Consider the following 205411-nt stretch of genomic DNA (forward strand, 5'->3'; position numbering starts at 1 on the left):
ATAAATATGTTAAAACACAAATTTAAAGTCTGGTCACCTCTCTTAAGTTCTAAATGAAGAGTAGATCTCTTATAAACGGTCTCACGAATCTTTATATGTGAGACGAGTCAATCCTACCGATATTAATAATAAAAAGTAATATTCTTAACATAAAAGGTAATATTTTTTCATGGATGACCCAAATAAGATATCTGTCTCACAAAATACGAACGATGAGATCGTCTCACACAAGTTTTTGTCCTAAATGAGATTCTAGTCTTAAATTTAGCCACCCACCATAATTAAAATTTTAAATTTATCCATTTCAAAAAAAAAAAAATATATTAACCGGGCTAGACTTTATTACACTTGTATTCAAATTTATTAAAGTTGTATTTTGGTTTATGAATTTGAAATGGTGATTTTTGCATCCGTGATTTCAAATTTCTTTACTTAAATATCAGATTTGAAATGAATTTTAAATCTAATCTAAAGAGTGAAGCAATTCTCATTAATTTTATTTATTGATACATTTAAATTTGTGTACAATTTTTTTTTAAAAAAAGTAAATCCGTATATCATTATGGCAAAAATTTGTGTGAGACGGTCTCACAGATCGTATTTTGTGAGACAGATCTCTTATTTGAGTCATCCATGGAAAAATATTATTTTTTATTATAAATATTGGTAGGGTTGACCCGTCTCACAGATAAAGATTCGTGAGACCGTCTTATAAGAGACCTACTCTATCATTATTGAATGAATGAACACAATTTATCAATCCAACACATGCATCATGTATTGAATGAATAAAGACACTACCCATATCAGTGACATGAACAAAACTCTAATGTTTCTTGAACTTGACCCTAAATCATGGATTGTTTTGGTATTTTTTTCATCAATTTTTTGTTGCATTATAATTTATGTTATATTTATCAAATTTTATTTATTTATATTTTTATTTAGCATAACATAAAATACTTAAAATTTCATATTTCATAATTGTAAAAATATCATCACACTAAATCTCATTTCATATTAATTATTTAGAATATCATAACTAAGTCAAAATTTTAATAAACAATACATATACGATACATAATATTTATATATTATATTGTACACAACGTATGTTCGTTGCTCGAATAACTTGATCGTTTTAATTGACAAAAAAATTCTATAATTTCATTTAATAATCNTCTAAAAGCAATTTGTATTAAACCTATATGAATAAATCTGTAATTTTTCCTATAAGGCAAAATATCTTTATTATTCAATAGTCTAATAACCATTTCTTCATTATGAAGAGGTACTGATGATTCTGTAGTTTTTTAGTTAATTATCATTAATAACTTAAATATTTTAAAAATCTATATCGACCAATTATTAAATATTTAAAAAATAAATTTGATAAATGAAAAAAAAATTCCTCTATATCCCCGCCTAAAAATCTGAAGCCCCACGTTATTCTCTTAGCCTACAAAATTCCCATTTTTTGGCCCAAATTTGTCAAAATATTTAGAAAGCAGCAGCAATGGAAGAAGTAAAATCCGACCAACAATCGGTCACCACCACCACCACCAACGGCGACGTCGGTCCAAATGGCGGTGCCTCCCCCAAAGGTGGTTTCTTCGGTGGGTTTTTCCAAAAGGGGCGGCCGAAGCTCCGAATAACGTCTGAGTATGACAGCGAGACCTCTATTTTCCTTAATAAGGTGTCGTGCAGGCTGTTGGATAATTTAGCCAAATTGAAGCTGTCGTTTCACAACAACAGCAAAGGGGAAGTTTCGGATCCTCAAGTTACCTTTACTTCCAAATTCTTTTCGTTGCACTACGATGTCGAAGAAAATGATGCGCTGCTCAAGGCATCGTTCGAAATAGCTCCTGGACTACAGTTCAGAGCTGACCACTCGGTCAAGGTATTTGTCAATTCGCTTCAAAAGAATGTATTGATCCTTTTCTTAACTAGTTCATTTTGAGTAACTTTAGAATTCTTGAGTGTTAACATTCTCAGAAGACAGTCTTCAATTGTTGAGATGACTCAAGAGTATCTTCTTGTTGGCTGTTCTCACACACCTTAAAGGATTTTGATAATTACGAGTACTAGAGTGATGTGATGAAACAAAATTATCAATTTTCCCCCTTTGACTCGTAGAGAGGCAAGCAGTGTCAATACCATGTCATCCTGGTTGCTGAATTTTGTTTCAACTCAATATAATAAACGTGGATGTGACAATGGTTATGGTTAACGCCTAGCCAATAACTTATCACGGACCAATATCCCATTTAGGAGGCATTTCACAAATGTGTTAAGGTTTCATTTGGATTGAAGGTTTCAAAACCTCATATTCTATCTATTTGGCTCAAATGAGCGAGTTGAAATCGCTTGTGCTATGTGTGTGTGTGTGTGTGTTTTGCTTCAATTTCAGTTCCACTCTCCAACCTTGTCATTTGAACACACAAGATTTGAATCAAGATCGAAATTTTATTTCCTCTTAAGTTTCTGTAAAGTTACAGTTCCAAAGTACACGGAGACGATGAAGAGCGTACTCATGTCAGCCACCGTGTGTGTTTTTTTTGGTATATGGTATTAAAAGCAATTTATATATCTCATAACTCATAAAGTTTCAAGAGCAATTTTGTTGTTTTTATTGTTTACCATCAAGGTTCCACTTAAGGATTGTCTGTTCAGTATTCGCGATTAAATGTTTTAAATCAGTTGCATTAACAACATTTGAAGGGTAAATTTTTGCATTGCAAAACTAAGTGCTCATCGTGTAAGTAGCTAACTTTCTCTGCTTTATTTTTTAGTTTTTCCTGCAGATAAGTAGATTTTTAAAAAAGGATCAACTACGTGGAGGAGTTGAGTTATTTTTAGTGAATTTAGTCGTGTATTTGTGTGTGTGGAAGAGCAGTGTCAAATCAGCTTCAGAATAAATGGTCTTGTATTTTGAGGAGCAAACAATTCATTTTCTCGTATGGTTGTCATTTTCTTTTTAATTTTTGAATGTGATGCCTTCCTTTCTGTTTTCCTCTCTGTACTTATGAATTACATTTAGGATCATCAAGGAGAGGTTGCAATGATTGCAGATCTTGCGGGCCCAGACTACAAATTTCAATTGTCATCTGCTGTACCATCTATTGGAAAGGTGAGAATCTTTCACGATCATTCTTTAAACTTTACTTTTTCTAATTGTATCCAGTTCTTGGAAGCTTCAACTTGTGAGCCTATGGTAATGTGAAATCTATATGGTGTGCTTTTCTTCTCAACTTCAACCTTGGTATTATTTAAAAAGCAAATGGAAGTGCTTGACCTTAAATGTATTTATGAATGATTTAATTACTGTGGCTGCAGCCAAAGGCATCGTTGATATTTCCTCTTGGAGAAGTTACTTTTGAGGAGAAAGTTGAGGAAGAAGAAGATCAGAAGAAAGCTTTAGCAGTGAGTGGGTTTGTCAAAAGTCATGTTCTGAATGGATTGTGTACTGCTCTATACAGTGAGGACAGTTTGAATTTAAGATATGCATTCAAGGTATTTTCGTTCAGATTTCCTATTGAAGATTTACTTCTTTTTCCTCAAGTTGAGTTTAATCAATTTTGTCAAAGGATCATTGATGGAGTTTTTAATTCTTAGGACGAGCAACTGACATTCATTCCGAGCATTTCTTTGCCCTCGAAAGTGTTATCATGTGCATTTAAGCGGAGATTCAGTCCTTCTGACAAGTTAAGGTAAAGTTTCTCTTTCTCATTCCCCTCAAACCCTTTATCCTTTGGCCCTCGAGCCAATCTTAGAAACTGTAAAACTGGCTAGATTCTGAGTTGTATAACAAATGGCCATGCTAAGTAAAAATTCTGAAAATCCCTTAGATGTCATGGAAAAATCTTTTTTAGGCAGCTGCCGTTCGTAGAGCCTGCCTGATGTGGAATTCCATTTTGTGAGTGAGGATATCACTTTAATCACACCATCTTGAAACCTTTATCATCACGTGAATAGAAAATAACGTAGACATATTTAGATGACGGGCTTGCGCTCGCAGCGATTGTACTAATTGAAGATTATAATCAATGCTTCATTTTTCTCTCTTGTTTCGTATTCTCATCATTTTGTGACTCTGGGTTTCTTTTGATGAATGACCCCGTGGTTACCTTGGTGGTTTGAAACCTTACCTAAGCATTCTTCAATTGACTGTATCTTTCTTGAGAGATTTACCAATTTGTCTAGATAGCCGACAGTTCCGCTTCAAACCCATCTATCTGGAGTCTATCCTAGTGCAGAACTTTACCCAGATTGGTCTAGTACCATTCTATTATTTCACCCTCCAAAATGAAAGAACGGGAACTAAGAAATATTGGGGTTGATGAGTACAATTGCAAGCATAGTTTTGTTTGACAGTTGGGGAGTTATAACGGGGCTGGGAAGCTAAAATAAAAATAGCGTACTGCCTAGGGAGCTACTCTGAGACATGCGCCGAGTGCTAAGATTCGGAATTCTTCTGCTGATTTTGAGATTTTTCACAATTGCTTCCAGTAGCTTATCTGATCGAGAACCTGAGTTACTAATTTATTTTCCACATGTTGAGTCCATTTTAAGTTTGAACAGAGTATTTTATTGTTTACCAAATTTACTAAAATAAATTTCTAACCTGATCCTAACTACATTCTGAATCTTCAATATTCAATTCATTATCGTTTAAATTATTGCCATAGTGTTTTTGTCACAACCAATTCCGCAGACCAAGCACCACATCAGCGGCCGAAAGATCTGGTTTACAAGAGACACACGCACGGTCGATTTAAAACCAAGGATTAGGATCTTTTTCCTTAGCTGTTTGATTTGTTTTCGATAGGATTTGGTATTTAGGATCGGGTTGTTATCTTTTCAAATTTTAGGATATGGGTGGGAGTTATCTGTAGGTTTGGGAGCTAGGATTCTTTTGTATTTATACCCGTTCAAGGTTGAATAAAAGAAGGAAGAATTTTCCAGCATAAACAATTACTAAGAGATCGAGATGTTCTCTCTATCGAGCCTCACTCGTATCCTTACAATTGGTCGTCAAGGAAGGAAGTCTAACAAAACAACCTGGAATCTGGATTCCAAGGTTTCAGTTAGTAATCGGCCCGTTACACGATCAGTTTCAAGGGAACACGACAAAGTGGTATCAGAGCAGGGTGTAATGGGTGATTCGGCCATCTCGAAACAACTGGATGCATTCATGAAAATGTACATAGAGGACAAGAAGGCACAGGACCTGATTCAACAAGGATTTCGAGAACAACTGGAAGAGCTTTCCCTCTCTTTGGCGGCTGTTCGAACAGAATCCCTGCAAAATAATGATGTTGACAGTAACGCGAGAGGCTCCAACGATTCTCGACGCGGCGGACCCGAGAGGGGAGAAAATTTTTTCGGCGTGCAGCGCTATACACGGCTAGACCTTCCTCGATATGATGGGCTTGCTGATCCACTCGGGTGGCTCACCCACTGTGAATTTCTCTTCCGACATCAGAACACACCGATCCACGACCGGGTAGGGATCGCAGCATTTCATTTGGAGGGGGATGCGCAATTATGGTTCCTAAAGGTAGAAGAGAACAGCCCCAACATGACGTGGAATGAATTCAAGGAGCAATGCCACTTACGTTTCGGCCCAATCCTACGCTGCACTAAATTGGGAGAACTCTCTAAATTGAGGCAGACAAGTTCCGTGGAAGACTACCAGAAAAAATTCGAACACTTAATGGCGAGGACGACCAACCTATCACAAGATCAGCTGGTGGAACTTTTCATTAGCGGACTACATGAGGGTATTGCAGCAGAGGTCCTCATCCATCTTCCGTTGGACTTACCTAGAGCAATGCGCCTCGCAAGATTATATGATGTACGCTCTGGTGCGCACTCCTCACATCCTACGAACCATATTCGCCGTAATGCTGTCCAGAAATCAACAGGTCCGTTTATCCGGCGACTAAATCGCTCCGAGATGGAAGAACGCAAGGCGAAAGGACTGTGTTATAATTGCGATGAATTATATCTTCCAGGGCATCGCTGTAAGAAGTTGTTCTAGATTGAAGCCATGGATGATGCAATACAGCACGATGACCAAAACCCCCCTATTGATGAAGAAGAGCCCGCGGTTTCACTTCATGCTTTAACAGGTACACAGGGGGCGCAAACCATGCAAATCAAGGGCTCGATCTCACGTAATTCACTCCTTGTCTTAATTGATTCGGGCAACACACATTGCTTTCTGGATAAATCATTAGCTCAAAGTCTGGGGCTCCCGATGGAAACCAAAGCTACTCTCCGGGTCTTGGTGGCAAATGGGCGACGAATTCCTTGTGCAGGAGTTTGTCATAACGTGGTTTTACGATTGGGAGAATATAAATTTTGCATTGATTTTGTTATTATTCCCTTGGGAAGTTTTGGGGCGATCCTAGGGGTCAATTGGCTCAAACTGTTGGGATCCATCCAATGGGACTTCGCCAAAATGCATATGCAGTTTATGTCTCATGGGCAGAAAGTTACACTACAAGGAAACATCACGGACCACCCTAGATCAAGTGGCCACCTCGCTGCCTTACAATTACAGAAGGGCAGGGATCAAGAACTACACGACATCCTCCTAGGATTTGCAACAGTCTTTGCGGAACCTTCGGACCTACCCCCCCTTCGCAACTTCAGTCACAAGATCATTCTAGAACACGGGACAAGCCCCATTGCTGTCCGCCCATATCGTTATGCACACGCCCAGAAGGATGAGATAGAGAGGCAATGTACCGAGATGCTGTCCAAGGGGTTTATTCGACACAGCACATCTCCGTTCTCCTCACCCGTCATCCTAGTTCCTAAAGCCGATAAAACTTGGAGGTTTTGTGTCGATTACCGGGCTCTAAACGCTAAAACAATCAAGGACAAGTTTCCTATACCCATCATCGAGGAATTATTGGACGAGCTATTTGGTGCTTCCTTCTTTACAAAACTAGATCTACGCTCAGGCTATCACCAAATTCGCATGGATCCCGGAAGCATTCCCCTGACAGCATTCCGAACGCACCATGGGCACTACGAATTTGTGGTTATGCCATTCGGTCTCACCAACGCACCAGCCACATTCCAGGCCCTTATGAACTTTGTGTTCCAAGCGTATCTACGGAAGTTCGTTCTCGTCTTTTTTGACGACATTTTGATTTTTAGCCCTACATGGGAAAGTCATTTACATCACCTGCATATAGTTCTCACGACACTGCAGCAACACCAGTTTTTCTTAAAACGCTCCAAGTGTTTCTTTGCTCAACAGGAAGTCGCATACTTGGGCCATGTGATCTCCCAATCAGGGGCTAAGGTTGATATGTCCAAAATTGAGGCCATAACAGATTGGCCACTACCAACCTCACCAACAGCTTTACGTGGGTTTCTCGGGTTGACGGGGTATTACCGTCGTTTTGTCCAGAATTACGGATTGATTGCTGCACCGTTAACGGCTCTGCTTCGGAAAAATTCCTTCAAGTGGTCCACGGATTCCACCACAGCATTTGAGAAACTTAAAAAAGCCCTCACTACAACCCCGGTACTCACTCTTCCGAATTTTTCCAAGCCCTTTGTCGTAGAATGTGATGCTTCAGACTCGGGTATTGGGGCAGTACTTCAGCAAGGCGGCTGTCCCATTGCTTTTTTCAGTCATTCATTCGCCCAGCAGCACAGAAAATTACCAGCCTACGAGAAGGAGCTAATGGGTTTAACAAGGGCAATCCGTCATTGGCGCTCATATTTTTGGGGCCAACCTTTTGTCGTCCGCACAGACCACTACAGTCTCAAGTACCTACTAGAACAACGGATTGCAACACCATCCCAACAACGCTGGCTTTGCAAGTTATTGGGGTTTGATTTCACCATCGAATACAAATCTGGGAGTTCTAATACAGTAGCAGACGCCTTGTCACGACGAGATTCTCCTACGATGTGCGCCACAGCTGTCTCCACCCCTTCGTGGGATTTTCTAGCTGATATTAAAGCAGAACACGCCCACTCGGACGAAATACAACAGCTGATTAAGGACAATACAGGTGCACAACCGCAGCCCAAGTGGGCTTATGCTGAAGGCATTTTACTGTATAATTCGCGTATATTTTTACCCAAGACTTCCCCATTGATATCTCGAATTCTTGGAGCCCTGCATAACTCGTACCATGAAGGGTATCAAAAGACGTTTCAGCGAGTGCATCGCGACTTCTATTGGACAGGAATGCGACGCCAGGTGAAGGACTTTGTGGCCACTTGTTTGGTTTGCCAACGGAATAAAGTTGAACATCTTCAACCGGCAGGACTCCTCCAACCCCTGCCAGTACCTCACCAGATCTGGGCAGATATCTCAATGGATTTTGTGGAGGGCCTCCCTTCCTCACATGGAAAAAGTGTGATCTTCGTTGTGGTGGACCGCTTCTCAAAGTACGCTCATTTTATTGCAATCTCTCACCCCTATACTGCTGTATCAGTGGCCCGCATATTCTTCGACTATGTGTTTAAACTGCATGGCCTACCCGAATCCATTGTCAGCGATCGGGATGTCACCTTCACAAGTTCATTCTGGAAAGAGTTGTTTTGTTTACAAGGGACCAAACTTTGTTTCAGTTCTTCATACCACCCTCAATCGGATGGACAAACGGAGGCTGTTAATTGAGTCTTGGAGATGTATTTACGTTGTTTTACCAGTGACTACCCGAAGAAGTGGGGGGAATGGCTCGCTTGGGCGGAGTATTGCTACAATACAAGCTTCCATTCTTCATTGCGAGCCACCCCGTTCGAGATCATCTATGGGAGACAGCCGCCTAGTCTCTTATCGTATTGCCAAGGGGTAGCTCGCCTCGAAGCTGTAGATCAAGCACTGATGTCTCGAGACAGGGTACTCCGGAACGTCAGAGAAAGGCTACTGCATGCACAAAATCGGATGAAGGTGCAATACGACAATAATCACCGGGAACTACAATTCAATATCAATGATCTGGTCTTGTTAAAACTCCAACCGTATCGCCACTTAAGTCTGGCGGCACGAGCAAACAGGAAGTTATCTCCGCGTTTCTATGGACCTTTTAAGGTGTTGGAACGTATTGGGTCGGTTGCCTATAAACTCGAGCTCCCTGAGACTACCAAAATGCACCCCGTTTTCCACATTTCATTCTTAAAACCTTTTCGGGGAACAGAAACATCCGAGGCCACGTTACCAGCTCTTCCCTCGGGCGAGCAGCTACTTGCTCCTCAAGCTATCCTTGACCAGCGAGTTCACAAGGGGAGAACAGAGTTGTTAATTCACTGGCAAGGGCTGTCACCAGCAGAAGCTTCATGGGAAGATGTGGCATTATTCTCAGAGCGGTTTCCAGCCTTTGTGTTTGCGGACAAACACCAATCTCAGGGGGTGGGTGATGTCACAACCAATTCCGCAGACCAAGCACCACATCAGCGGCCGAAAGATCTGGTTTACAAGAGACACACGCACGGTCGATTTAAAACCAAGGATTAGGATCTTTTTCCTTAGCTGTTTGATTTGTTTTCGATAGGATTTGGTATTTAGGATCGGGTTGTTATCTTTTCAAATTTTAGGATATGGTTGGGAGTTATCTGTAGGTTTGGGAGCTAGGATTCTTTTGTATTTATACCCGTTCAAGGTTGAATAAAAGAAGGAAGAATTTTCCAGCATAAACAATTACTAAGAGATCGAGAGGTTCTCTCTATCGAGCCTCACTCGTATCCTTACAATTGGTCGTCAAGGAAGGAAGTCTAACAAAACAACCTGGAATCTGGATTCCAAGGTTTCAGTTAGTAATCGGCCCGTTACACGATCAGTTTCAAGGGAACACGACAGTTTTCTGTTTATAATTTTTAATTATCATATATAAGAAAATTTCTGGAAAACTGCCATGGTTTTATCTATGGTTTGTGAGCAACCCCAAAAACTGTAGTGGTTATGGTTTTTATTGGTTTATGTTGCCAGCTACTTGTACTTCTTTGACTCAAACAATTGGAGTGTGGTCTATAAACACACAGTTGGGAAGGATTACAAATTCAAAGCAGGTTATGATTCTGAACCACGGCTTGGTTGGGCATCTCTTTGGGTAAGTTTATTTGCTTTCATGTTCCAGATAATTGATAAGCACGTGGTTGCTAGTGATTTATTTATAATTTTGCTTCTGACTCATCATATGTTCAATGTAAACTAAAAAGGGTCAGGCTAGAGAAGAAAGGGATGACCTAGTCCCTCATAAAGAGCTTGAGGCCAACTGTGGTGTTCGCATCTCAAATATGAGTTAGGACTTTTTTTATCTTCACTTCCACTTCCGGTCATCTCTGTTATTCCCTAGGTTGCTGTCACAGAACCAAAACCTTACCTGGAAGTTGGAACTAGAATTATAGAGGACCAATAGCTTTTCTTGTACTAAAAGTCATAACTAATTGGTACCCTGCAGCTCATTTAAATTATATGTTTCATTTTTGGCTTAGTGTTCGGTTTATGCCAGAACATTTGACTGGACCTGCTCCTTTCTGCCACTGAAGTCATTCCAAATGGCGAGAGATTTTTTTTAGATTTCTACTCGTAGTCTGAATCCAATTAATAACTACAAGCTTGCTAAATAACTTACTCTGGTGTGCATCGGGTAGTGGATAAATTTATGTTGGATTAAAAATAGTGTGTTTATTTGACTCAGGCCATATTATACGATGTATTTAGATAACATGTATTGAATATTTGTATGTGATTTGTATGAACATCTGTGTGAGAGATCAACAAAAAAAATTACTGGTATTGCACCTGTTGTAAAAAAAAATTCTCATTTTAGTGCATCAAACCATTCGAAGTTCAATCTTCCCTAAACCAATACCATTAAGGAAACTGCTTCCCCTATGAAATTTCTTGTACGAATTAAGGAAACTAAGTTTTATGTTTAATACTTGGTGATTCAGTTTGGAGATGAAGATGGAAAAGCCAAGGCAGCACCCATGAAGTTGAAAGTGCAGATCATGCTCCAAGTTCCTCAAGATGATATACACTCGTCGGCATTGATGTTCAGTGTGAAGAAGAGATGGGACATATGATACGCCAGATTCCCTGTGGTGGCTGATCCAAGTAATGCTCTGTCTGCAAGACGACTGGTTTGTTAGTAAAATATCTGGTTGTAATGAATTTTGTCGTTCTACTTCCGTTATCACTTCAAATTCTCAGTCATTTGCTTATCTGATGCCCCCAGTTAACCAATTATTTTATCGGATGCTCCCACTCCTATGTTTGCTTGTTATTGTTAGTCATTAAATTTCTAGTAATGAGCGGACAGCAGTAGAGCAATTGCTAAATATTTACATATGAAAAATTCGATTCAGAATTATTTACAATCCAATAATTGATTTCTGACCTGAATTGAATTCTTGGAAAAATATATCAAACTTTGATATGGTAAGTCTTCTATTTTAAAATTTTGGAAAACGAGTTTTCGAGGTAGACATTTTTCTTGTACTTTTTGGTGTTTGTTTTTTCAAGAATGAATTTTAGAGTTTTTTTCAACATTTTGTCGCATTTGATTGGCACTAAATCATATTCTTTTTCTATATTAAAGTGGATGTTGGTCCCATCTATTATGCATGCAGGTAAGGACATGATTTAGAATAATTGGATGTTATGACTCAGATACGTACAAAAGATCTATGCAATCCAGAAAATGTTTGGTTGATAAAATACATGTTTTTTTTTCCTTCATGATGAAAACCTTTTTGTATGAGTAAGAGTTCTTTTGACCAGATCGAGATGATAAATTGAGATATGTGCACGAGTAAATATCTAACATAGATATTTACATTTTGGAGAGATTACATGTTTTTATTTTATTAACATGGTGTGAAGTGGAATGGGAATGGGAATGACAGAAGAAAACAAGCTGAAAGAGGCAACTCGTGTATGAATCTGGCCAGCACAGTGCCAAGAATTAAGACACCATCATTCACGAGCCAAACTCCACCATACAGGACCACATTACATTTATTATTAAACCCTGTTTCTTACACACTCATTTTTTTAAAAAATAAAATAAAATATCTTCATTCATTTTATCTAATTTCTTTTTTATATATATATAATAGTATTGGAGAATTTCATATCTAATCTAACTACACAAGTGAACTCAAGGCCAAATGGGTTTTAAAGTTTCACTCTCGCCAATAGGTCAAAAGATAATTGCATAAGTCTTTAAGAGACGGTCGCATAAATCTATATTCGTGAGATTTTTTGTGGAAGATTTCTGGTTGTATTTAAGGAGGTGGATTTGAAATCCATATTTCGATTATAGTTTGTATTGTTTACAATGAACAATATATCAAAGTTTAAATTTGTATTTTATTTATTTACTCATTAGTAAGACAAAATAAAATGTATTTCAAATGATATTATTATTGGGTGAATTTGAAATTAATCTTAATTAACATGAAATACTATATAAACACGTGAGTAGTGGATTTGAAGTTTATGATCTGATTTCTCTTTAAAAACAAAAATACAAATGAAATCTATGGATTTAAAATTAATCAATCCAAACGCGACTTAGATCATTTTATCTGATTCTTTATATTACATGGCCGTTGAATCACAAATCATGGTATATTTTTTGAAATATGTAGTGAGGATGATTCACTTAGTCACTTAGGTATAAATTAGAACAAACATTATTATTCTCACTTGAATGTGTAATTTTGAGGATAAATGCAAAATTTGAAACCCCATTATTTCATTAAAGTGTGAAATTATTGGCAATTCATCAATGCATCTGACAGAATTATCTTTATTTCCCAAACCGGCCATTTCACTTGCATTGGATTTAAATTCATCTAGGATTATTTATGAAGGCTTAAATGGTTACCAAAACAAGCCACAAGGATCAGGATGCATGCATTGAAATATTTACTAAATCAATTAATTGCTGATAAATTAGGAAATATATATAATCTGCCGAGAAAAAGAAAAGTTTATATTTACTAAATTAATTAATTACTGATAAATTAGGAAATATAAATTTGCCGAGAACCAGTAAAAGTGGCACATGCTATATATGTATAAATGTTAGTTGTCTCACATTGATTAGATATAATACCTGGGAGTTGTATATATGGGATTTGACAATCCTTACTTCTTGAGCTAGCTTTTGAGGTTGAGTTATGTCTAAATTCAAATCTTAACAATAAATTAGATTAAAAAAATTCGAAATTGTCTGATTGAATTTTACGTATTCCAATATTTTTCTCAAAATCAATATAAAAGAAGAAGAGTAAAAAAAAATAAAAACAAAACTTAGAAATGGAAGTTAGATGAAATTAGTGTGAGAAAAAACTGCTTTACTTTTTGTATGAATGTGTGGAGAAAATAGACAATTTTTTATTATCATTTTGTTCTTTGAATATGTGACTCTCGTATTGATGTTTGATGATATTTATGTATAATTCCTCTGTTATGATCAGAGTGGATCAAAGAAGTTAGTAAGATGCTCTTTTGTTTTGAATAATAATAAAAGATATCATGATAAAAATTTTGTGACGAGCAATCGATAGTCTTTGGTTTGAGACGAGATCTTAGATTTGACCCTTGATTATAACAAACAAGTGGTAATTTATTTGCACATCTCTAGTATGATCTATCGTTGTGATTAACATCGATCCCGATAACAAAATACAATTTTTTGTCGATATTCGTTTATTTTGGGATCCAACGGTCAAATCATGGGGCGACTAAGGAGAATCAATAATAATTGCATCATCAAATCTTCGAATGTGAACTTGTTGAAATTTTTATGACCCAAACGGTGCCGGTTTAGTCGGGGAGATTCTCTGTCTCCATCGTTGGCGGTTGCCACGGGCACCCGGTGGGGATAGTCTTTGCCGTTCGGTTGGATACATCGCTTGTCTTTCGTTAATGTAGATATTGACATGGATAGCTATGGACCTTATTTGATCCAGTTTCTTGAAATACAGATCATAATACATTATTTGCCAGACCAAGCTTCATACTGATTCTTGAGGTGATAATAGAGAAACATGAACCAAACATTTGTTTAGTTATAATAATAATAATAAGTGGGTGGGGATAGGGGTTTGACTATGTTTCTCGTGAGACGGTCTCACGAATCTTTATGTGTGTGACGGGTCAATCTTATCGATATTCACAATAAAAAGTAATACTCTTAGCACAAAAGATAATATTTTTTCATAGATGACTCAAATAAGAAATCTGTCTCACAAAATATTACCCGTGAGACCGTCTCACACAAATTTTGTCCAAGGGTTTTGGGGTTGGTTGTTGAATGTAGATGTCCTAATAGTCTTCCCATTTAAGCAAAGTTAGTTGGATTAAAAGGCCAAAAGCCATCGAGTACAAGACTGGCCAACATTCCTGCCTACTGTGTTCCCATCATCATGAAATTAATATTTTAACTCTCAATCATCATTAGTCATCAAGATCGAGTAATTTCCTTCAAAATTTATATTATTTTATTAGAATAAATAAAATTTAATGATTTATCTGAGCAACAGAGTCTTTTAGCAGGCATTGTAATGTAATAGACAGGCGTACCAAAGTCACTGGTATTGTGTGAATGATCAAGAATTATCTTTGATTTTATAATCCGATTTCCATGATTTACATTTAATATTGATGTGATATGAAAAAGAAAATTATAAAAACACAAAAGTTTAAAGGTGGGCAGGAAGAAAAGTAAATAAAGTTGCAATCTTTTGAGAGGAAGAATCTGATTCGAAGTTGAACAATAAAAACACGCACTCGGACACACAGAGTTTGTTGGGTTGGCCAAATTCCCAACCAAACAGAGCCTTAAAAAAAGCTAATATGACGGGAAGAGTTGTAAAATTGTACACTTTGAAAGAGTCTGGTTAGTGGGCTAGACAGAGAGAGAGAGAGAGTCATGTCCATGCCTCCCAGGTTTGTGTATGTATAGACGGAGAGAGAAAGGGCGAGGCAGGGTGGTGGCGACATAGTTTGGCTTGGTGCAGCTTTTCTTGAAGGCACCTCCTGAAAGTTGCAGAGATAGTTAAGGTGATTAATCATTTTTTTAGTGAATTTTAGGTACATGATTTCTTGGGATTAGCATGCTTTTTTGAGCTTTTATTTTTCTGAGCAAAATTTTATTTTATTTTTTCCTGCTTGTTATGGGATTTTGAGTTCTGGGTTATTTTTTTCTTTCTTTTACTGAGTTTGTGAGAGTTTCAAAATTTTTACTCGCAGATCAGTGTAATTTTTGTGAATTTCGTCTCTAAATGAGGTGGCTGTGGGGTTGAAATTTTTGTACATGTCTGTTTGGGTATCATGGAGATTATTCCTTGATCTTTAAGAGTTCGGCTTTTTTAATTTTGTTTTCTTCATGCTTGCGGCCTAAGCTCAATCCAGAAGACTTGATAAGCAATTTTTCAAGTTTTTGTCACAATTTTATTTATTTATTTATTTATTTGGAGTTCAAGAATTTTGGGACACTTGGCATGGATTTAGCAAGAAATATGATCACCCCATCACCCTTTTCAGTTCTTGAAAGTTTTCATTTCAAATCTAATGGAAATTTTGGTTCCAAGTTAACCAACTTAATGAAAGAAGAAAGTTGGTAAGTTTTGAAAAGCATGTATTTAAAATACACATGTTGGTGTAGGATGTTCTTATTGACTTGCAACTAATTCTTATTTATGTCTGATATCGTGATTAGTGCCAAATGTTATGTTTTCACCAATATTAATAGTAATCCATAGCTTTACTTGGAAGTTGACTTCCTTAAATAGCAAACATACAAAGATGTCGTGCATAAAATATTTGTATTTGAAGACATGGAATTTGGCTAAACGTTTTGGCCGGCCGTTCGATTTTCCTCAGGAGGAGAGAGTAATGCTGAGAACATGGGAAAGAAAGGAAGCTGGTTTTCAGCCATCAAAAGGGTTTTCTCACATAATTCAAAGGAGAAGTTAACTGATGTAAGATATTCTTACAAACTTCAATGATTGTTAAGGTTGGATCCTAGCAGGGGTGCGGAGCCCTGAAATAAAATAATTTAGAATTTTATGTGTGATTTTAAGTTGCTTCGTCCCCCCCCAAAAACAAGTTAGCCGCCCTCATGAATTTATTGTAACTATTGTATAAAAATAAGATCATGTTCGAGTCCATGTGATTCTTGGTCGTTGAGCGTGTGTGAATTTAGTTGTAAATGCAAAAGACAAGAGTATAATTACCCTTAACTCTATTTTATCCTTCTATGTATGTCGAGGCTGCCGATAGTAACAAATTTATGGGTTGTGAAGCAAAATCTTATGATAAATAAAAAATTTGAAACTTTATCCTCGGGGTCCTGACTCCAGCCTGCTGTTGGTAATTCTTATTGAGCTCCAGAAAATGAAATGTGTAATTATGTTTACCTTTCATATTATTCGGTTTAATAAGGACCTCCCTTGCTAATATTCTATTTATGGGTACAGCTTCTGTTAATTTCTCCTTTATACTCCATGGATAGTAACACTGCTACTCTGCCACCAAGGATATGTTTAGCCCTCAATTATTATTTCTCCCCTTGGAAGTCAAGTAGCTGTTTGTTTCTTTCTTTCTCATAATAAAATATATGCCTATCTCCACATCCCAGTAGAAATTTCATGCCCCCTTTCATTTTATTTTTTTGGGGGTCATTTATTTCGGTTTTGGATTTGATTCAGTATTAGTGTCTAGTTGCACTGTCCTCCATAGGGGCTTTTTGTTTGTGATTTCAGCTGCCTTTGGCCAACCATTTCCTGCCTTGGTGTTTGGTTCAGTAATACCATAACAAATCTAATTTGAAACTTTTACCACCCTCAATTATGGAGCTTGTACATTTGTTCAGGGATCAGATAAGAAAAGCACCAAGGAAAAAAAGAAAGGCAATCTAAGGCATGGTGTGACAAAATCATTCATTCCTTTGTTCAGAGAGCCGAGTAGTATTGAGAAAATATTAGGGGAAGCTGATCAGTTGTTCATCAGGCATCCTACATCTTCTGAACAGCCAAAGCCTCCACCCATTGCACTTGGAAGGCCAAATTCACCTAGGATCCTTTCGCCTCGAACTACTTCTCATCGAGCCTTGTCCCCTAAGGCTAGTCCTCCACGAGTTTTTTCTCCAAGGGTCTCATCTCCAAAGGTTCAATCTCCAAGGGCTGTTTCTCCCAAGGTCCCACCAAGAAGAGCTGTTACTTCGAGGGCTTCTTCTTCGAAGGTTCCTCCTCCTAAGGTAAATCAAAGCCGGGAAGATACTAGCCATGTGCAGAGGCCAGAACCAACTGCAAGGGAGAAGCATCTTTCAGCCACTAAGATCCAGGCAGCATATAGAGGATACCTGGTAATCTTATAAATCAATGCCTGTGCAGAGTGTTTTATAAAAACATTTGTACAATACATGATTCATCTGCATGCATGGATTTCCATACCTAGTCATATGAAGTATAGTGACTTTGATGAAACCTGTGTTTGTTTTGGACTTTGATCCAGGTATAGACAACTGGATCCTGTTCTCACGATTAATTGTTTCTAGAATTGAGGCTGCATAATTGTATTTTCTGTTCTCACGATACTTACACCTTTCATATCTTGATTCTTAAGCATACTTTTATGGTTAATGTATTGTCATATTTTAAAATTTAAAGGCAAGGAAGAGTTTTAGAGCTTTGAGAGGTTTAGTGAGGCTTCAGGGGGTGGTGAGAGGCCAGAATGTAAAGAGACAGACGATGAATGCGATGAAACAAATGCAACTTTTGGTTAGAGTTCAAACACAAATTCATTCACGAAGGATCCAAATGTTGGAAAACCAGGCACTCCAGCACCAAGCTTATAAGGACGATAAGGAAGGGGCAAGTACCCTAAGCAAACGGACCTTGAACCAACAAGTAAGTTCTTGTTGTCTAATGTATTTGTTAAGCCAGTATCTTCTCAAATGCTTGAAACACTTGCCATCGTCTGCTCTAATTGACAGTAGCATCAATGTTTCTGTAATCCGAAAGATGATATTTGTGTTATTTTAGTTTAAGGGTGGTCGTAATGACGATTGGAATGAAAGTGTGCTAACTAAAAAGGAAGTCGAAGCAAGGTCACAGAGAAAGGTGGAGGCAGTCATGAAAAGAGAGAGGGCCATGGCCTATGCATATTCTCACCAGGTATCGTTGAACTTCTTCATTTGGCCATATTTACAGTTCTCTGTCCTGACTCCTACTTGGACCTTGGTGTCTTTCACGAGTGTGAGCGTGCATGCTGACGAAGGTATCGTTGAACTTCTTCATTTGGCCATATTTACAGTTCTCTGTCCTGACTCCGACTTGGACCTTGGTGTCTTTCATGAGTGTGAGCGTGCATGCTGACGAGTAACATTTTGGTTTTCTTACCCCCCACCCCCTTTTTTTTTGGTGTGGCTGGGAAGAATATATCCCATTAGTACATTATTGTGGCACGAAAAAGTGGTGTGGAAGAAAAGGTTGCTCAAATAACTGGGAGATGATGACGCGGGGTAAATATATTTTACAGTGTAGGTTTGGCTATATATAGTGACTCTACTTTACGCTAAACAATGCCTTCAATTCTTCGTCATGATATGTGAGATTGATTCTCTATGGCTCTTCAGTCTTTAGACATGAATCTTCTTTAAAATACACAAAACTAACTTGATTATAGCTTTGGCCTCGCTAACCCAAGGTAGCCAAATCATTGATTCAGGAATAAAACGGATGGGTGTACCGCATATACCATAGGATCGTTTCATACAACCAGACCACGTTTTATCGACTGGACATTCCATGTTTTATGAATATATTGAAATTAAATTGCAACAATATTTTACTCATTTTTACCATCTCTCGTAAAATCTCCTTTTTTACAGTTGTGGAAAGCTGATCCGAAATCGGCTCAAAGTCCTCTGGATATCCGATCAAAGGGACATCCCTGGTGGTGGAACTGGTTAGAACGGCAGCTCCCTGCATCGAGCAATTCTCAGAACCAAGCAACTCCAAAAAACTTTTTTTTTACCCCACCAAGGCCTATTTCTGATTACCGGGCAAGCCCTCAACTTCTTGCTAGAAACTATCCAGAAACTCTCACGCCAAGGTCATCAAGATCGGCAATTCCTGTTAGAGCGAAACAGTTTCAGACACCAGGTCGAACACCACCACAGGCAATGGGTATCAAGTACTCTAAACCACGATTAAGTGCAGCTGATTCTGCTTCTGAAATTCCTTTAAAAGATGACGATAGCTTGATCAGTTGCCCTCCTTTTTCTGCTCCGAATTACATGACGCCTACAGTATCAGCAAAGGCAAAAGTGAGAGCAAATAGCAATCCCAAGGATAGATCGATCCCCGGAACTCCAAGTAATGACTTCAAGAGACGGTTTTCTTTTCCTTTGAAACCGAACATCGGTTCTTTCAAGTGGAATAAAGACTTTAACGACGATGCTGCTTCTCAAAGGGTGGCCGAAAAACACCAGTCTTCGCATTTGTTAGGAGACGCCATAAGCATGGATTCGACTGTCTCTATGCCAGCTACATTTGGACGAAAGCCCTTTAACAGATTTGTGTGATCTTGATTTCTTCTGTATCCTGATAGTTATTTAACCTTTGTATTGAATTTTCTGTGAATGTTTTTTCTTTCTACACTTTGTTGGGTGTAAGAATGAATTATACGTTGGTTGCAGCTTACTGATGTAAAATAATCAGGAAAAAAAAAGAGGAATTGGATTGGTTTGATTGATGTTAGATGATTCATACGATTGGAATTCTTACCAGATTTTCGAGCTTGTTCTGAATTTGAGTCCTTTAAGATAGTCCATCTTACGTTTATGCTTTGTATGTGTCTGAAAATTTCATGTTCTACGAATTATTCTAATATTTCCTAATTTAAGTATTTGAAAAATAAGTAATATGTTTACATTTATAATTTTATAGTTAATTTATGTATGGATGGCATGCATACTAATAATAAATTATATTTGGCAAAAACTTGTGTGAAACGATCTCACGGATCGTATTTTGTGAGACAGATCTCTTATTTGGGTCATCCATGAAAAAATATTATTTTTTTTATTTTAAGAGTATTATTTTTTATTGTGAATATCGGTAGGGTTGACCGGTCTCACGGATAAAGATTCGTGAGATCATCTCACAAGATATCTACTCATTATATTTTACAACTTTATATTTATTTTGTTGTTTATTTCAGATTTAGAAAGTAATAAATATAATTTATTGAACTATTATTTTATGTTTATTTGTTAATTGACTGAGAGGTGTCCGGGTGATTTTAATACTTTGTTATTAAATATATTTAGTTATTTTAATTTGTAATTCGTCAAACTTTAGTACTGCTAGGTTGTACTATTTCTTTTTAAATAATTTAATATTTAATTATTTGTACTAGATAATTCCAAAAAAATACATAAATTCAATATTAAATAAAAAATAGTAATGAAAGTATTATAAATAAGCTATATTTAATTAAAGATAAAAATAAAAAAAAATATACATATTTTTAATTAAATTAAAATATAAATGAATATTAATAAAATGATAGTGAGACTCATGAATATTTGATTGATGAGATATTTGATTGTGAAATACAGTTTTTTTATCGATGATATAGACCAATAACAAATCTACAAATATTTGAGTTATTGTAGATGCCGTAACGACCCTCTTGGAAAATCAATTACTAGTAGTACTGTTGAATAGTCATAGCATGTATTATATGAAGACATGTGGATCTTAAAAGGTGTCCAAGTTGATGGAGTAAATGAACATTTGGTTAATGGTCAGAAATTCGATTCTTCCTGTCAACACCTTCTCGAACGAGCTTGTCACACAGACTTGGAAATTGTTGTTTATCTGTCTAACGTGATTTGCAAGCTACTGCATTAATCCGTGTGTGTACCCAGCGAGTACTGAAAGATAGTATTTACAGATTCTCATGTCATTAAAAAAATGAAGACATGTATTAGCAGATGATCTTAGTATGTTAGAATTATTTTGTGGGCTCACATAATTTAATTAATTGTATATGTACATGCTATTTAATAAATGACACAATAAAGTGATCTAATTAATTATGGATTTTCAAAGTATTAAATAAATTGATATAGTCCATCTTATATGTAGAAACGCAGCCCAATCAGGTCTTCTATGATGGGTTAAAGACTGTTAAGGTTATATAAGGTTCTGGTCCCCAATGCACAAAGAATATAACACAGAATATATACGGCATACATGTTCTAGATCTCTCTTCTTCTTCCATCAAAGGCAAAAATAAGGTGGTCGATTCTCTGTTGCCTTGGAAGATTCATAACTTTGACGCTAGATCAATCAATGGATTCTGATGCGTATTTACCGTTATTCATATTTTCTGATAATTCGACATGAATTTCTAACGTGCTATGATATATGGATTTAATCACATGATTTATAGATTTATTTTATTAAATTTCCAACATAGTATACTTATCACCCGAGGTCATTTTTATCTATTTTTATATATAAAATAACATATTTGATAAATTATCCAATTGGTAAACATATTTTATGAAAGATATATTACATCTTGATGATCCGATAATTGGTAAACATAATGTTGAGTCATAACATGTATTATATGAAGACATGTAGCTCTTAAGAGGTGTTCGAGTTGGTGAAGTAGATGAACATTTGGTTAATGTTTATAAATTTCCTATCAACACCTTCTCGGGCGAGCTTGTCACACAGACTTGGAAATTGTTGTTTATTTGACTAACGTGATTTACAAACTACTGCATTAATCCATGTGTTTACCCATCATATTTTATGAATGATATATTACATCTGGATGATCCGATAATTGAGTTTTATCTCATATAATGGGATGAAATATAACATGAAATAAGCCTCGATTTTAGTAACTTCATGCTTTCACGATCAAAGATATATTATATATAATGATATATAATATTAAGGGTGAACAGAAATCAAACCAAACCAAATAGCTGATTTGGATTGATTTTAAAATTAATCAAACATAAAAAAATTGATTTGGTTCAAAGTTTTGATAGAAAAAATCCAATCCAAACCGATTTTAAAAATATATAATATGTTAAAGAATGTATGTATAGATTATTTGATTTTTATTTATATGATATTATCAATATTATGAAAATTGATAATTTATGTTACTTTTACAAATTTTAGACTTTTCAATAATCTAAATTGAAGTTAAATGAATGTTGGGATCAGAAAAGAGTTTAGAGAGATAATGAATAAACTCTTTTAAAAAATATTTCGATTTTAAACTTGGTTTTCAATCGTTTTGAGGTGGTTGAGAATTTTCCTCAAACTGTTAGAAACATGAACCACTAATAGTGCGATAACGGTTCAAGATTTCTAATGATAAGTAAATAGTTGGCAATCTTGTCAGAAAAAATATATTGAGAGAAAACAGAGCTGAAAAATAAGGACACGAGGTTTTTTATGGAAGTTCGGAGATCAAAACTCCTACGTCACCCCTTCTTCCTTTTCAGGAAGGATTCCACTAAAAGACTTTGTCTTTACAAAACTCTTTGCAACAGCCCACTCCAATCAGAACTTATCACACTGCCTGTTTTGGAACTCTTAGTGATCACTTTATACTTTTGGATTTTTAAGAAAACTTAGTTCACCTGACACCACAACTTAATCAAATAACCAACAGGTTACTGATATGAATAATCTGATTTAATTAGCACGAAAATGATCCTTGAATGATCGATTATCTTTCTGTTTAGTGCGTGTAGATCGAGCGATGAATCAGATAAGCTTTGAATGCGCTCTAAATCTTTTAAAGTACGCAGGCTGATAATTTTCTTTTGCTGTGAGTTGAATGGTTTGTTGCCTCTCTTTCATCCCATCTTGCATACAACTCTTGTTAATATAGCCGATTGTTCCAATGGTCGGGAAAGACAAGCAACGTTAACCTGAGCTCCTGAGCAAATGTGTCGTTGTCATCTTTACGAGCATTAATTGTTCTTCAATCGATGCATTTAATGTTCTTTTTGCTCAGCATAGTTCTAAATCACATTTCTTGAGGAGTTCCTTTTATGATAACTGTTTTCCGCATCAGAACTTTGTAATCTATATTTGATCTTCTTTTTCTGGGATATTGAAATAAATGCAGATCATTCTTGGGACTGGTGCAGAGACAAGTTGACTTTGAGGTGGTGCAACTTTTTGAATATATAGAGCCGGTCAGAGAATGTCTTTTGAGCAATAAATAACTCTCTTTAATGATCCGGTTTTGAGGAAGATAATTCAAGTCCAAACTTCTTTTTATCGAAACGGTTGAATTTGTAGGTGGTCTAAAATTCACGCAATCAGTCTTCTTGTGCTTTAGCCGGTTGAAATATATTCCAGTTGCTGAGCTGGGCAGTTGAATTGATATCTGTTACATAGGCGAAGTACAGCTGTTTTCTGAAACAGTCAAGTGCTGTTTTGATTTTGTCGATTACCAAAATTTTTGGGTAATAATTTCTTAACAATGAATAAATAAGATAAATATATATCCTTTTTTGAAGTGTGATGACATGTTGTGGTAAAGTTTTTTTGAGCCGAACTACTTTATTTTGAGAATTTATAAATTTTGATGCAAAATTTGTAATGTCATTTTCTGATATTATAATATTAAATTGTTTATCTGTATGTATATGCTATTTGTCTATTTATAATTACTAGTTTTAAAAAAATTAAATTATGTTTAAAAATAGTAAAAAAAATGTATTTGGACAAAAATTAAAGCTGATAACCCCAATCAAGTCGAACGAAAACAAAATCGATTTCATTAGTTTGATTCGAGTTTTTATCATAAATAGAATCAATTCAATGAAGACACTAGAGTTCGAGCCTAATCTCCCTTCACCTACCCCAATATGTAATTTTTTTTAAAAAAAATTATGTGGGGAAGATCGAAAATTTTAGAATAAGAGTGGGTCTCATGTGAGACCGTCTCACGGATCTTAATCTGTGAGACGGGTCAACCCTACCCATATTCACAATAAAAAGTAATACTCTTAGCATAAAAAGTAATATTTTTTCATGGATGACCCAAATAAGAGATCCGTCTCACAAATACGACCCGTGAGACCGTCTCACACAAGTTTTTGCCTTAGAATAAAGTTAGACTCCAAGAAGGTCGTGGATTTTACATAAATACCCATGTGAATTCATGCAAGTGCCAAGTGGGATGATTATTCATGAATTTTGGTGCCATTTATTAAAACTAGATGTTGTGTAACCTTTACGCACAAAATATATTTGATAAATAAATCACAAAAATATAGTGAGATGATGTCATTTGTCAATTTTATAAAACATATATTCTATTTGAGTTATTTATAAAAAAATTTATTATTCATGTCAAAAATATTTATTTTTAAGCAAAAACTTGTGTGAGTCGGTCTCACGGGTCGTATTTTGTGAGACATATATCTTATTTGGGTCATCCATGAAAAAATATTACTTTTTATGCTAAGAGTATTATTTTTTATTGTGAATATCGGTAGAGTTGATCTGTCTCACAGATAAAGATTTGTGAGATCGTCTCACAAGATATCTATTCTTATTTTCATTATAAACATGAATATGATAGACGTATTGGAAAAAAATTTGCGAAATAAATATGTAAATTTACGAAATCACAAGACTCCACTCGAAGTGGACCCTTTCGGTTTCCATCTTCGTTTTTCCCACCAACCTTTTTTTTTAAAAAAAAATTATAATAGCTAATTTTAAAGAATATACTACCATGCAAAATACTTATGCTAGATTTGAACAATGGAACCGAAAAGAACTCATTGGACAAGTCGAAAAGTAAAGTTTAAAAAAAATATAAGATTTTTTTTTGTTCTTGATGTTGATTGATAAAAGAAAGTAAAAGACAAAGCAAAAAAGTAAGTCTTTTCAAAAATCTTCATAAATTTATCTATGAGATGAATTTATCTGATCAATAATTATCATGACAAGTAATATTTTTAGAATAAAAAATTATATTTTTTATTAGTTAAGTCGATTCGAATATCTGTATCACAAAAATAAAGCGTGGGACGGTATCAGAAAAGTTCATAAAATAAAAATTTATAATGAAAAATATCACTTTAACATTTTTGAATCAAAATGCTTCAATCCACAAGAATTCAAAGATATGAAAAAAAAGAAAAATTGATTGAGAAAAAAAATGGTATTTAAGATTTAGGAACAAAAAAAATGAAAATTTGGATCAAGAAGTATATGATTAAGTGAAAGTTAGGTTAAAGAAATTGTTTAATCATTTGCCTTTTTATTTTTTAATATAAAATTTTTATTATTAATTTTTTTAATATAAAAAATTAAAGTAGGGCGAGCTGTTTGCCGCCCCAATTTAATTTGGTGGAAATTGAGGGGAGGCCAGTTTTTACTATAATATTTTGAGTTGTTAAAATATTAGATAACTTGTTTTAGGAATTATTTATCATAAATTAATGTTAAAATAAATATAATTTTTTAAAATTATTTAATAAAATAACTTTGAGAATAAAATTGTGTACCTAATTGATTTTAAAAATAATAATTTGACTTAAAAAAATTATATTAAATGTAAAATTTATTTTTAGTTATATATATATCAATTAAGTTATTTATAATAATTTATATACTAATTTATTAGGGAAAAAATTATAAAATAATAGTCCAGAGAGGGGTAAAGATGTCATAAAATTATGTACGTTGGATTTTGTCACGTTCGAAGATCACGTGAGAATTCCGGAATAAATTGCTTAAAGGAATCACCGTATGTCTCTCTCTGTCTGTCTCGCATTTTCCGATTCTTTCTTTCTGTGGAGGAAAAATAAAGCTACCCAAAAAATCCTCGAAAATGGCTTTGAAGCTGAATGCCGTCAAGTGCCACCCCGATAACTACCATTATTCTGCGCTTCCGCCGATTGCCAGCTTCAGATCTCCCAAGTTTTGCATGGCTTCCACTCTTAGCTCTGGTTCGAAGTATTGAGCTTGTCCCTTTTCTTTCGACGGTTTCTTTAGTGTTTCTTCTTTTGTTTTTATGAATGCGTTTTAATCATGACACTTTTTTTTGGGTTTCTTTTTACGGTAAAGATTGGATTTTTAGCTCAAATTAGATGGTTTTCTTATTTTTTTTGATCTGGGTATTTTTGGGTTTGGATTTATTGTCTGATTTTATGAAATCTTACACTAATGGGTTTTGATGAAATGCATGTGATTGAATCAATATCGTGTTGCTCAGGTGGGCCATTCTTGAATTCTCTGAAAAAGCGCTTATGATTCTTGTTGCTGCTGTATAACGAGCATTAATGGCTCATAAATTTGTAATAGTTTGTGCATGCATTGCCAGAACGTGATAAACTTTCTCCAAACCTTTCGTCCTTTTGTTTTCCCCTGCAAAAGATGTGAATTAAATATGCACTTGAGAAATTTCCTCAAGCATTCCAACTTCCCTACTAGTCAATTGGATTCGAACATGATCTGAATAGCAGGCCAGCGATAGCAGAGTGAGGAAATTTGGCCAAAAAACCAAACATAAACAGGGCTACTTTTCTGGATGGTGTTGAGTTGTATATTTTTCCAATCCTTCTGTTAGAATCTTAACCTTTCATGTCAATGACTATGGAAGAGTTTGAATCCACCAAAATCGGAATAATTTGAATTTAAAATTGTAAATATGTTTCTCAGAAAAATATATATTATAGATATGTTGCTCAAATATGAATTCTTTAATCCAATACAACCTATAAGTGTTTTAAATTTATTTTGTGTGTCTGGCCTACGTGAGAGTTGTGCTCCTGTAGGTTATATTTCTCAGAACAGTTATTGGTGTCTTATTTTTTTATTTGTAGTTTTAATGCATATACAGTTCGATACTCAAAATTTGATTATATGTTTGATGCAGAACATAGTTGTTAAAAGCGCATACGAATTGTGTCAAGGCACAAAGCGCGTTGAGGCATAGTCTCTTCCTAGATATATGTCAATGTGCGCACATTTTGCATAAAGTAGGCTTTTTGGTGAACTTTAAAGGCTCGAGGTGCATTTTAAGCGAAATGTAATGTAAGCGTGTGCCTGGAGCCTCAGTGTCCTTTCTATCTTTGATAACTATGGCTTGGACAGTTTATCAACAGCTCTATTTTAGTGTCAGTGTCCCTTTCTATCTTTAATAACTATGGTGTTCCTTTATGCGTGTTTGATTTTTTCGCAGGGAGATTACTGTCAAAAAGCCTTTCGGTCCTCCACATGAGGTTCATGTTCAAGTTACACACTCGATGCCACCTCAAAAGATTGAGATTTTCAAATCCATGGAAGATTGGGCTGAGAATAATATACTGGTCCACCTTAAGCCTGTTGAGAAGAGTTGGCAACCTCAGGATTTCTTGCCCGATCCTGCATCTGATGGATTTGATGATCAGGTCAAGGAATTAAGGGAAAGAGCAAAGGAACTTCCAGATGATTATTTTGTTGTTCTGATTGGAGATATGATCACAGAAGAAGCACTTCCAACGTACCAAACAATGCTTAATACCTTGGATGGTGTACGGGATGAAACAGGTGCGAGCCCAACTCCATGGGCAATTTGGACGAGGGCGTGGACTGCCGAGGAAAATAGGCATGGAGACCTTCTAAATAAATATCTTTATCTATGTGGACGTGTAGACATGAGACAGATTGAGAAGACTATACAGTATCTGATTGGATCAGGAATGGTGAGTCTTCGCCAATAGTCCCCCAACTGTTTGTATTCATACTGACCATGGGTACTGTAGTTAATTTTTAAACCGCGTAGTTTATCTTTTTACCACGCTTTTCTTATAGCTATTAACATAGTGCCTGCTTTCATGTGGTTCCCAACTTTCTCAGGACCCAAGGACAGAGAACAATCCATACCTTGGATTTATCTATACATCCTTTCAAGAAAGGGCTACTTTTATCTCCCATGGAAACACTGCCCGGCTTGCGAGGGAGCATGGGGACTTGAAACTGGCTCAAATATGCGGTACTATTGCTGCAGATGAGAAGCGCCATGAGACTGCATACACCAAGATAACCGAAAAGCTATTTGAGATCGACCCGGATGGAACAGTTCTGGCCTTTGCCGACATGATGAGGAAGAAGATATCTATGCCAGCCCACTTGATGTATGATGGTCGTGATGATAACCTTTTCGAACACTTTTCTGCTGTTGCTCAGAGACTCGGTGTCTACACAGCTAAAGACTATGCAGACATCCTAGAACACTTGGTGAACAGATGGAAAGTGGCGAGTATAACCGGACTTTCATCAGAAGGGCAGAAAGCACAGGATTATGTCTGTGGGTTGCCTCCAAGAATCCGAAGGCTAGAGGAACGAGCTCAAGGAAGGGCCAAACAAGCATCGAAAATCCCATTTAGCTGGATATATGATCGAGAGGTACTGCTCTGAGCTCTACTTCACATATGGATCCTAACTAAGTATTAGGAAATTCGTAACGAATTTTCGGTTTTGTTTTGTTTCGAGTTCCGATGTGGTGTTCCTTTGTGTGAAGGGTTATGTTTTGGGAGTGATTGTAGATACCAGTTTGTTTAATTCTATTGCCTCTGTAGGAGCATTTGTGGTGAAGTTATGGTTTGGTTCGTATCTTGTTTCCCCATATAGCTTTTGTGACCATTAAACAAACCAAACTTGTACCTTTCCATCTTTTGCAGCATAAGCAGGATCTCGGATCAGTATCAAATGAGTATAAAATTATTCATAAATGTAGCTCCTCACTTTCACTTTCTTTTACAATTTTTTTTAGAATATTATTTGACAACATATTCGATCATTTATAGCATTGATTTTAACCAATTCCATGTTTTAGTAACTACGAAAAGGACTACATTATACTAGGAGAAAGTACTTATTTTCTAGTAAAAATTAGCATCTATGGTTTCATCTTCGTTAAAAAAAAAAATCACTAAAGATAACTAAAATACAAGCCATGATTTAATATACATTTACACTAAAAAATAATATTTTTTTTATGGATTAAATCAGATTAAAGATAAATCTCAAAAAATTGACTAATGAGATGTCATAAGAGTTTTGTATATACTCAAACAAATGTTGCATAGGTGTTGATATTTATTAACATAGGCATGATTGGTGCTTGCATGTTATGAATTTACCTGTTGCAACCACAAATCAAGAACCAAAATTATACTGCAAATGGAACTCAAATCAGTTTGCTATTAATTCACTAGCTCTAGCTAGTTACAATTCCTAAAACAAAATAACAGAATGATTCCTTCCTCACATATTTAAGTAGTGGTCTCTTTCTGGACTCTTCTACGGCTTTATAACTCATGGGCTTGTTTATATCCTAGGGCCCATTATACATAGGGCCGTAACAGTACCTGAACCGTTTGCCGAAGTTTTCTTCTTCTTTGACATAAAAAATCATCGGGATTTTGTTTAACGTCAAGCTTCACTCGAGTAATTTTCAAGTTTCTTTCAGCTCCAATATTAAATTAAGTTTAATATAAGTATGTAATTTATTATAAAACCAAGGTAAATAATACAAAATAAAAAAAGAAAAACAATTTTTTTTTCTAGTCTTCTTTTTGGTCAAAGCCGAGCTTGAACCTAGCTTGGACTGAGCCGCTCACGAGTTACTCGACTTTACTTTGTGAGCAGCTCGGCTCGATCGTACCTTTGCCTCATGACCCTAACTATTGCTCCAAGGGTAGTGATGTTATTTATTTGATTTGAGTCATATAGGAAGAATATGGTTCACGTGTACTTCTAATCAAAATCAAAATTTATGAAACGACTAATGAATTTGGCAAAACTTTCCAATTAACAGTTAGTTTTTGGGGTGTGTAACATCCTTTTATACCATTAACTTAACATTGATGTTCTATTTGAGAATTTAAACAATGAAAAACATAAAATCTTTAGGAAGAAGATATTATCATGATCCACATTTATATGCAGACCATCTAAAGGCTAAACACAATTTATACATTCTTTCTTGCCAAAATATTCTATTCATTTCAAAAGACTAGCAGACCCCAAAATCAGTAGCGCTTCGCATATTGTTCTACATGCTCCAAAGTTCAATCTGTTTGTAAAATGACTGGTCTAAAATTGAAGTCTTGCAAAATATTCATCATACAGTACTTTTATTTAAACATGAAGACACACAACTCACGACAAAATGTGCCCCATCACACAAACATTCCATTTACAAAGAATAAAACACTCAGGCCTTAGGTATTATGGTTGCTTCCATCTCATTTTTATGTTTCTGATCTTCAAACTTGTCGATCGCTAGCTGAAGTTCATCAGTACCACCAACAGCCCGCATAGTATAGAAGTACACCCCAAAGACAAAAGCTGATAGGCCACCAGCAACAAGCAGATTCTTTGTCTTCGGTGCAAGGGCATGGAATCCAGAAAGTCCGGTCATCTTTTTAATAAACAGCTAGAATTCTATAAACGTATACCCTGAGCCTGCAAGTTTAAGAAACGAGTCTGTTAGTAAACTACTAAAATAAAATAATGGAAACGTTAGCATGAATTCAAAAACCAAATTTAAAATCACTAATACAGTAAAACTTGTTAAAAATGAGGTTAAGAGATGAACTATGACCAACTTATGGTGGCAATTGGCATATCGTAAGAATAATTGGTGTAGCCTTGCGTCAACTATTTATATTTTGGGATGCTTCTTAATTACCTCACAGTATTTCAGATATCTTTCCCAGCACACTGGATGTGGAAGGATTAAAGGTAAGAATCCAAGAGAACAAACAAGAATCACTCTGCAATTATCTCCATTTGCATAAAATAATATTAGAAAAGGTAAGACAATGGGTCAAGGAAAGAGTTAATTTGGCATAAAACAAATATTTATCTTTGGACAAAAATGTTATCTTTAATAAATAGAGCCTAAATGGTTATATCATTTAAGACGGGGGTGATTTCATATATTTGAAAAGGGGGAAATTGAATTGTTCAAAAAATTTAATTTTCTATTCTTGAGATGGAGCTACCTCTGAGTCTGCTTTAACTCACATCACTCGCCTCCATTACGCAAGGAAAAAACACTATACATCCCCCTTATGCCTTTCAACTGCACAAGTTTTGTGGCCTATCTATGACAGAGTCTTGCCCTAATCACGGCTTGTCTTTTTAGCCGCATATCCCCCTGACTCATATTTATTAAAACTAGGATCAAATCAAAGCAAGACCAAGCCATTGAGATAGACGTGAGTTATAGCCAAGCAAGGTTATGAAGTGCACTCTACAAGCATGAAGCATTAGCCATGGTATGCATGCTTTCAAGGCTCAATAATCCCCACCAAGTAAACACGTCTGAACTACAAGGGCAGTATATCCAAGATGATAGGCAAGACAATGGTTATTATTTCGCTTACTAGTAAACATTAGTTTCACCCTCTTTCTATACACCATCAGTATGATATCTTGTCAAATTTTCTTCTAACATTTAGATTTTATTGTATTAACTCTTAATGTAACTAACTCCCTTCGATAAAATTTTCTAAAGATTTAGATATTACAGTAGACTCTACAACCATGGGACAAGAAATCCGTGTGTGATTTTCCGCTCATCACAAGATTATGAGTCACTTTTCTGTAGTCTCCAGGCTATCTATCCTTTGCCCTCTCTTTTCTTCTCCTTCTTCTATATTACATGCTTCCATTAAAAAAGAAAAGAAAACCCAGGATCATGTTTAACACTAGCCAGTTTTATACATAAATCTACTCAAAAAACAACACATAAGATTTAAAATACTCCTACCTCAGTCCGCCCGAACAAATCCAAAGAAACAAAATCTATTCTTTTGACAAGTAAATAGCAACCAAAATTCTCTCAAATTCATTTCTCAGCAAGAAATTTTATTCCAGCTATTAACCAAACTAAGAACCATGTAAAATAATACCTTTAAATTCCGGTCCACTAGAGATTAGAGAGATTGGAGAACGAACCTGATGTGAAACCCTAGCTTCGGCTTTCTCCTATGATTCACCGCCACCTGATTCGTAAGCCGCTAATGGATATCGGGTTTGGGTTTCGTCCAAACAGTTTTCCGGGCATATAGAAGTTAGAGAACCTTTTAAAAGTAATATTATTAAGATTTTTTGTTAGATGATTTTAGACATTTATATGCACGAAATACGTCAATACATGTAATTAAAAATAAAATTTTTGACATAAAAAATGAACAAAATTGATTTATAGAGTCATATCACAAATTTGATATGTGAAACAATCTCGTAAGAGTTTTTGTGTATCAATAATAATTTTAAAAAAGTTTGAATTTATTTATAGTTTTTGGAATGTGAATAGCATTTCTCGTTTTAGTATTCGGATAAATACAACTGATAACATGATGTAAGGCTAATGAAATTATGTATGATCCAACATGTAATTTTCACAACTCGACGAACTAATAACACCTCCATTATGATAAAACGAACCCATGACAATTGAAAAACCATACATCAGAAAAAGAAGCAAACGGAGAACTCAAAGATTGTGATGACAAAAACTGGCCCTCCTCATACATTATGTGTGGAATCCCACAACAAATCAGTACGATACCACCGGTACGAATCCGAGGTTTATTCATGATCTGCAGAATGATTATGTTCAAGCTTCAGGTTGCATCTTCTCACATTCTTCCCGTATGGACTGGAACAGAACCGTCGACAAATATCTTTCCCCAAAGCTAGGGAACACAACCTGCAAAAACATAGAGTCGTTACCTTTTAATCGAACAAGAGTTGGCGTATAGAACAAAACGAATTGTTTGTCATCAGAATTTTTTAAAATATAGAAGGTGCTGAAATATCTTCCCTCTACCGTGCAAGGAAAACAAGTACACCATAAACAATTAGAACTCAACATACAAATTGAATGTTATACTTGACCTTTTACCTTCAGCTATTAAACTTACTACCGCAGGCCAAACGAGCGATGTGAAATTTTTATACGCCAATTTCGAATCAAATAGATAGCAACAGCAGAAGAGCAGGCTTGCCAAAATCAACATACCGCTATAAGCTTGCCAGCATTTTCAGGCCTCTTTCCAACCTTGATAGCAGCAGCAGCTGCCGCTCCAGAAGATATTCCCACCTGGTAAAAATTAATAATTAATTGAGATCCATGATCCATAGCATTCCTGCTGACATAATAAAAAACTTGAAAAATAATGCCCTTCAGCAAATTCCAGATATGTATAATCATGTTTCGTATCATGTATCCCACTGTGAATGATTTGATTGATTAACTTCGCAGATGTATGTACAACCCAAGCACATAATCACATGATCTAATCAGCACTCTAACTTCAAGTTTTGTCAAAATAAAAGCAACTAAATCATTCGAAACTCGAAAGACTGCACTTGGGTGGTTCTTTTAAAGCATAAAAAAATGCATATATTATCACCATGTCGTGGATAACACATAACCCCTGCCTTGAATTCATGAAATCAATATTTTCCGATCTCATATTTATGACAGAACATCTTTGGAGCATCCATGTGCAAACTTATACAAATACGAACGGCATATCATCTCATCATAACTGTCATAGGTTAAAATAACTATTTACCCACACTCTGTCCTGATTTGACACTAAGCATGCTACAGAAAGATATTAAGTTATATTACTTCCAGACACTGCTACCAAAATGATATAGCAGACCCTCATTCTGCAGCACCTATCTATACTAACTATAAATATATGAGTTGAATTGTGAATTTACTTGGTTACCCTTTCACTTACTTTGTTATCATTTCACTCACTATTACTTCATTAATGTTTTATTTATTTATTTAAGTGAAATATTAGTTTGAATTGTTAATTTACTTATTTAATCTTTAATTCACAATTACTTCATTAATATTTTATTTATTTATTTAGGTGACTTTTCAATTTTCTGATATAAAAAAATAATGAAATAAAGTTATTTTTATTTTCAATATCNTAAGAAATTAAAAAGAATGAAAATTACTTGATACTTTTGTATTAAATTTATCAGATAATCCTCATAATTTTTTTAATTAAAATAATCCTTATAATAAATATGAATTACAGTGCTAATTTATTATCATTGGTTAGAAATTAAAATTTTAATATATGATATTTATAAACTGAATGTTACGTATATGTGTTTTACTACACATATTTATTTGATTGATATTATTTTAAAATTTTATTTAACATAAAATTATTAATCATCAATATTACTTTTCAGATTATCCATTCTGATATAAACTATCTATGTATAATATCTATTCTAAAAAAGAAGAAAGTTAACAAAATTAGCAAGGAGTTAAAAGTTAGCAAAAATAAAATTGATATTTAACTTAATAACAAGTTTAGGGGTTTTATTTTAACAGCATTATGATAATTTAGTTAATTAAGAGAATTTTATTTGACAATCGCTATATGCACTTCATTTAAATATATTGGGATTTTCATTTTAGTAATAGGAATTGAGACCATGTAGATTATATATGCTCTTTTGCAAATTTTTTTATATTTTATTTGTCGTATAATTTGATTAGTTTGATTTATTTCAACTAGACATAGAAATTAATTATAAATTATGTCATTCTTTATTGTTCTTTTCCAATGAAAATGGACATTGAGACCATGTAGATTCTATATGTTCTTTTGCAAATTTTTTTATCTTTTATTTGTCGTATAATTTGATTTATTTCAACTATACAGAGAAATTAATGATAAATTATGTCATTTTTATGGTACTTTTCCAATAAAAATGGGCATTGAGACCGTGTAGATTCTATATGCTCTTTTGTAAATTTTTCTTTTATTTTATTTGTCGTATAATTTGATTAGTTTGATTTATTTCAACTAGACAGAGAAATTAATGATAAATTAAAAAGAACGAAAATTACTTTCTACTTTTGTTTTAAATTTATTAGATAATCCTTATAATTGTTTTAACATAATGAAAATAATAATATGAATTATAGTGATAATTTATTTTCATTCGTTATCTATTTACAAATGATTCATTCTGATATAAAATTAACTATCTATAATATGTATTCTAAAAAAACAGAGAAAGTTAAACAAAATCCGTAAGGGGTTAAAAGTTAGCAAATCTATATATCTATATATCTATAAATATATGAGTTTGATTTGTGAATTTTCTTAGTTACACTTTTACACCCCATTACTTAATTAATGTTTTATTTATTTATTTAGGTGAATATTTAATTTTCTGATTTAAAGATTGATATGGAAAATGAGAATAACTTTATTTTATTATTTTAGTTGAATTGACGAAAAATATTACAAATACATTAGTATGATACTTTTTTATATTTTTAATTTAATAAATTGTGATATTTAATTAATGTCTCAATATATATCTCAAGCTTATACTTTTCTACAAGTGTTATAAAAACCATGCGAGAATTTGTCATTTTTCTTATGGTTTTTTTCAATGAAAATGGACATTGAGAGCATGCAGATTCTATATGCTCTTTTGCAAATTTTTCTAATATTTTATTTACAATATAATTTGGTTATTTTGAATTATTTCAACTTTATTCATAGAAAAAGAAATTAATAAGAAATTAAAAAGAATGAAAATTACTTGATACTTTTGTATTAAATTTATCAGATAATCCTCATAATTTTTTTAATTAAATAATCCTTATAATAAATATGAATTACAATGCTAATTTATTATCATTGGTTAGAAATTAAAATTTTAATATATGATATTTATAAACTGAATGTTACGTATATGTGTTTTACTACACATATTTATTTGATTGATATTATTTTAAAATTTTATTTAACATAAAATTATTAATCATCAATATTAATTTTCAGATTATCCATTCTGATATAAACTAACTATGTATAATATCTATTCTAAAAAAGAAGAAAGTTAACAAAATTAGCAAGGAGTTAAAAGTTAGCAAAAATAAAATTGATATTTAACTTAATAACAAGTTTAGGGGTTTTATTTTAACAACTTTATGATAATTTAGTTAATTAAGAGAAATTTATTTGACAATCGCTATATGCACTTCATTTAAATATATTGGGATTTTCGTTTTAGTAATATTCACTATTCTATTAATTATTTTTTTTATTTTTTTTCCATTGTGAATAATATTTGGATGAAAAATATCTTTGTTAATTTCATAGAGCTGTCATTATGTTATAATCACGCGAATTAAAAAATGTTATATAAATAAATGAATATATTTGACTTATCGTCATCATGTATTTTTATTTATTGTGTTTTGATATATTTAGATTAATTAATACTCATAAACAATATGTTATTCAAACGATTTTAAAAATTATCTAAATCTCGTTATTATATTTTTCATTATTAGTCACCTACGTGCATCGCACGTAATCATTCCTAGTATCTTAAATATATCAGTGTTAGATAAGGCCCATGCCTGACACGTGAAAATACAAATTAATGCTTGAAAAATCATCTCTACTCCTGTAATATTTATTATCTAACAATACTACCTTGCCAGATAACATGAAGCACTTACCAGTAACCCCTCTTGAAGAGCTAATTGCTTCGCAGTTTCAACTGCTTCATCACTTGATATCTAGCGATGGAACAAGAAAAAGCCAGTCAGAACAAAATGGCTAAAAAGTCAAAGCCAAAATGTTCATGAAAAAGGAGACATATAAAAACATGTTGGACAACCAAATAATGCAGGCGTAACACCGGACAAAAGTGATGTCCTTGTAAAGAGGTGAATTAAACTAGTTCCCTTCAATTGATATGTTAGGATTGTGAAGTTTAAATAAGAAGGCATTCTAATTTTCAAGTGTCAGCTTAAGTTTTAATCAAGGGTTGATATTCTACTACATACACATCTTGGTATTCAAACCAGTAACAATTTCACAAAGGATAATCAGAATTGGGGATAGTTTTATAAAAAAAGCATTAAAGAATGCTAAGGAGGTAAGAAACATACCTCAATAACTTCATCCATCACATCTTGATCTAAATTCTTCGGAATAAAACCTGCTCCAATTCCTTGAATTTTGTGAGGGCCTGCAGTTGCAAATTGCAGCTACTAGAAATATACAAAATTTACACTTAGCTATCAACATTGAAATGCTGACTGTCCGCTTACCAGGTTTACCACCAGATAATATATTGCTTTCTGTGGGCTCCACGCCAATAACCTAATGGACAGGAGCAATTATTGTTATAATAAACAAGAGAGACAAAAGAAATTATTTATATAAAATTCATCTAAAAAACCACATAATACCTTGATATTAAGATTATGTTTTTTAAGATAACGACCGACCCCCGAAATTGTCCCACCAGTGCCAATCCCCGCAACAAATATGTCCACCTTGCCTTTTGTATCTTCCCAGATCTCTGGGCCAGTTGTTTCGTAGTGTATCTAATATTAAATGAAGGGAAGAGAGACATGATTTCAACAATGACTTCAATTTCACCTCAACCCATAAACACATGCTATTGTGCAGCAGACAAAAACCCGTTTCTAAACTCAGATTTAAAATAATAGTGCATCAACATACACAAGGAAAAAACCTTTGGATTTGCAGGGTTGTCAAATTGTTGAAGCATATAGGAATTTGGGGTACTTTTCAATATTTCTTCAGCTTTCTGAACAGAACCCTTCATGCCTTTGGCTGCATCGGTTAGAACAAGTTCAGCTCCGAATGCTTTCAAAAGAACTCTTCTCTCAAGACTCATGGACGCAGGCATCGTCAATATGAGCTTGTATCCTCTTGAGGCAGCTATAAATGCAAGGCCGATTCCGGTGTTCCCACTAGTAGGTTCAACCAAAATACTCTAGCATAAATCCAAAATTCCACAATGTATCTGTCAGTATCATAAATTAGGCAAAGAAGACAACAAAACACAATCTCACAAACATCGGGATGGACATAATACTTGCACAGTCCATAGGCTCAAATCTCATAAATCAAAGTAAAGACGAAGACTCGTGAACACAATTCTGTGAAAATATTTGACCAGAAACAGAAATTATGACCAATTATCTTACCTTCCCTGGGGTTATAAGCCCCTTTTCCTCGGCGTCAGTTATCATACTATATCCTATCCTGAAAGCAATATTCAAATATAAATAAACTGAACATAACAAAAACTTGAGAGAGTAAAACTCAAAAAGTTTCTTATTCTGATAAACGTAGAAAAATTCAGACAAAACGCAAACACCAATTTTGCAAACGAAAACCAGAGTACACCAACCTATCCTTGACACTGCAGCATGGTTCCATTATCTCAAGCTTCGCAGCTATATTCGCAACACAACCTTTAACAACATTATTCAAGTACACCATCGGTGTCTTCCCAATAAGCTGTTATGAAGCATCAATTGAATAAGAGTGAACTAGAGTAACACCAAAAAAATATAGGAACTAAAGCTAGCCATCTTCATTTTTGCTAATAAACTACACGATTTTTGTATACATAATACATCTATATATATGGAAAAAAAAATTGACTAGAAAAAGCACAATGTCAAATCCACCGCAAGAATGCTCCACTACCCATCAGTAAAATCACCCCAAAACACCAAATTATGATAATAATAATAATAACAAATAACAACAATAACGCTGCAATATATAACAGAAGGCTCACCTGGGTTACATCTTCGGCGATATTGAGGCCTTCAATTTCACTCTTAGGCTCCACGGACACCGCTTTACACACAATTTTTCCTTTACCGAATTTACTTGTATTGCTTACACTAATACTGTTACAACCAGATAATCCTGTGGCAGCCGCCGAACGGCTCTGCTCGGAGACGACGAACTTAGGATAGCAGCGTCCCGACTTGTTGACCGCGGAGAGAGAAGTCAACGGCTGGTTCAACAGAGACGCCATGGATTTCCCTTCTCCGAAGCTTGAACAGTATTTGTACTGAGCGAACGTCTGGATACAGAAATGGAGTGGATTATCTATATTTGCCCTTTGACAAAACGAAAAGATATTTTAAAGTCGTGTTACCTGACCCCCCGCTGAACCCCACCTCTTTATTAATGTTATGATAATTTTAACATCAATATTCAATCCCACCTAATTTAAAAAATAATAATAATTTTTTACGTTAAAAATATTTTTTTATTTTAAATATAAATCAATTTAACCATCTTACAATAACATATATATATATAATGAGTGACTCTTATGTGAGACCGTCTCACAGATCTTAATCTGTGAGACGGGTCAATCCTACCGATATTCACAATAAAAAATAATACTTTTTCATGATGACCCAAATAAGAGATCCGTCTCACAAATACGACCCGTGAGACCGTCTCACACAAGTTTTTGTCATATATAAAATCCTCTCACAAGAAACTTACTTTTATAATGTAAATAAACTTATGAAATATTGATGCCGACAAATTAATGTTTAAGTTCATATTTTATTTATATGAAATCATAAAAAGAATTGAAAAACTACATAGAAGATGGGAGGATAATAGGAGAATATGGGTATTGTTGGAGTAAGTTTAAAATGCGTTACTAATATTATAGTAATGTCATTTTGTAGGTTTTATCTAGAAATAAAATATGAAAAATATTTAATTTCAATCATTAAAATAATCAAACTAGATTTTCTAAGGTATTATTAAATAGAAATGATACTATTAATAGAAGATAAATCGCTTATCTTGTGTGAAAATCTCATATTTGAGACAATATAGATAAGAGGTTCATGTGAAACAAATATCTCATCATTAATAATAAAAATATCAAATTATAATTAAAAGATTAATAATTTTTTGAAAAACAACTCTTACTGAATAAAGATATTTATTCCATTATTAATTTATCATAATTTTCATACAAAATATCTTTTTTTATTCATATTTTGCAGAATATTTCATGAGTTATATGATATGCTAGATTAATTTTCTAACATTATTTTTTTGAAAAAACGTATCAAAATTATTTTGGTGGATGCTGGCAAACATAATTGGGTTCACGCTTCTTTCATAGCGTTGGGCCAGTTTGATGTTGAGCCCAACTATCGACCGGGTCACCATATAGTAAAACCAGGTGCAGAATAGAAAGCACATAAATATGTTGAAGGAAGATCTAATTGGGTACATAAACTGAAGCACATCTCAACAAGTCAACCATCAAAAACCAACTTCAACAGCTTAAAGTTTTTGTAGCCGTCGCCTGTTCAAGATGAGAAACTACATTTAATTTGAATTCGGCTGATAATACCAGACGTTACGACAATTTATGACAATGTCGTCGAATGTAGATGTGCAAACACAAAAGATCCGGTAAATCACAGCGATCCCTGAAATCTCTTTACTATGTCAACACGAGTCCTCGGGTTCATAATTAAAAGCTACATATCATCGCCACTTCACAAACAAAATCAACAGAAACAACCAACTCACTTAAATTTCACCAAGATATATCTGCTTATCACTGCTGCAAGACCCAATAATAGGCTCACTGGGGTGGAAAACACACTCGTTAACTGATCCTGTATGACCTGGAAGTTTATATAATATGCGTCGTGAGGTAGTATCCCAGATGTGCACCATGCAGTCACTACTACCAGCGGTGACTTTACTGCCATCTGGTGACCAACTACATCGCAACAAATTCTTCTCGAAATTGTGTTGATGCCCTTCCAATATTTTCACACAGCGATTTTGTGGGGCATAGGGACGCATATCCCATATTCGAAGACTGCAATCCATGCTATTGGTCAGAAGGTAGGATCCATCCGGACTCAACTGCATACCAGTAATCATATCCTGATGACCTTGAAGCTTCAGAACAGGATCAGTTCTCCGCAAATCCCATACCTTCACATCATTGTCGATGCCACCAGTATAAATCTTATCTGAAGCATCAGAGAAACTGACTGCTGTAATCTGGTATTTATCTGGAAAACTCTGTATAGAACCCCTTTGTCGCATATCCCAAAGTTTTGCAGTCCCATCATCAGATCCGCTGACAATTAGAGGTGGGCCTCTTCGAGCAGGACAACAAGAATTCACAACAGACAAGTGCCCAATCATTTTCTTGATCTGCTTTCCTGTTTCAACATCCCATGCTCTTAAACTTTTATCTGGACTAGCAGATATTATCTGTGAACCATCAGTGGTCCACTGAACATCCAACACAGCATTTTTGTGACCTCTCAAGACCATGAAATTCTTGCAATCACCCTGCACATTCCACAGAAAAATATCCCTGTCATGTGAACCAGATGCAATGATAGTCCCCGTAGGATTAAATTTCATTGTGTAAATTGCACTTTGATGGCCTGACAGTAACATGATAGGTGCCTCCAAGCTTGATGTACGTTGTTTGCCATTTGATCCAGGCACTGATGTCCCAAAGTTCCGAGTCACATTCGATAACTCTGTTGGCTTTGGACCGATCACAGAAAGTGCAGTTTCCACTTGCATTTTGCTTCTGCTTTATTCTTAATACAATAAATGGATTATAATTTTGCTAGCAGCTTTAGATCCGCATGAATATACATAATGATAAATTTCAAGAAATAAAATAATATTTGAACCATTTTAACCCTTATTAAGATAAAATACAAAACCAATACAAGTACAGTCAAAATCAAAAGATCTGACCAGTACGTGCACAAGGCAATGCATGTCACATCTTCAGAAAGGAAAATATTTTCTGGAAACGATACAAGCAACTTTAATTATTTTCAACATCTTTCTTTAAAAGACAGTTTCACCCCATTTTCAAACTATCCTATACATATGATTATTACTTTAAATTGACTTTCATCACTACAAAAAAATAATTATAATTATTATATTACTATTCAAATACAATCAATAGATGCAAAATACTTTTATATGACATGACACCTACAACAGAAAATTTCCTTTCCATAAATAAAACCAAATGTAAATAATATTTTTCAATTCACTTCCTACTTGGAAGCAGAAAGGTGCTCCAATGATTTTCTTAAGGGGTTGGCCTAGGAAGTAAACTCACCCAAAATGCTAGAGAGAAAAGATTTATTATCCTAATCCGTAGGAGAGGGAAATGTAGAGTATAAGTCCCACCATTGATAGGCTTTGCACATAAAAATTTCTAAGTTAATTTGTTTTCTCCTGGCCAAATTTATTTACCAGCAAAGCACGTAGGAACGTCACAATGCACCACCTTCTTATTAAAATCAAATCTCACAGCACTTCAATGAACTGAACTACTACAGGGAAACGATTTCATCCTCCATGACTCAAGCTGCGGTATTGCATCAAGTACACGGAAGAGAACAAATCAAACAAAAACACAACTTCTTAAAAATCAGCCGAAAAACAAAAGCACTAAGATTTTCTCAGCTAAGGTCCCAAACCACGGAAATTAACTAATAAAAAAAACCTAAGAAATGTAACAAATCAAACTGAAACAATCTTCAAACATAAATATGAATATCGAGCATCAAAATTATCACGACTGGTTCCATTATCATGCTGATGAAAGAAACTAGATATTCGGCCACAATTAAGCTCCGCAATCATGGAAATCGGATTTAATATGAAGAGCGCGAAGAAAAACCCTTACCTGGGTTCTTCGAAAAACTTCCAAGAATTAGCTGGACGTGCGTCTGAACAAAAACCAAGCCATGGATCAAAGGCTTTGTTGGGCTTTGAAATTTGCGATGGGCTCTAATTGGGCTCCGCTTGTTCTAAAATCACAGTATTCGTCTAATTATCGACATATTTTTCCATAAGATTTCAAATTAGAGGATATTTTATTTTATTATTTATTTATTATTATTTTTAATTTCAATTAGAAAATGATATTTTTAAAAGTTCTATCTTATCAATAAAGTAATAGCTTATTAATTATTTAATTATTCATTATATAATAACACTTACAATATTTTTTTTACAACAGTGATTTATATTATATATTGGTATTTATGACGCAGAATAAATAAATTTTGATACATATTTTGAGTAGAAAACGTGCAAAAACGCAGATTTTGTGTATCAAAAATAGTTAATCTACTCGGTAATGCTTAATATATAACAAGAGTATCTATCTTAGGATAAATGTATATAATATACATAATGACAAAAACTTGTGTGAGATGTCCTTACATGTCGTATTTTGTGAGACGTATCTCTTATTTAGGTCATACATGAAAAAATATTATTTTTGATGCTAAGAATATTACTTTTTATTGTGAATATCGATAGGATTGACCCGTCTCACAGATAAAGATTCGTGAGACCGTTCAAAAGAGACCTACTCTACACATAAATAAAAGGCTTTTCCAACCGCATCTACAAGCATTTAAGATTTGACTTTCTGTCAATAATTTTGATATATTATTTTGCCAAAAGGGTGTAAAAATACACAACAGTTGCATAGAACAAAAACTTAACCGGAGTTCAACTGGTATACAACGAACTCAAATTACAGTAACTAGACAAATATGTGTGCCAAGTACTAGAACTAAAATTTCAAATACAAGGCTCAGAGGTTTGCACCGCTTATACTCGGTTGAAGAGATAGGGTGCAAACACGTCTGAATGGGAATACAAATGGTTCAGTTCCTGCTGATTGATGAACTCCCAACACGATGAACGCCAGAAGGATGAACGCCAGAAGGAAAAGTAGACGCGACTTGTATCCCATGTGTGTAAAGGATTGTGTATGATTTTGTAAACATTCAAATGGTTTCTTGGCTGACAGCAGAAGACGAGGAAATATTTTCTATCTCAGGGACAGAGGTCTTCAACTTCATGTATGAACGAGCTACTTCTAGCATTACATCCACCTCTTTCTTATACTGCAATGTAAATGATTATGTTTAGACTATGTCATCCTTCATTCTGGGTTTTGTTCACCAACATTGAAATTTTCAAAAGAAAAAAGAGAAGAATGGTAGAACATGATCGATAAATTACAAGTCAAAACATATACCTCATTAATAGCACCTGCTTTTATCTTGGATTGCATTATACACCATTTTTTGAAATGTGCACCTGTGAGGATGGTAAAACAGTGAATGCACACTCATTCAAATTTAAAATGTTCGTCTAAAATTAAAAGGTTTTAACTGCTCATCATTAGCAACCAAGCACTATAAAATTCTTGAAGATTTGCATTCACAGATTCTGGTGAAGATGACGTAAGATCCTCAAAAACTCTTGTACTAGCTCTAAAGAAATAAAAAATGAAATGACAAAAAAATATCAACAAAAATAACTTTTTAAAAAAATAAAAACAAAAAGAGAGCGAGATATTTGAATCAAAAGAAGGCCACAAGAAGGATTGAAAAAAATGTGTTTATCTCAAATTAAACCTTAAATTGTTGTGTCCGAGGACTTTCATATAACAAATATGCTCCACAAATTTCAGCCGATAAATAATAAAATGGAGTGTCCAGATGCATTTCATTTCCAAGGAGACAAGGTGAGCAAAGAGAAAGAGACTGCATAAGAAAGAACATGATGCGAAACACACACTAACAAGCTCAAACAAACCACCAAGCAGAGGACTAAGAAACTGCAAAACTCACCAACTTTAATATCCAAGGTGCATGAAGACTCGGAGTTCGTCTCTAATGACCATCTACAGTGGACCTGGTTCACACAAGGCATCTTGGTAATAAAGAAGAGAACGTAGAATAGACAAGGGAGACTTCAGATAATTGACAGTGGATTACATCAGCCAATCCTTATACCATTAACCATTCAATATGTAAATTACTCTGTATACTCTAAAAAAATTATTAAGATCAGAAGAATGAGAATAGGAAACTGATGCTTAATAGTATATTAGCATACCTCAAAATATGATCCAAATGGAACATCATGGGCCTGTTGTACAGTCTCAAACACCTATGTAGTAAACAAATTCAAGCATATATATTAACGAATTAATTCCACAAGACCAGATAAAACTCATGAGATAGTTGCATGATTGAAAAGGTAGAAAAGTTAAGTTCTACCAGAGTTTTCTTATCTGCTGACAAGACAGCATGCTGCCACTCAGTCATTGCTGTATCTGGAGGGCACATCGGGCTATTACACAAGGTTCTGAATGTAATTTCTCTGACTTGACCATCATATTCATCGGCAGCATGCCACTGACCCATCTGAAGTTAGCATAACAAGAAACTTGAGATGATTAACACCATAAAATCCAAATCAAAATCAGTAAATCATATTTTTGGACCTCATTTTCTTCGAACACAGTTTATATCACCACCTGAAGAATGACACCGCAGATCGTTTGACATTCGAGATAGATTTCATGGGATGGGATGTCTAGCATAACTATCTATTAAGGAGACATAATTACTGGAACCTAATTCAACATGTCTTGGTCATAAGAACCTGTGTAGCACCCACGGACATTTCCCGAGCATGTATTTTAAATATACGCAGTGCAAGACTTACAGAAAATTTTTCAATATTTTCACGAAGATATGGTCCACAGTTGAGTGATAACAATGTAGAAAAATATTTTATGCGCCAGTGAATCATGGCCCTAATTGGGATACCACTGCTTGCAATCTCATGTGCCTCATCGCAAGAAGAGCATGCGAGGCTCTCTTCAAGAGCAACCATGTTCATAAAACATTTACCCTGATTTACTATATACACCAAAATATTGCTATTGATAATATTTGATAGGAAACTTTAAATTTATATATTAATGTAATCTTGATACAAAAGAAGCGGATGAGTAATCCGCAAATTAGAGTACACTAATACACCGTCATCAAGACAATAAAAACTTCAAATCCCTAACAACATCTGATATCGATAAATGATTGAAGTCTTTCATCTTTGTGATTGTACCCGCAACTCTGAATTTGTTGATCTCCCAAACTTCATTTATACCGGTTGACTCTTCATTGAAGATTCTGTTATTTCTCAGTATTCTAACCCTCACTAGTCCTTGAAAGATCTAATCATATGTTTTTATTTATTTATTGTAATGTCCAAAATCAAGAACTCGAGAATCGGTACATGGAAGGAAAAAGCATGTAGGCTGCAAGATGATGAAATTATATGTTCCTATTTTTATATTTTAGACTAGACATGACATCGTTTTGTACAAGTAACATTTATTTTGTTTTATCTAAGCAATAAATTAATTATTTGTAATAGTGAATCTGTGTACGGCTTGAAGTACTTCCGAAAAAGACCAAAATCCTTGTACAAAATAGTGTAGAAAATGTGACACCAAACGAAGGATAAGCCAGTAATCTCAGAACTGGGCGCCACAAAATCCTTGCGCCCTTGATTATAAGTATTTAGATGTCCGTATCAGTAAAAACTGAAGCTAGAACAATTGAATTAACATTGAAACCTTCGTAAATATGAATTAGATTTAAACTCATTTTGACCAGAAGAATCAACTATCTGATATGAAGTAGATGAATAAGTTTCAACAAATATTTGTAACTTACAACGAGATTAGAATCCTTTCGGACAGATCGGTATTCATGTATGAAAGTCGAACCATCATCTAGCAGCAACTTGAAAAATTGCTCAGCTGTGCAGGGAAAAACTTCCTGGAAAACAATACACTTATCAAAGCAATACATATAAATATGTTGCTTGAACTTAATATTAAAATATAAAAGGATAGGTATACAGACATTGAATATTCCAGAAAGACATTCCTCTTTGATGAATGGTTGAAACTTTTCGGTCTTGGCCATGCTTTCCTCAGAGACTTTAGAATGTCTTCTGCTGCCTCTGATAGAACTGCTATGAGCACGCAATGCTGATTGTTCCTTTTCCTGCATACATACACATAAATATGATAAGGAGCTACTACGCAATTCAAGCTTGTGAGAGAGATCTGTAATACGAGGACACAAAAAGAATTCTAATTTTAATAGCAATTGGACTGATACTATTATTCTTCAAATATGGCTGAGTAGCAACCACCCCATGATCACGGTAATTTCATTAATTCTCAAGTTTCTTTCAGTGTCACTACTCACCAATGGAGCATGACAATCAAAGAATCTATGCTTCCGATTCTCATTCATGATGTGTGCCGCCTTATTATCAAAGTACCACTCCAAAATCACAGTTCTCAAGAAAAATGTGTCGAGAATTCATTATGGATTCATACCCAGCCAACATAAATATATTATTCAATCAAAACGATAAAAAAGCCATGATCGAGTCCTACTGCTTTTTAAAAGTATTTAAGTTTAAAGCGCAGAAAAGTATGTGTAGTAACCTTGTCCCACATGAGTTAGAAAAAGAAGTTCAAAATGGTTTATAATTAGAAACAATTCACTCATGTAACAGCACAGGTTAATCATTTTCATAAAACGAAAATGAATACGAAGTAATTGGACGAGCCTGAGTCCGGAGCATGACATAATGGTATCGAAGTCGATCACCAATAACACCGGGAAATAATTGTATAAAAAGTTACGTTAGTGAGAGCCACATCTTGAACCTGCGGTGGCAAAATGCAACATCCATAGGAAACTACCACTTGAACCTCAACTACCTCTTTTCGGCGTTGGTGGAATAAGAGGTCAATCCGCAATGAAAACGCCGTGTTGTGAAAGAGATGATGGTAGTATCCCTTGTCCCAAGTAGGTTAGAAAAAAAGTTTAAAATAGTTTATAATGAGACACTCTTATGACAACTTGGACTAACCAATTTAGAAATACGGGTACGGACACGAATAAATTGCTACAGGGGCCCATTATGTAATTGCACTTACACGGGCCCGAGGAATGACAATATGTGTATCTGATCAGTGGCTAAACCATTTAAAATCAAACCCATTTATAAAACGACATAAAAAGACTCGTGATATTCAAATCTACACTTCATTTACCTCTAAATGGAAAATAAGGTTACCATATGCAAAATATCAACTTTGGCTCTAAGATGCAAGGCAGCTAAGTTCTCATTTGCTGAAATGTTAAAAAATAATGGGTAGCACTTCTAAAATAACCACCCAAGGGTGTGTGCAAGCATGAAGATCCAAAAGCCAAGAATCAAACCTTTTTCTCAGCTTCTAACATTTCATGATAGTTCTTCACTGCACGTTGTATAGCTCTCAGCGCGTGATTTCTATTCCAGAAAGAAGCAAACATATATCTTACCCTACCTGAAAGAGACACAATTAGAATCTTATACGCACACAGACATGAATTCGCACTTTTGCATAGTAATACACATTCAGCAAGACCAAATTTAGACTGCTTTATACTTAAACTAACTTCGGTAATAGTTTGCATTAAGTACCAATAAGATTCGACATGAGTGTGCGCCTTTATACAAAAATATATAAGTTTAATGAGACCAAATCAAACACTTTTGTGCTTATAGTAGCATTAATATTAGTTTTCCTTCCACAGGATGAAATGATAAGATGTGAACCGCATCTAGTTTTCACTTTTCCACCACTCTTTCTTTACACCTCTAGTTTACACATTGCATACTATGTTACCAATCAAAAAAATATTAAAAAAAGAACAAGTTTCCCCCACAACGCACAGGCCACACAGTAAAAGTGAAATTAAGCAGCACCAAGAAGATATATCCATCTTAGACTCGTGTATGATTATTTTCAAAGATTGAAGCACCAAATTCTAAAGAGACGTAAAAAAAATTCTCTTTTGATATGTCACCTGATAATGAGGTTTACAGGCAATATGCAAGTCTCGGTTAAACATGGGATACATCAAGATTAACTCAAGAAGACAAGCAGAAGCCAAAAAGGAAGAGTTACCAACCATCTGGACTTCCTAGAGGAGGCACACCATGTCCCCCAGCACCAGTTTGAAGAATTATTGTAACAGCAGGATTGATCAAAGCATGCTGGCTCCTCTTTATCTGAGACGGAAAACCAACAAACAATTTCATCATTTCACACTTCCAGTCAAAGCTCATGAGCATGCAGAAAATGATAGTGAATTTTTGTACCTCATCTATGTCTCCAAAAGGTATAATTACCTGTAAACATGGAAATGGACTCATACTTCAGGTAGAAACAAAAATGCACTGACAGCCAAGACTGAAAATTATTTGACTAACAGTTTCCATTCATATAATTCAATAGTTTGTATATAGTATTATGAGGAAAATAATGAAGAATTGGACTGGCTCAAATATGTGAAAAGATGAATAAGCATTCCATATCGAACAGTTAAGTGGAGATGATATTTGCAGAACACAGATGACAAAAACAAGTATATCCCTTGCATGGATTGCTTGAGAAGTAACTGATGTAATCTGCTATTGAATAAAGGAATATAAAGCAGTTTCCAGATGTATTAAAACAGAAAATACCTAGAGTGAGCATGCAGAATAGACCATGCTACTAATTCTTATGTAGTTTATTTTTAGTTTTTATCATTTGCATATATTTTCTTCGATATTACCATGATTCTTTGAACTTTAAGATACATTTAAAATATTACATGCTGGAGGCATACCAAATATGCCTCTCTCATAGGTTTCCATCTTGTGTGTTTGACTTCACACACTTGCTTTCTGTATCCACCACGCAGAGCACTATCGCAGCCAAAATGTACTTGAATCTCGTCTGATGAAATGTTGAAAAGAATACCGTGCCCAAAAAATGAAAAAACAAAAGGGAAAATATTTTTCTTTTTGAGGATTGGTCATGAAAATTTCATGAATAATTACTTTATATTTGCAACAGAAAAGAACTTGAGGCTCGGCTAGTAAAAGAAATTTATCTCTCAATGGAAGGTGAAACGCTTGGTTTTTACCTCAAGACTATTTCCAATATCTCTTGGCTTGGTCCCATGTTAGACTCCAAAATCACAAATTGTAATAAAACGCTCTAGAGGCTTATTACCTTTTCGATATAAACCAAGTTATTTGTGCATCAAGTAAATATATGTCATATATAAAAGATAGAGCGTCAAATCTTGAACCGACAAGAACTAATGAAGTTTTTAAATTGGAAGTTTAGGGAAGGTGCCTCACAAAGAACTGCTTGAAAGATTCCAAAGAAACTGACCTTCATTTGCTTTGAGAAAACATTAGAATGGAAGCAGATGTGCCATGTTGATACATACATTCTACCATGGTACAAAAATGATCTTTCAAGTGCACATGAATAGCTATGTTCAACAACCTGAGAAACAAAATGATTAATATCAGCAACTGAATTTACCAACAGTCGCCAAAATAATAGATAAAGTTTAAACAGACAAACACAAGACCAAACTCATTCTAAAGAGAGTTTGGAACTAAGAATGACCAAGATGAAACTAGAGAACTATGCCTCATCTGGAAGAAGATTAAATATTGTTTGCAGTGGCCCAGGTTTCTGATGAACAACAGTAGGTCTTTGTTTATCTAAAGTTCTTCTTCGATTAATTCCACCAGCATAGCCATTTAACCTGAAAGAACATTAAACTAGTTAAGATAATTTACTGGAAAGGCATTACTGTCGCCATAAAGATGTGAATTCCAAATGGGCAGATTATCCTTTATATCTGAACAATTAAAAAATTGATTCTGCTTGTGCCAGGTCAAAACATAATAATCAGGAAGTAAAGATATGTATATTAAAAGGAAAGATATTGTAATGTGTGTGCGTAACTGTTTGAGAACATACAATTGTTCTTAAAATTTTATTCATCTATGTGAGCTTAGCAAGAAATTTTTAAAGAATGTCGCTAAAATTTCAAACTAAATGAGCAAGATAGATGAACTCCCAGATCCCAGCAAAATTACACGACAATGTCTTCGATGTTCAAGTAAAATAGGTAGATTTAAGGCCATATAATAATTCACAAAGGTCTCACAACAAGAAAGAAAAATTGCTCATTCTATGTTATTGAGCATTTCTAGACAAAATAGCAGGTCTAACTCAATATTAAGTGCAAACATTAATGAACTTTTAACTTTCTCCAAGTTACCAGAAACAACTTCATCAGAAAAGCAGCCCGAACAACTATTCAATCTCATATGTTTTACCCAAATAGTCATTACCCAAGAATGTTGGACATTTTACATTCTTACAAAGTAATGAACACATATTTTACTAACAAAAGAGACGGTCACTTTTAACGAGAAGTCCCAAAGGGAGAGCATAAGTTATACAAAAGCAACCTGGAAGAGTTCATTTGGAGTTTGAGTGTTTTAATATGAAGACAGACCTGACAAGCCAAAAACAAAATGAGTTTTAAACCAATCGCCAGAAAAAGGACAAAATCTATTGGCTGGCAGAGTTTGAAAAGGATAAGTTACCTGCCCTGACGGGCTGTCCAATGTATACCAAACAGCCCCAGTTTGACCTTCGTGTTCAACAGGAATATTCACTGAACCAAGAACTGCACTTTTCCAAATTATATCCCAATCATAAATGGTCACATTAATCTGTCAATAAAATTAGGTAAAGAAAAAAGAAAAAAAAAGGAAGAAGAATTAGTCCAAGGAAAAAGGAACGAATAAAAGCAACTGTTTGAATGTTAAAGACATGTTCATATTCTTAGAAAAAAGGGACATGTTCATCGGAGCAAATTCAATCACAAACAAAACTGCTTAAAAAGATATCTTCAGTCATTTGGCAAGGGCTAACCATGTTTCACTACTTTCAGGAGTATTTCTTAGTCAACACAAGCTAGGGAATGAAATTTAGAAATCTACGAATTTATTCTCTAGGTCATATGTTGATTCTCAATTGCCGATACCTGTACCAACATTCCGTAATATAGCAAGAGAGACATCGTAGTTGATGAAAAAACAAAATGGTGTTAAATAATGGAAAGACATAGCACAAACAGGGCAAATATAGATGGAATTTATTTGTTGCACATGAGATTAGGATCTTGAGTTCCTCTGACTGAAGCCTTCAAAATTCCAGACACTGTAAAAAGGTTTTAAGTATTTGGAAAAAAAGTAATGGACAAAGTTGCTGGAAGTACAATCATGTTTTTCGAGTGCAATGGAGTTCTTGAGCAATATATGCAATTAAAATCCATGTAATAGGACTGCTTTTCGTGGAGTTCAGAACGGATTTGTAAAACAACGCTGAAGATTAATTGACTTTACCATAAACCAATAAATTACAGAAATATGAAATACACTGAACTATAATCTAGTATCATTCGTTAATTTGACAAGGAGAGGAAAATGTTGGTCATAAATAAAACCTTCTCTATTTCTTTATAAAAAGACAAATCAATATGAAACAATAAAATTTTAGTTAATTAAATCATAAAACAGAAAATTATTAATACTTCTTAACGACTAAAATTCATAATAAATGAATTAAAGCCCAATAACAGATGGATCCAAATAACGAAATGTTTCATTTTTTTCCCTGTTTGACCCACAAGTTTCCATGTAAAGTTAACTACCTCCACAGGAAGCTCATCGATGGAGAAATTGAACTCCTCTCCCCACATGGGATTTCTAGAGCCAGGTACCATTGAACTACAAGAACAAATAAATCATTAACTATTTAAAATTCCTGCACGAGATGCCATAAAGGTAATGCAGAAATCAGGTTAGAATAGGACAAATTATTAAAACCAATTGTATCAAATCCCTATACCACTCTCTGACCTCTACTTCAGGTTACACTGTGATAAACCAAACCAAAGCCTGAAATGAAGTTGAAAACACAATCTCACCATTGTCAAAATTAAAAAGAAAATGAATAATTCCAATGCACAGAATATCTTTATCAGAGGTATCTACGCCCAACGCTATTAGTATCTCTTGGTCCCTTGGCCCAAATGGCATACAAATAAATTATCCATGTGTTGAATCTGTCCTTTTTAGACACAAATGAGATGTAGGCTGCTTTACCCAACAATGTGATGCTTGTATTGGTTTCCCAGACCTCATTTTCATGGCCCCAATGGCCATATAACAGCTTAGCCATATTAGCTCTCAGGTACATTCCATACTCAAAACATGTTCATTCGACATCCAAAATTCATCAGTTTTTTAGGAAGGACGTAAAAGTTTCTGTGCCAAATCTTATAGATGCAATTCCCTCTTCCATTGCTATGTTCAAAACTGAGTTAAATTCAATTTCATACAACATGGTGCAAGTCTATCTTTCTTCTCACAAGGTGCAATCAATTTGTCAACAAGGACAGATCATGAAAATTTAGTTGGTCGCATAATCATTTAGGGAGCAAGGCGCACTAAAGCGCTAGGGTACCCTGGAGATGGAGACGCAAATTACATATTTTTCACAAAGATAGCAAACATTATAAATAAACAATTCATTAATAGATAATGTAGCGTAAAGCATTACCAGAAAAAAAAAATTTAATCATCTAAAATTCATTAGTAAGTTATCAATTCATAGTATATTAAGAAAAAACTTCAAATATCTAAATCGTCGAATTCCTCTTCACTGTCATCTTCCAAAACAATGATGAGTCATGTGTAGAAGAAATTAGAGTAAAAGTTTGCATAGAAGATTACACTATCATCTAAATCACCAAATTCATCATCATCCTCCTCAACTAAATCTTCATCATAGGGGGAAGATTACATTAAAAGTTTGCAAAAAAAATTATGAACTTTCTGATAAAAATTCTTGCATAAATGAGTGATAATAGGTTTTTTTATCATTAAATAACCATGACCTTTGCTAATTGGGCTTCAAAATTGGTTGAACTCGAGTTAATTTTTATTTACCTACAAAATATCAGTCAACTTCTTTAAAGTGCGCACTTCTGGGCCTCTCGAATGCCTTGCGCCTAGGTTGAGGCACACGCTTTAAGCATGCTTGTTTCAAGTGTTGCGCCTGGGTTACAATGGGTGCGCCTGGCTCGGCCCGTCACCTAGGCGCAGCCAGGTGCACGCTTTTAGTAACTATGGTCACTTGGTCGGGTCAAAACAAACTTGAAACAGGCAGCGTGGTTTTGGAGTGGTGGTTCAGTGCAGCGTGGTTTTGGAGTGGTGGTTCAGTGGTACAAAATGGCTGAAAAGATGGGAAGAAACTAAATTTTATGTGTGTGGTCTGAGCAAGAAACAATAAATCTAACGACACTTTATGAAATTCTAATCAGCTTAAAATAATCATGAGCTTACTCATGGAAGATGTAAAGCAAACTTCCAAGAGAGGTAACATTACAATCACACGAACATAGTTAAAAAGGCAAATAGATGAAATTATAACACCAATAGTTTCAAAGATTAAGGATACTGAATAGAATTAAAAGCTTAGTAGGAGTATAACTCACGACGTCCTAGATCCCATCCTTGGTAAAACTATATATGATGGAAAGAAACTGAATAATTTTGGTTCCTGAAAACATAAAAATGCTTCTGTATGTTGTCTCATCAAATTCTTTTATTGAGGATAAGTAAAAAACAATAAAAATATTCACCCACTCATTTATATAGCATCCAAGTATCCAACATAATCAGAAACAAAAACAAACATCATAAAAACGGCATCACAACAATGAATGGAGCGGGACAATTTCTTAGAAAAACTAAACATAGATAAATCAAATCAAATGCAATCACCTAAACCGCTTTTCAGCACCACAAGTTACAATTGCATAAGGATCTGAAGTGCCATTCAAATTAGCCCCCATAAGATTCTTCGCAGCTAACAGTTCCACCTGAAACAGAACTTGCTATCGTAACATAAGAAAGGTCGTATACAGGTTGTTGAAACTTTCTGTTTTGTTTAAAACCAGTTCAAGATACCTGCTGCTTAAATGATTTTAAAGTACCTTAATTAAGTAAGCAGAATTAGTTTGAGGGTCTCCTTTAAACTGGCCTGTCTACAAAAGAAGCGTAGGACTGCATGTCATGCGAGGAAAATTACTGCAGAGAAAAAATAACAAAACGATATCCAAGATTGCACAAATAATAAAAACTTTATAATTGCATGCAATAATCATGACAGAAAATATCAACTCCCAAGTATCAAAACTTAGTGGAGAAGGCCAGCATTAGTACAAGCAATTCTCATGGGACCATTTGTGAATCAGTCAGAAATACAATTCCAGCCAGACCAACATTTATTTTCTAACAAATAATAATTTTAAACATTTTTGAACTTATATAAGTCGACTAATTTTAGCTGTCAACTCCATCATATCTTTCGCCTTCTCAAATTAATTATCTTTCAAGACTGTCATCTTATTAAATAGTTATTTATGATATGCTACAACAAGAAAAACATTATTTGATTGTATCCTCGAGTTGATGTATGCCATGCAAAGCAGAAATTATTCCAGAGATCACATCTTTCTCTCTAGCAAGTTCACAACATCTTTACAGAGTAAAATCTTAAGGGAATTTAATTTACACTGGATGTTTCCAGAAAATCAAATTCATGGGTAACTGATTATATGTTGAGAGAGAGAAATAATCCAAAAAACTATAGAGAACAGTGACACTAGCAATTACTTGGGAGGTGTGGAAAATTAAAAAAAAACATTATGAAGCCAGTGATATTTGCAACTGCTTTTGTATCTCAACTTAGTGATAATAACATAAAATCGTTGGTTACACTTTGGGCATGTCTGAACAAAAACGAGGAGTTCCTTAACAAATCCCAAGCAGAATCAGAAAGCAGAAAGGGATTAGAGGTCTTGTATCAGAAAAAAATTGAGGTTCAAAATGCAAAACTAGGCAATCCAACATTCTCAGCACGGTTTGCAACCTCACTCAAGAAAATCCATCAATCCAAACACGGAAAAATTTTTTAAGGGTCCAGAATATACTTGATGATGCATATGAAACAGCCACATTTGAATTCTCAGAAAAGTGAAGTAATCCAGTGGTTAAGATAGCATTCACGTAAAATCAAAACAATTAACAAAATACTCTTTCCATCTCAAATATACATACTTGTTTGTTTTACACAGACATGAGAAATGCTAAGTTTACAAATAAACTTCCTAAGGCATATTTAATGAATTCATTCAAAAAATAGTTGCATGTTTTCCAATTCTTAGTTATCAGAGGTGTATTGGTAAAAAAACAAGAAAAAATGTTAATAAAAGTAGAAACTGGACAATATATAAAAACAATTAAAAATTCTAATATGCTTAGAAATAGGGCTGCATACTTGGGATAATCGAAAAAAGGAATTAAGTCTATGATTAGACTGCGGTGGTAAATGAACTTTTCCAAGATTAGCGAGTCATTATCTTTTGATATCATTGTAAGAACAAATGACGCTCCATTATCTCTAAAAGTTTACGGATTCAAATTTGAAGGATTATCAGATGAAAAAGTCCAAGCACCCATGATTCACCAACACTTCAGATGGTGGAGATCTCTTGCATGATCCAGTGATCAATCGTTAGCGAATCATGAACTAACAGAAAACGCGCTGAGGAAAAACATCCTGATCATCCTTAATTACTATATTGACATCCATATAATACAAGCAATATAAAGTGTCTAAAAAAAAGAGTAACCGAATACATTGATAGACAAATTGCTGATACGTAAATGAGAGACACTGAAATAAATCAAACTGGCCAGTGATTGAGGATAAACCTTTTCTTTATCAAGAATCACATCAGCACCGGCGGCACCCATGAAAGTCCTATCATCTCCGCCGCCGCCATCACAGCCCAGAGTGAAGTACCAGTAAGCCGCCACAACGAATGCCGCTGAAACCAACGTGACTTGCACCTCCCACCAAGAGGGCAACAACAACTCCATCGACGGCCATAAAAACTCCATAGCCGCCATCATCATTTCAAACACGCACCCACGTCAAAGAAATTATCTGAAACTCGAACTGCAGAACGGCCAGAAAGTCAGCGCGATGAAAGTCGGGGAGAAAAACAAGGAACCCCGTGGTCTGAAAAGCAAACACGCAGTTCCACGCTAAGCGTGTGCGATCTGCGGGGACAGGTTGCGGGCGTATGTATCTGTATGTAATATGTTAAGCCAAAAGGAAAGTGTCAAAAGGCGAAGGAGAAAATTAGGTAGAAATTTACACAAGTGCTATGTGTCGTTCTATGGGTCAATGGCGGACTAGTCGAGGTTCTTAAACTTAAAATATAATATAATTCGATTAATTTTTTTTTGTTGAAAAATTATTTAAAAATGTGTTAAATATTTGTGTTGAAAATGTGAATGTTGAATGTTGAAAATTAGGTAAAATTAGGTGTTGAATATTGAAAATTAGTGTGTGATGATGTAGGTAATGATGTATTTTATTTTTGGATTATTTGTAAAAATTTTCTATAAATAGATCTCTCATTTGTGAAGAAAATCACAATTGAGTTGAGAGAAAAATATTATAAAGTGTGTAGTGTGATAATTTTGAGAGTTTGAGATTTTTACTTTTTTACCGTAAATTTTTACTTTTTCACAACACGTTATCAGCACGAAGCTCTAAAAGTCCTCCATATTTTTCCAAGCTCCGAACAGAAGAAAAAGGTAACAAAAGTAATAATATTTATTTTACTGTTATTTATTTATTGTTTATATATGTAATATATAATATAATGTTATTGTTAGAAATAATAAAAATAATTTTTTCAAAAACTTGTTATAAATCCTGGGAGGATGTTAAGACGACATCCCACACTCCCGGTAAGGGATACGACAAGTATAAAAGCCTATAAGGTTTTTTAAACAAAATAACTTATGACACCTAATTATAATAATGTGATATGATATACATAATTATTTAAATATGACTAATATTATATACACCATATTATTACCATAAAATTATACAAATACATACATTTATTTTCTTATACACCAACGGTAATAAACGGTAACAAAACGGCTAGTTTTTGCTCTATAAATACAATCTCACAAATACATTCAATCACTCCAACTTTCTCTTCTTCTCTAAAAATTATTCTTCATCAAATTTTCGAAGAAAAAAAGAAGATGGCTTTCACGAGGTTATTTTTAATTATTTTGGTTATCATACTCACCAGTCTTGTATTTATCGGAGAATATCCTCCTCGTGTGTTTTCTTTATTTTTACGAATACTTGTACTTGTTGTTTATCCATTACTTTGTATTGCAATATTCATTAACTAATAAAATGCATCGTAATTTTTAGTACCACCATGGCAAACTTGGCAAAGCTCGAATTCATCGCTCTTGATATTACTGGGAAAAACTATATGCCATGGACTCTTGATGTAGAAATGCATCTTGAGTCATTGGGTCTAAGCGAGACCATTAAAGAAAATGGTATATCTTCATCACAAGAAAAAGCAAAAGCTATAATATTTTTACGACGACACCTTGATGAAGGTTTAAAATGTGAATATCTCATCGAAAAAGATCCCATGGCTCTGTGGAAAGGATTAAAAGAGAGATTTGAACATATAAGGGAAGTTATACTTCCGACCGCCCGTGATGAATGGAATATGTTAAGATTCCAAGACTTTAAAAAAGTCAGTGATTACAATTCAGCGATGTATAGAATAATCTCGCAGTTAAAATTTTGTGGACATGAGGTTACAGAATCGGAAATGCTTGAAAAAACATTTTCCACGTTTCACGCATCAAATATAACACTACAGCAACAATATAGAGTGCGTGGATTTGCGAGATATTCTGAACTCATCGCCTGTCTTCTTGTGGCGGAAAAGAACAACGAGCTATTAATGAGAAATCATCAGTCCCGACCCACTGGATCAACAGCATTTCCAGAAGTAAATGCTGTAAGCAAAAATGAATTTAAACCTGGAAACCAAAATCAAAGTTACAGACAAGATTTTGGTCGAGGACAAAATCGAGGTCGTGGTCGTGGTCGTGGACGTGGACGTGGACGTGGAAGTGGTCGTGGTCGTGGACGCGGCCGTGGTTTTGAAAATAATCGAGATAGTTATTTCTATAACTCATCTCAAAAGAACGTCCCAAACCACCCACCGAAAAGGCATCAAGAGAATATGAGTGTTAATGAGAATCACTCAAAAAGATTTGAAAGTTCTTGTTTCAGATGTGGTACTCCAGGACATTGGTCCCGTATTTGTCGAGCCCCTGAGCACCTTTGTAAACTTTATAAAGAATCAATAAAGGGGAAAGAAAAGGAGACCAACTTTACTGAACACAGTGAACCTTTGAGTGGTTCAACTCATTTTGATGCTGGAGATTTTCTGATTGATTTCTCAGATAATGATCAATTTGATGGTGGAATAAATATGTAAAATATTTTATTTTTTATGTATTCGTATGATAATGTTTTATAGTGTGTTATATTGTATTGTATTTTATTGTCAATAATTTTATTTCATTGCATATTTTTTTGAAGTTCAAATATGGAAAATGCTACGAACCAAGCTGAAGTTTGCATACCTGATAGTGGTACAACGCACACTATCCTCCGAGATAAAAGATATTTCTTGGAACTAAAACCAACAAAAACAACGGTGAATACAATATCAGGTCCTGTAGACTTGATTAAAGGATGTGGTAAAGCACAATTTTTGTTACCTAATGGTACAAAATTTTTGATCAATGATGCTTTATATTCACCACAATCGAAAAGAAATTTGTTGAGTTTTAATGATATATATTCCCATGGGTATGATACTCAAACAATGAATGAAGGGAATGAGAAATATATGTGTCTTACCACATATAAATCAGGAAAGAAATATGTGATTGAAAAACTACCAATGCTCCCTACTGGATTGCATTATACACATATACGTCCCATTGAATCAAACATGGTAATTGATAATTCTTCAATATTAACCAATTGGCATGATCGATTAGGACATCCTGGTTCAACAATGATGCGAAGAATTATAGAAAATACACATGGTCATCCATTGAAAGACCAGAAGATCTTTCAGAATAATAAGTTTCAATGTAAAGCATGTTCTCTTGGAAAACTTATTATAAGACCATCACCAGCCAAAATCCAAACTGAATCACCAATGTTTCTTGAACGTATTCAGGGTGATATTTGTGGACCAATCCATCCACCATGTGGACCATTCAGATACTTTATGGTATTGATTGATGCCTCCAGCAGATGGTCACATGTATGTTTATTGTCAACTCGAAATGTTGCATTTGCAAGATTACTTGCTCAAATAATAAAATTGAGGAATCAATTTCCCGATTATACAATCAAGAAAATTAGACTTGATAATGCTGGTGAATTTACTTCCCAGACTTTCAATGATTATTGTATGTCTATGGGAATCATTGTTGAGCATCCTGTTGCTCATGTACATACTCAAAATGGATTGGCTGAATCATTGATTAAACGTCTGCAAATGATTGCTAGACCAATGATTATGAAAACAAAGCTCCCTATTTCTATATGGGGACATGCAATTTTACATGCTGCTTCATTAATTCGCATCAGACCAAGTGCATATCATAAATACTCCCCATTGCAGCTTGCATTTGGTAAAGAACCAGACATTTCTCATCTGAGAATTTTTGGATGTATGGTGTATGTGCCTATTGCACCACCTCAACGAAAGAAAATGGGACCTCAAAGAAAGATTGGAATTTATATTGGTTATGATAGTCCATCGATCATTCGATATCTTGAACCACAGACAGGCGACGTGTTCACAGCACGTTTTGCTGATTGTCATTTTAATGAGGAAATCTTCCCAATGTTAGGGGGAGAACAGAAACATACCGAAAAAGAAATTACATGGTATGTATCATCATTGTTACATCTGGATCCAAGAACAAAACAATGTGAAAAAGATGTACAGCAAATTGTGCACTTGCAAAGAATAGCAAATCAAATACCAGATGCATTTGCAGACACAAAAGGGGTAACTAAATCATATATACATGCTGCAAATGCCCCTGCTCGAATTGAAATTCCGAAGAAACAAATTGAAGATAGTCATGATGTCATTAAACGCCTGAAGCGTGGAAGGCCAGTTGGTTCCAAGGATAAAAATCCTCGAAAAAGAAAATTCATAGAGAAACACAATGATCACAAAATAGAGAATGATGTTCCTGAAGAAACACATAATGATCACAAAATAGAGAATGATGTTCCTGAAGAAACACATGATGATGAAAATGTTTTGTCAGAACCACAAACTGACGAGAATCATGAAATCTCTATCAATTATATTAATACTGGAAAAATATGGAACCGAAAAGATATAGAAGAAATTGATGATATATTTTCTTATAATGTGGCAATCGACATCATAAATGATAATGAAGATCATGAACCAAAATCTTTTGGTGAATGTAAAAATCGGCAGGATTGGATAAAATGGAAAGATGCCATCCAGGTTGAATTGGATTCGCTAAATAAACGTAATGTTTTTGGACCTATAGTCCTTACACCTGAAGGTGTAAAACCTGTTGGATACAAATGGGTTTTTATTCGAAAGCGAAATGAGAAAAATGAAATAGTAAGATATAAAGCTCGACTTGTTGCACAAGGTTTTTCTCAAAGGCCTGGAATTGATATGAAGAAACGTATTCTCCTGTGATGGATGCAATTACGTTTCGTTTTTTGGATTAGCTTGGCAGTATCTGAAAATTTAGAAATGCGTCTTATGGATGTTGTTACAGCCTACTTATATGGATCACTTGATAGTAATATATATATGAAAATCCCTGAAGGATTTAAGATGCCAGAAGCACAAAGTTCAAAACCCAGAGAATGTTATTCTGTGAAATTACTAAGATCATTATATGGGTTGAAGCAATCCGGCAGAATGTGGTATAATAGGCTAAGTGATCACTTGATGAAACAGGGATATGTAAATAATTCAATATGCCCTTGTGTTTTCATAAAGAAAACAACATCCGGATGCGTAATTATTGCTATATATGTTGATGATTTAAACATCATTGGAACAAATAAGGAAATTCAAGGAGTTGTGTCATACTTGAAAGAAGAATTTGAAATGAAGGATCTTGGAAAAACCACGTATTGTCTGGGTTTACAAATTGTACAAGGCCTGATATATCTTTTGCCGTAAATTTATTGGCAAGATTTAGCACATATCCAACAAAGAGACATTGGAACGGAATTAAACATATATTCCGTTATCTACGAGGAACGACAGACTTGGGACTTTTGTATTCAAAAGATGCTAATCCAAGTATAATTGGTTATGCCGATGCTGGATACTTATCTGATCCACACAAAGCACGTTCACAAAATGGATATGTATTTACTCGTGGAGGCACTGCAATTTCTTGGCGTTCACAGAAACAAACACTTGTAACAACTTCATCAACATGCCGAGATTATTGCACTACATGAAGCAAGCCGTGAATGTGTGTGGTTAAAATCAATGACTCAACATATCCAAATCTCATGCGGATTATCATTCGACGAGAAGCCTGTGATACTATATGAAGATAATGCTGCATGTGTTGCTCAAATGAAAGAAGGATACATAAAAAGCGACAGAACTAAACATATTCCTACTAAGTTCTTCGCATTCACCAAGGAGCTTGAGCAGAATAAATGTATTGATGTTCGTCACATTCAATCAAGTGAAAACTCATCAGATCTCTTCACAAAGGCACTTCCTACGACAATATTCAGAAAACACATATATAATATTGGGATGCGCAATCTACGAAATTTGTGAAGAATTGTTCGTGTCAACATGAGGGGGAGTTTACGTGACTGCACTCTTTTTCCCTTACTATGGTTTTTATCCCAATGGGTTTTTCCTAGTAAGGTTTTTAACGAGGCAGTATAAAAACACGTAATGTATACAATCATTATGATCATCATCACAAGGGGGAGTGTTGAAAAATTATTTAAAAATGTGTTAAATATTTGTGTTGAAAATGTGAATGTTAAATGTTGAAAATTAGGTAAAATTAGGTGTTGAATATTGAAAAGTAGTGTATGATGATGTAGGTAATGTTGTATTTTATTTTTGGATTATTTGTAAAAATTTTCTATAAATAGATCTCTCATTTGTGAAGAAAATCACAATTGAGTTGAGAGAAAAATATTAGAAAGTGTGTAGTGTGATAATTTTGAGAGTTTGAGATTTTTACTTTTTTACCGTAAATTTTTACTTTTTCACAACATTTTTTACATTTATTCAAATTTTCATTCAAATTAAACTATCTTACCTCTTTTAATTTTTCACTCAAATTAAAAAAATAACGAACCTATCAAATATCTTCCCTTCGGATTTATCGTTAATGTTTGTATTTGTAATAAATGTTATAATATATATATTATCAAAATATTTATATTAACCCGTCTCACAAATTATTTTTGTGACATGGATCTTCTGCTTGACCCATGGAATGTATAATGTTTTATATTAAAAGTATTAATATTAACTTCAAATATGAATCGATTTAAACCATATTACGAATATAGATATATAACACAGTCTCACATGAGACTTACATATACAATAGAGTGTGTTTCTTTTAAGACTGTGTCATATATCTATATTTGTTAGACATATCAATTCGATCTATATTTAGAGTAAAACATTAATATTTTTGACATAAAAAATTATTTTTCAAGAATCGATTCAAATGCCTTACAAAATTAACTCATGAAACGATCTGTATTTTCACATATGNATTCAAATGCCTTACAAAATTAACTCATGAAACGATCTGTATTTTCGCATATGATTTGTAATGGTAGAATGCACTGTGAAGATTTTTTTTATAACGATTAGTTCCATAAGCCTTTAAATAGACTCATAAATTAAAATAATTTTGTCGTAAATGCATTTTTTAACGTTATAATATAAAATGTTGCTACGTCTCTCTATTTTAAAGTTTAATAATATTAATAACGATGATATGTTGGTAAATCAATAGTTTTGAAGTATTTCTATTTATTGATACATTCAAGAGTTCAATAATTTATACCATATCCTCTCTAATCGTAAGATAGTAAATATTTAAGTATAAAAAATATTTTTATAATATTATTAAATCATAGTTTTAAATATAAAATTAAGAAGATTATCAACAACAAACTCTAGATGATAACAAAACGGAAGTTTCCTTGTTTATATATATAATTTTTTGGGCTGATACCAAAGTGATAATTTAATTTCTAACATTATTTATCTTGGTCAGAATTAAATTATCGAGTTGATTGTAGTTAGAGATTTCGAAACTGGCTGACGAGACGTGCCACTGAATTATTAACCCAGCCCAACTCATATTGAGCCGTAGATTAGGTGAGTATTTTTTTAAAAAAAAATAATAAAAAATGCTAATAATTTTCTTAATAAAAAATGTTAAAAACATTTGAAATCCTAAATATATATATATTCTTAATTAAATAATTCAAACAATATTTAAAATTATTACTTAAAAAAATTAATAGTGTATAAAATTAATTTACTAAATAAAATATGAAAAAAAAACTAAAAAAATATTACAAGGTTAATTATCATTAAATTCATTCAAAATAAGCCAAATAAAAGTTACAAATATCTATCTCAAAAAAATTTACAAATACAATTTTATATATAAAAAAAATTTAAAATAAAATCATGTTCGGACTATCCAGCCCGCCCTAACCCACAATCTGCGATAGCTCAACCTATTTGGCCCGCCTCCAATTGGGTCGAGATTTCCTCATTTGTGGGCCCATCCAAATTTGATAACTCTAATTGTAGTTTATTATAACCATTTGTAATAATATTTTATTTTGAAATAATTAAGAATATTAACGTGGCATCGAAAATTATTTATTTAACGTTAAACAATACTAGATAGTGTTGTGAATTCTTAACAAAAGAAGGATGTAAAATGATCAAACCTTTTAACCTTTATTTTATCAAGTGTGAGATGTACTCAACAATTAACTTGGTTATTAAATATAATTTATTTTAAATAATATTTATTTTATTTGAATATCATCCCTTCTTAGCGTCACGGGTTTTTTTTTTTAAAAAAAATTAATATTAAAAAAAAATTCAAAAATAATGTAAAAAAACATTTTCAAAACTACTGCAATCCGCGCTTACGGAGCGTAGACGCTGCTCCGCGCTGCTCACGTGGAGCAGTGTCCGCGCTTCGTAAGCACGGACGCTGGTCCACGTAAGCGACGAAATATTTTAGCGACGTAATATATATAAAAACCGTTGCTAATTAGCGACAGTTTCTTAAACCGTCGCTCAAATCGGTTGAGCGACGGTTTAAAATCGTCGCTGTAATGGAATGAACCGTCGCTAATTCGAAATACCTACCTCTTCACACGCTAAGCATAATTGTATCAACGGCGTGCACATGTACGCCGCGGATAATATTGAACTTTCAACGGCTTGCAACTTTGCATCGTGCAATATACGCTGCAAAAAGCAATTTTTGTTGTAGTGAAGACAGAGAAAAAAACAAACAAGAAATTCATCAAGACTGGGATATTTATATTGAATGTTGTTCATTTTCCTCAACATCATTCTGTGGTCGAATGTCATGTACAAGATGTTGCGGACCAACATTAAGCAAATTTGTAAAACTGTGTATGTTCGACCAAGACGGAGTCTTAAAATCCTGCTGACCAAACAAACCAAAGTCAGTCATCCCTAAATCACTGAAAAAACTAGGTTGAATAGTAGAGGTTCCTGAAAAAACTTATTTATTGATAAACTTATTGTCTGTTTTTTTTCTCTATCTTCACTACAACAAAAATGGCTTTTCGCAGCGCGCAAATTCTCTTTCCGCAGTGTATATTGCACGCTGCAAAGTTGCAAGCCGTTGAAAGTTCAAAATTATCCGCGACATACATGTGCACGCTGTTGATACAATTATGCGTGGCGTGTGAAAGGTATTTCGGCATTTTGAACCGTCGCTAATTCCTTACAGCGATGGTTTAAGAAACTGTCGCTAATTAGCGACGGTTTTTATATATATTCCGTCGCTTACGTGGATCAGCGTCCGTGCTTACGAAGCGCGGATTGCAGTAGTTTTGAAATTTTTTTTTTTACATTATTTTTGATTTTTTTTTTAAATTAAATTATTTTTTAAAAAAAAACCCTAGCGTCACACTTGATACGATACACAGTCTATATCAAACATCTTTATCAAATTTAAATTTCACAATATCTATGTAGAATTAATGTCCATTTTTTTTTAAATTAAATATATTTAATTAACATAGCTTTACCATAACAATATTTTTATCTTACTCATTTATTTAAATTAAATTAAATTATATTTATTTGCAAATAAAACTAAATAAATTCATGTGTTTTTAAGAAGAGAAAAAATAAAATTATATTAAAAATAAAAACGAAAGAGAACTACAAATAAAAATAATGTATTTTGAAACTAAATCAAATAAAATTAACCACGACCATATCATATGATTTTTTTTAAAAAAAAAATCGCCTTCATTTAACAATCAAACAACCAAAAATGAAATGGTTTTATTAAATTTGATCATGATATATTTTCTTTCCATGGAACGAATTCGAATTTTGAATTAGATAAAGTTCTCGTTAAAAAAAATATAGAATCGAGAAATAGAAACGAAGTTGCGAGATTACAATTAATTAAGTGTGTATTTTGAATTAAAATTAAATTTAAAATAATAAAAGTGGAATTTAAGTGTGACTTGTAAAATACGAGACGTAAATAAATCGTTAATGAGATGATATTTTTAGGATAATAATTCAATTGTATGTTCAAGAATTCGTATATCATCACATAATTAATAATATTAGTTTTGATAGACGATGATACAAACGTAGTACCTCACATTACATCTTAAAGTCAAATTTTAGCTTTGATTATTTGACGTTTATATATTTTTATAGATCTCACATGTCCGAATCAATTTCGGGTAAACTACCATGAATTCAACGGTTTTCCAAATGTATAGTATGATGTACTAAACTGGTGTAATATTGGGAGATTTTTATGACATGGAGGAGGATGGGAGGTGGGACCTATAAAATCACCCGTTTTGTTTAATGTAACGCCTTTTCCGCTACATGCAATGGAGGGATCTCAATAACCAACGTATTCTCCTTCTCTTGCATGCCATTTGCTCTCTCCTCCATTCTTGTCACGTAAACAGGGATTTTTCTTCTGTCATTGGAAATCAATCAAACCCATTTCTGCTTTTGTTTGATCTCCACCGAGTCATAGTTTTTAGCCATCGTAATCTATCTGCTTCATTGGAATTATGGTGCAGTGTATTTCTATAGGGAAAGATCGTTACTATGTATGATTAAATGGACAAGGCTACGCAGTTGAAGAGAGGGATCTCCCGCCAGGTCTCGACGGGTTCCTTGAGGAAGAGCGGGAAGTTCACTTTCCAGAGGCAGAATTCTCTCAACCCGAATCGGAGGAATTTCCGGTTCAGTTTTGGGAGGCAATCTTCGTTGGACCCGATTCGGAGAAGTGCGTTGGAGGATGACTGCGGCGACGACGATGGGTTTGCTGTGCCGGAGAATCTAGATTCGACTATGCAGCTGCTTTTCCTGGCCAGTAGAGGGGATGTGAAAGGGGTCCTGGATTTGCTTGATGAAGGGGTTGACGTAAATAACATTGATTTGGATGGCAGGACTGCTCTGCATATTGCTGCATGTGAAGGCCATGTTGAGGTTGTGAGGCTTTTGTTGAGTAGAAGAGCCAATATCGATGCTCATGATCGGTGGGGAAGCACGGTACAGTTGTTTATCTATGCGATTTTTAGAAAGAGGGAAAATTTTGTGACCATGCTAGAAATGAATATGATCGATTATTGTTGAAATAGTAGTCAAAGTTTCCTTTTAAGTCGAACGGGATACATTTTACGAGATTTTTTTCATTAAGGTAGGCTGCTGCTGATTCCAAATATTATGGGAACATTGAAGTTTATAACATATTGAAGGCCCGCGGGGCTAAAGTCCCTGTAAGTCTAAAATTGTCCTTCTGTATGTTAAAAAGGTTTTTGTTCATTGGTGACACTCATGTAAATCGTATGCCATTTCCTAGAAAACCAGGAAAACGCCGATGACAGTGGCAAATCCTCGAGAGGTTCCGGAGTACGAGCTCAATCCAATGGACATTCAAATACGAAAAAGTGATGGCATCTCCAAGGTTGTTTTGATATTTTGGGAGATATATATATATTTTCCCAATTAATTATCCAATGTACTGCTGCTCGATGCATGTATAATATCTTATCATTCATCTGTCGAGTACATTTTTTTCAAGTATGTAGTTGCAAACAGTTCATTTGTAATAAGACAATTTTTTTCCTTGTGTGCATGGGTGATTCATGGTCTGAATTTGTATATATTTATTTAAATGTCTGACTTTTGACTTTCCATCCGTGGACAGGGATCATATCAAGTTGCTAAATGGAATGGCACAAAAGTTTCAGTAAAGATACTCGACAAGGATAGCTATATAGCCCTTGAATGCATGTATACATCCCCGTCTCTTCAGATTTTGTGCATGTTTCATTTTGGTTGAATTTTCTTTTTTTTTTTGTCTTTTGCTTGATCTATTTATGCTTTCAACCAGTAAAATTCTTTTTAAATTCAAATTTTAAAGGAGTATGCTGCTGATTTGACACATAGTCAAAATAGTAAAATGAATTTTTCTGCCTCACAATCTTGTTTTAAGTTTCACAGCTTTGTCATCAGTTGGTTGCCTTCTCAGGGCGATATTGATACGTTTGTCTGACTTTTTGGACGTAGAATTAGAATTTGTTTTGAAGGGTGGGCTAGGAACCTTTTGTTCTATTTAAGAAGACTTACATACAAGATACAATCGTGTAGTCGGTGCCAAGTTATTTATTTATGTTCTCCTCTGTTCTTTCTTTTAGAAATTAGTTCTTGTTCGTTCTTATTTCAGCGGCAAATAATAGTTTTAATGCATTAAACTGTAGAAATGCTTTCAAGCATGAGTTAACACTGCTGGAAAAGGTCAGACATCCTAATGTGGTACAATTTGTTGGTGCTGTCACTCAAAATCTACCAATGATGATCGTTTTGGAGCATCACTCAAGAGTAATCAAACCTCTTTCTATGCATCCCCATACATGCCACACCCCCCTCCTACCCATACGCACACTCTTGTTTTCATACATGAATAACTTGTCAGATTTGATGCTCATCGCTTACTTATAATCGCAATTCTCAGGGAGACCTTGGTAGCTACCTTCAGAAGAAAGGACGCATGTCTCCATCTAAAGCACTGGGATTTGCCCTTGAAATTGCAAGGTGAGAACAATTTTCCAAAATATAAGCACATTGAAATGTGTACTTTGTTGTTTGAATCATTGTTATGCCTTTGGCCATAATCTTCATAATCTGCTTCATACGAGTGAGTACCACATTTGTTATTAATGCAGACTGGTGTTTTGTTTTAACATTTTTATCTTATCTTCATTCTGTTGTCCTTGACTCATAATTATTTGCATTTGGTTCTTTTTTTTTCTCTTGAATGTTCTTTACTGCATTCATCCTTGTCCCCTTCTCTTTTTTAAACGAGATTTTTATATGAATCATTCTATGTTGGACACTGAAATTTTGGATCTTGGTTCCTCGACAGGGGAATGAATTATCTTCATGAGAGCAAGCCTGAGCCAATCATCCATTGTGATTTAACACCAAAGTATGGCAACTAAATTCTCAAGTTGATGTCTTGACATAAGCATATTTTTACAGTTTGCATCGAATAGTGTTTTTAATGTTTGATTATTGGTAAGGTGACAGAAATATATTGCTGGATTGTGGAGGGCAGCTGAAGGTTGGAGGGTTTGGTGTCATTAGGTTATCAATAATGTCGCCAGACAAAGCAAAATTAGTGCAACCTGAGGCCATAGATCGTTCAAGTGAGGTTCTTTGTGTAAAATAGTTGGTACTGCTTTTCACTTTTGAGTTATTGACAAAGTAATTAAAATAATTTTCCTAGTATAATTCCATGAAAGACATTCAACATAGTTTGAATAGGTGTAAAGGAATTTGGTCGAAAAATGTGTTTTGTTTCGGTATCAAGCGACACAATTATTTTTAACATGTTTCTATTGATCTGAACGCAGACTTGTACATGGCACCTGAAATTTACAGGGATGAAATATTTGATAAAAGCATTGATGTACACTCATTCGGTGTTATGATGTATGAGGTATATTTTGTTTTCATGCATTTGGTGTTCCTCATTTATGGAATTTAAATACCCACACTTCTTTTTCGACCCGGTTTTTCAGTTAGCAAAAACAATTACATACATTAAGCCCAAGAATTCGTGTTGTCTATAGTATGTCTGTTGAAATTTGGCCGAATGTTTACTACTATGGCTTACCATATCAATTAGATATTGATCCATAATTCTAGGAAGTTCTTTACTAAGTTCTGTTTTTTCTACATCACTGAAGTCAAATATTGTTCTACAAAAACTGGTCTCAGTTCTCTTTAAATGAGAATTTGTTGGTGATTTTGAAGAATGGTCACCATTTGCTATGCTATTATGTCACAGCAGCCTGCAACCTCTATTTGAGAGGTTATTTGGACTTTTACATGAGCCTTTCATTATTTTTTTGTACACTTATCCATGGTTTTCGTGTTTAGATGATTGAGGGAGTGCGACCATTCTCTTCCAAGTCACCTGAGGAGGCTGCTAAGTTAATCTGCTTGGAAGAAAAGAGACCAGCATTCAAGTCAAAATCTAAATATCCTCCAGATTTAAGAGAGTGGGTCTTTTTTCTCTTTTTTAAATGTCATCCTTATTTTTGTGTCTCTTTTCATCTGTTGCTTAATCGCCCTCTATGAAATTCTGACTGTTTATCTCAAGCTTCCATTAAGATGCTAATGTTAAAAGGATGGGAGGTCACTATATAATTTGGTACTTAGAATTAGTTTCCTCTCTTTAAACGTTAAATTTGCTCCACGAACTTTTCAAGCACACAACGAGGACGAGTCCTTTTTGCTTGAATGTTATGTGTCTTCAGTTTAACCAAACTTTATATGGGAAGCTTTTTTCTTGAGAAGATAATGAGATTTTAATCCACATGAAAAATTGTCGATGTAATCTTTTACACTTTCCTTGCTGAGCACTGCTCACTTTTTTGACCATACCATATATACTACGTTGCCTTAGGATATCAGATCAGTTTGAGTTTAAAAGCTAAAGTGTTGTCTTGTTCATTCACTGTGCCACGTTTCAAGATAGGTTGATCGAAGACTGCTGGCATCCAGATTGTTCTGCACGAGCAAGTTTTTCCGAGATCATTGCACGGATGAATTCGATTATTGCAAACTGTTCTAAGCATGGATGGTGGAAAGACACTTTCAAACTCCCTTGGTATGCTTATGCTTGCATTGTCTTCTACTTCCGTTCACATACTTTTTTCATTGTTTGGTGTTTACTATCAATGACTCTCTACTGCTCAATGAATCATCAGCTTCTTTTGTCATCCGTGCAATACTGTTCCCAGGAACATGATCTTTCAAAATATCAATTGTTTTGCTGCCAATAATGGCTAACATGACTTCTTCCATAGGATATGAGATGCGCGTGAGTTACCTATTGCGACAAGGCGAAGAACGAATGGTTCGACGTCCGGTGGCCAGCGGAGCAATGCAGCTTCATTATGGGAGGGAAGAAACTGAACATTTTTTTGACAGGAATATATAGAAATGAACAATCTTTATCTTTTACATGTTTGTCATCTTACACTGAGATTCCAGTTGATTAAAGTATTTCAATAAGCACCCCGGATTAGGGACATAAAAGCTAATGAATTTCGAAGAAAGTATTTGTGATTACGATATTATTAGATTTATAAATTAAGTAACAAAATGCATTTGAAATTACAAAATTATTCTTATATATTATTTGGAAAAATATTTCAAAAATGCATTTAGGATGATTATACAAAACATATTTTCATTAACTCATTGGGAAGAAAAGAAGTAACATTATTTTTAATTCTAATCTTAAATTACATGAAAATACACTCAGTTTTATTTGTTTAAATTCAGTGTAATTAATAAAACCTAAATCCTAATATTTGTCCCACAGCTTCAAAGCATAATTTGACTCCAAATCAACAGAATTACGAGTCATGAGTAGAAATATATTTAAAAAATTTCGGCAAATTATGTTTAATTCATTTATTTAACTTCCACATTTAAATTTCTCTAGCAAAAATTAATTTTCATTAAAATAAAAAATATAGTCATAATATTTTTTCATCACATTAATGATTTTTGAAATGATCTTGAAAGTCTAGTTTAGAGTAATAAATTTAATACTAGAACTTTTATAAAACGTCTCACGAATTAATTTTATGACTGACGGATAATAAAAATTGGCAAAAACTTGTGTGAGACTGTCTCACGGGTCGTATTTTGTGAGACGAATCTTTTATTAGGGTCATTAATAAAAAAATATTACTTTTTATACTAAAAATATTAAATATTATTGTGAATATTGGTAGCTTACCGTAAAAAAAAAAAATGCGTTCAACGGCCAATAGCCAACATACTTGATTAATTAATGGAATTTATCCAGTTTAATTTAATAAGCGCTTACTATAAATCTCGTCCCCAGAGTCCAATCCTCCGTGCATCGCATATACTCCAGCTTCAAATCCTCACCCCTCGACATTAATCAGCGCTATTGATTTGATTTTTCTTCAATTCTTCCTCGAGTTGATTCCTTTTCTATTCGCAATTCGAGAATTACGAGGAATAAATGGGGAAAAATCAAGCATACAAAGCGATGCAGAGATCTCGACTCGGCTCGGGCTCAGGCGGCCCAGAAGAGGTTGAAGATGGCATGGTTTGTACCGTTTCATATCATTTATTTGTTTATTATGGTGTGGATTTTGTTTATTTACTGGAGAAATCTTGGATGTTTAGTTTACGAGTGTTTGAGCTGGAATTTCATGTTTGGTGGGTTACATATGAAGAGTTTAGGTGAAATCGAGTTAGTTTTCTGCCAAGATTTTGAGATACCATTGCGTATTGTTGCGTAGAAAATTTTATTGATTATTAATTTTTATCAGCTGTTCTGGAACATGAGTTTAGGGCTTTTTTTAAGATTACTTGAGCTACGGTAAGTTTTTTTTTGTTTGTTTGAAAAATTAATTTTCTGGTTTATTTAAACTATGTAATTTTTTAAATATAATTTTAGCTATGGAAGTTTCTTTTTTCCAAAAAAAAAAAATTAATGTTGTGGTTTATTTAATCTATCTTATTAGGTTACTGCTAAAAAGATCTGAAATCTTCACGTGTATTTAAAAATATTATGATTTTATTTTTTTGTGTTACCATGATTATGTAAATTTTCATTTTTAACGTTAAAACTATTTATGTTACTGTTAAAAAATCTGAAAATTTCATGCTCAACAAAATAAAGTGATTTTCCTTTTAGAAATTTGTTAATGAATATGAAAGAGTAATATCTATCATTTAGCTTGGTTTCAACGTTGATGAATTAAGGGCAAGACAAGGGAATACGTTCCCTTAACATCAAAGAGGGAATGTTGGAAAACGAGAGTCATGATTACGGATGTAAAAGAAAAGGAGCCAATAGTGGCTGATTTGAAGTTCTGAACTAACTGACCTCGTGGATTGTAATTTTAGGTAGTGTTTGTCTGTGAGGGTCGCATGGTTATTATTTGTTGGTGAAACTGAAAACTTGAGGTTGGTTTCCTTTATTTACGGAGAAATGTTTTGTGCAATATGTTTCTGGAAATCATAGTGAGAAACATGATGTATGTTTGATATTGTTTCTGAATTGTAACATTTTTACTGTAATTATCATGTCATGTATGAGTTTGTTGAATTAACAATATCATATCATATATATTTGGTTAATGGTGTGTGGAGCATTCTAAAATTTAAAATATAGTGTATTTTATTATAATACTATATGTAAAGAGAGTTTCTTTGTATGGTTAAATTCAGATAATGTATATGAAAAGGAAATGGAAATAAGCTTTCACAAAATAGAATGAAAATGAGATGCTGATGTTTGATTTCATTTTCGGAGATGGACCATATTACAAGAAAAATGAAGCCAAACATAGCCCAGAGTGTATTTATCATGTGGACGAAACTGATACTGCCATCAGTGAGATATCAACCTTGTATACTTTGGAAGACCTGTGTCTTGAGTTTCAGCTATGTGTGTGTGGTTTTCCTGGTCTTCCTTGATAATTGATTAGTGAAATGATTTCTTCAAGTCACATTCGGTTTTTAAGAGTTAAATTTTCTCTCAACTTCTCTTCCTTTTGGTATCGATTGTTTAGTTAATTTTTGTGTCTGATAAGATAAATCTTGGACTTCTTATATTAAAATAACTCAAATATCTCCATTATCTGTATCCTTAATTCTCTTTGATTCTTGTCATTGTTTCTCTTTGATTCTTGTCATTGGAACGTGGAGCTTTAAATCTGTCAGTTCTTCATGCTCCAAGGGTCAAAGGTTGTTATTGATATTTGTAAATCAATTTGTGTCTAGTTTTGTCACACAATGTCATGGACTGTGGTTGCCCGTATATCCGACACTCCAAACAAATATATATATGAAGAGAGAAAAGAACAGTTGCAACACTTGCCCACCACTATTATAATGCTTATAAGTCCTCTAGAACTGCTAATAAATATTTTTACCTAACACAGAACACAAAGTATGCTGAGAAGGGTAGACGTGAGAATTGTTCTTGCGATGCAAACAAGACGTCTTATCATAATTTAGAAGGAATAGATGCTTCATAATGGCTGATCTGAACATAGTTTATTTTGCATCTCCTAGGAACCAAAGTACAAACTTTGTACTTTTATTAACCATAAATCTGTATTGAGATATAAACTCTTTCGATCAATAATAACGTTACTTTTGGTAAGACAATGGTTATATGAGCAGGCAAGTTTTTCATCATTCCTAAGTCTATTTCACATTCATGGAGACTGGAGATGTGTTAAATTTTTCTGTGCAATTGATTGTTGAATGACTTTTCCTGTTGGAAAAGTTCAGAGTAGTGCTTTCCCCTATTTGTTTTGGATCTGTGCATCTTCTGATGAGGACAATCTCAGGTGGATGGTTCATTTCATTCACCAGAATGGCATGCTGCTCGTTTAGCAAGTCTAAAGACTTCTCATACAATTACATGGGAGGAGTACAAGAAGAGGCAAAAGGTGATTTATGTGGCTACATATTTGTAACTTGAGTTACGAGCAACCTTTGTATATCTGTTTTCTTTCCATATAAGCCTTCTCAAGCTTGATCCAGGAACATTTTTTTCGTATTCCTATCTTCTTTCTTTCCAGAAGTTGTCTGCAACACATCTATAATTTTTATTTTGAGAAAATTTATCCTTAAATATTTTATAACATCTTTAACATATCAAATCGGTATTTTGATATTTTCCGAGCCTTTGATCAAGTATTCTTATTGATGTCGATGGAAATTAGGACTGAAAGGTAATGTGGCTGTGCCATTTGGATGATGAGTTGTTGTCAAACTGCAACTTTAAAAAAGGGTCTCCATTGACCATTTTCGAAAATTTAACTAGCATGCCGAGGAGGGAAGAGCGAATTGAAATGAACCAACCACCATGTTTCCTGGATCTGCCACTTAAGTTGATGGATTGTACAGCGTTACACATGATACTTAGAATTGACTCCCATGTTTAATCACGTTTGATGAGACAGACAGCATATGTTTCAAGAATAAATACATATTTACCTTCTGAGTGTCGTACATTTATTATTTGGCTGATTCCCTAGATATGTAGAGCTAGATACTGATCTCAACAGCTCAGCATAACCTAAAATATCTATGGAAAACTAGTCACTTAAATATTCACTAGGTCAATGTGTATCCTCTTTCAATAATGCTAGTGGAGTTCAACAAGCTCAAATTTTGTCTTTCCACGTTTCCTCTAGTCCCACTTTTTTTTCCTTCTGTAGGGCATCGACTTCAGTTCATTAGCTTATCCCATGACTCTAAATTACTCTGTCCAATTTTGTGAGGCTTATTTTTGGAACTCCAGGTTTTCATGGAAATATGGCTTAATCTGCACTTTGCCCAACCAAGATAAGATGGCCACTAGACCTCTTTATATGTGTTACTCAACCTTCCAATTCATCTCTTCCATTAGCTTCAATTCAAGACTAGTAATACCCCTTTGTTCTTTTTGTTTGGCTGCTGTAATTGCTGTCTTTATGTTGTGATGTTTTTTTTATGTGGTAATATTTTTGTGTCTTTCTGTGGCTCTGTTGGCTTCAATGTTAGGAAGAAGAAGTGAGAAAGGGAGAGTTGGAAGCTGATAAAGATCGGATGATGAGAGAGTATAGGGCTCAGCTAGATGCTGAAAGGGCTCGCAAACTTTCTCATGGAAAAAACCACTCTAGCAGCAAATCCAGTCGCAAAAAAGGTAATGCATGGTGTAATTGGGGATATCGTATTCCAGCAATATTTAGCTTTTTATGACATTGTTAAATCATAAATTTGTCTGCAGATAAGGACAGAGATTTAAAGAAATGCAGCAGCAAGAAGCGAAAGGTGGATTATTCCACTTCTCCATTTATTTATGTCTTCCACACTGATTTTTAAATTGTCATCTATGGTAGGAAAAAATTGTAGTGAAGCTGATAATGGAGAATTTCATGACCCAAAAAGGATCACAAAAATGTAATACCTGACATAGTCGCAAGTGGTTATCTCAAGCTATACTCTGAAAACCAGTTGGCAAAGCTATGATTTGCCATGATTATGGGGATCACATGAATTCCGCTCATAATACATGGTTTATTCTGTAACACCAGTTTATATTTTAAAGAAACAAAAGGTTTGCCTGTGAACTAATGAATTTGATAGAGCAGTTTCCAATGTTGTATCACAGTTTCTCAGGAGTAAGGGATGAAGCGAATTAGGGAGGAAAAACATGTTAATATTAGTCAAAATATTCCATTATGTGCTTATTATAATAAATAAGAAACTAAATAAAATAAAGTAAATAAAAATCGTCCTGAAATTATATCAAAATCTATTCTGTAATTTGCTTTAACTGAGGTTACTCCTATATTTGCTCCTAAAATATGTATTTAATCCCTTGATTTATGCTTCACATCGAAATTTGTCTGCCTACTGTTAACTATACGACTATTTTGCGATTGACTTAGCATTCAAGGCGATCTGATATTAGTTCTGGCTCGGAACCAGAAACTTCAAGCAGTGATGATGATGGGAGGGAGTTAAAAAGGTCAAAATCAAGGTTGAGGAGAAGGAAGAAGGAAAAAAAGCATTGGTCGTCAAGATCCAAGCACTCAAGCCGTGAGAATGTAGATGCTGGCGGCCCTTTACCACTTTCTAGATTTTTTGGGGACCACAAAAGCTGATGTTTTGTTCAATGTCCGGTTATTGAGTGTACCAGGTAGATCTTCTCTTTATGATTCCTGACTTGAGGTTTTGTTATCTTGTTTGCTTCATGTATACTGTTGCAAAATTTTTATGGATCCTCTCTTTCTTTTATATATGCAATTTTTCTGCAGTATCGACTTGCTACATGCAGTTTATTGCATTTTTGAATGAGTTTTGTGTATTACCCATGGGGATTTTTTCTTTCATTCGCTTCATTTAATCTTAAATTAAAATTAAGTGATATGGCAATTTGAACAAAAGTAATATTTGCATGCAGCTGTGTAAATGTGTCGAATTATAAATTAGAAGTATATTGAATTTGAGTATCTTCATTTCCTTCAGTTTGGACAGGGATGAAGGTTTTAGTTGCTAACAAGAATCTGCGGATCTGTTTAGCTCTTGCATTTGATGTGAGAAGGTAAGCATCAATGTTAGTACCTTAATGATTGCTTAAAATTGACGCTTGTGTTCAAAATTGTGTAGGCTACTATCAACAGCATTTTCTATCAAGTTTTTCATTTTTTTTGTTGAAAGAATGTTGCAATAATTCAAATAGAAATTATTCAAGCTTCAAAGGTCAGTTGTTTGTTTTTTTGCTTTTACCAGTATCACTGATTTTTGAATGGTTATTTACGCCACCAAAATGTATTTATAGTATTTGATCGTAATAGTATTGTTTTTATAGTTGATTGGGATTTGGGACATGGATGTAATTATTCAAGCTTAGGGGTGTTGTATTTGATAATCAAACTTCATTGAAGTTCCCTCTGCGTGCCTAAACATTCCTAGCTATTTACCCTCTAACCCAGAGGCGTCCCAAAAAATTGTCATTATTACAGAGACATGATGTCCAAGAATGCCGAATTCCATGCAGATGCTCATTTCTGTTCACTAGCAAAGTTGGCCAGTGATTCTGCGCTTGAAGATGTCAAGACAGTAAGCAATGAATACACCACAAAGAAAACATATAATACAAATGCAGGAATCCTGGATCTTCGACGTGTCGAGAAAAATGAAGATCCATTTTCATTTTTCAGGCTTTCAATCCTCGAGAATGGAAACATGGTTCATCTCCCAATGAGTCACTCTCAGAGAGAGCTTTTCTCCCCCTTCAAATTGCATCAGAAATACCTTTAAACATCCGAGAAATTACCAAATTATTCCCTGTAGCCACCAAAGAAACCATCGAGAACACGCTTTCATACTGCAATGCAGCAGCAATAAAGGGCGAAGTGAAAAGCTGCCCGAGATCACTCGAGGAAATGATAAGCTTCTCAAAGTCAGCCTTGGGTGGGAAAAAGTTAATATCCTTAACATCCAAGAGCAACCAAGGATCAAATACCAATCTCATGGTTAAGAACGTTAAAAAATTTAACACCGATAGAATTGTGGCGTGCCATGAAGCTTTTCTTCCTTTTGCAGCTTATTTTTGTCATTCTTTATCCTCCACGAGTTTGTACTCCGTGGATTTAGTCGAGCCTAAGACCGGAGCTCCGATGAACACCCTTCTTGCTGTATGTCACATGGATACTTCACCATGGCCGGAGGATCATGTTGCGTTTAAGATACTGAAACTAAGCCCAGGACAAGGCGAGGCGTGCCATTGGTTCCCCCAAATTGATCTTGCATGGATTCTTGACAGGGAATCAATGTGATGAAGATCTGATCTGGTCCAATCTAATGGAAGTGTACGTTCTAGTTAATGTGTGGCGGATCAGAACATGCAACAAGAAGGGTGTAGTTTAATAAATATTTTCATCGCTTAGTTTGGTAATTTATGCAAAGTATTGCGTGTTGACGAGTTCGGTGTTATATCAAACTTCAACTATTATGAAATTCCAAGCAAAAAAAATTAACATACTTTCGGTCCATATTTTTCAATTGATCCATCCCCTCTAGTATCACCATCTCCCAATATATTACAAAATCTTGATCCAAATATTGAATGAAATGAAAATATATAATAAATGAATATTTTTTAGGGGAAGTTGGTGAAAAATCCCCAACCAAAACATTTATTTGGGTTCACTCCCTACCCACAAAATTGTGGTACTATGTCATACAAATTGTGGTACACTTCATGTGGAAATGTGGTACACTTCATGTGAAAATGTGGAACTAAAAAAGTACCTAGGGACTGAACACAAAAAAAAAACGGCGGCTGGGGAGTTAAGTCCAATTTCCCGTATTTTATACTTCACACGTTTGGTAACAATTAGGACATTTTCATAAAGCAACATTAATGGTTCCCGCAAACTATACTGATTACATGGAATGATCGTTTTCTGAATTTTAAGTCTAAATACAAATTTAAAGATAACGATTTAATAGTCTAAGTGGAGATGAATAAACGAATACGACAATTTCTCGTGCATAATTTTTTTTTTTTTTTTGATCTTTTGTCGAAATTATCAAATTCAAATCAAAGTGGAACATTTTGGAATAATTCTTTAACCAAATACTGGTTCCAGTTATTTTCTGCACGAGCTTTAATCTAATCTAATCTATCTAATACTATTATAAATATATGAGTTTGAATTGTGAGTTTACGATTTTACCCTTTCATTTATTTTACAATTGTTATGTGCATGGGGATCTTTAAGTATTTTCTATGTTAGTTTAATATTATCATTAAATAGTGTACTTAATTCAATCAAAATAGTTATTAATTTGATTTTACTTTTAAATTTAATTTACTTACATGTTACATATTTAAAAATAATAATAATCTAATCTAATATACTATTATAAATATATGAGTTTGAATTGTGAGCTTACGATTTTACCCTTTCATTTATTTTACAATTGTTATGTTCATGAGGTTCACGATTTTACCCTTTCATTTATTTTACAATTGTTATGTTCATGAGGTTCTTTAAGTCATTTTCTATGTTAGTTTAATATTATCATTAAATAGTGTACTTAATTCAATCAAAATAGTTATTAATTTGATTTTACTTTTAAATTTAATTTAATTACATGTTACATATTTAAAAAAAAATTAAATATTACTAACATCTATTATATTATACTATTATAAATATATGAGTTTGAATTGTGAGCTTACGATTTTACCCTTTCATTTATTTTACAATTGTTATGTTCATGGGGATCTTTAAGTATTTTCTATGTTAGTTTAATATTATCATTAAATAGTGTACTTAATTCAATCAAAATAGTTATTAATTTGATTTTACTTTTAAATTTAATTTAATTACATGTTACATATTTAAAAAAAAATTAAATATTACTAACATCTATTATATTATACTATTATAAATATATGAGTTTGAATTGTGAGCTTACGATTTTACCCTTTCATTTATTTTACAATTGTTATGTTCATGGGGATCTTTAAGTATTTTCTATGTTAGTTTAATATTATCATTAAATAGTGTACCAAAATAGTTATTAATTTGATTTTACTTTTAAATTTAATTTAATTACATGTTACATATTTAAAAAAAAAATAAATATTACTAACATCTATTTTACTATTATAAATATATGATTTTCATTTGTAAACTTACTATTTTACCATGTTATTTGTTTTATAATTTGTCATGTTCATGATATTCTTTAAATTATTTTCTACGTTAGCTTAATAGGATTATTAATAGAGTACTTAGTTAAGGTATTTATTATTTTAATTTTACTTTTAAATTTAAATTTAATTACTTTAATTATACATTGACATCAAATTCATAGAAAATTACTATAATAATGTTATAATTAAAAAAATTGTTAATATTCCGAATGTTAAGGTAATAATGAGAAGATGAATGGAGACGAGTGAGTTTGAATAAAATTAAATTATTAATAAATATTAAGATCATATAAAACATATTTTTCTCATTTAAAATAAAGATATTGTTAGACTACTTCGTATCAACATAGATACATGATTGAGAAAAAATGTTTATATGTAAGTGATTTCAATGCAAATATTTAAGCATTTAGTCAATTTCGATATATGATGCTAAAAAAATATCCATAAATAATATCTATTAATTAATATCTATTAAATATATGACTTTCATTTGTGACCTTACTATTTTACCATTTTTTTGTTTTACAATTCGTCATATTCATGATGTTATTTAAGTAATTTTTTTATGTTAGTTTAAAAGGATCATTAATAGTGTACTTAACTCAATCAAACTAATTATTATTTTAATTAGTTAAATTTATACGTTGCAGTCAAATTCATGAAAATTTCTACCATATTAATGATAGATAATAATGGGAAGACGAAGGGAGATGAGACGGATTGAATAAAAATAAGTTATTAATAAATATTAAGGTCATATAAAACTTCTTTCTCTCATTTAGAATAGAGATATTTTCAGACTCTATGTCAAATGAGATACGTGATTGAGAGAAATGTTGGTATGTAACTGATTTCAAACATTGTTTTTAAGTCATTTGGTCAATTTTTTATATATGCTGCTAAATAAAATTACTAAATAATATGCTTCATTTGATCATTTAATATTCTTGCAATGAGATGAGTTTTTTGCCCTAGCGTTAACAAGTTTTATTGTTATATGTAATTTGTGTTGATTATGTTGTATGGATGTCATATAAAATGTCAGTATTTCTCAAAGAATAAAATCGTTTTTCAAAAAGAAAAAATTCTTCATCCAGAAAAAGAAATATATGAAAAACAAAATGTACACAATTATCATTCTATTTATAATGGTATGAGAACAATTCTAAAGCTGTGTGGACACAATTGATCAATTTTGAGAATTTTTAGTAAATTGAGACATTGAACCAGTTGCACTTTATTTCTTTTAATATTATCTCGATATATTCCAATGTGGCTAAGAGATTGTTTTTGTCTCTTTTTTAGTCCAAGTGGCTAATCAGCTAATTCATAAGATATAAGATGGTAACATTGAAAACTCCTCGCCAAATAAATTCACTTAGCCTAATAGTGAAATACAAATACAATTCTACAATATTTCATCAAATTAATCTTGACTATTATAAAATGCTCATGAAATCTAAACATTTGTATTATTAGATGAGATATTGAATAAAACAAATAATTTTATCTACATTTGAATGATATCTCATTTGCATATATTAATTACGTTTTTCGTATCTCTTCTCAAAATTTTTAAAATACAATAATTAATTTTGTATATCGTTCCACAATATATAAAATATTATAAACAAAATGTAAACTTGATAGAAGAAAATTTGTTTTGTTTCAATGAATAATATAATATTATGTTCTAGACACAACAAATGAGATTGAAACTATATTATCCCCATGATATGATGAACGCAATCATTGTTCCAAAGTTTCTAAAAAAATTACTAACGAGATGAAGTTCCTGAATTGCGTCAAATTAAACGAGGACACGGTTCTAATATATAGAAATTTGAATAGATTTTCAAGTATTATTTCTTCCGGTGATTGAGAAATAATTGTTAAAAATGTATTAACATTATAGCTATATGTTAATAATATTGATATTAAATATATAAAAATGATATTACAAATATCACGATGTCTGAAGAAATTACAACATCGTTCATTGGTTATGTTGTTGAAAGATATATATGTTATACATAATTTTACTCACAAGTGAAAACCTATCACGACTAAAAGAATTTTTTCTTAGGAGTTACAGTTCATGATTGTCATAAACTGAAAATCATTCAAAAAAAAAAAAAAACAAATAGTCGGAAATATAAGATTACCAGATAAAAAACAATGTAGAAAATCGAAAAAATGTCATGATAAGGAAGCAAACTACAAGCATATCAGATCTTATATGAGGATTCGAAATAACATAATAAGTGTTAAAGATGATAATATACTTGTTGAGTATACCGAAATGATTATACGCATATTATAAAAACTACGACAAAGAGTTGTTGAGTTGTCAAAATCAACCAAGAAGCATATTGAAAAATGTGTCATGTGGATAAGATAACTTTTTTCGATTCATATACCATCTATGATCATGATTTTTATTTTTTGTGGTTTCGTTTGTTTCAATTGATAAATGTTACTGGCCATATTTTAATTCATTTAAATATTATCAAAATTTCATTCATATATTTTCAACAGTTTAATTGCTTAAGAGTCTATTCGCGGAAGAACCAGACACAGCCCTTCACCTTTGAAAAGAAAAGGTAATACCATTTCTTCGGAATTGTCCGCTCATAGCGTTGCACATGCACTTTTCTAGTATAAGATATATATAAAGACACCAAGAATTTACTCAGATTTACGAACTCAAATTCGATTCTTTTTTAGTAATAGAGTTTTATAATTATTTAGAGCTCAAATCAAAATTTAAGTCGAACCAAACTCGAGTTCAAAATAGCCAATTTTCGAGTTTTGGGTCGTCCAAAAAATTTGAGTTCAAACTCAGACATTCAAAAAATTAGATACTATCTGCGTACTGTCTACCAATTTGCTCAGTAGCTAACTGTTTCTTGGGTGAGGCTTTATTCAAGTCCCCGTTTGAAACAGAAACTCCAAGAGAAGAGAGATGAGGAAACGAGTTGAGTACATCAGAGATTAACGAATTAGAATATTGCTAGCCAAGCAAAGCAACATCATCTCCAATATATGTGCTACAATATAATTATTTTACAACTGGTGAGTTTCAAAAACTAGTTTAGAGGCGAAATTTGCCGAAGTAAAAAGATGAACAAAAAAATGTAAGATTTCGTCCAAAATACAAAAGATGGGGACTCAAATATGATTAAAAAACACAGGAAAGAGAGAAAATAAACTTGAGGTGCAAGAAGGTCGTCGACTATTTCACCGTCAGGTCAGGTGGGGTTGTGTTGGGTCAGATCAGGTCAACCAGCTAGATGGCTTGGAGAATTGTTGAACATGGTATGCCACATATAAGCTTGTGAAAGCACCATCTCTAGCTCCACATGGCTCCACTTTTCTGTTGGAAGGTGCTGAAGATACATCACCATCTCCTGAAACTCAAGCTTCCTTAGCTGATCCGACCACTGCAGATATACATGTAACAATATGCCTCATATCAACGCAATCGATTGTGAAAAAAATATGCGCATGGTAGCAGCAGCATACGGGATACATTATTGGTAATATAGATGTGTGTGCGCGTGTTACAAAATAGCTAGACTTAATTTAGGGGTGATTGGCATGGAAGAATGGAAGTGCTATTATGTTTTGTTAGAAGGTTGTGATATCATGCATGAATCAGGTAAAAAAAAAAATTCATGAGATGGCCATCTCACCGTTAAAAGAAAGCTAGCAAAAATGTAGACGAGGAAATCGGGCAAAGCATCTCCTTCAGCAAGATATGTATCCCATAAACGAGTAACAAGATGAAATGGAATCTACAAAACATGTAAGTCCATTCATTTTCTCACTCACAGTTGACATAAAAGGGTTACAACAAACCCAAGTACACATCAAATAAAAGAAACGCCAGCATCTAAACCTCGCGTATAAGAAGGCAATTGAACCAACGGAAAGCAAATTGAAGAAATTCAAGACCCTGTTCCTCCATGTGCCTCGAAACAGGTTCTAATACATCCAGAAAACAAACTTGTCAAAAGGGCAAAGAATGAATTGAAGCACCATCATCAGACTGATAGAGAGAAGCTTTCGAGATGGAAACATTACTCTGAATTTTTATATAACTTTGGGTAATCACAATGAAAATTTAAACATGCAGTAAAAAAAATTTAGACGTCACCATGACATTTTAACTCATTAGTGAATGAGAAGCATGAAAGTTTAACAATGTTTACGTACGACATCTGTTAATTACATGATCAATAGTGAATTGCTCATGGCATTCAACCTAGTATCGGCGAAAACTAACCTATCACATGGATTAACTTTCACCCACTCATCTGTAAACTTAATTCAAAGCACGCATTTAGATTTTTAATTAATATATATAAAAAAATTCAGACTATCAAACCATGCTGAACAAGACCATCTTTGCATCGAAGTTTTTGGCTTCCAGGAACAAAAATAATATAGCACGTGATTATTTATTTAATTCAAATATTTCCTTAGTAAGCATAGAAATCTAAGACCGGGATTTTTAACTAATTGCGAAAAATGCTTCTATTTGATGGGAATATGGGCAAGACTACAATCTAAAAGGGATTGTTTCGTTTAAATGATACACAGATTTGAGAGAGAATGAGACTAAAGATGAATAAATTCGTGAAGGTCATACCATCAATCCTTCTAACCAATTCCTTCAGTTTGAACACAAGTCGCTGAATTCCAGGTTGAGCAAAAGTGTAATGGTCGTGCATACTGTCAAGAAGCTTTGATAAACACCAATAGCAATCAGCTTCTACATTTGATATTGTTTCAGGAGAAAGACCACCCATCGACCAAGTATCAACACTACCCTCCAAGTGTTCTGATAAAAAAACAACTATGAAAGGTGTAACAAGATCATTTATTCCTTGCACATAACCACTTGCAGGATGCCGTATAGCCCTGGAAGGGGAAAATAAAAGAACTAAGAAATATGAACGTGGATAGAAAGACATTGGGAAATAACAAAAAGGGGTAAAGTAAAGGCCAACTTCATGACTCATAAAGATTATGATTGCAAAAATCTTAGAGAAGGTGCAGGAACAAGGCAACTAAAATATTTTTGTCATTACTTCAGGCACGGTGGCATAAATACCTGACTAGAGGTGTAAACAAATCGAGTCGGCTCGAAAAATATTTGATTCGTATTAAAAATCATCGAATTCGAGCCGAACTTAAACATGTTCGAACTTTTTTCGTTTTGTTTGATTGTTTGAGAGCTTCTGGCGTACTTTACTTTAATATTTATAAATATCATATAATTATATATTAAATAAATATTTTGAATCTTTATTTTCGAGTAGCTTGTGAATATGTCCAAATATTTCGAGCCAAACTCGAACTTGAACTGAATTCGAGCAAAAAACATTAAAATTTTCGAGAGCTATATGCTTATATCTAATTCAATCCTTCAAATTTTCTTCATATTTGGCTTGATTCGGATCTTTCAGACCCCTAATCTCAACTATCCGCGCATTTGCACTTGAACAATTGATTTAAGGTTCAAAAAATTATATTAGGAAAGCAAGCATAGATATAGAAACAAGGCCAAAAACACAAAAAGGTCAACTGAGCCGACTGTGTAGCATTGTGTGCTTTTTTGTTCAAACTCTTTATGCATCATCATTGCTATCTTTTGGGACAGGGAATGTACTTTCACAGCATGTTGCTGTTGTTTCCGATTAGGATGCATCTATGTAAACTTTTATACGATATTCATAGACAGCCATTTTTCCAGAATTATTCATTAAAAAAAGGAAATGGCATATTAATCACCTTCCCTAAATTAAATATTTTCTATACGAGAGACCCACATAACGAGAGATTCTAAATAACATATAAAATAAAAGCAAACAATAAGTGCCCAAGAAAGTTTCTAACCATGTATACAGTATTCGCTCCAATGACTTTTGGACTTCTACTTGTTGAAAGAAAGAGACATCAGGGACTGTCCTGGGACAATCAACCGCAATCTGGAAAGTATAGAAGAATCGTAATTAATTAGGTACATGACCACGTGACAAACTAGTGATAACAAGCAAAAACAAATCACATTATAAAACCTGACGAAGCATGTTAATCTCTTCATCTGTACGCTCTCTATCTGGAATATCGTAATATTGGGCAACACAATCAAAATATTCTAGGCGCTTTCTTCTCAGAATTCCCTCCCTTCTATCTGAATTAGAAGGTGCATATCCCTGTTGTCAGTTAACTTTTTTAATTCAACAGATATATTTGAGTGAAAATTCAAAAGCTGTGGAATGTGACAACAAACATTCGATGAAATCTGATGACATCTATTCTAATTTTTCGATAATCATGAATGCATTTTTATCAACACCAGTCAACTTATATTATCTCTTTCAGTGTTTCTAAACCTCATTTACTGCTCTGTGTCGTGTATTTGGCATATGTAGATTTAAAAAAATCTAGCTTTAAGGACAAACACACCAATGTCTGACCAAATAATGGAGCTGGAAATGAATACCAGATTATTACTAATAAAATTAAAAGGCCCAAATACCAGTCAAATCTAAGGAAACCTAATCTAATCTGTTCTCTGATTGCTGTTATTGTTGCTCAACTATTCCTAAACGGTCCGAATAGGCCGTATACTACTTACATTTATGTGGAAGACAATATGCGGCAGTTCATATTTCTAAAGACATTTGGTTAAAAAATTCAAAAAATATAATCTAACATCTACATCTATATATTTATAAATTATAATGCTCCCATCTAAAGAATAATACTCAGTTCGAAATTAGGCATACCAAGAGAAGTCTCCATACAGTTGGACGCAAATACGGAGGCACACCACTCCACGCTAATTCACGCAATTTTTCTGCAAGATGAAGGGACATTAAGATATTGATGAATAGAGGAAGTTAGAGCATAAATTCCACACTGCATGCCAATATATCAGCTGAGATGGCATAAATTCCAAATATGAACCAATTGCCAAATACAAACCAAAGCAACAATAGAGATCTTAATCAGCTGGTGCCAATATTTCATATTGTTATATGGAAGACCGCATAATACAGATAAATAATTTTATGTCATAAGTAAGAAAAATAAAATAGATAAAAAAATTCACGGAATATTATAGATGCTTCTACAAGCAGCAACTCCAAATCCCATAGTCAACTTAATCTCCCATCTGCTTTCAGACAAGGGCCAAATGACAAAATGTCCAACAATGTACAAGAAATATCTTAGCAATATGAGTACAATAATTATGATGGCCCAATGTCCAAAATTAGTGAAGAATGTAAGCTTTGACTTCTTCAAAATGAGATATCAATCCTTATCTAATTCAGCTCGGACTTGCAGTAGCTACTTCTTTCCATATGACCGATGCAGTCTAAATCAAGTCCCAGTCTTTCCTTTATTGGGTCCTTCCATTGTCAAAACTCATTCCATTACTAGTATTTCCACGTCGTAAAATGTTCCCAATTAACATTCGATTATCACATCGATAATACTCATTCTACATCACAACTCAGATGGCCTTTGACACTGCCTAAAGTGACTTCAAGAAATGTTTAGCATAAGACTGACTTATAAGCAGATTTTTTTTTTATAAGAAACGATATTTTATTGATAAATAAAATTAATTACAAAAAGCGAACATGAGGTCCGCATAAAGCGCAGCGATATCCATAGTTAAAATAGATTAACATAATACTAGACCTCAATTCCTATACAGATCTGAGACCGATAACGATTTGAACTCTATATTCCTCTAACTACGGCATGAAGCTCTGAATTTAATCTTGTCCGAACACTCCTCAATCGAGTTTTCTTGATCTTTAAAAGTTCTCCTATTCATCTCCATCCACACGGACCGACTCAAACAGTAAACCACCACATCCCAAAAAATTCTGCCCTTCCTCCCAAATCCCGTCCGAGATCCGATTGATAAGCAGAAATTGGTACAAGCATTGAGTGATGTTCCAAAGAATTGGACATCAGAAAATCATTTCAAATAAATAATTGAGTTACTATAACTAGAGTTCGATGTGCATTCAAAGGAAAACTTGTCAGTGTATGAATGCCCATACATTTGCTTACATATACGCTTTGTGATAGAGCTAAAACATTGCATGCAACGTGCCTTAAAGAATCTTTATTTCAACCGAATTTTAGGAAAAAGATTCGAAAGCAATACCAAAATGAAGATTCAACAGCATCTGCACTTAATCTGTTATTCACAAACATTTAGCTAAATAATTTTTAGTCAATCCAGACTCATACTATGCTGCAAATAAAAATCAAAAGGCGGAACATGTAAAGAATATATCAGCAGGAGTAACTATTAACTATATTTAGTTCAATTGACTGGTCATGTTTCTGTGGAGCACATAAATTTATTGAAAAGAGGCCATATAGACATCAGGCTAAAAGTCTATGATTGAAAAACATTTTTCTATTCAAATCAAAAGGACAAGAGTAGATTGCATATTAAATTTACCTAAAGCGATATTCTCAAGTATCAAAATTTAGGAACAGTATGACCACATAACTGGCGATACCAATATAAATCATTAATTATACAGGTTACAAGCGGACAAAAGGCTAAAAATACAACTAATACTAAAAATCAATTTTGCAATACCTAATATTACGGTCACTCCAGACAATTCCTTGGTGAACTTCATTAGCCTTGCAGAATCAGTAGCTCTGGCTCCCATCGAGGACTTCTGGATCTCTTTTGCTGTGGTTTCGCTACCCATAGTTGTATGGCTAACAGATGAACTAGCATTTGTATTGTTTCTGTCTTGGAGTTCATTCTACATGCATGAACAATAACTCAAAATTTGAATAAAAATGAAGTTTCTTGGGCAGGAAAAAATGAAAATATACAAATAATAATACCTCAGTAGATCCCTCCACTTGTTCGCCATGCTCAAAATCACCATCTGAATATCTTCTGCCAGTGTTTGGCGAATAAAAACCTGATTGATCCAAAGGCTCTGATCTCCGCGTTATCAATACTTTACCAGGGAAACTCCGACCCTTAAGCAATCTATGCATCTTAGAATATATAAGGTACTGAATAAAGTATATGAAACAAGTAGTAAAGTATCATAGAACCGTTGTTAGTATCACAACAGCTTCTTAATGTAATTCAGATCAAAGAGGCCAAAATCTATCAGAATAAAATAGAGTACATACATAGCGAACAACTATGCCATGGGAATGTGGGATAATTGATTAATTTATATTGCAAGTTAAAACAATACACAAGTAAAACGTAATTTTTTACCATTGTGCCAAGGCACAATGGACAAATCAATGATACAGTGCATCACACCAGGACCATCTAAATTCGATTCGTCCTGGACACAGAAACAACAGAAAATAATTCAAAAGGTCCTAAAGAAAGTGCGCAATACTATCAATTGACCATATCTACTGAAAACAGGTTAGCCAACTAAAGTAAAAGCTCACACTTAGCAAACTTCACAGTTTACAGGGTGCAGATGGAGCCAACAGAAGGAAACTTTAATACCATTCAAAGGAGATAAAGTAGACAGACACCTATGCACTCCTTTCATAACTTGCACCAGAGAGCAACTATAATCTAGAGTCCTAGGCAAAGTAATGGTGGATTCGAGATTTGTTGGGTCAAGCACCCTCGATTTTAAATAACTAATTTAACTATGATACAGAGTTTCTTGAGGAAGAATATCAAATATCTCTAAGCTTAACATAAGAAAATGATACAAAATTGTGGCCGTCTAGCTAAAAATATTAGTCTTGAAATCGCATTAAACACTCGAGAAATAAAAATATATATCCATCGAAATTGAAAGCAAACAATGAAAAGCGGAATTGGTGCCAACACATAGTCACACACTCCACGATCTCGTGAATTCAGCTGAATAAGAACAAAAAACTTCACCACATTCAATCACCAAACCTAAAGCTTAAATCCCACAAACCCATCGAAAATTTTATAACAGATATTCGATAGGGCAGTCATATACAGCATGTCATTGAGCAGATCACTAAGTTAACCGAGTGAAATCGTGGAATATTCTATCATAAATTTCTGGATCTAAACTGTGCAAAATCAATCTACATGCATACATACCCTTGTACATTTCTGAGAGTTTGATTGAATCTGGAATCAAGTGTGGAAGATAAAGAAGATGAATCTTTGTTTCGATCCTCTTCTCGATCATTACTATTGCTGCTGTTCCTCATGCTTTCCCAGTTCGTTCTTTTGTTTATGGAAACCCAAGTGAAATAATACAGCGGAGCGTTGGTCAAGTTAGAAGGTGGATAACCACCACAGGGCCTGGCCCGATCCATCCAACACTGTTGGCCCGGGAGTTGTAAGCATATGTAAATTAGAAGTTAGAACTAATATTTTTTTATGATTTTAATTTAATATAAAAAAGCTAATGAATCGAAAGTTGAAATAATTTTATTTTTTCCACTTTGCAATTATTTAAGAAGTTATGATTATCGTCACGATTTTGTTATAAATCTAATGTTAATGCATTAATTGTGTTGAGTAAGTAATGCAGTTTAATTAAATTAAGAAGTGTGAAAGTATGTTTTTTTTATAACTTGAAGCTTGCAACATAACTTTCGATATGTAGTGGATAATTTCAGGATAACGCAGTACTCTATAAATCACGTTAGTCAGGTAAACCGCATTGAACAATCCCTATGCGACAAATTCATCTGATAAGACGTCGGTAAGAGAATCAAACTCCTAACTATTAATCAAACGTTCACCTACGAATGTTTAATCCAATTAGAAATATGTTATAGCTAAACCGTTAACAAAACATAATAATCTCATAAATAGATATTTTAAATATAACGAGCTCATATGTTTTAGTAGTAATAATAATAATAATAATTAAAACAATATACTGATTTTAAATAATCAAAAAGTATTATAATTATTGGCAAAAACTTGTGTGAGACGGTCTCACATGAGACTCACTCATAATTATTATTTTTTAAAAACTTTTTTAGGGAGCTGGGGTCCACTGGCCAGGGTTTTCCATAGGCCACCCGGCCGAGGTTGAGAGCCCGACAGCTTAGAAAATGTTTAAAATTTTTATTTATTAATATTTTTGAAAGGATTTAATTTTTTAATTTATTTACTTATAATTATTTGTATTATTTTTAAAAAACAAGACTGCAAAACTCAATAATTCCCAAAAGTCAGTCTATCCCTTCACTCGTCCAGAAAAACCCTCGACCACCATCGGTTCCAACACCTCCGTCCTCCGCCACCGGTACGGCGAAGGTCACACGTGCCTCACTTTTTTTGTTGTTGCGCCTTTCATTCTTCGATTCCAGATATCAGAGACGCCGTCAACTGTTCCTCCGCCTTCGTCGCCTCCGGGCTCCACCCTCCGTTTCTCCGCCTCAGCCGCTTCTACCTTAGTCACATCTTAATTTTTCCCACCTTTCACTCGTGCATATTGACACTTTATCTCTTGCTGGGTACATTAAAATTAGATTTTGTTATGGATTTTTAATTTTGTGTTGTAATTGCAGATCTACTTTATATTTTCTTAGTCGTTTGTTTTGGTTTGATCTCCTGTCGCAGCTTGGTTTTTCAACTAATTTCGAATCTCCTCAAATCCTATGAAACTCCTGGTTGCCAAACAGAGGGTAAGGATGATGGATTATAGATTTGCCTCTTCGTTTTTTAGCAAACTGATACGACGGATAGTCAGTTTCTTTTTGCTTTTAACTAATTTTTTCAATGTAAGTTGAATATCAGTTGAATTATCAGTGAATTCAGTTGTGTAGATGAAAGTTCCAAAATTAGTAAATAGGACAATATATTAAAGAAGAACCTGCGAGAATCTTCAGATGGTTGCATGAAGTGTGAAATGACATTGTGTACTTATTTTGTCAGAGGCAATGCTTCGGGTATTTCTATATGACCTTTACATATATCAAAGTTTGACATGTCTTGTTTAACTTGTTTAATAGGTATATTGACGGCCTATCAAGTTTTATTTTGTATTGCCATGTGGAGTAATATCACTAGTTTTCATGTTGCCTGATGGTTCGGGGGTGTTATGGATTGTTCGAAAACTGCTATTTATGTCAAGGGTAAGCTACCTTAAACTTTATTTTTAGTATTTTTGGATGAGCAATATGCTGTATATTGTGGAAAAGGAGTCATGGAAATGTTTGTGTATCTTATTCTCCGATTATGCCCTCTAAAAGCAATGATACTGTTGACTTCTGCTAAGTTGTATGATTAAGGTCAAATAAAGTATTATACAACTTAGTTGTCATTGAAGCATTTATGATATCAATTGGAGCAATAATTGCCTGGCTAAGAGAGTGATTGAAGTGTGTCACTTGAATTGTTACTAGGTATAGTTTTTGTAAAGCAGCTAACAATCAATCCCATGATTGGTATTAAAGCCTAATGTCACTTAATCGACTCTTACGAATTTCAAGGTGTAAAAGTGTTGGTAAATAATAATTGGACATGTTGGGAAAACAATCAGAATGCGTCGCTTGGATTTCTGAACAGCTTAAAAAGATTTTAATTAAATTGTTACCACTATCTCCACCGGTACTGCTATGCCTGCGACATTACTAAAGCAGCTGTTTAGTGTTTATCTATGCAAATAAAATGATTTGTAATGTTCTGATTCCGATTCGTGTTTGATGGGTTTGCAGGCTCTTGGCTCCATTGGTTATTACCATTGATTTTCTGGTTGTCTAGCTTTAAGAATGTTCTGGTTCTGCTGGCAGAAGCAGAGGCCACTCACTTTTCTTCAGTTTCTGTGCTAGCTAGCCCACCGAATACCGGAAGCTTTGAGCCCATTGAAATATCTCCAGCTGTTATCCCACACCATTCATTTCCCGTTGGATCTTTGCCACCGATGTATCCAACCTATCCGAATACGTATGATCCAGTCTTGACTGGAAGATGCCCTGTAAATTTTTCTGCCATTTCGACTATCATGGAAATAACAGCATCTGACTGTAATCAGCCGTTAGCAGCAGTTGTAGGAAATGTGATATGCTGCCCACAGTTTAGTAGCTTGCTCCACATATTTCAAGGATTTTACAGTGCCGGTTCTGATAATTTAGTCTTACAAAATGCAGTTGCTGATGATTGTTTTAAAGATATCGTCAGTATACTAGCCAGCAGAGGAGCCAACAGTTCGATACCTACAATATGCTCAACAAAATCTTCAAATCTTACTGGAGGCTCTTGTCCTGTGAAGGGCATCACAGATTTTGAGAAAGTGGTGAACACAAGTAAAATATTGGAGGCTTGCAGCGTAGTTGATTCTCTGAAAGAATGCTGTAGACCAATTTGTCAGCCCGTTATAATGGAGGCCGCGCTTAAGATATCCGGAATGCAGTCATTCATGAATGATAAAAAGAACATAGCAGGACTGCCAGATCACGGAGACATGATTAATGATTGCAAAGGGGTGGTTTTTTCATGGATCGCAATGAAACTTTCTCATGATTCTGCCAACAAAGCATTCCGAATATTGTCCTCCTGCAAGGTTAACAGAGGTTTGTTATTATCTGTTTCACGTTTATTTATAAGTTTGCTTCAGACCGTGTCCAAAAGGACGTCATTTTATATGCACTCTCACCAGCAACTTCACACAGCTAATCATCACAAGCTCTTTGTGTGACTACTAACCTCCGCTTATTAATTATTCTGTTGCCTTTTGTGTATTTTTGTATTGTCAAGATTGACATGATTGATTGCAGCATATACTAAATGTGCCCTAACATGTAGTTTATGAATTTGTTGTGATATGCATGTACTCAACTCGACATAGAATATTCTGTATTTCAGGATCTATTTCATATGGTGATCTGTAGTATTCAAAACCCAAGATATAATGAGCAAACATTGCATTAAGCAACTATTACTATCCTTATAACTATACCCGCGAAGAGGATGGATAAATATAGATTAGTTCGGGACACAGTAAAATATATGGGAGGTTCAATTATAATTTCAGAATATATTATTTGATTTTTAACTGTATCTTCTAAAGTTCCCTAGCATAACCTAGATTTAAATATATTATGAATTGCATGTGGAGTCTTTGAGATTCATTTGTTGAAAGATTGTTTTGTAACCTTGTGTTACTGATGAATAAGCTTGTTTTGTAACCATTTGCCTTTTGGAATGTAGCTTGTCCCTTGGAGTTAAAACAGCCATCCGATGTGATTGCCGCATGCAAAAATGTCGCTGCCCCAAGCCCTTCATGTTGTAGCTCATTGAGTTCTTACATAGCGGGGTTACAGCGGCAAATGTTGATAACAAATCGGCAAGCAATATTATGTGCGACTTCGTTTGGGTCTATGCTGCAAAAAGGTGGCCTAATGACAAACATTTATGAGCTTTGTGATGTGGACCTGAAAGATTTTAGTCTCCAAGGTCAGAATTTGTTTTGTTTTTATTGTTCAATCTCACAAGAGAAATTATTTTTTCACTGATCAGTTTCGCTATTTTGTTTTTCTGCTGGAGCAGCATATGGTCAACAAGGTACTCTTTTCTTCCCGCTTTTTTACATGTTCTTTTGTATTTGTTTACATTCATATGTTTATGTACTATGTATTTATGTTGGGGTATTAGATGCGTTTCTATTTGTTATTTAACTTACTCCCACTTCTTTATTTCCTTTATACTATGACTGTGACCGATCAGAAGATGGGAATTTGGAAAAGGAGGGAGAACACGAAGGGCTTGTTTGGTTTGATTTTGGGAGTCACGGAATTAAACTATATGGTTTGTTTTTGTCTTGGGAAAATAGAATTGTTACTGCAAATGTCAAATCATGTAAAAAATTATTCAATAAAAGAAATATGAAATTTTTACACATTACAATTTGGGTTTATGATATAATAATATATTCTTTCGAGTAGTGTTGAAAATGAGTTATAAGAATGATTATCTAGAAAAATGTGAGAAAGATGGCTTATGTAATCCGTGAGTTTTAGGGATTAGTATAGCTGAGAAGATTTTTTTCACCGGAAATGTTTGGGTGGATTAATTAAGTGAAAATGAGGGCCTTTCTCTTGCCACCTTCAGTTGTAATTATTCAGAAATCTAATTTTCAATTTCCGATGTATATAGATATTGAGGTAAAATTCTTTGTGACACAAGATCAAATTCTATCAAGAGACACGATCAGGGAGTATAGATCATCTACAATCACGGCTTCTATTTGAGCTGTTCTTCTTGTCCTTTTTTTAAAGGAATTGTTCTTGTTTTTCAAGTCGATACTTTTGGCAAACACCGGTGCCAGCTGTAGGCCTTTCAGTTTGTATGTGTCGGGAAATTTAAGTCTTATTCTCGGATTCCGAAGGTTTAAGTTCTAAGAGAAACATGTAATTCTGGAACTTCTTTAGCAATGTGACAACTTTGTAAACAATTCATCTTTAGCAATCAATGGGACAGCAACACGACCAATTTTGACAGAATTTTCTCTTGTAAGATGCAGGATGCTTACTTGGGAGCTTACCGGCAAATATGGTGTACGATAATTCAACAGGTTTCAGCTTTACTTGTGATTTAACAGACAATATTGCAGCTCCATGGCCATCATCATCAGCAGTCACAACAATATCTCTTTGTGCCCCAGGTAATTAGTTTTAGAAGGTCTCGATTTTTTGGGCTTTTTCGATGCTGCACCCAGTTATATATATTCTGATTGCGTCGATTATTTTTGGATCCTGTAAGTTCGGCACGATCCAACTGTGTCAATGCTCTCAGTTTATGTCACACCAACTGTAGTGCAGAAAGGCTTGCTAATTTCTTCCTTGCTGTGATAATTTGTTAAAAAGACTATGTTCTAATTAGTTCTGCTTGAATTCAGAAATGTCGTTGCCAGCTCTACCTACATCAGAGACTTTGGGTAATCCTGGTGCGTGATTCTGTTGAGCATGAGACATTTAGTTTATATGTTATGTAAACAAATCGAGCTTTAACCGAAAATTTATAATTTTTCAAGCACACACATAGGCTCAGTTATTCGAGCTTGTGCGCCACTCACCCATCGAGTGGCAATCACTTGCTCAATGAAGTATACTGTAATCTATCAAGTAGTTATTCATTAATTTTTTGAAAGCGACGGCTTCATTGTCCTGTGATGCAGGTTGGCCTGGCGGTGGAGTGAATCTCCTTGTACCCATTTTTTGGACTTTTGTTATCAGTACATTACTGCTCTAGAGGGATTGCTTAGCTGAGAATTGTAGGGGTGGTTTAGAGTTACCGAGGAACTGTCGCTGCTGCCGTGTATATTCGGGCATCGATCATGTATATCATATCTATCTTTTTTTTTTTTTGGGTTCTTTTTTAATGTTAATTTTTTATTGGTTTTATTTTTTTAATGATGTTTTGTGTAATTTGAAGGATTGGAGAATGTGGTTTTCGCCGGAAAGATGATAGACCTTATGATGGTCATGGTGCATAATATAATTTTAAGGAAATTCCCACGTATAATACACATGCACACTGACACAGAATATTGGAAGAACATGGGTGATTTTGAAATGGAAAATAGTTGATGGAATATATATCTTTCTTTTGCTAAATAAAGTAAGGGAAAATGAATACAATTTTGGTCATTTATATTTTAAAAATTGATTTTGTCATTTATTTTTCAAAGTTTAGCATTTCTGGTCGTTTTCGTAAAAGTTTTCATGTGATGTTACAGATGTGAGATTCAGTTTCATATCAACAGCAGATCAGTTTTATATTAACGTCATGTTCAAAAGAACCAAGAGAAAAAAAAAATAAACATAGATAGCATGTTGAAATGATTATTTCATATTTGACAACATAAAAATAAAAATTCTAAATATGTAAATATTCCGAATTTAAATTGCAATTTTCTTAGGAATAAAAAATCAACAAAAAGAAAAAGGTAAGCATGGAAAATGTAATTATACCATGNTTAGGAATAAAAAATCAACAAAAAGAAAAAGGTAAGCATGGAAAATTTAATTATACCATGAATTAAAGAGTAGGTCTCTTGTGAGACGGTTTCACGAATCTTTATCTGTGAGACGGATCAATCTTACCGATATTCACAATAAAAAGTAATATTATTAGTATAAAAAATAATATTTTTTCATGCATGACCTAAATAAAAGATTCGTCTCACAAAATACGATCCGTGAGATCGTGTCACACAAAGTTTTGCCTGAATTAAATACAAAAAAATCTTCTTGTATTTGACATGATCTATCATACAACATAAATCTGATATGATATTACAACACAATAACTACGATACACACATAACAATTAATTATTAATTACTTGCTTAAAAAAGGGAGGAAAAAAATACAATACTCGAGGAAAACGAAAAAGAAAACAATCAAAATCAAAGAAACGGTCTTCGTGGGTTAATGGCTTCTCAGTTCATACACCGTCTGATCTCTGTTCATCGGAGATCGCTTTGGCCCTTCAGGTACATTGTGTTTCCTTCCCCTGCTCCTCCTCCGTCGAATGAGTATCCCTTGAATTTCCTCCAGATTTGTTTGTCTCAGAAGCAGCTGAGCATAATCGGAATCCTCGTGTTCAATATTGGATGTTTGATATCTGATGCCAATTTTGTTCGTCGATTTGTTTTTGCGATCGAAATCAGATGTTTGATGTGTATTCTTATGCAATTTTGTTGTTTGCGAGGTTTTATCGTACTGATGTGCTCTTGGGATTTGTGAATGAGTTAACTGATTTTTTAGATTGTATACAGAGAGTGAGCGGCTGATGGATTGGATATCTGTGTGTAATAAAAGTGGCGTGTAGGGGTTTTGGTGAATGGTGATGTCTTTTTTCGGTGACGAGAAGCAATGGAAATGTGGAAATGGAGGAGCTGTGAATTTGCAGAGAGTGAGCTCAATTGTTCGCGATATTGGGGAACCTTGTCTTCATCAACCACAAATAAAGGTTGTGATAGCAGTAAGAAACCTCAGCTCCTCTCTTTTTGTGGTACTTTCTCCCATCTATCAAATATCTAATTAATGCCTGTTCAAGTGATTAGATGTTAAAAGTTGTGAATTCTTTATCTATCTTCTCTTTGAATGAGACGATACATACATCTCCATTATTGGTTTTTTAAAAAACATGTGAAATATGTTGTATGCATCTTAATGCTATGTATCTTTCTAACTCTATGCTTTTAAAAGGTTGTGCAGTCAACATAATAGGCTATTGGTCGATAGATCTCATTGTTCTGCACGCATGCACTTGTTTGTGTGTTAGTTTTCTTTTTGGGGCACTGGAGGGACTATATTGAACTCTGGAGCGAGGCAAAATCGGATGGGGGTGTGGTGATGAAGTAGGACATGGGAGGTGATAGTATAGGATTAGGAAGAGAAGCAATACCCATTTTTTATTGGGGGGAGGGGGGTTTGGACAAAGTTTGTTTCTAGCGAAATTAGATATAAAAGTTTATTTATTTTTTATTTTATCTGCACCTTGGTGGGTGGATGTTGGGGTGGGTGGTGGGTGGGAGTAGGCTCTTTACCCCATGACTATTATTCTACTTATGTGTGATTACTACTTTACAAGCTGATAAATTGAAAGAAGTCAGTGAATGGCCTTAGGAGTATTACTTAAGTTTTTTCTTGACTAAATTATACAAATACAATGTTAAAGGAATTATGAAGTATAATCTGGATGGACAAAGTGAAGATAATTCTTGAGAAAATTAACAAGTTACTAATTTTGTTTTGTACAGATTCTGTTTGTAACCTTTTATTAATCATTGGATGCTTATCTTGGTGTCTTCATTATGTGAGTGCTACTTCTATCGAATATTGATCTCCAGCAAAAATGGCTAGGCCAATTCTGAATTGTTACCGATATCAAATGCTAAATAATTCAAAGATATATTGGATTGGGGTTTGAAGTTTGCTTAAGCATGTTTTGTCTTTTGCAACCGAATGAAATATTTGGATAGATCTTTAGGAAGTTATAATTTCATAAAACTTATTTCTGTACTGAAAGGAAATTTCTTAAAATAGATATTTAGAATGTTTGAAATCATCAAACTTTTTCTCCTTGTTTTGATCCACAGATAAGCAAAATGCTTAAGCCAGATAAGTGGCAAGCGGCTTTTGATGGTGATGGAAAGATTTTGGGTTTCCAGAGAGTGCTTAAATCAATTGTTTTGGGGGTACATGCTTTAATTGCAAGTTTGTATTTTATATTTTGATTTTCTTGGTTCTCTTATGACAAATATTTAAGTTCTGCTTTGCATAGTTACTGCATTAACTCTTTTATCATTGGTCTAATCACTGCTCTCTCACTCTTCATGATTATTTATTATTCACTGCTTTAACTTGATGCAGTCATTGCTTGATCGCTCAACTCTTTGTGGTCCTCCTGTAGTGGATCATAATATGATTTTTTCGTATCCAATATATTTTTCTGCGTGCTTGACAATGTTTGTCTTTTACATAAAATGGTTAACAAATGAAGCAGGCATTGTAATCAAGCTACATTATAGAGGCTATTTTGTGATGCCTAGTCGTTGGCATCCTTGTTTTGGGCCCCAAGTTCTTTACAGTTGCACACACAATTAATATATTTTGAAGTTTCTGCTTGTTTTATTTTACATTACGCTCATATGAATGATGAATTATTTATACTATATTGTTAAGTAAGAAGGGTGTAGAATAATTATCGATTGGTCTTTTGTTTTTTTTTTTATATAAATTTCCTAAATTACCCTTTTCTTTAATTATCAATAGAATATTAATAGGTTTTGAAATTTTTAATTTATTACGTAATTTATGAATTTTCATTTTTTAATTATTAGTAAATTACATTAAATTCTAATTTTAAAAGAACTATTAGCAATTCATTCTGCACATAAGATACTACGAAAATATAACATATGTGCTCTAGTGATTAGTATTAAGGAAGCTGGAGAATACCAATAACATAGAGTACCAAATGCTATTTTCTTGGCATACTTCTCTTTATCCATTTCGGCATCTAGATGATGAGCACACATGCCCTTTGTGTCATCAACGGTTAAAACGTAGAATCTACGATGTGGTAATAACCGGCTATCTTTTAAATTTTTTTCTGGGATATGTCGAATTTATCATGTTTTCATAAAATTGAATGTGCTTTTTTGTATGGTTTTGTCTAATTAATGCACTCGTGGAACCAGATAAGGCGGATCTGTTTTTTATTCTTGGTATACTTTGCTGATTGTTATGATGTAGTTGATTGGACTTTGGTACATTTATAGGTTCTTTTGTGTGACAAAAAATTTAACCACAATATATTTTCTTAATAGTGTGGAAAAAGGTTTTTTATCCTATCCACAGTACAGAAAAACAACTCAAGTATGACAGTTAAAATTAAAACTTCTTTTGCATATCAGGGTGTTGATCCATCCATAAGGGCAGAAGTCTGGGAATTTCTTTTGGGCTGTTACGCTTTGAGTAGCACTACCGAATATCGAAGGCAATTAAGGACAGCCAGGAGGTGATGGACTTGGCCATTCTATTTGTATCTACTGTTGGAAAGATTCTATCCTCTTGTTGTTGTTCCTCTGCCTGAAATTAACCTTGATATTACCTGGTTTATGAGTTCCAGTCATCTGTTGTTTGCTGTTGATATAGCATGTAGTGTTATAAAAATCTTGTTCTAGCTAGTTGAACAAATAAAAAGAATCTTTGTTATTGCAAAGTGTGGGCTTGGGCTGGCCACGGGGACGGCGACATGTCCAAGTCAAGCTTCTTTTTAGGCCACTAATTTTTTTGGCGAGGTCCGTAGGATTACAAAATCAGCCAAATGCTCCGACTCTGCATCACATAGAATGTCTTGATTGTACTGGGTGGTTGCCAGTATCCATAGTCAGTTTACATTTAGTGCTCGAGGGAGATGAAATTTGAAGGGTATGAATGAGTAGGTTTTGACTTCTTTGATCAGAATGATTTTTAACTTTATTCTTATTAGGCTTTTGTTTGTTGTCTTTTCTTTAAATTTCGATTTCGTTCACTAAGTGGATACTCCTTGTGCACTTTCTTTAGAAAATACATTTGTTTTTGAATTATTGATCTAAAGAGTCATTGCAAATTGATTAACTGCTTCAGGGAACGCTACCAAGATCTTGTTAGGCAATGCCAAATGATGCACTCTAGCGTAGGAACTGGTTCTCTAGCCTATGTTGTAGGATCTAAAGTTATGGACATGAGGGCAAGTTCGAAAGATGAAGGGAGAAGGGATGCTGAAGTTCAAATTGGACGAATTTCTGAAAATAGTGCAAGCAAAAAAGACAGTAACGGTTTTTTGGATAGCAGATCTAGAGATAAATCATATTCATGTTGCAAAGAAAGCTCAAGTGATTCTGGTGACCTTGTAAGTATGCGAGGAAGCACCATGGGAGGTGCATATGATTCCTCTGGTCTTCTATGTTCTCCAGATCCGTGCAACTGCAGTCCCCAATGTGTATATAAGACATCTGGGTCAAAATATGACGAAGGAAGTTACTTGGATTTCCCTGCTTTGCCTGTAACAAATTTATTTGAAAATAATAAGAAAGATAGAAATGGGCTCAGATTATGTGAGGATAATTGTTCCTCAAGACGTAAACTGACATATGAAGTTGAACATATGCATAGTTTTCAGATTAGCAATAATGCAGATCTTGTTGTGGAAACAAATGTTTTTCCAGCTAGCGATGTCTCACTATTTTCTGGTGCTAAAAGGGAAAGTAGTCATCATCTTGATTTTCACGAGTCTCTTTCTCGGTCAAATAATTCAGAATATGAAAGAGAGATGCTTGACAGCCTTAGAATATCAGATGCACCTGAAAGACCAATCACAAATGGAACCACATCTCAAGCACAGGCAGCCAGTGAAGACAGAGTATCTGATTGGCTTTGGACGCTGCACCGAATAGGTGAACTAGTGATTTGTTTTACACAACAATTATGTGAACTCGTTTCATGATTGACATGTTTTGTATCTTATTACAGTGGTAAAAGTACATTTTATTTGCAGTTGTTGATGTGGTCAGAACGGATAATCATCTCGAGTTCTATGAGGACACAAAAAATTTGGCTCGCATGTCAGATATTCTTGCTGTCTGTGCCTGGGTTGATCCTGAAACTGGATATTGCCAAGGTTGTGCCTTTTCTTTTGTTATGAAACTTTGTCCGATTATTGTGTGTCTCGCTGATGGCATTGGCATGGACATTGATGTTGGATTTTATTGAACGTGCAGGTATGAGTGATTTATTGTCTCCCTTTGTTGTTCTTTTTGAGGATAATGCTGATGCCTTTTGGTGTTTTGAGATGCTTTTGAGGAGAATGGTATGTGTGCATATTAATCTGGGTTTTGCCGACCTTTGTAATTCGAGTTGCTAAAACTCAATATCTGTGACTCTTCAGCGCGAAAACTTTAAGATGGAAGGGCCAACTGGTGTCATGAAGCAGTTGCAAGTACTCTGGCATGTATTAGAACTTACGGATAGGGAGATGTTCTCTCACCTAGCAGAAATAGGTGCTGAAAGCCTTCATTTTGCCTTCCGTATGCTGCTGGTTCTCTTTCGCAGGGAGCTAACTTTCACTGAAGCTCTTTGTATGTGGGAGGTTTGTGCTGTAAATTGATCTTATTTGTTTTTAGCCAATCTATGACAAATACTTTCTCCTGAGTTAGTTCTGTAATCCAGGCTCCGGTATTTCAATAGTTTCATTGTAGCATAGGTTAAGAGGCAGTCAATATAGCTACAGTTAAGGTAAGTATGCTAACTGTTGAAAGCAAAATGTTCGCTGAAAAAGTTGCGAAATAATCTAATTTCTCTGAATCAAGGGTATATTAGAAGACTAATCACACGGTTTCAGCTGCAGATATGAAGTTGCTACGCTTTTACCTCATGAATTCTAGTTGACTGACTAATATAATCAGAAATATCGACTATTTCTTATGTTGATTTTTTCCCCGTTGGATTTAAAACTGCAGATGATATGGGCGGCTGATTTCGATCCATCCTTTACCTGTCATCTGGATGAGAACTGTCCAGAACTATTGGCTATTCAGTTACCCAAGGAAGCAGAGGCTAAATTGGGAGAAGAAAGCATTGATAGTAATGGTGGTGTTCCGAAGAGTTCTCCAACAAAACCTGGTGTGGAATGCTCCATCTCCGACAGCACTGGAATGAGATCTACATCAGCTAGACCATTTTGCGGATTGACAAAACCTTTCTGGTCAAAGAATGACTGCTTGCAGATTCATACGGTTATATCAGTGGCAAGAAGTGGTGACGAATTGCCTGTTTTTTGTGTAGCTGCCATTCTCATTACGAATCGTCAGAAAATTATCAGAGAAACACATTCAATTGATGACCTAATAAAGGCAGGTGGATTATAGTTTGTTGTCTGAACCAGTACTGCAATTTTTGAGTACCGGTTTTTGATTATGTATCGAAACTGATATTTTGGTTTTTCCTCAAACTTGCTTAGCTAAACTTATGCACGATTCATGATAGTAAAAAGAGTTGACATAATTTTGCTGATATTAAGATCGAGGGCATCTTTTTTCCTCTCATTTATACTTATAAAATACTTGGTTAGAGGTTGTTGGCCTACATAGTTTGATTAGCTAAATTCCATAAACGTATTCACTAGCCCATTTACAAATCTTTAGTCCCATGCTGCATTTTTAAACTAATTTCTTTTACATTTGTTAGAGAGGTTAGACCCAAAAGGTCTGTTTTTGTAGGATTATCGCCATAATTTGCTCGAGATGATTTTAGAATGATTATGCATTCATAAGTATCATGCTGTAGTTTTCGGTTTTGCTGATCTGGAACCTGAACTGATTTTTGGATTCCATTGTTAACTTGTGACTGTGCAACATACCTAGTCTATGCGATCACTCATTCATCTCCATCTTTTCTCTCTAAAAACACTTATCTTATTCTGATAGATTTTGCAGATATTCAATGATAATATTTTAAAGATCAGAGTCAAGAGATGCATACGTACCGCCATCAAACTGCGAAAGAAGTACCTTTACAAGGTTAATTTTCAAATTAACTTTATCCTTTTCGTATCTTGCAATTTTTTTTGAATCTGGAATGATGATGTCAAGAATTTTCATTCATGTTTGCTTTGGAACACCTGCTAGTTTAAATCCATAGAGCTTATTGTATTTTTATATATATAAATCACCATTGGAATACACTGTTAAATGCTATTTGTTATTTTTTTGGCTTCTCTTACCTGAATTAGTAAATCAATGCCGTGTCTAATTATCATTACACATCTGATGTTAACAAATAAGATAATATAAACCCAAATAAGTTTGAGGCGTGTCTAATTTTTGATTCATTTCTCATAAGATATTATATATTTTTACAAGCTACATCTCAATTAAATCCCATAATAGATATATAATTCAATTTAAGCTTAAAATCGTTTGCCAATTCCATATAATAGTACTCTCAGTTTAAGTCATGCTAAGAACCCATTATGAATTTTAAAACTCAATCTTTGAAGAAGTTACCTAAGAATAAAAAAGTAAAAAACTAGCATTTTCTGATACGTTCCCTCGTGGATGGGACACATAAATGTCCACTGACCTATTCGGCTAGGAATGTTCTACTGGGATCCTGCTTTCTTTGTCGAGAATGTGATTTTTCTTCTTCTAAAATCTGCTTTTGTTAGCCGCCTGTTTGGCCCTGGGCCTCTTGCTCTGTTCATCCTAAAATGCCTATTTTTGAATTTTTTTAAACTTCTGGACTCCTAAATAATTTATGTTCACTCATACATCATGTCACACATACTTCATTAATTAAAAACTTAAATAAGAATTTTGAGAAACTAAAGGAACCACTACTTTAACCCCAGATACTTGGCCTAGTATTTGAGATGTTACCATTTAGTTTTTCGGTCTTTCTTTCATCTCTGAGCTAAAAAGTTGTATCCTTTTACAGCTAATCAAGAATGGTCCAGCACCTCAGAATAACAGTTAAATATGGGTCATAGCTGTATAACAAGATTAGAATCACTTTCCATGCCACTCAGGGATGCTGCTGATTACTTGAGGTTCTGTATCTTGGTGGGAACTATTTTGTGAACATGAACTTAACTTTTGGTGGCATAAATGGAAATAATTCTTCCGTCTGTGCCTCCAAGGCATATGTGAGTACTCTTTTAAAAGGTATAAACTCTTATTGTCATCACTAAAACCTCGAAATCTTGTTTTGCCAGTTAGCCAAAATATTGTGTTTAGAAGAAGTTGTGCATCCAGCATCAGAGATGTCAGTATATCTTGCAATCATGTAATTGAGAAGACCATTGGCAATAGGATAACTATTTTAAATATGTTGATTTAATTAAAACATCATCTTGCAATATTGAAGCACATGACTATTAAATTAAAGAGGAAAACTGGATATTGTTTCTGACACCATTGACAACAGGATTTTTTAACCATGTTGGATGCAACAAAAGCTATTTTTGAATTTCTAGCAAGTGTAGGCTATATTAAAGGAAAAAAATAGAAGTTTAGTAAAAAACTGATCTATATATTGTTTTTGAATATATGGATGATACTTTTCCCCGAATTGCGAATTTTTCTTTTGATAATTCAGATATGGAGTCGTCTCTTAAGTGGTTGGCGGAAAGCACGGTGATGTTAAGCTGTTGAAATTTTTTTTATGTGGCTTCGTTCTATAATTTCGAATAAAATTGATACCTTTATATTTTAAGTTAAATTTTTACAAAGTTTGTGAGCGGTTTATATGTTGGCTTTGTAATATTTACTATAAGCCTATTACGTACCCAAATTGGGACGAATTTCTTGTGAAACATATTTCCTCCTAGTTTTTCTGGATAGATGGTAATCTCTTTGAAAGTTTGGAAATCCCCTTCTGCTGACATGGCGGTTAAAATGAAAAATTGCTTAGCAATAGAGTAGTGGTCTCTTGTTGTTTGGTGGGGGGAATTAGTGGGTTACTGTGGGAGAAAGAAGTCGTATTTGTTAATACTATTTTATTGCCCTTTTTTATATGTAAGTATCACTTAGCAGCTTTGTGAACGTTTTTCATCTTTTTGGTTATTATCATAACAGATGTATAATTAGATTAGTTTTCTACCTAATGCAGCGTTATCATCTGTTTTTTCCCGACAGTTGCTTAATGTGTAGTTTATATGATGGTTTCCTTTTTCACCTCAGGACTATGAAGTGGAACTTTGCTTTGCTTTCAGTTCAGAATGCAGCACACAGGTTAGGATAGGAGACACCAGCATGATTTGTGACATTGAAGATTCATTTATGTATCGATATGGACAAATCTAACCATATCCGAATTGAAAACTATTTGATGAAGAAACATTCTATTACATATTAATGTAAATTTTTATACGCCACATGTTTTTTGTTATAAAAAGTCATTATATAAAAACTTCTCTAGTATTCTGAAAAATTCATTTTTCCTTGTGTACGGTTATTGTAAGTTCTTCCCACTTGAGCTAAAGATGAATCTGTACTACTTAATGTCGGGATTATTGTTGTTTGTGAGGCGACAGTTTTTGCGAATTTCCCCTTGCTTCCCTGTCAATACTCCTAGTCCACCCATCCTGCTTATTGACAAAGTAAATTCCCTCCGAAAACTTTCAAACTTCTCTGCATACTCGAGGACTAGTTGTGATGTGTTGTAATTGAACAATAGCTGCTGGTCAACTCCAAGAACTGAATCATATGACAGTACATTAGAGTAGTAGGTATTGGTGAAAGAATATGCATCCCCATTTTTGTCTGTCAAAAAGAAAGTTGGGTCCTTATCACTCTTCTTCCTCGACGACGGTGATGATGATGATGATGATGGGCATAGTTGTCTAAGTTTTCCTAGCAATAACCTGCTCATCGTGGGATCTGCTTTTTGGGTTTTGTTATAGTCGTATAGGCGATCATTAATGTCTTCGCAATGTGTTTTCCCCAGTGTATGCGCCCCTGGAGGTAGAACAGAAATAGAAGATGGCTTAATGTTCTTTGAAACATAGGACGAAGTTTTTCTGAGGAGAACCGTTAAGAAGAATATCAAGTTACCTAAAAGCGTAGCGTAATCCTGTGCATCCAAACCTTTCGATTTGAAGTATGCATATCCTTCTTCCCATGAGACAGAGGGTGATGGAAGATCCACCCATGCTGCCTTTGATTCTAAGCCATCCCTTCTACCCAAGAACACTGGATATGATGGTGCACCTGCCTGTACTTGTATTTTCACAAATAAGACTAGTAGTACGAATCATTTTCATTTCAACTCATCAAAAATCAAAATAATTCTATTCCCGTCACGTTCTTCCTTCCTGTTGAATTTATGTACAAACCATCCGTTGCCACCGGCAGAGGGCGGAATGGGAGGTCGCCCACTGAATGGAAAATGTAATAATTTAAATTTGCAAAGAGATATAAGTTTTGAACTACTGAAACACATTAGCTCGCAGCCTGCTTTAGCACGTAATGCTAATCGTGAATGGGTCTCATGGCTGGGTTTAGCTCGTTTATGTTTATATTTATTATCGTATATTTTTCAACGATAGATAATTTGATAAAATCGAAAATTACTCCTTAGTATAATAACTCAGTAAATATTTCTAATTTTCAAAGTACAAAAACTACAAGTCCCTAAAAAAGGGATCCATTTTCACAACTATACGGTCTAATCTATGCTATATCTGGTATTCTCCTCGTTATGTAACTATCGAGTAAAATTAAAGTGTTAACAAATTAATTACCAGATGAACTGCGTCTCGAACCGAAAGCATAAGAATGTCAGCACACGAGACAGCCCCAGGACACCGGGCCTCAACTACTTTCTTGATCTTGTCGATCAGTATGAATCCATCCAGCCTTGAATTTTTTGTTGCATTTTTCTCTGCCTGAGGCCCATCTAGTAATATGGATCCATCACACCCCTAAATACCCAATTAGTTTGTTAATTTTCGAGTAAAAACATGCATATATACATACACATACATACATATATATGTACATTCAAGTAATATGTGACAAACTTACATTAACCATGCAATCAGCATAGAGTAACTTGAGCAACTTGGCAGTGATACTTTTATCTTTATCCCACCATAACTCCACTTGATGCTTCACAAATGCCTCGACGTTGGCACAAGTCTTGAGCTTCTTGTAAAAATGGCGTTTCAATGGCTTGTCCTCCGGTGGTAGAGTTACCGCTGCGTGAACACGGCTGACGTACAAGCTCAGCCCTACTCCCACCACCATGCAAATTACTGTCACAAAATTATATCCTCTCCTCTCCATGATTGATCAACAACTTAGCTATTCTATCATACAAAAATTAAATGAATTTCATTACATATCTATAGCTATGTCTCTGTCTATATCTATGTGTGTATATATATATATAATGGCAACCTGGAAATTTTATTATATTTGAATAATATTTTCGTATACAAAGTAGTAAACAAGCAAGTTTATCATGTCAATGATGAAACTATAAGAGTCAAAATTATAAGAATTTGGTAAAATTTACTTACCATGAACACGGCTCTCATTTAATTTGATAATGCGAATTAAGGGAGGAATATATAACAAATAAATTCAAGCATAAAAACCCCAAAACAATTTTCAAATATGATATACCAGAAAATATATTTTTATTTTTTTCTTTAGAAATAATATAGTTCCCAATCGTGTATATTTCCATGTTCATGATGAATGCGTTCATGAGCAGCAATGGGTAGCTAGATTTCAGGTCCCTTCTTCGAAGAAATTCAACCATACCTTAAGTACATCACACTTTTCCACATGATTCACTAGCTGTCAGTTTAATTTACTCTTTTTTTTAATGAAGGTAATGATAATTGTTTTAATTCTTATCATTATTGTCCGTCGATTTAAAACTTATTATCATTAAGTTTTTCTTCATCATTTAAATTTTTGTTTTTGCAATTTTTGTGTATGTTATGTTTTTATTTTTTTTTAAAATTTTTGTCCAATTTTCGACGTGACGTTAGTGTTACGCCATTGTGGAGCTTATTTGACATCAACTAATATAACACTCACATGGACAATGTCACATCAATACTCGCGATAAAAAATGATTAAAATTGCAAAAAAATTGAAATATACATAACAAAAGCTTAATGTTCACAATATAAATGACTGAAATTGTAAATATACGAACATATAATTTTTCTTTTCAAGTTATTAGAAAAGAAAAAATACTTACTTATGAAAGCGTTACACAAATTTGATGAGTAGAGTTCTGTAAATTCCAGTCATGCATGTATTACGGAAGTTTGGAATGCACGTGATTTTTAAATAATTGTTATTTTATTGAGTATGTAACTTTAATTTGCATGCTATATTTCCTTAAACCAAGCCAAAAGCTTCCGAACAAGTAGCATTACTTAATTAGTATAATTCTAAATATGATACTATGCCCATTCTTGATTTATTGAAAACTGATCCATTAATTACTGAAAATAGTACAACTCATGAATATATATATTTTCTTAAACTTAAATTGATACATAAATTATCGATAATTATCAAATTTGTATATTGGCAATAGAACTCTCCGACAAAGTCCAGTTCTTTGTGCTTAGTCTTGTTCTCGTGAAATACAGTTTGATTGGTCTTGACTTCTGATTCGTGGTGGTCATATATTGTGTTGAACCAGAAAAAGTTTATCGTTTCATATTTGTCTTTATCCAGACATGTCCGGACACAATTGAGTATTATTTCGTGAAAGTTACAATCATTATTGTTAAAACCTAAGTCATTTATATCACCAGCTTGTTTTTGCACTCCACATATTTTCCCAAGAAAAACAGAAGACTTGTTCTAGGTGCTGACTAGCTTGATCAACTTTTGATTTCCATTCAATGTTACTTGGAATATGCTTCGAATATTTTCATTATCACTGTCCAGCAGACTTAGTTTCACACTAAGACTGTCAATTTTCTTTTGCTGAATGTAGCTGGAGTTACTCGACTTATCTATTAGATTTTTTTTTTATCGTCTTTACTTCCTCGAATGACTGCGAAAGTCTTTTATACACATCTATCATGTCATGCAGTATAATGATGAGATCCTCTCGTGTAAATTCATTTGAGCTAAAATCAATTACCTCATCTTCTTCAGTATCCAGCTTTACCTCATTAGCCATCAGACACACTTGCTCTTCATTACTCTCATTAGATGAACGCTCTGAGCTAGACGACTCTAAGTCTAAGTCTGCCCACTTGCTTTTGGTTTTCTCAGCAACAAACACTTTCTCGTTCTTCTTCTTCTTGTATGACTTCTGATAATCTCTAGATCTCCCCCCTCTTCGAAGGACTTTTTCGCATATTTCTTTGGTATGTTATAATTAGCAATAAAATGGTATTTCTTACCACAATTAAAGAAGACTTGATTATCATTAGCTTGAACTTTTTTATGATTTAAGTAATTGAATTTAGATTTGATTATTTATCCTAACTTAGTCGAATTTTTTGATAAACATAGACATAGCCTCATTGCTTGATAAACATAGATATAGCATCATGCTTATCTGTTCGCCAGACTTCTGGCTGAACGTATCTTATTCAATGGTTAAGGCAACAACAGTGGCAGCTAGGGCTTTTGTTGGTTGGGGAGTGGATGTATCTTCCTCAATCTTGATACTTAACTGAAACTCGTAAGCTTAAATCAACAAATATATCATACAGCTCGAACTTATTGAGGTCTTAAGACTCCCTCTAACCACGGTCTTTGCATCCCATTTCTTGGGCAAAACTCTCATCATCTTCGAATGAAGTTCACAGTAAGTATACTCCTTTTCAAGAGCGTCAAGTTTAGTAACAATGCAACTAAAATTTTTGTCAAATTCGTTTAATGTTTCACCATCACTACAAGAAAAACGCTCAACGACAACGGTTTTCATCCGTGGTTGTAGCTCAATTAGCGACGGTTTTAATAAACCGTCGCTAATGCAGTAGCGACAGTTTCTTTTTTCCGTCGCTAATATTAGCGACGGACTTTAAACAATTCGTCACCAATTAGCGACGGTTTTATAAACAGTCGCTAAGTTAGCGACGGATAACCATCAACTCCGTCGCTAACTTTAGCGACAGTTTCTTAATGATGTCCGTCGCTATTATTTTCATTAAAATAAAAAAAATTACTTTTAATAAATCTAAAAAAATGCTTATAATTTGACTATGCTAACAATATTCATGATTTTAACTAACACAGAAAAATTTAAAATTTAAAGCGAAAAAATTACTCAAAATCGAAACTAAAATCGTGTAAGCGTTGTAAAGTGATGTTGTGAAAATGGACGGAGATTGTGGCTATTTATAGAGAATTGGCGACGGTGTTGGCTAAACCGTCGCCATTAGCGACGGTTATTTCATTTAACGGTCGCAAATTTGAAAACTGTGGTCATTTTAGCGACAGTTTTTTTAAACGGTCGCTAATTTAAAATTAGCGACGGGTTATTTTAAATCCGTCGCTATAGGTAGCGACGGAATACCGTCGCTAAGTTAGCGACGGTGTAAAAAAACCGTCGCTAAACTTAAAAATGCGACGGTCTTATTATAACCGTCGCTAAATTAGCGACGGCTAAATCAAAACCGTCGCTAAATTCAACAACAGGTTTTTAAAACTGTTGTCTTTTGTCTGAAAAATACGACAATCGACAACGGTTTTCATTGATAAAAAAAACACGGCAAAAGACAACGGTTCATAAAACCGTTGTCATTTGCCTTAAAAAAACGCTAAAAGACAACGGTTTTTTAAAAACCGTTGTCGTTGACCTCCTAAAAAACAACGGTTTTATGAAAACCGTTGACTTTTACCCCCTAAAAGACAACGGTTTTGTAAAACCGTTGTCAAAACTTACCTACGACAACGGTTTTCACTAAAACCGTTGTTAAAGACTCTACGACAACGGTTTTTCACAAAAACCGTTGTTGTATATGCGTTGTTGTTGGGCGTTTTTCTTGTAGTGCATGTTTCATTTGACCATTATCAAACTTTCGTATAGCAACATTGAGATTATTCCTTAGTCTGGTAATTCTGTTTACATAATTGAGTCAGATTTTCTCATTTTTTTTTTTGTAGTGGAACGCATTTTTATTTTGATAAACATATTTTTATCCAAATTATCGACGTTGACATTCCTCTTATCCTCGGTAGTCCACTCACACTTGTGCTTATCTACCATTTGAGCTCCACCCTTAGTGATTGCAATAACAATGTTTTCTTGAGGATCTTCATATGACCATTTGTGATGATATACATGTCATTGTCCTAAGCAGAAAGATGTGTACATATGTATTTTTCAATTATCATAATTTTCTTTACAAAATATAGAGATATTGTTAAATGAAGTCATTTGAATATATATTTCAATAGTCAACAAAACTTGCTCTGATATCACTTGATATGATCAAATACTTATTTAGAGAGGTAGTCAATATCTTTAAAATTTCTCTGAAACTTGAGATGTCTTTGAGCTGGCATTAGTACTGGTCAGTTATTAAAACTCTTTTTCTTGACAAGTTAAATGCAGCTGGACAGTTAAAAAATCTTTTTCAAAGTGCAAAAATGTCTGGCTGGATCTAGCGAATGATTGATTATATACGCTTAACTTTTTTTTTTTAAAAAAAAAGTCGATCTGGTAAAAAAAAATGCAGAAATAAATGGCATAAATATTTTTACGGATAAGTTGTATATTTGGTCTAATATATTTGGCTCTTCGCGATTATCGTCAAATTTCAGTTTTAGTCAATTATCTTTAATTGTTTTTTTTTGTTTGGCAATTTTTTGTTATTTATAGTGTCACATCAATACTACCGTTAAAAAATAACTAAAATTGTATAATAGCATAAAATACATGACTTGAACTGAAATTTGATACTACTAAAATCGTAAAAATATATATATATATATATACACATAATCAACCATACATTTTTCCGTAATTTTTTAATCCAAAAAGCAAATTTATGCTGGTCCTTTATTTGTAATACACGACATGTATACATTATATTATATAATTAAATTTACTAGCCTAGTTAGANTATATATATATATATATTTATAGTCGAAGATTTAATAAAGCAAATTCGGATAAAATTTTAAATATCCATGCTTTGCTTTAAATAAAGTCAGCTTTTCTACACGAAAATAAATAACTATTTGTAACCTAAACTTGACCAGAATTATTGTATTTAATTAATCCAATCCAAATCCAAATTTCAATTTTTGACGTAATCTCATACATATCAAGGATTTGTTGGGACTATATTTTATTCTATGGGATTAAGTTTCTAAAAAATATATAACAAATTTAATCTCTATAATAATATAAAAATTTTATTTACATAAACTTTATTTATTGTTGTTATAAAGGACAATTTATTAAACTAATACAATTATATATATGGTTAAGAAAATATAATTTCATTGGCTTATCAAAATATGTCAAATAAATACTATATTTATTTTTAATATTTATTTCCATTACTTTTCTTCATTTATTTTTTTTTACCTTCACGTGTGATTAATATAATTTATTAATTTATATTTTGCTTTATCCAACTAATTTTTTAATATATTGACCACCACAACTATTTGGCCACGTTGTTCTTTTGAAAATTATATCAGAAATTTTAATTTACCTTAATTATGTTATATTATTTTTTTCCCCAAAATGATTTTTATTTTCATGGAAAGTTCTGAGTGTTTTGACTTCAAGTTTTTCCCAAAGAGACGTATGGACTGATCAAATAATAGAAGGCTGCACCAATTTGAATGTTATGAACACCGATTTGAATGTTATGACATTCTAGAATTCCTTTTATAAATCCTACACGAGACAATTCATTCATTAAAATTTCCATTTTCTTGCATCAGATACCTATCCATAGAATCGAAGGAACTCGAAAATATATGTTATTTTTTTTTAAAAAAATAATCATCCAAGTTTTAATCCGAGGTTGGATCGAAAACATAAGCTTGGTCTGCGGAATTCACTTTTCTGGTAAGTTTTTTCTGCAATTTCTGGGGGTGGGGTTGTTCAAATATCACTGTTTGCATGTATGATGTTTCCTTGTGGAATGAAATGTCATTCTATTATTATTTTGGTTTTTGCAAATAATTAACGTGTTCTCACACAAGCATGCATGGATTGAGCCATTCATGTCTGCATGCAATTTTGTACGTCGTGAGCGTGTAATTGTCTTTTTAAAATGTTTATGCATTACTAACCTACTATGCGCTTATGCATGTTAATTAGTTTGGACTGGAAAAGTGAAACTATCTAGGACCATTAGTATCTTTCCCCATTTTCATATACTTTGGGTATTATGTGCAGATTTGGGGTGTAAATGAGTCGAGCTTAAATTAGTTTTATAAATTCTTACAAGAACGGATTTGTGATCGGTCTACTTCATCAGTTCATCATATTCAAATTAAATATAGTAATATATTATATTGTGAAGATTAATATTGGATTAAATTTGTTTGTTCTGTTTTTACACACAGTCAAAATCTTTAAGGCTAGAAGGCAAATCCAATATATAGTAACTTGTAATATACTGCGTTGACAGGTTGAAGCAATGAGGCCCATTCAGGATCAAGGAATGGTACTGAAGCAACTATTTCTTTGTGCCATGTTAATGGCCTCAAACATGTTGTCACAAATTGAAGCAACTAGTTCTGTGTCAGGTATTACATGAAACAAGCAAAAACTTGACATGAATTCAAATAGCAGCCCATATAATTAATTTGATGGCTTTTTCAACATTTGCAGGACGATATTTAGCAGAAACAGGTGGCTCGGAGTCTGGTGAACAGCCATATGATCATAACACTGTGAGAGCAGATCCATTGGACCATTTGAGGAAATACAGAGGCGGATACGATATATCGAACAAGCATTATTGGAGTGTATGTATTTGTTTTAGAAGCAATAAAATGGTTTTCAGACTTGTGTTTTAGAAATTATGCATCAGTTAGATAATACTAATAAGAACCCTTACTACATATGTGTTTACTATCTGCTACAGTCTACAGCTTTTACATGTGTTTACTATCTGCTACAGTCTACAGCTTTTACGGGTATATATGGCTATGCAATTGCAGCGCTGTGGATCCTATGCGGTGTCGGATATGGAGCCTTTCTTCTTGCAAGAGCTACTTGTTGTAAGAGCAACAGAAAGCTCAAGAAGAGATCAGCTTGTCAAAACAAGTGTTATCTTGTGGCTCTACTCTGGGCAGTTGTATTCACAATTCTTGCAATGTAAGTCATTCTCCACTGTCTTCATTCTATACACTAGCTAAAAATCCTAGAAACATATGGCAGACAAAAAAAAGAAAGCTGACATAGAATTGGACAAAATGCTTATTTTGCTCTGATATTATTGGTTTGTTTTTGGCCGGTTCGATGCTTGCATTCTTAAGAAACAGTGATATAAAGTGGTTCAGTTCTTGAATCCACTTATTACACCTGTGTTGAGAAGTAATAATTGCTCGAACCGGCCAAAATGTAGTGTTTGAGCTGTACTGTTTGCCCAAAAAAATATAAAAGCTCGGTCCTACGACCTCTCCGTTTCTTCATAGAGCTCTCAATTTTTATCACTGACTTGATAAAATGAGAAGAGAAAAGGGCATAAGAAAGAATACATTACAAAACATATAACAGCCAAACATAGAAGTAAACATTTTTCACATGCAAAATTGATTACGAAAAACAACCCATTCACATGTTTGTAATTTGAAAATCACTAATTTTCAGAACTGGAAGCGGCCTAGTTCTTGGAGGCAATGCCAAATTCCATTCAAGAGCGAAGACAATAATTGACATCATCATCGATACAGCAGATGATGCTTCGCACACGATATACAATACGACTGGAGCTATGAAAGAAATGACCCTTAGTTTAGGAAAAGTTAATGGAAGTCGCCAGGCCACGAGCTTGTTAACTTCGACATCCAGAAGGCTCGATTCTCAGGCTGCCGATATAGAAAGACAAGCTTCCAAGCATAGACGAGACATCGATAAGGGCATAAAGATAGCGTAATGCCTCGATCTCTATTCATATTATGTTTGGTGCAAGCATTTCAGTGCAGATGAATGTTATCGTTTCTTTCTGATAATTGCAGGTACATAGTAACAACGGTAGCGATTTCACTGGCTTTAGTCACTGTAATTGCTCTACTAGGTAAGCACGAGACCAGCATAGTAACTATGAATTTGCTCCACATTGCATTTTACTCAGGTTCACATGTTAAGAAAATGGAATCACATTTGATTGTAGCTGTCAAAATGACGACAAATCTACCAAAATTTGGACAAACATTCACATTCTTCACATAAATTCAAGAATCATACTTCCTTCTTTTAACTTCTCGAATTCGATTGATCATATGCAGTCTCAGGTGTCCTAAAATTTCGAAGAACATTTCACACGTAAGTACTGCCCACCATCGTTTCACTACCTAGTATCTTGACACAATTCTTACGCAAAATCACCTATTTTTCACAGAGATTCTCATATATTATTTTCATACCTATTGCATGCAGGCTAATTATACTTTGCTGGTTTTTCACTGTCCTGTGCTGGTTGTTCTTCGGGATTTATCTCTTCTTGAAAAAGTACGAACCAAAATAATTATATAATCAAATGAAACATCGACAAAGTGGGTTAGTACTTATAAGCATTTACTCTGTTTATGTAGCTTCGCCGGCGACACGTGTACCGCGCTAGAAAGCTTCCAGAAAGATCCATACAACAACAGCTTGAGCTCCATTGTACCATGTGATGAACTGCTTTCTGCAAAACCAGTGCTAAGTGATGTTAGTGCAGGGATATACAACTTAGTGAAGGAGGTATAAAACACTTTAAAAATCGCATATTCGAAAGGAAAATGCATAAAACTTGCAGTCTCCTGATTTATTTAACGTGCATGATTCATAATGCAGGTGAACAAGAACTTATCCACTGATTATGGGAATATTGTCCAGATTTGCAATCCTTTCTCGCCACCACCTAATTATGAATATCAGCCATGGAGTTGCCCGGCTAATTCAATCAGAATAGGAGACATATCGCAGGTGAGCAGAATATAAAAATCATCACTAACTCAAGAGTTTGGTTAAGTTGATACCAGGAAGGGGAGAAGCTATCTAGTATAGTGGAAATCATTGAATGCATGCAATGAATTCTTTTTAATAGGTATCGGAGTAATTTCCTCGGTGCAGCATATATCTGAATTTCAAGATTCGGACCACCTTTTTTTTATTTGGATTTTATATGGAATATTTGATCATCACACTTATTTTTCCATTAGATAAATTACATGATACGATCCCCTGTTTCATGCTGAAGAGGCCAAAATCCCTTGAGCTTCTGTATTTTTAAATTTGTGGCTAGAATCTTAATTCATTCGACAATTTTTGTGTGAGTTAGATATGCTTCTTGTGTGCCTCTACATGGAAATTATCCTGAAATCAAAGTTCTTGAAGTAAAAATTGTGTAGGCATATAAGGAACACATGTGACATAAAAAAGAATCATCACTTTAGCTCAACCACTTTTCTGGTTTTTTAGCTCAACCACTTTTCAAAAAGGATTTCACATATTCGTTATAGCAAATTAGCTGCATATGCAATTCACTCCCTCCCAATCTAGTTTGGATCCTAAGTACATGCTTCTTCGTATACGACACCATGCACGTTAGGATGCTAGTAAACCATCAAGACTATTGTACTACATTGCATGCATCGTGATTACTCTCGTGTTTTTTGGAATTGAAGGTGCTGAGAACGCTGGCTTGTCCTGATTCCAATGGTGAAACATGCAATGGAGGGATCTTGGTACCTGCTAATTACTTCTATACCGTGGAGGCTTACTCCACTTCTATACAAAAGTTACTCGATGTTTACCCCGGTATGGAAAGCCTAGTAGAGTGCCAGACAGTCAAGGATGCGTTCGCGAAAATCCTTCGGCAACACTGTCGTCCATTGAAGAGATATGTGCGAATGGTGTGGGTGTCATCGTTGTTTCTATCAGTTGTAATGGTGGTGTTGATTCTCGTATGGATCATCGGATCAAATCACAATGACCGCAACCTTCATTCTTTGAAGGGTTCCGTGAAACCCCATGATCACAAGGAGGATGTTGTACTGGAATCCAACTCTTCATGGAAAGCATAGCAAACTACAGCAGGAAAAAGCTAGAGGGTGGCCGGCAAGGGCAGTCGCCCCCTTCATTTTTTCATAGATTTATGTATTTTTCGTTGTTACATATCTATTAAGGCACGTTTCATCATCTCCAAAGTTTTTTGAACTTCAGATTTTTAATTGTTTCCTAGCTACACGAAGACCATAATCCGCCTCTTGGGAGAAATACAAGATCCTTAGGACAATATATCCAAGTGATCGAAAAGCGATACGGGGCTAATAGATTTTTTTTCTCCCCTAGCCTTCTGAAACAACCCCTCGAATATGGGATATATATTAGTGTAATGGATTTGTGGGCACAAAGAAAGTTATTTATTTGATGATTCGTTCAGAGACACCAAATATCATCAACATACGCAGTAAAATACGTTGAGCACGAGATTTTTATTGACGCTAATAATTGTTAGGAAGTCAGATGTGAGAGATCCATATTGAAAGATAATCAGATAATCATTAAATTCCCTGCACTAGTGGTCGGTGGATCATAGCATCTAGTTTATCATTATATCATGTGAGTCCTCATATTTTTTACGTAAGTTAATATATATGTTGATTTAAAAGTTAACAATTGACTACATCATAAGATAAGAAATATTTCATGTGTAGCATATAATAGTTTGCATGGACAGATAGTAGGGATAACATTACCATTTTAGTTTTATACTTCTAACCCTCACAATTATATAGGTTTTTTCCATGTGCTATTAAAAATAATTGATAAAGCAAATTTACATACAAACTTCCTATTTGATATTTATTTAATTCATTCAAACTTAGTTGACAAGGGTATATTAATAAAAAAAAGTAGAAAAATTATTGATAAACATGGTAAGCTTATATATTTGGAGCAAACAAAAAAAGAAATGCGACATATATAATTGGGACGGTGAGAGTATTTGTTTTCTTTGTTTCTTATCCTATGTGATTTCAATTTTTTTAGTTTGCTGTATATTTGTTTTTGGTCATTTTTCATGTTGAGTTGACGACAACATGATGTCACGTCCAATTTTATTGCGTGTGTGCTTTTTTTTCCCATTCTCCTAATCTCGAAGTTCTCTTTATCTCCCTCAATTGATTGTCCAATTTATCATCATGTTTAATTTATATATTCGTACATATGACATTTAGTTGCATCGCCCATAAGCTTTAGTAAAGTTCTACACGAGCAAGTAAAAATTATGCTATTTTTTCACATTCTTCTTGGGTAGCTGATTTCATATGGGATCTTTTGATTTATTTCGAATTCAGACGGTCAATTGATAATATGGTATTAAAACATAACGAGATAAACTTTCTTGGTATAAACATGAACTGACCCACCTTTTAATCCATTTCCCACATTTGTCCATGATCATAGGCTCACAATTTATTAGTTATGTCACAATCATAATACTTGTATTTTTTACATTCTTTGAATGGTTGGTAGATTCAGTTTTCTTTTACTTTGGTAGATAAATAGTTTTTTTTAATTATATTTTCAACTTCAAATTTTAAAACTGTATAATATCTAATCGGATGCACGTATTTCATGCTAGTTAATTGAGGCATTTTGTAATAGAGCCATATGGTAGCATTTATAACAGAAATTGGAAATTTGAAAAAAGTCATTTTGGTCCCGCCGTTAAACACGTCGACGAGGAGGAGGAGGAGGAGATGGAGTGTTTGGTAAACAAAATTTGGAGTCCAAATAACATTTCCCGTGATATATGATATATACATCCTCATGTTTAGGTGAGTATCATGTTCCAGGCCTTTAAACAATGTATACACAGCCAGCCTACCAAGCTAGAAATCTTAAAACAACTGAGAGAACTTCAAACTTGATCAGTAACCAATAGCTCACCTATATCCCATCAAAGTGAGATCTTGTGTGAGGGAGAACAAAAAAAAAATCATTAGCCCGTATGATCATTACGCGAATTTCAAACACAATTTCATTTAACCGCGCGTGTTAGGAACACGCCTGATTTCAACCTTGTTTACTGAGAAAGTTGATGGATAAATCCATGCGTAAATGAGGAAGTCCCTCTATAAACATTGAATTACACGCCATGTTTAATTCAAAATAGACTCTTTCCTTCTGTGAGTGTTGAATTACACGCCTAAGTCAAAATAGACTCTTTTTTGAACTGTTTCTCATAACTTTCGGGAATGTTTTGAGGTGAAATACAAAAGAAAAAAGTAGTACTCAAAAGCAAGATCCAGAATTCGAGTCCTTACAATAACAACCAGCAGCAAGGCAGACAAGAACCAAAAATATTAGATTTCTGATGATCGCTTTACCTTCTCCTTCAAAAATTGAAGTATGTGTTCTTTTTTCCAGTTATCAATTCTGCAGGAGAAAGTACAAAGAATGTTGCATGTTAGTGAGTGGCCACGTTGGAATTATTTGCATGGAAACTTGTGACAACAGAGACAAAATAAAGCCTGAACACCATCCAGGATAGGGTTGTGTGGAAAATTAAAGGTGCTAAAGCCCAAGACTCAAGCCAGACCTGAAGGTCTAGAAGAGCCCTTCAAATTTTTAGCACAATTACAATCACTTGCGGCAAGGTGGAAAAAGTAAAATAAATCAATAAATTACAAAACTTTCGATGCAAAATTTTGGAATGGACGTGTGAAAAGGTAGGGTAAGTTCACCTTATGGTTTCCTTGAGTCGTCCGTCTTCATCTAGCATGATCAACTTTGGTGGAGAGTTATAAGCGTATTGAACTTTGACAGTTGGAAATTTATCCTTCTCTTCCTCAATGAAACCAACTAATTCGGGATAAAAGACGAGCTTCCTCATGCAAACCTCTAAAATTGCACCAAAATATATAACCTGGACAAAGTTGAAACAGAAAGTGATAATCCGTAAAACAGACAAAAAAAGAAACTGAAATGTGAGCAAACATCAGACCTGAGAAGAAATAGAGAATTTTTTAAAACCATCAAGTTATATATTGATACATTTTACTTTCTACCAGAATCACAAGTAACATGTGAGGAAAGCAAGGGGGAACAAGAACCAAATTTGAAGCAACTCCTCTCTTATGAGCTTTTGTACAAGAACATTCTTGCTTTCCAGAAGAAAATATGGGAAGATTAAGAATCTATTAAAAATACGATAAGGACAAAATAGTGTCCGCCTATATCACAAGTTACTTGTTGTCAACCATACCTTGCTTGTTGCATCATCAGAATCCTCAGCACAACACTTTAAACAATCAGATACCAGTTCTGCACATGAGAATTGAGGTCCGAATAAGGTTGATTTACCGGAAAAAAATTAAAACTAAATTCCATCACTCTTCTTCATCATTGAAAAAAGAGAATGAGTCCTGCATGCTTCATAATATAATAATTAGAACCATCTTCATTGCATGTATTGCCGATCTTATTATTTTTACATAATTATATTTTTAATCTTTCATAATATAATTTGAATTATCTTCAATGCATGTACCATTTATAATCTATACTATTAATAAAGCAAGACCCCTAATAGTAACAACCTTTTACTGAAGCTTTTTTCATATCCCAAAAATGTCCATATATTTTAGATTTAATACATACAATTTGTTCTTAAACTAACCTTAAAAAAGGGAAAATCATTATCAAGAATTGTAAGAACAAAATATATAAAATACATAATATTCATATGATTATGTTACACACAAAGTGTGCTTATTGACTAGTTTTATCAGAAGAAACTATTCACGTCACACACTGAAAAAATAATATTTACTGCATACTAATTCCATTTGAACAACAAAAAATTATTTTTTATTCAACCATTAACAGGAACCTCCTCAAAACATGCTAAACTTTCACTCTCACAGATATTTACATATGTCAGATAGCAAATATGTTTAAGACAAAACAATAAAATAACCATCAACACTTGGTTCCCTGATTCCAACTTTTGGCTTGTAAATATAAATGTCACGATCTCCATCATCTCATGACTCAGTGATATGCCATCCCCACAGGCCCACGCTAATTTAAAATTTGAAAGTTCACATTATGAATAATGGATACCAGCAGTTACAACGAAAATCCAACAAGACAAGGTCCTTGCTTTTCCTCCTGATTTGTTTGAGGTCTCCCTTCCAAACTAATCTCGATGATGATGATTGATATAAAGTATTTTTTACGTTTTCAATTCACAGCAGAAATTTCTTAAGTTGCAAGGTCACTGTATTCAAATTTTGAATTGCCTTCAGGGGAAACAAAAGAAGGATGTGATTTTGGAAATTTTTACAGTAACATGTCCCAGTCAACTAATTAAGTGGTCTCAGTGCAAGGAATGACCTTAATAAGCTAAGCCATAATAGTGATTGGGATAGCCATTGTAGTGATCCGTATCTACTTAAGTAAATTTATACAGAATATATAGCCTGCTTGATTTTGAGTCTCAAATACAAAGAACATGGGGTATCCCAGACAAGGAGCTTTTGATAATTTTAGAGGTGTCTCAAGCGACCTAGCTCTTAGTGAATTTTAATATGTTGGAGACAAAACTTCACACATATCATCAAAATACTCTTCTCCAATGCACAAGGAGTATATTTATCATTATTTCCACTTCTAACACATGGTCCTTCGTGGCAAGATGATCAAAATTTAGATAATGAGATCATGGCTTATTCATAAACTATATAAGTAAATCGTAGAAGGTATATTCGACTTTAAGATTGCTTTGCACACTCAAATGGCATAAAATATCAACATGTTTATTGTTTCCCAAATTCCCACTTGAAAGACCAGTAATAAATTTCGATAAATAATGATGGAGCGGCAAGTAAATCAAAGTGGAGCAAGTAGAGAGACATAACTGGGCAATTATATATGCTGAAAATTGCATAGCTACTACGATAATGTTATGGTACTACGGTGCATGAAATTTTTATCATAGGTTATAAAATCAATAGCAGAGGCCAGCAACAAAGACTAGGCTTTTGTCGGAAAATTTATCAAACTTATTAGCCGCCATACAAAATTTTCAAGAGTCGATGTGGAATCATAACCTTCCACTGACAATGATCAGATAGTAAACGAGTATTATTTATTATCCTAGTAACTGAGAATCTTAATCCTGAAACATAACTGGAATATAAACCCTAGTTTCTGAAAATTCCTGTCCTGGTACATAATAGCCCCAAGCTGTTTCCTGGCGCACACACAAAAATCAGAAAAGAAAACCCACAAAAGCACAATATTATCTGTGAAACAGAAATGGAGTGGTGAAAACCAAAACACGTTGAAGAAAAAAAGATACATTAGCACAAAATTCATCACAAACATCATATAAAAATACATCCATGCCTTGATCTTTGGTGTATTCGGCAAAGGTGTGGCAGTCCGAGCAAAGGGCTAGGCCGGTGAATCCTAATTCCTCGCATTCTTTAGTGCTCAATTTCTGGTCTGCTTCGCAGGCCCGAAAAACTAATAATAATGGAATTACTACCAGCACAAATTTGCAAATCGACATCGTTCCCTTGATTTTGAAGTCCAGAAGACAATATACGTATCTATTGAGAGCAGGGGGCAGAGATTTTGAACAATTCGACAATAGAGGGGCAAAAGGCAAAAGGCAAAAGGCAAGCAGACTCGCAAATCAGTATACCTTCGCTTCACAAAAAATTTATATAATTTTTTTAAAAAAATTCAATATACAATAAAAAATTTAACATTTAATATATTATTAAAATTATTTTTCNATGTGTGTGTGTGTGTGTGTGTTTGCGCGCGTGTAATATAACGACAGAGCGAGTTCACTAAGTCCTAGGATCTCTGCTTAGTCGAGTGGGTTCGATAGAGAGAACCCAATCAACTGATTTACTTGCATTTCTTGATTTTGAACTCTTGGAACGAGACATTGGATTTTTCTACTTGGAAAAGTTTTAGCTGCTGCACGAGGCACCCAATAGACCTTATATCTCAGGGCTTGGTGGGATCCCGTCACCTCGTATTGGTATTCTCTTTTCTTGGAGTGATCGCTCTCCGAGAAATTCCACCAGATATTGGTTTCTTAAGGTGACTCGAGTTTGTAGCATTCAGTAACAATTTTTTTGTCGGTCCAACACCAAGAAATCTGTCCCAATGTTCAAATCTTATTTATCTTAACTTGATTGACAACAGCCTCTCGGGAACGATTCCATTTGAGCTGGGTTATCTCTACAGACTCATAGATCTTGGCTTAGGGAAAAACCACCTCTCGGGGTCTATCTCACCAGTCATTGGCAACCTATCATCTCTACAACGAATTTCTTCTTCGAAGAGCTGTGGCTTCGGAGGAGAAATTCCCGAGTCGTTTTCCCGGCTCCGGAACCTGAAACATCTCATTTTAAGCTTGAATGGATTAACTGGTACAATTCCTTCCGGTCTCTCTTTTCTTGAATTCATGATTAATCATCAACTCGAAGGAGCTATACCCCTTAACATAGGCCTCACACTTTCTAAATTGAAGTAACTTAAGTGGAAAGATTCCAGCTTCACTCGCAAACGCAACCTTACTTGAAAACAGAGATTTGGGTACACACAGCTTTCATGGGCCAATACCCAAAGAACTTGGAAGCTTTTCTAGTCTAAGAAACCTGATTATTGGAGATAAATCATATTCAAGACGATATAAGTAAGCTTTACTTGGGAGCCAATAGGTTGACAGATAAAGATACCCTGAATCACTTGGAATCATACATACCTCGGAGTCTCAGTCGCTGCACCAACTTGTTATCCTTGGGAATCTGAATCTAGGAAACCTCAACTTGTCATTCAATATACTACAAGGTGAAGTCCCAACAGAAGCAGTTTCACTCGTTGGGAACAAGGTGGAGTTCCTGAGTTCTCGGAATTTCCCGAAGGAAACAGGTCACCTCTGATAAAATCTTGGTCCCGATTGCTGGAGGCATATGTTTACATCTTTCGACGGAAAATGATCACAAAAAACCACTCTTTTCTTATGGCGTCATTTAATTTTTATTTGTTCTTGATTTTATTTTTTAATAGAGACAACATAAGATATACAAGTAAAAGTTAAAACTATCCACACTTCTCAACTTGTTTTACACCTCTATAAATTAGCAAAAGGATTACAAAAACCATCCTTGAGCCGACCCTAAAACACACTCCTCCTTGAAATTATTATACTCAATCAGAGTGGAAGTATTGGGAGGTGAATAAACACAATTATTTGATAAATTGATTTAATTTATTGTTAGAATTTATATGGTGGGAAAAGTTTAATGAAATTTAATTTGTTTTGACAAATATATCCTATGATTTATAAGGATGAACATGGTTATTTGGGATCTTACATTTGGTATTTTCTCGGCTCTGTCAGAATGCTTTGTCCACAATGTGTTTGTGTTTTTGCCTGGTGCAGTGTGTGCGGGGGAAGTATTATCTTGTAATTATTTATTCATTATGCATGTACTGAATTCCGTCAGTGCTCTGTCAAACATCATCGAACTGAAGATCTGCTTATATTCGGGTTTTTGTTTTTGCTAAGCGGTTCAGCTAGATGCATTGCTATATAGTCTGACAGATTTCATCTCTCTGATACCCAGTAAGGAAATTGGGATATGAGTCATATGACTATCATATTTCTTCCAATCTTGTGCGCTGAAATTCTCTGTGAGTCAAACGGTTCCTTCCTGCAACATCTTTCGGCATTTCATTATTTGTGCTTGAGAATGACAAATTACTCGTTCATGTCAATTCAACACATATTAGCAGGAGAGGATGGCATCAAGTTGGCAGCTCTGAAAAAGATTCCTTCTTTGTTGGTGTCCTCTATGCGATTCCGTTTTTAAGGAGGGCATTGTTATGCATTTATCTATCATCTCATCAGGTTCCAGACTCACAAGTTTGTCTCCTAAACTCAGAGAATCATTATCGAATGGCCAGTGGAAAGAGGCGTTTCTTCACTACAGAGAAATAAAAAGAGCAGGAATTCAACTCATTGATCATTCAATTTTCTCTCACATTCTCAAAGCTTGTTTAACTCTGTCGCTTAGAGTTGGAAAATCTGTCCATGCTTCCGTGATCAAACAAGGAGTTCTATCATTTACTTCTGTAGGAAATTCAGTTATAGACTTCTATTCAAAATATGGAGCATTGAGCTCTGCTCTGAATACTTTTAAATGCATGAAGATGCAAGATTCGGTTTCATGGAATATAATTCTTCACGGTCTCCTTGATCAAGATGCTTTTGAGGAAGGATTGGAGTTATACACACAAGCTAGAGGGATTGGATTTGATCCCAACATCTCTACTCTGTTGCTCCTAATTCAGGCATATCGTACTCTTGGAGCTTTTGATGAGGGACTGAGATTTCATGGTTACTTGATTCGAAGTGGTCTATGGAGCTCAACATCTGTACAAAATTCTCTTTTGTGTATGTACGCAGAGATTGGAATAGAGTACGCCGAAAACCTATTTGAGGAAATGTATGAGAAGGATGTGATCTCATGGAGCGTGATGATCCGAGGTTACGTACTTCATGATGAAATTTGGTTTGCTTTAGAGTCATTTAACAAGATGGCTTCAGACTTTGGGATTGAAGCTGATGGTCAAACCATGGTGAGCATACTAAAAGGATGCACTAATTTAGGGGATATCAGATTGGGAAAATCATTTCATGGCTTTGCCTTATTAAGGGGCTTAAATAATGATTTGTTTGTAGGGAACACACTTGTTGACTTTTATTGCAACTGCACAGATGTTGGTTCCGCCATTAGAGTGTTTAGTGAGATGTGCCATAAGAACCTAGTGACATGGAATTCCCTTCTCTGTGGATTTGTTCATAATGAGATGCATCCAGAAGCGTTTACATTATTTAGTTCAATGGAGAAATCAGGTTTTCTTGCAGATGAGGTGACTCTCGTGAATCTAATCCAATCATGCAAGGTCTTAGGAGTTCTGCATCAATGCAATTTGATTCATTCCAAGGTAATTAAGCAAGGTTTTCAATCAAACGAGTTTGCTATGAATTCTTTGATTGATGCATATGGAAAATGCAATCAAATTAATTATGCGTATAAAGTATTCTGCCAAATAAAAAGACTAGATGTTGTTACCTGGAGTACTATGATCTCAGGTTTCACTCACTGTGGCATGCCTGATGAAGCAATTTCTATTTATCGAGAAATGCGAATTTCCATAGACAAATCATCTGCTGTTGCTCTGTTAAACCTTATTGAAGCTTGTGCCTTGTCTGCCGAATTAAGAAGATCAAAATGGGCCCATGGCATTGCTATTACAATGGGCTTGGCATCACATGTTGTACTTGGAACTGCAATACTTGACATGTACTCAAAATGCGGGGCGATATTTGAGTCCAGAAGGGCCTTTGATCAAATTTCCATGAAAAATGTAGTTTCTTGGAGTGCAATTATCTCTGCATATGGCCTAAATGGACTCCCACATGATGCACTATCGTTGCTCTCTGAAATGAAAGCTTGTGGTTTCAAGCCCAATTCAGTGACAACATTATCAGTATTATCTGCATGTTGCCATGGTGGATTGGTTGATGAGGGACTCTCGGTTTTCATTGATCTGGCAAATGATGGAGCAGAAATGAAGTTAGAACATTACTCCTGCCTCGTGGATTTGCTGGCTAGAGCTGGGAATCTTGGTGATGCATTGGATATAATTAAATATATTCCTGTCGGCATGAAGCCCAGCGCAAGTGCCTGGGGTTCACTTTTGAGTGCTTGTCGGAATTTTGAGAATGGTGAGCTCGCTGTTTGTGCCCTTTCTCAGATTCTTGAGCTGGAGCCATCTAGCTCTGCTAGTTATGTACTCGCATCTAACATATATGCTGCCAGAGGTTCATGGGTAGATGCCTTCGGAATGAGATCTTTGGTGAAGAGGAGAGGTATAGAAGTGGTTCCTGGTTACAGTTTGGTGCATGCAGGTAACAAAGCATATAGGTTTGCTGCTGGAGATTTGAATCATCCTTTGTCTCACTTGTTATGCCCTTTCATTGAGCAATTGCACTTGTGCATGAAGAAGGAAATCAGAGCAACACCCCCTGTGTCTTAGGAGCAATGGGTGAGACAGTTTTTGGTGAGGAATGGAGTAAGGCTCCCTTTCTTCTCCTTGAGCTATGCTGCTACGAGTTTCCTGTATTAAAGAACGTACGCAGCTAAAGCTAGGAACTAAGCGACCCGAATGGTCCTGAAGGAAAGAGTATTGATCTACCATATTTGGAAAAAACTACAATCAATAATTGAGAATTAATTATATTATTTTTTTTATATATGTTGAACTTTATTTATTAGTTATAGTAAAATATATAATATATTTTTTATTTAATTTCAAATATAAATATTATATAGATTAATTAATTATTGAGTCTAAAAAGTTCCGAGGCCAAGACGCTAACTTGAAAATTTTCAAACAGTGAATTTGTTTTCCGACCAACTTACGACCCAAATAGTTTGAAAAGAGCTCCTTATAAAATGGAAACCGAAACAGCGGTTTCGAATTCCGATTGGGCCTATCCACTTACCGATGATGAGCTCCAAGCCATTGACGCCGCATTTTCCGCCGCCATATCTGCTTCTCCGATCAAGAAGTGCCGCCGCTTCAGTTGTCCCGACGCCGCCCTTGCTTCCTTCGATTCCCCTGCCACAACCCGACGTCGATTGCCCCAGACTCTCTTTACTTTTCGGCAACGACAAAAGAATAGTTCTTCCTTATCCTGTTCTACTTTCTCGACAAATAGATCCTACGTTGATGCGAGTTATTCTTACCGAGGTGACTGCAGTTTACTTTTCGTCATATTTTGCTTTTCAAAGCCCACCGTCGTTTTGCTAGTGTTGGTGGATTGAAGTGTTTGGAGTATTGTACTTTTTGGTTCGGAAGTGGAACCGCTGTGTGCAGCATTTCTTGTTACTTTTCTTACCATTCTCCTTTTTTATGTTAGATCGACGTTACATTTTGTTACATTATGCCATTTGTTGAAAGCTAACGAACATTGATAATTGGTGATAAGATTTTTTAACCCTGGAAATTGGAACCCTTTACTGTTTTTATTCAGAAATAAAGTTTGGAGGCCGCATTGTGTATAGCAGAACTATAGAGGAGGTGGAAAGAGCTGCAGAGGAACTTCTAAAGTTTATGGATATAAATAAAAGAAAAGGGGATCAGTGTGTCCTTGGTCTGGATATTGAGTGGAGACCGACTTTTAAAAGAGGTAACTTCATTTGCGATAAATATAAAGGAGAATAAAATGAAAACTCTGATTGATAAATGCATATGGAGATAAGTGTTGCATAATGCAACAAATTTTGATTTTTTAACTTAGATCAATACATTGCACATATATGGTCTACTTTTTTCCCAATGTGATTTGAATGTGTTGATTCCTGTATATCGCTCTTATTTTCTGATCACACACTGTAATCATTACTTTTGGAAACACCACATTTGTTATCATAATTGTCATATGTGTGATGTCCGAAGTCATGGTTCTGTTTGTTTCCTGATGTGTTTTCGAACTTCATAAATCAAAAAACGATCGTTTGCAGATAAAAGGCAGTTGATTTTAATTGAAGAGTGTTAAATTCTTCAATTTCTTTTCCAAATATTCGATTTGTCTTGGAATAAGTGAGCAATTTTAATTAGCGCCTAAGTTTATGAATCCATTGTATTATAGTTCGATAGTCAAGGGTCCTTCCTACAAGCTAAACTAGGAAAAACAATTAGAAAATTATTTTGAATATAATTTCCAATTAAATTAAAATTAGTGGTTCTATTTCAAAGTGTAGTTAACTTCCTAAAAGAATCAAGATTGAAGTTTGAATATGATTTTGCTAATACAAGAAAATTTGTCGATCTTTGTAGGTGTTGCTCCTGGGAAGGTTGCTGTTTTGCAGATATGTGTGGATAATAATCTTTGCCATGTTTTACATATAATTCATTCTGGAATACCTAAAAGTTTGCAATATCTACTTGAGGACCCTAGCACTCTAAAGGTGATGCTTTGAGGATTCTCTTGGTTTTATAAGCTAAATCTGGATGTTCTTTACAATATTTCAACTCCATAAACTGCTTGGTACATGCATAGGTGGGTGTATGCATTGCAAATGATGCTGCTAAGGTTTTGCAAGATTATAATTTATCAATCACCTCTTTAAGAGATCTATCTGACCTAGCAAATCAAAAGCTCGGTGGAGATCCCAAAAAGTGGAGTCTGTCCGTGTTAACAGAAAATCTTATTTGTAGACAGGTACTTGACTGATGGAGAATTTTCATTGCCATCTTGGAAATTGTTTATTTCTTTATACTTTGGTATTCTAAGGAGCCTAGATACAATCAATTACATGTTTCACAATACTTGAATCTTTTATCAGCATATACTTATCTAAAATTAGATATAGTGGCTACAAGCACAAATTTTGACATAAAACTAGTATTTTAAAAATTACTAATAAAAAAGTACTTCTATACAGACAATATTTGGACTTCTGGTTAGTACAAACACTTGGGCTTTTGAGCCGAGAAAGCTTCACGCAGAAATTCGTGATATATTCGTTGTTTATACCAAAATGTAAAACTTTAGTCTATTGACTCAATCAACTCAATTCCATACATGTAGATCTATTGCAAACTTAAGAGTATATGGAAAATTTTAATTGGCTGCATGGTAATCTTCGTTGAATTTGATGGTGATCGGGGTTTTGAATCATCGGCCCATCACTGGTAAGGGAGGGTCCAGAATTTTTTCGGGTGACTAAACTAGGCTTGAACATGCTCCACCGGTGTTGGTTTTTATGTTCAACAAGCAATGGACACTCCCAACAACTGGTTCTTCGCTATTGGCATGTCTGGATGCGACTGAGTGTGTGATGACTGATATTCTAACACGGATTGTTCGAATTTTGTAGCTTCCCAAGCCAAGCAAAATCAGACTAGGGAATTGGGAAGTTGAAGTTTTATCAAAGGAACAGTTGAACTACGCCGCCACAGATGCATACGTCTCTTGGTACCTATATAAGGTGCATCATTGTGCTGATTGCCCATGGTTCTTTCTTTTGCTTTTACTTTCCATAAGACTATAAAAAATTTTCCAACTGCAGGTGCTGAAAAGCATTCCAGATCCTGCTGATAACACAACGCCAACTACACCCAAATGAATGTTCGGCGAAGCATGTAACCTCCTTGAGACATGAATATCTATCAAGATGGTACAAGACTCCTCATTGTTCAACAATATATTTAATTTGAAGCACAGGTGGTGTCGAAATCAGAAGTTTGGTAGAATTGCTTAGTAGTTTCTGGTCATCCATTGTCATACTTAATTATATAACACTCGTCATAGTTCATACATCAAGTGCGTGATATAAAATGACAAGGATAATGTCGTCACTTTCTATGGATCTACTTGAGCATATATGGTCTACACTCAAATAAATTCATTTGCTAAAATAGTTTACCAAATTACTTAGTAACAAATTTTGATTTAATTTGCAACAGCTCTATTTAGTGCTTAACCTATATAAATTATTACATTATCTCTTGGACTGATTCAACCCATTTGGTAGAACATTGGCTGACTTGGGGATATCTTTAGAAGGAAGATGACCAGTACCAGGTTCAAATGTCTCAAGTTTACTGGAACCTTCACTAGAATCAGCTCAAGTATTTAACAAAGAAAAATTGATCCCACACAACCATGGATTATTCGCATACTGCATATTAGCTATAAAATCAGATTATGTATGTAATATCGTAGTCAACTTTAATTTTTAATATACCTTACTTTACAATTTAATTCATTTGAAAAACAGTTATTATCTTCACCAAAACGAAAAGAAAATTCTCTGTTTATAATCTCAAAATGTAAAAATTTGAATAAAAATTAAATGAAGAATTAAAATATCAGAATATCCAAAAATCAAATGGATAAATAAAAATACACTAAAATAAACGAACATTTGATTCTTGGAACCAAATTCTTCGGCCTTTTAGAACGGGTTCCGCCAATGTTTCCAACTACATAGAACCATTTAAGGCTGCGTGAATTATGATATGGGCCTCCAAAAGTAAAAATAGGCCAGCATCCAACCACATATCAGCCCATTAGAAGTCTACATGTGCAGCCCAAATATAAAATTGGGCCAGGAGACAAATCTGTGACTGTACGTGCCGTAAAAGGGAAGTGTGGCACCCACTGGCACCGTATTTTTTTTTTTTTTTTACGTCCGAGGATTTCCTTTCATTTATGTAGAGGAGGAGTTATCTCGTTGTTTATTGTTTACGCAGCACATGCAGTCTTCTTGACAACTGCGAATTATGGGAACCAGATTTCAGTGGGTTTTTTGGGGATTGGTTGTGCAAATATCGACAGTGGCTGGTGGGTATTTCGAGCCATTCAACGTGAGCTATGACAGTAGGGCGTTGGTAATTGATGGCAATCGACGGATGCTAATTTCCGCCGGAATTCACTATCCAAGAGCTACTCCCGAAGTAATCGTCTCAACTAGTTATGTCATCTTTTGTAGTTGTTACCTGCGGATTACTGCCTGTCCTGGGTTGACTTTTGGATTTCTGAGAAGTTTTTTGAATTCGAATTCGGAGCAATGGGTTTTCTTTGTTCTAGCGCATATCTATTTGTCTCTTAAACTTTGCTGATCTTGTTCTCATCTGTCTTATGTGTATATATTTCCATGATTATATGTAATTGATCGAGAGACGACTTTATGCATGCATTTCCATGCTTTTTTTTTTTTTTTTAAGAATTCAAGCATCTTAATCTGTAGCATCCATGTGGCAGACCATGGACTAAAGAATTTTTGTGATTAGGAAGTAGTTTTATTTCCGGATTTTACCATGAAAAGAACTACTTCACTCTGCTAGAAGTTAATTTTTTAAAGGTTCCTTGATTCTTGTTTGTTGCAAATTTTCTAGTCAATAATGTGAAGAATGCGTAATTTAGAATTAACTTGTCCATTTCTCAGTGATTCTTTTGTGTGTCTTTGTATTAATGTGTGTTCATCTATGAATTCACGTGCGTAGCTTTAAACGTAATTTTTTACTTGGGCCTGAGTTAAAACAGATCATGTCGAGTGGGTGATAGAAGGAAACATGATTTTATGCTACAGTTTTATGTTATGAATTTTGTGGTACAGTTTTATATTATCAATTTTATGATTCTGGACAAAGAAAGATTTTTATTGTGCTAAATCTAAATTCTCTCTTTTCTTTTATGTTTGGTGCCATGGCCATTATTTTTTTCAAAACTTTTGGAGCAAGGTTAAATTTTGTAGCTTGAACTCAAGGCTTAGGAATATCTGTTGGACTAGATTACTGTATGAAAGGTACTTCTCGTTTTCACCCGAACATTAGACCGTGGTTATGGCTAGCTATTCAGCTTTGTAAATCATTCACCACAGAGAACGAGAGCTCTCAGTTCAAAAAAATTGAAGAAAAGATAATGAATGTTTGTAACTTGCTGTGTACACTTTCAATATAATGGTTTCTCACCACCAGAAACATATACAAGAATAGAGAAATGGCTCTATACTCACTTAAAATAAGCACCATTGTCATGGTTCCTGTTTGAGTGAATGTCTTCCATGTTCTTTAATTTCTGGTCAATATTAAAGTTTTGAATGGTTATGCACTAGGCAATCAACTGTTCGTCAAATTATTTTTCTGTCGCACATGATGTTCGATTGGATTAATGATGTATTTTTTGACTTATTTTTCAAGTATTTAGGATTCCAATATTTCTTTTTTTATATATATATAAGAAACGATATTTTATTAAATACTTAAAGGCTTTTAATTACAAGAAACGAACTAGTTATCCACTCACGACAAAAAGCTAAACAAGACTCGGAATGTGATCATATCAACAATACACAAAAGACCAATCTCTCAATAAATATGAGATTGAGACATCTACATGAGACCCAATCCAAGTAGATATTTGAATCTTGATCTTTTTCCACCACTCTTCACTAGTCTCTTCAATGTTGTCAAAAAGTCTTCTATTTCTCCCTAACCACACGGACCAACATGTGTCATGAACCACCCCTCTCCAAAAAATTTTGCCCCTCTTGCTAAGAAGATGTCCAAGATCCGTAGAGAAAAAATCTTGTGTTGATCTCGGCACCACCCAAACCAATCTGAATTCTTCCAAAGCTCTAGGATTCCAATATTTCTTGAAACATTATTTTAGTGACTTGTTTCAAAAGTTGACCAGTAGGAGAATTCAAAAGGAAGGATATTTCCTATCCTTTTCAAGTCGTTTTTACTTTTTATGGCCTTATTTTTTGGGTGCAATATATCCAAGTTTTCCTTGTAGTGGTAGTAATATTTTAAAGAGCCAGTTAGAATCTCATGTTGACTACATTTTTTTGTTTTCAACAATTCTTAATCATTGAATGGATGGATAATTACTGAAAATATATGAACTCTTGAAGGTTTTTTCTACACTTGTTAAATATTTGGTGCTTCTCTGATATTTTAAATGATGATGTTAGATGTGGCCTGATCTGATATCTAAGAGCAAAGAAGGTGGAGTGGATGTTATAGAGACTTATGTATTTTGGAATGGTCACGAGCCATTGAAGGGACAGGTACATCTAATCTTAAATTCTTTACAAAATTGTATTTGGTTCACTATTATCTAATAATTTGCTTATCTTTTTAGTATAATTTTGAAGGAAGATACGATATCGTCAAGTTTGTGAAGCAAGTGGGTTCCAGTGGACTTTATTTATTTCTTCGCATAGGCCCTTATGTTTGTGCAGAGTGGAATTTCGGGTTCGATTCTCTTTTTCTCGCTGATGCTATTGTGACTTCTCTTTATACTTCATTGATATGATAGAGCGTGGATTTTTGTACTTCCAACTATAATTGAAGTTTTCATGTGCGATAACTTTTCGGTTTTTCGGGACAAGTAATGTACTAAATAACTAATTTTTCATGTGGTGTTACACAGTGATCAATCAGTTTTCATGCTTGCTTGCAAATGCCTTTGTTAAAAATTTTCTGTTAGTTGATTCAACATTCAAATAATGTGTGCCTCTTTTCTAAGAAAATATGTCTATATTAGGCATCATGTTATATTTAGGAACAAAACTAGGTCTAGTAACTTTCTTGTTATTTTGAGAATTTCTTTTTGAAGATTTTAAAATTAATTGTAAAGCTATTTATTAAAACCTAATCGAATGTAAAATGTGCCAGAAAATGAATTTGCTAGTCACTATATTTTCTCGAGAAAATATGGATGCTCTGTTGATCATGTGTTGCCCAATCGACTCATCTTGAAAAAATAAGTCGGTGTATCTCGATTAAAACAACCACTCACATATCACTTATACATGTATAGAAGGTCGTCAAAGAGTCTCGAAGAAAAATAGAACTCAATGAAAACAATAAAAAAAATTTGGTGATTTGAAGCAACATGATTTGGAAGACGGTAAGTTGCAATAAGTTTGATTTCTAATGCTCTCTTCGACTCTTCGAGAAATGCTTGTTGCCTTGAGTCTTAGTGTTGAGGGCTATGAAAATTGCTTTAGTTCTAAGCAATTTAAAAATAAAATAACCAATATAAGAATTAAAGATGAAGGAAAATTTTTGTTGTTAAAGGTTAATCTAATCCCGTTAGTCACCACTTCTTCTACTTGGGCAGAAGTCCACTGATAATACTTGTTTTCTACAATAAAAGAATTAACCAGCTTCACGACCTAATCTATGGACCAAGTGCACGAGAAAATGATGAGTCGCTGAGATGAGGATGCTAAGGTGGATGTGCAGAGATATTAGGATGTACAAGATAAGAAATGAGAAAATTAAAGGTAAAGTTGGGGTTACGTTCGTTGAAGAGAAACTTGGTGAGATGCGATTTAGATGGCAGTTGACATGTACTTAGGCAACCAACAAATTCCCTAGTTAGGCGATGCGAGACCATGACAAATACTCGTAAAAAAAGATTTGGTTAACAATGACAAAACAAGATAAAATTCATTTAAATATAGATGAGAATTTAGCAGTGGATAGAGCACAAGGACGTAGAAAGATCTATATAGCCGGCCCCACTTAGTGGGATTTGATTGTTGTTATTATCTACGGCTAAATGTGCCACATCCTAAATAGTGTCACTTTTCACCTTTAACTGAAGCTGAAGAAATAATTAGGTTTTGTTGTATATAAAGGATTTTAGAGATGATATTCTTGCCTTGGCAGTACCTTTTTTTATAGCTTCCATTCATGATGCTACTGTTATTATGCCATCACCTGGATAAGTTAGATAAACTTGTGATCTGAGTGTGCTTACTTCTTTTCCCCTTTTTATTCATTAATATTATTCTTTATATATATGTACGACTTCACCATATCGATCTGAATTATGTGTATTTATATATTTGTAGGGGCTTTCCTGTCTGGCTTCGCGATATTCCTGGGATTGAGTTTCGTACTGACAACATACCCTTTAAGGTACTGCAGTAGTTCGAGTTTTCTTCCTTCCTAAATAATATATTGTCGTACATGTTCAGCAAAGCTGGGTTAGGCATTTTTCCCTTTTATTATTGGCTTGGGCATAAAAAGTTCGAAGAAACTATCAGATCAGTATGGAAGAGAATTCTGTGCAAAGTTTGACCAGTCCATTTTAAAAATAGATTCTCATAATAGTCTTTATGGTTGAAAATAATGGATTTATTGTAGCATTTTTAGGCAATAAGAAGTTTCCTATAAGAAAATGTACCAATGTTGAGTTTCTCTGGCAATCACTTTGCCAGTGAACTACTAGTCCAAGTATAGTATATAATGGCATCCATCTTCTGTCTTGTCACTTCGGTGCTGTCCAGTTATCATCCCTAGGCGATTTTTTCAATAATATTCTAATGCCATGGATTCAAACAATCATATGCCATTTTTAGCCTTCAATCTTCCTTCAACAAACTTAAACAATCCCAAATTCTCCGAGTTAAAAATATTTATATTTGATGGATCTGCATCCAAGTTACAATTATCATTCAATTTTTTCATTTCTTTTCTAACATTGGTATTTGTGATGTTGAATACTTTTGGGCAAAGAAGATTATGGAACAACTAGAAGTTTATAAAGTGACCATGCTAGTTGGTGTTCAAGTGGAGTATGATCCATTTACCAAGAAATGTATCAAAGTTGAACTTAACAACAAATCGAGTTTTATTTTTAACTTATTTAATGTTTTTTTGTCTAATAAACGTTAGTTTTCAATTAAATTGTTGGCTATGTTCAATTTCTATTTTGGCTGCCATCACTGTGATTCAAAGCAAGCAGCAAGTGGCAGTGTATTGGTTCCAACACCCAACACCCCTTTGTTTTGTCTACATTGAAGATTTATGGCTCTAATAGTTTACTACCATGTAGAGAGTGGAGAATTTGGGAGAAGAGCATAACATTGATATTTTCTTTTGCATGGAGATGATGAAAGATTTAATTTTTACGTAGGAGAAACATAATTAAATAGGAATACATTAAATTAATTTGTTTCCGATAGATTTGATTATCTTCCAACAAATGCCATTCACATGAGAATGGATGCCTTGATTGATTTAGAATTTGATGCCACAGCTTTTTATTTAGAAACTTTTTGACTAGTGGACATTATTGTACCTATTTTTTTCTCTACATGAATTGTATTACCACCATCTTGTTTTTTTAAACTTTTGCTTGTGTCAGATGTTACTTTTTACTAGCTGCTGTTCTGTCTATTTTTGCATTTCATTTGTCTGTGAAACATTGTACTGGGTAGTGAAATCAATGCTTTTGCGAACATGTTCCAGGAAGAAATGCAGAGATTTGTCAAAAGAATAGTGGATTTGATGAGAGGGGAGTCGCTTTTCTCTTGGCAAGGTGGTCCAATAATTATGTTGCAGGTAAAAAAAACTTTGTACATTCAAATATAGACAGTAAAACTTTTACATGTTTAATCATTTAAAAAAAATAAAAAATTGAAGCCTTTAACAGTGACACCTTTGTTTCTGTGAACGCAGATTGAAAACGAATATGGAAACATGGAAAGCTCTTATGGTCCTAAAGGAAAAGACTATATGACATGGGCTGCCAAAATGGCAGTGGGACTTGATGCTGGAGTTCCATGGGTTATGTGTAAGCAAGTTGATGCTCCAGAATACATTGTAATATTTTCTATTTGTGCTCAATTGTGTTTAACTGACCTTTGATTTGGTTTTCATTAGACAGAATTAAATGTGATCCATCAGATAGCAGTTGGCCTTTATAGGATGATTAACTTTAAATTTATCTCATTCTGTGATTTGGATCATTCTTTGTACTTAATGTCTGTATTTTATTTCCTGTATCAGATTGATACCTGCAATGGATACTATTGTGATGGCTACAAGCCCAACTCCAAAAAGAAACCAACTTTTTGGACGGAGAATTGGGTTGGATGGTATCATAGCCTCTACTTATGCAATTATTCTGGAAAATAATATAATATGTTCAATAATATATATGGCACACGTCGAAGACGATATCCAAATTTGTTTAGCTCTTATTATTTTGTTAACTATTAAAAGAGTAAAAGACAATTCAAAATGATCGAAGTTGGACACGATTAATCTAACAGTGGCTGAAGTAGGTCTATTACCAATCAAATATCTTTAAGAATTTTCTTTTCATTGTGTTTTATTGAATGTCGATATATAATATATGTTACCTTTGTTCCAATAATTTTTGTTAATCCCTGGAATTTTTATCAATACAGTAAGAAAAAATACAGGTTATAACTAATTTATTTCCACAAAATAGGAGTGAAATTCCAACTGTCTTCTGCTTCCAAAAAGTTGTAGAATAGTGTTGATTTTTTTAATAATAAAAATGGTGAGACAATGTAGAGCAGGAACAGGAACAACTATTGACTTTTTATTATTTTCAACTCTAGAGATAATTAGGGTACAATGCACATACTAACCTTTCTTAATTAGGGAAATAATTTTTTTTATGAAATTAAAAAATTCACAAAATATCTATATTTCTTATTTGACTACAATATTTCTTATTTCTCTATACTCCCTTCAAGATGGTGCATGAATATCTATCACACCCAACTTGCAAGTGAAGTCATCAAATCTTGGTATGAGAAGACCTTTTGTGAGCACATCAACAACTTGTTGTCCAAAAGTGACAAATGGCATATAGATGACTCCATTCCCTAACTTTTCTTTGATAAAATGTCTGTCAACGTCAATATATTTCATACAATCGCGTTGAACAAGATTATTTGCAATACTGCAACAATTTCATTGGAGTTGCCAGTTATAATTTTTGACTCTTCAAGTACCAACTTCAGCCACAATATCTTACAAACTCCATTAGCCATAACCTTAATTCAACTTTGGTACTATTTCTAGTAACAATATTTTGCTTCTTGCTTCTCCAAGCTACTAGGTTGCCCCAAAAGAAACATACAGTATCTAAAGTCAGATCCCGCCAAATCTGTATTTGATCCCGCCGAGTCAATTTGCATCTGTAATAACATCATTCTTTATGGAAAGATCTAAGGATGATGCATGATTCCAACGTTTTGTCTTTGGCTATTTTACTCTAGTTCAAGTGATTTTGTATGTCTGCCTTAGTACTTATCTATTTGTTTACTTTTCAAATAAAAGATCATTGTCAATATCCACGTGTTTTATAAACATGGGATAAGTTCAAGGATTAGGAGAACTATTTTATCTTTAGTTGTGGAGTTTGGAAGGAATCTTGTATTTATAAGGCACTTATTTGGAATAATACCATTTTTACAGCAAGACCGAGGTATTTTCTTTACAAGACTCAAATTCGCAATAAACCACCCCCTAACACAATCCATAACTCATGACCGTGACATAAGAGTTTGTGTTCTCTTCTAATAAAGCACCAAACCTTGAAAAGTGTAATAAACCTGAATACAAGAGTCTCTCTGTTTGTGGAATTACTAATACAAAAGGTTCATCCTCAAATCATTAGCTTGAACATTATTTGTGTTGAAAGCTATTAATTTCTGTTCTCAAGGTATACAAGTTGGGGTGATCGACTCCCTCATCGCCCCGTTGAAGATGTTGCATTTGCTGTTGCTCGGTTTTTCCAACGTGGGGGAAGCTTTCAAAACTATTATATGGTATGTTAGATGCCGACTGTGTCTAGAAGCCATTGTTTGGTTCCATATACCCATATGTATCCATATATAAGCGGCAACAGCCATTAACCTTGGTGGTTAAATTAGTTAAAACTGATACAGTTGAACTTTCTACAGTTGTCATCTTGTTGAATAGCTGATTTGAAGTTTGTTGTTTCCCCATCCTTGCGCTTCCTTTTCTCATCAATCATTATAATTTATATCTGGCTAGATTATTTTCAATTCACAGTATAAGCAGAAGTCAGCAAGAAACAATTTTCCTGTTTTGTGGCTGCAGTACTTTGGTGGAACAAATTTTGGCCGAACTGCAGGAGGCCCAAATTATATCACTAGTTATGATTATGATGCACCACTTGATGAATACGGTAAGTTTTACATTTCCAAACTTTAACCTTTTGATAGTTATCCTCATCCCACCAAGAATTAGTTTCCAAGAGGTTTACACGAATGTCTTTTTCTTTTCTTTTCTTTTTTTGGTGTTAAAAGCTTAAAGTATGTTACTTGTTCAGGCCTTCTCAGCCAGCCTAAATGGGGACATCTAAAAGATCTGCATGCTGCACTAAAGCTTTGCGAGCCTGCTCTTGTTGCTGTTCACTCACCTCAGTATATCAAGTTGGGACCAAAGCAAGAGGTCCGTATGATGTTTAAAATTGTGTCAATTTCTAATACCCACAATCATTTAACTTTCGAATCACTCCAAACTATCACTTAATTTGCTCGAACTTTTTACTTTTAGTTACAAAGTACTTAAGGTTCCATTTTATGTCATTTGTCGTTTTGTCATACCCTCTAAGGTCATTCTAAAAACTTCTAGTAAATAAAATTGTGGCTGCCATTCAATGGTACATTTGTGGGTTTCTATTTTATCACCCAAATTAAAATGCAATTAAAAAATGTCAAGTTTTCATCTTGACGCGGTCTGCCTGCTGCTACTCAACATGCCATCATCTGTTAATAATTTCCCGGAAACACATTTCCGCATCCACCATACAATAATTTAGTTGTCTAATAAGTTAGAAAACACATTCAAGGATACATCAACTGTCTGAAATTTAAATTGTACACCAACCTAAAAGTGATAACTATATAATAGGTACAGAGTTGCATGGACAAACAATTTTTTTCCAAAACATCCAATAATGACATCGCCACTATCTCCGGCTATCCTCTCACTTCCTCTGATTACCCGTGTACTCTCTGTTTTCAATTATTGAAGTGTATAATTGGAGGAATCCTGAGCATAATGCATTCATAGTGTGTTGTTTACATAGACTAATATAGGTTTCTATGACACTATTTTCAGGCTCACATTTATCGTGATAATGGCCAGAGACATGCCCAAGTGCTCTGCATTTCTCTCAAACATTGACGAGCGTTCTTCAGTAACAGTGAAATTTTTGAATGAAAATTATACTTTACCTCCATGGTCAGTGAGCATATTGCCAGACTGCAGTAATATTGCTTTTAATACTGCTAAGGTATATCATTAATTCAGCATTATCACATGATGTAAAATTTCTAATTCTTTTAAATATGAGATGCATTTCTTAGCTGCATCACATTTTGGGTGATGGTTTCATTTAGTTCTTGATATCGCCATTCAGGTGAGGGGTGGTGGGGGATCTGTTATCTGATGCTCGTGAACTGCTTGAAAAAATACATGTAGCTTGGTAGGATGGTTTTAGTTTATACTGAGTGGTTATTTCAAGTGGTGAGGAAATAGAACAATGATTACTATTTTAGTAAGAAAATTATAACATCTTGTTAATGTTACTAGAAACTTCGAAGAAAGATTTCAAATCAGACGACTTCAAATCCATCGAACTTATTTGGGGTACTGTTATAGAAAGTTTTGTCTGTAAAAGATTATTGCTAAAATCTTGTCTTTAAGATCGAAAAAAGTAATACCCATCACAATAACAAAAACTCGAAGTGCTTTTATCGATGACAGACAAATCTAGGTTGTTGTAGCTGGTGGAGAAGTTGAGAATAAAAAAAAAAGTGAGTTTTTAAAGTCGACTTCAAGAAAACTTATGACAATGCGGATTTGAGTTTTTTGGAGTGTGTTTCGACTGTGTCATTCTCTATGCTTATTAATAGAAGGCCTAGGGGTAAATTTAAGGGTGAGAAAGGTCTTAAGCAATGTAATATGCTTTCCCAATATCTGTTTAATTTGGTAGTAGATGTGTTGGGCAGATTGATCGATACATCTAAGTCAATGAAGGTTATCCCGGGTCCGCAAGTAGGAAGAGATGGGATAGAGATTTCCAATATTCAATTTGCGGATGATACTTTGTTCTTTGTAAAGAATTATAGTCATTTACAATTCTTGGTGGAGACTTTTAATTCATTTTGTTAAATGTCGGGATTAAAGATAAATTTGAAAAAAGTGCCTTGTTGTGCCTTAACTCTGAAGAAGAAGAAGAAATGGAAAGGTTAGCTACTGAAATTGGATGTGGGAGGGAAACTTGGCTCATTATATATTTGGGGATTCATCTAGGCAGAAATCCGTTGAAAATCTCTTTTTGAGAATATGTTCTGTCTAAGATGTTGAAGAAGCTAGCGAATTGGAAGAAATCATTTTTGTTTAGAAGGGGTAAATTGACCTTGATCTTAGCACTACTGAATGCTTTCCAATGTACTTCATGTCTCTTTTTAGGATTCCACGGGGTATAACAGAGATTATGGAGAAGATTATGAGGGATTTTTATGGGATGGATCCGATGGAGATCTACATTGTCACTTGGTTGTGTGGGAACTTGTTTGTAAACCAAAAGAAATAGGGGGTGTGGGTATTGGGAACATTTGTCTGAGGAAGGGTGGTGGAGATTTTCTTCTGAGACGCAGCCGTTATGGAAGAAGGCTATAGTGAGCAAATACGTACAGGATTAACAAGATAATGGTTGGGATACGGGCCTAGCAAGAAATGTTACATTCAAAAGCTCATGGAAGTTTATTTCTAGAATCTATCTAGTTTTTCATCAGCCAGAGAGGGCAGTGGTAAAAGAGGGTAACAAAATCAGGGGCCTAGCAAGAAATGTTACATTCAGAAGCTCATGAAAGTTTATTTCTAGAATCTATCTGGTTTTTCATCAGCCAGTGAGGCCAATGGTAAAAGAGGGTAACATAATCAGGTTTTTAGAGGATGGTGGTGGGGGGATTCTTCTTTTAAGGATCTTTACACATTGTTATTTCGGATATTTTCGAGTCATAACATGCCTATTTCTCATTTTATTCAGTCAGACACTTCTTCCTTCTTATTTTATTTCTTAGGATTTGCATTTTCAGCGGGATTTGAGGGATGAGGAATTGAATGCTATTTGGTTTAACATGCCTATTTCTCATTTTATTCTATTTGGTTTATTTTTTGATGAATGCTTTCATTTTAAAGTAATAATATTAGATGAATATAGTTATCGCAGGTGTAAGACACTCGAAAGTACACTAGTGCCTTGGAGTTTGTCTCAAGGCGAGATGCACTAGAATTTAGAATTTTAGAATCTATATATTCAGAGAAAATTGTGTTGCATATCATCAAATTAAATATTTTCTTAATAATTGAAACGACAACCAAACAAATATAAATTAGTTTGTGTGTAAATATGAATGACTATTGCATGGAATTGCAATTCAAATGGAATTTACATCCCTAAATTTAAAGCACACAAAGTTGAACACTGGCCGAGCCACGCTGGAGCCATGTTCTTTTACCACTTTTTAAAAGCTCTTGTAAGGATAAAAACTTGTGACTTTCAGTTACGCATTGGAATACTGTGCTTTTAATTGTTGACATTTGACCAGGTTGGGGCACAAACTTCAATCAAGACATTTGGCTTTGATGTTAATCCTGACTTAATTGACATTGTGCCTTTGAGATTGATGACACCGTTTCACATTGCCTACATCTCAGAAACATGGAGTTCTGTTAATGAGCCAATTGGTGTCTGGGGTGACAGAAATTTTACATACCAAGGCATTCTGGAGCATTTGAATGTAACGAAAGATCAAACCGATTATCTGTGGTATACAACCAGGTGCATACTGAAGAGTAGGAACATATATAGGGCTGTAGAAGTTTGGCTTTCGCTAAGACTTGTTTAATTCATGAAACTCTTGTTCATTTCAAGGAAAAAACAAACTTGCACTTTTTTTGTAAAAGTAAAAAAAATATATCCCATAGTCGTGGCAGGGGGTTTGGCTTGATTCCTACTAGTTCATATATCAAAAACAAAAGGAGGAGAGAGACTAAGTTAAATGTTATTTTGTAAAGTAGACAAGGTGTGTAATCAGCTTGATTTCAGCTCAGAAGAAGCTTGATTGAGCTACACTAGAACTATAAATGTGCAACTTTTTTCGGGTTACTCAAACTGTATTACTACGTCCTAGAGTGATTTTCATATATGCATTCCCATCTTATTCTTTTAATGGTCAGTTTATCCTGATGTCAATTGTGTCTCTTAATGCCATGTAGAATTTATATTTCTGATGAAGAAATCTCATTTTGGGAAGAGAATCAAGTAACTCCAAGGCTTACTATCGACAGCATGCGGGATTTTGTGTATATATTTATCAACCGAAAATTTGCAGGTGCTCTCTCTCTTTCTCTCTCTCTCTGCGGGAGTTAAATGTGTGTAGGTTGTGCTTGTGACATGCGCATATTCATTAACTGCATCAATGTTCTGGATGCGGCAATTGGGAAATTAATTATGCAGTTGCCGACTGCTCTATTGGAATTTTTTGGCGAATTTGGCTGTTTATGAAAATGAGAACATAACACTGGAAACTGAAGAATGCATAGCAGCTTTTGATTCTTTTCCATTCGTGTATGATCACAATAACATATTATTTAATGCTGAAATTTGATTCTTGAAAACATTATAAGCATGTAATGAAACAACATTACCACATTTGTGTTTTGAATTCGAATGTCAGTTATTTCTTTCAATGCCATGCCACAAAGATGTGTTGCATATCACTAAAATGGCCTGAAATACTCTACTGATAGTGCCCTACTTAATATACCTCCGTAGTTTTTGAAAGATTGTGGAAAAATCTAAGCCTTTATCTCGGGCTTGATGTTTGCATTTAGGAACCTTTTTTAAGGCTCAAGACAAATAAGAGGATGAACAAATAGGGTTGTCATTCAGGTTAAATTATGAGTTCAAATTATCTTTAGTTAATTATAACCTGAAAAAATAGTGCTGTGTTCTTATTATTACATCCTCAAAAGAAACTGCTTCTTGTGCATCTAGGATGATATTCTTTTATTCATTGTTAATATATACATATTGATGAAAGTAAGTACTGTTATGTCATTTTCATCTTTCTTGAAAAAACTGCAGTTGCTGTTGTGTCGATTTGAAAATACGTTATAAATTTATATCTCGAATATTTTTTCCCTGTTTTCGGTGGCTCTGTTTAAATTCAACATATAACATCATTTCCTTCTTGCCATTTATTGGATTCTTTTTTCCTAAATCAAAGCTAGTGCAAAAGGTAAATGGAAAAAGGTTGATCATCCTGTTGACCTTGTTCAAGGATACAATGATATAGCATTGTTATCTCTAACCGTGGGGTTGCAGGTAATTTTTTGATAGCCCACCTTTTCTGAGCTTATTTGTGATCATATGTAACAGTTTAAGCTTTAATGTTAACTTGATGGAACGAAAATGGTTATCGTGTACCATCTACTAACTGCATATATCGCTAAAAATTGATGATAGAAATACTCCTGGAAAATAATTTATACCCAATCATAATACCACAAATGTTTATTCAAGTTTTATCTCTTTAATACTGACTAATAGTTGTCAAATTGTATAAATGGTTCTGTTAGATGCTTGATGACCATTTTCTTAAAGATCCAATTTTAAATCAAACGACGATCATCTTCTTGCTTCAGAATTATGGCGCCTTTCTTGAGAAGGACGGAGCAGGGTTTAGGGGCCAAATAAAGCTTACAGGGTGTAAAAATGGAGATCTTAATCTTACAGAATCAATGTGGACCTATCAGGTGCTACATTTTACTCCTTGATTTATGCTGCATGCAGCATTCGTGTAATTAAAAGCACAAAAAATTGTGCTGATCTGTACTGTTGAAGTTTGCTCAAAATTCAGCAAAGTCAAAATGACAGCTATAGATTTTAACCCCTACAAAACTTAAGATTTTATTTGTCTTTGACAACGTCTTGGTTCTATATTATGCCTTTTCAAGGTTTAGGAGTGTAGGAACGAGTATGAGATGAGGCTCATATTGGGTCAGCCTACGGCAGGAGTTGACTGATCTTCTTTAAGTTCATATTTTGAGGGATTATTTCAATGAAATCAAGTTCATACAAACTTCACTAAAAATTATAGGGGACCAGTTTTAAGAAACCACAGCATGCTACTTCTCCATATCTTTTTATGTCATCCTCAAGTTGTTTGAATCATCTGATGTGTCTCATCTTGTCCTGAGATGTTCGTTTCTTGGTTAGCAAAAAAGATTAACTTTCTTAAAGCCGGTGATCTCCAGCATAATTTGAACGAATTCATCATCATTAGACCAATATGAAGATGAAAAAATTAGTTTCATCAGGAGTAGTTTCAAGGTTCCAAAGAGAGATCAATATGAAGATGAAAGAATCGTGCAAACGAAGGATTGTGTGCAATACTGATGGTACTGTACATCAAAAGAAGATTTATGGCCATTTAGAAGATTTTGATAAAAAGTTTTATCCTCAGATTCATACATCAACTTTCATATCTATGTACAAAGACATCACTCAACTAACCTAATATGTTCATTCTTTTATACGTGAGTGATTGGGTCTTCAATTGATATATGTGAGAGATTGGATCTTCAATTGATTGAACTCTGAAGACATTCTTTAAATCTGAATTATGAAGTGAAGGGTTTTGGTATTGTAAGATCGTCTCTCTTCTGTATTGACCCTCATTTCTAGGTTCTAATGATGATCCAATATATTCTTTCTAGCCGTTAGATTAAGATTTTAAAAAAAAGAATCATCGGGAAAGCTGTCTTGTTTTTTTCCGAATGTTTGCTTGTGATCTCAGCTGATTGACAGCTCTAGTGGCCAAGACTTTTGTTCCAGAAGGAAGGCTTATTTTCTATGAGCTCTGTTCTGCTCTTGGCTGAGACACACATTCAACTTCCGTTAATTAAGATGCAGCCTTGAGTTCGCTCTGTCAGATATCTCTATAAAAGGATTCCTATGTGCTGGTCTTAAAAGTTTAAAGCATAATTGCGTAACTTACATGTTTAATTAAACATGTTGGTAATAAAATAAATTAGTTTGTTATTGTCAAAACAAATATATTACCGTTTCATTGACAAACAATTATTAAAGTAGGAAAAAGGATTCAGACTCCAGCAAGCTCCAAGAATAATTACATTATATGTTTATGATTTGTTTGTTATAGGTGCGAAACCCTTAACCCTTTCTGGAAAGAATGTAGCTTGTATTTGAGATGTTAGACTACGAGGAGATGAAGTTTTCTTGGATATGGAGGCCTGTCTATGTTCTGCTAGGATTTTCATTTCATGGAAGAAATGTGCTTGAGAGATTTAGTTTCTGAAAAGGCATATTCTGAAGTTTAAGGAAGCTTGGCTGGTAGTTTATATATAACTGCAGTAGGCCATTGTGAATTGAAGGAATCAACTGACTTGTATTTCGTTTAACCCACAATAAAGTGGAAATAGTGATTGGGTTAGATCAGTTGTTGATCATGAAAAATACCTCTGATTTATGTCTTTCCTTCAACTGTAGATTTGTTTCACAAAACTGGGAGAAGTAAAATGTCCAGCTAAATCGATAGCTGAGGCAGAATATATATCTACGGTAACAACAGTGATGCTAGAAATCTGCCTTAGGAAGTTGCTTGTTGATTTGGGACAAAAACAATCTAAGCTTGCTTCAAAAAATTGTCGTTATAAGCCAGCTGTTTCTCTAGCAAGAGATGCTGAAAATAATGGTGATGTAAGCATGATTTATTTCAATTTAGGAATAGATTGCGGATATTTGTCACTGAAGCATTGCCAAAAGGCAATTTTTGAGTTTTCAGTTTTACTGGAGTTTCAAGAAAAATACATCTGGGAGTGTGGAGATTGGAGTTTTTTGCTCAAAATTCAAGGGAGTCAAGCATTGGTTCTAGTTTTCAGCTCCTACCAAATTGAATACATGTTGGTCAAAATGCCTCTTAATCTTTGTGACTTCTTTTCAAAATGTTAGGCTGCAAGGACTCTATTATTTCTAGAACATTATAGATCTTATTTGAAACTTGTATTTTGTGGGTTTGTTTCACTGAATCAAATTTGTTCAACTTCATTAGAAAATCGTCTTTTCTTTAACAGAATTTAATGATAGGATGATCTCTTTTGGCCATGTATCCTGATGAGGAATAGTGGACATGAATAAAATTTTAGGAGTCACAATAAGGGTCTCATGGGGGATGGACAGTTTGAGGAACTGAACCTTAAATCCAACAAATGCAACTCATCACTGACACAAACTAATGGTAGAATTTAAAATGAATTATGCACTACGGTGTTGTAGGTAACGTGCGCCTTATATTAGGACCTTTGTCGTTGCAGTTTGTAAGAGGATGTTCTTATTATACATTTCATACAAACAAAAGCAGAAAAAAAAAAAAAAAACTTACTAGCATGCTTCAATCTAACTGCAGGTAGGGCTTAAGGGTGAATTTTTGAAAATCTACGCAAGTGATAAAAATGAAAGCATGGAATGGACTGAATTGCCAGATGATGTAACTCCAACCAGATTTTCCTGGTACAAGGTACCAATGCAAGAACAAACTTGAAATAAGTTCATTTCTTACATTTTCAAGTGATTTTTTGAAAAACAAATTATAAATTAGCGGCACACCAAATTATATTATCTGAAAATTCTGAATCTATGCCTCGAAGAACTTTTTTTGACTTTTAAGCTCAGCTAAATTTGTGCTTGATACTATTTGAATGAAAAACAAGGATCTCGACGTTACAGAATCTCAGCTTCCTGTTATCTCAACTAATTGACTGAAATGTCATTGGGCATAGAAATTAATATTGTTCATGCATTCTTGGGTCTGGTACGTGAAGAATCACGCCCTATCAACTCGAAATTTGAAGTGAAACATCTCTTTCGAGAGATTGTTGTGTGGGCTTGAGACTCTTTACTCAACGAAATTCCATCTTTGAAACACCCATCTCTTCTATCAATCAGAAGATGAAAATACGGATCTCAATATTTGGACAAACTTATAATCCAATCATATGCCATTTGAGATTTAATCAGGTGTCTGGTTGAGCTGTCATTAATTTGTTTATTTATCACTATGACCTTTAAAAAAAACATTGGCTCTTTCTAAGCATTTTTTGGGTATCAATATCAACTATTACAACAAACAGCCACACACCAAGTATAGAGAATCTGAAGATGATGGTGGTTCTCTCTCTATCTTCCGTATTGATGTTGGATCAGATGATGTATCAAATTCAGCCCTTTAATTGTTGAACAATAAAGCATATTGAGAAGATAATTGACGAATTCGAATTGTCTACCCCTTTTCATGTCAAGCAAAACAATCCCTTTCTATTCTCATCGAATGGAGACATTTTTTTTAATCTCAAAATGATAATATCTCAAAATTTTGATAATTTTCCATAATGGTTTCCATTGAAAAAATTTCTTCTCCTTGGAATATGTACTTTGACCTATCCTATAACATCTATTTTTAAGATTCTTGTAACTTTTTTTTTTGTCTGTTTATTTTTCATCATCCAGACGCATTTTGATACCCCTTCTGGGGTAGATCCTGTTGCTCTTGATTTGAGTAGTATGGGAAAGGGTCAAGTGTGGGTCAATGGTCACCACATAGGAAGATATTGGACTTTAAATGCCCCCAAGGATGGATGCCAAACTTGTGATTATCGAGGAGCCTATGATTCCGATAAGTGTGTAACAAACTGTGGGGATCCTACTCAATCTTGGTATTCTTCAAGGCAAACTTATTCATTAACTGATTCTTTGTTCAAAAGTTTTATCCAATAACTTGAAATGGACATTAATTCAATTTTGGGGGATTTTACAGGTACCATATACCAAGATCATGGCTGCAGGCATCAGACAATTTACTTGTCATCTTTGAGGAGACAGAAAAGAACCCATTTAAGATTTCTATCAAATCACATTTCACAGAAACCATTTGTGCTAAAATATCGGAGGATCATTATCCTCCTCTAAAGGTGTGGTCACATCCAAAGATCAGTAATGGAACAATTTCACTTCATTCTGCGGTACCTGAAATGCACTTGAAATGTGATTCTGGGAGAAAAATCTCCTCTATCGAGTTTGCAAGTTATGGAACACCACAAGGCAGCTGCCAGAAATTTTCAAGAGGTGACTGCCATGCACCAAATTCATTCTCGGTTGTGTCTCAGGTAAGTATTACTCTTCAATAAACTAAAGTTTGTAGTTACAGGACCGTTACCCAACTGAACAACTTGCTGGATGTCACTCGACACTTGGTGGGAAGAATTTTCTTCATATCTTGGTGGAATAACCAATGTGACTGATAAAAATATTAACCATAGAAGTAAGGCATCATTTGGTTTTTTATGAGTGAGAAATTTTCTTCAAGTCAAATTATTCTCACTGCATCTCGAATTTATGTTACATAATTTTCAAAACTAATTTTTCTCCATTTTCTCTTTTTTTGCCATCTGTTCATGTGCTAAATGGATGTTTGTGAACATAAACAAATTGGAAGACTTATCTTTCAAACAGCATCTCAATTTTCTCTTTAAAAAAAATTAATTGGAAGAGAAACAGGCACGTAGTTTTATACTAAGAATGTACCTTCCTGAATTTCTATTGTTGTTATCAGCTGTAAAGTTTGATAGTAGTCTTTCCTATGGGAAGAAAAAAATACCAACTCCTTGAAGACACGTGATTTTCAGAGTCAGTTTATTTGTTTACCCTCTAAACAAGATTGTTACCTCTCGTGGTCAAGTCAACAGCTGCCCTTCATGCTTTAAGCCATTCTTTTCCTTATTCTTTCCAGGCTTGTTTGGGAGAACAGAGTTGTTCCATTGGCATATCAAATGCGGTATTTGGAGGAGACCCGTGTCGTGGTGTTGTCAAGACTTTATCTGTGGAAATGAAATGCTCTCTTACATCCCCCATTGGTTCTGCACTAATTAAATGATAACCTCCAGTCCAAACCTTGTAGAGGTAAATAAGTTGCCATGCTGCAGGCAGTGCATGAGTTGGCCAAACCATGTAAAGGTAAATAAGTTGCTAGATTACCTTCATATTTATCAAGCCGTGCAGTTCGTACAAAATAATATCTATGATAGTGGATCCATTTGATATGTATGTGTGTGCTCCCGCGCATACGCAAGGTGTAGCAGATGTGCAGTCATTCTATTTCTAGCTTCTAACTTTGAATGAAATGACCAAAGGGAACATTCCAAAAATTGTTGCAATCCCCACAATTTTTCTGTTTCCCTGCCGTTCTCTCACAACCAATTAAAAAGATTCCTAGAACATTAAATTTGTCGTCTTTTTTTTTTATTCTGATTAATTTATTCTTATACATCCATTAAAATAAATCATAATTAATATTCAAAATATAACTTTCTAACAACTCAGAAGTCGTGAAAAGAGTATTTTACCAGAAACTCAAATGAATGTCAAAAATAAAATAAACAATTCAAATTAGATAGCATGATTAGTTGGTGTAAACTTAAGTTTGTGTGTGTGCGTGTGTGAGACATCTAAAAAAAATATCACTTGCTAGAAAATCATTATTATTTGAGTATATGAATAAAATAGCTAGACTGTTTTTGATAACATTATTGTCGTTTTTGCATTGAACAATAAAAGGTTAAAAGATGAGTTTATGGTAAATTTTGTTTTCCAATTACCATAAAGTGGAAGAAACGATCATGAGGGAACATTCACGTTTACAAATTGGATTAATCGCAAGTGTGACTACATCTTGTGCGTCCATTTTGCAACATATTATTTATCAAATTACAGTCATTATAATTGAAAAATAGATGAAATGGAGAATGTTTAATCTCTTTTAAAAAATGTCGAACATATAGTAGGATACGGTCGTTATAATTATGGTTGTCTAGTTTTAAATTTTGTTTTAATACTTATATTGTGTGTTGATAAAACTTTTCAAGGGTAAAAGAAGAGACTGAATTTGGGATCCCCAAAACGTCCTTAGTCCACTGATCATTATCCTTCGTGCACGTTTCTTGTTAACCATGTTATAGAAACATTTGGCCCTTCTGTACTCAGATTTTGTTGGAACACATGATTTAGTGAGCGTCAACAAACGTTGCTTGAGACACAATGGGCAAAGACCTCTCCCGTCTAATAATTGACATTCATCATTATAGTATTGCATGCAAGTGAGTAGACTGAAGTTTATATTGAAGGCATGGAAAATTGATGTAGATTCTTCCCAAACAGGAAGGAATTTTAATGTATGTTTGTTACACAGGTGATCTAAAAAGTTACAGTAACCTAACTTGGAAAACTTTTATAGTACTCTTCAAGAAAAAGAATGAAAATCTCTGTTGATCCAAACACTACAAACTTGAAGCAACTAAACAAAACTGCGGGTATGCATTCAGATACCAAGATTTCATACTAGCCGCTTGATTAATTTTGAGGCATCTATGATACTTTGGCTCCATTCCTGTTTCTCCAGCTCTAGTAATCTTGCCAGTACTCCAAAAGCATCGGAAAGTTTATCTTCTTCAACCGGAGTATTGCTCTTAAGGGCAAAAATGACTTCATTGACGTCTTCCTCAAGCTGTAGAGTATAGAGATTGCTAAATACCTGTAAAACACTCATACAAACAAAACAAAGTTAGAAGCACAAAAATATAATGCAGCCTAAAACGCCCAGTTCTAGGGAATTACATCCTATTACTTTTTTAATAAACCAAGAACTGTAAGCATGAGCATGAATATATCAGTCATCGGTACGTATATGTAACACTCAATACATCAAGAGAACCAGCACACACCATATTGAAACAAATATTAAGAATAAGAGGAATAGTTTATTATGAGGACCCTAAACATTATTTTATGTCTGGGCAGAATATTGGTAGGAGTAATTATAGGATCATCTTTTTCACTCACCTTTTTCAATCTTGAATATACTGGAACCTTAACAGCAGAGGACCTAGAAACCAAATTAACTATGAATAAGCCCTGCTCAGAAAGTGAATTTTTGGCAGTCAAAAGAAACGATTCCTCAACGAAATCTGCAGCAGGACAGGTTAAACCAGAGCTGCAAATGCAAGAGAGCAAGGAGTGAGTTATAAGAAACTAAACTTGAGTAGCGTTAAAATAAACAGTATATCATTTGCATCACCTCGAATCATCAGAGTCCACATCGACAATAAGTATGTCAATTCTGCAAGACTCTTTTCCTTCTTCATTCACTAACTTCTGGTTGAGAGCATCATTTTCGTCATTATTACACGTTGCCTCAGAATTTTCTATATCCCTGACGAACTTTATCCCATCGGCAATATGTACCTGGAAGAAAAACAAGGAAGCAAAAATAAAAGACGCAGGCAATTAAACTAAAAATACAAACATCATTCAATGAAGGGATAAATTAGTATCTCAGAAGGGAAAAAGAATTATAATGTTTCGACCGTAAGACAGACTAAATCTAAACTGCAAAATTATCATGCATAAACCTCTCCATTTTCAATACCCTAAACACTAAAATACAGAAATTATAATATCTTTTAAGCTGTTCAAAATAAAGTCGTACAATTTTTATTTTGTATTATATGGATATTTTTCATCAGATTTCAATAAAGCAAATTATAAAATTAAATATTTTAAAGTTTACCACCATAAAACCAAGATACATTTTCAGGATAAACAGCACTATGAGTAGAAAGTTTGAGCCGCATATCAAATAAAAATCAATGAGCAATTAGCAATGTGAACAGAAGCATGAACAATAAGGCTTCTTATTTTGACCATGAAATGCAAAAACAAGATCTTGTGATATAATAACATTTACTCATCTGAGAAAACTTGTAATATAGAAATTTTCTCCAGTTGCTGACAGGCTAATTAGAAATTACAAGGATGGAGCGATGCAAAAAGATTTGGGATGAACATTTAAGGTGGTTAAACACGTCTAAAACCAGCCATTACGGACAGTATTGAGCAAGTGGAAGAAAATACAACACATACATAAAAAATTAAAAGAAAAAAATACTAAAATCAGTTTGAGGTTGTTGGAATTCGACCGCTGATATGGATGAGGATTGAGGATGATATGGAAGAGGAATCTAATGCAACTTATCACACCAAGCAAATTATTATTTTGTATGCACATTTCAATCCATACTAAGTTGGAACTTGAGACGATTAATCTGAAAATACTTGAGCATCACCTTCAAATGTTGATCTTCTCTAAAACCAAAATAGTGTCCAGCAACATCTAATACCACAGGATCTAATTCGACAGCCTGTAAAGTTAAGAATGCTACCATGAGAAAAGGATAAAAGAATCAAATTTAAAGCGATAAAATCAGAACCCAGTTACACCTCAATCTCAAGAAATGGGAGGTTCTTCCGGAAAAACATTGGTAGTAATCCTGCTCCAAGACCAATGACGACTGTCTTGACCTGGGAAAGTTGAAAAAGGCACCATCAGTTATAAGAACCTTTTTGGAACACAGGACCAACCACAAGGATTGATGTCATCTCCGAGGAACATATCACAAAAAAGAAAGAAGGGGAAAAAAGAAAGAAAGAAAAAGAACAAAAAACAAGTTTCAGGCGAAACCCCTTTGAGGGACATATCGAATTTTTGAGGTAAAAATAGGATGCACAAGATCTTTGCATGTTAGCAATGCCACCCCATGCCCATAGCCCCGTATCATCCAGCTCATCATAAAAATAAAGGACAATAAATTATTTGGTGATAAATAGATAACAACGAATTTATGATATTCTACTCTAGAAAAGATTCCAGGTAATAAGATTTCCCCTTGGCCTCAAAACACCGAAAGCGGAAGAAGAAAAGATAACTGAAATTTTGGTTCTATCTCACCATGCTCCCGACTGACACAAGCCTTTCCAAATGTAAAGAAATCAACATTAATCCAGATATAATCCCATTGTGATACGAACTAGCCAAATAATTCTGATCAACATTCATTTCACTGCTTGATGCACTCTGCAGATGATCCAGCGTCACTGTAAAGAATCATCACCAAGTAAAACTTTTTCTGAAAACAACCATTCTCAAAAAGGAAACAATAGCAATTAAGTGCGGATTAGTTTTCCTTTCATTCCACATCTGACACTGTACAAAAACATCGTTCTCTTCAAAAATCGGATCAGGAGTTAGGTGCATAACAGATCCAGAATAATCTATTTATAGAAAGGGCCGAATAGGGACATTTTCTCTGATGCTGTGCATTAGTCACCAGAATCAAAGCAATCCATTCAAAACCAGAGATATGAAACAGGAATCCCAGCTTCAGGAGGAAAGTATTTGACCATTGAATGAAAATAAGTTAAAGAAATCATCGGTCAAATAATAATCATAATCATAGGCACAACCGCAACTCAAAAAAAGAAAAGAAACTCGTAAATTGAACCATGAGAAGACAATCAGATGCTAACCAAGCGACCCAGACAACTGAGAATCAAAATTTCTCTGCTTTCCTTTTTGCCTTGACTTGGAAGCTGCCCTGGCTGCCTTGACCTCTACTTTGTTTGACATATCATCTGGTACTACCGACAGAATAGCTTCAGATTGCACTAAACTCTCGGTTCGTTGAAATGTAAGGCGGCGGAAAATTAAGTCTTTAGATGGAAACCGACGTTGAATCTCATCATCAAGCTTGTTACAGATCACATCTTCCACAACAATTTGACCGGTCAATGCAGATGTAACCTGGAGAAAGAAATTAAGAACAAAAGCAAGAAAAAAGATGAGAATGCAAAAGATTTTCTGTGTACCAGTAATATTACATAGTCTCACAGAACACCACCGAGGAACTTTAATCTTCATTTGGTTTGCATGGAACAATCCACATGGGATGTTGCCGAGTTCAAGGTAGAGATGCCAAGGTTAAATTTTTTATGTGGTCCAACACATTCTTACAAGCACTCGGCACTTGATTTCTATCCGACACTCATAAACATCAAATCATAAAAAACCAACACCTTCAACAATTCCACATGCAAGTTGTAACCAAAACAGTTAAAAGCCATTGAATCCTGAACTGCTGGTAAAAGGTAACTTTCACAGTCCATAAACAGCAATTAAACAATCTTGTTAGGTTGTCGCACAGATGATGATTAAAACAATTATTATATTTTTTTTTATATAGGAAACTAAATTATATTTATTAATTGGAATCAATAATTACAGATAGCGGACAAGTGATGCGCACAGAAAGAAATAAAACAGACAAAAGCCCTGCACAAATCAACATATATAACTCCAATTTCTCACTAAGTCTGAAATCGAGAAGTTTTTAAACTCTACATGCTTCCCAATCTAGCTAGATGTCCGAATCTTAATCTTGTCTCAACACTTTTCAATCGACTCCTATAAGTTGTCAAAAATCTGTCTATCCACTCCAACCATACTGACCAACAAATACAATGAAAGTTCGGTTTGGTTTGTTCTATTTTTATAGTAAAGTTCGTTTGTTTTGGTTAGGCGAAAAAAAGTTCGGTTAATTCGATTTTAAAAAGTTCAGTTTGTTTTAACCGAATGTTCACCTTTATTATCGTCTAGCACGTGGCGGAGCTAGACCCAGGTACTTCTGAATCCCGGCTCCGCCCCTGGATCCTGAGACACCACCTTATTCCAGCACAGCATACACAATTCGGACACAGAGCACACGAAGGCTATTTCTTTTGCATCATCTCACAAGTAGGCAGCTTACCCAGCACCACGATCTACGAAAAGACTTGAACCTTTGGTGTGATCAGAACTTTCCAATAACATGAAAGAGAGGGGGAAAAAAGAAACCTATTGATCGGAAAGAAAGACTTGAAGAAAGATTTAACTGAGAAAACATTGAAGGATCCCCGTCCCAAACCCTGATATCATCGACCCCCTCAGCCAATCTGACCTCTCTAAAGATCGTAACAAAAAGCTCAACTCATCCACTTCCTCATCCCCCAAATCTCTCCGCAAATGCAAGTCCCAAGATAAAGAAGAGGAGGTAAAGTCCTCCACCCAAACACAATGAGAAATGGGTTTATTATGAGCAGACGATAGCTGAAAATAAAAAGATGAAAATCCTTAAAAGAAGAATCCCCCAACCACTTATCATCCCAAAACATGACCTTATTACCCCCTCAAGCCACTGCGCTCACAAACCGGTGAAAAGCCTGATAAATGCTCGAAATAAACTTCAAAGGACTTCTAAATGTACCATATTTTGCTAAACCTGTGTCCCAACCATTATCCTATAATCTGAAGTTGCTCACAATAACCTTATTCCATAACGGTTCCTCCTCAACAGACCACCTTCTCTACCATTTTCCCATAAGGATCTATTCCTCAGACAAATGTTTTCAATACTCAAACGGACTTTCTTTTTTTTCGGTTTACAGACTTGATCTCATGCAACCATATGACAAAGCACATCTCCATCAGCTTCATCCCAAAGAAAATCTCTCGTATTCCTCTCCATAAACTCCGCTACACCTCTTGGTACCCTAAAAAGAGACATGAAGTGCTTTGGTAGAGCATTCAACAATGCTAAAATCAGAGTTGATCTACCCCTTTAGACAAAAACTCTTTCTTCCAACTCGCTAACTTTTTTATCATCTTCAACAAAACAAATTTCCAAGATGAAATTTTCATCGAATTTCCACCCAGTGGATCCTTAAATATCTGATGGGGCAATTTTCCCTTCCACATCCAATTAAAATAATCATGTGATTAATAACAAGTCTAATGCCTCCAGGAAAATAAATTACTTACAAGATAGCCGAGCGTACAAAACGTCAAACATGAAGACTCATTTGAAGTAATAGGATCAACATCACAACCATAACATATTTTGCTAAATACCACATCAGGAGTGAGGTACTGCTGTCTAATCAAGAACATTTTATCTTGTAGCAAGCAGTTACCTTACTCTTTAATTTTCTTTCTTCCAAATTGATATAATGATAATAAGATAGCTCACATAAACAAAAGTGCATGTTAATGAAACGATATGATGTGATTTTAAACCTGGTGAACAATTTTTCGATGCTTGATTCCATCACCTGCAGCCATAAACCTGATCATGTCCATTTGACGAACTCTAGTCAGTAAAGATGAAAGGGTTCTCAAAAATTCAAGAAGGCATCACTTTCAACTCATCTCTGGCCAAAATAGCAAAAAACATTAGAAACAAAACAAAATGTGCATTGCAAGAATTACTCTTTTCCTCTTATTTTATACAAGTATTATACTTTAGGCATAGTATACAGTTTGTTGTACTGCCCTTAGTGGCATCTAACTCTTGTTCTTTACTCAAACGTGAAGCGAATAAAAATTGTCGGTAGGGAAGAATAACAGGATGTTTTCCCTGTGAGAAATGAAAAGATTAAAATGTGTATCTAATAAACATAGTAGAGGCCTTATAACATGCAGCAGCGATTGAGAACAATTCCAAGGTAAGATCCTGACGCAAAAGTAAAAGAAAAGTTCCAATCAGTAAGAAGTTGGCTACTTCTGTCTTCTATTTGCCATTATCCCAGTAACACCATTATTCAAGACACAATCCCACGATCCTTTAAAACAGAGGACTTTGTAATAAAGAAATTTATTGGAATAATACTGTACAAAGGCCTTCCCAAGAACCTCAAAAATTCAACTGCATTCATGGTAGTGTTATGCACAACAAAAGATTTGGGTTAATTCGTATCATATTCAAGTATAAAGATCCTATTTGGATACGCATTGTCCCATTTTCTAATAGATATTTACTTCTGAAATTTCCTCAGTCCAGTTACCATAAAGGATAAAAATTACAGATTCTAGGATCCTGTTAAAACAAATGCAATCCCATAATTTTCAATTAGATCATCTTATTTGTAAAAACCCTTCTTCGTGACACTCGAAATACATGGAAGAAAAAGATCAAGGCTTGTCAAGGCTGCTACCAACAGAATCACGGTTCAGTTCAATGGAAAATTGCAGGCGTTCATATATATCAAGTGACCGTATCTAATTCAATCATTAGTAAATAAAGACAAGTGCAAAAGAAATCAAATTGACAATAACATGTGCATGAAACGATCGTGTCAGCTGAGGAAGAGTAGAAATCCTTAAAATAAAACCCCATAAGAAAATTGAGTTTACAAAACTACAAGCTAGCATAACATATGAATAAAAAAAGATAAAAATAATATTTATGCCTAATGATGAATACAAAAAGATAAGATTGCAGAAGCATACGGGATTTGAACTCCATCAATATTTCCAGGCGACAGTTGCTTCACTAAAGGAGAAAGATCCATCTAAAACAAGAAAAAGCAAAATACAAGAAAGTGATACAGTTAAATTCAGACTAACAATGCCTAACAACAAAAAAAAAAAGGGAATTACCTGTATATCCTCCATGGAAGCACTAGCATGGCTAGAATCCAGTATAATCTAGCATTTAGCAATATTATTGTATCATTAAAGAATTAAAAATAACTACCAAGATGCATAAAGAGAACTCATACAGCTGACTATGAGAAGTACCATCAGCAAACGGGCAGCCTTCGAGCTCACAACAACGAGCCATTGCCCTTCTTCTGATGAGAATAGCCACTCATGAGCACGTGTCTAAAATATAAATTTTCGAGAAAGGTTTCATGAGCTTAGTATACAAGGTGCACACATATAATCAAGCATTTAAATGGATTCGGAAAAAACTAACTTTTGGAACAAGGAATACTCCAAAATTTAAAGAGAAAGGCACAGAGTCTCGCTGAGCATCAAGAAGCACGGCTCTGTAGGAGAAATAGGACACTCCAGGTTCACCTAAAGTTAGCTTTACCCTACGACCTGGATCAAGCTCCGCCAGATATCCTCTTGCCCCAAGCTTCAGGTCCTCTAGCGAATACAGTATATCAGAGCCACTAGAGTGTTCTGAGCGGAACTTTTTCTCCCTTTCAAGTGCCTCACTAAGGCCAGAAGCCTAAAATATGTAAAAGATTAAATCAATTTCCCTAACATAAATGCACCCAAACTCCAAGCGTATTCAACAAAAAGAGTATCACAATTTTATTTTATTTTTATAGGAAACAATATTATAATATATAATTAAAAGTTATTAATTACAAAAAGCACACAAGTGGTCCGCACAACAACAAAAAAACGCAGATCATATTAACAACACATATAACTCCAATCCCTTAATAAATCTGAAACCAAGAATGTCTTAAACTCTTTATGTTTCCCGATCCAGCTAGATGCAAGATAAATATCTATAAATCAGAATATTCCTCAATAAAACATGCAAGATAAATATCTATAAATCAGAATATCATTTCTAATGCTGATGAAAATTGCATTAATCAAGTGTAAATTATATAATATATAAATTTTAAAAAATCTTATCTCAATAAGGATTATTACATGATTAAAATACCCACTTTAGGGGCTGAGAAACACGTTCACTATCACCTTAAGACGCTAACTCTTCTCAGATTTCAAGACAGAGATACATAAATTACTCTACACTATTCGCAATTTTCTTGGTGGTTTGAGAAAAATTCTAGCGCGGGTAAGGAGCGACCAAGACTTTGAGTATCTTACTTCCATTATCTAAGCGATTGATTTTATTATGTTGAATTTTTAATTATGTCTAGCCGCTGCAGTTTTGTTTAGGACAGACAAGTTCTATGTCGAAGACTGATTAATAATTAATTTAATTCAGGTTTAATTCATTTTTATATAAATCATTAATTTTTTTATTAAAATGTTACCAACATTCCTACATTCGAACGAGCTTTTTACCGAGCCGGGCTTCGAGTAGCTCACGAGCAACGTGGTTCGTTTACATCCTTAGATACATGCAGTGCCAATCAGATCACACAATGTTTGTCAACACTCCGACAAAGACAGGATTTTTGTTATCATTGTTTATGTTGACGATATTGTTATTACTGGAAACCATGAAGAGGATATCATTAAGGCAAAACAGTTGCTCTCAAAAGAATTCGAGATGGACTTGGAGCATTTGAAATATTTCTTGGGAATGAAAATGTCATGATCAAAGCATAGAATCTGTATCTCTCAAAGTAAATATGTCTTGGGACTTTTTGAAAGAAACAGGGATATTGAGATGCAAGCATGTTGTCACTCTTATGGGCCCAAATATAAAAATTGAGAAGAAAGAGGATAGTCCAACAGATGACAAAGGACGATATCAGATGCTAGTAGGTAAACTAAAATATCTATCTCACACAAAACCTGATATTGGGTTTGTTGTAAGTGTCATAAGCCAGTTCATGAACAATCCAGGAGAAGAACATATGGATGTTGTCATTCGAGGTTGAAGTATCTAAAGGGATCTCCGGGAAATGAACTATGATTTTAGCAAAACCTCCTCAGGAAACATACAGTTATACAATGATGCTAATTGGACAGGATCTTCAATTGACAGACGATCCACATCCGGATATTGCTCATTTGTATGGGGTAATCTAGTGACAACAAACTGTTGTGACAAGAAGCAGTGTAGAAGCCGAGTTTGCCTCCTTGGCCAATGGAATTTGTGAACGCATTTAGATTCAGAGGTTGTTCACATAATTGAAATTAGGGGTCGCCAGACAGTGGAACTCAAGTGTGACAATCGAGCTGCAATAAGTATCACCAAGAATCCAGTTCATCTTGATCGAACTAAGCATATTGCATTCGTCTGTCATTCACAAGAAACTTTGCTACGTTCCTAGTCATTCACAAGTTGCAAACATCCTAACAAAAGCCCTATCTCGTCCTACATTCGAAGACTTGTTGTCTAAGTTGGGTATGATCAACATATACAACCCAACTTGAAGGGAATGTTGAATATCCAATAATTGATATGGATAGACTGTTTTGTTAAGATAAGATGTTATCGGATCATTTGTATTTTAAACTTTAAATTCATTAGATTGAGGTTATTTATTGATTTGTTTTCTTGTATATATGTGTAGCAGCTTTCCACAGTGTTTCAATGGAATAAAAACAGTACTTTAATTCCAGCACACATACATTCTCGTATATATCTTCATTATCTTTTCAAAGTAAATTACATCGCAATTGATTTGTATACCTATGAGGTGGAAAAATGATCTGTCGCGTTCTTATTTAAAAAAAAAATCTCCAACTAAATTGCCTCATTCTTTCGACGGAGGTTTTTAGGGTTAAAGGAAAAGGTAACAAATACTTGTACCTGATAACCATGACATATGATAGACGATTGATCTACGAATGCTGATATCTCAGAAATTGCAGAAATAGTATCTTTCTCAGCAATCACCATAAAAGTCTGCAGTTTAAGATTTCTAGATGACGACTCCTCACCAATTGCGAGAAGACTTATCTTCCACCCAAACCGATACTTAGGTAAAAGTAGATCTGAGAGATATTCATAATGCATCAAGTATAAAGTTTAACGACTTCAACAAAAGTGCATTTTCACAGTATGAAAGGAGCAAATATACAATAAGATACTAGCATTTCCCCAAAAGCAGCACTGACTTTCACCAGAATGTGCATGAGAGAGGGAGAATGGGGAGAATATAGCAGAATCTATATCTATATACCTATAAATATATGAGTTCTATTTGTGAGCTTACTATTATTACTTCTTGTTTTGCATTTTGACATAGTTGATGGGGTTATTTTCGTCATTGTCCATGTTAAGGTTAATATGATTTAATTCATTTTAGTAGTTATCACTCAATTGTATTTATGTTGGTAGAAATTAATGTCTTGTGCATTTATTTTTTGTTCATTTTGACATAGTGATGGGGTTATTTTGTCATTGTCCATGCGGTTAATAGGATTTAATTCATTTTAGTAGTTATCATTCAATTTTATTATGTTGGTAGAAATTGATGTCCTGTGCATTTATTTTTTGTTCATATGTTTGTTATATTCTTGTGATCTTTAGTATTACCTTTGTATTTTTTTTCACGTGTTTATTAAATTCTTGTGACCTTTAGTATTACCTTTGTATTCTTTTTCCACTTGTTTTATCATTATTCTTAGCTTTTTTTTATTGTTTTCTCTATGATTTATTTTTTTTCTTTGCGACATTCGTTTTTTGTTATTTTCACCCCATTTTTTCCTCTTTGTGGCATTTGTTTTTAGTCATTGTCCATGTTAAGTTAATAGGATTTAATTCACTTTAGTATTTATTATTCAATTGTATTTATGTTGGTAGAAATTGATGTCTTGTAGTATTTATTTTTGGTTCACGGGTTTATTATATTCTTGTGACTTTTAGTATTACCTTTTGTGTACTTAATTTAAGTACATTGTGGTTTGGGCCTTGGTAAAATCCATTACTCTATTAATGTATTTTTACTGTTTTTCTTTTATGAAATGGTATTTGGATGAAAAAGATCATTTCTGGTTTGATGGAATTGTTATTATGTCATAATCACGTTGATTGAAAAGTTTGTCATATGAACAAGTGATCATATATGTTTATGGTCATGATGCTATTTTATCTATTGTGTTTTGATCTGTTTAGATTGACAAATACTCTTAAACATGATGTTATTCAAACGATTTTAAACAATATCTAAATTTCATAATTATGTTTTGATCGTTAGTCAACCACGTGTAACGCACATGCACTTTCCTAGTATTACAAATATTCAAAGCTATCGCTCAATTAGATATATGGAAGAGGAACAATACCTAAAACATGAGATTCTGCTAAAGTGAGGCAAATAAATTTCCCTCCAACTTTTAAAAGCCTTCGCACCTGGTAGCACACAAATATAAACATATACATATAAATTGAACAAATCTACGATGGATGAAACATATATTGCTCAAATGTGTGATTTAGGAATATTTATGAATTGAACAAATTAAGCATTTGAACCAAAGATATATTGCTGAACTGATATGACGTAGGCATATACATTAAGATGAAAGTGTAGAACTCTAAAACTTTCATAGAGCTTACCTCTGATAGATAAAGATTCCCCAATTTGGACCCATGCTCCGGCTCCATCAAAGCATCCAATCCTCCCTTGTCGATAATGGCATCAAAGCTCTCGTTCGCAAACTGAATTGAAGTCAAAACTATTAGATGAAACTATGCAGGTATGAAAATAGAAGTGTGGAAAAAAAATACAATGAGCTATACACAATTGTCAAAGAAAACAATTACCCACGATACATCTAAATTATTGAGTAGATTCAAAGATTTGCAGCATAAATGGTTCTGCTGCATATTTTATCATAATACAAAGGGTATTGGACATGGAAGTTTATTGATAAAAGAGCAAGAAATGTAAAACATAATCTCATCCAATTTTATTTCCCAGCTTATTGACAACATCCATCCAGGAGGGTGTACGTGACTTTATTAGTTAAAAATTTTTGAGTCTGATGTTCAATTTACCTCAGTCTACCACTGGCCACAACTACTAGACTACGTTTGGTTACTAAAACCGGAGAAAGAAATTAAGCTGTTGTGGTCAAACCCACTATACAACATGCTTAATCAAACATCCAACCTCACACAAATTTCCATAAAGAAAACTCAAGATTCATCAAATCACCTGCATATTTGTCATATCCATGACGCGCCACTTCATCTCCGGCCGTTCTCTCACATTCCTTCGCAGCATATTCGATATAACCACCTTCGAGAAATCAATATTGGTTATATTTCTAAACCCCACATCGTATAAATGCTCAGAGAGCCTCGAGTTTCCACACCCGGGCACCAGTATGCTCATCTGTTCCGCCTCCACCCGAGGAAACTCTCTTTCGGATTCGGGCGGTAATGAAGATGGCAAAAGATGGGTTGTGATTAAGTTTTGGATTTGGGGCCATTCGGCATACCACTCGAAAGAGTCTTCGCTGCCTCGCACGGTGAAGAATTGGTCCCAATTCTCTTTGCTAGTAAAGTCATCGAGTGTTTTCAACAGCTCTTCTTGCTTTTGAACGCTGCTACTGGTGTTCGATTTTGGGGTCGTCTTCTTCACTTTCTTCCCCATTTTTCTCTGGCTATTTCTTGATTTCAAGAACGACACTCAGCTGGGTTTTTGGGCGCGGGAGCAACGCTAGCAGGGGAAAATGGGTCAAAAGGACTAGTGCGTGTGTGCTTTTTTTTTAAACGCAGGCCTAACTACTTGTTTTACATGTGCAATGCCCTCAAATATCAATTAAAAATACAAATTTTATAATAAAAATGATAATTATAAATTAAGAGGTTGATTATCTATATCTAATCTTTTTATTAAAGTCGAAATTTTTAACTTTATAAACATATTAATCATTTGCATTTCAATTTAAATATCTAGAGTAGATAAAACTTAAATGGAAAATCTGTATCTTATATAAAAAGAATTAAATCAACAATCGAAAAACAAAAATAATAATAATAATAATAATAATAATAATAATAATGTAATGCAATGATTATGGGACTGAAAATTATATTTTGCAAAAGTAAAATTAAATAACTTCAATTTCATTCTTATTGGTGTATTTATTTTATTAGTTTTTGAAATAGAGATTATTAACTTTTGCAAACTATATGACAATATTCACACCAATTCTGTAATATACTTTTAAGAGTATTTTTACCATTAATATTAAAGGTCATTTGGTTGAACCAGTATTATTTTATTTTTGATTTGAGGTAGGGTTTGTTAATGTGATACCTCTTGTACTACATGTTAAAAATTAAAGATTTTACAATAGACTTATATAACAATTTGAGTTAATCACTTTCGTAAAACAATGACGAATACGAATTAGTTCCTATAGGGATCCATTGTGAAATCACGTAGGCGCGTGCCCAGACTCGGGATGTGACAGTTACAACTTACAATTGGATCTCGAAATCAAGACATCGTCTGAAACTTAAGATGCACAATTAGCTATATGTTTCCTCATATATTCAGGAGGATTTTGTTCACCCTGGAAAGTTTGGAGGAATGTGAGTGAATAGACTTAAATGAGTGAACCGAGTCAATTCCTACTTGGCTAATAGAAGTAGTTCTTGTTTTTCTATTATCAAAGTAACAAGTCAAGTAGTTCTTCCAACTAAATCGGTATGCTGCATTGAGCTGCTGCAAATTCTTCAGGCTGTGAGTTGATGATAGTTGTCTCCACCAATTGCACAGCACTGTGACAGAAGCTACATATATGATACGAAGGGAACAGAGTAAAAATCCGTGTAAATTTGCTTGCTTTGGTGAGAGTTTTAATCATTGAAAGAACGGTTTCTACTTACATTGGAATTCCTAATATATATGAAGACTTTTATAATAAGCATGTCGATAATCATGCTAATCAAATCATGGATGTTACCCATAGCTATTAGGTTGGCTAAAATGCATGATATCAGGAGCACCAAAATCCACAGAACCAAGGGCCGCACTCATTCCAGAAGTAACCAAGTTGCTTGAATGGCTAGACTTGGATTCTAAACCATCTGCACTGAGTAAAATTGCTCCCGGAGTCATTACCATAGGATCATGCTCAGTATTATATTCATGGTTGATCTCAGTTCGAGGTGTAACAAATTGTTCATGATTTTCTTCAGCAACATGTATCCCTGTTATCAACGGGCTCCTAAGCACTGGTTTCTTAGTTCCAAATGCACCACAAGATTAAAATCCAGGTGCAGTTTTCCAATCAACAGGTGGCCAACTTGAATTGATGACAGGTTTACCCTTGAACATTGAATAGTTTTGTTCAACTTTCTGTGGTAGACAATTTTCTAACAGCTTAGAATCGCTCTCCAATGAAGAACTGTCGGTTTGAAAGGACCAGCAAGCTTCATCCACGGGGAGATTAGGTTCCTTCTGGCTGTTTAAAATAAAAAATTCTGTTTGCTCCTCATCTTCACCTGAGCCAGTCATGGTAGTGACCATTAGAAGAAAATTAGCGAAGTGCAAGTCAGTAGTTCCACTGTAGAGTAAGCGAGAAAACTCCATGAATGTTGCGTGCAAATCAGATCCCTGCCAGCAGGATAAGAGACTGTCATGAACTGACATTGATGAGGGCCTTGTTAGATCAGTTTCTTAGGCCCATGTTAATAATGACATTAGTGGCTAAAATCCAATATGAACTAGCTATCATAGTCAGGATCGGATAAGCATTAAATACCTGCAAAAGGCAGTTACACGCATATCGTTTCTTAGATGTAATCTTGCATCTTTTTATAGCATTCTGATAGAACAACTCTTTGACCACAACAATCTTCAGGTGCGTAATATTCTCAAAACCAGACTGAGCTGATAATATCTGTCAGTATGCACATTAAAGACGTAGCGCTGCACGTAAGGGTGAATCCCATTCACCAGGGAAAAAATGAAGCTACTGTCTGCTGGACCATAATAAATTGCTCCGCGAGGAACAATCTGTCAAAGAAATAAAACGAGACTGCAATAGTTGAAGTTACATCAAAACAATTTGCACTAGTATGTTTAGTCCTCCCACAAATAGATTGTGCCAGACTAGATACCTTTGATTAATTTTAAATAAATCCATCACTTGGCAGCAAAAACTGAGCAGTCGAGAGGTGGTTGCCTGTTGGCTAAAACATTATAGACGCATCTATTTAATTCTTAAAGTGAAATAATTGGTTTCATATGAGTGGGAACAGTCACTTGTAATAACAGTTCATTGCCTCCTCAGCAAATCAGACAACATTATTGTGTGATTTATGGTTGGACATCGGACAGAGGCTTGTATACATGTTAAAACTACTTCAACTAGTTGGTTTTTGAAAGTTGGTGGAAACAAACAGCTACGGCGCCAGATGTTCACAGGAATTGACAAATGCCACCTTAATTTCTTATTCGAAAATGATCAAGTACAGTAAGAATTTGATTCAGTAAGGAATCAGAATGTATAACGAACAGGTACGTCTAACCAGATAAAACCTGAGTTTCCCAAAAAAAAACAGCAAATTGGAGAGGGAGACGTAGAGCCTACTCTATTTTTCATAGTAAAAATGTAGAGAAACAGGACTTCCAGGTGTTGTAGAGATATAATAGCCACACCCCAAAAAACTATAAGCTCGTCATTGACTGATGCTATCCTGGTGAAATGGACGAGCCGGTTCGGATGCTCCACCGGATCTGCTATCAAGATAATGAAGGGAATAAGAGCAGTGAGATATATCTCTGTAATATGGCTTCAGCTGTAACCTGCACACAAGGAAAGAAACTCGTGAATGGGCGCCGGAGGGGTGGCCGGCGTGGCCTGTCCGATGCTTAAGTCAGTGTATGACTCAACAAAAGACCAATGTAACCAAGTGATGGTTGTGATCTTGGTGTAAGAGTGTAGGCAATAAAAAAAATGAATGAATCCCCAAATGCAAAGAGAGCTCATGGTATTTATAGTATGAAAAGTAATGATGACCTCGTTCTTCGTGCTACCTACTAATTATAGTAGGGCGGCTACATTCTGACATGTCAAATCATACACTAGTCACATCCTGCCTGTCTGACTTTGTCAACCACTTGGATTAGTGTCAGAGATAGGACGGTCGCCCGCGTCCAATTCTTCTAGTGTACTCGAGTGCGGCGCTCATATCGAGGTGGCACGGTTAGAATGCCTACCGGGGGCTTATATAAGAGCCTGGGCGTCTGGTTGCCCGGGGAGTAGAGCCCGGGCTTGCACCTGCCTTGCTTCACAAGAATCCATCCTGCAAATTGACCCTGATTTTGGGAATCCATCTGATATCCCGGGTCATCCATGACCCGAGCTCTTACAGGGGTATCATCACACATCCCTTAAATAGTCGGGCTAGAGTCATACTCGCTGTCCCGATTAGTCATGCTTGGATTCCCAAAGAGATGATCAATCTGGTTTATAAAAGCATCGGGGGCTTCATGTCTCCCAGAGATGGGATGAGGAGCCGGAGTCTCGTGTCTCATGGACTTGAGATAAGATGTCGAGACCTCGTGTCTCCCGGGCTCGAAATGGTCGAGGTATGGAGCCCCGAGCCAGGGTACGGATCCCTGGACTTATAAATAACCAAGGTACGGAGCCTTGGGCCAGGGAACATGTCCCGGGACTTGGGAATGGTCGAGGTGCGGAGCCCCGAGCCAGGTTTGAGAACCCTGGGCTTATAAATAACCAAGGTGCGGAGCCTTGGGCCGGGGAACATGTCCCGGGACTTGGGAATGGTCGAGGTGCGAAGCCCCGAGCCAGGTTTGAGAACCCTGGGCTTATAAATAACCAAGGTGCGGAGCCTTGGGCCGGGGAACATGTCCCGGGACTTGGGAATGGTCGAGGTGCGGAGCCCCGAGCCAGGTTTGAGAACCCTGGGCTTATAAATAACCAAGGTGCGGAGCCTTGGGCCGGGGAACATGTCCCGGGACTTGGGAATGGTCGAGGTGCGAAGCCCCGAGCCAGGTTTGAGAACCCTGGGCTTATAAATAACCAAGGTGCGGAGCCTTGGGCCGGGGAACATGTCCCGGGACTTGGGAATGGTCGAGGTGCGGAGCCCCGAGCCAGAGTACGGAGCCCTGGACTTAGCAGATGGCCGAGGTACGAGTCCCCGGGCCAGGGTACGGAGCCCTGGACTTAAGATAAGGTGTCGGGGCCTCATATCTCCCGGACTTAGGATAATGTGCCATATCTCCCGGACTTTCAAGACTTTGCTTTTCCTGATGTATTAGTTTTATTAAAAACCAAATCACTAACCTGAAAATACTGAATCTGAATTCATTTCCGATAGAGTGAAACTTCTCTGGTTGAGCTAAATTAGGTGACTAATATAGTTGTATGCTACTGAGTACATAGCAAATTATCTTCATGCCAATCCGGGATAGCTGCTGAGCTTTGAGCCCATATGAATTCCACATATAAGATCTGAGTGCCGAGCTGGTCGGACTTGTATTTTTGCCAAGCAGAGTTGGGCTTATTTTTGAATGGAAACCATATCTACGTCTTGAGCTCAAATTCCCACATACGGCGCCAATGATGCTATCCTGGTGAAATGGACGAGCCGGTTCGGATGCTCCACCGGATCTGCTATCAAGATAATGAAGGGAATAAATGCAGTGAGATATATCTCTGTAATATGGCATCAGCTGTAACCTGCACACAAGGAAAGAAACTCGTGAATGGGCGCCGGAGGGGTGTCCGGCGTGGCCTGTCCGATGCTTAAGTCAGTGTATGACTCAACAAAAGACCAATGTAACCAAGTGATGGTTGTGATATTGGTGTAAGAGTGTAGGCAATAAAAAAAATGAATGAATCCCCAAATGCAAAGAGAGCACCTGGTATTTATAGTATGAGAAGTAATGATGACCTCGTTCTTCGTGCTACCTACTAATTATAGTAGGGCGGCTACATTCTGACATGTCAAATCATACACTAGTCACATCCTGCCTGTCTGACTTTGTCAACCACTTGGATTGGTGTCAGAGATAGGACGGTCGCCCGCGTCCAATTCTGCTAGTGTACTCGAGTGCGGCGCTCATATCGAGGTGGCACGGTAAGAATACCTACCGGGGGCTTATATAAGAGCCCGGACGTCTGGTTGCCCGGGGAGTAGAGCCCGGGCTTGCACCTGTCCGGCTTCAGAAGAATCCATCCTGCAAATTGACCCTAATTTGAGAATCCATCTGATATCCCGAGTCATCTATGACCCGAGCTCTTACAGGGGTATCATCATTGACATTTATTGAGGTTCATCCACAAAATCACAAAGGTAAAAATTAATTTTTGAGTCCTATTCTGTAAACCTCTGAAACCTCTGAAGTCACAGAAAAATAATGCATGGCTATTAGTTTTATCATATCGTATAATATTCATAATAATAAATAATTATTATTATTATATTAAATATAAAATTGTAGTAAATATTTGTTGGGTTATGGGTTATAATAATTAATATTTATAATTATTATTAGATGTTACTTATAATTATAAAATATATTCAGTTGTCGATGTTTAACTTTATTTTTTAAAATAAATTTTTAATTGAAATCAATTTTTCTAAATTATAAATATAAAATAGTTTTATTTTTTAATATAAATTTAACATTTATGATAATTTTTATTTTTTGTTATTTTGATAATAAAATTATCTTATAATATCAAATATATCAAATAATTTAAGTTGTTTAAATAAGTTTATTTCAACACTTTAACAATTTATTTTTAAAATAAGATATTATAGTTTTATGAGTTCTTGAAATAGTTTTCGAGTTTCTAGAGTTTATAAGTTGTTTTAAATAAGTGTCAAACACCTTCTAAATTTTGATATCATGTGGTTATATTTTAAATTCAATTATATATATTAATATATTAAATTCTATTATATAAAACATACAATTTTAAAATTATAATGTTTATAATCATATTTTATTATATTTATTTTTTTTAATCTATTCAAGTCAGGATAATATTAGTTTAAAATAATCAATATGCAAATTTCGTTTTCTTGTGTGGAAAATTTAAAGAAAAATGTTTTTTTATATAAGAAAACAAATGCTGCAATGTCCAAAATATTTTTATGGTCGATTATGTTTACCTAGCTTGCATGAAATTTATCACGATTACAAAGAAATTAAAATAAATTTATAAAATAACAAAAATCTTTTTTAATATTATTATTTATTCTACATATTACCCTCTCCGTTAAAATATTCGATAAAAATTATAATCATTTAAAAACATTGTTACAGTATTCCATTTTATCCTCTTAATAATTTTAGATAGTAAAACTTGATCAAAATGACATTGAGTCGTAACTTTCAATGTTTTCATACTTTTTAAGACGTTTTCTTAATTATTTAGATTAAATTGAAATTTTTAATATTCACAATATTTGATTTCTAATTAATATCAAATTTTTAAATTTAATTTATTTGTGCAATAATAGTGTCGATTAAATTATACATAATCAAATTAGGAAAATAAAAAACCATTAAGATTTCATATGTTAAAATTAAATTTAAAAAATATCATACAAAATACTTGAAAAATATTATTTTTTATATCAAAAGTACTATTTATCATTCTAGATATGGACTGAATCGACCTATCTCATATATTTAGATCCATGATATCGTTTCACAATAGACGTAAAAGATAAAAACAGGATCTCATGATGACAATATTTATGATATCAAGTATGATATATTTTATCTTTTGAATAATTGATTTAGTTTTGAGTTAATACAAAATAAACAACTTTAAATAATTGATTTATTTAAGATTTGTTGTATTTGGAACTAGAGTGGGTCTCCGTCTCACGGATTTTAATCTGTGAGACGGGTCAACCCTACCCATATTCACAATAAAAAGTAATACTCTTAGCATAAAAAGTAATACTTTTTCGTGGATGACCCAAATAAGAGACTCGTCTCACAAATACGGCCCGTGAGACCGTCTCACACAAGTTTTTGCCTTGAAACTATGAAAAACTAAATCATACAACAACAAAAACTTACCCAAATGAAATAAACCTTCCATATACATATTTTTTCGATTCAATATTTTCCCTCGATAAAATTCGAACTCAATTAATTTCACATTCACTTAATTAATAATCGAAAAATAGTTTTATTCGTCACTTAATTCATTGGAATTATTTTATCATTTTAAATAGTTATATAACACTTTTTTCTAACGTACTTTTCACCATATTACACGTACACGATGGAGCGACTTAATTAGCAAAGAAGTGGGGGACCCGCTTGCGTTCAATCAAGGAGACAACTTGTGAATTTTTCACCAGATTAACCCGGCCCCGTATATTGCTTTTTTGCATGGCCTTTATGTTATACATTGTTTTATATCAATCACGATGCAATTGGAAATGACAGGAATATATATATATATAAATCGTGTAATTTTCCAATGCATTTCCAATTTCCAAGTCGAAGAACACGCATTTCATGGCTGGGAAAGTGTCCAAGAAGAAAAGGTTAGCATCATTCTGCCACCCTTTATCACATTTCCCCTCACTTTATTGTCCATTTATCTTTTACTAATAAATGAAAACTTGGTAAGATATATATTTTTTTTATAGATAATGTAGTTTCACTTATCAATCAAGATATATTATGATTTCCTATGGACGTGATAGTAAATAATATAAAATGCCGTGTAAATATCATTACCTTTTTGAAAATTTTGCAATGCTTTATCGTGTTTAATAAATGAGTATCACTCCAACAATTAGTCGATTAGCACAGAAGTTGATAGTATATCAATATTGTATATATATAAAATATGTAATAATTGTTAACTTTTTTCTTTATTATTGCTGATGGTAAAGTGAATTGAGTCAAGGTCTTCGTCTAACTAAGGGACGTTGATTTAAAAGCCATATGCTTTAGCAGGGTGTGGTCCATAGCAAACTGTCAAAAGCCAATACTAATATTTAATGTCTCCGTCGCTATATATTCTGGCTGTTTGCTAAAATCGATGCACCTAGCAAGTCAAGTTCATTGTGTTCTAGTTTCATCGAGTAAACATGTATGTGCCTTATGGTATCGCCCCGAGTGGCTTAAAAAAACAACATGAATCCCACGTAGAAGAATAATTGTGGATTTCGGATATATACTTGAGACAATACCTTAAGATTATATTGAACTCGATCAATTATTCATCTATATTCTTACTTTGACATCTCTCGTGTGCAATAATGAAGACGATTATTTCAGTGAACCACATGGTGGTGGCTAATCGTTAATTATACTTACTCCAATTTATTAAAATTAATTTTGATATGAATTATCAAACATTTTTATATTAAAAATATATAACATTACATAGACACTAGCTAATAAAAAGAAAAATGAGATCGAGGGTATTTCAACATTGAGGTCTAAATTTGTAAATGTTAAATGTAGAAGGACCGCTATGCAAAGAAAAAGAACTAGTCACATGACGCTGATATATAGTTTTGTCATTTCTAAGGATATCATGCAAGCCTTCTTCCATCAAGCTATGTGGTTTTGAGAGACTCCCATAATCCAAAATCTCCTTCCCACTAAATTATATCCTAAATTTTATTCTCACATCTTGTTATTTTCTTATATATTATTCAAATTGGCGATCCACTCGGTTAATGGATGTTGATCTTTTGGTTTACAATCTGGGGTGGATTATCTTGGCCGGTCACAGTTTTTTCATGGCAAAAACCAGCACAAAAAATCTTTTGCTTGTTTTGATGGTACTATTGACCACTTTTCCAGTTCTATTGGAGTCTACTTCGATTTCGAAGGGAAGAATTCTCCGGCAACATTCTGAAGCTGCAGGCAGCGACTCCTCCTCCATGATGATGAGGCTGCATCGAATGAAAACTAGTGTTCATCATAGAAAAGGTGAGCCGTCTCCTTCCAAGAAACAGACGGATCATGAGAATGCGGATCGAGGATTTCATTCTGCTGCACACGAAGTCCCGAGTGGTCCCAATCCCGAGTCGAATTAATCATTATCATAATCGGCAAGATTTAAATTGTGAGTATGGCTTTTGTGTACTCTATAGATTGTTAGATGTTCAAAATTGAATTGCATAGGCAGGCAGCTGAGCTAGGAGATGCCGAGATCAGTGAAAAGATCTCGGATTTATATTCGAAAAGATATCGATATATGTCATCGGCAGGCGAAAATTGTGGGGGAAACATGTACAACTAGATCATCTGTATCTCATGTAATGTGTCTCGTATTTGTACTATAGGATGGAGTTATGAGTTGCGTACATAGTGTAGTGTTAAATTAGTGAAAATTGTCCAGAAAATTGCTCTTTTGGCTGCGCTGATTCCCAACGCAAACTTTTGATGAATTTCATGTCAACTGATTGGGGGGGCTTCTTCACTTGGAGTCTTGCGTCTGTCGTGTAAACGCACGCACACATGGGACCTGACCAGCACAGTCCACAATTAAGAGGTAGGGGGCGAGGGGTTGCATGTGTTCGAAATCATACTAATTACTAGCTAGCTACCAGCTGGCACTAATTATATATTAAAAATAAATACGTGACGTAAAATAATACATTATATAAAATTTATACCAACATATATACTCACACATATTGGTAGCTGTGACAACATTTAAATCTGATACACACAACTTTTACAGTTAATTTATGTTAAACGGAATATTTCCCTACATAAACAACATATATATACACACAGAGACCCGTATGTTTGTGTTTATTATAATATATACTGCGTTTATTATATAAATAAGAATGTTGTTAATTTTAATTAATGAATTTAATTAAGCTGGTAGCTCCTTGGGGAAAATGACCTTAACAGCCCCAGCATAATATCGAACCAACATCCGATCTATAGCAGCATGAGGGACATTCAAGGGAGAAATATAATCGGACGCAACATACCGTGAGGTTCCTCCATTCGAAGACAATTTTCTCCTCACAGTTATGTGCAAATGATTCTCGTCTCACACTCTCACACGTGCGTTCCTTTTGTTCAAAATCCCTGCATTCGGGACTCTCAGTGTGAATATATGAGCCTTTGGGGTTTCCTCGGGGACAATTCTTGGAGCCGCCATCCAATTTTTTCGACTATAATTACTTTATTTTGGTTTAGAATTTTGTTTTATAAGACAGATACTTGAAATATTGATGTTTAAAGATATATATTTGTTTTTGTCATGATCAAGAATCTTGAAATAATTATGGGATTCTTATCGTGGCATGTAATATTTTAGCAAACATTAATGAGTTGTGAAACGGTTTCACGAATCTTTATCTGTGAGACGGGTTAGTCCTACCGATATTCACAATAAAAAGTAATACTCTTAGCATAAAAAATAATACTTTTTCATGGATGACCCAAATAAGAGATCCGTCTCACAAAATACGACTCGTGAGATCGTCTCACACAATTTTTTGCCAACATTAATATTAATATATGAGATGATGATGTATTTCACAAGTCACGATCAAATTAGTATTATCTTGATATTTATGTCACTACACTATAAATACAAAGAGAATATTTCGTCGATTTTTGGGGCACACAACAAGAAAAACGTGGATTAGAGACCGCCAAAATAGAGACTGATCGATTAACGACCGATTTGATTGGCATCAATAACGTTAGCGACCACATTTACGACGTTCTCTAAATTAGAAACCAATATATTTTTTTTGCGGTTTCTACTTTAGATACTGATCTTGAAATTGATTGAATGTCAAATTTGATAGGATTCTCACTTCTTGTCAAATTATTAAATAATTTGTGAGGTTTATTGGCATGCTCTTCATTATCATTTTGTGATTTTGTGGTGCTAAAGAGACGCTTGAATTTTGCTTTTAATGTTAGGTTATTTTGATATTGTAATAAATCAGGTATCAAGGTAAACTGTTTGGTTAATTGATTTTTTAATTTATTGATCGATTGTTATCTTTTTCAAATTTTGTTTTTTTTAAATTTATTTTATGTGTATATTTTAATCTTATTTTATGTTTATCTTAATCCACATAAAAGATTAAAAAAATTGCTCCGAAAACTGCTTTAGAAAACCATATACTTAATCCTTAATCGATAAACAAAATATTTTTGACAAATTAATTAACTATTTTTTAAAAAATAATAATTAACTATTTTTTAACACATGCATTGTGGAATATAGAAAAATAAGATAAGATCAAGTTAATAAAGATGATCTATAGCCGACAAATTTCTATGTCAGAAGTCTTGTTTCCTCGCTAGCACATTAAATAAAAATATTTTTCCAATTATTTTTTTACAGCTCACGTCGTGAAATTATATAATTCTTACCAAGAACAACACCAACAGCCAAAGAAAATCATGGTATATTTTATTTTATTATTGAGTTTTTTTAAAAAATATTTAATAATTAATATATTAATGTAATTAAGCATTTTCACTTGTAACACAGTGACATAAACTTTTTTGAGAAGTCTGTGTTTAATTATATGTGATAGCGATAAAACTCTCAACCCCTATATAATAAAAAATAAAATTATTAATCTATACAAAAAATAAATTAAAATAAATTTTAAAGATGATGAATTATTTAAAAATTAATTTAAAAAACAATTACAAATCATATGTTCTTAAAAATAAGATTGAAAGATTTAAAAATAAGACAGAACAATATTACACAAATACTCAAAGCTGAATATGTGGGAGATCATATAAATGCTTGATATTAATTAACAAATACTATTTAAAAAAATATTTTGAAATTAAAATTTATTTATCAAACTATTCAAATATGGGGGATAAATTAAATTGGGTAAATAAAATACCAAAGTACTAAAAAAACGTGAAGAGTCAGTAATCAAGTTTTATATGATTAAACGTGGTTTTCTTTTTAAGAAAATATTAAACGGCTTTAAGCGTGGAAATTTTTTTAAAATTTTTATTATAAAATTTATTATTTTAATTCAAACAATAGATAAAAACAATATTTAATAAATATAAAATTATAATTTTAATATTGTAAGTTTTGTTTTTTCGAAATGTTTAATATTGTAAGTAGACATGTTTTAGGTTTTAGTTTTGTAACTTGACAAAGTTTGATTTTCAACAGGTAATTTGTATTTTTTTTATTTGATTTTTTTTCCGAAACCACTAAATCCACATAATATTACTTATTTGATATCGATACTCTCCTACGCGATTCATGTAAAAAGAATAAAACTTATATTACATACATTAAAATACACATAAAAAAACCATTATCCTTTCTTTTTGAAGTATTAGTGATCGTTTTGCATTAATTGTTATTTATTTTTTATCCGATTAATTTTAATTTGAGTAATATAAGTTTAATTCTTGTCAGATATGTCACGTAGTGTGGGGACTCGGACGCTAATCATCTTCTTAATCGTCATTGGGATAATATGATCAATGTAATTAATCTGGGTCTAAATTCTTTTTTTTTTTAATATAGCGCGGAACGTAATGGAACTAATATAATATACATATCAGTATAAAAGTACAAGTCTTGTACAACATACATTCATCTAAATCTAAGGTTCAACAACTAATTATCAAGTGTTCAAACCCTATTTACATCGAAGTCCGTAGTCTCCACTCTAATCACGATCTCTCCTCATCTCTTTGACCCTGATCCTGTCCCACCTGTTGCCATGCACACATACAAATACGACAACAGCCGGATAATTCCGGTGAAAAATACATCCCAGTATAAATCAACAAAACATGCAATCATATAATCGATACAAAAGCATGAAACAAATATCAATCACATGTATTAAATCTGAAAACATAAATCGATATAAAACTGTAAATAACTCGTGACTCTACAGCTCAGACTAGACTCATTCCTAGTCTAGGGATCCCGGTTTCCAGACGTTGGCATACTATATCGAATCTCAGTAATAGAAGTAAATCCACTCCTAATCAAACATCGATATAAACCAAACATCTAGTGTCTTGACCTATCCGTCAAAGACTTTGGCACCTCCGCCAATAACTCCTCTGTGACAATGTGCAATGGGCCAGTGACTACTCTATCACAGTCTGGCACCTCTGTCACAAGACCAATCGTCTAATCACGCTTTCTATAAATCAATAGAACAAGCATATCAATTCAAATCAATGCATATAATAACAATAAGTATGTGGTTTAGGGAAACTCAAGTTATATCTAACTCGAGTCATTCTCCCGGGTTCGACATTGACTTATACCTTTCTTTCGTAGTCTCGGTCTGAAGCAATATAAGTGCTGAACTCAAGACTGTCTCTGTAAATCTGAAATGACATATCGAGAATAGCAATATCAACATTCCATTCACAATTCAATACCGAATCTGATCAATCTGAATTTAATTCAAATCAACGGCATAACGGCACAATCACGATATCCCCGTCAATACAATAGCAACATATATCAATTACAAACCATAACCCATATCCGTTACAATCTGTAATCAATCCATAATCCAAATCTGTTCAATTTCAATCGATAAAATTAGAAAATCATAACAATTCCAAAATCAACTTGTTCTTCGATCTGACTTCGATTCTACGATCTCTAGTATTCCCAGAACACATAATAATGATCAAATAATAATTCCTCCAATATCATAATTTTTGAATCATGATAAAACATAATAAAACTTACGTCCTTTTGAAGCTATTGACGAGAGGATCACAGAGCTATGCTCAGATCGAAAATCTGAAGGCCGGATCTTTCAAAATCACAATTCTAGTATATGAAGAACTTGAAGGGATTCTATGGAAATTTTGCTCGGTTGTTGCTGTTGAAAGTATGAAAGAATGAAAGCAATTATATATCCAATTACATGGTGGAGACAAGTGTCTCACTCAATCCATAATTGCACTTTAGCCCCTGAAATCTTCACTATTTGCAATTTGGTCCTCAATAATTCTTTTTAATTCCATTTCAATCCTAATTAATTACAAAAACCATGGAATCTAATTCATCATTCCAAAATTCGTAAATTAAATAATTTCGGATTAAAATGATATAATCTCGGGCCTTACAATTCTCCCCCTCTGAGACATGATTTCGTCCTCGAAATCTCAAGCAATCATAACACAGGCAATCCAACCAGAAATAACACAAACTGAATTAGTAAACTCACATCAGTGGAATAACTCTGGGAATTCCTGTCTCATATCTGATTCAGTCTCCCAAGTAGCTTCTTCAATGCCATGACGAGTCCACTGGACTTTTACAAGTGGGAGGGTCTTCGTTCTGAGTTGCTTTTCTTTACGATCAATAATTTGAACCGATTTCTCAATATAACTCAGAGACTCGTCAAGCTCAGCCTCGTCTGGCTGGATAATATGGGAATCATCGGGGAGATATTTCCGTAACATAGATATATGAAAGACATCATGTATTCCAGATAGAGAAGGCGGTAATGCAAGTCGATAGGCACGATCTCCTATCTTCTCGAGAATCTCATACGGCCCAATATATCGTGGAGACAGCTTCCTTTTTTGCCAAATCTGACAACTCCTCTGAAAGGTGAAATCTTCAGGAATACTCGGTCTCCTGCCTCAAATACCAACGGTCTCCGTCGAGCATTGGCATATTTGGCCTGTCTGTCTTGAGCAGTCTTCATTCTCTTCTGAATCAGTTTCACTTTCTCAGTCATATCTCTGATCATATCAGGTCCAATCTCAGGTACCTCAGAGACATCGTCCCAATACAAAGGGGATCTGCATTTCTTGCCGTACAATGCTTCAAACGGTGCCATCTCAATACTCGTCTGATAGCTGTTGTTGTACGAAAACTCACAAAGTGGCAATGCATCTTGCCAACTAGTGCTAAAATCAAGCACTACGGCTCTCAGCATATCTTCCAATGTCTGGATAGTCCGCTCTGACTGTCCGTCAGTCTGTGGATGATATGCGGTACTCAGATGTAACTTCGTACCTAGAGCCTGCTGCAAACTCTGCCAAAAGTGCGAAGTGAACCGAGGATCACGGTCTGATACAATCGACTTCGGCACTCCGTGCAATCTGACCACTTCTCTGACATAGATCTCAGCCATCTGGTCATACCTGTATGTCATCTGATACGGAATAAAGCATGCTGATTTGGTCAATCGGTCAATCACGACCCAAATCGCATCACAACCTCGGGAGGATCGCGGTAACTGCGTCACAAAATCCATGGAAATGTGATCCCATTTCCATTCAGGAATAGACAAGCTGTGCAGTAGACCTCCTGGTTTCTTTCTTTCTGCTTTTACCTGTTGGCAATTCAGACACTTTGACACACACTCTGTGACATCAGATTTCATCTGTTTCCACCAAAACTGTGCCTTTAAATCATTGTACATCTTTCTGCCACCAGGATGAATGCTAAATCGACTGCTGTGCGCTTCTGACAATATCCGATGTCTCAAATCTGGAACATCTGGCACAACAATACGATTATTCACATACAGTACATCATCACGTACCTGATATTCTGATCGATGACCTGATCTGACCATCTCAATCGATTTCTGCACATTCTGATCCACTTCCTGAGCCGCTTTAATTCTCAACATCAGCTCTGGTTCAACTTGAATAGCATACAATCTCAGAGGCTGACAATCTGTTTCAAATGCTAATCCAGACAAACAGCATTCTTCTATCAAATTTGAAACACCTATTGTCGATAAGGATAAAGAACATACCTTACGACTCAGTGCATCAGCTGCTGCATTAGACTTTCCCGGATAGTACTTGATTTCACAATCGAAATCTTTCAGCAAATCAAGCCATCTTCTTTGCCTCATATTCAGTTCTGATTGTGAAAACAGATATTTCAAGCTTTTGTGATCAGAATAGATCTCAAATTTCTCACCGTAGAGGTAGTGTCGCCATATCTTCAATGCAAATACAATGGCCGCCAATTCAAGATCATGAATTGGGTAGCGAGTTTCATGTGGCTTCAACTGTCTCGAAGCATAGGCAATGACATGGCCTCGCTGCATCAAAACACAACCCAAACCTCTGTGAGAAGCGTCACAATATACAACAAATCCACCAGTACCTGAGGGGATAGTCAGTATCGGTGCACTGGTCAATCTTTTCTTCAATTCCAGAAAACTGGACTCACAGTCTTCTGACCACACAAACGGAGCATTCTTCTGAGTTAACTGAGTAATCGGTTTGGCAATGCTCGAGAAATCTTTAATAAACCGACGGTAATATCCTGCCAAACCCATAAAACTGCGAATCTCTGGCACTGATGTCGGTCTCGGCCAAGAAATCACAGCCTCAACCTTGCTGGGATCAACTGATATACCATCTCCGGATATGATATGACCCAGAAATACTACCTGTCTCAACCAGAACTCACATTTTGACAGTTTAGCATACAATTTCTCAGTTCTCAGAATTTTCAACACAGTTCTCAAATGTTCTGCATGCTCAATCATATTCTTGGAGTAAATCAGAATATCATCAATGAATATAATCACAAAATCATCGAGATACTTCTGAAACACACGGTTCATTAATCCCATAAATACAGCCGGTGCATTCGTCAAACCAAACGGCATGACAATAAACTCGTAATGTCCATACCTGGTTCTGAATGCTGTTTTTGAGATATCGGAATCCCTGACTCTCAGCTGATGGTATCCAGATCTCAAATCAATCTTGGAATATACAGAAGAACCCTGCAACTGATCAAATAAATCATCAATACGAGGCAAAGGATATTTATTCTTTACCGTAGCCTTGTTCAGTTGTCGATAGTCAATGCAAAGTCTCATAGAACCGTCTTTCTTCCTCACAAATAATACTGGAGCACCCCAAGGAGATACACTCGGTCTGATGTAACCCTTGGCCAGTAAGTCCTCCAACTGTTCTTTCAACTCTTTCAACTCAATCGGTGCCATTCTGTACGGAGCTCTGGAAATCGGAACTGTACCTGGCATCAACTCAATGCTGAAGTCTATCTCTCGAATCGGAGGCAAACCAGGAATCTCATCTGGGAAGACATCAGCAAACTCGCAAACCACTGGCAAATCCGCCAATGATGGACTCGATTTCAGTAAATCAACTGAATAGACAAGGAATCCATCCGCTCTTTTCTGCAATAATCGAGTCATATTCATAGCAGATATCAAAGGAATTCGGGCTCGAGAACCCTTACCGTAAAATTTCCATTCCTCAGCCATCTCAGGTCTGAATCGTACAATCTTGTGGAAACAATCAACTGTAGCTCTGTACTTGGTCAGCATATCAATACCGATAATACAGTCAAAATCAGACAACCCAAGTACAATACAGTCTAGCTCAATCTCATGTCCGTCATACTGTAGCACACAAGATCTAACCGAAGTCACGGATATCAAACCTTTCCCCAAAGGAGAAGAAACAGATACTACAGTAGATAGGGACTCAACAGGCAATGCATGCATCAATGCAAATCTCTCAGAAATAAATGTATGCGATGCACCAGTATCAATCAATACATATGCAGGATAACCAGAAATAAAACAGTTACCTGCAACAACGTCATCAGGTGCGTCCTGTGCCTGCTCCTCAGTCAAAGCGAACACCCTGGCCTGCTGTCTAGGAGGCTGGCTCACTGTCTGGCTTCCTCCTGGCCTCTGATGTGACTGGGTAGATGGTGCTGGCTGGAAAGAATGAACAGCTGAGGGTCGTCTCCCTGTCTGAGCCACTGATCCAGATGACTCTGCTCCCTGGGATCCCTGAGAACCTCTCTGGGGACATACTCTAGCAAAATGTCCCTGCTGTCCGCAAATACGGCAACTGCCAAACACTCCTCGGCACTGCTCTGTGGAATGTCTCCCTCCACACGTGCTGCAATAAGGTCCTGTATAACTTTGGCTCTGACCAGTCTGTCTCGAGCCACTGGAACTGGAAGAACTGCTGCCAGACTTCTTAAACTGTCTTCCTCTGGCTTTCAAATAGTCCTTCTGTCTCATCAGACCAGCTTCTGCTCCCTTTGCTCTGTTCAGGGCATCAGCAAAGTTGTTCGGTCGTCCAGTGTTCACCAGTGTAAAGATTTCAGGATTCAGGCCATTGATGAACTGATCAGCAACAGCTTCGTCGTTCTCGGCCACATGTGGAGCAAATCGTAGTAGTGTAAAGAATTTAGACACATATTCCTCAATGTTCAACTGCCCTTGTCTCAGATTCGCAAACTCAGCACTTTATCCTTTCTGTATGACACAGGGAAAAATCTCTGATAGAATTCGGTTTTGAAGACATTCCAGGTAATAGGCGTACCTCGTTGCTCCAAGGCCCTCTTGGTCGTAATCCACCAGTTCTTAGCAACATCATGCAACTGGTGTCCTATCAGTTTCACTCTCCGCTCATCAGTGTAGTCCAAAGAGTCAAACAGCATCTCAATGTCATCTAACCAACTCTCGCAATCAACTGAAGTCTCAGTACCCTTCAGCGTCGGTGGATGGAACGACAGAAATCTCTTCAGCAAGGTTTCCATTGGTGTTGCTGTCACATCCATCGGATTTGCAGAGGTACAGCCATGTTCTGGGATTCTTCGAGGAGGCATACCTAATTATCAAAAGGATTAGTAACCCAATACAACAAATCTGTTTCAATTCAGTCTCACCTCCGATCATCTTACTGCTGATCAAGAATCGGTTCTGATTCATTCTCAATTAATACAGTTTACCAATCAAATCAGATAATCAGGTAAATATGTAATAATAAAAGCAGTAATCATGCTAGCAATCTAAAACAGGAAAGAAAACTCAATCTACCCCGCTCACTAGCTTCTATCTAAGGAACTTACTGCTCTGATACCAACTGTTGTGGGGACTCGGACGCTAATCATCTTCTTAATCGTCATTGGGATAATTGGATCAATGTAATTAATCTGGGTCTAAATTCTTTTTTTTTTTTAATATAGCGCGGAACATAATGGAATTAATCTAATATACATATCAGTATAAAAGTACAAGTCTTGTACAACATACATTCATCTAAATCTAAGGTTCAACAACTAATTATCAAGTGTTCAAACCCTATTTACATCGAAGTCCGTAGTCTCCACTCTAATCACGATCTCTCCTCATCTCTTTGACCCTGATCCTGTCCCACCTGTTGCCATGCACACATACAAACACGACAACAGCCGGATAATTCCGGTGAGAAATACATCCCAGTATAAATCAACAAAACATGCAATCATATAATCGATACAAAAGCATGAAACAAATATCAATCACATGTATTAAATCTGAAAACATAAATCGATATAAAACTGTAAATAACTCGTGACTCTATAGCTCAGACTAGACTCATTCCTAGTCTAGGGATCCCGGTTTCCAGACGTTGGCATACTATATCGAATCTCAGTAATAGAAGTAAATCCACTCCTAATCAAACATCGATATAAACCAAACATCTAGTGTCTTGACCTATCCGTCAAAGACTTTGGCACCTCCGCCAATAACTCCTCTGTGACAATGTGCAATGGGCCAGTGACTACTCTATCACAGTCTGGCACCTCTGTCACAAGACCAATCGTCTAATCACGCTTTCTATAAATCAATAGAACAAGCATATCAATTCAAATCAATGCATATAATAACAATAAGTATGTGGTTTAGGGAAACTCAAGTTATATCTAACTCGAGTCATTATCCCGGGTTCGACATTGACTTATACCTTTCTTTCGTAGTCTCGGTCTGAAGCAATATAAGTGCTGAACTCAAGACCGTCTCTATAAATCTGAAATGACATATCGAGAATAGCAATATCAACATTCCATTCACAATTCAATACCGAATCTGATCAATCTGAATTTAATTCAAATCAACGGCATAACGGCACAATCACGATATCCCCGTCAATACAATAGCAACATATATCAATTACAAACCATAACCCATATCCGTTACAATCTGTAATCAATCCATAATCCAAATCTGTTCAATTTCAATCGATAAAATTAGAAAATCATAACAATTCCAAAATCAACTTGTTCTTCGATCTGACTTCGATTCTACGATCTCTAGTATTCCCAGAACACATAATGATGATCAAATAATAATTACTCCAATATCATAATTTTTGAATCATGATAAAACATAATAAAACTTACGTCCTTTTGAAGCTATTGACGAGAGGATCACAGAGCTATGCTCAGATCGAAAATCTGAAGGCCGGATCTTTCAAAATCACAATTCTAGTATATGAAGAACTTGAAGGGATTCTATGGAAATTTTGCTCGGTTGTTGCTGTTGAAAGTATGAAAGAATGAAAGCAATTATATATCCAATTACATGGTGGAGACAAGTGTCTCACTCAATCCATAATTGCACTTTAGCCCCTGAAATCTTCACTATTTGTAATTTGGTCCTCAATAACTCTTTTTAATTCCATTTCAATCCTAATTAATTACAAAAACCATGGAATCTAATTCATCATTCCAAAATTCGTAAATTAAATAATTTCGGATTAAAATGATATAATCTCGGGCCTTACACGTAGGATAAAATCAATGTCAAATAAACCATGTTCGATAAATTTAATGGTTTTGGGCAAAAAGGGTTTAAGACAAAAAATCCAAGTTATTGTATGAAAATAAAATTTTAACAAATTACAAGATTAAAATACAAATAATAACTAAAATTGTAATTTTCCGTTAATAATTTCCTATAAATTTATAAAATTCAAGTAATCAAAGAAATTTCTTTAAAACCATTAGTGATTTGTTAATTAATATTAACGTCTCTTTATCAAGTTTTTTTTTAAAAAAAATTTAAATAAAAGAAATGTTTTTAAATATAAATTTATGTTTTCAGAACACTGGAAAATACCATTTTCAACCGATTTTAGAGAAAAAAAAATAGAATTTGAAGTGAATATCAAGCTAATCACTATGAATATAAAATACTTGATTTTCTGTGCACGTAGCGCTTCGAGTTGTCGGCGACTTTTCACAGCTGATCGCCATTGCTAGCTGGTCCACTCTCAGCGAGTGGCGAATTCACATTCAATACAAAGAGAGCTGATGGAAAGAGGGAAGGTGGTTGTGGAGAGGGTCGGTGGCAAATCAACGGTGACGCGATGCATTTCCAAGTACCCTCTCAAATTCATCATTCCCAACAAGGTCAATCTCGGGTTCCCTCTCTGATTCTCAGTTCTTGATTCTGCAAGCAACACGCGGGATTCTCACGTTCTTGATGTTTTCCACAGGTGGGACCCGCTCAAACAGATGCTGTCTGGATTTACACCATCACCTATGGCGGAGGCATCGTCTCTGTATGTTATCATTACATTCCTTGACATGGGTGTTTTGTATGAAGTTGCTTAATTGCTTGGTGTTCAAATAAGTAGGGTGATTCTATTGGGTGTGAGATTACGGTGGGGGATGGCTGTACGGCAGTTTTGACCACCCAATCTTCTACCAAGGTCTTGTGTTTTGCTGTCATTTCTTGAATACTAGAATCTATCTGTTAATGGGTTAAAGGTTAAATTTTGGCGATGGAGGTGTGGTTATTGAATACCATTTGCTGATTTTTTTTTAAAAAAAAACTTGAGTGTGCAGGTATACAAGTGTGTCGGATCCAAGTGTTCTGAACAAAAATTGGAGGTGAAACTTGTTTTTTTTTTTTTGTCAAGTATGAAATTTGGTCGAACCACTTGTTCTCACATTTGTGTATGATTTGCTTGGACTCATAATATTACACTTTGAGGTATAGGACGATTACGTTTTTAGTCCTTAATTTTATCCCTGAAACAGATTTCATCCTCATAATTATTACTTACGAGAGGACATGTATTTTCATGAGGGAGAGACCCGATATTCTTAGAAAATAGTGGACCGATGTTGTAATGCGAGAAACAAAATCCTTTTGGGATATACAGAAAAGACTAAAAATTGCAACTGCCACACCCAATTTTAGGAAGATAAACTCATTTGTGAGCATATGGGGTTGTTTCTTTGGATTTTGACAGAAGTTGGTGGCAAAGGCGATGTCTGTTAAAAAAATGTGAAATGCTCAGGGACTATTCTGTGAGCTACACACGGGGGACATGGATTTGTTTTGGGTGAAATCAGGAACTAAAAATGTTATCATCTCGAATGAGAGGAAAATGATATTTAGGCATTTTTATGCTAGTTTTTATTTCAGGTCACAAGGTGCCCTTTGGCCCTTTGGTGAGTACATCGTTACTTTATATATGTTTTCACTTTTGCCATTGTGTATGTCACTTTAAACAAACAGAAGTTAATCTATGCCATGCAGTAGGCTAGTATTGGGCAGGACGCTCTTCTTGCTGTAATTCCAGACCCAGTCACGTGCTTTTCCACTGCAAAGTATTCTCAATTGCAAATTTTCAAAGTTGTTCCTGAGTCGAGCTTGCTTCTTGTTGATTGGATTACCAGTGGTCGTCATGAGAGGGGAGAAAAATGGGAATTTTCTTTTTACAAGAGTACTAATCGGATTCTCACGAAAGGGGATGAGCCTGTGTTTCTTGACACGGTACTTTTCTTATTCCAGCCATAACCTTTTAAGGGGAACATGTGTCAAAAATCTATGATTGGTATGATATAAGCAAATACTCCTTGGGATTATTTTTACATGTACTTTGAATTTGCGCATCCTTGCAAAATTGCCTATTAACATTAATCTGATGCTGTCACTTTCTCTTATGAAATGTCTTGATATCGTTGGGAATTCTTTGATTATATATTATTCCCTCGAAATTGGTTGATTGATTCTAACTTGACACAGGCTTTGTTAGAGCAAGGAAATCATGGCAGTATTTCTGACCACCTGCAAGATTACCAATCAATAGCTATGATAGTGCTCTTGGGGTAGGAACTCTGTAAGTGTGCGGGTTTCTTTTTGACACAAGAATGAGAATTATGTGGCTTAATCATGTGTTTGTATTCGTGGTTTTAGGCCTAAATTGAAACATGTCCAGCATCAGATCCAGGAAGATGTCAAGAAATTAATGTCGGAGCAACTTCATGTCCCTTCTATCAGATCAGGAGGTGATAAATGTTTTCCAAAACCAAGATTTATTGCTTCTTGCAGTGTGTTTGGCCCAAAGGTGCGTAATACAATTCTTAATTGTATTCCATGTATTAATTGAAATGCTTGATATACAATCTTCTGGAATACTTCTTTTGAAAGCTCCGGCCTCCGATAAGTAGGTCACCCATAGAAAATTATATTAACTATTGATTATTTGAAGATGATCCGGAAAAGTATATTAACTCTTGATCTAGTCGAAGATGGTCAGGGAAATACATTAACTCTCTGTTAGCATGTCAGGGGACTGGAGTTGTGATTAGAGTAGCTTCCATGACAACTGAATCCATCTACAATTTCCTGCAACATGAATTGGCTGCCATGAAACCATTGCTTGGAGTTTCACCCTATTTCTAGACACACAAAAAATCAGGTAAAGGTAATTAGCGAATCTTTCTGAATTGGAGTTGCGTAGGTTTTTAATTTTTTAACGATTAAAGTTTAGTTGTTCGACCTACGTTTGGTTCCTCTTTTTTCTGTAATTTTGGGATTTGGAATACAGCAATATGGTTTATCACTTCTGAGTTAAATGACTGAAGCTCAGTGACTCGATCGGCTTAGCTTTAAACTATTGCAAACAATAATATATACTTGCAAGTGGTTTGCTGAGTAGCTTAAACAAAGAATTCACGCTTTTACTTGGTTTGAGAATATATTTTGGGCATGTAGACGAGTTTGACTCGAGTTTTATAATTTTGGATACTACTTACTTGTCATGTTTATTATCCCCTTTTAAGTTTTTTGCCACGCACAAAAAACAACCCCTCCATTTCTGGGCAGAATGAACTTTTTCATGAGTACACCTTTGTTCGATGTTCAAAATTTTTTATGGAGTTGATGTGGGATCATACCAACAATAATGCGTCGGTCGGGCAAGGAGGCCGATTTCATAAGGTTTTTTTTTTGGCGAGTGGTAATGTTTCTAAGGCTTCAAGGGTTGGATATCAGGCGCAATCAGCCCCAAGACTACTTACTACCAGTCAAGTGTTAATTTTCGCCAGCATTATATTTCTCGGGGTTTTATATAATGCTTATCTTTTCATATAACCTCCTTTGATAATATTTGATTTGTATGCTCAAATTAAAAAAGAAAAGTCACTGCTCAAATTAAAAAAGAAAAGTCACCCAAATTAATTGATTAATATATGTTTTTACTTGAAATTCTTCATGTATATGTGTGCACATATACAGATCGTGCGCACACATGGGACCTCACTCCAGTTGCATGTATACGTTAAATATTTAATTAATTTACTACCGAGAGTCTTTCTCTAATTTCTTATTAAATTTAGAAAGGAAACAATATATTTTTTTAATCCATGATAGAAATATAAAACAAATCATAATCATAAACACTTGAATAATAATCGTTAATTCTAAAATAATAATAATCAATGAAAAGAATATATATAGAAAGATAGATAGACACATACACACACATATATTTGATATGTGTGTATGATCATGTGAATAAGAGTGGCTCCTTTGGGAAATTGACTGTAACAACCCCATCATCAGAATACTGAACAAACATTTGATGTATGGAAGCATGGGGGACGCCATGGAGGGGAGTCATATAATCCGACGTGATATCTTGTTGTGTTCCATTGGGAAACCATCTTCTCTTCACCGTAATGCGCAGATGATTCTCGTCGACCACTCTCACCTTCGCGCTGCGTCTGTTCAATGTCCCTGCATTCGGAACTCTCAGTATGAATTTGTAGGCGTTTGAGCTTTCCTCGGGGACAATTCTTGGATATTCCATCTGATAGTGGGAGAGACACTAGTTGCTCAGTGCAAATAAGATGTGAATTAATAAATCAAACCGAATAGCATATCTGAGTATTTATAGAGGTTGGAAAGGACGATTGCAGAGCTTAAATCAAGAAAGTTCCTTCAAATAATTGGGATCCCCTAGATTGCCTTATGATATTATTGACAAATTAATTTTGCACAAGGGTAGTTGTTAAATTTGTATTTTTATTATGTTATTTTCATATTGTACCTAAGATATGGAGCTAAACAGATTGGCTAATTTATTTCTTTAATTACCAATAATCCTTGGATTACAATTCGTGCACATATATCAACTTTCAATATATATGTCATAATCGAATATGAAATAAACTAATAATGTAAACACAATATTACCAAAATTTCTTCAGAAAATATTTCCAAAAATGAGGGATTAATAAAAATCCGGTCAATCAAAAATACCTAATTAAAAAGTTAAATAATAAAATTATATATATGAATATGATACTGGAGTTGGTAGCCGATCAGTGTGGGATGGAAAGATTGAAGTTGATTGTGGAGAAGGAAATCAACAGTGACCCGATGCTTTCCAAATTTATCATTCCCTCTCCATTCTTGATCATACAAACAACTGTTACCAAGTTCCGGTGTTCTGCTGTCATTTGTTGAATCTGTCTCTGTTAACTGGTTAAAGATTAAATCTTGGCCATGGACGTGTGGTTATTGAACAGTACCATTTGCTGATTGTTTTTAAAAACTCGAGTGTACAGGTTTACAAGTGTGTTCCGAACAAAAATTGGAGTCATAATATTTATTATTAGTCCTAATTGAGGAAAGGTAAGACAAATCCTGTGTTTCTGGTAGCATGATTACATTTTTAGTCCTTAATTTTATCCCCGAAACACGTTTAAATCATCCTCGTAATTATTACTATGAAAGGACGTGTATTACTTTCCAGTCTCCCAACGAGTATCAAGCTTCCATTTAGACCCATCATAGCTTATGTAAAACCCCAACTCGTTCACTTTCCAGTACACGGCTGCTTGGCCTTTGTCCCGTTTCGGCACGTACGGATCGAAGGCAGCAAACTCCAAGCCAAAATAAGCCATGGCGATGTAAGAATTATTTTCCGTAGCTTTCAGTTGATATTCTTGGCAGCGATTCAATGAAACAGGTGGTAAAAAATCTCCTCCGACCACTCGAATCTTCATATCAACATTGGCGCGCGGGTTGTCTGTGACCACGGCGTCGGTAATGTGAACCAGTACAAGCTTTTTGCAAGCGCCGTTGTCCATGGTGGCCTGAGAGGTTGCTTGCATGGAGAGGCCATGAAGGGTTATGGCTAAAACCAGAAGAAGAATCGAGCTTTTGGATGACATGTTTACTTGTTTTTTTCTGGGTTTTTGGTTTCTTGTTTATGGCGTACGTTTTTGTAGTTGGGAAATCTCAAGGAAACAGGTGGAATCATTGGTGGAGCCTGGAGGTTTGAAATATATTAAACATCTTTCGTTCGGATTATGTAATGATTATGGTAACCAAAAAAATTATTTATTTTTTCATGAATTTATATTTTATTGTAACAAATTTTAGTCAGTAATAAATCCTTCTGACCTTTTATATATTTATAAAGAAATTAGTAGCTCATGTCGCGATTCGGCTCCTTTGAGACAATTATTTATAAAATGTTTTATAAATTTATTTTACAAAATTTTTATAAAATGTTTAAAAAATTGTTTTTAGAATAAATATGTGTTCCTTCAAAAAAAAAAAAAAAAAAAAGAATAAATATGTGTTTAATTTGGAAAAATCTTCTATGAAAACGTTATTTTGTTGAAAATGTTTTTGGAAATTATTTTTTTAAAAATGATTTTACAGTTAAAATAATTAAGAAGATATTTGGACAACTGTTCTATAAAAACTTTTTATAATTCTTGTTTAACCCAAGTTTTTTTATTCTAAGCACATGAAAAAACATATATCAATTTTTATATAAAAAAAACTAAACTAAGAGAAAATTGATGCGTGTCTTATCAGATTTAATGGATCACAAAAAATATTTATTGAGATATCATTTTTTTATCTGATGAGTCTCAATACTTATCGGCATCAATCAATTAATCTTCACTTATGCTGTTAAAATATTAGGTTTGTGCTTGGACGTGAGAGAATTTGATTTAGAAGCAATAATTTGATCCGAGAATGGATTTGAAGCATACATTAATTTGAAATAACACTCATATTGGGTGATTTATTATTACACAAAAAATATTATGTGACGGTCTCACGGATCAAGTTCGTGGGTTGAATATCTTATTTGAGTCATCCATTAAAAAATATTACTTTTATGCTAAGAATATTACTTTTTATTGTGAATATCGGTAGGGTTGACCCGTCTCACAGATAAAAATTCGTGAGACCGTCTCACATTAGACTTACTCTTATTATTGTATTTACTGACATAAATTAATCCAAACAATCAAATTGATTTAAAATCCATAAATCTGAAATTCATAACTTCAACACTTTTCATTTAAAAGCAACCTTAAAGTTTGTGTGATTATAGACTTAAAAAAACTAAATTTAAAAGTTTTTTTTTTTTTTGCCTTCTTATACTTACTAAAATTTGTAGGACGGAGCAATATGCTTGTTTACCCGGGCTAAAGGTCCAATTTTTTTTAAAAAAATTTATATGTAAATTTTGTATAATTTTAAAATAATATGATATTAGTTTGGGTAGATCAATTTAAAATATTAAAATATTTTAGAGTTTAAAATTTTAGCCATGACAGAGCCATATTTCTGGCTCCGCCACAGTTTGTTACCATAACCATTGCAAAATCCCACCAAAGATATTTGATATATTACATATATCCCTCCATGAATGATTCCACCTGTTTGCTTAAGAGTTCCCATATCCCTACTATAAAAATCCATAACCAAGAAACCAAAAATTCAAGGAAAAAAAAAGATAGGGTCAGAAAAGCAAAAAACAAAAACAAGTTTTAAGTATGCCATCCAAAAGCTTGATTAATTTTCCTCTGGTTTTAGCCATCACCCTCTTCATGCAAACAACCTCTCAGGCCATCGACGTCGGCGGAAAGCCTGTAATGGTTCACATTACCAACGTCATCGCCACAAACAATAAGCCCCCTGTTGAACTGAATATTCAAGACCAAGAAGGACATATGTTACCATCTGTTTCACTGAACCGTGGCCAAGAATACCAACTGAAAGCTGTGGAAAATAATTCTTACACCGCCATGGCTTCTTTGTGTAAGAAATATGACACATATTAAAAGAGGCATGTACAAATTGATATTGGCCAAGAAAATTTAGATGCGTACACGATTCTTCTTTTGACATTCATGCTCCCGACTTTTCTCGTTGATGGTATGAGAAACACCTATAAATAGAGGTGATTGAGGTCCCTAAACATACAATCTCATACAGAATAATACACCATCTATAGAGAGATTGGAGTGTTTAGAAGGCTTCAATCGGAGGAAAATCAGAATACTAAAGATGATTCGATGGCTGGAGGTAATGCTCGATTTAGCTTCCGCATATTTGTTTATCATGTTTATATACGTGCAAAAACATGATTTTGAGAAAAAACATCTAACATTTGGTATCAGAGCCGTGATACCTTTGTCTTGAAATTTTGTTTTCTGAAAATACGATATCATGAAATTTTGAAAAATTTCTTTCTGAAATTTTTTTAAGAAGCTTGAAGATCGGAAATCATAAACTTTAAGAAATTGATTTATGAAAGTTTACAATTTCTTAAAGTTTACGTAAAAATAGAATTTTGGATATAACAATATCAAGAAACTTACTTTAGAATTGTGTTCTCGATCGGAGTTTGAAGTTCTTCTTTGAAGTCTTGAATATGATAATTGATTCTTGAATTTTCATATAAAATGAGAAAATTTTTTAGAGCAAAATTTTTGAAGGAGAAATTGCAGAAGAAAATTTGAAGATGAATTACACGTTTCATGCAATTAAATATAATTCAATGAGTACTGCAATAACGTGTATATATTTAATATATGGAGCCTACACGTTTTAAATTATGTATCAAATAATACATATGAATTGAATTCAAATACATGACAATTTAGGCATTTATGGCTTCTGTTAGTTGAAACGTAAAGTTTTCGGAATTGATTATTTTTTTAAAAAAAATTTAATTAATTAATAGGGACCCACAAATAATTAATGGGGACCCACAATTTGACAATTGAATGTATCAATTTTTATTATTATTGTTTTTTAAAATAATAATAATAATAATAATAATAATAATAATAATAAATGAATAATGATGAATGTGTTATTAAGTTATATGTATAATTCGGTATACATATAGCATTTGGTTAAATAATTTGTATACATTAAAATAATTCCAAGTTCGATACATGTTCAGAAATTATTTTTGCATGTTAGATAAAATGTCAAATATTGTGGATTAGTGTTTGATGTGTACATGCAAATTTAATATTATGTTTGCATTTATTCTTGAAATTTAAAATGCAATTAATATTGAAAAATAATTGGTAAATCAATATTCACATTATGTTCATATTAAATTATATTGAGTTGTTTATAATTTGAAATGAACATATCAAGTAAGATGTGAATATAATATTATAAAATATTTCAGAAGTTCACAAATGAACAAATAATCCTCACTTTATCACTACTCTGATAAAAGAGATCAAAAACTGATGAGGAGTCCACATTTTTATGTAAATGTGATCCTCACTTTATCACTACTCTGATTGAAGAGAAAAACTGATGGGGACCGTATTTGTTCATATTAAGTAAAAATGTGAATATAAAGTTATTTATTAAAAAAATTTTGGCTTATAAAGATTCACATAAATGTGGATAATTAAGTTGAATAATAATTATAAGGTGACATAAGAAAACATGATCTGAGAGAGTTCTTCAAAGATCGGTTTAAATTGCCTTGACTAGCCACTGGTCTCCCTGAGGAACGTTGCTCTGACTAGGAGTTAGGTATTTAAAGGGCCTTAGCACTACCTAAATTTTCCTGGGAGCACTCTTAGAAAGTGTTGATTGTGTTACTAAATATTATTATATAAAGATTTAAGTAATGCCAAAATTTTTGTCTAGTGATCCGTATAATTTTAAATAATTAAGGTTTAGCCACAGCACCCTTAATTATGAGAAATTATACATTAAGTCAGATTTGGATCACATTAAAAGCATTTATTAAGTATAAAAAAATAAATAAAATTGTCCAGTAATCCGTATAATTTTAAATAATTAAGGTTTAGCCACAGTACCCTTAATTATGAGAAATTATACATTAAGTCAGTTAAGGATCACATAAAAGAGATTTATAAAATCAAAATTTATGTCTAGTGAATCGTCTAATTTTAAATAATTAAGTAATAGCCACAACATCCTTAATTATGCAAAATTATACATTAAGTGGGCTGAGGATCACATGAAAGACATTTATTAAGAGCATAAATATTTAAAAAATTTTGATTTAATGTTTTAGTGATTCGTATAATTTTAATTTATTAAAGAATATCTATAGCATCTTTAATTGAATTAAAATTATACATTAATTTTTTAATCACATTTAGTTATAACAGACATAAATTACATAAAATTATTCATCATTTTGATAATATTTTGAGATGAATGATTATGAAAAATAAATATTTATGCATAAAGAATTTAATATTCTAGTGATTCGTATAATTTTAATTAATTGAAGAGTAGCAACAACATCTTTGATTGAATTAAAAGTATACATAAATTATGAGGATCATATTTGGTTATAAGGAATATAAATTGTAATTAATTATATTTGAACATTGAAATTTATCTCACAAGAAATTTCGTTATGTTAAATATAATTAATTAGGATACAATATTGAATTATTTTCTTAATTAATTCACATGGATTGAGAATTGAATATAATTCAATAGTTATATCATTAAGTTGTATGAATCTAATTGAATTAAAAATTCAGTCCACAGACAATTTTTATGTTAGTGATTCATATGTAGATCATGATTTACATGGGTAAAACATGACATATGGTTTATTGCTTCATTTAATAACATTAGCATGTATTCATTAATTTTGCAGCATATTGCTTACTCTGATAATAATTTCTAAAATTCAAGTCTATAATTTTAAGGTGTGAAATTGAAGATTATTCTTCATACAATTTAAATGAGCACTATTGATATGAGATGATATAGGGTACAAGGCACTATGACAGATACATGTTCATCACAAATCATGAGGTTTTGGAATCAAGAGATCCAAAATTTATGAGAATGACTTGATTAGTGGGAGCGATCAAATTCAGAATATTGATCAATATGATGCTCATTCATCCACACAAGTTATATGTATTGATTGCTATTCACAACATCCTCTAATTAAAAAGTGTGTTGTGAAATCAATCGTATAAATTCCACAATTTGTTGGTCATGATCTTGTAGTTCTTAATACTCATAAAAATATTGAATGATAAAAAAAATTCAATAGCAAGTAATGAAATCTGAAAGTTGATTCAATTGCCATTCATTTTTAGATTAGTCTTCAGAACAAATAAAGTCTCATTAGGCAACATCAAACAACATAAAGAATTCTTCTCTAGTGATGATGAATATTTAATATTTCAAGATAAAGAAAAAGATATAGATTGAAACATGTCTCACATTAGTGGTATTTCAAGTTTTACAATATTATCTCTTCATTAAGTTTTGTTGAGAATATTGTGGGTCATTATGAATACCAGAAGGTTAGTGAGAGTTTAATTATTATCAGAGTAATATAAGTATTTGACCAATAAAAAAGCTGCAAAATGTTTTGGGTTACCTTTATGGTATTAAAGTTTTACATGCTCATGTGAGACGAATTGACAATTTGGAAAGTGATTTGTTACTTCCACTATTGAGTCAAAATTCGTCATTGAAGCACTATTGTATGGTGTATTTTAAGGAGTTTCATTATGGGTTTAGAATTATGAATTCTATGTCTAAGTCATTAAGACTATATTAATGCAATTCAGTTATGGTCTTTGTGACTAAAGCGGTGGTCGAATTAAGTATATCGACATAATGTATTTTAAAGCGTTGGAGAACGTGTTAATAAAGTGGTCATTGAACACGTTAGCACTGAATTGGTGATCTTTTTATCTAAAGGCATGCAAATTTCAGATATTAAAGGATCATAAGGTAATTATTGATGGATTTGATTCCATAATAAATTTATGTTATATACATTTGGTTTTGATAATGAAACGCATTCAGTTATGATATTTCTCATATTCAGTTATGTACATATTCAGTTATCTTGATAAAAATATCAATAAAGTTGGACCTCGAATAAACATTGGGTTTATTCATTAAGTTATACAGATTTGAGAGGCATAATGCATTGTGATACATGGAAGATCATACTCGCTTTTAGAGAACCGGTCGCCATGATTCGTGTATTTGTTTTCTCCTATGGTAAATTAGATGTATATGTGTCAAGTGGGAGAATGTAAGAAATATGACACATATTAAAAGAGGCGTGTACAAATTGATATTGGCCAAGAAAATTTAGACGCGTACACGATTCTTCTTTTGACATTCATGCTCCCGACTTTTCTCGTTGATGGTATGAGAAACACCTATAAATAGAGGTGATTGAGGTCCATAAACATACAATCTCATACAGAATAATACACCATCTATAGAGAGATTGGAGTGTTTAGAAGGCTTCAATATATCGGAGGAAAATCAGAATACTAAAGATGATTCAATGGCTGGAGGTAATGCTCGATTTAGCTTTCGCATATTTGTTTATCATGTTAATATACGTGCAAAAACATGATTTTGAGAAACAACATTTAACACTTTGGGCTTGGACTTTGCTGCGGTCGATCCGTACTTGCCGGGGCGGGATAAAGACCAAACAGCCATGTATTGGAAAGTTAACGAGATAGGGGTTTACATAGGCTATGATAAGTCTAAGTGGAAGCTTGATGCTCGTTGGGAGAGTGAGTGATTTGTTCATTTAACCGACAAGAAACCAAAAATTTATGAAGTCTCAATTTATCAATAAAGTTTCAAACAATNAAAAAAAAAAAAAAAAAAAAAAAAAAAAAAAAAAAAAAAAAGATAGGGTGAATCTGGAGAGGAAGCACCAACGAAAGATTGAGCTTTTAAATAATTGACGATTATGGTAAAAACTTGTGTGAGACGGTCTCACGAGTCGTATTTTGTGAGACTGATCTCTTATTCGAGTCATCTATGAAAAAATATTACTTTTTATGCTAAGACTATTACTTTTTATTGTGAATATCGATAGGGTTGACCCATCTCACAAATAAAGATTAATAAACTGTCTCACAAGAGACCTACTAATTGATTAAAAGTCGGGCAAAAATCAAATATGTATATTGAGTAAAAACAGAAATGAAAAGTTTAATTTTTTTTATGAGTTTTTTTAAAGATATAATATTTAATAATAAGTGATTATAATACTATATTTAGCTTTTTAAAAATCTATAAAAATTCTATGCTGAACAATAATTAATTAATTAATGCTATATCAATTTCCATTTAGTATATTTAAAATTAAAAACTTATGTAATAAATGGATGAAATAGGAAAATATAGACAAAGAAAGTGTGGAATGGTTCTGATTGGAGTTTTAAAATTTTGTGTGAAACGATTAATATTATCCGACAAGAAAAGTTATAATTATTATTTTTAGTAGCTCATGTATGGCTATAAATTTTAAATGATTTATATTATATATTTGGAATGATTTATAAATGATTGATACATTTTAAAATATTTATATTATTTATAATAGTTTATATATAATTGAATAATTTTAAAAACTTATATTATTTATGTATGGTTAATGAATTTTTTAACTATGTATATTTATAATTTTTTCAGTACGGTTTTTTTTTTTGCCAATTTTTTATTTTTTTTCTAAATTTTTTATTTTTTTGCGCGTTGACTAGTCTAATCCGCGATCATGACGGGTTGGGTCGGGTTGGGTTGGAATGGGTTTTCCCAACTTGCCAAGTTGGTAAGCCATCTCGTCTGAGAGCTCTAATTATGATTTATTATGTATTTATTTTTATACATAAATTGCACCCTCTAATTTGTTTTGAATTTTTATTTCACCTCTGCAATAAGAAAAACCAATCCTCCCATCTCTGGGAAGAATGTAGTTCTTCCTAGTCAATTTACATACTCATTAATATCTCACGTTGAAAATAATATGTAATTAATTTGAATTCTGAAAGTTGGGTTATCAAAGAAGGCAAAAACTTGTATGAGACGGTCTCATGAGTCGTATTTGTGAGACGGATCTTTTATTTTGGTCATCTATAAAAAAGTACACTTTTTATGTTAAGAGTATTACTTTTTGTTGTGAATATGAGTATGTTTGACCCGTCTCACAGATTAAGATCCGTGAGACGGTCTCATATGAGATTTACTCATCAAAGAATTGACGAGTTTCAAGAATGGAAAAGATTGGAATTGAAAGTTGTATATATAGAGGATCTGTAAATAAAATTAAAAACCGAAAAGTAATTGTAAATTTTGATTAAAAAGCTGGATTTACATGTTCCAATTCAACTTATTTTTTTTAAAAAAAATGTAATTAAAGCATTTCAATTTACTGCTTTTATACAATCTATGTCCTAATTCACACAATTTTTATTTTGATCATGTTATCTGTCTATTCACGGTTTTAGTCCATTAATTTGTATTTTCTTTAATTTTAATCATTTTGTGCTTACGTGACATCAAACATGCTATCAACAACATGCTTAGATGAAAAAAGACTCAAATCAGAAAAAACTCGAAAGTGCAAATTAGTAAACCGATACCGTAAATTGACCAACAAGATAACTAATTAAAATGAAAAAAAATTGTAAATTACAATACCAAAAATATCATTTTTCCCTACAAATATTAGGGTTTTTCTATCATCGTACTAGATTAAGAAATTCTAATTTGGGCATCAATCGTCTACAAAATTACACATTGATCAATGACTCGATAGAAAAGAAGAACCGGACTACAAAAAAATTCAAAAACACCCAAATTTTGATGAAATTATTTGAAACATTATTGAGATCATAAACACATATTTTTCCCTGTAATATTACAATAATAAATCACTCGGTCTCCCAAGGAGTATCCAGCTTCCACTTAGACCCATCGTAGCTTATGTAAAACCCTACATCGTCAACTTTCCAATACACGGCTGCTTGGCCTCTATCCCGCGTCGGTACGTAAGGATCGAACAAAGCAAACTTCAGGCCAAACATAGCCACGGCTTTGTAAGAACTGTTTTTGTTAGCTTTCAGTTGATATTCTTGGCCACCACTGAGTGAAATAGGTGGAGAGAAAGGTCCGCCGACAACTCGAATCCTCATGGAGACAAGGGGAATTTGGCTTGCTGCAGGCATAAAGTCGGTAATGTGAACCAGTACACACTTGCCGCCAGCGTCGTCGTCGACGGTGGCCTGAGAGGTCGCTTGCATAGAGAGGCCATGAAGGGTTATGGCTAAAACCAGAGGAACGATCAAGCTTTTGGATGACATGTTTACTTGTTTCCCTGAGTTTTTGGTTTCTTGTTTATGGGTTTTTGTAGTTGGGAAACCTAAGGAATTAAATAGGTGGAATCATTCATGGAGCCTGGAGGGATGAAATATATTAAAAATCTTTGGCTCGGATTATATAATCATGATATGACAATAATATAAATATATAGGTTCATGAATTTATGGTAACAAATTTCAGTCAGTAATAAACCCTTCTAACCCTTTATTTTACTCTATTTTTTAATAAAGAAATTAGTAGTTTATGCCGGTGATTAAGTTTTAAAATATTCTTGTTATGTGCTTCTATTTTGTATCGTATGAATGAAAATTTTATGAAATCTATATACACTTTTATTTACAGAAAATATATTCTACCACGTACATGTATCATGTATAGATCAATTTCATGAGATGAATTTTCGATTCAACTTGATCAATCAATGACAAATTATTATTGTATATGTCCTTCAAATATGAACTAGATCGATCTGTCTTGCATCGTCTCAAAGAGACATACTCGTTATCATTAAAACTTCTATCAGATAGTCTTATAGATCAATTTTATGTGAATGATTTTCGATTCAACTTTCCTCATAAAAAAATATTAATTTTTATATCAAAAGTATTACTTTTCACTATATATATAAATCAGATCGACCTATATCACAAAAGACCTACTCCATTGTTATTTAGCTTTTTAAAAAATCTATAACTACACAAAATTTAATATTCTATCGTGAAGAATAATTTATTTATTTATTCATCATCAATTTCCCTTTTATTATATTTAAAATTAAAGTATTATGTAATTTCCCTCTGTTCCAACAATTGGGGAAATTATATTTTCGTCATGCATGCAACTCACACAATTTCATTTTTTTTTTTTTATCGATTTATGATCTCAGTACACTAATTTGTGCATTTTTTTTTCAGTTTTAGTCATTTTGTGCTGACATCGCCAATTCAGCAATTTCCCACAGATTAATACTTCTGAATTTCACACAGATTAATAAAAAAACTAAAATTGGAAAAAGTTAAATTAAATTAGTTGGCAACAAAAGAAAAAATAGACATACGGGAAAATTATATTTTTGGGATCAATCGACTACAAATTTCACACAGATTAATAATTCTGAAACACCCAATTTTCGATGCAATTATAATGAACACATATTTTTCCCCGTAATATTACAATAAATCACTGGCCACCAATTGCCCAAGAAGAATTAAACTCCCAATTAAAACCATCATAGCTTTTGGAAAACCCCTTACCGTCCATTTTCCAATACACGGCTGCTCGGCCTTTATCCAGCGTCGGCACGTACGGATCAAACACAGAATACTCCGGGCCAAAAAAAGCCACGGCTTTGTAAGTATTGTTTTCGCTAGCTTTCATCTGATATTCTTGGCCGCCTCTGAATGAAATAGGTGGAGCGAAATCTCCGTCGCCAACTTGAATATTTTCATGGAGATATGGGGAAAACGGGTTTGAGGCATAACGTCGGTAATTTTTACCAGTACAACCTTCCCGCCCACATCAGCGTCGATTGTAGCCTGAAATGTTGCTTGCATGGAGAGGCCATGAAGGGTTATGGCTAAAACCAGAGGAACAATCAAGCTTTTGGATGACATGTTTACTTTTTTTTTTCCCAGAGTTTTTGGTTTCTTGTTTATGGGGGGTTTTTGTAGTAGGGAAATCGTAAGTAAACAGGTGGAACTATTCATCCAGCCTGGAGGGATGAAATATGTTAAACATCTTTGGTTCGGATTATGCAATGATTATGGCAACAATACAATCATTACATAGTCCGAACCAAAGATGTTTAATATATTTTATATATATCTATATATATATATCATGAATTTATGGTAACGTACGCATGGAAATTTTATGAAAGCTGCTGTATTTAATATATATAATTCCAAGATAGTGATTAATCTGCAATCAGTACTGCATCAAACGGAAATAAATCAACAAATTTTTTTGTATAATTTGACTGATCAATAATTTTTCATCTGTAAATTTGCATTTAGGTAATATTTATCCTTATATAAATATAAAACAAATCAAATTAATGCATCATGTGCCAATTAGTCATAATAAACACTTGAATAATCATCATTAATTCTATAATAATAATGATCAATGAAAAGAATATAGATAGACTGATAGATAGACACACACATACACATATTGATGTGTGTGTGCTTACACAGTAATATATAATCATGTAAATAAGAGTGGCTCCTTTGGGAAATTGACTGTAACAACCCCATCATCAGAATACTGAACAAACATTTGATGTATGGAAGCATGGGGGACGCCATGGAGGGGAGTCATATAATCCGACGTGATATCTTGTTGTGTTCCATTGGGAAACCATCTTCTCTTCACCGTAATGCGCAGATGATTCTCGTCGACCACTCTCACCTTCGCGCTGCGTCTGTTCAATGTCCCTGCATTCGGAACTCTCAGTATGAATTTGTAGGCATTTGAGCTTTCCTCGGGGACAATTCTTGGATATTCCATCTGATATATAGTGGGAGAGACTAGTTGCTCAGTGCAAATAAGATGTGAATTAATAAATCAAACCGCAGAGCATATCTGAGTATTTATAGAGGTTGGAAAGGACGATTACAGAGCTTAAATCAAGAAAGTTCCTTCAAATAATTGGGATACCCTAGATTGCCTTATGATATTATTGATAAATTAATTTTGTCACAAGGGTAGTTGTTAAATTTGTATTTTTATTATGTTATTTTGATATTGTACTTAAGATATATATGGAGCTAAACTGATTGGCGAATTATTTATTTCTTTAATTACCAATAATCCTTGGATTACAATTCGTGCACATATATCAACTTTCAATATATATGTCGTAATAAAATATGAAATAAACTAATAATGTAAACACAATATTACCAAAAATGAGGGATTAATAAAAATTCGGTTAAACAAAAAAACCTAGTTCAAAAAGTAAATAAAACCAAAATAATCCAACAAAACTAAATTAGCGTATTTATACTTGTAACCAATATTTGGGAATATATATA

The 205411-nt window shown here is 34.3% G+C and overlaps 20 protein-coding genes and 3 long non-coding RNA genes across 46 annotated transcripts; 13 read left to right on the forward strand and 10 right to left on the reverse strand.

Moving 5' to 3' along the window:
• Positions 1-1439: 1439 nt before the first annotated feature.
• LOC140984446 (outer envelope pore protein 37, chloroplastic) lies at positions 1440-11351 on the forward strand. Its single transcript, XM_073451867.1, has 6 exons — positions 1440-1900; positions 3041-3130; positions 3337-3513; positions 3616-3710; positions 9965-10085; positions 10933-11351. The coding sequence occupies exons 1-6, from the start codon at positions 1517-1519 to the stop codon at positions 11062-11064; spliced, it is 999 nt and encodes a 332-aa protein (XP_073307968.1). The 5' UTR covers positions 1440-1516; the 3' UTR covers positions 11065-11351.
• A 3309-nt stretch (positions 11352-14660) lies between these two features.
• On the forward strand, positions 14661-19799 carry LOC140984448 (protein IQ-DOMAIN 13-like). The gene is made up of 6 exons (XM_073451869.1): positions 14661-15055; positions 15878-15975; positions 16869-17360; positions 17665-17904; positions 18040-18171; positions 18888-19799. Exons 2-6 carry the CDS (start codon positions 15901-15903, stop codon positions 19581-19583), a joined length of 1635 nt encoding a protein of 544 aa, XP_073307970.1. The 5' UTR covers positions 14661-15055; positions 15878-15900; the 3' UTR covers positions 19584-19799.
• On the reverse strand, positions 17926-18881 carry LOC140984449 (uncharacterized). Its single transcript, XR_012176620.1, has 2 exons — positions 18325-18881; positions 17926-18220 (listed from the first exon to the last, which is right to left on the reverse strand). It is a non-coding gene; the product is annotated as an uncharacterized lncRNA (long non-coding RNA).
• A 6018-nt stretch (positions 19800-25817) lies between the features above and the next one.
• LOC140984438 (stearoyl-[acyl-carrier-protein] 9-desaturase, chloroplastic-like) lies at positions 25818-28665 on the forward strand. Its single transcript, XM_073451854.1, has 3 exons — positions 25818-26025; positions 27254-27755; positions 27910-28665. The coding sequence occupies exons 1-3, from the start codon at positions 25901-25903 to the stop codon at positions 28468-28470; spliced, it is 1188 nt and encodes a 395-aa protein (XP_073307955.1). The 5' UTR covers positions 25818-25900; the 3' UTR covers positions 28471-28665.
• A 1468-nt stretch (positions 28666-30133) lies between these two features.
• LOC140984439 (uncharacterized) lies at positions 30134-32156 on the reverse strand. The gene is made up of 3 exons (XR_012176617.1): positions 32023-32156; positions 30749-30833; positions 30134-30522 (listed from the first exon to the last, which is right to left on the reverse strand). It is a non-coding gene; the product is annotated as an uncharacterized lncRNA (long non-coding RNA).
• Positions 32157-32429: 273 nt separating this feature from the next.
• On the reverse strand, positions 32430-39018 carry LOC140984546 (cysteine synthase, chloroplastic/chromoplastic-like). 2 transcript variants are annotated; one of them, XM_073452049.1, is made up of 10 exons: positions 38707-39018; positions 38311-38420; positions 38105-38162; positions 37627-37890; positions 37337-37474; positions 37196-37247; positions 37034-37083; positions 36599-36658; positions 33092-33172; positions 32430-32779 (listed from the first exon to the last, which is right to left on the reverse strand). In XM_073452049.1, the coding sequence occupies exons 1-10, from the start codon at positions 38950-38952 to the stop codon at positions 32687-32689; spliced, it is 1152 nt and encodes a 383-aa protein (XP_073308150.1). In that variant the 5' UTR covers positions 38953-39018; the 3' UTR covers positions 32430-32686. The 2 variants fall into 2 exon arrangements, with proteins under 2 accessions (XP_073308150.1, XP_073308149.1); XM_073452048.1 differs by having other exon boundaries at positions 37034-37113.
• Positions 39019-40202: 1184 nt separating this feature from the next.
• LOC140985091 (uncharacterized) lies at positions 40203-42726 on the reverse strand. Of its 3 annotated transcripts, none has more exons than XM_073452846.1 (2): positions 42649-42726; positions 40203-41533 (listed from the first exon to the last, which is right to left on the reverse strand). In XM_073452846.1, exon 2 carries the CDS (start codon positions 41514-41516, stop codon positions 40491-40493), a length of 1026 nt encoding a protein of 341 aa, XP_073308947.1. In that variant the 5' UTR covers positions 41517-41533; positions 42649-42726; the 3' UTR covers positions 40203-40490. The 3 variants fall into 3 exon arrangements, with proteins under 3 accessions (XP_073308947.1, XP_073308948.1, XP_073308949.1); XM_073452847.1 differs by lacking the exon at positions 42649-42726 and adding an exon at positions 42213-42642; XM_073452848.1 differs by lacking the exon at positions 42649-42726 and adding an exon at positions 41697-42152.
• A 715-nt stretch (positions 42727-43441) lies between these two features.
• Positions 43442-57029, reverse strand: LOC140984298 (BAG-associated GRAM protein 1). 2 transcript variants are annotated; one of them, XM_073451599.1, is made up of 18 exons: positions 56565-57029; positions 54782-54851; positions 54570-54667; positions 52433-52508; positions 51321-51449; positions 51183-51229; positions 50350-50467; positions 50083-50199; positions 49017-49046; positions 48827-48926; positions 48092-48198; positions 46712-46855; positions 46520-46624; positions 45050-45196; positions 44886-44939; positions 44618-44681; positions 44020-44081; positions 43442-43885 (listed from the first exon to the last, which is right to left on the reverse strand). In XM_073451599.1, exons 3-18 carry the CDS (start codon positions 54638-54640, stop codon positions 43766-43768), a joined length of 1491 nt encoding a protein of 496 aa, XP_073307700.1. In that variant the 5' UTR covers positions 54641-54667; positions 54782-54851; positions 56565-57029; the 3' UTR covers positions 43442-43765. The 2 variants fall into 2 exon arrangements, with proteins under 2 accessions (XP_073307700.1, XP_073307699.1); XM_073451598.1 differs by having other exon boundaries at positions 54782-54832; positions 56565-57028.
• A 9900-nt stretch (positions 57030-66929) lies between these two features.
• On the forward strand, positions 66930-71659 carry LOC140985106 (integrin-linked protein kinase 1-like). Of its 2 annotated transcripts, XM_073452860.1 has the most exons (12): positions 66933-67615; positions 67768-67842; positions 67926-68030; positions 68274-68359; positions 68827-68947; positions 69081-69160; positions 69492-69554; positions 69656-69774; positions 69982-70067; positions 70511-70632; positions 71112-71243; positions 71443-71659. In XM_073452860.1, exons 1-12 carry the CDS (start codon positions 67181-67183, stop codon positions 71447-71449), a joined length of 1431 nt encoding a protein of 476 aa, XP_073308961.1. In that variant the 5' UTR covers positions 66933-67180; the 3' UTR covers positions 71450-71659. The 2 variants fall into 2 exon arrangements, with proteins under 2 accessions (XP_073308962.1, XP_073308961.1); XM_073452861.1 differs by lacking the exon at positions 71443-71659 and having other exon boundaries at positions 66930-67615; positions 71108-71244.
• A 791-nt stretch (positions 71660-72450) lies between these two features.
• On the forward strand, positions 72451-77894 carry LOC140984743 (uncharacterized). 3 transcript variants are annotated; one of them, XR_012176653.1, is made up of 7 exons: positions 72454-72725; positions 74986-75087; positions 76187-76328; positions 76413-76456; positions 77077-77327; positions 77657-77732; positions 77798-77894. XR_012176653.1 is itself a non-coding variant. In XM_073452342.1 (6 exons), exons 1-5 carry the CDS (start codon positions 72639-72641, stop codon positions 77290-77292), a joined length of 591 nt encoding a protein of 196 aa, XP_073308443.1. In that variant the 5' UTR covers positions 72455-72638; the 3' UTR covers positions 77293-77327; positions 77657-77894. The 3 variants fall into 3 exon arrangements, 1 of the variants encoding a protein (XP_073308443.1); XR_012176654.1 differs by having other exon boundaries at positions 72451-72725; positions 77117-77327; positions 77657-77894; XM_073452342.1 differs by having other exon boundaries at positions 72455-72725; positions 77657-77894.
• Positions 77895-78239: 345 nt separating this feature from the next.
• LOC140983952 (polygalacturonase-1 non-catalytic subunit beta-like) lies at positions 78240-79140 on the forward strand. Its single transcript, XM_073451105.1, has 2 exons — positions 78240-78250; positions 78333-79140. Exons 1-2 carry the CDS (start codon positions 78240-78242, stop codon positions 78967-78969), a joined length of 648 nt encoding a protein of 215 aa, XP_073307206.1. The 3' UTR covers positions 78970-79140.
• Positions 79141-83860: 4720 nt separating this feature from the next.
• On the reverse strand, positions 83861-91159 carry LOC140985076 (uncharacterized). The gene is made up of 10 exons (XM_073452824.1): positions 90994-91159; positions 89772-89922; positions 89512-89686; positions 87665-87735; positions 86951-87088; positions 86769-86860; positions 85519-85790; positions 84766-84851; positions 84560-84661; positions 83861-84307 (listed from the first exon to the last, which is right to left on the reverse strand). Exons 1-10 carry the CDS (start codon positions 91104-91106, stop codon positions 84146-84148), a joined length of 1362 nt encoding a protein of 453 aa, XP_073308925.1. The 5' UTR covers positions 91107-91159; the 3' UTR covers positions 83861-84145.
• An 898-nt stretch (positions 91160-92057) lies between these two features.
• On the forward strand, positions 92058-97436 carry LOC140984360 (uncharacterized GPI-anchored protein At1g61900). 7 transcript variants are annotated; one of them, XR_012176602.1, is made up of 10 exons: positions 92058-92369; positions 92476-92540; positions 92868-92990; positions 93573-94427; positions 95065-95310; positions 95404-95418; positions 96371-96517; positions 96752-96799; positions 97031-97191; positions 97288-97436. XR_012176602.1 is itself a non-coding variant. In XM_073451718.1 (9 exons), the coding sequence occupies exons 3-9, from the start codon at positions 92957-92959 to the stop codon at positions 97102-97104; spliced, it is 1419 nt and encodes a 472-aa protein (XP_073307819.1). In that variant the 5' UTR covers positions 92058-92369; positions 92476-92540; positions 92868-92956; the 3' UTR covers positions 97105-97265. The 7 variants fall into 7 exon arrangements, 6 of the variants coding, with proteins under 6 accessions (XP_073307819.1, XP_073307821.1, XP_073307820.1 ...); XM_073451718.1 differs by lacking the exon at positions 97288-97436 and having other exon boundaries at positions 97031-97265; XM_073451720.1 differs by lacking the exon at positions 97288-97436 and having other exon boundaries at positions 96377-96517; positions 97031-97265.
• Positions 97437-98195: 759 nt separating this feature from the next.
• Positions 98196-107278, forward strand: LOC140984511 (rab GTPase-activating protein 22-like). 5 transcript variants are annotated; one of them, XM_073451984.1, is made up of 12 exons: positions 98196-98350; positions 98636-98871; positions 99962-100060; positions 101282-101385; positions 101997-102805; positions 102907-103029; positions 103130-103218; positions 103297-103497; positions 103868-104260; positions 104843-104926; positions 105843-106069; positions 107087-107278. In XM_073451984.1, the coding sequence occupies exons 2-11, from the start codon at positions 98701-98703 to the stop codon at positions 105879-105881; spliced, it is 2112 nt and encodes a 703-aa protein (XP_073308085.1). In that variant the 5' UTR covers positions 98196-98350; positions 98636-98700; the 3' UTR covers positions 105882-106069; positions 107087-107278. The 5 variants fall into 5 exon arrangements, with proteins under 5 accessions (XP_073308085.1, XP_073308087.1, XP_073308089.1 ...); XM_073451986.1 differs by having other exon boundaries at positions 98636-98841; XM_073451988.1 differs by having other exon boundaries at positions 98636-98829.
• Positions 107279-107367: 89 nt separating this feature from the next.
• Positions 107368-109221, reverse strand: LOC140984512 (probable peroxidase 26). The gene is made up of 4 exons (XM_073451990.1): positions 108932-109221; positions 108649-108828; positions 107960-108119; positions 107368-107863 (listed from the first exon to the last, which is right to left on the reverse strand). The coding sequence occupies exons 1-4, from the start codon at positions 109190-109192 to the stop codon at positions 107400-107402; spliced, it is 1065 nt and encodes a 354-aa protein (XP_073308091.1). The 5' UTR covers positions 109193-109221; the 3' UTR covers positions 107368-107399.
• Positions 109222-114815: 5594 nt separating this feature from the next.
• On the forward strand, positions 114816-119483 carry LOC140985038 (uncharacterized). 2 transcript variants are annotated; one of them, XM_073452771.1, is made up of 11 exons: positions 114816-114926; positions 115495-115612; positions 115698-115834; positions 115990-116186; positions 116682-116963; positions 117050-117108; positions 117320-117356; positions 117471-117542; positions 117626-117776; positions 117870-118001; positions 118703-119483. In XM_073452771.1, exons 2-11 carry the CDS (start codon positions 115504-115506, stop codon positions 119099-119101), a joined length of 1575 nt encoding a protein of 524 aa, XP_073308872.1. In that variant the 5' UTR covers positions 114816-114926; positions 115495-115503; the 3' UTR covers positions 119102-119483. The 2 variants fall into 2 exon arrangements, with proteins under 2 accessions (XP_073308872.1, XP_073308873.1); XM_073452772.1 differs by having other exon boundaries at positions 115710-115834.
• Positions 119484-121123: 1640 nt separating this feature from the next.
• LOC140985424 (uncharacterized) lies at positions 121124-124711 on the reverse strand. The gene is made up of 4 exons (XM_073453293.1): positions 124437-124711; positions 122290-122348; positions 121769-121950; positions 121124-121460 (listed from the first exon to the last, which is right to left on the reverse strand). Exons 1-4 carry the CDS (start codon positions 124600-124602, stop codon positions 121388-121390), a joined length of 480 nt encoding a protein of 159 aa, XP_073309394.1. The 5' UTR covers positions 124603-124711; the 3' UTR covers positions 121124-121387.
• A 2227-nt stretch (positions 124712-126938) lies between these two features.
• Positions 126939-129327, forward strand: LOC140984328 (pentatricopeptide repeat-containing protein At2g17210). Its single transcript, XM_073451648.1, has one exon. The coding sequence runs from the start codon at positions 126939-126941 to the stop codon at positions 129156-129158; it is 2220 nt and encodes a 739-aa protein (XP_073307749.1). The 3' UTR covers positions 129159-129327.
• Positions 129328-129449: 122 nt separating this feature from the next.
• LOC140984329 (3'-5' exonuclease) lies at positions 129450-132499 on the forward strand. Its single transcript, XM_073451650.1, has 6 exons — positions 129450-129875; positions 130159-130314; positions 130965-131095; positions 131188-131349; positions 132008-132118; positions 132200-132499. Exons 1-6 carry the CDS (start codon positions 129578-129580, stop codon positions 132254-132256), a joined length of 915 nt encoding a protein of 304 aa, XP_073307751.1. The 5' UTR covers positions 129450-129577; the 3' UTR covers positions 132257-132499.
• An 808-nt stretch (positions 132500-133307) lies between these two features.
• Positions 133308-152637, forward strand: LOC140984917 (beta-galactosidase 9-like). Its single transcript, XM_073452610.1, is given in 20 exon segments — positions 133308-133589; positions 135611-135706; positions 135781-135893; positions 137504-137570; positions 138906-138998; positions 139116-139259; positions 139446-139534; positions 141139-141244; positions 141540-141627; positions 141772-141893; positions 142566-142603; positions 142605-142740; positions 145064-145296; positions 145734-145849; positions 146747-146844; positions 147165-147275; positions 149948-150058; positions 151048-151253; positions 151355-151703; positions 152327-152637. Coding segments are annotated over 20 exon segments (2634 nt in total). The 5' UTR covers positions 133308-133415; the 3' UTR covers positions 152471-152637.
• A 1067-nt stretch (positions 152638-153704) lies between these two features.
• Positions 153705-166625, reverse strand: LOC140984177 (uncharacterized). Its single transcript, XM_073451417.1, has 16 exons — positions 166072-166625; positions 165471-165572; positions 165197-165263; positions 163719-163903; positions 161217-161477; positions 161039-161122; positions 160898-160945; positions 160748-160809; positions 159536-159584; positions 156955-157228; positions 156377-156522; positions 155869-155949; positions 155715-155789; positions 154667-154833; positions 154432-154582; positions 153705-154123 (listed from the first exon to the last, which is right to left on the reverse strand). Exons 1-16 carry the CDS (start codon positions 166510-166512, stop codon positions 153926-153928), a joined length of 2391 nt encoding a protein of 796 aa, XP_073307518.1. The 5' UTR covers positions 166513-166625; the 3' UTR covers positions 153705-153925.
• A 1556-nt stretch (positions 166626-168181) lies between these two features.
• On the reverse strand, positions 168182-168883 carry LOC140985332 (uncharacterized). The gene is made up of 2 exons (XR_012176744.1): positions 168635-168883; positions 168182-168515 (listed from the first exon to the last, which is right to left on the reverse strand). It is a non-coding gene; the product is annotated as an uncharacterized lncRNA (long non-coding RNA).
• Positions 168884-187820: 18937 nt separating this feature from the next.
• Positions 187821-191052, forward strand: LOC140985292 (urease accessory protein D). Of its 6 annotated transcripts, none has more exons than XM_073453105.1 (9): positions 187821-188050; positions 188137-188202; positions 188278-188352; positions 188489-188533; positions 189192-189425; positions 189678-189760; positions 189849-189999; positions 190224-190353; positions 190761-190867. In XM_073453105.1, the coding sequence occupies exons 1-8, from the start codon at positions 187952-187954 to the stop codon at positions 190335-190337; spliced, it is 867 nt and encodes a 288-aa protein (XP_073309206.1). In that variant the 5' UTR covers positions 187821-187951; the 3' UTR covers positions 190338-190353; positions 190761-190867. The 6 variants fall into 6 exon arrangements, with proteins under 6 accessions (XP_073309206.1, XP_073309208.1, XP_073309205.1 ...); XM_073453104.1 differs by lacking the exon at positions 190761-190867 and adding an exon at positions 190892-191052 and having other exon boundaries at positions 187822-188050; XM_073453103.1 differs by lacking the exon at positions 190761-190867 and having other exon boundaries at positions 187822-188050; positions 190224-190497.
• Positions 191053-205411: the final 14359 nt, after the last annotated feature.

This window comes from Primulina huaijiensis, chromosome 9, assembly GCF_012295235.1.
Source record: "Primulina huaijiensis isolate GDHJ02 chromosome 9, ASM1229523v2, whole genome shotgun sequence".
Taxonomy (NCBI): domain Eukaryota; kingdom Viridiplantae; phylum Streptophyta; class Magnoliopsida; order Lamiales; family Gesneriaceae; genus Primulina; species Primulina huaijiensis.

Bases quoted from the DNA above. Each gene is read 5' to 3' on its own strand.
- LOC140985038 (XM_073452771.1), top strand. From the start codon at position 115,504: ATGAGGCCCATTCAGGATCAAGGAATGGTACTGAAGCAACTATTTCTT. The intron at 115,613-115,697 runs GTATTACATGAA...CAACATTTGCAG, and splicing joins AGCAACTAGTTCTGTGTCAG to GACGATATTTAGCAGAAACA. The intron at 116,964-117,049 runs GTAATGCCTCGA...TGATAATTGCAG, and splicing joins GATAAGGGCATAAAGATAGC to GTACATAGTAACAACGGTAG.
- LOC140985091 (XM_073452846.1), bottom strand. From the start codon at position 41,516: ATGCAAGTGGAAACTGCACTTTCTGTGATCGGTCCAAAGCCAACAGAG.
- LOC140985292 (XM_073453105.1), top strand. From the start codon at position 187,952: ATGGAAAGAGGGAAGGTGGTTGTGGAGAGGGTCGGTGGCAAATCAACG. The intron at 189,761-189,848 runs GTAGGAACTCTG...TCGTGGTTTTAG, and splicing joins GCTATGATAGTGCTCTTGGG to GCCTAAATTGAAACATGTCC. The intron at 190,000-190,223 runs GTGCGTAATACA...TTAGCATGTCAG, and splicing joins GCAGTGTGTTTGGCCCAAAG to GGGACTGGAGTTGTGATTAG.
- LOC140984329 (XM_073451650.1), top strand. From the start codon at position 129,578: ATGGAAACCGAAACAGCGGTTTCGAATTCCGATTGGGCCTATCCACTT. The intron at 130,315-130,964 runs GTAACTTCATTT...CGATCTTTGTAG, and splicing joins GAGACCGACTTTTAAAAGAG to GTGTTGCTCCTGGGAAGGTT. The intron at 131,350-132,007 runs GTACTTGACTGA...CGAATTTTGTAG, and splicing joins AAAATCTTATTTGTAGACAG to CTTCCCAAGCCAAGCAAAAT.
- LOC140984511 (XM_073451984.1), top strand. From the start codon at position 98,701: ATGGTGATGTCTTTTTTCGGTGACGAGAAGCAATGGAAATGTGGAAAT. The intron at 98,872-99,961 runs GTACTTTCTCCC...TTTGATCCACAG, and splicing joins TCAGCTCCTCTCTTTTTGTG to ATAAGCAAAATGCTTAAGCC. The intron at 100,061-101,281 runs GTACATGCTTTA...TTTGCATATCAG, and splicing joins TTAAATCAATTGTTTTGGGG to GGTGTTGATCCATCCATAAG.
- LOC140984448 (XM_073451869.1), top strand. From the start codon at position 15,901: ATGGGAAAGAAAGGAAGCTGGTTTTCAGCCATCAAAAGGGTTTTCTCA. The intron at 15,976-16,868 runs GTAAGATATTCT...ACATTTGTTCAG, and splicing joins CAAAGGAGAAGTTAACTGAT to GGATCAGATAAGAAAAGCAC. The intron at 17,361-17,664 runs GTAATCTTATAA...TAAAATTTAAAG, and splicing joins CAGCATATAGAGGATACCTG to GCAAGGAAGAGTTTTAGAGC.
- LOC140984328 (XM_073451648.1), top strand. From the start codon at position 126,939: ATGCATTTATCTATCATCTCATCAGGTTCCAGACTCACAAGTTTGTCT.
- LOC140984546 (XM_073452048.1), bottom strand. From the start codon at position 38,952: ATGGCGTCTCTGTTGAACCAGCCGTTGACTTCTCTCTCCGCGGTCAAC. The intron at 37,114-37,195 runs GTAAGCGGACAG...TTGCAACTGCAG, and splicing joins ATTATCTGGTGGTAAACCTG to GCCCTCACAAAATTCAAGGA. The intron at 32,780-33,091 runs GTATGTTGATTT...ATGTTTTTGCAG, and splicing joins ATGCTGGCAAGCTTATAGCG to GTTGTGTTCCCTAGCTTTGG.
- LOC140984177 (XM_073451417.1), bottom strand. From the start codon at position 166,512: ATGGGGAAGAAAGTGAAGAAGACGACCCCAAAATCGAACACCAGTAGC. The intron at 156,523-156,954 runs GTTAGCATCTGA...GATTCTTTACAG, and splicing joins TCAGTTGTCTGGGTCGCTTG to TGACGCTGGATCATCTGCAG. The intron at 154,583-154,666 runs GTGATGCAAATG...TTGCATTTGCAG, and splicing joins GTGGACTCTGATGATTCGAG to CTCTGGTTTAACCTGTCCTG.
- LOC140984446 (XM_073451867.1), top strand. From the start codon at position 1,517: ATGGAAGAAGTAAAATCCGACCAACAATCGGTCACCACCACCACCACC. The intron at 1,901-3,040 runs GTATTTGTCAAT...AATTACATTTAG, and splicing joins GAGCTGACCACTCGGTCAAG to GATCATCAAGGAGAGGTTGC. The intron at 10,086-10,932 runs GTAAGTTTATTT...TTGGTGATTCAG, and splicing joins TTGGTTGGGCATCTCTTTGG to TTTGGAGATGAAGATGGAAA.
- LOC140984298 (XM_073451598.1), bottom strand. From the start codon at position 56,768: ATGATGATGGCGGCTATGGAGTTTTTATGGCCGTCGATGGAGTTGTTG. The intron at 52,509-54,569 runs GTGATTGCATTT...TTGTTCTTGTAG, and splicing joins GGTGCTGAAAAGCGGTTTAG to TTCAATGGTACCTGGCTCTA. The intron at 44,082-44,617 runs GTGAGTTTTGCA...CCATCCTCACAG, and splicing joins CACCTTGGATATTAAAGTTG to GTGCACATTTCAAAAAATGG.
- LOC140985106 (XM_073452860.1), top strand. From the start codon at position 67,181: ATGGACAAGGCTACGCAGTTGAAGAGAGGGATCTCCCGCCAGGTCTCG. The intron at 68,031-68,273 runs GTTGTTTTGATA...ATCCGTGGACAG, and splicing joins AAAGTGATGGCATCTCCAAG to GGATCATATCAAGTTGCTAA. The intron at 70,068-70,510 runs GTATATTTTGTT...TTTCGTGTTTAG, and splicing joins TCGGTGTTATGATGTATGAG to ATGATTGAGGGAGTGCGACC.
- LOC140984743 (XM_073452342.1), top strand. From the start codon at position 72,639: ATGGGGAAAAATCAAGCATACAAAGCGATGCAGAGATCTCGACTCGGC. The intron at 72,726-74,985 runs GTTTGTACCGTT...GGACAATCTCAG, and splicing joins AAGAGGTTGAAGATGGCATG to GTGGATGGTTCATTTCATTC. The intron at 75,088-76,186 runs GTGATTTATGTG...CTTCAATGTTAG, and splicing joins AGTACAAGAAGAGGCAAAAG to GAAGAAGAAGTGAGAAAGGG.
- LOC140985076 (XM_073452824.1), bottom strand. From the start codon at position 91,106: ATGAGGAACAGCAGCAATAGTAATGATCGAGAAGAGGATCGAAACAAA. The intron at 87,089-87,664 runs GTATGCCTAATT...AACTGACAACAG, and splicing joins CTGTATGGAGACTTCTCTTG to GGATATGCACCTTCTAATTC. The intron at 84,852-85,518 runs GTATGACCTTCA...TGGATGTATTAG, and splicing joins ATTGGTTAGAAGGATTGATG to AACCTGTTTCGAGGCACATG.
- LOC140984438 (XM_073451854.1), top strand. From the start codon at position 25,901: ATGGCTTTGAAGCTGAATGCCGTCAAGTGCCACCCCGATAACTACCAT. The intron at 26,026-27,253 runs GTATTGAGCTTG...ATTTTTTCGCAG, and splicing joins ACTCTTAGCTCTGGTTCGAA to GGAGATTACTGTCAAAAAGC. The intron at 27,756-27,909 runs GTGAGTCTTCGC...CAACTTTCTCAG, and splicing joins ATCTGATTGGATCAGGAATG to GACCCAAGGACAGAGAACAA.
- LOC140985424 (XM_073453293.1), bottom strand. From the start codon at position 124,602: ATGTCGATTTGCAAATTTGTGCTGGTAGTAATTCCATTATTATTAGTT. The intron at 122,349-124,436 runs GCATGGATGTAT...TCTCATGTGCAG, and splicing joins CGAATACACCAAAGATCAAG to AACTGGTATCTGATTGTTTA. The intron at 121,951-122,289 runs GTATGGTTGACA...AACTTTGTCCAG, and splicing joins CTGATGATGCAACAAGCAAG to GTTATATATTTTGGTGCAAT.
- LOC140984360 (XM_073451719.1), top strand. From the start codon at position 92,957: ATGGATTGTTCGAAAACTGCTATTTATGTCAAGG. The intron at 95,326-96,370 runs GTTTTTATTGTT...TTCTCTTGTAAG, and splicing joins CCAAGGTCAGAATTTGTTTT to ATGCAGGATGCTTACTTGGG. The intron at 96,800-97,030 runs GTGCGTGATTCT...CCTGTGATGCAG, and splicing joins AGAGACTTTGGGTAATCCTG to GTTGGCCTGGCGGTGGAGTG.
- LOC140984512 (XM_073451990.1), bottom strand. From the start codon at position 109,192: ATGGAGAGGAGAGGATATAATTTTGTGACAGTAATTTGCATGGTGGTG. The intron at 108,829-108,931 runs GTAAGTTTGTCA...TTGGGTATTTAG, and splicing joins ATGCTGATTGCATGGTTAAT to GGGTGTGATGGATCCATATT. The intron at 107,864-107,959 runs GTAACTTGATAT...TTCTACCTCCAG, and splicing joins GGATTACGCTACGCTTTTAG to GGGCGCATACACTGGGGAAA.